The 281755-nt window shown below is 41.1% G+C and overlaps 19 protein-coding genes, 10 long non-coding RNA genes and 1 pseudogene across 34 annotated transcripts; 16 read left to right on the top strand and 14 right to left on the bottom strand.

The window, feature by feature from the left end:
• Positions 1-2471: 2471 nt before the first annotated feature.
• On the bottom strand, positions 2472-3798 carry LOC116721266 (uncharacterized PE-PGRS family protein PE_PGRS54-like). The gene is made up of 2 exons (XM_032564889.1): positions 3188-3798; positions 2472-3157 (listed from the first exon to the last, which is right to left on the bottom strand). The coding sequence occupies exon 2, from the start codon at positions 3047-3049 to the stop codon at positions 2474-2476; it is 576 nt and encodes a 191-aa protein (XP_032420780.1). The 5' UTR covers positions 3050-3157; positions 3188-3798; the 3' UTR covers positions 2472-2473.
• Positions 3799-16417: 12619 nt separating this feature from the next.
• On the top strand, positions 16418-41275 carry cdc73 (cell division cycle 73, Paf1/RNA polymerase II complex component, homolog (S. cerevisiae)). The gene is made up of 17 exons (XM_032565427.1): positions 16418-16588; positions 17172-17277; positions 17379-17448; positions 19400-19462; positions 19627-19679; positions 21253-21341; positions 21481-21694; positions 22752-22850; positions 22991-23069; positions 23891-23955; positions 36279-36336; positions 36765-36800; positions 36887-36974; positions 38199-38360; positions 40058-40158; positions 40244-40385; positions 40476-41275. Exons 1-17 carry the CDS (start codon positions 16458-16460, stop codon positions 40510-40512), a joined length of 1593 nt encoding a protein of 530 aa, XP_032421318.1. The 5' UTR covers positions 16418-16457; the 3' UTR covers positions 40513-41275.
• LOC116721595 (beta-1,3-galactosyltransferase 2) lies at positions 24097-32216 on the bottom strand. Of its 2 annotated transcripts, XM_032565451.1 has the most exons (3): positions 31430-32216; positions 31042-31307; positions 24097-27119 (listed from the first exon to the last, which is right to left on the bottom strand). In XM_032565451.1, exon 3 carries the CDS (start codon positions 27003-27005, stop codon positions 25743-25745), a length of 1263 nt encoding a protein of 420 aa, XP_032421342.1. In that variant the 5' UTR covers positions 27006-27119; positions 31042-31307; positions 31430-32216; the 3' UTR covers positions 24097-25742. The 2 variants fall into 2 exon arrangements, with proteins under 2 accessions (XP_032421342.1, XP_032421341.1); XM_032565450.1 differs by lacking the exon at positions 31042-31307 and having other exon boundaries at positions 31430-32215.
• Positions 41276-45466: 4191 nt separating the features above from the next.
• LOC116721610 (complement factor H-related protein 1-like) lies at positions 45467-50670 on the top strand. Its single transcript, XM_032565480.1, has 7 exons — positions 45467-45719; positions 45839-46021; positions 48370-48549; positions 48660-48848; positions 50001-50165; positions 50323-50348; positions 50463-50670. Exons 1-7 carry the CDS (start codon positions 45662-45664, stop codon positions 50532-50534), a joined length of 873 nt encoding a protein of 290 aa, XP_032421371.1. The 5' UTR covers positions 45467-45661; the 3' UTR covers positions 50535-50670.
• A 2247-nt stretch (positions 50671-52917) lies between these two features.
• On the top strand, positions 52918-54045 carry LOC116721638 (uncharacterized). The gene is made up of 3 exons (XR_004339632.1): positions 52918-53164; positions 53238-53426; positions 53611-54045. It is a non-coding gene; the product is annotated as an uncharacterized LOC116721638 (long non-coding RNA).
• Positions 54046-61448: 7403 nt separating this feature from the next.
• Positions 61449-68304, top strand: LOC116721637 (uncharacterized). The gene is made up of 5 exons (XR_004339631.1): positions 61449-61730; positions 61915-62106; positions 67368-67532; positions 67958-67983; positions 68098-68304. It is a non-coding gene; the product is annotated as an uncharacterized LOC116721637 (long non-coding RNA).
• Positions 68305-70476: 2172 nt separating this feature from the next.
• Positions 70477-75974, top strand: LOC116721622 (complement factor H-like). Its single transcript, XM_032565493.1, has 7 exons — positions 70477-71058; positions 71132-71696; positions 74632-74670; positions 74854-75018; positions 75103-75267; positions 75521-75546; positions 75712-75974. The coding sequence occupies exons 2-7, from the start codon at positions 71441-71443 to the stop codon at positions 75721-75723; spliced, it is 663 nt and encodes a 220-aa protein (XP_032421384.1). The 5' UTR covers positions 70477-71058; positions 71132-71440; the 3' UTR covers positions 75724-75974.
• Positions 75975-76644: 670 nt separating this feature from the next.
• Positions 76645-78371, bottom strand: LOC116721640 (uncharacterized). 2 transcript variants are annotated; one of them, XR_004339635.1, is made up of 4 exons: positions 78194-78371; positions 77409-77586; positions 76856-77312; positions 76645-76759 (listed from the first exon to the last, which is right to left on the bottom strand). It is a non-coding gene; the product is annotated as an uncharacterized LOC116721640 (long non-coding RNA). The 2 variants fall into 2 exon arrangements; XR_004339634.1 differs by lacking the exon at positions 78194-78371 and having other exon boundaries at positions 77409-77644.
• A 2680-nt stretch (positions 78372-81051) lies between these two features.
• Positions 81052-86887, top strand: LOC116721623 (complement factor H-like). Its single transcript, XM_032565494.1, has 6 exons — positions 81052-81647; positions 85510-85548; positions 85732-85896; positions 85981-86145; positions 86398-86423; positions 86590-86887. Exons 1-6 carry the CDS (start codon positions 81392-81394, stop codon positions 86599-86601), a joined length of 663 nt encoding a protein of 220 aa, XP_032421385.1. The 5' UTR covers positions 81052-81391; the 3' UTR covers positions 86602-86887.
• A 7761-nt stretch (positions 86888-94648) lies between these two features.
• Positions 94649-95158, bottom strand: LOC116721648 (uncharacterized). Its single transcript, XR_004339644.1, has 2 exons — positions 94809-95158; positions 94649-94716 (listed from the first exon to the last, which is right to left on the bottom strand). It is a non-coding gene; the product is annotated as an uncharacterized LOC116721648 (long non-coding RNA).
• Positions 95159-107498: 12340 nt separating this feature from the next.
• On the top strand, positions 107499-110279 carry LOC116721619 (microfibril-associated glycoprotein 4-like). Its single transcript, XM_032565491.1, has 5 exons — positions 107499-108032; positions 108203-108241; positions 108798-108894; positions 109182-109349; positions 109937-110279. Exons 1-5 carry the CDS (start codon positions 107766-107768, stop codon positions 110197-110199), a joined length of 834 nt encoding a protein of 277 aa, XP_032421382.1. The 5' UTR covers positions 107499-107765; the 3' UTR covers positions 110200-110279.
• Positions 110280-122786: 12507 nt separating this feature from the next.
• Positions 122787-124795, top strand: LOC116721629 (microfibril-associated glycoprotein 4-like; annotated as a pseudogene).
• A 1006-nt stretch (positions 124796-125801) lies between these two features.
• LOC116721653 (uncharacterized) lies at positions 125802-128605 on the bottom strand. Its single transcript, XR_004339648.1, has 3 exons — positions 128505-128605; positions 128211-128307; positions 125802-126528 (listed from the first exon to the last, which is right to left on the bottom strand). It is a non-coding gene; the product is annotated as an uncharacterized LOC116721653 (long non-coding RNA).
• On the top strand, positions 128603-132602 carry LOC116721607 (complement factor H-like). Its single transcript, XM_032565473.1, has 9 exons — positions 128603-128764; positions 128848-129039; positions 129158-129319; positions 129397-129585; positions 131042-131086; positions 131306-131470; positions 131572-131736; positions 132241-132266; positions 132424-132602. Exons 1-9 carry the CDS (start codon positions 128707-128709, stop codon positions 132433-132435), a joined length of 1014 nt encoding a protein of 337 aa, XP_032421364.1. The 5' UTR covers positions 128603-128706; the 3' UTR covers positions 132436-132602.
• Positions 132603-136354: 3752 nt separating this feature from the next.
• LOC116721627 (uncharacterized) lies at positions 136355-138979 on the top strand. The gene is made up of 6 exons (XM_032565499.1): positions 136355-136621; positions 136749-136843; positions 137172-137298; positions 137697-137814; positions 138482-138558; positions 138735-138979. The coding sequence occupies exons 1-6, from the start codon at positions 136541-136543 to the stop codon at positions 138843-138845; spliced, it is 609 nt and encodes a 202-aa protein (XP_032421390.1). The 5' UTR covers positions 136355-136540; the 3' UTR covers positions 138846-138979.
• A 504-nt stretch (positions 138980-139483) lies between these two features.
• On the top strand, positions 139484-140535 carry LOC116721645 (uncharacterized). The gene is made up of 2 exons (XR_004339641.1): positions 139484-139772; positions 140065-140535. It is a non-coding gene; the product is annotated as an uncharacterized LOC116721645 (long non-coding RNA).
• A 672-nt stretch (positions 140536-141207) lies between these two features.
• Positions 141208-152624, bottom strand: zbtb41 (zinc finger and BTB domain containing 41). Its single transcript, XM_032565418.1, has 12 exons — positions 152297-152624; positions 149038-150216; positions 148686-148893; positions 148029-148098; positions 147718-147865; positions 147465-147594; positions 146481-146576; positions 146232-146338; positions 146002-146107; positions 145791-145879; positions 144412-145172; positions 141208-141807 (listed from the first exon to the last, which is right to left on the bottom strand). The coding sequence occupies exons 2-11, from the start codon at positions 150179-150181 to the stop codon at positions 144544-144546; spliced, it is 2727 nt and encodes a 908-aa protein (XP_032421309.1). The 5' UTR covers positions 150182-150216; positions 152297-152624; the 3' UTR covers positions 141208-141807; positions 144412-144543.
• A 1295-nt stretch (positions 152625-153919) lies between these two features.
• LOC116721877 (protein crumbs homolog 1-like) lies at positions 153920-164940 on the top strand. Its single transcript, XM_032565903.1, has 8 exons — positions 153920-153968; positions 155662-156633; positions 159217-159767; positions 159847-160012; positions 161160-162075; positions 163312-163353; positions 163446-163568; positions 163811-164940. The coding sequence occupies exons 1-8, from the start codon at positions 153920-153922 to the stop codon at positions 164061-164063; spliced, it is 3072 nt and encodes a 1023-aa protein (XP_032421794.1). The 3' UTR covers positions 164064-164940.
• LOC116721589 (sentrin-specific protease 5-like) lies at positions 164762-174289 on the bottom strand. The gene is made up of 10 exons (XM_032565438.1): positions 174174-174289; positions 171362-172278; positions 169344-169449; positions 169112-169259; positions 168980-169027; positions 168361-168438; positions 167755-167892; positions 167528-167611; positions 166899-166949; positions 164762-165217 (listed from the first exon to the last, which is right to left on the bottom strand). Exons 2-10 carry the CDS (start codon positions 172098-172100, stop codon positions 165101-165103), a joined length of 1509 nt encoding a protein of 502 aa, XP_032421329.1. The 5' UTR covers positions 172101-172278; positions 174174-174289; the 3' UTR covers positions 164762-165100.
• On the top strand, positions 173889-176023 carry LOC116721643 (uncharacterized). Its single transcript, XR_004339638.1, has 2 exons — positions 173889-174213; positions 175353-176023. It is a non-coding gene; the product is annotated as an uncharacterized LOC116721643 (long non-coding RNA).
• Positions 176024-178773: 2750 nt separating this feature from the next.
• Positions 178774-180721, top strand: ahsg2 (alpha-2-HS-glycoprotein 2). The gene is made up of 7 exons (XM_032565468.1): positions 178774-179061; positions 179188-179298; positions 179438-179519; positions 179600-179754; positions 179826-179921; positions 179995-180063; positions 180142-180721. Exons 1-7 carry the CDS (start codon positions 178864-178866, stop codon positions 180523-180525), a joined length of 1095 nt encoding a protein of 364 aa, XP_032421359.1. The 5' UTR covers positions 178774-178863; the 3' UTR covers positions 180526-180721.
• Positions 180551-186733, bottom strand: LOC116721569 (uncharacterized). The gene is made up of 7 exons (XM_032565404.1): positions 186369-186733; positions 186098-186259; positions 185864-185982; positions 185619-185784; positions 185011-185126; positions 181433-184935; positions 180551-181360 (listed from the first exon to the last, which is right to left on the bottom strand). Exons 1-7 carry the CDS (start codon positions 186640-186642, stop codon positions 181318-181320), a joined length of 4383 nt encoding a protein of 1460 aa, XP_032421295.1. The 5' UTR covers positions 186643-186733; the 3' UTR covers positions 180551-181317.
• Positions 186734-187466: 733 nt separating this feature from the next.
• Positions 187467-192923, bottom strand: LOC116721633 (profilin-2-like). Of its 2 annotated transcripts, none has more exons than XM_032565505.1 (3): positions 192618-192923; positions 191308-191500; positions 187467-189494 (listed from the first exon to the last, which is right to left on the bottom strand). In XM_032565505.1, the coding sequence occupies exons 1-3, from the start codon at positions 192744-192746 to the stop codon at positions 189397-189399; spliced, it is 420 nt and encodes a 139-aa protein (XP_032421396.1). In that variant the 5' UTR covers positions 192747-192923; the 3' UTR covers positions 187467-189396. The 2 variants fall into 2 exon arrangements, with proteins under 2 accessions (XP_032421396.1, XP_032421395.1); XM_032565504.1 differs by having other exon boundaries at positions 187467-189156; positions 192618-192916.
• Positions 192924-194261: 1338 nt separating this feature from the next.
• On the bottom strand, positions 194262-196276 carry LOC116721655 (uncharacterized). The gene is made up of 2 exons (XR_004339650.1): positions 195998-196276; positions 194262-195920 (listed from the first exon to the last, which is right to left on the bottom strand). It is a non-coding gene; the product is annotated as an uncharacterized LOC116721655 (long non-coding RNA).
• A 4931-nt stretch (positions 196277-201207) lies between these two features.
• Positions 201208-227025, top strand: LOC116721577 (TSC22 domain family protein 2). Of its 2 annotated transcripts, XM_032565419.1 has the most exons (4): positions 201208-203555; positions 213450-213524; positions 224543-224594; positions 225170-227025. In XM_032565419.1, the coding sequence occupies exons 1-4, from the start codon at positions 201871-201873 to the stop codon at positions 225491-225493; spliced, it is 2136 nt and encodes a 711-aa protein (XP_032421310.1). In that variant the 5' UTR covers positions 201208-201870; the 3' UTR covers positions 225494-227025. The 2 variants fall into 2 exon arrangements, with proteins under 2 accessions (XP_032421310.1, XP_032421312.1); XM_032565421.1 differs by lacking the exon at positions 213450-213524 and having other exon boundaries at positions 201209-203555.
• Positions 227026-227527: 502 nt separating this feature from the next.
• On the bottom strand, positions 227528-230955 carry LOC116721608 (UAP56-interacting factor). 2 transcript variants are annotated; one of them, XM_032565475.1, is made up of 9 exons: positions 230685-230955; positions 230427-230552; positions 230180-230343; positions 228917-229065; positions 228763-228835; positions 228623-228678; positions 228385-228459; positions 228152-228278; positions 227528-228058 (listed from the first exon to the last, which is right to left on the bottom strand). In XM_032565475.1, exons 1-9 carry the CDS (start codon positions 230755-230757, stop codon positions 227957-227959), a joined length of 945 nt encoding a protein of 314 aa, XP_032421366.1. In that variant the 5' UTR covers positions 230758-230955; the 3' UTR covers positions 227528-227956. The 2 variants fall into 2 exon arrangements, with proteins under 2 accessions (XP_032421366.1, XP_032421365.1); XM_032565474.1 differs by having other exon boundaries at positions 228917-229092; positions 230685-230953.
• Positions 230956-231585: 630 nt separating this feature from the next.
• cpdp (CPD photolyase) lies at positions 231586-239780 on the top strand. Its single transcript, XM_032565437.1, has 10 exons — positions 231586-231929; positions 232090-232426; positions 232517-232665; positions 233865-234047; positions 234752-234910; positions 236598-236796; positions 236914-237066; positions 237186-237307; positions 237813-237972; positions 238067-239780. Exons 2-10 carry the CDS (start codon positions 232180-232182, stop codon positions 238213-238215), a joined length of 1521 nt encoding a protein of 506 aa, XP_032421328.1. The 5' UTR covers positions 231586-231929; positions 232090-232179; the 3' UTR covers positions 238216-239780.
• Positions 239781-246687: 6907 nt separating this feature from the next.
• LOC116721597 (neuromedin-U receptor 1-like) lies at positions 246688-252682 on the bottom strand. Its single transcript, XM_032565454.1, has 4 exons — positions 252531-252682; positions 249567-250290; positions 248299-248535; positions 246688-247472 (listed from the first exon to the last, which is right to left on the bottom strand). The coding sequence occupies exons 2-4, from the start codon at positions 250252-250254 to the stop codon at positions 247162-247164; spliced, it is 1236 nt and encodes a 411-aa protein (XP_032421345.1). The 5' UTR covers positions 250255-250290; positions 252531-252682; the 3' UTR covers positions 246688-247161.
• Positions 252683-254949: 2267 nt separating this feature from the next.
• Positions 254950-256520, bottom strand: LOC116721642 (uncharacterized). Its single transcript, XR_004339637.1, has 4 exons — positions 255711-256520; positions 255618-255647; positions 255102-255310; positions 254950-255029 (listed from the first exon to the last, which is right to left on the bottom strand). It is a non-coding gene; the product is annotated as an uncharacterized LOC116721642 (long non-coding RNA).
• Positions 256521-269342: 12822 nt separating this feature from the next.
• On the bottom strand, positions 269343-271184 carry LOC116721656 (uncharacterized). Its single transcript, XR_004339651.1, has 2 exons — positions 270808-271184; positions 269343-270046 (listed from the first exon to the last, which is right to left on the bottom strand). It is a non-coding gene; the product is annotated as an uncharacterized LOC116721656 (long non-coding RNA).
• Between the last annotated feature and the right edge of the window lie 10571 nt (positions 271185-281755).

Raw genomic sequence — 281755 nt, 5'->3', positions numbered from 1 at the left:
TAAATCTTTTTATAAATAAAAAGAGACAATCTGACCCGTTCTTTCAAAATTTCATAACATAACAAAATGAACTTAAGGTGATTTATTTGGTCTCACCTGTTGTCTGCTGAGTTACATACAGCCTTCCTGTGAAGTGTGGTAAAAGTCTCATTTTTAATTACTTAACTACTTTTAGTTTATAATGACAAAATCCTGACTTCTCTGGTTTTCACTGCTTAGCTGTGTCATTTATATATTTCCTCTGTCCTGTTGTACAAATGCTTTTTTTAAACATTTTATCTCCAAAATAATAGAAATGTTATGGATGAAATGAGCAACTCACCAATCGGTAAGATGGGTACCAGTCTCCACATCATCTTAGATGGTTTCTGAATTTGTTCTTCATAAATGAATCACAGAGAACTGAATAAGATATGAGGCAAAAAGTTATTTGCACAAATTCCTTCTCCACTGTGAAACTAATAACAGCTGAATCATCTAGTCATGTTGAATTCATGATGTGCATCACGCAAATCTCCTTTGCGTTAGAAATCTCCTCTGAGGACAATAGTCTTGTTCAATGTGCCCCTTTTTTAAATTTGAGCCTCTGCCCCTCCATAGGTCTCTGCACGGCCCTGCTCCCTCCCACAATTGCTAAGTTTTAGCCGGTCCGCGGTAATGAAAAGGTTGGAGACCACTGTTGTTAAAGTTTAAGGTAGAACATGTCAAAGTTTAGTCTTTCATGACTGGCATCCTCCAACTTTTAGCTGTTCCAAGTCCAACACATCTGAATGAGATAACTGAATGACTTACTCATCCACTCAACTTTCTACTGTGTCCTGCTAATATGCTAATTATGTGCAATAGTTGTGATTTAGGTGTGTTGACACCAAGATGCATCTAAAAGTTGTAGGACAGTGCTCTCTTGAGGACTGGAATTGGAAACAGCTTGGGCCAGTTTTAAAAATCATCTTTCTTTTTTTTTTTTTTTTATCATACATTTTCAGTGGCTTAAAATCCCTCCAGCAAAACTCCAGAGAGATTTCTGAAATTAGCACTTTGGATCAAAGCTGGTCCTCCCTTCCCTGTTTCACAGATTTCATTCTCATTTCTGTTGTTTACAAGAACGACAGCCAAGTCCTTGGAAAGATATAACGTAAAGTTGGCTAGCGAACTGAGACCAGCTAGTTAGCCGACAAATATCAGCTTTCGGAGGAGCAGAACAGCATGAAGCCATGATATTCTACACAAGTAGCACATAAATGCTTCTGCTAAAGTCAGCAGGTGTTTGCTCCTTTAACTACTTCAATCTCTATGTTCATCTCTTAAAAAGTAATTGGCTCGTTTTAAACTGACACTGACTTGAACTTTATTTGACCATTTGTGACTGAAGTAGCATCTAATTCTTTTTTCCCCCTCTTGAGTAACTCAAGGACTCAAGTATGTCAGTTAACCTTTGAACCACAGTTCCTAGGTTAACTCAAATACTTAAAACAAAAATGTCCTTCAAGAAATAAACAAAATATTAACTTGGGCAGGAAGCTAATGTTTTGTTTATTTCTTAAAGGACATTTTTGTTTTAAGTATTTGAGTTAACCTTGGAACTGTGGTATGGAATATGTAGTAGTAATAATAATAAAATCGGGTTTCAAAATGTAATAAAACAAAATTAAAACTGCATTATGTAATGATCGAAAATTTGATCAAATCCAATTTTCAATCCCTTAAGCCACACATGTAATAACATTGTGTGGCATTTATTACAAAATGTGAAAGTAGTTATTAGGGTCATTGTAGATTCATCTAAAGAAGAGAAGAAGTAAACTTCTGGCAAAAAAATCTCAGACACTTTGAGATTAATCTCAGAGATTTTCTAGAAACAAACTTTTACGTTTCTGAGCTTGAAAAGTTAAAAAAAAATCCTAGAAAAAAAAATGAAATTTTGAGATTAATTTCCACGATTCCTAGAATATTTCAGAGTTTCAAAGTTCGGAAATGTTCAACTTTTAGAAATTTTCAGAATTTCATAAGTGGAAACCTAGTAAACTTATATTACTATCGGTGCCAACTTGGGCTTTGTACTTTAGAAGAGAATAGTCCTTTATTAACTTTTGCAAAACCAAATGATTAAGACAAAGAAAAAAAGCACATCTTCATTATTTATTCACTGCAATTTATTGAGTTGATTATGTAAACTGATCAATATCTGGGTAAAGGAAAACATTTGATTAAATCAATTAAATTATTGTCTTACTAGTTAGTCATGAAACTGAATTAATATATAAACTATATAAATTTATTATAACTGAAATAGCAATAGTCATTTATTTAAACATGTTAGATGATAGATGATGCTGAATTTTCTTCTGTAAGGACATTTTGTGACCTCACATGAAAAACTGTCAATCACTTTGATTAATGAGCAATTCCAATGAATGCCAATATAGCATAACTCAGCAGTCATACAGCAAAAAGTGGCAGAAGAAGTGAAGTTCTACACGTCAAAAGTAAAATCTAAGTCAGCTCCGGTCCCCATGGTGATGGGTTTCCAGGCGGCCGCCTGACACCGGGCCAACAGGGGGCGCGGCTGATGGCGTGGCCTGTTCCCCGTAAGTGAGCCTTCGGGCCCAGTTAGTGGGTTCTTGGCCCCTAAAGAGCTTCCTAGTTCCTCCGAGTTTCCTAGCGTCCCCTCCGAGCTCCCTAGCATCTCCTCCAAGCTCCCTAGTGTTCCCAATGTTTCCTCGTTGCCCCCTAGTGCTCCTCCCGAGAACCAGCCTCCTAGTGCTCCTCCAGATTCTCCCAGAGACTCCTTGTCACCGCCTCCTGTGGCCTGGTCCCTGCGCCGACGTCGCCTGGCAGACCCGCCTCCCACAGCCTGGCCTCTGTGCCGACGTCGACCTCCGGACAAGCCTCTAGGGGCCCGGCCCCAGCACCGACGTTGCCCGCCGGACCCACATTTGGCTCCTTCCTGTGTCTCCGCCCACCCTGCTGGGTTGGTTTTTGTTGTTATTTGGACTCTGGCCCCTCGTCCTGTGCCCCTCCACCCACCCTTGTCAGGTCCTCGTCTCATTTGGTGTCATCGTGCTGTCTCTGTCTTTACGCCGCACCTCCTGGTTCCCGTCCCCAGTGCCGTGGATGTCCTCTGGACCTTCTCCGGCGCCGTAGACGCCTGCCGGACCTCCTCCCACACGGCGGACGGCCGCCGGACTTTCCCCGCGGGTTCCATCTCCGGTGCCTCCGCCTACCCTGATGGGTTGTTTTCTGTTGTTTTTGGACTCTTGGCTCCTTCGTGTGTCTCCGCCCACCCTGTTGGGTTGTTTTTTGTTGTTATTTGGACTCTGGCCCCCCGTCCTGTGCCCCTCCACCCACCCTTGTTGTGTTTTGTTTTTCAGACTTTGAACCCTACACTGTATTGGTCCTGTACTTCTGTGGCTTTTTCATAGACATAGATGTACCCATTGCTGCAAACGTCAGCAGCACAGTCGATCGTTTCCAGTGATACCCGCTCATTCTCCGCCTTAAACACCAGTTCTCCACACATCAGATATGTGTAAATGCTGCTGGTGTCAGAAGCAGTTGAATGTCTCCAGCAAATGACGGAGGACAGATGATATAACTGAGTTCCATTTTTCACAGGAACTTCCATGGCTGGGTCGGGTATCACAGGATGTCTATCATCTGGACTCTCCGGCCATGGCAGTATCAGGGTCATCACATCAGTGTCATTAAAAAAGCAATGCCTCTTTTTGTTTGACTTGCAGGTGTCGCAACTTTCTGAAATTCCACTCCAATAATCCTCCAGAAGTGTTGATGTAGTGTCATTTACTTGTTCCTTTGGCAGAGGAATGACAGGACCAACGTCACGAATAATTCGTGAACACTTCTGACAATGTTCACAGTAGTCAGTTATATATATTTTAGTGTTTGTGTAGATGCCACACTCCGCCAGATAGTGCAACATGTAAAACAACAGGACTCCTGGCCTGTCCTGATGTTTCACATCCTTAATTTTCAGAATATCAATTAGTTCATTCTGAACAGCAAAGACTTCATGTGGAGGAAAGTCTCTTCCTGGATGGCACATTGCTGTGAAGAAACATCTCGCAAACAATGGTGTCGCTGAAAAAAGTTCAGAAATCTCCTCAGGATGCTGAGCCACAAACCTTCTGACAACAGTCAAATTAATTATGCTTTGCGTTGTGGAATTCATCCAACAGTTATAAAAGGAGTTGGAGAATTTGCAGAAATACATGGCTGGGTAAATATTTACATCCATGGCATCGAAATCGTTGGTGTCATTCTCATTTCCGTCTTCTGAGTTTTCTTCTTCAGAAGACGATTCCTCTGATGAAGAAAACTTATATACTTCTCCAAATTCTGTCCACGTATCCTCAGCATTTGGGCTTCCAGAACCAACTTCCTCATCCTTGGAGGAAGCATCAATGCTCTTAGTATAAATGCCTTCGTTATAGTCAGGGTCAAATTCAACATCATCTTCAGAGCTTTCTTCATCTGAAGACCATTCTTCTGATGAAGAAAGCTCAGACACTTCATCAAAATGTGGCACAACATCATCCTTATCTTTAGTGTCCAGGTTCTCAAAATGGTCTGTGTGACTTTTAATTTCTGTGTCCCCAGAGAAGGTTTCAAAATCCAGCTCCATTTTGCTATCAGGAAGACAGATGCTTTCCAAAGCAGCAGTTTCTCCAGATGTCTTTACTGTCAAACATGTATTGGTGGTAACTTCCTCGACTTTAGAGGAAGCATCGATGTCCTTCTGATTTTCAGGAAAAATGTCAAAACTCATGTACTTCCCTGTCTTAAACTCTACGAATTCTCCTGAAATCCCATCGTCTTTTACATCGTCTTCGGAGACAATGTCAAAACCTGAGGACTCAAATCGTTCTTCTTCAGATGAGCTCTCTGAAGAACCATCACTGTGTTTTTCATCGTCTTCGGAGACAAAGTCAAAATCAGAGGACTCAAATCGTTCATCTTCAGATGAGCTCTCTGAAGAACCATCACTGTGTTTTTCATCGTCTTCGGAGACAATGTCAAAATCAGAGGACTCAAATCGTTCATCTTCAGATGAGCTCTCTGAAGAACCATCACTGTGTTTTTCATCGTCTTCGGAGACAACGTCAAAATCAGAGTAGTCAAATCTTCCATCTTCAGATGAGCTCTCTGCATAAACATCCTTGTGTTTTACACATTCTTCAAAGAAATCTTCAAATCCAAAATACTTCATACGTTCATCTTCAGATGAGCTCTCCTTTGAAACATCACTGTGTTTTACATCGTCTTCAGCGACGACGTCAAAATCAAAGTGTTTCAAACCTTCGTCAGTTGATCTCTCTGCTGAAATGTCTTCATCATTAATCCGATATCCCAGCAACTTTTCTACTCCCTTCGTAACAAGATACCCAAGGCCCCAACCGATAGTTAAAATCATTTTGACTGTAGTTGAAAGGGTTTCTAAAATCACTGTTCGAAATCGTCTCTCTATCAAAGTGTTGTACCTCCAACGGCGTTGAAAAGCAAACTGAGAATTCTTGGATTCCAAATGATAATAATAATCGCTTGAACCTTTATGACATCATCGATGAGAACACCGATGACATGATGATGTCACACGACCTGTGTCAGGTTCTTGTTTGTTTTAGTTGCTATGGAAACACAAGGAGTTATGTATGAGATAAAACTACTGTCAATTAAAAATGCATGCGTAGACATCTAAATTTGCGAATTTAAGTCAGTAAATGTGCATAAATGTAAGTTTTGTATTTATCCTGTTTTTCAACTCATACGTACGTGTAACTTTACCTATGAGAATACTCGTAAACAAATAAATCAATACAAGTGTTTTTGATTGGTTTTATAGAGAGTAAGTATTTTTCCAGAAGTTAGACACACAGTCACATTTAGAAACTGGCTCTAAACCATCTGCTTGATCTATTTTGAACTGGGAGTGAGGAGGATCCTCTTCAACTTATCATGTCTTGCCTTAATTATGTTACAGGTCCTGAGTGTCAGAACTGCTGTAACAGTGATGATGCAATCTAAAGGACAAACAGACAGGAGTCAGCAGTGGAACGTAGCGCTGCCTTTAGCATCCAGATTGCTTTTTTTTATTATTATTATTATTATTACTATTTGTTAACACACAAAACCTTTGTATTATAACACAGTAAATCCTTTTACATTGCCACTGGTCTACCTTCATGACAGGCAAAAGTCAACCCCACACTGCTGAAGACAACCGCGGCACATACACCAAACAGGACAAACCAACTGCCGCAAAGCTTCACTGTAATTTTACTGTATTCCTTTCTTTTTAAAGAAACAAACAAATAAAACTTCTCAAACACCAACGCGTTAAAATATAACGGTCCTACAAGAAGACGTTATATTTCAACGGCCCCACATGAAGACGTTAAAACATAACGGTCCTCAGAGCGAGCCGGCACATTACCAACTACCCCGAGAAGGACCTCGCTGCAGCAAACAGAATGGGGCGGGGACGGACCTTTCCGTCAGTCCCATACCTTATTTGGAAATGGGACTATTGCATTCCGGAAATGAAGGGGGCGCTATTTTCATAATCACTAGTATAAATACCTTAAGACGCGGAGTTAAGAGGAACAGAAGAAGAAAGAAAGAAGTTTGAGAGGTTCTTCCACTGGTGTTCGGCTCACGATCAACAATGCAAAACTCACAAAGTCAACAAAAGGTATTTTTACCTTCTTAAATTTTTTCACATAGTAAATCAATACGCTTTTCTAGATTAGGTTGAAAATATAATTAAGAACTAGTGAAATTCGTAATTCATACAGGGGAAGGCTAATTTTAGCATGTAGCATAGCTAATTATTATCCCGCTGGGCACCATTAGATAAAAATAGAAAAGTAGATAACATGTATAATTGAGAAATGTATTTTATGCTCAAACTGTTTTTTATTTTCATTATACAGATCCACGTATCTATTTGCAACATGAACGATAAATATTGCTGTCCCCTTTGCTCATACAAGCTACAGAACCATTTAGCACAAACTGCTATGGTTCAACATAACGGTATGTATAACTACACTTGAAAAATATAAAATATTTTTTACATACCAGTTTTCTAGTGTTTCTCTTTTATTTTTAAAGGTTGATCTTTTTTAAATATGTTTTGTACACCAATGTTAAATTTCTGGAAAGTCTAATATATTTTATAAACTAACAGCAGCCATTATAGGTGGGTGTAGTACCCAGATGTGATACCCTAATGATGAGTAGCACTACTTCAATATAGTTTTAGTAAGTAACTGCAATAAACTACACTAGTAAGAGTAACAAAGTATTTGGTGAAATGGCCATTATTAACTACTGTTTTACTGATCATAATGTGCAATGTGATTTTTTATTTTGTTTGGTCTTTTGTTATTTTCAGATGCCTTTAAATGTTCTTGAAGCTGTTCTCCAGGAGGTGATACCGGCACAGGGAGACTCAGCTTACCTCACCTTGGCATTGACCTGCAAGTGCTTTGAAGCCGTTGAGTCTGAGCCAGTTTTCAGGAAGAAGACTCACTTTGCTTGGCTGGATGGTAAGGACCTTTGACTTTTTTCATCTGAAACATGTGAAATTAGATTTCAACTACATGAAATCGATTTTTCATTAACAGGTGAGATCAACTGGGGCAAATTTTCAAAAAACATTCAAGGCAGAAAACCGGATTCCTTTTGCGGTTGTAACGTGTTCTTCCTGCCACCGGTAATATAAAGACTGTGGGCTTCACCGGCGATGGAAGACGAGGAGAGTACCCTGGTTACTACTGTGATGGCCGACCTGGACACTGCACTGACTGTCAATACTGAATGCAAGGAGAATATTAGTTGCTTTCCTCAGTCTTTCACACATTTCAGTTGTCACACATTGTTCGTTTTTTTTGTGACATGCCATTTTAAATCATTTCTGCTAAATAATATTTGCCTTTTGACTTGTGCAGTCATCCTTTTTAATAATGTGTTCTTTCAATATTATTTACATTTTTGAATGTTCCTTTTGTTGTAGCTCAGTTGATTTACATTATTTAGTTTTCACAGAAATGGTGCCGTTTCCACACAAAGTTACATTGTGGCTGTAATTTGTTGGAGAGAGTAGAACCAATAAAGTAGTTGTAAATATATTGTAACAGCGTTATTTAACAATAGGATAACCTTGTTTTAAAAATTTTAAATGCAAGCAAAGCTAATAACTTGCAATATTTTATATGTGTAAATACAATGTTTCCTATACATTTTGAACAATGACTGGAATCAATACAAATTTTTTTACAAACCTGACATACAGCCAAGTTGTTTATGTTTTAACAGTCAGAATCAACTTGGGGTTTTTTTGTAATAAAGCAAGCACATACAGAAACATATTGTTCGGTTACAAACAAGATTAAACGAGCAGAGCGAAGGTGTAGTCGGGGTGGAGGTGATGATAGCTCAGATGAGGAGCAGTTGCACACATCAAGCCGGACTTTATGAAGGGTGGAGGAGATGAGCCCGGCGCCGTTAGGCTGGGATGGAGACACATGATCAGGTGATTGGCTGAGCAGGTGAGATGAAGACAGTTATAGTTAGAATTTACACACTGGTTTAATTTATGTAACCAGTGACTTTATTCAAAAAGGTTTTCATATAGAAAAAAGATCATTCTCTCTGGCAGTTACCAGTGCAGTGTCTACTGCTGGGGTCCGAGCCCCAAAGATTATTTCTTGTCAAATAAACTTTCTAAAACCTACTTTCTCTCTGTGTGAGTCTTTCCAGGTTGAAGCTACATTTAAAGTTTTAATTAATCTCTTTGGGTTTTGCAACAATTGGATATTTAAGGTCTTTATTTTATGAATCGATTGCAATTGATAGAATTGATATGGAATTTATAAATGGAATAGTGGGACACCAATCAGTTTACTGGTTGAACTGGAGTCCTTATAGCAAAAGTTTCCAATGAGACATTATGGTAAACAATGATAATAGTTGAGCCAGGTCACCTGCTACCAAAAATATTCTAGTTTTCAGAATGGCACTTGTTAGAAGTTCAGAAGTCCTTTGGTTTGTTTGTAAATTATATTCACAATGTGAATAATAAGAAAATATTTGGCAAATAAACAACAAAAGTGCTCTGTGAATGGACGTACTAAGTTGGCCAAAATTGTTGACTAAATGTTTTACCGACCAAACCTCTTTTTCATCTAGTTCTTATTTAATAAGCCAGAGGCTATTATATTTTAGATTTTAACTTATTTATTTTAAGAGTACCATTCACAACATCAAAATATATTATTTGAACTTCATTTGTTTATATCTGTTTTCTTAATCTGCGACGGACTGGCGATCTGTCCAGGGTCAGCAGCCCTCATGACCCCACTATAGGGATAATTCATGATAATTAATGGATGGATAAATGTGCTCTTAATGTAATGTACATTTGTCTCCAAAATATTGATTTGATTCATGTTTTATTACTTTTGTTTGAGATAGATTGGGTGTAAGGATAGATAAATACATCTCCATAATGTTTCCTTATTGCTTATTCTAGATTGTTTGTTACTAATATAATTTTAAATAAAGGTTTAATAAAGATTTGGAAATAAAAAAGTGACTTACCACGTGACAGACATACCACGTGACATATCACGTTTTGTAGCCATTTTTTTACTATTTAATTTGTATTTTTAATGTTGAAAGTGTTCTTGGGTGTTTTAAAAGGCGTTGTCAAATAAAATACGTTATTATTAGTATAATTATTATAACACGATCGGTACAGGAAATAGTGTCACTAGCGCCCCCTTCATTTCCGGAATGAAATAGTCCCATTTCCATATAAGGTATGAGACGGACAGTGGTCCGTCCCCACCATTTCCATATAAGGTATGAGACTGACAGTTGTCCGACCCCGCCCCATTCTGTTTGCTGCAGCGAGGTGTACTTGCTGCCTTTAGCATCCAGATTGCTTTTTAGGGCAGACCGGAAGTCCATCCCAAAACCAACCTGGAAGCAACGCCCCCCCAAACAAAGGTTCCGCTTCGCCATTACCACTCCCGTCCCCACCTCAGGAACGCAGTACTAATGTAAACAAATGAACTTGCCTAACTGTAAACAAAATGAAATTTGTTAATTTATTATTTTTCTTTTAGAAAATAGAATAAATTTTATCTGAAACTATCCATCCATCCATCCATCCATCTTCTTCCGCTTATCCGAGGTCGGGGGGGGCAGCAGCCTCAGAAGGGAGGCCCAGACTTCCCTCTCCCCAGCCACTTCTTCTAGCTCCTCCGGGGGAATCCCGAGGCGTTCCCAGGCCAGCCGAGAGACATAGTCCCTCCAGCGTGTCCTGGGTCTTCCCCGGGGCCTCCTCCCGGTGGGACGTGCCCGGAACACCTCACCAGGGAGGCGTCCAGGAGGCATCCTGACCAGATGCCCGAGCCACCTCAACTGGCTCCTCTCGATGTGAAGGAGCAGCGGCTCTACTCTGAGTCCCTCCCGACTGGATGACAAAGAGCAGCCTGAAGACCCCAATGATGAAGGAAAACTTTGGACTTGGTGTTCCCTCGCCCGGACGCGGGTCACCGGGGCCCCACTCTGGAGCCAGGCCTGGAGGGGGGGCACGATGGCGAGCGTCTGGTGGCCGGGCTTTTACCCATGGAGCCCGGCCGGGCTCAGCCCGAAGAGGAAACATGGGCCCCCCCTCCCATGGGCCCACCACCCGTGGGAGGGGCCAAAGGGGTCGGGTGCAGTGTGGGATGGGTGGCAGCAGAGGGAGGGGACCCTGGCGGTCCGATCCTCGGTTGCAGAAACTGGCTATCTGAAACTATTTCAAAATTAATAAAAAAAACTAAATACTGTGGTGACATTTCCTTTTTAGGTGCGCCACACTTACCTGCTCTGTTCATAAGGAAAACATTTAACGACATCTAATAATGACATTATTATTGTTTTTTTTACATTTGAACTCAGTGAAAAGGATGATTCACCAAGCAGATCATCAGCCAAAGAATTTTATGTCTAATCTCACCTTATTTATTTTTTAATTTTCTCATTTTCTAACACCCCCATCTCAGCCTCTTTTCTGTGTTTTTATGAATCGCCCCTTTCAGAGATCTTCTGTTTACTCTTACCACTGCAGCATAAAGTGACACCCTACCCAAAACATTTGCAATGGAGATTTTATTCTTGAGTTTGCTTCTTTGATTGCATTGCAAGACCAGTTAATGTGGTTCTTCCAGTTGAGCTGCGTTTTGTCGCCCTCTCCTGGTCATTTTTGAGTAAATGAGTTTTTTTTCCCCTGTTGTTATTAAACATGCTGTGTTATTAAATAATAAAAAAAAGAAACATAATAAAAGTAGCAGCAGATAATAACTGAACAGCTTGCCAGTAATTTGTGGCACTTCAGTTTAAGTTCAATTTAAATTAAGACCAGATCAATTTTTGGTCTCTTGAACAGAAAAATATTTTTTATTCTCTTACCATAAAACTAGGGTTTAATTTCCTTTTATACCTGGACTCAATGGAAGAATGTCATGTCAGCTTCATCTTCAAAAGATATTTACTTTGAAAATTGGTGACGTGTTAAATTCTTGTTACTTGAACATAAACGAAACATAGAAACATAAACAATGATAACTCAAAATGCTTTTCTGAAATACTGAGTGAGGTTTCTGTGTAACGATAGGCTGTTCTAACTAAATGTTGTATTTCTACATGAGAAAATGTCAACCATTCATTAATGCATTAGTGTGGATTATCAGTCATTAAGATGAAACCATCCTAATGCCTTTAGCTGAACTGATGTAATTATTCCTGTGCTGCGGTTGTTACCACATCTTCATTTCTTGTTTTCTCATTTGGATTTCTTTCTGAGGTTGGCAAGTAGGACACGGCTTGTTCAGATCCACATCTGGGTAGAGCTTAGTAATCGTTTACTTAACTGATTTTATCTCTTTCAAAGAGTCCAAACTCAAAGAAACAAACTTAATTCATTGTTTATCCCAGTTTGTAAACAAGAAGAAAGTTTAGTTTCAGGACAAAAAACGTTAAGCATCAGTTTTTTCCTCAGGACATTCAAGGCTGTTGCTTCAAAAGACCAACATGAGCTCAGTGTGTTTGGAAAGAGGATTTTAAGTGTTTGTAGTTTATGTAAAATTGTGTCTCATCCACACCACCTTTGGTGCTACAATCCAACTATGTATATTCTACATAAACGGCGACATTTTGCTAATTGTAGAAATGATTGATTACTTTTGTTTCTGCTCAGCACAATGAGCCATGCACTGCCTTGCAGGAAACTGTTGTAACTTCAGTGTATTTATTTTGAAATGCCACTCTGGCAATAAAGCTGTGCACAATTGTGAAAATGAAGGAAAACTAACTCAGGGTTTGCAAACATTTTACAAGCAAAACTCTAAAAACAAGCTATTCAGCCCCCCTGAGAGGATGCTTGAGCTGCTGCCTGTCGCTGCGATCACAGCTGCAGGTTACGTCTGCCTTGCTCTCCTCAGTCTCACTAACTTTTCCTGGCCAGCAGAATCAAAATGATCCCCACATCATCCTGCTGCCACTGCCATGTTTCACTCAACACACTTTGTTTGCAGGGATAAAAAAGTGATTTAAAAAATGAAAGAAGAAAAAGGAAAAGATTTTCTTCACTTCTGATATTATTTGAATAAACATGCAGAAAACATTCATATGATGAGCCATCAAGACATCAAGCTGCTTATTAAACACAAAATTGTATACACAATGTACAGTGGTAAAAATAAAAACTTTTAGAATAATTAATAATAAGAAAACCTAAACTCTGTTGTGTTGATTTACTGATCTATTGTTGGTAATATTGTAGCATTGATAGAAAACATACATTTTGCAAGTTTTCTGAAACACAATTTTTTACTATCTTTAAACCATAATCTTTTTTTTTTTTTTTTTTTTTTTTTGTTTATCAGGAGAACATACATACATTGAGATTACATACATTTTGCAAAGCTTACATGACTTCTCCGATTTTTTTTTTTTTTTAACACACAACAAACATAAATCGCTGTACTGACATAACAAAAACGAGACCAAATAAGTAAAATTACATAAAAATTAATAAATAAATAAATAAATAAAAAAATAAAAATAAAAAAAGGGGGGGGGGGGAGGATGAGTGGCATTGAGAGCCTAAAAGGCAACAACACTTTACTCAATTGTTCTGTAAATTTTAGTCCCATGACATGATGGGTCAGTCACATCAAGATATGCATTATAAAGGCAGAGATTTTAAGTATGTCACAAAAGGTGCCCACTTGTGAGTAAATTTTGCTGAACTACCTTTCACTGTTAATAAAATCTTTTCTATCCTTAAGCATGATCTTACAGTATTAAGCCATTGTGAAGTAGATGGAGATATAGGAGATTTTCAGCAGAGTAAAATGCAGCGTCTGGCAAGGAGAGAACAGAAAGCCAAGACCTCCCCCTGCAGGGGTGACAGATTAAGTGAGGTCCCTGGAACTCCAAAAATGGCAATTAGTGGATCGCTTCGGATCTGGATTCCAAAAACCCCTGAGAGTATGGAAAAGACATAGTTCCAAAATTTTTGTAAGCTCGGGCAAAAGAAAAACATATGACTTAAGTTGCAGGGAGAGGTCTGGCATCTGTCACACTGGTCCAAAATCGAAGGAAAAATTGTAGATAGACGGGATTTTGAGAAGTGGACTCTGTTTATCACTTTAAACTGTACAAGCTGTAATCTGGCACATGGTGTGCTTTGACGTATACTGAGAATAACTTTATCCCACCATGAATCAGACATTAAACCATAATCTTAAATTATAATAACCTCTTTAGATTTCACTGTGTTGTGTAATGAATTTATATTTTCTATTAGTTTCACTTTCTGAAATGATAACAAAAATATATACACTGCTCAAAAAAATAAAGGGAACACTCAAATAACACATCCTAGATCTGAATGAAAGAAATATTCTCATTGAATACTTTGTTCTGTACAAAGTTGAATGTGCTGACAACAAAATCACACAAAAATCATCAATGGAAATCAAATTTATTAACCAATGGAGGCCTGGATTTGGAGCCACACACAAAATTAAAGTGAAATAACACTACACGCTGATCCAACTTTAATGTAATGTCCTTAAAACAAGTCAAAATGAGGCTCAGTATTGTGTGTGGCCTCCAGGTGCCTGTATGACCTCCCTACAACGCCTGGGCATGCTCCTGATGAGGTGGCGGATGGTCTCCTGAGGGATCTCCTCCCAGACCTGGACTAAAGCATCCGCCAACTCCTGGACAGTCTGTGGTGCAACGTGACGTTGGTGGATGGAGCGAGACATGATGTCCCAGATGTGCTCAATCGGATTCAGGTCTGGGGAACGGGCTGGGCAGTCCATAGCTTCAATGCCTTCATCTTGCAGGAACTGCTGACACACTCCAGCCACATGAGGTCTAGCATTGTCCTGCATTAGGAGGAACCCAGGGCCAACCGCACCAGCATATGGTCTCACAAGGGGTCTGAGGATCTCATCTCGGTACCTAATGGCAGTCAGGCTACCTCTGGTGAGCACATGGAGGGCTGTGCAGCCCTCCAAAGAAATGCCACCCCACACCATTACTGACCCACTGCCAAACTGGTCATGCTGAAGGATGTTACAGGCAGCAGACCGCTCTCCACGGCGTCTCCAGCCTCTGTCACGTCTGTCACATGTGCTCAGTGTGAACCTGCCTTCATCTGTGAAGAGCACAAGGCGCCAGTGGCGAATTTGCCAATCCTGGTGTTCTCTGGCAAATGCTAAGCGTCCTGCACGGTGTTGGGCTGTGAGCACAACCCCATCTGTGGACGTCGGGCCCTCATACCATCCTCATGGAGTCGGTTTCTAACCGTTTGTGCAGACACATGCACATTTGTGGCCTGCTGGAGGTCATTTTGCAGGGCTCTGGCAGTGCTCCTCCTGTTCCTTCTTGCACAAAGGCGGAGGTAGCGATCCTGCTGCTGGGTTGTTGCCCCCCTACGGCCTCCTCCACGTCTCCTGGTGTACTGGCCTGTCTCCTGGTAGCGCCTCCAGCCTCTGGACACTACGCTGACAGACACAGCAAACCTTCTTGCCACAGCTCGCATTGATGTGCCATCCTGGATGAGCTGCACTACCTGAGCCACTTGTGTGGGTTGTGGAGTCCGTCTCATGCTACCACGAGTGTGAAAGCACCACCAACATTCAAAACTGACCAAAACATCAGCCAGACAGCATAGGTACTGAGAAGTAGTGATGCGTCGGTCGCGAACGATCCGGCTCTTTGAAGTGACCGATTGGAACCGGCTCCACAATGGGAGCCGTTTTAGGATCCTATTTGGGAGCCGGGTTTTTTTCTACAGTATATCGCTGTCTCTCCGCCTCCCTGTCGTTGTGCTTGTGCTCTGCAAGTGCCAGAGCCGATCGTTTTTCCCCACATCGGTTTTTTTTGTCCTGCGGTGCCTCGCTGTCTCTCCCCCGCCCCCCTTCTCCCTCTCCTTGTGCGTTTTGCTCTTCTGCCAGTGCCAGAGCGGAGAGGTTTTTTTTCCCTCGGTCGGTCCACTGCCCTCATGTCAAGCGTGTGCTCCACACATCTGACCAATCACACATAGTTTCAATTAATAATGTGGCGGGAAAACATTGAAAAAAAAGTTTATCTCCACTTTTTTTGTGGAAACGGCAGGCAGTTGGCCAAGCTGTGGTCAAGAAGCACGCAAGACAGAAAGAAGGGGAGTCAGTGTGAGAACTGAATAGGTGAAAATAAATGAGTGACAGAAAACGGAGCAAGATTTGGACTCATTTTAATGCTACGTCAAGCTCCAGGGCAGAGTGCAGACTGTGCAAAGTCAGCATTTCCTATCGTGCAGGCTCGACAAACAACCTGCACAGGCACATGCGGACATCACACGCATCGGTATTGCTATAGCATTGTTCTGCGGCATTTTTTACTCATCATAAGTGCTTAACAATGTCAATAATGAAACAAAATATCATAAAAGTAGGTTTAAGCTATTAATTAATTAATAATGTCAAAAATATATATGGGGAGCCGAAAGAGCCGGCTCTCCACAGTAAGAAGAGCCATTAGAGCCGCATCTCGAAAAGGAGCCGAAAATCCCATCACTGCTGAGAAGTGGTCTGTGGTCCCAACTGCAGAACCACTCTTTTATTGAGTGTCTTGCTAATTGCCAATAATTTCCACCTGTTGTCTATTCCATTTGCACAACAGCAGGTGAAATTGATTGTCAATCAGTGTTGCTTCCTAAGTGGACAGTTTGATTTCACAGAAGTTTGATTTACTTGGAGTTATATTGTGTTGTTTAAGTGTTCCCTTTATTTTTTTGAGCAGTGTATTTTGGATCAGGCAACTTGCGAGGCCGCTTGGTGTTGATATGTGGGGGGCCTCGTAAACATACTACATGAAGGCGAGGGAAGATGGCGGATGTGTTGAGTGTTCTTCGTCAGTATAATATCCAGAAAAAGGAAATCGTCGCTAAAGGGGATGAGGTGATATTCGGCGAGTTCTCCTGGCCGAAAAATGTGAAGACAAACTACATAATCTGGGGGTATGTCAGCACGCTAAACGCGTTTAAACCTCTTTTCCCCCAGGCCTGTAACTCCCTCTCCGCAACGACGTAAAGCTCGCTAGCTACTTTGTGCTAAAATGCTAACACAACTCCTCCGTGGGCTCAGAACTTTTAAGCTGCTGGTTGCTTTCGCATTATATTTCAGTAACTTGCAGAAATTATATTCCGGCTTACTATTCATTTTTGGAGTAAACGCGTGGGCTTTGCACTTCTTTTGTATTCCTGTTATTTTAGGAGCGAACACACCGAACTTGTCTCAGTGAAGGGATGCTAAATTAGCGATGCCAGCTAGCTCTGACTTGTTTCATGAAGTCGCGAGGACATGCTCGCCTTTTATTGTAATATTCGCTTATTATTCTGTTTTTATAGTCTACCAAGAAAAAAGTTATCTTGCAAATATTCTGAGCATAAAGCTGTATATGTGGACTCACTAACTGTTGCTAGGAGTTAAGCAGAACTAGAACTTCATGCTTGTAGACCTGCGCAGATAATATAGAATTGGCTTAATTGTCCATGTTTTGAAACTTTGCTCCTAAAAATGGCAATGTGTTTTCTCCCTCAGTACTGGCAAGGAGGGCCAACCCAAAGAATATTATACTTTGGACTCCATTTTATTCTTGCTCAACAATGTGCATCTGCCGCATCCTTCGTATGTGCGGAGAGCTGCAGTAAGTGGAGCATTTAGCCAAAGCTGCTGGCATCTTTGGTTAGTTTCTCTCTAGCTGTGTACAGCGTCACTGTTCCTGACATGTCTGCATGTTAATTATAGACAGAGAACATCCCTGTTGTCAGACGGCCGGATCGAAAAGGATTGCTGTCCTACCTCAATGGCGAGAGTTGTAAGTAGCATGCATTAAAAAGTCACTTTCGTCCACCTACGGCCAGGATGTTCAGTTTTTGGGTTTTGATTTTTGTATAGTTGGGAAGTCCTATGCAACCCAGTCACACACAGTAATGTGTGTGAATACATGAAAAAAAATGAATGCTTAGGAGAACAAATTTACTCATGTTCACATGTAATCTGTTCCATAGTCTGTACACTCTACGTTTCCAGTTGTTGAGCTTTTCTTTAACAAACACTAACGGACTGCGTAGCTTGGAATTGCCTGCAGAATAACACGATGTCTTAATACATGCAACCTGAAATGAAAATATTAAGCTCTCAATGCACCTATTGATGTATTCTTTGTCCATGAAAACAACAATAATGAGGAGTGTGGTGCTGTTTTGTAAATGTGACTGGCCACAACAAAACCACAAACAAGTTTCCTTTGGGAGGTGGTTGGAGTTATTTACGGATTCTAAAAGTGTGGATTCTAAACCTTGTTTTCTTTCAGCTCGATGTAAATAATTTTATTTCAGGTGTTGTAGATGCAGTTAGTCAGCGCGGGGTGCACCGCTGCTCACCACCTCGTCGCTGTTAGCCCCCCAGACTGGGCAGACCTAGATCTGCGAGCCGGTGGCATGTTATGTATTGTAACAGTGTTCTAAAAATAAAAGTTCTGCAACTTTCCCAGAGAAACTGAAAAACATTCCTGCAGACATGAATTGCTCTGAACATATAAGTTGTGTTTTTTTCCCTCCGGTATCTCTAGCTTTCCTGTACAATAATCCGGTCTTAAGCCACTTATCCATTATTACTTTTAAACACAATCCTTTGGTAAGCTAACTGTATGCGTCACACTTTGACCTCATTTCATGGCAAATAGTTATTTACATGCAGTACCTTGCAGACCACTAGTTTTAGAAAGACTGATGTATAATGACCGTGATAGTCACATCGCTGAGACATGAATAATTGCTCTCTAATACATTTCAAGTATTAGGAACTTGAATTTTTCATGCTAATTTAATATTTAGCCGGAGTCTCACACCACCAGATGCCAATGACATTGCTCAAAATGATAAAGGTCACAGTGATGGAAGCACAGATGAGAGAGGGAAGAAGAAAATGAGCTTGTATTCAGCAAGTGATATCATTAAATATTGAGATATTTATATTTTGCAGCCTTAACAGTAAGTAAATTTCCCAAATATAAACATGTAACATAAAAAGAGGTAAAATCAGTGCAGGTTAATTGTCAACAAGCTGGCAGGATCTGATCTTCCTGTGCAGTTTGGGTAGTTCTGCGTAGGGCTGGGTGATGTGGCCCAAAAATAAAATCTACGGTGGCCCTGAGATGCAAATCACTTCAATAAATTCAAAAACACAACAACATTAACAAAACGGAAAGGGTATGTCCCCGTTGGAGACCTGAGAAATGGCTGATTGGACGACAGTGCTTTTGGTCTGTTGTTGATGCGCCCGTTACAGGTTTCTCATTGCCTTTCCCTCTTTAGTAAAACTACACAGTATAAAAAAGGTTAGCTAAGCTAAGAAAATAATTAGAGTAGTTAACTGGGGCAATTTAGTTACTAAGGAAATATTTCTCTGTTGTTTAGAAGTTTGTTTCACCATGGAAATGCAAAGTACTGGCCACAAAGTCAAGAAATTCAGCTCGTAAATTTACGTTATCTTTAATTCTTACCTGTGAAAGGTAAAGGCAATGGGTCCACTTTGTACTGGAAAACGGTTCAGCATAGTCTTATGGTCCTGCCGTCATAGCGGTCTGTGGCCTCTAGGTGTCTCCAAAACACACTGCGTGCCAAGAAGCAGATTTTTCCACAAAGCTCAGCGTTCTGTCGAATGTTCTCGCTTGTGTCACCAGTTTGGTGAAGAACTCTTTGATTGTCCAGTAGAGGTAAAACTTGACCTGCTGTAATGAACAACACACTCCTGTTCCTCTACAGCTACATCAACAAGCATCGACAGAAGCGCACCAATAGAAATAGGACTTCAAAGGCCAACACAAGGTATGCTTATAGCAGCTTTTTTTCTTCTTATTATTATGATGATGTGGCAGTGGCTGTGAAGGTTTCTGCTTTTAATTTGTCTGAACTTCAGTTTGAGCAGTTTTAATTGTCTGTACGTTGAATTTCTGGTGATAAAACTCTCTTTTCTCTTTTTCCTCCCCAAGTTAAAAGAGCAGCTGATGAAGTTTCTTCTGAAGCCAAGAAACCAAGGATTGAGGTAACTGAGGCAAATTGATGAGTTTCAACCACATGGGTTTATGAAAAGTAACAAATTGCTTGCAGTTTAACAAGTTCAAATGTTATAAAAAAATTAATTTAGAGCTTTTTTGTATAATGAAGTAAATTCTGTTGGCTTTAATTGGTCCTGACCTCCTCTGGTGCCGGCATATTACTTCAAAATCTGGTAAAACAAATCGTTCAATTGTAAAATATAGTCATTTTTAATAAAGAGGTTTTTTTATTTCTAAAACAGGTATTTGGATTAGCCCTTGATGAATCAAAGACACTAAACTAAAACATTTCTTGTAATAGAAAAACTGACTGTAAATTAAAACCACTAACCAGCAAACCACATCGTCAGTCTAAACCTTTTTTATTGTTTTTTTTCCCCACAATAATAATGGGAATCATTTTAATTAAAAGAATCTTCCTGCTGCTTTTGTAATGATTCTGCACTTTCTATGTCTTGCAGACAAGATCCAGGTAGCAAACTTGGTACAAAGTCATTCAAGTTACAACAAATTAATTTCACGTTTCCATCTCTGTTTTCCAACCTGTGGCGACACACAATGAAAATCTTTTCTTTATCTTGTAGCATTAAATGAAACTAAACTCCACGCGGTTGAACCCATTCCTGGTCCTGCTCAAATGTGGCATGACTTTTCTCTGTGTTCCGTTTTATTTTATTTTCCCATATGACATCAGATAAATTAATGCTAATACCAGATCCCCGTCTCAGACATCCATCTCTTTTTATTTTGTTCTTTTCTTATGTCAGAGTTTCCTGCACATTTATTAATAGTTTGTTGCGTTTCCTGCTTTGAAAAATAACTATCCGCAATCATAATTACACCCCATTGAAACAGGAAGTCATATTGATGCAAATTAAATGTTACTAGACACTTTAAATGATTTATTTTTTTAATGGCTCTTTTTATCAATTCAGGGTGTCAATACAAATCACAGCTGTGATTTCATTTGAAGGAAAAATTTATTTTTCCACTATACCTGAAAATAATAATAAAATATAGTTGTCTGTGTTTCTGTATTAAAAGATGTAAATATTCTTAAGGTTTTATTTTCTTTTTAAAATTGAACAATACCTTGTGTATAGCTACATTTCTCATCTGGAAAAGGCAGTTTATTTATCTTTACGGCAGCCTGTTTTATATTCAAAGGTTGAGATTTAATGTCTTAAGTGTGTTCCAGTGCTCTAGTACAGTATTTGAGGCTTCGTTCATCCATAGTTTGTCTATTTTTCATGATATCATCATGTTTGTTTACATACAGGCTAAACAAACAACAAAATATTCATATTTTCTTCAAAACATAAAGTAAGAACCTAAAAAGAGCTGTATTAATTTAATATAAGGTGCATCAGCAAGAAAAGTAAGCCATGTTTTTAATTTAGAAGCATGATTTATTGCGTTATTGTCTTTTGTAGCATCTTAAGAGATCAGGCATTTAGATGTTTGTACACCTCCGGTTTTTGATAAAATACTTATTTTAATTGTTTTCCTATTCAGAAAAATGAAATGAAGCAAATAGTAATCCTTATTGTTGACCTTCAGGATGCAGAACGAGTGCGTCTGGACAAGGAGCGCCTGGCCGCCCGTCTGGAGGGCCACAAAGAGGGCATCGTGCAGACGGACCAGATCAGGTACAAAATCAAGATTTCTCTGTCAAAACCTATTATAGGGCTATAATAAACTCAAAAAAAGTCACATTATTTAGAATGCTACCTTCCAGAAAACCTGACATTTTATTTTATTTATTTTTTCTCCCCACTCTTCATCCAGATCTCTGTCCGAAGCCATGTCTGTGGAGAAAATCGCCGCCATCAAAGCCAAGATCATGGCCAAGAAACGCTCGACCATCAAAACGGACCTGGACGACGACATCACGCTGAAGCAGAGGAGCTTCGTGGACGCAGAGGTGGACGTCACCAGGGACATCGTCAGCCGAGAGCGGGTCTGGAGGACCAGGACCACCATCCTCCAGAGCACCGGGAAGGTCAGAACCACGACCTGCCCGACAAATCCCAACCGCACTCACCTGCAACATGACCGCTAGCTTGGGTTTTATAAAGGATTCAGCTGATAAGTATGAACTTTCTCTTCCTGTCGGCTCACTGTTTCAACTCATTATGTCTTCTAGTTCCTCGGGAGAATAATAAAAGTGACAGACATTCCTCTTGAGTTAAGGAGACTTACTGAACGATAAGCATTCAAAGCAAAGAGACGAAGCAGAACTGTTTGTTCTGCTGCATCAGTATTATGTAATATCCACACAGGGAAGTTGACGGCAGCTTCACATATGCTGCAGCGATAAATGGCCGATTCCGCCCACGCTGACAGAGCCACGCTGAGAGGAACTGTACAAGCTCAGGAAAAAAAGTCCAAAACACCTCCGTTTTAACCACTAGGTGGCGGCAAAAACTGAAGTCTCAGCTTTAACTTGACAGGCTTATCTTGAAGTTTAATAAACATTCTTGTTAAAACTGTGTTAAAGCATTTTAAAGTGTTTTAAATGAACTGGAGCATATTGTAGCATCTGTAAACATGCAGGTTATTTTTAGTTGAATTTCTCAGTTGGCTCCTGCATAGAAATCTGACCTTTGGTTTAATGGCATTTTCCAAGTTGTTTTTAGCTCTTTTAAACAATAAAACTCAGAATTTCTTGAAGAATAAATGTTTTTTTTTTTTTTTTTTACACATTTTCGAGTATGGATTACAAATCCCTTATTAAAACTGAACTTCTTTCCCTAGTCATTGATAATTTAAGTCTTTTATGTAGCAACACTAAAACCACAAATACACACTTTAATAAACTGTAACTTCAGATTCTTAAAAAAAATTATTTATATCCTAGTGAAACATGGGTTTATAAACTGGCCCTTTTATTTACACTCTGAACTTGTATACCTCTAGCAATAACAAATGTTCAGTTCTTTACTTGCTGATGTGTTTTTTTAATGTTTAGCTCTTGAATATTTGTCATTTTGTGTGATTACATGTTCATTTACAGTCATGTTAAATTAGTGTGTGTGTTATTTTATTTTTTATTAAAGAACTTCTCGAAGAACATCTTTGCCATCCTTCAGTCGGTGAAAGCCAGAGAGGAAGGACGAGCACCAGAGCAGAGACCAGCACAGAACACTACCCAAGTGGTAAACATGTCTTTATCTCATGATGAAAGCAGTACAAAGCTCCCTAGTTGTAAAGGTTCATTGAAACTTCATGAGAATTCAGTCCGAATAAATTAAAATGGCTGCATGCAGAAGTGAATGTGCGGTTTCTGTTGGTGCAGGACCCGTCCTTGAGGAACAAGCAGCCCGTCCCGGCCGCCTACAACAGATACGATCAGGAGCGATTCAAAGGAAAAGAAGGTGACTTTGCTTCATGGTTCTAATTCTATAAAATCAGTCTTTTTTTCTTTTTTTTTAGACCGAGGAGAGTATTTCTTTAGAAAAGCCAAATGTCATTTGCAGTACAAAATAGAAAAATGTCGGCCAATTCTGCCTCAGCTACTGGAGTCCTATTTACTTCCATTACACCATTAGTAAATCATTGTCAAAGCAGCTAATGAAGTTTCCCAAGGCAGGTACAGATTGAGTCATTATCCCATGTTGTGTCTTGTTTGTATGCACAAGGTCTATATTAGGCCTGTTGTAAATTATTTCAGTAATCGAGTATTCTGTCGATTAGTCTGACAATCGGGTAATTAAATAAAAAAAATTGATAAAGTAAAATATTGGTAAATACTGCCAGTATTAATATCAGATATCAACATCGGCCCAAATTGTCATATTTGTGCATCCCCAACAATTACTTTTCTGTACTTTAGAAAATTAACCTGTAACAATGATTGCTCACTTTTTAAGTTAACCTGGACAAAAGTTATGCAAAATCCTGAAATTATATTCAATTTAATAATAAAGCAGCAAGCTTACAAAACAATTCTAAAAATGTCTACACTCCAGTTTTTAGTTTATGTATTCTTCTGTTTTATATAGATAAACTCTCACTTATAAAAAAAAAATCAGGCTGTACTTGCTTTGCCTGGTGGGGGCGCAAGTGCAGCCTGGAGGCTGTCAGGCTTATAATTCACCGAAACCTGCTTTAGAAAAACGAGCATAAATCAGTATTTGTTAGTTTCTTACATTGTGTGTTCATAACCTGCAGCTCATCACCTTTTCTTACTTTGTAGAAACGGAGGGTTTCAAAATCGACACCATGGGCACCTACCACGGCATGACCCTGAAGTCAGTGACGGTAAGGCCAGCTTCTGGACCCGGTCACGAAGCTGGGTCCAGAAGTAGAGGGTTTTCCACCTGAAGGGTTCCAGTGCTGAAACTGGGCTGGTGATTGAGGCAGGAGAGCCTTGAGTGTCACACAACACATTGTTACATGAAATGGGAAATGTTTAACTTTATTGAACTTCATTAGTGCTGCAAACAAAAGCCCTTATACCACCAGCCTAATATTTAACCAACAGGTATCTGATTTATTCATGGCATTGCTCTAAGAAGAGATTAAACTGAGTTAGAGCTGGATTTATTACTATCATCTAATGAAGTCAAACCTTTAAATGTTAAATTTTTCCACTTAGGACTAGAACAGAATACTTTTATGTAATTTTATCAACATGAACTGCAGATTTATTTTAATGCAGGAAAAAAAGGAAGAGGAATCTTTTGGAGTCAGGATATTACAGCCTGGACTTTGTAACAACACTGGTTCTGCTGCATTATTGGCAGAAAAAAACACACCTTTAACTTTCAGGTCTAAATTGGTCCATCTCATATATGTGTGAACCAGAATATTGTTTTTGACTTTGATTACAATTTAAGACCTAAACATCAATGTGAAGTAATATGTTTACTTATACTTGTAAACATAGTAAACCATACTTTTTTCTCTTTTTTTTCCATTTGGGAGGCGGAGGCAAATTTCTAAAATATTTGGTGCATATTTTTCCACATTATTTATATTTAACGTGTTGGTTTTACTTTTAACTGGTTCATCTAACCCTTCAATCAGTTTGGCTGAAATAACATCAGTTTATTGGTGTCAGAGTGATATGCTGCACTAGCACCTGCTTAGCACTGGAAACAGTATGACTAAAAAAAAATACTGTGTTGCTAAGCAAAGCCTCTCTATAATGATTCCTGCTGGTCTTGTCATTTTGTATTTTCTGTGACATCTTTCACTATTCTGGAACTGGATGATAATACAGCCAGATAGCTGAGCTGAGATTGGTTAGTTTCAGTCTCACCTTCCACTACCTGCTCACCATTTTTTTCCCCCCCTAAAGCTGTGGTTGTTGTGTTGGAAATGTTTATTTATTTCAGATTATCAAACTCGACAGCAGATTTAACATTGTACAGAGACGTTTCATCTGCACGCCTGTTCATTTCACCCTTTATTTTTCATGACAGCACCGTGTACATGGACGTTCTGCTGGGAATCACTCCGGTAGAAACAGCATTAGCTGAAAAATGGCAACAATTTCACAGGATTTTATCACTTTTTACACGTTTTGTTTGTCTTATCTCAAAATAAGTAAGGTTTGTTCAACAGTGATGGTGATCATTGGTGTATTGAGCAGTAGGGTTTAAATGGACCCGACAGTCGCTGCGCTTCCATTACAAATATTGGCAAAACTCTGTCAATATTCCGCCTGTGTTGAAAAAACACAATTTTGCAAAACGCAATTGTGGCTTTTCTATCAAACACAATTAAAATCACACATAAATAAGTTTGTTCACACGGTAAGCCATTAAACATGCGGCGCCATCATCCTCCTACCACTTCTTGTCATCTTAGTTGCTTGAACCCAGTAGCATCTGGTTGTCAATCATGCGATTTGTGTGACGCGAAAGTATTTCTGTTGGAGTTTTGTGAAATAAACCAATTTCAGCATAGTTAAAACAAAACACTTCATCCTAATGCCAAAACTTACCAAAAAAATTTTTTTTTTGGCAAAAGTGTTGTGTTTTCATTAAGCAAATTTATGTACAAAATGTCAAATTGCGCAGTTATATGGTCAAAGATAACAGCTACTGTTTCAGTAAATGCGCCTGCTTGTCCCGGAGTCTGGAGTGGGCCCTGCTCGACCTCTCCTTGAGCGTGCCGATGCAGGCATTGTGCTTGTTGCTCTGAAGGTGATGCCAGTACTTGAGCAGCTCATTGGGATGGAAACCATGCGACGTTATCAGGTGGCTGTACTTGCAGCTGGAGTACGACACCCTCCAGTGGTTGAACAGGAAGCCGTTGGGCGGAGGCGTGGGCTCGATCTGCAGCTCGGCCAGGCAGATTCCCACGTACACATCCTCCAGGTGCAGTAGGCGGATGCTCAACGATGTCCGGTAGATTTTCTCGGCCAGGTCCCCAGAGAAGACGTATCCTGTCCCTGAGCAGAACGTGGGGTACCGTTCACCCGGGTAGAGCTCGGGCGACATGTACCACTTGCTGTTTTTGTTCCGGTTGGGTGCAAAGCCTCTCATGTTGTTGCCCGTGAAGTAGTTCTTCTTGGGCTTCAGATCCGGCCGCAGCAGCTTGTAGACGAGGTACTCCGTGTTGACAAACATGTCGCTGTCGGTTTTCATCACGTAGCTCGCCGTCGGACAGTGCTTCGCCACCCAGTTCATTCCCATCAGAGTCTTTATCGTCAGGTTTTTATAGGAATCCAGGAAGTCCTGCTGGATGATGTCGCGATGCCTCCGGCTCTCTGCCTCCAGCATCTTCTGCTGCAGAAGTCCCAGCTCTCCATCTTTCTTCCCCAGCAGAAACAGTCGAATAAATCCCAAGGAGGGGAAAACGCTCTCATTCCCCCAAGTCTGCCGGATGGCGTTCCTCGCTTCCACCTGACGAGCTTCGGTGGCAATTAGCAGGACGAGAAACAGGGCAAGTTTGCTCTGTCTGCATTTATCCGGCTCGTTGATGACATAAGGGAAAGGTCCGTGGGTCAGAGTAGCATTAAGAGCTCCCTTTTGGCTCTGGCTGCTGTTGCCTGTCAAATTACCCTCAAAGCCAGTGTCGCTACGATGAAAAGAGACATTGATGTTGGCATTGGTTGTCAACGTTCCCTGGGGAACGATCACAAACCTCCACGCTGAGTGCGCTGCGCTGCCGTTCCATTTGCTTCTTGCGGTTTGAAGCACCGTGCCTCCGTACACCACAGGGTAGCCCCTCCACCACGGGATCCCAGTTAGCTTGGGGAGCCGCACGTGGTGGACCAGGAACACGAGGAATCCCAGCAGAGAGAGGAGATAGAGAAGTTTGGCCGTGTGCGTACAACAGTGGCGCCGTCTCCACTGCATTGTTCTGTGTTCTTCAGCCGCTCTCTGATCACAGAAGCGAGGGGTTTGTGTCTGGTTTAAAGGTTGTTCACTCTGCAGTATTTATTTGCATCTGTGCCCACACCAAGAGATAACCTAGGAAATAAGAGAATGATTATATGAGTAGGTACAGAAAGAGAAATAATGGTTGTGTTAGATAGCTAGAAATATTTCAAAGTATAGAAGCATTGGTTTATTTTGGGTTCAACAATGCTACCACCACATTTCAGAGCCTTTTTAAGGATTCTTAGGGTAACTTCAATGTCACAACTCTAGAAAATATACAAACAAAATCATATTTTGTTCTGCTACTACAAAAGAAAGCTCTACTCAGAAGTATCTAAAGTATATTTAAAAATTGCAAAAGGGAAGAAATGAAAAAAAAAAATCTCCAAATTCACTGTCACTCTTAAGGTGCATTCACACCAGTCCTAGTTAATCCGCTTCAAATGAACTCTAGCTTGTTTGCCTTCAAAGTCCAGTTCATTTGGAGAGGTCTGAATGGGTGATCGAACTCTGATCCACCTACAAACCTAGTTTGGTTGAAGCAAACTCTGGTGCTCTTTGAATGCATATGTGAACACCGAGCAGACCGGAGACCGCTCCAAAAGCAGGAAGCAGACTATAGCGCAAGGCTTGCTGGGTAAGTACAAACAAAGCAAACGTGCAAGCTTAGCGCTAGCAGGAGAAATAGCTAGCGCTTTTGTCTTTGGTCTTTTGATAAAGAAAAATCCTACAGCCGCTAAAATCTGACAACAACTTTTGTTATACGGAAGTGTAAATTTATTAAGGTTTGGTCTAAACTACTACTTTTAGTAGTTGGATAAGACCGCTTTGAAGCTTCCTGCGTTTGAAACTAAGCAGTCAAATCCCATGCCAGAGCTGAAAATCACCAACTCAAGAGGATAAAATCATCTTTAAAAGGTAAGTTCTTAGCTCCCCTATATGATTAGACCACAATCATTCATGTTCACATTGGACTCTGAACATTTATTAAACCTGTTCTCCCCAGCAAGCATCAATGATACAACAGGAGTAAATGTTAAAGACTAGTGTTTTAGTAAGACATGAAGTACTAATTTGCTTGTAAGGAAATGTGAAGCAATATGCTTTTGGAGAACAAATTTGGTTCATCATATCATACAAAACACAGAAATCTAAGAAGCTGTTTGTGTGTGTAAAGATGAACTGGAATTGTTGTTAAGTGAGCTGCTTTCTTTAAACACTTCGGTCTATTTTAGCTGGACTAAATATATAAGCCACATTGTTCCAGCCGAGAGCCACTGTCAGCTGCTCCATGAGTCTAAGTGGTTATTTGGAGGCTTTTCTAACAGGGTTTACAGTTATCAGAATATCATCAAAGCTTTAATTGTTGGACGCATTTTCTTTTTGCTGCAGAAGCAACTATAGTCACACATGATTTGTAATATCGGGGGACCACTCTCTGCTTTTGCTGAGGTTTGAACCCGCCCGTCTCCATGCTGTTGAAATCAAGGTTGTATTTGTTTTGGTGAATGTTTGGAGCACTAATTTTAGAGCAGCCCAGAGGAGCGCGCGGTCATCGCTTCATGAGTCACCCTTAACTGTTCTTACTCATCCCAGCTCAGCTCAGTTTTCTGTTCAGGCACCGAAGTTGTTGATCTGCTCGTGAACACCTCTCACTCTTCACTGATGGAGAGACGATTGGATTTGTACAGTAGCCAAGTGTTCAGAAACACTTTCCTAATGAAGATGATTGAGGATGTTAAGGAATCCGGTTCTTGATCTATGTCACTTAAGGAGTTTTGGGTAGAACAGTTTTTCCAAATATTGTTTTTTATCTCAATTGCACAATGTTATTTTTTTTTTGTATACAATTTTGGCTTAACCCTCCTGTTATGTTCCGGGTCAAATTGACCCGTTTTAAAATTTACAAATTAAAAAAAAATAAATAGAAGCATTTTTTTTGCATGAAACGTTTTCTATTTGTCTTAATAGGTGCACTCTAGACATAAGTTGAAAATTTATTCATTTTACACATTTGTACCAAACCCTAGGTCTACTTTTTACATCGATACTGTTCGGGTCAATTTGACCCGGCAGTCAGGTTAAAGTGCAAAAAAAGATTTTATAATGTCCAATTCTATATGTTTCCTTGCAGTTATGAACCATATTTCACCACACACACACTCACACACACCCACACGCAACCACACACACACAAGCCCACTTTCTCACTATTCTCTTTACTTCACTAGGAAACTGCGAGAAAGCAGGTGTTCACACAACCTTTGACGGGAATCTTTTCTGTTCCTGTGGACAAACTCCACCCACACTGAGTGGACACTCAGCAGAAGTGGAGAAAAACATAAATACTCTCTGCATGACTCATTTATCTTGATTTTAATCAGCGGGTCAATTTGACCCAGAACAGTATGTGTGTCTCAAGTTCAATTATAAAGATCACCCTTTGGTAAAAAAAAAAAAAAGTATAATATAAAATAATTTACCAAAGGTCAACTTCAAGGAAATTATTGTTTTTTTGTGTCTAGGTTTTTTTCATTGGACATTAAAAATCTAAATTCCATTTTTTATGTCCAAATGAGTAAATGAGCAGGTTGTCGTCATTGATCCTTAATTTCTGAGAAATAATAAAACATCATTGCACAAATATTGATTGAAATGGTTAGTATTGGAGTTAATAATCAGATACAAAAATGTTTTGGAGGAATTTTTTGGTTTCTGACACTATTGCATGATTAAACACTCCCTGGGTCAAATTGACCCATGAACATTTTTGCTGTACCCTAGAAACGAACATAACAGGAGGGTTAAAAACTGCTCTGCTCTGAGAGTTTGGCTTAAAAACTGTATTGTCAATTTTACAATTAGCCGATTACTGCCTATTATTCACAATTATTTTAATAATAATTGATCATCACAAATTAATCAAATTAAATTATTGATGAATGTTCACAGACATAACTTTGAATGCTGTGAATTAACGACTGTTGTTGTAACAGAAGAAGTTGCAGTCGGCCATCTTGAAGAACAAATGAGTCTAACAATGCAGGAATATTGCAGAAGTGAAGGACTAAAAACAGGTGTAATCTGAAATGTAATGGATGGAATATTCCTTCACAAGATGCTGAATATCAATTGAATTTCACACATTGTTATGGAGAAGTACTTGGTGTCGTCAGTGACGCACACAAGCGGTTTACATCTAGCCGGGTATGGAAGGTGTCAGTGGGCAACTTAAAGGAAAATGACACTGTCATTGGACAAGATGATACTTTTGTTTAGGTAAAGCTACCAGCCACCTGCTTATAGTCGAGAACCTACAATTCTACACTAAGCGTAGAAAGACAGTTGTCATATTATTTACATTTTTGTAATAAAAGTATGTTCACTGGCTGAGCCATATTTTCTAACAGTTTGTTACAAAAGTCCAGATCAGATTCAGATCTATCAAAAGGCTTACTATTTTTGATGTGGCCCAAACACTGACCTGGAAATGCTAAGGAAATAATAAATCACTTCTCCTTTAAGAAAACACCACAGAGTAACAGAGACCGACCCGATACGCAGAAATACGTCGATGATTTATTGTTAAATCACTCAACTCCTCCAGTTCCCTGGCCCCCTTGTGACACATTTGCGGTCATAATCAGTAAATGATTGTTTATCTTCATCTTTTATTCTTATTTTCACCTTTTCACACTTAAATTTAGCTTAAAGAAACAAAAACCCATATCCTCATTCTAATAGTTTTCTTTTTGTTCTCCATGTTCTCTAGAGCGGTGGACATAAAGTTAACCGGTGTACTTTTGCAAAGACTCCTCTAGTTTGGAAAGAGAAATGGGAATTTGGTCCAAAACCCTGATCATGGCATAACCAAGAACTTTTCCAAACAAAGAAAAAAAAAAGAGATGAATTTACGGTTCTTTCTAGCACATTTAATACAGATGATAGCAAATCCATCACTTGTAAAAGAAATTAGGCATGGAGATCTTCCAGTAAAATCCCGTTAGCTTACCAGAACTTTAATCTTAGTCCGATGGAGAGAAGTGCGTTGTTCAGAAAGCTAAAACCCATAGGATGATTTCCTTATCTGCAGATCGCTTTGATCATTCCCTAAAAGACTGACTATATGTGTATCATCTCCACCAGCAGCAGCAGCCTGAAGCTGAGTGAGCTCTGACTTCTCATGTTTACTCATGTTAACAGAAGTAAACAGTTCTCTACTGAAGGGTTTCACCAGGACAGTGGGTTGTGAGAACTGAAGAGTTTCATCTCATCTGCCTGAATCAAAACAGAGAAACATAAATGTTTCCCTCTTAAGTTGACACACCCTTCACATCCTGTAGGCTCCGTTAAAAGCAGGTAATTCTGTAGCGGGCCACTGCAAGGTTTGCAAATCTCACCCTGTTGGTCTTTCCTCCCTCCTTAGCCGTTGTTGAAAGACAGCCGTGCAGTGCAGGCTCGGCCGGCTCACATCCTCCCTCGTTTCCTCCAGAGCCCACGATGAACCCTCCTGTTTTCTCGCTGCAGCTCAGACCGATCGCTTTTCACCATCGTTCTATTCGGAGTGGGAAAACGACGCGTTCAGCCGGTTGCGTAGCCGTCGCTCTCCCCCCACACATCAGCTGAGCGTGCGTGAAGAGCTGGAGTGTTGCAATCTCTCCATCTGTCTTGATGCATTGTCCCCCCTCCCCAGCCCCGAGGCTGGTTTCTGACGCTGCTGCAGCTGCCTGTGGCTGGAGGAGGAAAAAGAAGAGTAGGCTGTAGGTGACGGTTAGCCGCAGCCGCGGGTCCTTTTCACCGTAATCAAGACGTGTTAATCAGAGCAGTAGTCATCGGACGGGCTTCACGTCTCCTTTCAGCTTCTCTTCCTCTTTCCATTCTCATGCTCCTCTGCACTCTTTTCCTTTGATTTACGCATGCTGTCTTCTCTCCCTGCGATCTCTTTCCAGTCCTCTTGTTTTTTTTCCCCTGCTCCTCTCTTGCCTTCCCTGATTCGGCAGCCTCTCACGCTCTGTTTTCTGGCTGCAAACAGCGGGGGAGGATGAGGACGGCCAGGAGGAGCGCGAGGCAGTGCTGTCAGTTGTGCGTTTGTTCTGAGAGGCAGCTCCAGGCTTGGTGGCATTACGCTCTCCCAGCACGTCACGGCGTCTCTGCTGCTGTTGCTGGCTGCTCTGTTAAAGAGGGGAGGCGGGGGGATGGGGGGCTGGGCTACTGACCTATTTGTATTCACACCCACTCCCCAGAAAGAAGAATAAAGTATGATCTGAATGTGGCATGCTGTGAAGCAAGAGGAGAGAATTCTCTGTCGACACTTGGAACACATTAGATTTCCTAATCGGATTTAAAGATTGGGGGGGGACTTCTGGTTTAATTTTCTCACATTGGCAAAGATGGACTGAGGCCAACTGAAACCTCTTACAGTCAGCATTCAGCTACTTGTGCTAATTTATCACACTGCATGGCAATTCCAAACGCATTACTAAAATGCTGTTTCCACCACACTTGTTTGCAGTGGCGGAAAAGGTGGGCGCCGCATAAAACGGGGCGCCAAACATTGGCAGAAGAATGATTTCTTGTCTGCATTTTCTTTCTGTAAGCAGCTGTTTGTGTGTGTAAATGATTTGATCAGGAATAGAGGCACTGATTAGGTGTCATTCCACTCCTTCAGCTCCTCTCCCGACGCTCGCCCACACACACAAACAGACAACAATGATCTTATGTTTATAGTGTGTTTGCATACACGTCAAAGTACATAGTTGCGACCCTACTTGTTTGCATTCTTTGAAAGCCTGTTGCTATGTTGGCAAACGAGCAACTAATGTTTTCCAATGAAGAATGAGAAGACAAAAAGTGTAAGAAATGCAGAATTTAACACAGAATTTCTGTATTTCTTAATGCCTAATAACAGAATCAACATTTAGTTTGGAATGGACCAAGTGATCAAGCAAAAGTTATTTGAAGAAATAAGGGAATAATGGAAAAATATGATTTTACAGTGGACCACATAGTATTCTAGACTCTTAGATCAAAGTCAACAGCGAAGAGCTAAAATCTGTGATACTTAATTTCCTCTAAAAATGGTCATAGCTGCCTATTTTAATAGTTCAAACACCAAATATTACTTGATATGCAATAGCACTGCCACATAAGCCAACGTCTAGACCTCCTTATTTCTCTTATGGGGGCTACAGCCATAAGAGAAGCCATATGACTTCTCCAAAATGTAGCTAGATGGTTATCAGTCTAGTCATTGTAATACAGATTGTCATATTAAGGAACATCTGATTCAACTCTGCCACAAATCATTTAAGTCAATCCAGTTCAGGACAAGATAATAATATATTCTGATTCAAATGCATTACCATTTAAATTCCTCCAGGCAGTTGATCAAAAATGTTTCTTCCAGGTGTGTTACAGTTCACATCATACAGCACGTTACTGGTTACAGTGTCTGGTCTTTCTCCTGTATGTATATATATATATATATATATATATATAGAATGAAATCTAGAGTTTTAGCCTTAAAAAATGGCAAATCCTAACTAGACTGTGGATGAAAAATGTTGTGGGAAAGTCCTGATTCATTTAGGTCAATGCCTTTTATGTGCTTAGAGACCCCAGACAGACAGAGTGCAATGAAATAACTCGACTACATTATTTTATGACTGTCCCACATGTACATCAAGCCCTGTCATCATTCTAAAATTTAACATCGAAACATGTTGCATGTTTTTCCTCACACTCTCTCCTCCCTTTAGGGATTTCCTGTCATTGCCTTGCTGCCGTGCGTGATTTTAATCTTAGGGAGTTTTATTCCGTGGTGCCGCTGATAGAGGTTGCTTATCAACTAGCCATCAACATCTGCTGGGCAAAACAAATTCGTGCTAATCTGTTTACGTTACCGTGAAAGTGCTGAGATTGTGCCGATGTTATCCTCTTACCGTCAGCTCCGAAGCGCCGCTGCCCGGCCCGCGCAGTGGTTCACAACATTGGGATTAGTCGGACAGGAGGGCTGCTCCTCCAAGATCAGCTTCATTTGAACATTTCTAACCGCTGCGCTGGCGGAGAATCTAAACAGACGCTATGAAATATTCAGTCTGTTCGGGATTTGTCCTAATGAAACATGTCCTGAATAATTTATTGGAAGCACATTGGTGATTGCTGTAGAAGCCACAGAACAGGCTGTAGTTCAAAGTTAAACCACAGGAAGCTCGCTAGATTAAAACGTTGATTAAAGGAAATTAAATTTAGGATTGCTTGGGGAGCTTTCACGTCTGCACTGCATGCACCATTACTAGGTAGGTGAGATTAGCCACAGCACAATCTGAAATTCACTTTTTAAAAATTGGGGAAAGGAGAAGGGTGTTGAGCTTTACTGCAGGCCTTATATTGTCTAACATGCATCTAATTTGTTGTCTCTTTTTGCCTTCCTTATTGCCATATTAGCAGCGTCACACAAAGGGTGATTGACAGCTCTTAGACCCGCCCCCTGGCTCTGATCAGTTGTTCCTGATGGAAGGCGGAGGAGCTCAATTTCTTTTTTCTACAGATTATCTGCCTGGTACCACACTGTCATGGCATAGCGACAGGTTCAACATGTATGCAAAATATACATTTTTTTATAAAAGTTTCATGCTGCATCTTCAAATTAAAAGCATATTTGTAAGCATGGAAAACTATTCAGGGAAAAAAGTTATGCTCCTTTTGAGATTAACTGTAGATTTTGCCAAATTTCATTTGTATAATTTCCCTTTGGGACCAGTTAAGTATTTTTAAATTGGAAAGTATTTTTGAATTCTTGCTTTAGTTGAAGACATTAATTACTGTTCCTTCTTTTTCAATGCTTATCATCATACTGCATCTGTGGCTCTCTTTTCTCTTTTGGTTCCTGGCTCATCGGTGATGATGAGCGTTCTTTGGCTCTTACTGCTGACTCAGTTCTCCATCTCTGGTGTCGTTTTTTAATGGGTTATTTCCTGTCTGTTGCTGACCTCTTCTGAGTGGTTGCGTAGGTGCTTTGCGTTTGTTTTTTGGCGTCCTGCAGCGTACTGGACCACAACTCACAACCTCGAGACGCTCGCTGCACATCTCTTCCTCTCTCTCATTTCCTGTCTGATGACTGAAAACAAAGGCCGCTACAAACCGACTGCGTTACTTAGTGTTTGACATTTGAAAATGTTGGAAAAGCGTTTTCAACTGATTTTAAGAGAAAATGTTTTCCACACCAACATGCCTTGTGTAAAGTTGTATAATTGCCCCTTTTGTTAAGTTACAGGTGAACTATGTTCACACAAACACACCTGCTGTCAGGGTTGCCAGGTTTGCATTATTTTCACCCCCAAAACAATGCAAACCCACCGAACTCCAAAAATAATTCATGCTTAGCGCCAGATATGGTCATGTATAAATAATCTCGTGTCCCATATGTCATCGCCTGCATTCAGACTCTTCAGAATACATACATATTCCGACCAGAACCAGGTCCCACTGGGACTGCAGGGGTCTTGACTCTTCGAACACGATGTGACTTGAGTTTTTAGTGGTGATATGTTCTTTTAAATCCTGATGTTTCCCTGAGGTTTCTGTTCTTTGCAATACAATTGTATAGTGACACCTTATTCCGATCAACAGAATCAAGATTTCATAGTTAATTGGTGCAATAACGCTGCATTTTGACTATTTTTTTTTTCTTTTGTCACACAATGACATACATTTGTAAATTTTCCTTTACAAACCCTCCCGTTGCGAAAGGCAGCCCAAATTTAACAATCCACTCAAAGCTGTTTGTTTAGTTTTTTTCATGCTGAACGTGTTGAAAGTCTGGAAACGCTGCCTGTAAATAAAATCTGCAAAACTGATTCAAATGACTTACTGTAATTGAACTTTGCAGACAACACAAAGACCCTAAAAAAAAAAGAGTTTTTGAAGAGGTCTAGTCAAAGTCCCAACTTAAAACTGGTAGAGCTGCAGGAAATCTAGATTTCTCTTTCCCTGTCTAAAAACTGTATTCTTTAGAAGAAATGAGTAACTTATTGAAACTTGAGCAGTTTCTGCTCCTTTCTGAACCGTCGGTGATCTTGAAGGACAGTCCACTTCCCCTCACACCAAATTGAGCTCTTTATAACTTCTCTTTTTTTGTTTCCTCACAAAAACATTTTTGTTTACCATGTTTACCTTTGCATATGTCAGACACAAACCATGCGTTGTTCAGCTGTGTGTGACCATGGAGTTTTTATTTTCTGTTTGAAGGAAGGAGCGTCTGCCCGGAAGGCCCAGACCCCGGCGCTGCAGCCAGTACCCCGCCCAGGTCCGAATTGACTTAAAATCTTTACGTATAAACATTGTGCTTCCAGTGTACTTTTTCCAAGTATTATAAAATGACCTGTACTTCTGTAAAAGTGCACATTAAACATGGTTTGTTTCTTAAAATGCTGCTTGTTTATAGCTGATAAAGACAAGAAACTTCAACTTATTTGCTGCTCGCATTAACAGTTCTGTCAGCTCATTAGAGAGCTGTCTTGAGATAAGAACAAAGTGACCTCAGTTTGGGTTTCACCAAAAGAGAACTTGTTTGCAGACTCTATAAATAGAAATATGCTCTGTCTGGATAAAATTACGATTGGAGGGACTTTGTGTGGTCAGAAGAGTCGCGTGACCCAAGATGATCCTTAATGTTTGACATGTTTTGATTTATATTGTTTCTGAAAACAGTTTTTCTCATCTTTTTTTTTTAAGTTTCACAAGCCAGACCTCCACCAAATCAGAAGAAAGGTACACATCTGCTGCCCTTTATGTAAATTCCGATTAACGTGAGGCGTTCGCTAACCTTCTGTTCGTTTTTAACACTTTGTCTGCAGGATCTCGAACCCCCATCATCATCATCCCTGCTGCCACCACCTCCCTCATCACGATGCTCAATGCTAAGGATCTTCTGCAGGATCTGAAGTAAGATGTGGATGTAATGGGGTTTTTTTTGTTGTTGTTGTTTTTTTTTGCCTTTGCCTTTCTAGTTTAGATAAAGTGGCAGACATGTAAAAGTACCCTTTTTTTCCCCCCACTACTACCGGCACGTGTTTATTAATGATTCATTTCCCAAGTTATGTTCCGATTAGTTGTGTTTCTCTGTAGACAATGAAAAGCTCCTCCCAGAACTGGCACTAAGAGGTTTAAGCATTAAAGATGGCCGAAATCTAGAACATAGACCTGGCTGAATATAAGATTCTCACAGAATAACCTTCAGCCAAAAGTAGGGATGCACAATAGCTCGGCTTTCACACTGATTTTAGTCGATGTTGGTGGATTCTTTTTATTATCTGTCCAGTAAGTATACTTGGTCGATGTTAACAACTGGTGTTTGTTTTATTTTTATCGTATTGCTGCAAACCAAGTATTACCAACATTCAAGTCAAGTTTATTTGTATAGCAACGTGTCAGTTCCAAGTGCTTTCCACCATAAAAACTCAATAGTTATTATGAAACGAGCAATAAACAGTGCATTTTGTCAGATGCCATCATCAAGCAAATACACATCAAATATATGGATCAATATTCCAGTTACATTAATCAAAGACATTTCTAAACAGGTGGATTTTTAGACTTGATTTAAAGGAACTCAGTGTTTCGGCTGTTTTGCAGTTTTCTGGAAGTTTGATTTTGATTTTTGGTGCACAGAAGCTGAATGCTGCTTCTCCATGTTTGGTTCTGGGGATGCAGAGCAGAACCAGAAGACCTGAGAGGTCTGGAATTTTGATACAACAACAGATCTTTAATGTATTGTGGTGCTCAGCTGTTCAGGGATTTATAAACTAGCAGCTTTTTAAAGTCTACCCAAAGAAATCGCCGTTCTGTGGATAAGATTCGAACCAACTGAGTACTGACTGAGAATCCTACCCAACTCTCCAGTTACTTCAGTAATATGTCGCGGTCAACAGTCAAATGCTGCATCACCGTGGTTCTTCCACAGTCTGTAATTATGTGGATGTCATTGACCACTTTGACGAGGGCAGTCTCATCACTGTGGTGACCATGGAAACCGGTAGTGAACTGATACGGTGTATGAAATGAACTCCAGGCACCAAAGGATTAGTACTCCTAGTCGGATGGACAACCAGCATAAACTGGATTTATCCTCAAACGGAGAGACTGAATCCTTCAAATCCCTGTTTCCAGGTTCACTACATCAGAGGACAAGAAGAAGCAGGGCATCCAGCGGGACAACGAGGTTCTGCTCCAGAGGCGCAAAGACCAGATCCAGCCGGGCGGCGCCACGCTCAGCGTCACCGTTCCCTACCGCGTCATCGACCAGCCGCTGAAACTGGCTCCACAGGACTGGTGAGCTGCTGCTTTTCATTCAGTCACTCTGTGAAGAGAGCGCTGCATCAGCTCGGTTTCCGGCTGTGGAAGTAAGTCACAGTCCAGTTGTTGAACAGTCTCAGCATGGTTCTGCTTTTCTTTTTTGTTTGTTTGTTTAACACAACAGTATTTCCATCATTTACTACTTCCTTTTCCCTACACCTCAAATCATTAACGATGATGCTATAAAGAATATAGCAGAATATCCCAACAGGCCTTTTCTGAAACCCAAGTTTTAATATGGGATTAAAATCCATAGCCATCAGTATCAAGATTGTACAGTTAAAGTGGACATGAATTAAGTGAACTGGACACCAAAGTATCGGAAAAGTGGAGATAAAAGACCAGTAACCCACACATCAATGGTCGAGATTATCACTGAAAAGCTCATTTACTTGGATAATTTAATTTAGATTGTGAAAATCACAGTTAGGTCTGTCACAATAAAAAATTTTACTGGACAAATTGTTCCAAAAGTTACTGTGATAAACGACATTGTTGTTTTGAGACCATTTTCAAGTAATATCATGGTAATGGTGTAATAATGCAAAAACGCATCCTCAAAAATCAGTACATTTTAAGTCCTAATTAACTTCTAACTTGAAATACCTAAAATTCATAAACAAAGCAACAGATAAAGTGAATATTGAAATTTCTGTAAACAAAATTGTCCTTATAAATAAAAAGGGCTGATTGAGACCAAAGTACCAGCCTGAAGACCAGGTTTGATAGAAAGAGAGAAAGAAAAGAAAAACATTATGAATGATGAAATTAAAAAAAATAGGGACAGGAAATTCAGAACCAGAGGGAATAACTGTCTTAAAAAGCAACGCCTGGACCAAAACATTATGAACAAATGTACAACATTTTGATCATTATCACAAAAGTACAGCAAAACATTGCAATGAAATTCAAAGTCGCCTGCTAGCAAGTTGGTGTTTGTGTTGCAGCCGTTTAATTTGTGCAAGGAATAATAAACTGTTCCAGTTTAATTACATAATAATCCTCATATGTTCAGTAGAATCTAAACTGTAGCAAGCTGTTCATCTTCCCCTGGTGCAGATGTGCCAAAACTAAAACTTGGTGGTTGAATGTCCTCATTCTTACAGATTAGTGCAACCAGGTTGGAATGGTTCTGTTTGTAACTTGATGCTTAATCTGGTTCAAAATGTGAGCGTAGTGATGATCCCAGGAAGAGCTTTTTACAACCCTGGATGTCTAAAAGATGGGAACCAGATCAAAACTGGGCTCCACATTTACCTTGAAATCATTAAAGGGGCGGTATTTTAAAATCGACTTTTTTGAGCTTTACATCATGTTCTCTCAACTGTGCATCAGCTGAGCTCATTGTGCGAGCTACTTCTCAATGCAGTGCTGGTAAAAACCATGTTAAAGGGTTAATAGAGGAGCCAATGTTGACTCTTTCTGCTGCATGGCTATACGGTTCTGCTAAATCGTGTAATTTCACTTCCACTGAAGTTTGTGTCAAGGTGAAGGGTGAAACCAGAGGAAGCGCAAAAATACCCCACGAGTTTCCTTTTTCTCCAACACGTGACAAAACCGAAAAGCTGTGGACTTTCAGTAAACCAGTCAAGCCGCAGCGCGCCGCATGCATCTGGAACACCTTTTGGGGAAACTTCCTCCCGCTTCAGTTTGGCCGCTCTGTGTTCCTGCAGGGACCGGGTGGTGGCCGTGTTCGTGCAGGGTCCCGCCTGGCAGTTCAAGGGCTGGCCGTGGCTGCTGCCCGACGGCTCTCCGGTCGACATTTTTGCAAAAAGTGAGTGAAAGGCCTTTCTGGCTTACGAGGACTCGGTGGACGAAACGCAACATTTTCACCGCGCGCTTCCCTCTCTCCCCTGCAGTTCGGGCCTTCCATTTGAAGTACGATGAGGCGAAGACGGACCCGAACGTGCAGAAATGGGACGTGACCGTCCTGGAGCTGAGCCGCCACAAACGCCACCTCGACCGGCCCGTCTTCTTACGCTTTTGGGAAACCCTCGACAGGTGTTTACTCCTTTCCTCTTTGATTTCCGTGACCTGATGTCTCAAAGCTATAACTTACCTGTTGTTGTCTTCTCATCTCTCTTTCTTTAGATACATGGTGAAACACAAATCTCACCTCCGGTTCTGAGCTCAGATCAGTGTTTCTCTCTGAAATTCCCTCAAGTTAATTCCACAGCCTTCCAACTCGGCTCGGCCCTCGTGTTTTCCCAGCAGCCAAGCCATCCTCCACCGAGGCGGACGGAACAGCCGACGGATTTCCCCGAAAACTCCCAAAGCGTCTGGAGTTTTCCCTCTGAACATAAGAAAAGTCTTTTTAATGGGTTTTTCTGTTTCAGACCCAGTTTTTGTTTTATTTTGTTTTGTTGTTTTGTTGTTTTTTTTTCCCTTAAGTTTCCAGGTAGTTAAACAGAAAAACCAAACTACGTTTGATATAAAATTCTACAAACTGCGGAAACGGTCAAAAACAAGTTACCTAGCAACAAAAACCTGATGGAGATGTTTCGGGTTTCCTTGTTTTTGGCCGTCTTTATCAAGGAGATTGTTGCTCTCCGCTCAGAACTGTTCGGATCGGGGAAAACAACTGAAGCGACGTAGAGCTAAGATGGAGCGCAGAGACTCTGACGACCTTCTGATTTAGCGCGTTTGTGGCCATAATGTACATACATGATAAAACCAGAGAGAGCCGAAGCTCTTTGAGCAGAGACGGCTGCAGGTGAGTGATTCGGTTATCTAAGTCAGTTCCTACTTCTGTTTTTCACGCCATCAGCACCTCTACCGGTCATCTAATGACTGTCTTCTTTTTCTTCTTCGTTGGTGTTGTGCTAGATGAGAATAATTGCTTTAAGTCACCACATGAGAACGGACAATAAAGCCTTTGTGAAACGCCTAGATGGATGTTGTTGGCTGGGCTGTTCGTGGCTTTTTTTTTTTACAGCACTTTTATTTGATGACGCCAAGAAAACCAAAGTATTCCCAGAATATCTTTCATGTGCCGATCTTTCTTTCTTTTTCTTTTTTCCTTGTGTCTCACTGCTTCCCCTGTTTCTTTCCTTTTCTCTATCCTCCCTCTCGTCTTTCATTCATTGGGACCTTCCTTTTGTTTTTGTTTCCTTCATTGTCCATTCCTCTTTCCAGCCCTCTGTCCTACCTCATCCCCTCATTGTTACTTCCGTCTTCATCCCTTTTCTTCCTTGCCTTGTTTGCTTTCCTTACCCACTTGTCTATATCTCTTTCCTTTCTTGTATTTTTTTCATTCCTTTCTTCTTTTCTGTCCACCATCGTCTCATTTCCCTTCCACTTGCCTGCTCTCTCTTTGTTTCCTTGTCATCCTTCCTTTCTAAATTGTCCTCAACATCTTTTGGTCCTACTTTCTTTTTCTCCCTCTTTTTTAAGCTGCTCTAATCTGGAAATATCACCCATAGGCTCATAAAAATGTTTAGTTTTTATGTCTTAAATGAATGTAAACATCTACGAATTGCTGAAAGTTGAATCAGGAAAAATCTAGATTTTTCTTTCTAACATAAAGAATGAATAGGAATCCTGCAACCTGTCAGCAGTTGGTTTAAAACCAAACGGCTGCTTTTATCTGAGACCTTCAGCGAATAATTGGGAAAAACCTGATGAATGCAGATAACAGAGTCTCGGGTCATGTGACTTGGAATCGAGTCACATGACTTTAGACTCGATGATTTCATAAAGACTCTCAACTTGACTAGGGCCGTTACACCACTGACTCATCACTTCACTTAAACCCAAACCCTTTGACTTGAAAAGATTTAATCTGAAACCAAGCATGTTCACAAAAATACCGCATGTCAGAGCTGCCACAAATTGGTGGCCATTTTCGTGGGTGACGAATCCAAAAAAGGCTTTAGAATGGAGAGCCACTGACTTTTTACGGTTTCCTGTTTTTGCTGTTTTCAAGTGTAAAAGTAAAATACAGCTTTTAAACTCGCTTCCTCCCCTTAAAGTCAAGCAGGTGGATAACGTACAGACAAAGTATTATATGCCTTCATTTAGGTTCCAAATGCAATGTTTCAGTGTGATAGTTGGGCTAAAAACACATTTACTCTAACAAATTGCTTTATTTTGCTACATGCAAATTAGTAAGGTGCATTATCTTAACTGAAACAGCAAAACAGAACCAGTACGTTTTGGTAATAAGCTAGTCCTGCTAGCTTTTATTCACTTTCTGCTTATGGGCTCACAGCAAAGGTTTGGAGCACAAAAAGCTCATTCAGCACAGTAAAGCTCACATTATTACTTTATTAATTAGCCTTAATTTATCATTCTGTGTGTTAGTTTAAATGTCAGAAGCAAATCAGATGTTGCGTCTCGATTTATTTTTCAACCTATAATCTTTCTTTTCGATCATCTCGTCTGTTCAAGCAAATTCTAATTATTTTTTCTGGTGTTAAATGTGGGGATTATGAGAATTGACTAAAATCTGTCTGGAAATTAATACATCTAACTCCAACTGAGTCAGGAAATGGATTAAAATGTATTTCATTGAATATTTACTGTGAAATTAACAGCAGAGACGGGTTTATTTTACTTTCTTGTTCATACAATTCAGAATCCCCAAATTACTCTGATTTACATCACAAATTCAGTCAAATGACTTGCTTGTAATTCTTAATTACACATCTAAATGGATTCAACTAGACTTGGTGGAAAGTCTTGTGACTGGCAGTGTAAAGGCTTGTTCACATCTCTGCAATACCAGTGAAACAGAGAGTTGAGTCTGGTGGTTTTGTGGCACCGTTGACCCGATTGCAACAGTTTCAATAGTTTCCTGGAAAGGGTCTAAGGACTATTGCAATGTTCGGTCTGGTAGAATATTGCAAAGGATGCATGTATGCTTTAGGCCATGAAACGGCAAACTTTGTTGGAGTCGTCTTGAATGGACGACCTCAGTTAGGAACGACTGTCCTGCGCAGCTCAGTCTACTGAAATAAGATGTTCACAAAATAATGTCCTGGTGGGTTCATTTAATTCTGTTAGTTGCTTTGACACATTTTTCCTTTATGAATCTGAGTATAATGCTTACAGTATAAGCATTTTCCTTATATTGTATAAGCCTTAAGGAAAAAGCAAAATGCACGCCCACAAGAGAGCAACACTGGAAGACCTGCCTGGTTTTTATAGTATTTCACTTTTCATATATATATATATTTAAATCATGACTTATACTGAGTATTAAGGCCCTTTAAGAAAAAATACAATTACGAGGATAAACTTGTACAATAATAAACATCACGAATAGTCATAGTATTATAAAGTCACACGAGAATACAGTCATGGTATTACGAGAAAATATTTCAAGTAAAGCCTAAGAGAAGTGATTATTCTCAAAATGTGACCCTGCTCGTATTGTTTCGACTTTATTCTCAAAATATATTCTCGTAAAACTACGATTTTATTCTAATTGTATCCCGCTTTTATTCTCGTAATTTTGACTATTTTCTTCGTGTGGCCTTAATACTCCGTCGTGTGGAAACAACTGATCTCTTTGCTCTTTGCCAGCCGTTGGATCAGAACAGGCGTGTTGGCCACAAACCTGTGAACCTGAAATCTGCCACGGTTTTCTTCTTATGCAACACCCAGCTTCAGAGGTGAGAGGTGGCGCCCCCAAGGGGAGGAGGTGGTGCGGTGCGAGCCGTGGCCCACTTGCCAAATGTTGGCCACCCCAGAGAATCGTGTTAATGCATACAGTGTTATCTTCAATCAGGGCGTAAATGTAAAACCCAATAAATTAATAAATAAAAGGGGCAACAGCAGCGTTGGTTTGATATGTTTGTCTGTAAACTGACTATTTTGACTGGGGGGCAGGAGTAAGACCAGTTTTAAAGGGAATATTAACAGAAATGTCTGTTTAATATTCCTGAAACGTGTGATGGTCATTTATGGCCATCAGCTGACTTTCCGGTTTTCTAGCAGGTCAAAGCCATGAAAGGTTAAAGACGCTGGCTGTTCAGAGTGCTGTGTCCCAGCATGTAGTGGAAAAGTGGAGTGGAACGAAAACATTTGGTAGAAAAAAAACATACGCAATAAACGAGGATAACTGCAATATTTTTTTTTTATTATTATAATTTGTCATAAGTTCTTTACTAATCGGCACCGCAGCATGGATTTAAAAAAAAAATATTCTCACCCTAAGGATATTTAACTTTGAAAATTGTTTTAAATTTACTAAAAGTTATCAATTCAAAAATGTGGATATTCCGTATATTCCAAAAATATGGAATGTATGACATAACTATTATATGTTGTATTGTTGCAGGAGCAATAATTCATGATTTTCTATTTTAACTAAAAAAAAAAATTAATTCCTGCTGAATAATTTTGTTTTTTTCCCCTAAATAACATACAACTCTCTAATATCGTACTCTATCGTATCTATAGAGTATTTGTACTCTATAGAGTACAAATACTCTATAGTATTTGTACTATAGTATTGGGCATTACAATTTATAATTGTAATGCCCAAGCATTACTCTTATAAATTTGAGGCAACACCGCCACCTCCTGGAGCCACAGTGAACTGCTTGTTCTATTCAAACTAAGAACCTGTTAAAAGGTTTAACTTGATTCAGGCGGCTGGCAAACCTGTTGACTCTACTGCGTGTTTGTCCTGTCAAATCCCAAACCAACCAACGTGAATCTAATCCGATATGTAGTCTAAATGTTTCCAATGGCAAAAAAATAAATAAAAAATAAAACTGAACACACAAAGACGCAGTAAACATGAATCCCTCTCTGTTCCCGGAACTGATTGTGTGTTTGTTTTCTAAACTGTTTTTCCCAGCAGAGCGGTGCTTCTGCTGGGCAGCGTGACGGTGGCCTGGCTGCGTGGGGGGGGAACAACCTTGACCTCTGAACGCAATTATTGTGAAATTTGGTGTCCTAAATTTGAGCTCTTTGATCGAATAGAAAACATCGTCCAGCTGCTTTTGGAGAATGGATTATGATTGCATAAGTAACCCAATGTGGAGATGATCTGACCCTGTATTTTATTTGTTTGTTTTTTTGTAACTAATTTAGAAATATTTAAAGAAAAAAAATAGTACATATTTTTTTATTCATTACAAGTGTTTTTTTTTTTTTTTTTTTTTTTTTTTTGTCGTAACAAATTTGTTTGCACCGTTTTGGCAGAACTACTGTTTACTCCAGATTTCCTAACTTTTGGAAGTCTGCCCTGAATAATTATTAACTACTTCTGTCCGGAGCTGGGATTTTGTTCCAATCCACAGAGGAACTTTGTTATTCCTGACAAAATGTGTGTGAGGTATCTGGGATTTGTGCTTCTGGCTTGGCTTCCTGGCCTCCTGCACGGTGAGAACATCGTTTCCCTCCGCTACCCATTCATTTTTATCCACTTGTTAATAATAAATTTTAAAAAAAAAGCAGAACAATTTACTGACTGATTTTTTTTGTGTGTGTCTTTCTTTCAGCTCAAATAACCTGTAGTCCTCCCGCGCTCACTAATGGCTATTTTGTCCCACAGCAAGAAACATATAATAATGGACGAACCTTGACTTATAGCTGTGAAACTGGATTTAAGCCGGTGGCGGAGGGCTGGTGGGCAACAAGCACCTGCCAGAAAGGCGAATGGACTCATACCCCTCGGTGTGTAGGTGAGTACCGGATTACCCACAGGGCTTGTGACACTGTAAAAACCAGCAGACGAGTTGATTTTACTGAACTGAAGCTTCGTGTTTACAGGCAGCGTCCTGAACAGCAATATTCTTTGCAGCGACCCATGTCGCATATATATCATATATAAAATGTCCTTAAGCGACGTTCACACCCTGCAGCCCGAAGAGACCCAATTCTTCGGCGTGAAAGGGCAAACGACCTGAACGCATGCGCAGTAGACGGCGCGATAACGTCGCACACAGAGAGCCGACTGAGTGTTTGCGCTTCTTCTTGCATGCTAATGGCGGAGCGCGTCTTTAGATTTTAAAAGTTGTTGTCCGACCGGAGCCAAGCACATTAACAACTTAATCCTCATTATCGTTCGCCACGGTTGTTGGTTTTTCTTCCCGCTCGAACGTATGAAGACGCGGAATTGTGGGATTTCTTCCGGGACCATCACGTTGCAGAGAGGAAAAAAAAAAAAAGCTCAGAGCTCCCATTGATTTGTGAGTTAAAAATTTTCACGAAAGTAAAGTTTTTGTCGCGCATCTGTATCTTATTTTGAAGGGATGTGTAAACGTTACCATAGCGACCAGAGTCGGAGAGCGTTAGGGCGGCGGTCGAGGGGAGAGGAGTGGAGCTTGTGAGTCTTTAGTCTGGTTCAGAGCGGCACGATTTAAGAATCGTCGGCCGATTTTCCAAACCTCTGTGACCACACACCACACGAACCAATAAAAGTAAAAGAGGTTCGATGGTTCGTGTGTCCAGCCACACGCGAACCGGAACATCCCGATTTCAGAAGAAAATCCCGTAAAACCCTCCGATAAACAAACGTGGAGGACAAAGTAGAATAGTGATAGTTTGTGGACTCATTTTAAGCCAGCTGGTGTCCAGCGTCAAGCCCCGGCTGAATCAACAGCTTTCTAAATGATTTATGTCACATTAATGATGGACAGCTGAGAAGTTACCGGGTTTATCAATTGTAGCAATTTCGCTCCAACTCCTCTCCTTATCATTTCTGTTATTTTTTGTAGGAAATGCTGAATAAACATTCATGCTGTTTCACTAGCGGAACAAGTGAGAGTCGGGCCGGGGGGGAGGGGCTAATGACCGGGCCCTTTATACCCAAATAATAAAGCTCATAATAATTTAACTTTACAACAGCGGAGTTTACAAGTTTCACCACCACAGAGAGCGACTGTCCTTCTGAAATCCATCTGACATGAAGTCCAAACAAACCAAGGGACCAACAGAAACATCCGGCTGCTGGTCACTAATGATGAAACTACACAAATTCAAATCCGTTCAGAACCGCGGAGAGCGGTCGCATCATTTTGACACTCAATTTCAACTCAGAGCCTGAAGCCTGGTTGACTTGTTGAAGCGGGTACGCAGAGGCACGCGCCGCATGCGCAGCGTGTCGCAGCACCTCGTGCACCTCTGGATCCTTGTAACTCGGCGCGGATCGCGCGCGCCGCCGTTCATATTCTGCCTCCCATCCGGGCTCCCTCTCGGCCCGGGCCGGGGGCCCTCCGAGCCCCCCGTAGCTCGCGTTGTCAGCTGTTTGGGATTCTCCTCCGTTCTTACGTCACCGCGCTTTCTGATTGGCTACCTGTCCCATTCAACAGGCTGCGTTCTCGCTCACCAGGGAGGGAAAACCCCACACGCTGAGATAAAAGGGCCGATTTTAGATCGGCGCGGTCCCGACGTCCCACGTAACCCACCAAACACAGCAGGATGATCGGTTACGATTATCGCAAGCTCGGAACGTTCTAAGATTGTCGTAAGGGGAAAATTGGGGCAAAAGATGTAAAATTGTGCCATGATCGTCCCACGCAGTTATGTGGACTAGGCTTTAGCGGACACACCAACATGAAGAAGCCTTCTCTCACGGTTCACACCCACTCCCGCCCCCCACGCAGTAAAATTGAAAAGCCTTGAGGTGATAAAAATAAAAAAGGTTGGGGACCTTTGATCTAAAGGACCCCAGTCATTGTCCCCCTTCCAGGAAGGTGTCGTAGCTAAATAGAACCACAAACCAGATTTAAATGATAAATGTAAAATAATGAATTTTACTCATTTCATTAGAAATTTATTTTTTAAAGTACAAAAACAATAAACTAGTAAAACTGAAAAAATATAATTCCATAAATTAAGCTAAATTAAATTGGGCGCTGGATTTCCTGACAGTCATTAAATCTACAATATATACATTTCTTTATCTACTCCTTATACTGACAGCCTTAGATCCTCTCAATACAAAGCAAAAATACTAAGTCACTCTCACACAGCATGCAGACTGTGGCTAGTATCTTCAAACTAATTATCTAACTCCTACCTTTCTCAGATAGTAGCTCCTGCCTTCCACCTTCTATTGAAAATGGGAAGCCCGAAGAAGCACCTAGGGATTTGTATAAAAACCAAGACGAGATCACGGTCGCCTGTGAAGATGGGTTTAACATGGAACCCCTCTCCGGCAGAATTCAATGCTCAAATGGAATATGGCTTCCCCCGCTTGTTTGTGAGAGTGAGTCCGTCAGATGTTTGAGCTGAAATATTAAAGGGACACAAGCAAATAATTAAAGAACCAATACTAGCTTTTGTGTTTGTCCTAAAGATCGCACTTTTATTTTACAGGAAGCAATAATACATGTAATGAGCCTGATAAAATCCCCCATGCAGTCATCATTCAGGAACCCAAGGAGGTTTACGGCCCTAACTCTCGCGTAGAGTATCAATGTGAAAATGGATACATTACACGCCAAGCAAATGACAGAGGAACTATTACTTGCCAAAACGGAACCTGGACTGAAGCACAACCATGCAGTAAGTGGACAAAGACATTGCAACTAACATATTCTGCTGCAGGAGCGAAACATGTTGGAGCTACAATGAGACGATCAGGTCAAAACTAAACAGCGTTTTAAAAGCTGCAGAAAGAGTTGGGTTGGTGTTAACAGCGGTGGAGCCATGGTTACCACACCATCAATCCTGCTTTCTCTTTGTTTAAAAAACGCCCCACTAAATTTAAACAGTAACTCATGATGAACTTCAGTGTTCAACGGGGTTTACATTGAGTTGGATTAATCAAATCAGCTAACTGACTCAGTGAATTAAATCAAATGTGTAATACGCTGTTGGTGTGTAAAGCATTCCTTTTAAATCAGCAATGTAAACATATTTTAGCAAGTGAACACAACGTGTTGTTATGGTAACCGCTCTCCACAAGGTTTAATGTGACTGCAGGAGTTTTAAGTGTAATCACCGTTACAGGTTGATCTGTTACAGGAACTAAAGAACGATGGCCCTTATTTTTGTCAGTGGAGCCAGTCAGTCAGCGCTCCTGCAGTAAAAGTCTCTCAGCATCAGGATGTGGCATTAATATGAACAGCCTGGCTGTGGACTCTACAGTGGAGACGCACCGCAGAAAATAGAAGGTTCCAAAAATGTATATTCTTGAGTAAAGTTTTTCGGGTCACTTGATTGAACCACAACATTACTCTCCTTCACAATGTGAGAGGTTACTGAAACAAAAAACTGGGAATATTCAACTATTAAAAAAAAACTCGACAGATTTCTGGGCCTGTTCTCGTCCCAGTTCTGGTGGTCGAAATGACTGGAAATGGAAGTGACTGGATCGTATCTAAAGAGGAACAATGTAGAGTCTGCTGGCTTGTAGTTATTACAACTCCAACTACATTTTGTACATATAACTACAAACTAGCAATCAGGCCCCAAATCTAGTTTATATACATCATGCTACTTCCTGGAAAATGTTCCTAGAGTCAAAATAAATCATCAGTCAGGATATTGTAACAGCGACATGCTGTTTGACTTTTTTTGGTTTAGTCTGTTGTAATTGTGACTCAGGGCCACAACTAACCATCTAGTTCTGATTTTGTTCAGATATGTGAATAAAATGTGATATTTTCTTCATATATTTTTTTCTAAACAGTTTGATCTTTTGTTTCTTTAAAGTTCCTGCCGCTTCAGCCTGTGTGTTGGATCTGCGAAGACTGAATATTGGCGAAACTTCACAGATCAACATAAATGATGGAGAGACAAAGGAGATTGTTTGTACACTGTGGCGGGATTACTGGATGTTTGCTAGGTGCTCTAATGGAAGAATAGAAGCAACCGACTGTGAGTAACATGTGATATAGAAATTTATTTTGTTTCCAGGTATATTAAAACTTAACAAAGTTTTAATAATGCAGTTGTTTTTTAATTTACAAACATTTTTAAAATTACTCATTTCCTTATTCATTTTTATAAATGACCTCTGTGTGTTTATTTCTAGGTTGCCACATCAGCACCATTGATCGAGTAAGTGTTATTTTTGGACACATCTCTCCAATAATCACATCACTCTTAGACAGTTTGTCTGCTGAAATGTTAATCACTTCTAAATTCAGTTTATTTGTTGTGTCTTCTTATTAGAATCTTTGCAAATTTTCCGAAGCGCTGAAACATTTCCTGGCTTTGGATTCATCCACCGCAAGCAGAGAATGAAGTGACATCAGAGATATTTCTGACAGAAACACCTGGAAGGAAACTTTTTCTTTTTTTTAGTTAAATTCTGTTGATTGTTGGTTGACAGTAAATATAAAATGCTTGACTTTGTCTAAAATAAAATATTTCGACAGGACTTCAGGGCATCCTTTGTTTTGTTCTCCCTCACACCGTGTTAAAAAGGATTTTGGACTCTTATCGTGTGTGAAATCTGGTGCTGTTCATGGAAGCTGGAGCCGATCCTGTAACCCTGATCAGGCTCTCTGCAGAGCGGAGCCACTGAGCCGCCCAACTTTCTCCGGGCGATGATTTAACCTCTAAAGTGAAAGTCCAATTAAGTTTTCAAGGAATTCAAATCCACTGACGGTTCCGGTTTAATGGACTGACTGAATACATTTTCCTGGTTAGATTTGCTCACAAGAACAGTTTATGAGTAACATAAATATGAACAATATCCAGCGCTGCTGTTAAAGAGGTTAAAGTTTCACTGATGGTCTCTATAAGATCAATATCACAGCAATTAAACCTCGTCACATGTTTATTGGCAGACTTGGAAAATAAAAAGGCTACAATAACTAAGATCTCTAAATATGACTGCTGTGGCGGGAAAAATGAGTATGCACTATGTGCAACATGCCACTGTAGAGGGGTTTGGCTGTTATAGAGTCACCATTGAGATTTACCAGTGAAACTTTAAGGGAGATGGAAATAGACAGAGTTGACCAAAATAATTGTTGTTATCTGATCTGGCGCCCCCTGTGGCGGCCTTGGAAGGCTGGCCGGCTCAGTTTCTCCTGGATGTTTCGGGAACAGGATGCTCTGCTCCCTCTGCCCGTTGCCTCTCCACAGGACATCTATGGACCTGAATCAGACTCTGCTGAGGATGATGAACACTCCATCACTTGGGAGAGTCTATCTAAGTCAGTGTTTACGGAACACACAAACACACATATGCATACACACACATGCACAAAGCTATAACCCTCCACTCCATCCTCACCCATCCAATTTTTATGTTGTGATGTCTGTATGTTGCTTTTTGTGCTCAGGTGTGTCGTGGAAAACATACTATTTCCAAGCACTGTTCAGGTGAAATCACTCAACCAGGTTTATTCATATATTGTGCACAATACAGAGAGCTTGTAGGACAATCAGTAATGAAGCAGGTCTGGGTGAAAAGCTCTGTCAGGCAGAGACAACACATGAGTTTTATACCAAAGATAAAGAATTAACAACAAGGGGTGAGACAGTCTGGTTCTGATGCAGCTGTAGAAAACAACTTCCAACCTTCTACATGTAACCCAAATAGTTCTTTTGGTGAGAGTTCATAAGCATTTCATATAACATGACTAGCAGATGTGACCTTAATGTAATTTTTCCATCACAGGTGTTTTTTATTTTAATTCTCACTCTGTGTCCTCGTATGATTTTTCTTCCTCCACTTTCCTAGTGTTTTTTGTTTTTTCTTCCACATTTAACAAAAGCCAGCACCTCCCACGGCTGCAGCCTCAGTCACCTTGTCTCCTCACACCTTATGTCTGTTTTTTGTTCGTTGGCGTTTAGGCGGTACGGTCAGAGGAGGGTGTGTGAGCCTGACCACTGTGGCGGACACGGCACCAACATTGATGAAGTGTTTGATTTCCACAAAGAACGTTTCCTTTGCATATTTTAGTGTTGGGTGATAAATACTTTCTTTGTTGATTTCACAATAAAAGTGAAGTTGAGTTTTACGCCACCTACATTCGGCCCTTTAATCAAAGGGTTTCTTTCACATTTTACCAGCAGAGCAGTTCCACACAAAGATTTCTTCACTTTAACTGGAGACATGGAATAAATGATGTGTGAAATTTTAGAATGAAAATGATAAAAGGGAGGAGGAAGAGTAAATTTAAGCAAACGTTTCTGCTGTGTTGTCTACTGTAAACATGTTGTAATGACTTCTGCTAAGTGAGTCAACAGATATACTTTCAAAGACAACAGAGAAATGATCAGACAGGGCAACATTATTACAGAGACCTTGGGATGATCCACAGCATTACTGGTAATCAAATTCAGAGTGTGTCCTTGTGTGTGTGTGTGTGTGCGTGGGTGTGTGTGGGTATGTGTGTGTGTGTGTGTGTGTGTGTGTGGTGTGTGTGTGTGTTGCCTCTTCAACATGTTGAGTCAAACCAAAGTTTTGAGGTCTATCACAGCTTTTTTGCCCCTTTGTCTTTGGAGTTGTTAACATGGATGTTGAAGTTTCCACCAGAATTAGAGAATCACAATCAATACATATAACAAGTAAGAGTTCACTAAAGTCATTGAAATTAAACTTTCCACATATTTTCCACATGTTTGGTGTTTGCTCAATCCTGACCTCTGATCACAGCCGTCCAGGAAACCAGCTTCACATACGGGCAGTAAACATTCTGATAGATTTTTGCTGATCTGGTTTGTTTGCCACAGTGAAAGTTATGCTTTGAAGTACATTTGACTATTTCTTCACTTCTTATTCCAGAGAAATGTTCAGTAATAAATAACTGAGCTTGGTCCCTGACTCTTCATTCTCTGGGTGATTTTGATTCCTGACAACATGGGGATGAGGTGTCTTGAATTAGTTCTTCTGCTTTGGGTTCCTGGACTGCTGCAAGGTAAGTATAATGAACATCTGATATGGCGTATTCCTGAAGTTGTGTCTGACTTTTGTCTGTTGTGGACAATCAGCTCAAGGTCCACAGCCTTGCAGCGCTCCAAGCCTGGATGCAGGTTTTCTTCTCTCGGTGCAGGAATCATATCCTCATGGAACAAAGATCAGTTATTCCTGCAATGATGGATACAAAGCAGGAGGAAGAGGCTGGTGGGGAACAAGCACATGTTTCAATGGTTTATGGTTTGGTATCCCAGTCTGTATTAGTAAGTGTTACATTTTTCCACTGAAAAGATTTTCTTCAAATACGTTTATGCATTTTACTTTAAAACTGAGCAATAAACAGAACCTTGGTCAGGTTTCTCATCTTCTTGTGCTTCTTTCAAATGGAATCTGGGACTTTTGATATTTTACTCAAAAAGCTTATGTGTTTAATTTTCTTCTTTACAGTAAATCCTCCTACCTGCCGCGAGCCTCCAAGAATATCCAATGCCGCCATAATTAATCAGGATTTTCAGGACGTATTTACTCAAGACACAGAAGTGGTGTATCAGTGTAAGGATGGATATACAACAAAGGAAGGAGCCACCAAGAAATCTGTCTTCTGTAGAGCTGGAGTTTGGACAGACGTCCCAACATGTGGTAGGTGGAGAACTTTCAGACATATACAGAACCTGCCAAGAATATTTATAATCCAAATATTTTAACATTTTGTCCAGTTAAAATCACAAACTACAATGTGTTTTTGTTTCCTAACCAAGACAATGTAGTGTGTAACTGTTATGTAGATGGAAAAGGAGACAATGTCTTTAAACCTCTTAAAAATTCCTACATATACTGTATATATATATATGTACATGTATGTCAGTGACGTGCGGTCAGGGGAGGCGGGTGAGGCAGAGCCTCACTTGTCATCATAGAAAAATATGATAAAGTAATTTATATTGCTATTTTCACCCTGTAGTTTGTACTATAAAGTACCTATTTTTCGTTTAGCTTAATCAATTCTGATTATTTTTTCTTCAAAATAGCTGAATTTTAGCAATGTCCCATTCCTATTTTAGTACTTGTACTGTATGTTTCTGCTTATGCCAGCACTATTTTCCATGCTTGCTAGGTCGATTTAGGTGCGTCACTGTGCATTTATCTCGTTAACGGAACTCTGCATGCAGTGGGTGTGTGTTCCATGGGAATGTTTTGGTGGTGGGACTGCTTTTTCTGTTGGATGCTCGCTGACTCTGGTGTGGACATATAAAGTTCGTCTGCATCGGCGTTAGAGCACATAAACCACCCAGCTGTACTCCTGTCCGGTTATCTTCATTAAAGAAGGATTAACATTATTCCCTCCTGGAGAGCTTATTATCCTGCACCTTTACAATCCATCCGCGGGCCCCGTTAACAATATGCTCAGTAGCAAAGCCGGTGAGGCAGCAGCGAGCTGAGCCTCACCTGGGATTGATCAACCTCTTGGTAACTGCCATTCTATGGGAGCATGTTCGTCCTGTCTGTACGCCGCCAATAGAGTGGTTAAAAAAAACAATATATGAACCAATTTTCCGTAATTTAGCTAATATATATAATGTAAAATGTTTTTTGTCTCTGTGTGTGTAACGTGTTTTGTGTGCTGAGGAGCGCTCAGAAACAGCAGAGAACAGATTCGAGGTGAGGCAGGCAGTTCTCTTGTCTCATGGGAGGGGGCGCTCATGATTCCAGACACTGTGACTCCACAACTACAGAGTAAGAGACAGTATCAGCGAGCTAGCCATACGATTGTGGCAGCATGAGGGTATGAAGCTGTTACTCTGCCCTTCAAAGCAGGGTAACCAGAGGGTGTCACAGCGCCACCTTAGGAATTGCGCCCAAGGAAATAGGTAAGGTACGTAACCAATGAGAACGAGACTTCATTCCACCACAAAATTCATTTTATTGTTCCATGTTTAAAAAAAACTGTAAAATTCAAAGAACCATTGTAGCTGCTGTAGGGACAACTGCATCTGGTTTATTGTTTGGTTTGGGGTGGCAGTGGTTGAAGTTTATTTGATATTGAACATTGGGTTTGGTGTGTGTGGTAGTTTTGGTGAATTTGTGTTGGTGCTCGTTGGGTTCGGCTGAGTGTACTTTCAAATGTGGGGGGACCTTTTGTTTTGTTCCGCGGACCATGTGTTGCTCGGGGAAGCATTGGCTGGCGCACTTGGAGCCGCGTGGGGCATTCAAGCTCAAGAAGCTGAAGCTTTGTTCCTCTGGAGTCAGTGCGGCTAATGAGGTACAGTTTTGTTTATTTGTATCTTTTGTTTATGTGGGTGCTCAGTTTATTGTGAACTGATTTGGGTTTGTGTTACCTTTTGTTTTTAGTTCTGACGGCATTTTTGGGACGTTGTAAGACGTGTCCACAATAAATGGCTGTAGAAACGAAGAACTGAGTTAAGCCTTTAATTAAACTCGAGATGAGCAACAACCACAATAGGAAGGGAAGTGCACAATCACCATCTCTCTGGTCTTACTAATGTTGAGCCTCAGGTGATTCTGCTCAGACCACTCCACAAAGCTGTCCACCAGTGTCCTGTACTCCCCCTCCCCTCCATCCCCTATACACCCGACAACCGCTGAGTCATCAGAAAACGTCTGTAGGTGACATGACTCAGAGTTGTACTGGAAATCAGTGGTGTACAAGGTGAAGAGAAAGGGAGAAAGCACAGTTCCCTGTGGAGCTCCTACGTCACTGACCACCACATCAGCCTGCCTGTCAAGTAGTCAGTCACCCAGGAGATCACTGAGTCGTTGACACCCATCCTCCGCAGCTTCTCACCCAGTAACAGAGGCTGGATGGTGTTGAAGGCACTGGAGAAATCAAAGAATGTGATTCTCACAGTGTCTCCTCCACCATCCAGGTGCGACAGTGCTCGTTGCAGCAGAAAGATGATGGCATCATCAACTCCTAAGTGGGGCTGGTAGGCAAATTGCAGGGGGTCTAGAAACATCCTCACCTGAGGCCTCAGCTGGGCCAGGACCAGTCTCTCCATGATCTTCATCACATGAGATGTGAGAGCAACTGGTCTGTAGTCCTCTGGGTCGGATGGCCTTGGCTTCTTGGGAACAGGAACCACATGTGATGTCTTCCACTGCAGCGGGACTCTCTCCAGCCTCAAGCTCAGGTTGTACATGTGTGCCAGTACAGGGGCCAGCTGGCCGGAGCAGGTCTTCAGGATCCGTGTTGTAATGCCATCAGGTCCTGCAGCCTTCCCCTGGTGTAATCGCTCCAACTGTCTCTTAACCTGGCCTGCAGTCACCGTTAGCTGGGGGTAGGTGTTGTTGTCTGCAGTGGAGATGGGGGAAGGGGGGGGATGAGGGACTGAAGGAGAGGTGGTGTGCAGGAGAATGCCGGTAGGTGCGTTGAACAACTTGGGGCAGTGTGGATGTGTGGGGGGATGGTGGTGGTAGGGGAGTAGCAGAAGGTGAGCCAAACCTGTTGAAAAACTGGTTAAACTGGTTTGCTCTGTCCAGGCTCCCAGATGTCTGTGTGTCCTTCCCCTTCATCCCAACGATGTGCTTCATTCCTTTCCATACATCTCTCACACTGTTCTGCTCGAGTTTGGACTCAAGCTTCCTCCTGTAGTTGTCCTTGCATGTCCTCAGTGTCTCTCTGAGTTCACGCTGGACTCTCCTCTGCTCCTCCTTATCTCCAGACCTGAAAGCCATCTTCTTATTGTTTAGAAGTGCCTTCAGGTCACTGGTAATCCAGGGTTTGTTGTTGGAGAAGCAGCGCACTGTCCGGGCTGGCATGACAGTGTCCTCACAGAATCTGATGTAGTCCGTGATGCAGTCAGACATGTTGTCGATGTCCTCCCCATGAGGCCCACAGAGCACATCCCAGTCTGTTGACCCAAAGCAGTCCTGCAGTGCCTCAGCTGCCTCCTGTGTCCACCTCCTCACCGTCCTGATGCGCACAGGCTGCCTACTCACTCGAGGGACGTACTTGGGAGTCATCCTTACCAAGATGTGGTCCAACCTGCCAAGGGGGGCAGGGCTGTGGCGCTGTATGCATCTTTGGCATTAGCAGATCCAGAATTTTTTTTTCCCTGGTGGGACAGTCAACATACTGCTGGAAGTTGTGTAGAGTTTTGTCCAATGAGGCATGGTTAAAGTCACCTGTGATGACCATGAAGGCGTCCGGGTGTTGAGTCTGGAGTTTGGCTGCGGTAGAGCAGATGACGTCACAGGCCACCGCTGCATCAGCTGATGGGGGAATGTAAAGAGGAACAATGTAGAGTCTGCTGGCTTGTAGTTATTACAACTCCAACTACATTTTGTACATATAACTACAAACTAGCAATCAGGCCCCAAATCTAGTTTATATACATCATGCTACTTCCTGGAAAATGTTCCTAGAGTCAAAATAAATCATCAGTCAGGATATTGTAACAGCGACATGCTGTTTGACTCTTTTTGGTTTCATCTGTTGTAATTGTGACTCAGGGCCACAACTAACCATCTAGTTCTGATTTTGTTCAGATATGTGAATAAAATGTGATATTTTGTTCATATATTTTTTTCTAAACAGTTTGATCTTTTGATTCTTTAAAGATCCTGCCCCTCTACCCTGTGTGTTGGATCTGCAAGGACTGAATATTGGCGCAACTTCACAGATCAGCATAAATGATGGAGAGACAAAGGAGATTGATTGTACACTGTGGCGGGATTACTCGATGTTTGCTAGGTGCTCTAATGGAAGAATAGAAGCAACCAAGTGTGAGTAACGTGATATAGAAATTTATTTTGTTTCCAGGTAATTTACGATGTCTAACAGGCAGGATGTAATTTGTTTTAGTTAAAAGGCTTTAAACAGGAAAACCAAAGTAAAACATTGCTCTAAATTTTAAATTCAATTTCAATCTAGTTTCAGGGAAGAAGTTGACTTGGCAATTCGTTGATTCTCTTGATCTAAAAACAACATGAAACCAAGAGAAGTTTAAATAAAGCTTTATTAAAATTTAAAGAAGTTTTAATAAAGCAGTTGTTTTTTAATTTACAAACATTTTTAAAATGACTCATTTCCTTATTCATTTTTATGTGAAATTCAAAAAAATACAATCATCAATGTTTTTATGAATTTATTGGCACCTCAAAAATCCAACATTTATAAATGACCTCTGTGTGTTTATTTCTAGGTTGCCACATCACCGAAATTAATCGAGTAAGTTTTATTTTTGGACACATCTCTCCAATAATCACATCACTCTTAGACAGTTTGTCTGCTGAAATGTTAATCATTCCTAAATTCAGTTTATTTGTTGTGTCTTCTTATTAGAATCTTTGCAGATTTTCCATAACGCCATAACATTTCCTGGCTTTGGATTCATCCACCGCAAGCAGAGAATGAAGTGACATCAGAGATATTTCTGACAGAAACACCTGGAAGGAAACTTTTTCTTTTTTTAGTTAAATTCTGTTGATTGTTGGTTGACAGTAAATATAAAATGCTTGACTTTGTCTAAAATAAAATATTTCGACAGGACTTCAGGGCATCCTTTGTTTTGTTCTCCCTCACACCGTGTTAAAAAGGATTTTGGACTCTTATCGTGTGTGAAATCTGGTGCTGTTCATGGAAGCTGGAGCCGATCCTGTAACCCTGATCAGGCTCTCTGCAGAGCGGAGCCACTGAGCCGCCCAACTTTCTCCGGGCGATGATTTAACCTCTAAAGTGAAAGTCCAGTTAAGTTTTCAAGGAATTCAAATCCACTGACGGTCCCGGTTTAATGGACTGACTGAATACATTTTCCTGGTTAGTTTTGCTCACAAGAACAGTTTATGAGTAACATAAATATGAACAATATCCAGCGCTGCTGTTAAAGAGGTTAAAGTTTCACTGATGGTCTCTATAAGATCAATATCACAGCAATTAAACCTCGTCACATGTTTATTGGCAGACTGCGAAAATAAAAAGGCTACAATAACTAAGATTTCTAAATATGACTGCTGTGGCGGGAAAAATGAGTATGCACTATGTGCAACATGCCACTGTAGAGGGGTTTGGCTGTTATAGAGTCACCATTGAGATTTACCAGTGAAACTTTAAGGGAGATGGAAATAGACAGAGTTGACCAAAATAATTGTTGTTATCTGATCTGTCGCCCCCTGTGGCGGCCTTGGAAGGCTGGCCGGCTCAGTTTCTCCTGGATGTTTCAGGAACAGGATGCTCTGCTCCCTCTGCCCGTTGCCTCCCCACAGGACATCTATGGACCTGAATCAGACTCTGCTGAGGATGATGAACACTCCATCACTTGGGAGAGTCTATCTAAGTCAGTGTTTACGGAACACCCAAACACACATATGCATACACACACATGCACAAAGCTATAACCCTCCACTCCATCCTCACCCATTAAAATTTTTATGTTGTGATGTCTGTATGTTGCTTTTTGTGCTCAGGTGTGTCGTGGAAAACATACTATTTCCAAGCACTGTTCAGGTGAAATCACTCAATCAGGTTTATTCACATATTGTGCACAATACAGAGAGCTTGTAGGACAATCAGTAATGAAGCAGGTCTGGGTGAAAAGCTCTGTCAGGCAGAGACAACACATGAGTTTCATACCAAAGATAAAGAATTAACAACAAGGGGTGAGACAGTCTGGTTCTGATGCAGCTGTAGAAAACAACTTCCAACCTTCTACATGTAACCCAAATAGTTCTTTTGGTGAGAGTTCATAAGCATTTCCTATAACATGACTAGCAGATGTGACCTTAATGTAATTTTTCCATCACAGGTGTTTTTTATTTTAATTCTCATTCTGTGTCCTCGTATGATTTTTCTTCCTCCACTTTCCTAGTGTTTTTTTTTTTTTCTTCCACATTTAACAAAAGCCAGCACCTCCCATGGCTGCAGCCTCAGTCACCTTGTCTCCTCACACCTTATGTTTGTTTTTTGTTCGTTGGCGTTTAGGCGGTACGGTCAGAGGAGGGTGTGTGAGCCTGACCACTGTGGCGGACACGGCACCAACATTGATGAAGTATTTGATTTCCACAAAGAACGTTTCCTTTGCATATTTTAGTGTTGGGTGATAAATACTTTCTTTGTTGATTTCACAATAAAAGTGAAGTTGAGTTTTACGCCACCTACATTCGGCCCTTTAATAAAAGGGTTTCTTTCACATTTTACCAGCAGAGCAGTTCCACACAAAGATTTCTTCACTTTAACTGGAGACATGGAATAAATGATGTGTGAAATTTTAGAATGAAAATGATAAAAGGAAGGAGGAAGAGTAAATTTAAGCAAACGTTTCTGCTGTGTTGTCTACTGTAAACATGTTGTAATGACTTCTGCTAAGTGAGTCAACAGATATACTTTCAAAGACAACAGAGAAATGATCAGACAGGGCAACATTATTACAGAGACCTTGGGATGATCCACAGCATTACTGGTAATCAAATTCAGAGCATTACTGGTAATCAAATTCAGAGTGTGTCCTTGTGTGTGTGTGTGTGTGGGTGCGTGTGTGTGTGTGTGTGCGCGCGTTTGTTTCTAATACCTTATGGGGACCATTTTCCTGACATATACTGCATTGTGGGGACACACTGCTCCTTGTGGGGACCGAAGCCTGGTCCCCACAAGGGGAAACGCTGTTTTTGGGTCAGGGGTCTAACCCTAACCCTAACCCTGAGCAAAGGTATGAATTGAGTTTTGGTTTGGGTTAGGGTTAGGTATGTAATGGTTAGAGTTAGGATAAGGGTAAGACATAGGCTGTAGAAATGAATGGAAGTCAATGGAAAGTCCCCGCAAAGATAACTGCGTGTGTGTGTGGGGTGTGTGTGTGTGTGTGTGTTGCCTTTTCAACATGTTGAGTCAAACCAAAGTTTTGAGGTCTATCACAGCTTTTTTGCCCCTTTGTCTTTGGAGTTGTAAACATGGATGTTGAAGTTTCCACCAGAATTAGAGAGTCACAATCAATGCATATAAAAAGTAAGAGTTCACTAAAGTCATTGAAATTAAACTTTCCACATGTTTTCCACATGTTTGATGTTTGCTCAAGCCTGACCTCTGATCACAGCCGTCCAGGAAACCAGCTTCACATACGGGCAGTAAACATTCTGATAGATTTTTTGCTGATCTGGTTTGTTTGCCACAGTGAAAGTTATGCTTTGAAGTACATTTGACTATTTCTTCACTTGTTATTCCAGAGAAATGTTCAGTAATAAATAACTGAGCTTGGTCCCTGACTCTTCATTCTCTGGGTGATTTTGATTCCTGATAACATGGGGATGAGGTGTCTTGAATTTGTTCTTCTGCTTTGGGTTCCTGGACTACTGCAAGGTAAGTATAATGAACATCTGATATGGCGTATTCCTGAAGTTGTGTCTGATTTTTGTCTGTTGTGGACGATCAGCTCAAGGTCCACAGCCTTGCAGCGCTCCAAGCCTGGATGCAGGTTTTCTTCTCTCGGTGCAGGAATCATATCCTCATGGAACAAAGATCAGTTATTCCTGCAATGATGGATACAAAGCAGAAGGAAGAGGCTGGTGGGGAACAAGCACATGTTTCAATGGTTTATGGTTTGGTATCCCAGTCTGTATTAGTAAGTGTTACATTTTTCCACTGAAAAGATTTTCTTCAAATACTTTTATGCATTTTACTTTAAAACTGAGCAATAAACAGAACCTTGGTCAGGTTTCTCATCTTCTTGTGCTTCTTTGAAATGGAATCTGGGACTTTTGATATTTTACTCAAAAAGCTTATGTGTTTAATTTTCTCCTTTACAGTAAATCCTCCTACCTGCCGCGAGCCTCCAAGAATTTCCAATGCCGCCATAATTAATCAGGATTTTCAGGACTTATTTACTCAAGACACAGAAGTGGTGTATCAGTGTAAGGATGGATATACAACAAAGGAAGGAGCCACCAAGAAATCTGTCTTCTGTAGAGCTGGAGTTTGGACAGACGTCCCAACATGTGGTAGGTGGAGAACTTTCAGACATATACAGAACCTGCCAAGAATATTTATAACCCAAATATTCACAAACTACAATGTGTTTTTGTTTCCTAACCAAGACAATGTAGTGTGTAACTGTTATGTAGATGTAAATGGAGACAATGTCTTTAAACCTCTTAAAAATTCCTACATATACTGTATATATATATATGTATATGTATGTCAGTGACGTGCGGTCAGGGGAGGCGGGTGAGGCAGAGCCTCACCTGTCATCATGGAAAAATATGATAAAATAATTTATATTGCTATTTTCACCCTGTAGTTTGTACTATAAAGTACCTATTTTTCGTTTAGCTTAATCAATTCTGATTATTTTTTTCTTCAAAATAGCTGAATTTTAGCAATGTCGCATTCATATTGTAGTACATGTACTGTATGTTTCTGCTTATGCCAGCACTATTTTCCATGCTTGCTAGGTCGATTTAGGTGCGTCACTGTGCATTTATCTCGTTAACGGAACTCTGCATGCAGTGGGTGTGTGTTCCATGGGAATGTTTTGGTGGTGGGACTGCTTTTTCTGTTGGATGCTCGCTGACTCTGGTGTGGACATATAAAGTTCGTCTGCATCGGCGTTAGAGCACATAAACCACCCAGCTGTACTCCTGTCCGGTTATCTTCATTAAAGAAGGATTAACATTATTCCCTCCTGGAGAGCTTATTATCCTGCACCTTTACAATCCATCCGCGGGCCCCGTTAACAATATGCTCAGTAGCAAAGCCGGTGAGGCAGCAGCGAGCTGAGCCTCACCTGGGATTGATCAACCTCTTGGTAACTGCCATTCTATGGGAGCATGTTCATCCTGTCTGTACGCCGCCAATAGAGTGGTTAAAAAAAAACAATATATGAACCGTTTTTCCGTAATTTAGCTAATGTATATAATGTACAGTGTTTTTTGTCTCTCTGTGTGTAACGTGTTTCTTGTGCTGAGGAGCGCTCAGAAACAGCAGAGAACAGATTCGAGGTGAGGCAGGCAGTTCTCTTGTCTCATGGCAGGGGGTGCTCATGATCCCAGACACTGTGACTCCACAACTACAGAGTAAGAGACAGTATCAGCGAGCTAGCCATACGATTGTGGCAGCATGAGGGTATGAAGCTGTTACTCTGCCCTTCAAAGCAGGGTAACCAGAGGGTGTCACAGCGCCACCTTGGGAATTGCGCCCAAGGAAATAGGTAAGGTACGTAACCAATGAGAACGAGACTTCATTCCACCACAAAATTCATTTTATTGTTCCATGTTTAAAAAAACCCCCAGTAAAATTCAAAGAACCATTGTAGCTGCTGTCGGGACAACTGCATCTGGTTTATTGTTTGGTTTGGGGTGGCAGTGGTTGAAGTTTATTTGATATTGAACATTGGGTTTGGTGTGTGTGGTAGTTTTGGTGAATTTGTGTTGGTGATCGTTGGGTCCGGCTGAGTGTACTTTCAAATGTGGGGGGACCTTTTGTTTTGTTCCGCGGACCATGTGTTGCTCGGGGAAGCGTTGGCTGGCGCACTTGGAGCCGCGTGGGGCATTCAAGCTCAAGAAGCTGAAGCTTTGTTCCTCTGGAGTCAGTGCGTCTATTGAGGTACGGTTTTGTTTATTTGTATCTTTTGTTTATGTGGGTGCTCAGTTTATTGTGAACTGATTTGGGTTTGTGTTACCTTTTGTTTTTAGTTCTGACGGCATTTTTGGGACGTTGTAAGACGTGTCCACAATAAATAGCTGTAGAAACGAAGAACTGAGTTAAGCCTTTAATTAAACTCGAGAGGAGCAACAACCACAATAGGAAGGGAAGTGCACAGTACTTGGGCCTACCAGCAGGGGGAGGGCAGTCCAAATGTCGGAACTGGTTCCTAAAACAAATTAATAAATCAAAATAAATCACCCCAAGCACTTGTGAACACACACTCGATCGTGAAGAAATCCCAACACCGGTCACTCGCACAGCACAAAGATCCAGTTCCTCTGGATGCCCCCCCACCGCCTTCAGCTCTCAGCCTGGAGACAAAAGAGTGGGGTTAAACAAAGCAAATACAAAAAAGAAAGAAAGACACTACAATTTAGACATGGGATGCTAAAATGAGGTTACCCCTAACCTCCGATGTATCCAGTCATTAAAATCAATGTTTTAATTAAGTAATCTAAAAAACCACAGCCGTTAAAAGCAGCAAAGCCTGAGGCCACACAGAATAGGATAATGCAAAAGCAAAGCAAAAACAAAGCAGCAGGGTCTCCGGCGAGCTGCAGCCGCCATGTCTGAAATGAAGGCATAGATTAATAGGTGATTTGTAGAAAAAATGGCAGAAGGTAGAGGAAGCCATTGTCACCTACCAGAGCTGGCTGACTCCACCTCAACCAGAAAGCCCTAACGGCCCAACAGCAGGAGGATCCACTTGCCGGTACGTTCTATATATAAATAATTGTCATTTTGTGTTATTGAACTGCATGGGTGCAGCGCAACAAAAGAATCACATACCCATTTTACGTTGCCAAGATGAACTGGGCAGGGTAAATTACACCCGCATCCCAGTATCAACAGGAGACTTCAGGCAGCTTCTAAATTTAAACAATTTGAATTAACCAACTAAAATTGCGGTCTTGTACAGAAGGAGAAACATTACTTACTGATTTTAGAGTTTCGACCACTGCAAGTTAACCAAGCGACCTTCCCACTGAAGTGTGACCAAATGCAGGTATGAAGAAAGCAGGTGAGAGAATCTGCCTTTATACTCACACCCACTGAGCTAATTAGGTGCCAGGTGTCCTTACCCTTGGGGCAGGCTTCATCCTGCTACACCAGTCAAAGGTGTCAAACCTTTGACTGGTGTCAAACTCCAGTCCTGGAGGGCCACTGCACTGCAACTTTTAGATGTGCCTCTGCTGCACCACACCTGAATAGAATAATTAGGTCATTAAGGCTCTGGAGAACTGATCTACACAAGGAGGAGGTAATGAAGCCATTTCATTCCAGTGTTTTGTACCTGCGGCAGATCTAAAAACTGCAGGACACTGGCTCTTGAGGACTGGAGTTTGACACCCCTGCCATACAGTAAAGTCAAGTGCAGCGATATATTTATAGTTTTCTCCTCTTACCACACCAATCACTTATTAATAATCGTAAAGATGTCTTCTTCCTTCTGAAGTCAATCACCATCTCTCTGGTCTTACTAATGTTGAGCCTCAGGTGATTCTGCTCAGACCACTCCACAAAGCTGTCCACCAGTGTCCTGTACTCCCCCTCCCCTCCATCCCCTATACACCCGACAACCGCTGAGTCATCAGAAAACTTCTGTAGGTGACATGACTCAGAGTTGTACTGGAAATCAGTGGTGTACAGGGTGAAGAGAAAGGGAGAAAGCACAGTTCCCTGTGGAGCTCCTACGTCACTGACCACCACATCAGACAGGACACTGCCCAGACGGACACACTGTGGCCTGCCTGTCAAGTAGTCAGTAACCCAGGAGATCACTGAGTCGTTGACACCCATCCTCCGCAGCTTCTCACCCAGTAACAGAGGCTGGATGGTGTTGAAGGCACTGGAGAAATCAAAGAATGTGATTCTCACAGTGTCTCCTCCACCATCCAGGTGCGACAGTGCTCGTTGCAGCAGGAAGATGACGGCATCATCAACTCCTAAGTGGGGCTGGTAGGCAAATTGCAGGGGCTCTAGAAACGTCCTCACCCGAGGCCTCAGCTGGGCCAGGACCAGTCTCTCCATGACCTTCATCACATGAGATGTGAGAGCGACTGGTCTGTAGTCCTCTGGGTCGGATGGCCTTGGCTTCTTGGGAACAGGAACCACATGTGATGTCTTCCACTGCAGCGGGACTCTCTCCAGCCTCAAGCTCAGGTTGTACATGTGTGCCAGTACAGGGGCCAGCTGGCCGGAGCAGGTCTTCAGGATCCGTGTTGTAATGCCATCAGGTCCTGCAGCCTTCCCCTGGTGTAATTGCTCCAACTGTCTCTTAACCTGGCCTGTAGTCACCGTTAGCTGGGGGTAGGTGTTGTTGTCTGCAGTGGAGATGGGGGGGGCAGGGGGGGGGAATGGGGGGCTGAAGGAGAGGTGGTGTGCTGGAGAATGCCGGTAGGTGGGTTGAACAACTTGGGGCAGTGTGGATGTGTGGGGGGATGGTGGTGGTATGGGAGTAGCAGGAGGTGAGCTAAACCTGTTGAAAAACTGGTTAAACTGGTTTGCTCTATCCAGGCTCCCAGATGTCTGTGTGTCCTTCCCCTTCATCCCAGCGATGTGCTTCATTCCTTTCCACACATCTCTCACACATGTCCTCAGTGTCTCTCTGAGTTCACGCTGGACTCTCCTCTGCTCCTCCTTATCTCCAGACCTGAAAGTCATCTTCTTTTTGTTTAGAAGTGCCTTCAGGTCACTGGTAATCCAGGGTTTGTTGTTGGAGAAGCAGCGCACGGTCCGGGCTGGCATGACAGTGTCCTCACAGAATCTGTTGTAGTCCGTGATGCAGTCAGACATGTTGTCGATGTCCTCCCCATGAGGCCCACAGAGCACATCCCAGTCTGTTGACCCAAAGCAGTTCTGCAGTGCCTCAGCTGCCTCCTGTGTCCACCTCCTCACCATCCTGATGCGCACAGGCTGCCTACTCACTCGAGGGACATACTTGGGGGTCATCCTTACCAAGATGTGGTCCGACCTGCCAAGGGGGGCAGGGCTGTGGCGCTGTATGCATCTTTGGCATTAGCATACAGGAGATCCAGCATTTTGTTTTCCCTGGTGGGACAGTCAACATACTGCTGGAAGTTGTGTAGAATTTTGTCCAATGAGGCATGGTTAAAGTCACCTGTGATGACCATGACGGCGTCCGGGTGTTGAGTCTGGAGTTTGGCTGCGGTAGAGCAGATGACGTCACAGGCCACCGCTGCATCAGCTGATGGGGGAATGTAAAGAGGAACAATGTAGAGTCTGCTGGCTTGTAGTTATTACAACTCCAACTACATTTTGTACATATAACTACAAACTAGCAATCAGGCCCCAAATCTAGTTTATATACATCATACTACTTCCTGGAAAATGTTCCTAGAGTCAAAATAAATCATCAGTCAGGATATTGTAACAGCGACATGCTGTTTGACTTTTTTTGGTTTAGTCTGTTGTAATCATGACTCAGGGCCACAACTAACCATCTAGTTCTGATTTTGTTCAGATATGTGAATAAAATGTGATATTTTGTTCATATATTTTTTTCTAAACAGTTTGATCTTTTGATTCTTTAAAGATCCTGCCGCTTCAGCCTGTGTGTTGGATCTGCAAGGACTGAATATTGGCGAAACTTCACAGATCAGCATAAAGGATGGAGAGACAAAGGAGATTGATTGTACACTGTGGCAGGATTACTCGATGTTTGCTAGGTGCTCTAATGGAAGAATAGAAGCAACCAAGTGTGAGTAACATGTGATATAGAAATTTATTTTGTTTCCAGGTAATTTACGATGTCTAACAGGCAGGATGTAATTTGTTTTAGTTAAAAGGCTTTAAACAGGAAAACCAAAGTAAAACATTGCTCTAAATTTTAAATTCAATTTCAATCTAGTTTCAGGAACGAAGTTGACTTGGCAATTCGTTGATTCACTTGATCTAAAAACAACAACATGAAACCAAGAGAAGTTTTAATAAAGCTTTATTAAAACTTAAAGAAGTTTTAATAAAGCAGTTGTTTTTTAATTTACAAACATTTTTAAAATGACTCATTTCCTTATTCATTTTTATGTGAAATTCAAAAAAACACAATCATCAATGTTTTTATGAATTTATTGGCACCTCAAAAAATCCAACATTTATAAATGACCTCTGTGTGTTTATTTCTAGGTTGCCACATCACCGAAATTAATCGAGTAAGTTTTATTTTTGGACACATCTCTCCAATAATCACATCACTCTTAGACAGTTTGTCTGCTGAAATGTTAATCATTCCTAAATTCAGTTTATTTGTTGTGTCTTCTTATTAGAATCTTTGCAGATTTTCCATAACGCCATAACATTTCCTGGCTTTGGATTCATCCACTGCAAGCAGAGAATGAAGTGACATCAGAGATATTTCTGACAGAAACACCTGGAAGGAAACTTTTTCTTTTTTGAGTTAAATTCTGTTGATTGTTGGTTGACAGTAAATATAAAATGCTTGACTTTGTCTAAAATAAAATATTTCGACAGGACTTCAGGGCATCCTTTGTTTTGTTCTCCCTCACACCGTGTTAAAAAGGATTTTGGACTCTTATCGTGTGTGAAATCTGGTGCTGTTCATGGAAGCTGGAGCCGATCCTGTAACCCTGATCAGGCTCTCTGCAGAGCGGAGCCACTGAGCCGCCCAACTTTCTCCGGGCGATGATTTAACCTCTAAAGTGAAAGTCCAGTTAAGTTTTCAAGGAATTCAAATCCACTGACGGTCCCGGTTTAATGGACTGACTGAATACATTTTCCTGGTTAGTTTTGCTCACAAGAACAGTTTATGAGTAACATAAATATGAACAATATCCAGCGCTGCTGTTAAAGAGGTTAAAGTTTCACTGATGGTCTCTATAAGATCAATATCACAGCAATTAAACCTCGTCACATGTTTATTGGCAGACTGCGAAAATAAAAAGGCTACAATAACTAAGATTTCTAAATATGACTGCTGTGGCGGGAAAAATGAGTATGCACTATGTGCAACATGCCACTGTAGAGGGGTTTGGCTGTTATAGAGTCACCATTGAGATTTACCAGTGAAACTTTAAGGGAGATGGAAATAGACAGAGTTGACCAAAATAATTGTTGTTATCTGATCTGTCGCCCCCTGTGGCGGCCTTGGAAGGCTGGCCGGCTCAGTTTCTCCTGGATGTTTCAGGAACAGGATGCTCTGCTCCCTCTGCCCGTTGCCTCCCCACAGGACATCTATGGACCTGAATCAGACTCTGCTGAGGATGATGAACACTCCATCACTTGGGAGAGTCTATCTAAGTCAGTGTTTACGGAACACACAAACACACATCTATAACACCTCCACTCCATCCTCACCCATCCAATTTTTATGTTGTGATGTCTGTATGTTGCTTTTTGTGCTCAGGTGTGTCGTGGAAAACATACTATTTCCAAGCACTGTTCAGGTGAAATCACTCAACCAGGTTTATTCATATATTGTGCACAATACAGAGAGCTTGTAGGACAATCAGTAATGAAGCAGGTCTGGGTGAAAAGCTCTGTCAGGCAGAGACAACACATGAGTTTTATACCAAAGATAAAGAATTAACAACAAGGGGTGAGACAGTCTGGTTCTGATGCAGCTGTAGAAAACAACTTCCAACCTTCTACATGTAACCCAAATAGTTCTTTTGGTGAGAGTTCACAAGCATTTCATATAACATGACTAGCAGATGTGACCTTAATGTAATTTTTCCATCACAGGTGTTTTTTAGTTTTAATTCTCACTCTGTGTCCTCGTATGATTTTTCTTCCTCCACTTTCCTAGTGTTTTTTGTTTTTTCTTCCACATTTAACAAAAGCCAGCACCTCCCACGGCTGCAGCCTCAGTCACCTGTCTCCTCACACCTTATGTTTGTTTTTTGTTCGTTGGCGTTTAGGCGGTACGGTCAGAGGAGGGTGTGTGAGCCTGACCACTGTGGCGGACACGGCACCAACATTGATGAAGTGTTTGATTTCCACAAAGAACGTTTCCTTTGCATATTTTAGTGTTGGGTGATAAATACTTTCTTTGTTGATTTCACAATAAAAGTGAAGTTGAGTTTTACGCCACCTACATTCGGCCCTTTAATCAAAGGGTTTCTTTCACATTTTACCAGCAGAGCAGTTCCACACAAAGATTTCTTCACTTTAACTGGAGACATGGAATAAATGATGTGTGAAATTTTAGAATGAAAATGATAAAAGGGAGGAGGAAGAGTAAATTTAAGCAAACGTTTTTGCTGTGTTGTCTGTAAACATGTTGTAATGACTTCTGCTAAGTGAGTCAACAGATATACTTTCAAAGACAACAGAGAAATGATCAGACAGGGCAACATTATTACAGAGACCTTGGGATGATCCACAGCATTACTGGTAATCAAATTCACAGCATTACTGGTAATCAAATTCAGAGTGTGTCCTTGTGTGTGGGGGTGTGTGTGCGTGTGTGTGTGTGTGTGCGTTTGTTTCTAATACCTAATGGGGACCATTTTCCTGACATATACTACATTGTGGGGACACACTGCTCCTTGTGGGGACCAGGCTTCTGTCCCCACAAGGGGAGACGCTGTTTTTGGGTCAGGGGTCAGATTTAGGACAAAGGTATGAATTGAGTTTTGGTTTGGGTTAGGTATGTAATGGTTAGAGTTAGGATAAGAGTAAAGGTAAGGCTTAGGCTGTAGAAATGAATGGAAGTCAATGGAAAGTCCCCGCAAAGATAACTGCGTGTGTGTGTGTGTGTGTGTGTGGTGTGTGTGTGTGTTGCCTCTTCAACATGTTGAGTCAAACCAAAGTTTTGAGGTCTATCACAGCTTTTTTGCCCCTTTGTCTTTGGAGTTGTTAACATGGATGTTGAAGTTTCCACCAGAATTAGAGAGTCACAATCAATGCATATAACAAGTAAGAGTTCACTGAAGTCAATGAAATTAAACTTTCCACATATTTTCCACATGTTTGATGTTTGCTCAATCCTGACCTCTGATCACAGCCGTCCAGGAAACCAGCTTCACATACGGGCAGTAAACATTCTGATAGATTTTTTGCTGATCTGGTTTGTTTGCCACAGTGAAAGTTATGCTTTGAAGTACATTTGACCTTTCTTCACTTCTTATTCCAGAGAAATGTTCAGTAATAAATAACTGAGCTTGGTCCCTGACTCTTCATTCTCTGGGTGATTTTGATTCCTGATAACATGGGGATGAGGTGTCTTGAATTAGTTCTTCTGCTTTGGGTTCCTGGACTGCTGCAAGGTAAGTATAATGAACATCTGATATGGCGTATTCCTGAAGTTGTGTCTGATTTTTGTCTGTTGTGGACGATCAGCTCAAGGTCCACAGCCTTGCAGCGCTCCGAGCCTGGATGCAGGTTTTCTTCTCCCGGTGCAGGAATCATATCCTCATGGAACAAAGATCAGTTATTCCTGCAATGATGGATACAAAGCAGAAGGAAGAGGCTGGTGGGGAACAAGCACATGTGTCAATGGTTTATGGTTTGGTATCCCAGTCTGTATTAGTAAGTGTTTCCTTTATCCACTGAAAAGATTTTCTTCAAATACTTTTATGCATTTTACTTTAAAACTGAGCAGTAAACAGAACCTTGGTCAGGTTTCTCATCTTCTTGTGCTTCTTTGAAATGGAATCTGTGACTTTTGATATTTTACTCAAAAAGCTTATGTGTTTAATTTTCTTCTTTACAGAAAATCGTACTGTCTGCCGCGAGCCTCCAAGAATATCCAATGCCACCATAATTAATCAGGATTTTCAGGATGTATTTACTCAAGACACAGAAGTGGTGTATCAGTGTAAGGATGGATATACAACAAAGGAAGGAGCCACCAAGAAATCTGTCTTCTGTAGAGCTGGAGTTTGGACAGACGTCCCAACATGTGGTAGGTGGAGAGCATTCAGACATATACAGAACCTGCCAAGAATATTTATAACCCAAACATTTTAACATTTTGTCCAGTTAAAATCACAAACTACAATGTGTTTTTGTTTCCTAACCAAGACAATGTAGTGTGTAACTGTTATGTAGATCAGGGGTGTCAAACTCCAGTCCTCAAGGGCCGACGTCCTGCAACTTGTAGATGTGCCTCTGCTGCACCACCTGAATAGAATAATTAGGTCATTAAGGCTCTGGAGAACTGATCTACACAAGGAGGAGGTCATTAAGCCATTTCATTCCAGTGCTTTGTACCTGTGGCACATCTAAAAACTGCAGGACAGCTGCCCTTGAGGACTGGAGTTTGACACATGTGATGTAGATGGAAATGGAGACAATGTCTTTAAACCTTATTGTGAAAAAAAAAGATTTAAAAAGTGTTGAGTTTGTTTGCATTCAATCTTCTTTAATTAAATCTAGTAAACCCAGTTGTCTAATCCTCATTGCAAAACAGGCTTCAGTAAAGATGTTCCTGCAGATGTTCTGTTGTATAAAATGACCTGATTTCTGATACCCTAAATGCCAATGACTTGTTCCTATTGTTATGCTATTATTAATATACTATCACTGAAATAATCTAAGTGAAATTGGAAGCAGAATTTATTGGCATTTATTTCAATAAACAATACATTTCTTTATCCACTCCTCATTTCAACAGTCTTGGTCGTCTCAATAAAGAGCAAAATGATTAAAAATAAATAAATAAATAAAAAGTTACTATCACACAGTATGAAGTTTGTTGCCTACGGAGCCCTCTAGGGGACATGAGGAAAAAATTATATTGCGTTCCCTTGCAATACTGTACTGATCAGTTTTGCGGCATAATTGAATACTGTAAACCTTTCTCACGGTGGCCGCCGTACTTTCTGCTTTAATACAAGGTTATGTGAGGTTTTTCCATGAATGTTAATATCTCGTTGTGAAATATTTGAAGTTTTATATCTTTCTTTAGGATGGAAAGGCACCACAAACCTACGATATGAACAGAAACTTTCCGTAAGTAGGAAAGAAATAAAAATGCATCCAAACTATTTGGACTATTTCTGAGTTATTATCGCGGGTAATAAATCATCTGACAGTTTTAATTGTGTCTCTGTTGTGTTCGTAGTCTGAATGGTTTAAAGAGCTGCTTTCAGTTCCATCTCAACCTTAACAGACATAAACATGCAGTAAATAAATCGATTTTCAATCAGTTTTTTTTTTTTTTTGCACCAAAGACTTAATAATAATAAACACCTTTTATTATTAAAAACACGACAAACTAATGATGGTATAGGGCCGCACGGGGTTAACTCGGGGAATCTCATCTGTCCGTGTATCAATCAACTCCAAACCACTTCTTTGATCTGTCACAATTATCGATTTATTCCATTTTGATCATCATGCTCCAAACTTTGCAAGGACTGACCAACCTGCTCACCGCTTCCTCATACACACAAAGCCAGTATCCTTCCCATTCATACTTGATGACAGCCACGCCCACATCGACACACCCACCACCCCAGTGTCAAAGCCGCCTGCTCCTGTCATATCAGTAATTACTTATTTCATTCATATGGCTCTTACAGAGCCTCAGTGAAAACTTGTTTATTATTATTAACTGTTTGGTGCAAAAAACTGATTGAAAATCGATTTATTTCCTGCATGTTTATGTCTGTTAAGGTTGAGATGGAACTGAAAGCAGCTCTTTAAACCATTCAGACTACGAACACAACAGAGACACAATTAAAACTGTCAGATGATTTATTACCCGCGATAATAACTCAGAAATAGTAGAAATAGTTTGGATGTATTTTTATTTCTTTCCTACTTACGGAAAGTTTCTGTTTATATCGTAGGTTTGTGGTGCCTTTCTATCCTAAAGAAAGATGTAAAACTTCAGATATTTCACAACGAGATATTAACATTCATGGAAAAACCTCACATAACCTTATATTAAAGCATAAAGTACGGCGGCCACCGTAAGAAAGGCTTACAGTATTCAATTATGCTGAATGACTGATCAGTACAGTATTGCGAGATAACGCAAAAGAAAAAAAATCCCCATGTCCCCTAGAGGGCTCCGTAGTTGCCACTGTACTCTCAATTTAATTATTTTATTCCTACATGTATGTATGTATGTATGTATATGTATGTCAGTGACGTGCGCTCAGAGGAGGTGGGTGAGGCAGAGCTTTACCTGTCATAATGGGAAAATAATATATAATGATGAAATAATTTGTATTGCTTTTTTCACCCTGTAGTTTGTACTATGAGTACCTATTTTTCATTTAGCTTAACTGATTCTGATTATTTTGTCTTTTAAATCGCTGAATTTTAGCATATTCCTATTCATATGCTCAGAAGTGAAGCCGGTGAGGCAGCAGCGAGCTGAACCTCACCTGGGATTGATCAACCTCTCACTAACTGAGCTGGCTGCCATTCAATGAGACCATGCTTCTCCTTTCGCCAATAAAATGGTTAAGAAACATTTAATATATGAACTGATTTTCCATAATTTAGCCTATGTATATAATGTACAGTGGTTTTTGTCACCAACTGTGTGTGTAACGAGTTTCGTGTGCTGAGGAGCGATCAGAAACGGCAGAGAACAGTCGAGGTGAGGCAGGCAGTTCTCTTGCCTCATGGCAGGGGGCGCTCATGATCCCAGACATTGTGACTCCACAATTGCAGAGTAAGAGACAGCATCAGCGAGCTAGCTATAGTAAAGTCAAGTGCAGCGATATATTTATAGTTTTCTCCTCTTACCACACAGAATTTCCTCATGTAAACTGTAACATGCAGGAGGTCTATATTTGTGAATATGATTATGATTAAGTCAGTGCCTCACCAGCTTTACAACAAATAACAAGATGAATCTGCCTCTGCTCTGTTTGTTCCAGCACCTACTGCCGGACCCGGATCAAAGGACACTGTATCCAGTAAATAAGCACATTGATTTCTTCATTAATATTTCATGTATTTATCTAGAATGTAACCAAACTAAACTATGCATTTCTTAAGAGTTAATGAATTAGAGTTGATTTGTTTGAGAAAAGAAAGTATGAGATGAACTAAGGAACTCGACTTAAACAGTTTTATGAAACTCTGTTCCTCCTTTTCAGTCGATAATTGTGGAGAGATCCCTCATGTTCCAAACGGGCTTCCTGAGCCACAGGAGCAGCAACGTTCTTTGAAATACACGTGTCAGAACTTTTACAAGTTAGTGGGTCCTGACACTGTGGTGTGTCACAGAGGTGGCACGTGGTCCGAAGTCCCCACATGTAAAGGTAGAAGGAAAACAACACTGAAACTGTTTCATTAAAAAAAAACAGACGTAAAGAAAAGTGTTTTCTTCTTTTTCTTTTTTGCAGAGGACTTCTGTTTTCTGGACACTACAAAGTATCCTGACCTTACAAATTCTGGCAATACGTTTATCAGAAATGGGGACACAGAGTACCCAAGATGTGTTGATAAATGGATGTTTAAAAATTACGCTGTGGTTCGGTGCATTGATGGGAATCTCACTGTATCCAGATGTAAGTATCAGTGTTTGTGGTTATAACGTGGCAAAACCTGGAACAGTTCAAGGAGTATGAATACTTTTGCAAGCCAGCGTTTGTTTAGATGTTCAACACGTCAGAATTGAAGGGCTGGTTTATTGAAAGGCCTCTGCAGGGAAACATGCAGGACACTGGCTCAGCAGGGCTAAAGTTGGCCACAGTAGAAGCAGACATTGAAATGACAAAGTATAGAAATTTAAATGTTTTTTTTTTGTTTGTTTTTTTTCAGGTTGCACCTGGACCAAGATAAACGCTGTGAGTATTTGTGTGTTACCTAAAGATGTTTTTGTTGCTCACATGCTCTTAATATTTCAGGCATTTCAAAGTACCCCTGTTAAAGTTGTGTTATTTTTTGTGTATCTATTTGTAAAAACATCTAAAGCAGTTTTTTTTTGTTTTTTATGTCTTTACTGTAACCAGGGTGTATGCTGAGGCACCATCGGGAAAAGATCTGGCTCTCTTGGGCTGAGCTGATGGACTGAGAACAAATGGAAACATGAACCCATTTGAAACAACTTGAGATTGAATGCGTTGCCAACGGCCAGGCTGGATATTTTCATTCTGTTCTACCACAGTATAGCATGTTCTGTATTTAGATTGTTCCAGTAGCATTTCTATAGTTGTGCGTTTCATACAGAGAATTGTAAAAAACCTCTGTCTGACTTCGTCTCTGTTGCCTGCAACTGCTACTTAATAAAACATTTCGACTTTAACAGGAGTCATTCTTGACCACACCTGTCAAGTTTTTAGGAGAATTTGGGACATTTGTAGCCGCCCGATGTGGGTGGGGCTAACGAGGGAACGGGAGGCGGGTTGTTGGGGATTGGCGAGATATTTAATGTGATAATCTGCCATGTGGGTATTACATTAAGACATATGTTTTTATGTGTAAACTAATGGCTGACTTACAGACTGGTAGGTCACTAACAAACCGTTTCCAGGGGCCTACTTAAGGAGTGTTAGAAAACGATTTTTTAAGAGACGAAAAGAGATTGAACAGAAAATATTAACCAATACATGCCAACATGTATTCATGCTGAAATTAGTTTGTTTGGTGTTTGTCATATTTACATAAATTTTAGACTCAACTGTGGCTTTAAGTGTTGTATATATATATATATATATATATATATAGTATATACATGTATATATACTGTATATATACTGTATATATATATATATATATATATATTTTTTTTTTCTTAATTCTACTTTTTACAGACTACTCCATAAAAAACAAACAATAAAATCACAACAAATGACAAATTCATCCTGGCTTAAATGCAACACATCAAACTTAATATAAATAGGTGAATCAGGACCGAAAGTTATTTAAAAACTAGAAAAACCTACCGTTGTCCATTTTGCTTCCAAGACGTTTTTTGTATTTAGAGCCCATGAAGTCCTCGTTGCTGATGATCACACACAAGCCTCGAGGATTCTGTGTCAGACTGTAGAACTCGTCTATCTGCAGGACACAAGCACAGAGCCAGCTGAGACAAAGGCCCGAAATGAACGAACAAATGGCAGAAGAAGCAACTCGGATTGTCAAAAAGTCAATTACGTCTTCGGATGGCGCCGTCGCCTGTTGTGCACTACGATTGTTAACGCCTCCTTCTGGACCTGAAAGACAAACAGACATAAATTGTATTCATTTATTTTAAATACAGCAGCATAAACATATCTTTGTACTTTGGTCTTTCGCATACAAGCACTCTGTTTTCCTGGACAGTTCCTTTAAGCTAAGTTTTAGTAGCTTAAATAAATGTTTAGTTTAGTTATTACAATGGCTTTCACAAAATGATGCGTTTCCAAAGTAATGAAGGTTTTCCTGGTTTTTGCACCAAATTGCCTACGCCAATATTGTGATTAAGTATAGCTGGATATGTTCAATTTCTTCAATGCCACGTAGGAAGTCCTAATTTGGCAATATGTTCCGGATTTGTTTTTACCCGTTACACTAAAAGCCTTCCTTGGATTGGGTCATCAAGTCACACGTGCTATCTCTGTCTTTGGCTCTCCTACCTGAGTTGAGTGACAGAGAATCAAAAAGTCAGAAGAACATGAAGAGAAATTTATTCCTTCTAAAATGATCAAATTGCCAATTAGCCCCTTACTTTGGTTAACTGTTTTTTTCCCATCCGCAAAGTACAATACATTTGAATTTCCAGGGTGGCGCTTCTGGAAGGTTTCTCAAACAGCGCAGTGGAGCCTGCTTTAGAGGGCATTGAGGTTGTTCATCAGCAATTCGGATGCATTCAGAGTCAAGTTGGGAATCTCTTGAACCCTAAAGCCCTGGTGGCAGAAGAGAACTGTTACTTTACAGTAATGTAAAGAGAAATGCAGGTATTTCAGCAGTTTATGCATTGTTATTCTCACTGCTTAGCAACTGAGGTTTATGTTCAAATTATTGGAACTGTGACATGCGACTGTGACGTCACAGAGACGCTGTGACATCACAGAGACGCTGTGACATCACAAAGACACTGTGACATCACAAAGACACTGTGACATCACAGAGACACTGACATCACAAAGACACTGTGACATCACAGAGACACTGTGACATCACAGACACTGTGACATCACAGAGACACTGTGACATCGCAGTGTCGCACTCTGATGTCAGTGTGACAGTGTGACATCAGACATTACATTAGAGTGTGACACTGTGACATCACAGTACCTCCTGTAAAGTCTTGGTTTCCCTCAGAATGCTGTGCATCATGGAACAAAAAGTGAAATCTCTCACTTTTGAATGGATGTGATCAAAACATTTTTTATCTTTAACCTAAAATGCTAAACACATCACTTTTGATGAGTACATTCCTGAGACTTTGACATGTTCCACAAACTCTTTGTATCAAATCTTCTGCCCGTCGTCTGGCCTGTAGCAACACACCTGTATTAAAGAGTCCAAGATGGCCACACAAAGCAGCATTTTTAAGCAATGGAAGATCTTTTCCATTGCTACATTGTGTTCGATCAGTGACCAGCACTGCAGTTCTTCTATGAGAATGAAACAAGTAACACAGATAGACCTTTTTTCATTTTCTTATCGATTTATTTCATCAATTTCAAAATATGTGATTCTATGACAACTTTTATGTTTGATTGACCAAAATGCAAAAATTCACCTATCATACAGAACCATCCAGAAACCCAAAGACTCATATCCAGACACACTTTTAAACTAGAGTCCAGCGCACATCAGATCATTTAATACGTAGGCACGGTTCCAGACAGTTCAAACAAATCTCAAGACGAGCCTCTTGGTGAGAGTGTATTTGGGCTCTGGCATCTGCCTACTAGGTATCAAACAATGGTTGTTGACCTTCCTGTTCACACGCGTTAAGACGATGAGTATGTCATCTCTCTTCGGGCTGTGAAGAAAACAAGAAAAAGAAAACAAATAAAAAAATTATGCAACCCGATTTGTACAAACGTAGCAACACAACACCAAAACACAGTAAAGAAGACCAAGGTTGCTCCAAACCAGGAAGACTGGAAACATTTTAAGGTTGATATTTCTGGACTGGATTATGGCTGGCTTCCTGCTTTCTTTGTGCTAACTGGCTAAAATGTTACAAGGGGTCACCAACTATGTTCAGGGTCAGCAAACGGCAGGTCGGGTTCTGGCCGCCATTTTGCAAATTAATGCATAGCTTAAAACCTGTTATTTTACTTCGTCCCTGACATCTACTACTTTTCTTTAAGACATGTGTTTTTATGTGTAAACTAATGGCTGACTTACAGACTGGTAGGTCACTAACAAACTGTTTCCAGGGGCCTACTTAAGGAGTGTTAGAAAACGATTTTATAAGAGACGAAAAGAGATTGAACAGAAAATATTAACTAATACATACCAACATGTATTCATGCTAAAATTAGTTTGTTTGGTGTTTGTCATATTTACATAAATTTTAGACTCACCTGTGGCTTTAAGTGTTGTACATACATATATACGTACACTCCATCACTTGGGAGAGTCTATCTAAGTCAGTGTTTACGGACCACACAAACGCACATATGCATACACACACATGCACAAAGCTATAACCCTCCACTCCATCCTCACCCATCCAATTTTTATGTTGTGATGTCTGTATGTTGCTTTTTGTGCTCAGGTGTGTCGTGGAAAACATACTATTTCCAAGCACTGTTCAGGTGAAATCACTCAATCAGGTTTATTCATATATTGTGCACAATACAGAGAGCTTGTAGGACAATCAGTAATGAAGCAGGTCTGGGTGAAAAGCTCTGTCAGGCAGAGACAACACATGAGTTTTATACCAAAGATAAAGAATTAACAACAAGGGGTGAGACAGTCTGGTTCTGATGCAGCTGTAGAAACAACTTCCAACCTTCTACATGTAACCCAAATAGTTCTTTTGGTGAGAGTTCACAAGCATTTCATATAACATGACTAGCAGATGTGACCTTAATGTAATTTTTCCATCACAGGTGTTTTTTAGTTTTAATTCTCACTCTGTGTCCTCGTATGATTTTTCTTCCTCCACTTTCCTAGTGTTTTTTTTTTTTTTTCCACATTTAACAAAAGCCAGCACCTCCCACGGCTGCAGCCTCAGTCACCTGTCTCCTCACACCTTATGTTTGTTTTTTGTTCGTTGGCGTTTAGGCGGTACGGTCAGAGGAGGGTGTGTGAGCCTGACCACTGTGGCGGACACGGCACCAACATTGATGAAGTATTTGATTTCCACAAAGAACGTTTCCTTTGCATATTTTAGTGTTGGGTGATAAATACTTTCTTTGTTGATTTCACAATAAAAGTGAAGTTGAGTTTTACGCCACCTACATTCGGCCCTTTAATCAAAGGGTTTCTTTCACATTTTACCAGCAGAGCAGTTCCACACAAAGATTTCTTCACTTTAACTGGAGACATGGAATAAATGATGTGTGAAATTTTAGAATGAAAATGATAAAAGGGAGGAGGAAGAGTAAATTTAAGCAAACGTTTTTGCTGTGTTGTCTGTAAACATGTTGTAATGACTTCTGCTAAGTGAGTCAACAGATATACTTTCAAAGACAACAGAGAAATGATCAGACAGGGCAACATTATTACAGAGACCTTGGGATGATCCACAGCATTACTGGTAATCAAATTCACAGCATTACTGGTAATCAAATTCAGAGTGTGTCCTTGTGTGTGGGGGTGTGTGTGGGTGTGTGTGTGTGTGTGGTGTGTGTGTGTGTGTGTGGGGGAGGGGGGGGTTGCCTCTTCAACATGTTGAGTCAAACCAAAGTTTTGAGGTCTATCACAGCTTTTTTGCCCCTTTGTCTTTGGAGTTGTAAACATGGATGTTGAAGTTTCCACCAGAATTAGAGTCACAATCAATGCATATAACAAGTAAGAGTTCACTGAAGTCAATGAAATTAAACTTTCCACATATTTTCCACATGTTTGATGTTTGCTCAATCCTGACCTCTGATCACAGCCGTCCAGGAAACCAGCTTCACATACGGGCAGTAAACATTCTGATAGATTTTTTGCTGATCTGGTTTGTTTGCCACAGTGAAAGTTATGCTTTGAAGTACATTTGACCTTTCTTCACTTCTTATTCCAGAGAAATGTTCAGTAATAAATAACTGAGCTTGGTCCCTGACTCTTCATTCTCTGGGTGATTTTGATTCCTGATAACATGGGGATGAGGTGTCTTGAATTTGTTCTTCTGCTTTGGGTTCCTGGACTACTGCAAGGTAAGTATAATGAACATCTGATATGGCGTATTCCTGAAGTTGTGTCTGATTTTTGTCTGTTGTGGACGATCAGCTCAAGGTCCACAGCCTTGCAGCGCTCCGAGCCTGGATGCAGGTTTTCTTCTCCCGGTGCAGGAATCATATCCTCATGGAACAAAGATCAGTTATTCCTGCAATGATGGATACAAAGCAGAAGGAAGAGGCTGGTGGGGAACAAGCACATGTGTCAATGGTTTATGGTTTGGTATCCCAGTCTGTATTAGTAAGTGTTTCCTTTATCCACTGAAAAGATTTTCTTCAAATACTTTTATGCATTTTACTTTAAAACTGAGCAGTAAACAGAACCTTGGTCAGGTTTCTCATCTTCTTGTGCTTCTTTGAAATGGAATCTGTGACTTTTGATATTTTACTCAAAAAGCTTATGTGTTTAATTTTCTTCTTTACAGAAAATCGTACTGTCTGCCGCGAGCCTCCAAGAATATCCAATGCCACCATAATTAATCAGGATTTTCAGGATGTATTTACTCAAGACACAGAAGTGGTGTATCAGTGTAAGGATGGATATACAACAAAGGAAGGAGCCACCAAGAAATCTGTCTTCTGTAGAGCTGGAGTTTGGACAGACGTCCCAACATGTGGTAGGTGGAGAGCATTCAGACATATACAGAACCTGCCAAGAATATTTATAACCCAAACATTTTAACATTTTGTCCAGTTAAAATCACAAACTACAATGTGTTTTTGTTTCCTAACCAAGACAATGTAGTGTGTAACTGTTATGTAGATCAGGGGTGTCAAACTCCAGTCCTCAAGGGCCGACGTCCTGCAACTTGTAGATGTGCCTCTGCTGCACCACCTGAATAGAATAATTAGGTCATTAAGGCTCTGGAGAACTGATCTACACAAGGAGGAGGTAATGAAGCCATTTCATTCCAGTGTTTTGTACCTGTGGCACATCTAAAAACTGCAGGACAGCTGCCCTTGAGGACTGGAGTTTGACACATGTGATGTAGATGGAAAAGGAGACAATGTCTTTAAACCTTATTGTGAAAAAAAAAAGCTCTAAAAAGTGTTGAGTTTGTTTATATTCAGTCTTCTTTAATTACATCTAGTAAACCCAGTTGTCTAATCCTCATTGCAAAACAGGCTTCAGTAAAGATGTTCCTGCAGATGTTCTGTTGTATAAAATGACCGGATTTCTGATACCCGAAATGCCAATGACTTGTTCCTATTGTTATGCTATTATTAATATGCAATCACTGAAATAATTTAAATGAAATCGGAAGCAGAATTTATTGGCATTTATTTCAATAAACAATACATTTCTTTATCCACTCCTCATTTCAACAGTCTTGGTCGTCTCAATAAAGAGCAAAATGATTAAAAATAAATAAATAAAAAGTTACTATCACAGTATGAAGTTTGTTGCCTACGGAGCCCTCTAGGGGACATGAGGAAAAAATTATTTTGCGTTCCCTCGCAATACTGTACTGATCAGTTTTGCGGCATAATTGAATACTGTAAGCCTTTCTCACGGTGGCCGCCGTACTTTCTGCTTTAATACAAGGTTATGTGAGGTTTTTCCATGAATGTTAATATCTCGTTGTGGAATATTTGAAGTTTAATATCTTTCTTTAGGATGGAAAGGCACCACAAACCTACGATATAAACAGAAACTTTCCGTAAGTAGGAAAGAAATAAAAATACATCCAAACTATTTGGACTATTTCTGAGTTATTATCGCGGGTAATAAATCATCTGTTTTAATTGTGTCTCTGTTGTGTTCGTAGTCTGAATGGTTTAAAGAGCTGCTTTCAGTTCCATCTCAACCTTAACAGACATAAACATGCAGGAAATAAATCGACTTTCAATCAGTTTTTTTTTTTTTTGCACCAAAGACTTAATAATAAACACCTTTTATTATTAAAAACACGACAAAATAATGATGGAATAGGGCCGCACGGGGTTAACTCGGGGAATCTCATCTGTCCGTGTATCAATCAACTCCAAACCACTTCTTTGATCTGTCACAATTATTGATTTATTCCATTTTGATCATCATGCTCCAAACTTTGCAAGGACTGACCAACCTGCTCACCGCTTCCTCATACACACAAAGCCAGTATCCTTCCCATTCATACTTGATGACAGCCACGCCCACATCGACACACCCACCACCCCAGTGTCAAAGCCGCCTGCTCCTGTCATATCAGTAATTACTTATTTCATTCATATGGCTCTTACAGAGCCTCAGTGAAAACTTGTTTATTATTAACTGTTTGGTGCAAAAAACTGATTGAAAATCGATTTATTTCCTGCATGTTTATGTCTGTTAAGGTTGAGATGGAACTGGAAGCAGCTCTTTAAACCATTCAGACTACAAACACAACAGAGACACAATTAAAACTGTCAGATGATTTATTACCCGCGATAATGTGACCCGGCAGGGGGGTTCTTTTTAAAACAAGATGCACCGGAACACAGAATAGTTCACAATATTTTATTTAAACAATTTCATTTAAAACATTTCTTTTTAAAAACAAGGCTTCGGGCCCACTACTCTGTCCCTGGAAATGAAAAGGGATCATGTGAAATAAAAAGTGACAACTTGAAGTATTCCAAAAAAAAATAAATGAACAAACAAAACATGTAATGCCAAAGAAAACAAATTAGTAAATCAAAACAAAAAAGCAAACTCATTAGTAAGTTCAATAATAAGCAAACAAACTGTAAAAGGAAAAACACAAACACTTTAAACGGTGGAACAAATCGTCGTCGTCCAATTTCAGTGCCCTTCAAATGGGCCAGAGGAGTCCTGCCCCGCTCGCTCAGCCTGTCCAATCAGCAACAGGTTGCCTTCAGAGCGGCCCAAACAAACAACAAGACAAGACAGCAGAGCGTCCAAGCGCTGCAACTCCAAACAATCCTAAACCAAAAAAACGCATTAGAAAACCCGTGGATTCAAGTAAAGTAAATTAAAATCTAAACAGGTAGCTTACCCAGCAGTAGTAGCACAGCCGACCCAGGGAGAGAGCGGATCAGCAAGCGAGGGCTAGATGGAAGCCGCACGCCGCAACAACCTCCAGCTGCAGCCGCTAACGCCAGCCGAGCAACGCTGCAGAAACGCACGGCAGGTATAGCAGCAAAACCTAACCACAATCCCAGCCAGATGGTACAAAATGGCACTTACAATTCAGATGAGCGGATCAAGCACACCAGCCACTTGGGCAGCCGTCATGTAGTAGAGGAAACAAAGACACACACCTCGCAGCGGCCTGCTCAGCTATAAAGCTATTTGCCCCGCCCACCAATCAACTGCACGCTACTTGATACACCTGGTGCACATAGTTGGGAGGGTGGAACACCATCCCACCACAATAATAACTCAGAAATAGTAGAAATAGTTTGGATGTATTTTTATTTCTTTCCTACTTACGGAAAGTTTCTGTTTATATCGTAGGTTTGTGGTGCCTTTCTATCCTAAAGAAAGATGTAAAACTTCAGATATTTCACAACGAGATATTAACATTCATGGAAAAACCTCACATAACCTTCTATTAAAGCAGAAAGTACGGCGGCCACCGTAAGAAAGGCTTACAGTATTCAATTATGCTGAATGACTGATCAGTACAGTATTGCGAGATAACGCAAAAGAAAAAAAATCCCCATGTCCCCTAGAGGGCTCCGTAGTTGCCACTGTACTCTCAATTTAATTATTTTATTCCTACATATATGTATGTATGTATATGTATGTCAGTGACGTGCGCTCAGAGGAGGTGGGTGAGGCAGAGCTTTACCTGTCATAATGGGAAAATAATATATAATGATGAAATAATTTGTATTGCTTTTTTCACCCGGTAGTTTGTACTATGAGTACCTATTTTTCATTTAGCTTAACCAATTCTGATTATTTTGTCTTTTAAATCGCAGAATTTTAGCATATTCCTATTCATATGCTCAGAAGTGAAGCCGGTGAGGCAGCAGCGAGCTGAACCTCACCTGGGATTGATCAACCTCTCACTAACTGAGCTGGCTGCCATTCAATGAGACCATGCTTCTCCTTTCGCCAATAAAATGGTTAAGAAACATTTAATATATGAACTGATTTTCCATAATTTAGCCTATGTATATAATGTACAGTGGTTTTTGTCACCAACTGTGTGTGTAACGAGTTTCGTGTGCTGAGGAGCGATCAGAAACGGCAGAGAACAGTCGAGGTGAGGCAGGCAGTTCTCTTGCCTCATGGCAGGGGGCGCTCATGATCCCAGACATTGTGACTCCACAATTGCAGAGTAAGAGACAGCGTCAGCGAGCTAGCTATAGTAAAGTCAAGTGCAGCGATATATTTATAGTTTTCTCCTCTTGCCACACAGAATTTCCTCATGTAAACTGTAACATGCAGGAGGTCTATATTTGTGAATATGATTATGATTAAGTCAGTGTCTCACCAGCTTTACAACAAATAACAAGATGAATCTGCCTCTGCTCTGTTTGTTCCAGCACCTACTGCCGGACCCGGATCAAAGGACACTGTATCCAGTAAATAAGCACATTGATTTCTTCATTAATATTTCATGTATTTATCTAGAATGTAACCAAACTAAACTATGCATTTCTTAAGAGTTAATGAATTAGAGTTGATTTGTTTGAGAAAAGAAAGTATGAGATGAACTAAGGAACTCGACTTAAACAGTTTTATGAAACTCTGTTCCTCCTTTTCAGTCGATAATTGTGGAGAGATCCCTCATGTTCCAAACGGGCTTCCTGAGCCACAGGAGCAGCAACGTTCTTTGAAATACACGTGTCAGAACTTTTACAAGTTAGTGGGTCCTGACACTGTGGTGTGTCACAGAGGTGGCACGTGGTCCGAAGTCCCCAAATGTAAAGGTAGAAGGAAAACAACACTGAAACTGTTTCATTAAAAAAAAACAGACGTAAAGAAAAGTGTTTTCTTCTTTTTCTTTTTTGCAGAGGATTTCTGTTTTCTGAACACTACAGAGTATTCTGACCTTATAAATTCTGGCAATACGTTTATCAGAAATGGGGACACAGAGTACCCGAGATGTGTTGATAAATGGACGTTTAAAAATTACGCTGTGGTTCGGTGCATTGATGGGAATCTCACTGTATCCAGATGTAAGTATCAGTGTTTGTGGTTATAATGTGACAAAATCTGGAACAGTTCAAGGGGTATGAATACTTTTGCAAGCCAGCGTTTGTTTAGATGTTAGACACGTCAGAATTGAAGGGCTGGTTTATTGAAAGGCCTCTGCAGGGAAACATGCAGGACACTGGCTCAGCAGGGCTAAAGTTGGCCACAGTAGAAGCAGACATTGAAATGACAAAGTATAGAAATTTAAATGTTTTTTTTTGCTTGTTTTTTTTCAGGTTGCAACTGGAGCAAGATAAACGTTGTGAGTATTTGTGTGTTACCTAAAGATGTTTTTGTTGCTCACATGCTCTTAATATTTCAGGCATTTCAAAGTACCCCTGTTAAAGTTGTGTTATTTTTTGTGTATCTATTTGTATAAACATCTAAAGCAGTTTTTTTTTTTTTTTTTATGTCTTGACTGTAACCAGGGTCTATGCTGAGGCACCATCGGGAAAAGATCTGGCTCTCTTGGGCTGAGCTGATGGACTGAGAACAAATGGAAACATGAACCCATTTGAAACAACTTGAGATTGAATGCGTTGCCAACAGCCAGGCTGGATATTTTCATGCTGTTCTACCACAGTATAGCATGTTCTGTATTTAGATTGTTCCAGTAGCATTTCTATAGTTGTGCGTTTCATACAGAGAATTGTAAAAAACCTCTGTCTGACTTCGTCTCTGTTGCCTGCAACAGCTACTTAATAAAACATTTCGACTTTAACAGGAGTCATTCTTGACCACACCTGTCAAGTTTTTAGGAGAATTTGGGACATTTGTAGCCGCCCGATGTGGGTGGGGCTAACGAGGGAACGGGAGGCGGGTTGTTGGGGATTGGCGAGATATTTAATGTGATAATCTGCCATGTGGGTATTACAATAAGACATATGTTTTTATGTGTAAACTAATGGCTGACTTACAGACTGGTAGGTCACTAACAAACCGTTTCCAGGGGCCTACTTAAGGAGTGTTAGAAAACGATTTTTTAAGAGACGAAAAGAGATTGAACAGAAAATATTAACCAATACATACCAACATGTATTCATGCTAAAATTAGTTTGTTTGGTGTTTGTCATATTTACATAAATTTTAGACTCACCTGTGGCTTTAAGTGTTGTATATATATAGTATATACATGTATATATACTGTATATATATATATATACATATATATATATATATATTTTTTTTTTTTTTCTTAATTCTACTTTTTACAGACTACTCCATAAAAAACAAACAATAAAATCACAACAAATGACAAATTCATCCTGGCTTAAATGCAACACATCAAACTTAATATAAATAGGTGAATCAGGACCAAAAGTTATTTAAAAACTAGAAAATCCTACCGTTGTCCATTTTGCTTCCAAGACGTTTTTTGTATTTAGAGCCCATGAAGTCCTCGTTGCTGATGATCACACACAAGCCTCGAGGATTCTGTGTCAGACTGTAGAACTCGTCTATCTGCAGGACACAAGCACAGAGCCAGCTGAGACAAAGGCCCGAAATGAACGAACAAATGGCAGAAGAAGCAACTGGGATTGTCAAAAAGTCAATTACGTCTTCGGATGGCGCCGTCGCCTGTTGTGCACTACGATTGTTAACGCCTCCTTCTGGACCTGAAAGACAAACAGACATAAATTGTATTCATTTATTTTAAATACAGCAGCATAAACATATCTTTGTACTTTGGTCTTTCGCGTACAAGCACTCTGTTTTCCTGGACAGTTCCTTTAAGCTAAGTTTTAGTAGCTTAAATAAATGTTTAGTTTAGTTATTACAATGGCTTTCACAAAATGATGCGTTTCCAAAGTAATGAAGGTTTTCCTGGTTTTTGCACCAAATTGCCTACGCCAATATTGTGATTAAGTATAGCTGGATATGTTCAATTTCTTCAATGCCACGTAGGAAGTCCTAATTTGGCAATATGTTCCAGATTTGTTTTTACCCGTTACACTAAAAGCCTTCCTTGGATTGGGTCATCAAGTCACACGTGCTATCTCTGTCTTTGGCTCTCCTACCTGAGTTGAGTGACAGAGAATCAAAAAGTCAGAAGAACATGAAGAGAAATTTATTCCTTCTAAAATGATCAAATTGCCAATTAGCCTCTTACTTTGGTTAACTGTTTTTTTCCCATCCGCAAAGTACAATACATTTGAATTTCCAGGGTGGCGCTTCTGGAAGGTTTCTCAAACAGCGCAGTGGAGCCTGCTTTAGAGGGCATTGAGGTTGTTCATCAGCAATTCGGATGCATTCAGAGTCAAGTTGGGAATCTCTTGAACCCTAAAGCCCTGGTGGCAGAAGAGAACTGTTACTTTACAGTAATGTAAAGAGAAATGCATGTATTTCAGCAGTTTATGCATTGTTATTTTCACTGCTTAGCAACTGAGGTTTATGTTCAAATTATTGGAACTGTGACATCAGAGTGTGACACCGTGACATCAGTGTGTGAGACTGTGACGTCACAGAGACGCAGTGACATCACAGAGACACTGTGACATCACAAAGACACTGTGACATCACAGAGACGCTGTGACATCACAGAGACACTGTGACATCACAGAGACGCTGTGACATCACAGAGACGCTGTGACATCACAGAGACACTGTGACATCACAGAGACACTGTGACATCACAGAGACACTGTGACATCACAAAGACACTGTGACATCACAAAGACACTGTGACATCACAGAGACACTGTGACATCGCCGTGTCGCACTCTCATGTCAGTGTGACATCAGACATTACATTAGAGTGTGACACTGTGACATCACAGTGCCTCCTGTAAAGTCTTGGTTTCCCTCAGAATGCTGTGCAGCATGGAACAAAAAGTGAAATCTCTCACTTTTGAATGGATGTGATCAAAACATTTTTTATCTTTAACCTAAAATGCTAAACACATCACTTTTGATGAGTACATTCCTGAGACTTTGACATGTTCCACAAACTCTTTGTATCAAATCTTCTGCCCGTCGTCTGGCCTGTAGCAACACACCTGTATTAAAGAGTCCAAGATGGCCACACAAAGCAGCATTTTTAAGCAATGGAAGATCTTTTCCATTGCTACACTGTGTTCGATCAGTGACCAGCACTGCAGTTCTTCTATGAGAATGAAACAAGTAACACAGATAGAGCTTTTTTCATTTTCTTATCGATTTATTTCATAAATTTCAAAATATGTGATTCTATGACAACTTTTATGTTTGATTGACCAAAATGCAAAAATTCACCTATCATACAGAACCATTCAGAAACTCAAAGACTCATATCCAGACACACTTGTAAACTAGAGTCCAGCGCACATCAGATCATTTAATACGTAGGCACGGTTCCAGACAGTTCAAACAAATCTCAAGACGAGCCTCTTGGTGAGAGTGTATTTGGGCTCTGGCATCTGCCTACTAGGTATCAAACAATGGTTGTTGACCTTCCTGTTCACACGCGTTAAGACGGTGAGTATGTCATCTCTCTTCGGGCTGTGAAGAAAACAAGAAAAAGAAAACAAATAAAAAAATTATGCAACCTGATTTGTACAAACTTAGCAACACAACACCAAAACACAGTAAAGAAGACCAAGGTTGCTCCAAACCAGGAAGACTGGAAACATTTTAAGGTTGATTTTTCTGGACTGGATTATGGCTGGCTTCCTGCTTTCTTTGTGCTAACTGGCTAAAATGTTACAAGGGGTCACCAACTATGTTCAGGGTCAGCAAACGGCAGGTCGGGTTCTGGCCGCCATTTTGCAAATTAATGCATAGCTTAAAACCTGTTATTTTACTTCGTCCCTGACATCTACTACTTTTCTTTAAGACATGTGTTTTTATGTGTAAACTAATGGCTGACTTACAGACTGGTAGGTCACTAACAAACCGTTTCCAGGGGCCTACTTAAGGAGTGTTAGAAAACGATTTTCTAAGAGACGAAAAGAGATTGAACAGAAAATATTAACCAATACATACCAACATGTATTCATGCTGAAATTAGTTTGTTTGGTGTTTGTCATATTTACATAAATTTTAGACATAAATTTTAGACTCACCTGTGGCTTTAAGTGTTGTACATACGTATATATATATATATATATATATATATATATATATATATATATATACATATATATATATATATATATATATATATATATATATATATATATATATATATATATATATGTATATATACTATATATATATATATATATACAGTATATATGTATGTACAACACTTAAAGCCACAGGTGAGTCTAAAATTTATGTAAATATGACCAAAGGTTTGGACACACCTTCTAATTCAATGGGTTTTCTTTATTTTCATGACTATTTATAAGGCAAGAAATCCCACTTATTAACCTGACAGGACACACCTATGAAGTGAAAACCATTTCAGGTGACTACCTGTTGAAGCTCATCAAGAAAATGCAGAGTGTGTGCAAAGCAGTAATCACAGCAAAAGGTTGCTACTTTGAAGAAACTAGAATATAAGGGGTATTTTCAGTTGTTTTACACTTTTTTGTTTAGTGCATATTTCCACATGTGTTATTCATAGTTTTGATGCCTTCAGTGTGTGTGTGTGTGCGTTTGTTTCTAATACCTTGTGGGGACCATTTTCCTGACATATATTACGTTGTGGGGACACACTGCTCCTTGTGGGGACCGAAGCCTGGTCCCCACAAGGGGAAACGCTGTTTTTGGGTCAGGGGTCAGATTTACTACAAAGGTATGAATTGAGTTTTGGTTTGGGTTAGGGTTAGGTATGTAATGGTTAGAGTTAGGGTAAGGGTAAGGCATAGGCTGTAGAAATGAATGGAAGTCAATGGAAAGTCCCCACAAAGATAACTGCGTGTGTGCGTGGGTGTGTGTGTGTTGCCTCTTCAACATGTTGAGTCAAACCAAAGTTTTGAGGTCTATCACAGCTTTTTTGCCCCTTTGTCTTTGGAGTTGTAAACATGGATGTTGAAGTTTCCACCAGAATTAGAGTCACAATCAATGCATATAACAAGTAAGAGTTCACTAAAGCCATTGAAATTAAACTTTCCACATATTTTGGGATTTGATAGCTGCTGTAGGTGTAACCCCGGTTAACATAGCCCTCACTAAATATAAGCCTTTTCATAAACATAGCTGTAAAATGCATAAATAGGAAATAAATAAATAGAGAATAAATAGGTCTGAAAATAGTTAAAAATATAAAAATAAGAATTACAGACTTTACAAATGCTGTATTTAATGTTATGATATTTTATTTGGTGAAAAATCTGTATGAAACAGTGTTCTTTTGTCAGCGGCTACAACGGTCAAGTTGAGTAAAACCTCTTACTCTGAAGGGTCACAGTGATGTGTAGCCCATGTGACTTGCTCCAGCCAACCGGGTTGCTTCGTTCTCTGGCGCTCGAGGAAGAATCAGAGAGAGTGAAGATGAAGCAGAGAGAGCGAAGAAGCTAAGAGTTGTTCTGTGAAAGAGAGAGAGAGATGCAAGAAAATCCACGATTTAAAAGTCTACCTGCTGTCTGGAAGCCTTTTCCATTCCTGGAGGAGGAACTTTCTGCATTTTCTACTGACTGCGTTCGGGAGTGCTACATGTTACAGAACTGGACTTGGTGAGTTAAAAGTGTATTTTATTTTCTGTGAAGGATGTTATTTGTGAGATAATTTTATTTCATTGAAACGGAAAGCTAAAGTAGCGCATTTATGTTGTGTTATGTTTAAAAAACAACAACCGTGGAAGTAAAGGACGAGCTGGTGTGGGTGAGGCTTGCCACCCCCAGACACACACACGATGTTCAGCCGCCAAATCGGCGAGTATATTATTGTATTAAGTATAAACCAAAGCTAAAATAACTTTTGTTATGCTTTGTTGGTTATTAAACCAGGCCTTTAAGGTACTGCTGGAAATTGGACCGGTAAATTCCGAGTCTATAGACCCTTTTCACAGTGACGTCAGACAATGGCCGCCATAACTCAAAACTGGGTATCTTTACTTCCGGTGTGATTTTGCCTTGGGAACCAAGCTGAAAACTTCCCGCATTCTCATAATCTTAAGGATATAATAAAAGGTAAGTTTAATAATAACAGCATTTAAGTGTTAGATAGCTGTTACTAATCATTGTAAATTCACCATTCTCTATCTGTGTATAAAATAAACAGCCTCCGATCGGAGAGTAAACCACCTAGCAGCAGCTTTAGCCACATTTAGGAAAAATATACTCTCTGTCAGCGCTGTAACGTTTAGAGGTTCACTTTCTGTGTTTTATAAAACGGTGTTTACGTGCTAGATAACCGTTATAAGTCATTGTCAATTTACCATTCTCCAACTGTATTCAAAGGAACCAGCCTCTGATCATGAGTAAACCAGCTAGCAGCAGCTTTAGCCACAGTTAGGAAAGATATACACGGCCGCCTGTCAGCGCTGTAACGTTAGAGGTTCACTTTTTTATTACTTTTTTATAAGTTTAGAAAAAACAAGACAAAAGCCACAAATAACAGTTGGGCTTGACGATATTTCTGTTTTTCCAGCAACAAAATGCGCATCTCCATGCACTGTTCATGTTTCTGTCACTGCTAACTGTCACAGAGTCTCTCCCAAAGACGCAAAGAAGGAATAAAAATAAATACACAAGAAAATATTAATGTGCAATGATTTGGATAAATAACTTTAATCTGATTACTGGATTTGAAATACGAACTCGTTAGATTATTCGTTACCGAAAAAGTGGTCCGATTAAAGGCATTACAAAGCAGCGGCGGCACCGGACATCTCTGCTTATAACAAACAAATCCCTATTTTATGGGATGAGTGGCAACTCCAGTCTATAATTTAATAATCTGATCAAGATTAGAGCCTAAAACGTTATAGTTCAAAAACAGTAAAAAGTTCTGGTTAAGGAACAGTTATGTCACGTAGTTAGCTAGCTAACAAAATTCACTAATGCTAAGCTAACGGTTACGCAAAACAAAAATACCTACCTTCATAGTCAAACAGGTATTGTTCGGTGAAGAATTTGTAGCCTTTGTCTAATTTAGATTTTTTTGTCAGAGAGAACTGGTTTGCAAATCGTGATATATCTTCAAATCTTATTTTAGGCAAATGTTTTAGAGACTGTGTAAACTCCATGCTCCGGTGATCTGTCTGATCAACATATGCTGTCAGATTTATACCTCTCTCTCTCTCTCTCTCTCTCTCTCTCTCTCTCTCTCTCTCTCTCTCTCTATATATATATATATATATATATATATATATATATATATGACATATATATATATATGAAATAGACAACTTTATCATTACTTACTATGTACACCGGAACTAAGGATACACAGCTTCGAGCCAAAACGGAAGTTGTGTGACGTCATGTGAAAAGGGTCTATTGCTGAGTTGGATTCCGCTAGTGAGAAACAAGATGGCGAGCCGTAACCCAGGAGCCCTGTAACCGCCGTCTAGCAGGAGCTGCGCCCTCTGCTGGACATTGCGAATCATCCAATCTGGTATGACCTGCCCATGTTTTCCTGCTGAAAAAACAGTGGATTCAGAGAAACGGGATTAACCCTTCCGGATCATCAGAGAGAAAAGACATCGATTTGAAGCACAAGTTATTCGGTCTTTTGCTGGATTGTTTTTGTTGTGTTTTATTGTTGTTGTTTTTTTCTTCTCTTGAACCACATTCATTATGCATTGTTAGTGCCTGGAATGTAAAATTGTCTGTTGGGTTATAATAGAAACAAGAAATGGTTAAAACAGGAAATTAAAAAAAACCCTTAACTTCTTAAAAAAACTCAAAATAACTCAAATAGATTTTAACAGATAAAAACAACCAAACTGTAAATTAAAGAGATTAACAGTATCAACTTGAACTTAAATGGAACTATAACCTAGGTTTAAACAAATAATATCCTTTAATACCTAACATTAGGTTAAAATTTCAAACAGGGATTAAATACAATATTCTGAAAGGAACAGGGAAACTATTTTGGATTTAATTTTGTGTTATTGCACGTCAACTATTTGTAATATTGTTTCTTTTCTTTTCAACAAATAATAAGCCAGCAGTTTAAACTTATTTTCTGGTCTGTGGTCATTAATACACTTACACATTTCTCTACTCCCGTAGCCGAAACTGTCACTGGTCCTATTGTCTGTTCTATTAGCTGTAAACACATCGTGAGTGTTACATAGGCATTCATTGAAGTTAATTACCAAATTATAAGATACAAAGTCCATCAGTACCTGTTAGTAGTTTGATGTTTCCTAAACCAAGTTCATCTCCAGTGTTTGGTGTTTGCTCAATCCTGACCTCTGATCACAGCCGTCCAGGAAACCAGCTTCACATACGGGCAGTAAACATTCTGATAGATTTTTGCTGATCTGGTTTGTTTGCCACAGTGAAAGTTATGCTTTGACGTACATTTGACTATTTCTTCACTTCTTGTTCCAGAGAAATGTTCAGCAATAAATAGCTGAGCTTGGTCCCTGACTCTTCATTCTCTGGGTGATTTTGATTCCTGATAACATGGGGATGAGGTGTCTTGAATTAGTTCTTCTGCTTTGGGTTCCTGGACTGCTGCAAGGTAAATATAATGAACATCTGATATGGCGTATTCCTGAAGTTGTGTCTGATTTTTGTCTGTTGTGGACGATCAGCTCAAGGTCCACAGCCTTGCAGCGCTCCAAAGCTGGATGGAGGTTTTCTTCTCCCGATGCAGGAATCATATCCTCATGGAACAAAGATCAGTTATTCCTGCAATGATGAATACAATGTAGAAAGCGGAGGCTGGTGGGGAACAAGCAAATGTGTCGGTGGTTTATGGTTTGATACTCCAGTCTGTATTAGTAAGTGTTTCCCTTATTCACTGAAAATATTTTCTTCAAATACTTTTATGCATTTTAGTTTAAGACTGAGCAGTAAACAGAACCTTGGTCAGGTTTCTCATCTTCTTGTGCTTCTTTCAAATGGAATCTGGGACTTTTGATATTTTACTCAAAAAGCTTATGTGTTTAATTTTCTTCTTTGTAGAAAATTGTACTACTTGCCGCGAGCCTCCAAGAATATCCAATGCCGCCATAATTAATCAGGATTTTCAGTACGTATTTACTCAAGACACAGAAGTGGTGTATCAGTGTAAGGATGGATATACAACAAATGAAGGAGCCACCAAGAAATCTGTCTTCTGTAGAGCTGGAGTTTGGACAGACGTCCCAACATGTGGTAGGTGGAGAACTTTCAGACATATACAGAACCTGCCAAGAATATTTATAATCCAAACATTGTAACATTTTGTCCAGTTAAAATCACAAACTACAATGTGTTTTTGTTTGCTAACCAAGACAATGTAGTGTGTAACTGCTATGTAGATGGAAAAGGAGACAATGTCTTTAAACCTTATTGTGAAAAAAAAGCTCTAAAAAGTGTTGAGTTTGTTTGCATTCAATCTTCTTTAATTAAATCTAGTAAACCCAGTTGTCTAATTCTCATTGCAAAACAGGCTTCAGTAAAGATGTTCCTGCAGATGTTCTGTTGTATAAAATGACCTAATTTCTGATACCCTAAATGCCAATGACTTGTTCCTTTTGTTATGCTATTATTAATATACAATCACTGAAATAATTTAAATGAAATCGGAAACAGAATTTATTTCAATAAACAATACATTTCTTTATCCACTCCTCATATCAACAGTCTTGGTTGTCTCAATAAAGAGCAAAATGATTAAAAAAAAAAAAGTTGTTATCACACAGTATGAAGTTTGTTGCCACTGTACCCTCAATTTAATTATTTAATTTCTACATATATGTATTTATGTATATGTATGTCAGTGACATGCGGTCAGGGGACGCGGGTGAGGCAGAGCCTCACCTGTCACCATGGAAAATTAATACATAGTGATAAAATAATTTATATTGCTATTGCTATGTTCACCCTGTAGTTTGTACTATAAAGTACCTATTTTTCTTTTAGCTTAACCAATTTTGATACTTTTTTCTTCAAAATTGCTGAATATTTGCATTTTCCCATTCAAACGCAGCCTGTTGAATGTGACAGGTAGCCAATCAGAATGTGCGGTGACGTAAGAACGGAGGGGAATCCCAAACAGGTGACATGGAGCGGCTGCTCCCACAGTCTTTTATCCAACTTTTTTTTTTTCTTTTTGTTGTCTTTTATCGCTTAAAATGAGTCCGCAAACTATCACTATTGCTTCCACATACTCCATGTTTGATTATTCTAAATTCACGCATTGGTATGTTGGGGGTTTTATGGGATTTTCTTCAGGAATCGGGATGTTCTTGAGTGGAATCGGTTCGTGTGGTGTAGGCCTGTCGCGATAAACGATAAATCAATTATCGTACGATAAATTAAAACTATCAACGTCATTTTAATTATCGGCATTATCGTCTCTTCCGGCCTTTTTCTTTTTCTGTTGATGACACTGAATGAAAAAAGGCTCAGTGCTCTCCACTGACCCCCCCTTCCTCATTTTCTTACTGTAAAGCCCAGCGCACACAACACGATCTTAGAGTTGTCAGCCGATTGTCGGCCCATTTTCAAAACCTGACAGACCACACATTAGCCGACAGAAATCCTAGGTATAACGGTTCGATCGGGTTCGTTCCTGCCGTGTGGTGTCCAACAATGGGCACAAAATAATGGCTACTTTAAAATAATGGCTATTTTAAAACCAGGCATTAATCAATGCTTTACTACAATCTACCTGCAATGCATGTAACTAGTGTCAGCGTAAAGTCCTGACTGAATGAAAATCATTAGAACCTATTTACGTCACGTTAACGAAGAACAGCTGAAAAGTTACCGGGTTTATCAACTGCGGTAGCAATTTCGCTCCAACTCCTCCTCTTGTCATTTCTATATTCTTTGCATGTTGAATAAACATTAATGTTGTTTCCACATATCATCTCCAATGTCCGCTGGACTTCAGGTTGCGCCGTGTCAGCTGTTTGGGATCCCCGAAGTAATTTCGGGGATTGGCTGCCTGTCACATTCAACAGGCTGCGTTAAAGCTCCCAGTCGGGGAAAACCCCTGATTTGGATCAGAGCGGCAACGATGATCTACCGTAACACACCACACAATCTTAGAAAGACCAACGTTTTAAGATTGTCGTAAGGGGAAAAATAGGAGCAAAAAACCTTGTAGTGTGAACTATTGCATCAGGTAGTCGATGTGCCCATCTTCTCTATTTAAATCTAATTATTACTGAAGGGCAACATAATATACAGACTTCATAATCTGCACTCTTGATTGAATGCAGTATTTATTTCCACTTTGGCTTTATGTTGTTTAGTTTTTTTTTTCAAGTGAGTTTTTTGTTAATGGAGACTGAGAATCCATTTTGTTTTTGGCTGTTGTGTTTATTTAGTTTATCAGCTCCAGTGTTAAATATTCTTTTGAAAATAAAGTGTATCTGTCTTTGGCAGAAAATCGCATGCATTATTACGTCATTTCCATTAAATCAGTGTAAAAAGGTCTTCAAACAATTTTATCGTTTATCGCAATAATTTTTGAGACAATTAATTGTTCAGCAAAATTTGCTATCGTGACAGGCCTAGTGTGGTGTGTTGCTCCTGCCGTGTGGCTGGACACACGAGCCAATTGACCTTGTTGGACTTTTATCGGCTCTGTGGTCACAGAGGTTTGGAAAATCGGCCGACGATTCTTAAATCGTGCCGTGTGAACCAGACCTAAAACTCACAAGCTCTACTCCTCTCATCTCGTCTCGACCACTGCCCTAATGCTCTCTGACTCTGGTCGCTATGGTAACGTTTACATATCTCTGAAACATAAGATACAGATGCGCCACAAAAACGAACATTTTACTTTTGTGAAAATTTTAACTCATGATAATGACTAATGGGAGCCCTGAGCTTGTTTCTCTGCAATGAGACGGTTCCATCTGGGAGAGATGAGAGACAGTGACACCAGAAGTGTTGCTTATGCACAGCGTGCTCATGGTCTCTAGTGGTGAAGCAGTTTGAAGCTTCATTGTCTCATTAACATCCGGTCACCTTATCATGCAGAGCTTGGAATGTGGGAATCACCTACCGGGATAAATCCATCCTCCTGTCTTTTCTCTGGGCCTTTTCCCCTTTGCAAAGAATCTGATCTGTTTCTTGCTCATTTTGCTGCTTTTGGGCTCAATGTTGGCAAAGACCTAACCAAGAGAATCCGGTTAAAGGATTTTCAAAATAAAAGATCATCCAGACTCAAGTAATACATAAAACGGAAATATTTAATTATTTCTTGTTCGGCCCAGGGGTTGGGGACCACTGATCTATGGGACCATGCTTCTCCTTTTGCCAATAAAATAGTTAAAAACATTTAATATATGAACTGATTTTCCATAATTTAGCTAAAGTATATAATGCACAGTTTCACCAACTGTGTGTGTGTAACGGTTTTGCGTGCTGAAGAGAGATCAGAAACAGCAGAGACCAGATTCGAGGTGAGGCAGGCAGCTCTCTTGCCTCATGGCAGGGGGCGCTCATGATCCCAGACATTGTGACTCCACAACTGCAGAGTACGAGACAGTAACAGCCAGCTAGCCATACAGCACAGGTGTCAAACTCCAGTCCTGGAGGGCCACTGTTCTGCAACTTTTAGATGTGCCTCTGCTGCACCACACCTGAATAGAATAATTAGGTCATTAGCAAAGCTCTGGAGAATTTATCTACACATGGAGGAGGTAATAAAGCCATTTCATTCCAGTGTTTTGTACCTGCGGCACATCTAAAAACGGCAGGACACTGGCCCTTAAGGACTGGAGTTTGACACCCCTGCCATACAGTAGTCAAGTGCAGCGATATATTTATAGTTTTCTCCTCTTACCACACAGAATTTCCTCATGTAAACTGTAACATGCAGGAGGTCTATATTTGTGAATATGATTATGATTAAGTCAGTGTCTCACCAGCTTTACAACAAATAACAAGATGAATCTGCCTCTGCTCTGTTTGTTCCAGCACCTACTGCCGGACCCGGATCAAAGGACACCGTATCCAGTAAATAAGCACATTGATTTCTTCATTAATATTTCATGTATTTATCTAGAATGTAACCAAACTAAACTATGCATTTCTTAAGAGTTAATGAATTAGAGTTGATTTGTTTGAGAAAAGAAAGTATGAGATGAACTAAGGAACTCGACTTAAACAGTTTTATGAAACTCTGTTCCTCCTTTTCAGTCGATAATTGTGGAGAGATCCCTCAGGTTCCAAGAGGAGTTCTTGAGCAACAGGAACAACGTCATTTGAAATACACGTGTCAGAGCTTATTGACGTTAGTGGGTCCTGACACTGTGGTGTGTCGCAGAGGTGGCACGTGGTCCGAAGTCCCCACATGTAAAGGTAGAAGGAAAACAACACTGTTTCATAAAACTAAAAAAAACAGACATAAAGAAAAGTGTTTTCTTCTTTTCCGTTTTTGCAGAGCCCTGCTTTCTTGAATCTGCAGAGCATCCTGACCTAATGGATATTTACTTTGAAATTCTCATGCATGGAGACACAGCGTACCGGCAATGTGTTGATAAATGGACGTCTAAACGTTCTGCTGTGGTTCGGTGCATTGATGGGAATCTCACTGTATCCAGATGTAAGTATCAGTGTTTGTGGTTATAACGTGACAAAATCTGGAACAGTTCAAGGGGTATGAATACTTTTGCAAGCCAGCGTTTGTTTAGATGTTCAACACGTCAGAATTGAAGGGCTGGTTTATTGAAAGGCCTCTGCAGGGAAACATGCAGGACACTGGCTCAGCAGGGCTAAAGTTGGCCACAGTAGAAGCAGACATTGAAATGACAAAGTATAGAAATTCAAATGTTTTTTTATTTTTATTTTTTGTTTTTCTCTCTGTCTTTTTCAGGTTGCCCCACGGCCTGGATAACATATGTGAGTATTTGTGTGTTACCTAAAGATGTTTTTGTTGCTCACATGCTCTTAATAGTTCAGGCATTTCAAAGTACCCCTGTTAAAATTGTGTTATTTCTCTGTATCTATTTGTATAAACATCTAAAGCAGTTTTTTTTTTTTTTTATGTCTTTACTGTAACCAGGGTGTATGCTGAGGTACCATCGGGAAAAGATCTGGCTCTCTTGGGCTGAGCTGATGGACTGAGAACAAATGGAAACATGAACCCATTTGAAACAACTTGAGATTGAATGCGTTGCCAACGGCCAGGCTGGATATTTTCATTCTGTTCTACCACAGTATAGCATGTTCTGTATTTAGATTGTTCCAGTATTTCTATAGTTGTGCGTTTCATACAGAGAATTGTAAAAAACCTCTGTCTGACTTCGTCTCTGTGGCCTGCAACTGCTACTTAATAAAACATTTCGACTTTAACGGGAGTCATTCTTGACCACACCTGTCAAGTTTTTAGGAGAATTTGGGACATTTGTAGCCGCCCGCTGTGGGTGGGGCTAACGAGGGAACGGGAGGCGGGTTGTTGGGGATTGGCGAGATATTTAATGTGATAACCTGCCATGTGGGTATTACATTAAGAACTGAGAGTGGGGGTGCATCTTGAGGGGAGCTCATGCCTCCCCCCACAAGATGCCCTGGGCCGTTGCCCATGTGGCCCATATCAGAATCTGCCACTGTTCATGGGAGTCAACTGTACTACACTGGAATCAGAACCACAATCACTGGAAATAAAGCATAATCATAATCTATTTTTTCCTTTAGGAATATTAATTACTCCTCCATGGGCTGCCACCTTATCGTGGTGGAGGGGTTTGAGTGTCCCAATGATCCTAGGAGCTATGCTGTCTGGGGCTTCATGCCCCTGGTAGGGTCACCCAAGGCAGACAGGTCCTAGGTGAGGGACCAGACAAAGAGCAGCCCAAAGACCCCAATGATGAAGGAAAACTTTGGACTTGGTGTTCCCTCGCCCGGACGCGGGTCACCGGGGCCCCACTCTGGAGCCAGGCCTGGAGGGGGGGCACGATGGCGAGCGTCTGGTGGCCGGGCTTTTACCCATGGAGCCCGGCCGGGCTCAGCCCGAAGAGGAAACATGGGCCCCCCCTCCCATGGGCCCACCACCCGTGGGAGGGGCCAAAGGGGTCGGGTGCAGTGTGGGATGGGTGGCAGCAGAGGGAGGGGACCCTGGCGGTCCGATCCTCGGTTGCAGAAACTGGCTCTTGGGACGTGGAATGTCACCTCTCTGGTGGGGAAGGAGCCGGAGCTAGTGCGTGAGGTCGAGAGGTTCCGGCTAGAAATAGTCGGTCTCACCTCGACGCACGGCTCTGGTTCTGGAACCAGTCTCCTTGAGAGGGGCTGGACATACTTCCACTCTGGAGTTGCCCAAGGTGAGAGGCGTCGGGCAGGAGTGGGCATACTTGTTGCTCCCCATCTCGGCGCCTGTACGTTGGGGTTTACCCCGGTGAACGAGAGGGTAGCATCCCTCCGCCTACGGGTGGGGGGACGGGTTCTGACTGTCGTTTGTGCTTACGGGCCGAACGACAGTTCAGATTACCCACCCTTTTTGGAGTCCTTAGAGGGGGTACTGGAGAGTGCTCCTCCTGGGGACTCCCTTGTTCTGCTGGGGGACTTCAACGCTCACGTGGGCAATGACAGTGAGACCTGGAGGGGCGTGGTTGGGAGGAACGGCCCGCCCGACCTGAACTCGAGCGGTGTTCTGTTGCTGGACTTCTGTGCTCGCCATGGATTGTCCATAACAAACACCATGTTCAAGCATAAGGGTGTCCATATGTGCACTTGGCACCAGGACACCCTAGGCCGCAGTTCGATGATCGACTTTGTCATCGTTTCATCGGATCTGCGGCCGTATGTCTTGGACACTCGGGTGAAGAGAGGTGCGGAGCTGTCCACTGACCACTACCTGGTGGTGAGTTGGCTCCGGTGGTGGGGGCGAAAGCCGGTCAGACCTGGCAGGCCCAAACGTGTTGTGAGGGTCTGCTGGGAACGTCTGGCGGAATCCCCTGTGAGACGGAGCTTTAACTCCCATCTCCGGCAAAACTTCGAACACGTCCCGGGGGAGGTGGGGGACATGGAGTCTGAGTGGACCGTGTTCCGTGCCTCCATTGTCGAGGCGGCCGATCGGAGCTGTGGCCGCAAGGTTGTCGGTGCCTGTCGCGGCGGCAACCCTCGAACCCGCTGGTGGACACCTTCGGTGAGGGATGCCGTCAGGCTGAAGAAGGAGTCCTATCGGGCCTTTTTGGCCTGTGGGACTCCGGAAGCAGCTGATGGGTACAGGCGGGCGAAGCGGCATGCGGCTCGGGCGGTTGCTGAGGCAAAAACCCGGGCGTGGGAGGAGTTTGGAGAGGCCATGGAGAAAGACTTCCGTACGGCTTCGAGGCGATTCTGGTCCACCATCCGGCGTCTCAGGGGGGGGAAGCGGTGCAGCACCAACACTGTTTATAGTGGGGATGGTGTGCTGCTGACCTCTACTCGGGACGTTGTGGGCCGGTGGGCAGAGTACTTCGAAGACCTCCTCAATCCCACCAACATGCCTTCCACTGAGGAAGCGGAGCTTGGGGACTCTGGGTTAGGCTCTCCAATCTCTGGGGACGAGGTCGCCGAGGTGGTTAAAAAGCTCCTCGGTGGCAGGGCCCCGGGGGTGGATGAGATCCGCCCGGAGTTTCTTAAGGCTCTGGATGTTGTAGGGTTGTGTTGGTTGACGCGACTCTGCAATGTCGCATGGACATCGGGGGCAGTTCCCCTGGATTGGCAGACTGGGGTGGTGGTCCCCCTGTTCAAAAAGGGGGACCGGAGGGTGTGCTCCAATTATAGAGGGGTCACACTCTTAAGCCTCCCTGGCAAGGTCTATTCAGGGGTCCTGGAGAGGAGGGTCCGTCGGATAGTCGAACCTCGGATTCAGGAAGAGCAGTGTGGTTTTCGTCCTGGTCGTGGAACGCTGGACCAGCTCTACACCCTCGGCAGGGTCCTGGAGGGTGCATGGGAGTTCGCCCAACCAGTCTACATGTGTTTTGTGGACCTGGAGAAGGCGTTCGACCGTGTCCCTCGGGGAGCCCTGTGGGGGGTTCTCCGGGAGTATGGGGTACCGGGCCCTTTGATACGGGCTGTCAGGTCCCTGTATGACCGGTGTCAGAGTCTGGTCCGCATTGCCGGCAGTAAGTCGGGCTCGTTTCCGGTGAGAGTTGGACTCCGCCAGGGCTGCCCTTTGTCACCGATTCTGTTCATCACTTTCATGGACAGAATTTCTAGGCGCAGCCAAGGTGTTGAGGGGATCCGATTTGGTGGCCTTAGGATCTCATCTCTGCTTTTTGCAGACGATGTGGTCCTTTTGGCTTCATCAGATCGTGATCTGCAGCTCTCGCTGGAGCGGTTCGCAGCCGAGTGTGACGCGGCCGGGATGAGGATCAGTGCCTCCAAATCCGAGGCCATGGTCTTGAGCCGGAAAAGGGTAGAGTGCCTTCTCCGGGTCAGGGGGGGTGTCCTGCCCCAAGTGGAGGAGTTTAAGTATCTCGGGATCTTGTTCACGAATGGGGGAAGAAGGGAGCGGGAGATCGACAGGCGGATTGGCGCAGCGTCTGCTGTCAAGCGGGCGCTGTACCGGTCCGTCGTGGTGAAGAGAGAGCTGAGCCAAAAAGCGAAGCTCTCGATTTACCGGTCGATCTACGTTCCCACCCTCATCTATGGTCATGAGCTTTGGGTCATGACCGAAAGAACGAGATCGCGGATACAAGCGGCCGAAATGGGTTTTCTCCGTAGGGTGGCTGGGCTCTCTCTTAGAGATAGGGTGAGAAGCTCAGTCATCCGGGAGGGACTCAGAGTAGAGCCGCTGCTCCTTCACATCGAGAGGAGCCAGTTGAGGTGGCTCGGGCATCTGGTCAGGATGCCTCCTAGACGCCTCCCTGGTGAGGTGTTCCGGGCACGTCCCACCGGGAGGAGGCCCCGGGGAAGACCCAGGACACGCTGGAGGGACTATGTCTCTCGGCTGGCCTGGGAACGCCTCGGGATTCCCCCGGAGGAGCTAGAAGAAGTGGCTGGGGAGAGGGAAGTCTGGGCCTCCCTTCTGAAGCTGCTACCCCCGCGACCCGACCTCGGATAAGCGGAAGAAGATGGATGGATGGATGGATGGATGGATGGAATATTAATTACCTGATTACCAGATACCAGATAGATATTATCTGATAGATATTTGTGGATCTGATTTGTTTGCCACAGTGAAACTGATCCTTTGACATAAAGTTGACAATTTCTTCACTTTTTTCAGAGAAAAAGTTCAGTATCATTTCAAGCTTGTCTTAATCAGAGTACCTTGCAAAAACTATTAAAAAATTAATTGGGTAACTTTTTTATTTGTACATATTTGTTAAAACTGACATTTTAGAACTGTTGCCTTGCAGCAAAAAGGTTCTGGGTTCGATTCTCGGCCCGGGGTCTTTCTGCACTGAGTTTGCATGTTCTCCCTGTGCATGCGTGGGTTCTCTCCGAGTTCTCCGGCTTCCTCCCACAGTCCAAAAACATGACTGTCGGGTTAATTGGTTTCTCTAAATTCTCCCTAGGTGTGTGTGTGTGTGCAGGGTTGTTTGTCCTGTCTGTCTCTGTGTTGCCCTGCGACAGACTGGTGACCAGTCCAGGGTGAACCCCGCTTCTCGTCTGAAACGTTAGCTGGAGACAGACCAGCACCCCTCCCGACAGGGGTGTTAGAAAATGGATGGATGGACATTATATCCTGACAATATGACATGAGAGATAATATGTGAAGCAGTCCAGCTCCCTGTGGTCCTACTGCCATCGGCAGAAATCCACCACATGCTCAGTTCTGTGCCTGGAATATTTGTTGAAAGTGATCCATCGAGGAGAGGAGTCGACTACTTCTGGGAGCTAATGGTTGGAAAATAAATCCAAACGAGGAATGCGTTCGCAACAACTTCACATTTATTACATTGCTGGCTCGTTCCGTTGTAGCATAAAATAAAGTTCAGCCCAGGCTTTGTCTAAACGCTCAGCTTCATCACTTCATCGCCTGACACGCTGTTTCTCCCTCTAAGCCAGTGGAGACACTTTGACCCATCCTGATGTCTTGACTACGTTTTTGCTGATAGTGATATTTTCTGATCCAGAGCGCTTTTACTCCAACTATTAGCCACGGTATTAGTCTTCCTATTCTGTAGAATAGTCCGTATTACTGACTGTCACACAGGTGCAATCAGCCAATCTTTTTGTACTGAGCTGTTTTTATCCACGAGATTGATAATTTCATCCTAGGAGTCAGAACTATGTTATCCAACTCAAACAACACGCTCCTAAAATAAGAAAGTCACCATTTGTCTATTTGGTGTTTTTTGTTCTTCTAAAAACGGCTACTATAAATTTTGCATGATTGGTGTATCGGGACCATTGCAGATAGAAACAAAGGACAAATAAAACAGGCAGAGATTTTTATCTTCACAAAGGCCTCATCATCATACGGAATGGCTGGGAGAAACCCCTTGAATGTATCAAACATTGATGATGATGTCTGGATCGTTGACCTATTTCCACATTTTTCATTCCGAGAGTTTTAGAAATGAAAGGTCTTCAATAAGCATCCTTCTGAAACTCAGGACAGATCTGCTATGCACTGCAGAAGCAGATATTTCTGGATCTTTACAGAACCCTGCGTTGATTTTTCATGACACATATAGATAATGATGGGACAATCAACCAATGAGAACATTCCAGAACCTCCCACTCTCCCTCCCAGCTGTGGGATATGGGGCAGATGTTGAACCAAGCTGCTGAGCTACAAACATCTAAAAAAAAACCAAAACTCTGCAGAGTTGTTAAAAATGCTAGTAACATCTTGAAAGTCCCGACTGAGGAGGTTTCAGGTCAATATATCATCTGAGAGGACAGCAGTTACCATGGGAACCTACAGGGAACTGAAGAAGCAAAAAGTGAAAATACAAAAGCTCCAGAATACAAGTCTCAATGGAAAAACGATTACAGTTATGAAACACATGGACGTTATATCAAACACCACAAAAATATGTTCCATAGAATCAGGTTTTTCCTCATAGTTCAAGCTATCCTTTACTAACTACTAGATAAGCTTATCTGATATGTTCAGTTTAAATAATTTAAGATGTCAAAAGTTATCAGTATTAGTCAATGCCCAACTGGTAGCTGGACGATTTCTTTTTCGCAATGTGTGTCCCCACCATCTGCTCCATCCTCAATGGCTGATTGCCCCCCGTTGTCTAAATGTTACATGATTGCAGAGCAAACACCTGGGATGTTGGGAAACTGTCGCTTCTCGTCGTCATTCGTCGTCCCCGTAGCGTCGAGCCCACAACTGACAACAGGTTTGCTAAGAACGTCACTAGAGGCGTCTCCATTACAAATGTGCGCAAATCTTTGTCGACGTTCTGCTAATGTTGAAAAATCACTATTTCGCAATCGCGGCGTTTCCATTAAATAAGAAATGAAATTAAAATCACACATGAATAAGTTATTTCGTGTGATAAGTCGTGGCAGCAAACGGTAAAGTGTCAACAGTTACATGATATTCATAATTCAGACATGGTGCTGGCGCTACCTATCAGCCGTCAGAGGAGATGTTTGAATGACGAACCACTTATAGCTGGGAGTGGCTGGGTATGCGGCGTTTTGGGTTGAATTGTAATCTTGCGATTTTACAGAACAGCTATGGATTCGACGCATTTGAATGACGCGCAACTTTTAATAAACGCTGTGATGCTGCGAGAGCTCTGGTGGAGCCAGAAAAACACAAAAACAAACCGTCATCCTACTACGACTTCCTGTTGTCTCCTTTGTAGTTTCTGTCAGTAGCAACATCCAGCTGCTGATCATGAGACTTGTGATGTGAAAAAAGTGTTTGTGTTGCAGTTTTGCAAAACAGCTGAAAAACCACCTCATCCTACCCCAAAAACGTTTGATCAAAAAACGTGAGGTTTTTTTTTTTTTTTTTTCCGAAACTATCGTGTTTCAACACAGCAAATTTATTTTTGTAATTTCAATTTGCACTATTGCTTTAATGGAAATGCAGCAGCTGATCGCGCACCTTGGCGGAAAGCGATATGCTTTTAGTCAGTGAAATATGTTATGTTTGCCCCTGAAAAATCCAGCATAAATGTTTTGCTCACCCCCAAACAGAGCATCATTAAATAATGTCAAAATGAGTTCTCACCTCGTTTCTGACTTAAAAAACAGCATTATTCAAAGTTCTAAAAAACTTTCACTTGTTTATTCATTTGAATATGTTTGTGCTCAACATACTATGATGATTAAGTGCAGGTCAGTGAACAGACACTGCTAACCAAAGGGATTGTGGTTCTATAAACAGCTTTAATCCATCCATCGGGTATTTTTATTTATTTTTTTCAGACCTCAGTCATCATTTACCATCAGCCTCAAGCCCACAGCTGTGAAGGACTCATGTTTCCACCCGTCCAGTCTGAAGTGTTATCAATGTGCAGCTGCTGCTGCTGCTCGGTCATTTATTAATCTGTCGGTGATAAAAGCAGGTGAGAACCCGCAGACTGTCGTCAGATTCCTGCGGCAGAACTCAGGAAAACTCCAGCTGACAAACATCACAGTTTACATCCCAGCAGCAGCACAACTCTGGCTATGAAGGTGAGCTCAGCACATTCAACTCTGAATGCTCCTTGGTCATGACGGATCACGGAGCTGAAACATTCTCTGGAGACACGAGGTTCTCCCAGGAAATGTTCTCTGCTTTACTTTGGAGCTTCACGATACGAGCAGCAGGAAGAAATATTTGTGTTCCTCTGCTGCAGCTGCTGTCAGCTCTTCTCCTCCTGCTGGTTCCTCTGTTGGCCAGCAGTCAACGGGACTGCAGCAACGTTTATCGTCCGGATCCCAACAGTCCCAGTGGAGTTTACACCATCTATCCCATTAACTCCACATCTGGTGTCCAGGTACATTCACACCTGTTGGAATTATAAACTTGCCATATTAAGGTTTCTTAATATTCCCAGAAACCTGTTCATGTTGGTCAGTTTCCCATCCATCAAATAGTCCAAACTACAGACAGACACCAGACCAGCATGAACCAGTCAGGCTGAGATTTCAGTTTGTGTGTCTGCAGGTTTACTGTGACATGGACTCACATGGAGGAAAATGGACCGTGAGTATCTGAACTCAGATCTCGCTCTGGTTTATCTGTCGTATAAAAACACTTCATGTTCTTCAGGTGAGCTTCCAAAAAAAATTTAATTTGGTGCTTACACAGAGCAATGATCCTTAAGTTTTAGTCTGGTTATCTTTGGCATAGCAATAGAAAGCAATGCTGTGCTTCATAGGAATGTAACAGGCAGGAAATACAAAGAAAACAGCACAGGTTCAAGAATCAAGCCCTGTGGGACCCCTGTTATGATCTGAACCACTGCAGAGTTAAAATCACATCTACACTCTACACAGAAGAGTGTAGATTCTGTGCTCTGAAGTCTTTTAAAACCTCTGGTTTTAAATTGCATCCAAACAGGTTTTCAGTCAGCTTGGTGGAAATTTTCCCCAAGAACTTTTGACAAAATGGCAAACTTGGAGAGAAATCAAGTTAAAATTTGATGTTTCAAACTGAGACCTATAGTGATGTAGCTATCATCTCACTGTTGAATCCATCAGTCTTCACTGAGTAAACCTGAGCTGTGTTCAGACGGTTCATCACCTTTTCTTCCCGCCAGGTGTTCCAGAGAAGGATGGACGGCACGGTAAACTTCTACAGGAACTGGAATGACTACAAGTTGGGCTTTGGGAACGCAGATGGAGAGTACTGGCTTGGTGAGACCCGAACTGAAAGCACTGACTGACTGTGAACCGGAAAACACACTGCAGCGGCTAACAGATCCTCACAGTAAAGGTTTTTCATGTCAGTCAGAAGAAGCTAATTCTGTCTCTGTAAGACAAAAATAATCCAATAAGCTTCAGGGACAGGGAGGCATAAAAACGTCTCAATTATGTGTTAAATTAGAACAATATAAGACGTAATGTTCTGACCTGAAGTGCTGCTCATAAAAAGAACAACAATGACTTGAAAAACAGCCAGATTTTTGTATCTCTTCTTCCAGGTCTGGAGAACGTCTACTCCCTCACTCAGCAGAAACAGTATGAGCTGATAGTGGACATGGAGGACTTTGAAGGAAACAAGGCGTACGCTCGTTACACCTCGTTCAGTGTGGGTTCTGAGTCCGATGGGTATTCTCTACACTTGGGTGATTACATCGACGGAGGAGCAGGTGGGTTTCAGAACCAGCTGTGAGTCAGCAAGTCACAAACATGTAACTGTGAGGAGAAGAAACTACAGAGAGACCTCAGGAAAACCTAAATGACTATAATCTTAATATTCACTGCAACTTCAGAGCTGCAAGATTCTACTTTCTAGGTTGAGCTATGTTGCACTTTTGACCTAAATAAATGCAGTTTTCAATGATCTTCACTTCAGTCATCAGCAGATCCCTGATGTTTCATCCATCAGTTTGTGGAATTGGTCCTAACTTTTACCCATGACTGTAGACCAAATGTCTCTATGGAAACCGAGTTCCTATTTAATGCCCTCATTTGTTTCTCAATGAGCCCAATGCTTTTATATCTCGTTTCTCTGCAGCTCTGTTGTATAAGATCTGAATCTTGGTCTTTAGTATTTATGGACCCGAGTCTGCTGATAAAGTTTGACTTATTTGTAGCTTTTCTCCTGGGATATCTTGGTTCTCATTGGTAACCAACTACCTTCAGCGTAGTTGGTTCAGCGTATTCAGATAGATAAAGGTTATTAAAACCACTGGATAAAAAACAAAATTGCTTTGATTTACATATTTTTCTGCAGGAAACACTCTGCAACGTCATAATGGACAAGGGTGGCAGACTTTTGACCGTTATCTGCACACCGGGTTTTTCAACTGTGCACAGTCATTTCTAGGAGCTTTCTGGTACTGGAGGTGCTACTATGGAAACCCAAATGGGGTCTACATCTGGGGCGCTAATGGATCTGAATATGAGGTTGGAGTAATCTGGATCGACTGGAAGGCCCGGTACAATCAGCCCGACTATTCCCTGAAGGCCATCAGCATGAAGATCCGCCCTGTTTAGTAAATCAGCAGCTCAAAACTCCAGCAGGAAGCTGCCGAATCCAACATGAATATTTGGCAATAAAGGCTGAACAGATCATCTCTTGTGTGCTCTCTTTGTGTCCAACTTCCCTGAAGATGTTGACCTTTTCATTAAAAAAAACATATTGGACAAAAACACAACACAGAAAGTATAAAAACTTCAGACAAAATTGTATTTATATTTATTAATACTAATGACTTTTAGTACCATCCTTTCTTTTGCTCAACATGACTAAATCTCAGATCATGTTTTACTAGATCTAACTCATCTCCCTGTCTTCAATTGAGCCACTCAGTCAGAGTTTACAAAACTACTTAATGAGTTATGACAATCAAATTTTATTTGTATAGCACATTTCAGCAGCAAGGCATTTCAAAGTGCTTTACACCATAATACAAAAACACAATGCATCTGTCATGAAGTGGTGTGGTGAGGAGGTGAGGCAGACGCAGCAGACCCAGGTAAGACGAATAAATGATCTTTTAATGACGAAAAACACAGTCCAGCAACGGGCAGCACGGCCGAGCGGAAGCCAGGGCTGAGCGGCGGCGAGCACTGAGAGTCTGGGTCTCGGGAGGAACACTGAGAGGCGGAGACTCAGGAACACTAAGGGGCGGAGACTCGGAACTGGCACTAGGGAAACACCCTCTAACTGGGGCCGGAAACGCCCTCAGCCGCGCCGCCTGTCGGCCAGGTGCCAGGCTGGCCGCCTGAAACCCCATCACCATGAGGACCGTGGCTGGAGCAGTCTCAGGAGCGGGGGCGCGAGCAGACTCGGGTGCGCCGGCTGGAGCGCCGGCTGATTCGAGCTCGGGTGCGCCGGATGGAGTTACTGGTCCCGGAGCTGGAGCGGAGAGACTGTGCGGCTTGGGAGACAGAGGGTTACCCTTCAGCACGGCGATTGCCGTCAGGCGCTCCCCCTCTGCCTCCTGCTGCAACTCTGCCAGACCCAGGTGCGGAAGACGAGGGATCCAATAGTCCAGCATGAGGACCATGCGCGTGGCTACATTCAGGCGCCGATGAGCCGAATATGGGCTAGCCACAACTGCCACATAGTCCTCGATAGTATTCCACAAAACCCCTGGGTCCATGACTTAAAGCGAGCCTCACTTCAGTTTGGTCGGGTCCTTCTGTCATGAAGTGGTGTGGTGAGGAGGTGAGGCAGACGCAGCAGACCCAGGTAAGATGAATAAATGATCTTTTAATGACGAAAAACACAGTCCAGCAACGGGCAGGAAGCCAGGGCTCGACGCCGGTAGCAACCGTTAACACGACTGGACAACACGAATGACAGAACGCACAATAGACGAGGACCCGACGAGGAACAAGGAACACAGGTGGAGTTAAATACGCAGAGGGTAATCAAGGAAACAAGACACACCAGGGAACAATCAAGGGGAGGACAGGACAAAACGGAGACTCAGAGACACAGGAACTCAAAATAAACGCACAGAGAAACTCAAATCACAACAGCAACATAGAATCAACAATTAAAACATTACATCAAGTCAAGTTCCATTTCAAATACAATCCTAAACAGGTGGGTTTTTAGTCGAGTTTGCATCCATAGAAGGTTTACCTGTTACACTCCTACTGTGTCATATGGAACAAAATACCTGTTGCTATTTTTATTCCCACTCACGCTCACAATCACACAGTTTAAAACGATGTAAACAGCCTTTCAACGGGCTTGCGGCACGAGGCTCCGTACATCTCTTTCACAGAATTTCGAGCAGGGACTCCGCCGTCCCTCACAGATTTTTGCGCAATTTTATGGTACCTGTTAGTGTCTAGAATTTACAGGGTTTCCGTTATGACCCTCAGTCATTCGCCATTTTTCTTCTGACAAGAGGCTCCGTACACCTCTTTCACGGAATTTCGCTCTGGGACTCCGCCGTCCCTCACGGATTTTTGTGCAATTGCAATATAGAATCAACAATCAAAACATGACATTAAGTCAAGTTCCATCATTAAATTTGTAATTGATTATGTTTCAAATACATCCTAAACAGATGGGTTTTTAGTAGAGATTTAGGAAGTCAGTGTTTCAGCTGTTTTACAGTTTTCTGGAAGTTTGTTCCAAATTTGCGGTGCATAGATGCTGAAAGCTGCTTCTCCTCGTTTGGTTCTGGTTCTGGGGATGCAGAGCAGAGCAGAACCGGAAGACCTGAGAGGTCTGGAAGGTTCATACAACAACAGCAGATCTTTAATGTATTGTGGTGCTAAGCCGTTCAGTGATTTATAAACTAACAACAGTATTTTAAAGTCTATTCTTTGAGCTACAGGGAGCCAGTGGAGGGACTTTAAAACTGGTGTTATGTGCTCTATCTTCCTGGTTTTAGTGAGAATGCGAGCAGCAGCATTCTGGATCAGCTGCAGCTGTTTGATTGATTTGTTGGACAGACCTGTGAAGACGCTGTTGCAGTAATCAGTGCGACTGAAGATGAACGCATGGATGAGTTTCTCTAGATCTGGCTGAGACATTAGTCCTTTAATCCTGGAAATGTTTGTTAAGAAAAATAATTATTCACACTGTTATTACTTTTACTAACCAGCTTATTCATCCAATTCTTACATTTTATCATATATATTAGTTATTAAAGGTGAAGTTGTTCTCCTGTTCAGAGCTGCACCTGCATCTTCTAGTTTCAGGAATTCGTTTTGACAGGAAGCGCCGACCACATTCTGCAGAGTTTGCAGCTCAGTTCTCTCCAACAACTCATTTTATGTATAGACATCTAGCTGCTGACAAAGAAATAGTATTCACACCTCTGTGGCTTGAACTATTGAACTTAGGGTGCGAAATGAGAAACATCTATTGGAAATACATTTGTGCTGACTACTCTGTACAAAGGGGATTTGTGGTTAGTACAATGTCATGATGTCCCGCTTAAGATCTCTGTTTGACTGAAACTTCACCTACTGCCTCTTCCTTCTAAGAGGGTGTTGATCGTTTAGCTTCCAGGAATTGTCTTGCTCCACCTAAATAAAATCTGAAATTCTGTGTGGTGTAGTCAGAGTTGCTCTGACAGTGTTACTGATCAGTGCTCTCTCTGCTTGCAAGCAAAATAAAGCTGTTCTCTGTTCTCTAACTTTTGACTCTTGGTTTTCCCAAAATTCCCAGATTCCACATGTTCTTCAGGTGATAGAAGGCCGACTTTGTAACTGTCTTTATGTGGTTCTGGAGGTTCAGGTCAGAGTCCATCACTACTCCCAGGTTTCGGGCTGATCGCTGGTTTTCAGTTGTAATAACTGAAGCTGTGCATTGACTCTAGATCGTTCCTCTTTAGGTCCAAAAATAATAACTTCAGTTTTGTTTCTGTTCAGCTGGAGAAAGTTTTGGCACATCCACACATTTATCTGTTCTAAGCATCTGTTCAGTGATTGGATGGGGTCAAAGGTCACCTGGTGACATCGTAATGTAGAGCTGTGTGTCATCTGCATAGTTATGGTAGCTAATATTATTTCCTGTTATAACCTGAGCTAGTGGGAGCATATTAATATTGAATAAAAGGGGTCCTAGGATTGAACCTTGGGGTACCCCACATGTGACCTTTGACCTCTTTGATGAGAAGTTTCCAATTGAAACAAAGAAATCCCTGTTCTTTATGTAAGATTCAAACCAGTTAAGCACTGGACTGGAGAGTCCGACCCAACTCTCCAGTCGATTCAGTAATATGTCATGGTCAACAGTGTCAAAAGCTGCACTGAGGTCCAACAGAACCAGCACTGTGGTTCTGCCACAGTCCGTATTTATATGGATGTCATTGAACACTTTTATGAGGGCGGTCTCTGTGCTGTGGTGAGCACGAAAACCAGACTGGAAGGAGTCAAAGAGGTTGGTTATAGTTAGGAAGCTAGTTAATTGTTTACACACAGCTTTTTCAATAACTTTGCTGATGAATGGGAGGTTGGAGATCGGCCTGTAATTCTGCATTAGTGATTTGTCCAGATTGTTCTTTTTTATAAGTGGTTTGATTACTGCTGTTTTCAAAGCCTGGGGGAAAACGCCTGACGAGAGCGATGAGTTTACTATTTGGATCAGATCAGAAGCAATAACAGGCAGGACTTTCTTAAAGAAATGTGTGGGTAAAACATCCAGACAGCAGGAACTGGAGCTTAGCTGACTTATAATTTCCTGCAGGGTTTTATAATTAAGTACAGTATTTTCCGCACTATAAGGCGCACCACATTATAAGGCGCACCTTCAATGAATGGCCTATTTTAAAACTTTTTTCATATATAAAGCGCACCACATTATAAGGCGCATAGAATAGACGCTACAGTAGAGGCTGGGGTTACGTTATGCATCCATTAGATGAAGCTGTGCTAAAGGGAATGTCAACAAAATAGTCAGATAGGTCAGTCAAACTTTATTAAAAGATTACAAACCAGCGTTCTGAAAACTCCGTTCATTCCCAAATTGAATAAACAGTTGTTTTATTATTTTCCCCGAGGTAAAGTCAGTGACGTGGTATTTTCGTGACACAGTTTATCTTTTAACAACAGCAAGGTGTAACATATAGTGGAGGGGAACTTTTCCTCGATTCAATAAACACATAAAAAACAGTCTGATACTGTTACGGTAAATCAAACGTTAGTGCAATCACAATATATATCCACTTCTTCACCATTGATTGGTTCATGTTAAATTCTCTGGCTGCTGCTCTATTCCCATGTTCTACTGCGTGACTGATCGCCTTGAGCTTATGTTAGGTGAAATGTATATATATTATCATATATTTGTTGTTTCATTTATAACAATAGTGTTACTTATATGATGCTCCGTCTTATATGCCTTTATTGTTTTCTTTTCTTTCAACATAAAGACTGTTTCTGTATGTTTTGATCTACTTTATCTCCTTCTTCACAAGAGGGCCTCCCTGAAGAGAAGAGTGATAACCGTGCTCACGGGGTTTATTGCTCAGCAGGACTTCTTCTTCCTTTGAACTGTTAGATAGCTGAAGAATCGTCGCCTTGAAGATATACGACCTGTTCTGTTTTTACTCTGTGTCTTAATGCAAGATAACATGTGTTTAGTTAGTGACTGTCATTAGCACTGCAACTACATGTTTTGTCCCCACCCCTTAGAGTTGCAGTGCTCTCTGTGATAGGGACTCTGAAAGTAATAAAAAGAGAGGAGTGGACAAATGTGTTTCAGAGCGGTTGGAGATTTGTAACTGTAAACACATCTCTGTCCGTTCTCCTTGCGAGTACAAAAGAATCTAACTCTCTTGTCTTTTCTGTGTTTGTTCAACTTGTCTTTAATAGGTGTCAAACCTGACAGTTTAAACTCTGCATCGTAAGCGTGTCTCTTAATAGGAGCCATTTTGGGGTCTTTTCACAAAACCCAGTGTGCACCGCGCGCTTCTTCTTCTACGAGAGAAAATGATCGTCTTTATCGTCCTGTTTATAATGTTTCAAAAATCCAATGCTGCGTCCAACTGGCACCTATCTGACTTCTAAAAGTCACGTCAGTATATGAAAGCCCCGTTTTCAGTCAGACGGGATCAATTTAATAAGTTAATGACATCTATAGTCAGAGATGCCATTGAAATTAGCAGAGATGTTTCCATTACAAATGTGCACAAAACTTTTTTCGATATTCAACTAATAAAATATAAACACAATTTTGCAATTACAGTGTTCATGTTAAAGTAAAGCAATCAAAATCACATGTAAATAAGTTTGTTCATCCAATATGTGATTGGAAAACATGTCACGCCATCAGATATGTATGTTTATCTGTATATTTCATGACATACTTTTGATTAAAGTGATTTCTATTCAGTAATTCCAATAACTAAAAATGTAATTTATACTAGGTGAGTCTTTCTCACATGAGAATGTGGACTGGTGCTGAGCTAATTCTGTGTCTTCAAAGAAATTTTTACAGTGCTCCTGAAGAAGTTTCATAACTTACTGGTTGATATAAAAATAATGTTTTAGCCACATTAATTATGCTCAGCAGCAAACAACATATCGCCAACCACAGCTCATGGTAGCTCATTGCTATATTAATGTAGCAGCCATGTAGCCTGATGTAAAAACATTTTGCTAGAAAATAACAAACATTGAGAAGTTTTAATTCCTGTTATCCAGTGGCGTGCTATGGGGTTTCAGTCAGGGCTTTCTGTAGACGTCAACTAGACCTGAACAACACACGCAGTGCAGGACAATTTAAAAACTACGCGCCACACCAAGCCACATGCATCCAATAATATGCAAATAAATAAAAGTACGTCAAGTAAAGCAACAATGCAGCATCTGTCAAGCAGTATATCAATGTATATTTTAACAAATTACACAGGCAACAGCGCACGTAATTAAGCAGCCAGCAATTTAGCAAAAACTTTTCTATGTTCCCCAGTAAAGCTCAAGATCAATCCAAACTACTCAAGTAGCACATGTGAACAATTAAAAGGAAAAAAAAGTGTCGGGATCTGTCCCTTATCTGTGTTTATTTTGAGTTTCTGTCTCTCTGAGTCTCCGTGTTGTCCTGTCTCCCCTTGGTTGTTTCCAGGTGTTTCTTGTCTCTTTGATTACCCTCTGTGTATTTAACCCCACCTGTGTTCTTTGTTCCTTGTCGGGTCCTCGTCGTGTTTGTCTAGTCTGCCAGTGTCACCAGTTGTGAGCATTTGCCCTCCGCTCCTTTTGTGCTACCTGGTCTTTTGGACTTTGTATGTTTTTGGATTTTTGGACTACTTTCGTTATTAAACCATCTTATTCATCTTACCCTGGGTCTGCTGCCTCTGCCTCACCACCTAAATCATGACAAAAAGTTCATTAACTCTGTATGAAAATGTAATAGAAAAGTAACACTCACCCATTACTTGTTCATAAAATCCACAGGTTGTGCTCAGTGCTATTAACAGTAGCTGTTAATACAGACAATATTAGTCTGTATTAGTCTAATTATTAGACTCTAATACAGACTAATATTGATCTGTATTAGTGAATCCAAGTTTGGTGTGGGTTTTCCATTTTTAATTAATATTTTTTATCCGTGAAAGAGCGACACGGGTTTTTTTTTTAAATTAAAACCTTTTACTGAACAAACTGTGTTAGCATAACATTGTGCTCCTGTCGTGTACTTTTAACATTTAGACAACTTGGTAGATAAACTCGCCATCGTTGGCAAAGCAGGTTTTTGCCCACTAGCAGGGAGCGGGATTTTGCTCACGTAAAGCTCGTTTGATTACTGAATGCTGATTGGCTGTTTACTAGAGGCTGAGAGGTTTCAGCTGCAGGCTGACCACAGACAGACACTCAGGAGAAGATCGTAGTCTGCTCAGCACGATGCGCAGCAGAACTTTAGATAAGGAGATGTTCCGTTAATTGTGGCAAGTTTCATTTGAGGGGGCAAGACATTTGTTTGAGGGGGCACTGCCCGCTTTTCCCCTGGCGTATAGCCGGCCTCAGAGAATCAACCCATTTAAAGTTAAAACTCAGTTTCACATAAATACAAACGACGCTAGCATAAATGTTTGGCAGTTAAACTTCACCTCTCAAGGCCGCTATCAAGCTACTTTTCTATTAGCAGCTCCACAAATCGTTTACATTACCAAGAGACATGAAAACATTCCTTTATCTTGATTTTTTTCTATTCTTCCTCTTTCTTTTCCTAAGTCCTTTTTTGCGACATTGTTTTGCTAACTTATCTTCAGAGGTTTGGATGCGCACTGCAGTGACGTGTGCAGTGGCCACCAGGGGGCTTCCAGGTAGCCGCCTTTTTGCCTGTATAAAGAATGATTTCTACATGATCAAACATATATTATTGTTAAAAAAAATCACAGCTGCTGAAATTGTGTGTTTTTGTTAATACATAGAAATTATTACTTAAAAAAAGCATTTCCACTTAGCAGCCATAAGCAGCTGCTTAGATTGCTTATGCCTTGGGCTTGATACCCTGCCCATGCAGAGAAGCAGACATTTCTGAATCTCTACCTGCACCTGTTTTTCATGACACACATAGGGATGGGAGGATCAGCCAATGAGAATGGACTGAAACCTCCCACCCCTTAAGGTATGGGAGATTGGACAGATGTTGAACCAAGCTGCTGAGCTACAAATAACCCAAAAACAAATTCAGTAAGTCGGTAACCTTCCCACGGTCTTAGCTGTCACTCAGGAGGAGCGTGAGAAGTGTCATGGTCAGGCTGCGGGGTTGTACCGTCAGAGAGTCAATTCCCAAAACCACTCACACAAAAAACCTTGTGAAAACAAACACACAAAAAACACGTGGGGTCCATGTGATGTGACCCTGCCAGATCGCACACCGAATGCAAAACTTGTGGAATCCAAATTGCCCCATTTCTTAACACTGTTAAAGAAATGAATAATTGGGGCCTGCCATGCAAAGCAATGGCAGGAACCTATTACTATTGTCGGAGAGAAGCGTCTCTTTAATCTTTATTTTTCTTCCGTAACCGTTAATGCGGCTCGTACCGCTGGGTGCACACCTACAAATGAGGTATCAAAACGTGCAGAAAATTCACGCCATTGGAGCTATTACTTTTGGTGGGATTTGGGCTTAACGTGGCGACATAATTCGCAAAAAACTACGAAAAAAAACCCCATTATAAATCAATGGGAAAAATCCTAGAAATACCCTATTTTTGAGAATTTTCTGTGTCGTCACGAATTCACGTAGAAATGCCATTCAAATTTCATTTTGTAGATACGTCTGTGATCTCTTCGAAAGCGAAGACGGCTCGTCGATACCAGTTAAGGTTTGTCCACAATTTGTCTCTAAGCGACCCAAAGTTTCTCATTTTTCCGAAAATTAGAGTGAGAGCCAGGGCCTTTAGATCTCGGCTAGAGTGAGAAATGAAGAGATTTTTTGAGCCCAAGATAATTTTCAAATCGCCATCACGCCCACAAATATCGCACGATTGGTATCAAAATCGGTCCTGACATTGATACGCATGTCTGCTCCGGTAAAATGTTTTCGAAATTTATCTAGACCGTACGGTTTTCTGTCACGGTGCTTCAGAGCAAAGTCATGCGACAGGATTTTCTAGGCTGTCTGAGGCTCTGTCACTAACAGTTCACACCTTGGTGAGAAACTTATTTAACATAGCAACGGAACTCAAGAGGCTATTAGCTGGTGGTTAGGACTACAAATACGCATCACTGTAGTTCTAACTATAGTGGAACGCTCAGTTGAAACAGATCAGGACTGAACTGGCCTTTAGAACTATTTGCTGCTATGGGCTGTATATAACTGATTTAACTCAGTAACTGTTACACATGGGATTAGTTTGGAACTTTAAAATTAAGCATAATAATAATTTCAAAATAAAAGCCTTGAATATTTTTAAATCAGATATTTGCTCTGTTGGGCAATATATAACTGATTTAACCCAATGACTGTTATACATGGGATTAGTTTGGCCCTTTGAAATGAAGTTTAACAAAAATTCCAAAATAAAAGCCTTGAATATTTTTACATCAACTACTTGCGTTTTCAGCATTATATAACTGATTTAACCCAATGACTGTTATACATGGGATTAGTTTGGCCCTTTGAAATGAAGTTAAACAAAAATTCCAAAATAAAAGCCTTGAATATTTTTACATCATGCAATTGCTCTTTTTGGCTTTATTTGACTTTTTCATCCAAAGCACTGTTACACATGGTATTAGTTTGGAACTTTAAAATGAAGCATACTGAAAATTTCAAAATAAAAGTCTTGAATATTTTTACATGACGTAATTGCTCTTTTTGCCTTTATTTGTCTTTTTCATCCAAAGCACTGTTACACATGGTATTAGTTTGGCCCTTTGAAATGAAGCTTAACAAAAATTCCAAAATAAAAGCCTTGAATATTTTTACATCATGTAATTGCTCTTTTTGGCTTTATTTGACTTTTTCATCCAAAGCACTGTTACACATGGTATTACTTCGGAACTTTAAAATGAAGCATACTGAAAATTTCAAAATAAAAGCCTTGAATATTTTTACATGACGTAATTGCTCTTTTTGGCTTTATTTGACTTTTTCATCCAAAGCACTGTTACACATGGTATTAGTTTGGCCCTTTGAAATGAAGCATACTGAAAATTTCAAAATAAAAGCCTTGAATATTTTTACATGACGTAATTGCTCTTTTTGGCTTTATTTGACTTTTTCATCCAAAGCACTGTTACACATGGTATTAGTTTGGCCCTTTGAAATGAAGCTTAACAAAAATTTCAAAATAAAAGCCTTGAATATTTTTACATCATGTAATTGCTCTTTTTGGCTTTATTTGACTTTTTCATCCAAAGCACTGATAAACATAGGATTAGTTTGGCGCTTTGAAATGAAGCTTAACAAACATTTCAAAATAAAAGCCTTTAATATTTTTACACCAACTACTTGTTTTTTGAGCATTATATAACTATTTTAACCCAATGACTGTTACGCATGGGATTAGTTTGGCCCTTTGAAATGAAGTTTAACAAACATTTCAAAATAAAAGCCTTTAATATTTTTACATCAACTACTTGTGTTTTGAGCATTATATAACTATTTTAACCCAATGACTATTACGCATGAGATTAGTTTGGCCCTTTGAAATGAAGTTTCACAAAAATTCCAAAATAAAAGCCTTGACAAATTTTACATCATATTGAATGGTGCACGTCCACCTTACTTAACGTTCTTGTGATTCTCCACATGCTATTGATTACGTTGCAGCGTTCTTTAGCATCGATGCCAATTTGTAGCGTGACAACGCCGGGCCCAAACCGACGGGCACGCCTTGGCAGGCCCCGGCTAAATTTCTTCCGAAATTTTCTAGTTGTTAATTATTGTTATAATTGTTATCTGAGGAGGTTTAGTCTCAATACATTCTCTGATCTGCATGGTTAAATGCAGCTAGCAGGGGTACCTGCAAAGGGTTTAAAAAGCAAAAAATAAAAATACAAAAACTCTAGAATACAGGGCTCAGTAAAAGAAAGATTACAGTTATGAAACTTATGGACATTATGTGTCCATAAACACAGAAATATGTGGCATGGAGTCATTTTTTTGTGTGCTGACAGCTCACGTGCGCACAGGAAGCAGACAATAAGGGGAAGTGCCATGCGTTCGCTCAGTGAAATATCCCCTGAGAAATCTTCAGTGTAAACCTTCAAAAAATGACATGAAAATGAACTCAGTTCTCTGACTTTTTAAACAGCTTTAATGCATCCATCAGGTGTTTTTATTTATTTTTTTCAGACCTCAGTCATCATTTACCATCAGCCTCAAGCCCACAGCTGTGAAGGACTCATGTTTCCACCCGTCCAGTCTGAAGTGTTATCAGTGTGCAGCTGCAGCTGCTGCTCGGTCATTTATTAATCTGTCTGTGATAAAAGCAGGTGAGAACCTGCAGACTGTCGTCAGATTCCTGCGGCAGAACTCAGGAAAACTCCAGCTGACAAACATCACAGTTTACATCCCAGCAGCAGCACAACTCTGGCTATGAAGGTGAGCTCAGCACATTCAACTCTGAATGCTCCTTGGTAATGACGGATCACGGAGCTGAAACATTCTCTGGAGACACGAGGTTTTCCCAGGAAATGTTCTCTGCTTTTTGGAGCTTCACGATACGAGCTTCAGGAGGAAATATTCGGTGAAGACGTAACATGTTTCTCTGCTGCAGCTGCTGTCAGCTCTTCTCCTCCTGCTGCTTCCTCTGTTGGCCAGCAGTCTGATTTTGGACTGCAGCGACATTTATCTTCAAGATCCCAGCAGTCCCAGTGGAGTTTACACCATCTATCCCATCGGATCCACATCTGGTGTCCAGGTATATTCACACCTGTTGGAATTATAGACTCGTTGTTGTCTAACGTGAAAACAGGGAACATATTTCACAATATTCCCAGAAACCTGTTCATGTTGGTCAGTTTCCCATCCATCAAATCGTTCAAACTACAGACAGACACCAGACCAGCATGAACCAGTCAGGCTGAGATTTCAGTTTGTGTGTCTGCAGGTTTACTGTGACATGGACTCACATGGAGGAAAATGGACCGTGAGTATCTGAACTCAGATCACGCTCTGGTTTCGTATAAAAACACTTCATGTTCTTCAGGTGAGCTTTTGTTACTTTTATTAATAATGAGACTGAATTCGGTCCATAAGATTCACATTTACTCGGCTGTGATTTAAAGTTTAATCAGGATTTTTTTTGGCGCTATTATTTTGAAAACGATAAAAGTAACGACGTGAACTACTTATCACTTTTTTTTAGGTAACTGCATGGCTATGACTGCATGACGCAGCCATAGTCACTCGAAAAACATTTGTAATATTTGTAATGTGCTTCTTTGGGACTTCGATCACGTAAAGAAGATTTATATCACTAAAATCCACACAACAACTGCATTTAATCATATTTTCAAATGTATTGATGTGAAGCGATAAGCCTTCATTGAACAACCAAAAAAGAACAATCCCAACATTAAGGGCAGTTTTGGGGCATTTTAAACATCATTACTGGAACTGATTCTGACAACGATAAATCAATAGCCTGTCATGTTAAGAAATTTATCACAGTAAAAGATAAACGATACAATAAACGCCCAACCCTATACCTTCAACACAGCTCAGAGAAAACCAAACGAGAATGCACCATGTAAGTTATTAATTCATAATCTACTTATTGTAGTGTAAATAGAGGAGTATATAGTTTACAATCGAAACTTGAGTTCACTGTATAATCAATGTTAGGCTGCCAGGACCTCGTCTGCTTTATTCTGTAACCTCATGTTTCTTTTTTCTTTTCTTTTTGCCTTGCCTGGGTTTCCGGCTGCACCACCGTGGCAGACCGTGATAACAAAAAAAATGGTTTCATCTGACTGTAATTGCATTCCAGATATCTAAAAATAAGATTTGACCAGACTCAATTCCATTTGAATCCTTAATGTAACCCACTGGTTTCAGATATCTGCATTTACGTTCTGACTAGTAAGAAGAACGATTCAAGACAACATTCCGTTACATTGTGACGGTTCGAAGTTCTTTTCAAGACTTCTCAATCGATGTTGCTGGATTCATCGTTTGAAGAGTCACACATCCGTAATTTACGATTCAAGATATTTCAAGCATTAATATGACAGGTCAAATCTACATTTTCATATATATATAAATTAACATATTGCATGTAGGCCCCCCTTGAGCTGCCACAGAAGCAATCGCCTGCATCATTTTGCGGTTCCTGCACAGATTGTCTGACAATGTCATGGAGCAGAAAGAGCTCAGCAGGCGGTGCATGATATGTGGCGAACGCAAACTCCTTCAACTTGAAGACTGCTTCAGAAACCTGTTGGTTCATTACCTTTTCTTCCCGCCAGGCATTCCAGAGAAGGATGGACGGCTCGCTTAGCTTCTACAGGAAATGGAATGACTACAAGATGGGCTTCGGGAATCCCGCCAGAGAGTACTGGCTTGGTGAGAACCGAACTGGAAACGCTGACCGCAGAACGCTGACTGGGTCCAAGTCCCGGCCTGATGGCTTTAGTCGCATGTCTTCCCCAGCTCTCATTACCCGCTTTCCTGTCAATTTACTGTCAAATAAAGGCCACTAGAGCCAATAAACCTTTAAAAAAAATGAATTAATTATATTTTAAATGAAAATTTACTGAGACATCCTGTTCTCACACGAAGAGCAGCTCATAAACCGTAACAACACTGAACTGTGTTAAAAAGAAAAGAAAAAAACAGAACTTTGTAACTCTTCTTCCAGGTCTGGAAAAACTCCACCACTTACTCCGTCAGAAAAGGTTCGAGCTGTTAGTGGACATGGAGGACTTTGAAGGAAACAAGGCGTACGCTCGTTACACCTCGGTCAGTGTGGGTCCTGAGTGGGATGACTATCCACTGTATGTGGACGGTTACATCGATGGAGGAGCAGGTGGGTCTCAGAACCAGCTGTGAGTCACAAACATGTAGCAGTGAGGAGAAGAAACTACAGCGAGAGCTCAGGAAAACCTAAATAACTGGTTCCAAACTTCATATGAAGACCATATGAAGTTTGGAGGTTTATAGTTGGCGACCTCTTCGCACCATATGCTTCAGCATGTTTTCTATTATCCTGTTAGAGTTTATGTTTTTATGCAATGATGATATGGACTGGATACTGCTAACAAAGCTTGGCTGATTTGTTGTTGCTTTCTTGTCTTGGTGTTCCAGGTAAGCAGTTACCTTTTCAGTATATTCAGACAGGTGAAGGTTGATAAACAATGTGTTTGTCTTTAACTTCAATCTTTTCTTATTGGCAGGAGACACCCTGACATGTCTCCATTATCATAAATTTGCTACTTTTGACTATTATCAACACGTTGGGTCGGAAAATTGTCCAAAACATTTTCTGGGAGCTTTCTGGTTCGGCCCGACATGCCAGTATTGAAACCCAAACGGAGTCTACACCTGGGGCAGTGAGGGGACCAGATATGAGGTTGGAGTAATCTGGAACAGCTGGAAGGGCAGTATGTATTCTCTCAAGGCCATCAGCATGAAGATTCGCCCTGCCGAGTAAATCAGCAGCTCAAGCATCCAGCACTGTGTCCAACATGAATGTTTGGCAATAAAGTCTAAACAGATCGTCTCTTGTGCGTTCTCTTTTCTTCTAAATTCCCCAAAGATGTCAACCTTCTCATTTGAAAACGCTAGTGGACAAAACACAACACAAAAAAACCTCAGTGGGTATTGTTAAGGAAGGAAAGTTATTATGTTAGCTTAAATTTTGGAAAAAGCATGGCTCCCTTCCCTCCTGTTAGCTGGTCCCGAGCGGATGACATCACGCTGGCAAGGAGACGGCGAGGCACGATGACGTCACAGAAATACAGAGTTTAATTCAATATAAAACAATCGACAACAAAGCTGCAGAGATACAGAGATATACATTTTATACAGACAACACGAAACAGACAACATGAAACACATAAGACAGACAAAGGCGCCCACGTGGAGGAAAAGATGAAAAAACCTCTCTTGCTGGCTTGCTGACCTGTATTTTTAAATGTAAGAGGCGTTTCCCTATTTAATATATGCAGTCAAGGCGTTCCGTTCTTTGACCACTCAGAGACCTGCCCCAGCCCCCAAAGAAACCCGGAAACTCCCCTCACCACAGCTCAGATGTCTGGTTTTTATCTGAGTAAGAGGACGGACCACTTCGTGGTCATCTCTGCCTGATACGGAAGATCTCTGGTGCCAAGAAGTCTCCTCTGCTCCATCGGAATGTAACTTTATTGCTCTGTGTGTGGGGGAGGCAAAAGGGCCCTGCTTTGTTTGAATGTCTGCTATTGTGAGCTCCCCCATGCTCCACAGAAAACTGTTCCAAATAAAGTGTTGACTATCCCTTTACACATGTCATAAGATTAAGTGTATTTTTAGCATTAAATAATCATTTTCCTTAGCAGTATATAATGCATATTATGACAGGCACTGTAAGCTGTTAGCTCTGGTTTCTACTACAACTCGTTCTTGTGCCCATCATGAAAAACTCTCAGATCCATGATTAGTTGTAACAATTCACTTTATTTGAGAAATATCTATTTTGGATGTAAAAACAATATAACAATATTACTGTAGACTGTTTAGTTTTTATAAAATCTTTAAAAAAAAAAAATTGTCACACGAACGTCGCCTCATTGTTCATGCTGCAATGCATTCTGGTCAAATGATGTGTATTGGTCAAACTGCCAGCCAAAACAGCAATGAGTAACGTCATTAAGCCTTTTCAATCTGAACGCGTTGAAATAGATCGGAATGTAGGAATCACAAGAGGTGATGAAGGTGAGGAGGACCAAAGAGAGGAAGAGGAGAGAGCTGGCCGTAGGCACTGGTGTTTTGCCGCTGCTGCTACACTTACCTCTAGTCAGACTGTGTGATCTGGTAAGTAGCTCTATAGCTCTGTGTCCGGTTCGGCAACAGTTGTTTATGGTCCAGTCTTGGTCCGGTAGGATCAGTGGTTTCCTATTCAGTACTGGAGGCAGTATAACTCAGTTAGCATCTCAAAGAGCTTCCAGCTCCACCTGTCTCAGCATGGCATTTATTTTTTGCTCGTTGAGGCAACGATCGCCTGTTAGAGCCTTTGTCGGTTTTGCTCATACAAATGACTCAAAGTCTTCTGGAGAGAAATGTTGAGGGCACAAGTGTAGGTCCTTCGGAAGTTGTGTTCGGCTCTGGCTCTCTTCTATTTTTCATGTGGCAAATGCAATATGATAAACAACCACTCAGGTAAAGTTAACCTTCCTGTGTTTACGCTGCAGATTCCAGTACAGAACGGACCTCATGACGTCATCAAGCATCGATGAAAAAATGGCGACCTCCATCTGTAACAAAAGATGTACATTTTTGAAGTAATTATGAGTTTTGGCATGTCACAAACAGCAGTTTTTTACTTAGTAGGAAAATTACAACATATTTAGGCCAACATGGCGAACTAATCCCGGGTCACTTTGAAAGTAGCATTCAGTCAGACATTTAAAAACTATTTCATTTATTAGTTTACTGTAATTTAGCATGTTTGACCTTCCACAGCAAAAACTCACAATCCAGCAGCGAGCAGCTGCTTAGAGCCACACACCATCATAATCAACTCTACTGGAAGTGAACCTGAAAATTCTGTTTAATGACTCTTCATGTATTTTACACTGTTAATTCTGAATAAAGTGACAAACACTGAGAAAAAAACATTAAAGGTAAAAACCCAGAGAGCAACAGGAATCATTTTATCAAATTAATTTTTTCAAATTATTTTATGATTAATTTTATCCTACTCATCTTCTGTTTATCACTCCACACACACTATGATCACATCACATACACACTGTGGGTACAAATTACTCTTACTCTAGAATTGGAAGTTTTTCATTTTAAACTGTTTTCTTTTTATTTATTTATTTATTTAGGGTCTTTTTTGGTGACCTGTCCAGGGTGTACCCCGCCTCTTGCCCGAAGAGGCAACCCAGCAACCCTCCCAGCCCCTGGATGGATGGATGGATGGATGGATGGATGGATGGATGGATGGATGGATGGATGGATGGATGGATGGATGGATGGATGGATGGATGGATGGATGGATGCTAATCACCAATAGTATTGTGGAGATTTCTAAAAGGTCAGCTTAATGTTTAGACTGTTGGCGCCCCCAAGTGGTCAGAATTTTTTTTTAAACTTAATGAATGAATCTGCTCTTGCTGCAGAAACAGTGTCTCCATAAAATACAAAGAATATTTGTGTATGTAAACGTGATGAACAATAAAGTCGTGACAGGAAATATCTGAAAACTATAAAACAATTTAAAACTGTCAATTTCATGTGAAGTAGCTGTGAATAAAAGAATCGGTGAAAACAGCCGCTTGTGCACTCCACGTTTTATAGGTTGTTTTATATAAATATGTGTGTGTGTGTGTGTGTGTGTGTTGTAAGATGTGTGTGTGTGTGTTGTAAGGTGCTTCATTAGTTGTTTCTTTTCCTTTTTTAAAGAATTTGAACCAGGTGAAGCTAAACTATGCCACTTGAAGAGTTCTGGGTAGAACAAATGCAAAGTTGTTTGTTGTGTTTTTTATATATATATATATATATATATATATATATATATATATATATATATATATATATATATTCAATACAAAATGTACATATTGTTGTACAGTTTTGGCTTAATTAGCTCTGAATATGTTGTTCTTTCGACAACATATTCAGTAAATGTCCCTTTTGGAGCCTGTATGCTCCAATTACCAAATTAGTTTCAGATTATTTCAATAATCCATTAATCCAACGAATCCAATCAGCCATAGACTCTATCATGTCATGTCGGTTGATTGTTTGGGTGTCTTTTTGTTTTATGACAAGACAGCAAAATCAAACTTTGCGCTCCTGCTTCAGATTGCTTCTCGAGAAGAAAATAATTGGGGACCTTGGTGTTGACTGAGGCGGCATTTGTAAAACAGAGAACCGCTGGTGAAACCTGTGCAAGACGATGAAATCGTGCAAAGGAGTCGATACTCACAGACGAATCTCCTCTGAACCAGTTTGTTGACATTATGCTCTGGTGTTTCGTAAAGCTGGTATTTTGTCACACCGTGCTGGGAAATCACTGTCAAAACCTGGATAGTAAACAGATATTTTTAACACATTGTGTTCAAAAATGTTACTACTTTATGGGGTTTCTATTTTCTCCAACAGACAGGGTAGATAACTTATAATAACAATCATCATCATCTTTATTGTCATCATAGAAATCATGAAGTGAAATTACAAGGAAACATGAGCATAATTTGTGTGTTTGTTCTCTTTCTCTTACTTCATCACCAAAATGTCCCGACTTGCACAATTTGTATTGACAGCCCCGCAGCAGCAGCAGCAGCAGCTCGATCCAATGTTGACTTTTTTCTTCACTTCTTATCTCTCTGTATGCGGGAAATGCCTTAATTATTAACAGGCATCTGATCTGAACAAGGATCCTCACTCCGCAGTCTAAAGGCTGCGATTTGACTCCTGACAACATGTGGCTGACGGGTCTGAGATTTGCGCTCCTGGTTTGGATTCCTGGACTGCTGCGTGGTAAGAGACGTTCATGTTTTTTTGGTTTTAGAGAAGAAGCTGCAGCTGACATGATCTCTTGACAGTTTTTCTGTCTGTTTCAGCTGTGGATGAAGGGGAGCCGTGCGGCGCTCCCGACCTGAAAAACGGTTTTTTTCTCCCGGTGAGAGAGTCTCATCCTCATGGCTCACATGTGACATACAGCTGCGATGCGGGATACAAAACCACAGAGGAGGGATGGTGGGCGACAATCGTATGTCAAGATGGCGTCTGGTACAAGAAACCGGAGTGTGTTGGTGAGGATTTCTTTTTCTTTTATTTTTTTGATTCATGAATGACTCTTCTGGACTGATTTAATTATGTTTTTTTTTAAAAAAGAAAAGGTTGTATGTTTATATTTTTTCTGTTTCCCAGTGGAGACAGTCTGCGTTCATCCGGTTATTCCAAACGGCAAATTCATGCAAAACCTGAACGGCTCGTTAGAAATAAACTGCAACGCAGGATATTCGCTAAACGGCCAGGATAACATCGTGGAGTGTCACAGTGGGACGTGGTCCGCGGTGCCGCTCTGTCAGAGTAAGTCCTGAACCTGAAAAACAAAAACAACAAAACACCTTTTTCCGTTCCGACTGACTGTCACAGTTTATTCACAGAACACCCCAGGGCGTGCGGCGAGCCACCAGCTGTCCCTAATGCGGTCGTTACTCAGACCTACCAGGAGGTGTTTGCTGCTTATTCCAAAGTGGAGTATCAGTGCAGACAAGGATTTCTCACAGAGGACAGACAGTCCAAAAAAAGTGCCTACTGCGAGGGTGGAAACTGGGTCGGAACTCCACGTTGCAGTAAGTGGTCATTGTGTTGAGACTCACAAAGGTGTTCATTTCAAATGAATAGACGTGGGGGCATGGGAGGGGGGGCATTGCCCGCCCACAGAGTCCCCCCCCCCCTCCCCCCCCGGACTGGAAGCTGTTTGTTGTTTTTACCTCAGAGTGGCCAACTCTCTGTTGTTACTATAACGATTTGTTACAGTAGGGGCTTCCGCACTTCCCATATTTGTGCCGTCTGTCACTTTTTTTCCCCAGCAGTTAAAACTGTTCAATCTGTTGCTAACACGAATGTCGCAACCTGCGTTTCCGAGCCGCCTGTAAACGCAGCATGAGCGCTAAGACGCTCGCGCCGGGTTTACGCCTGCGCGGCAGCGACGGAGACCTGCTGCTGCTGCGCGTTGAGTCATGGCGGCAAACCAGCAAAACGCAGAGAATTTTGCACAATTTTCCCCCCCAAACTAACCGACTGAGTTGAGTAAAGCGGTTGGATGCAGGTAAAGTTAGCTAAAAGATGACTAGTTAATAACAATACATCACGTGACGCTTGTTAACTAGTAGCCTCTAGGCTTCTGATGTTATCTATGTTCAAAAGTGGGTAGTACTTGTTACATTCACTTGAGTAACTTTTTTGGAAAAAGGTACTTATAAGAGTAGTTTTACTGCACTGTACCTTTTTCTTTTACCTGAGTTATAATGTTATTGCTACGTAGATTCATTTTGACCCCCAAAATAAGCCGATGCCCCCCCCCCCCCCCCCCCCCCCCCCCCCCCTGCCCTGTTAAACTGGTCTGGAGCCGGGCTGTCTGATTCGTCTGCATTCACACACATGAACTTCAGTGACGTCCAGTTCTTCATCAGCTGATGTTGGCCCGCCCTCTGTAGCGCTTCATCTCCTCCTGGAAGACTTTTCACAGAGTTTATGAGAGAGATTCTGGGAATTTTTGATCATTCTGTCAGATGTGGGTGCGCTTATGCTGCCCACCCCACCACATGCCGCCCTGGGCTGTTGCCCATGTCGCCCGTGTCAGAAGCCGGCACCTCTTATTGGCTATGTAAAATTTACCAGGCGATTATAATGTCCACAACATATAAACATAGATATCTCAAAACGAAAAGCATGCAATGTAAATAAATGTTTTTGGTATTTTGACAATTACATATGGTAAGGTTGTTCGGTAAAACAAAAAGTGCCACAGTAAAGACAGGACAAAGATTTGCATGTTAATAAAAAACATCAGTGGGTGATGTCATTTGTTATGATGTTATTTATTACGTTGTTGTATCCAGTCACAGTTAGCCCTGCATTTCAAAAAGTATTTACTTTAAATATTCAAAGTGAGTTGTGTGCGTTAAAGAGAAAATTTCAAAGTAGAAAAAAAAAAATCTGAGCGAAATGAATATTTTCTGTTTTATTCAACACTGTGAGAGAACGAACAAATATGAAAACCTGCCTCTGCTCTGTTTGTTCCAGCACGTGCTGCCGAACCCACGGACACTCAGACTACATTCGTATCCAGTAAGTAAGCACATTGATTTCTTCATTTATATTAAATGTATTTATCTAGAATGTGATCAAAATAACCATGTAAGTAATTCGCACATTTCTCATGAGCATGCGGCATACAAAGCTGAGTCAGACAGAGGGATTTGTTGATTTGTGTGAGATGAAGTGTTAATCTAAGGAACTCGACTTTAACAGCCTAATGTTTTATGAAACTCTGTTCCTCCTTTTCAGTCGATAATTGTGGAGAGATCCCTCATGTTCCAAACGGGCTTCCTGAGCCACAGGAGCAGCAACGTTCTTTGAAATACACGTGTCAGAACTTTTACAAGTTAGTGGGTCCTGACACTGTGGTGTGTTACAGAGGTGGCACGTGGTCCGAAGTCCCCAAATGTAAAGGTAGAAGGAAAACAACACTGAAACTGTTTCATTAAAAAAAAACACACACAAAAAAACAACAGGCATAAAGAAAAGTGTTTTCTTCTTTTTCTTTTTTACAGAGGATTTCTGTCTTCTGGACACTACAAAGTATCCTGACCTAATAAATTCTGGCAATACGTTTATCAGAAATGGGGGAACAGAGTACCCGAGATGTGTTGATAAATGGACGTTTAAAAATTACGCTGTGGTTCGGTGCATTGAAGGGAATCTCAGTGTATCCAGATGTAAGTATCAATATAAGCACAATTTAGATGGTTAGAACACTGGAGCAGATACACCAACAGAAACAGAGTTTCTTAGAGTTTGCAGTTTACGCATCATTGTGTTTGCATATTGCCTGTCACATTTTTACAACTGCGTATTAGGACCGTTGTAGATACAAAAAAAGGAGTAAATTTCTGCCAAAAATAAAAAAATCTTAGTTGTGTCGCAGTTGTGTTACCACACTGAGTTGTTCTGTCACATAAAATCCCAATGGAATATTTTTATGTTTGTGGTTATAATGTGACAAAATCTGGAACAGTTCAAGGGGTATGAATACTTTTGCAAGCCAGCGTTTGTTTAGATGTTCAACACGTCAGAATTGAAGGGCTGGTTTATTGAAAGGCCTCTGCAGGGAAACATGCAGGACACTGGCTCAGCAGGGCTAAAGTTGGCCACAGTAGAAGCAGACATTGAAATGACAAAGTATAGAAATTCAATTGTTTTTTTATTTTTATTTTTTTCAGGTTGCACCTGGACCACGATAAACGTTGTGAGTATTTGTGTGTTACCTAAAGATGTTTTTGTTGCTCACATGCTCTTAATATTTCAGGCATTTCAAAGTACCCCTGTTAAAATTGTGTTATTTCTGTGTATCTATTTGTGTAAACATCTAAAGCAGTTTTTTTTTATGTCTTTACTGTAACCAGGGTCTATGCTGAGGCACCATCAGGAAAAGATCTGGCTCTCTTGGGCTGAGCTGATGGACTGAGAACAAATGGAAACATGAACCCATTTGAAACAACTTGAGATTGAATGCGTTGCCAACAGCCAGGCTGGATATGTTCATTCTGCTCTAGCACACCAATAAAGTTCAATCTTTTATGTTTTTGTTTGTCTGTGTCTGTATTTAAAGTTAGAAGGCAAAATAAGACCCCAGATTTGTAAAAAATCAACAGTCAGTCTGTTTTCCAAACCTGGTCACTGTGGCACTGCAACAAACTCACTACAAACCTGTGCATCACTTGCTGCATTTACATTGCAAATATGCATAAATCTTTGTCAATATTTTTGCTAATGGAAAAAAAACACACACAATTTCACAATTGTGGTGTTTCCATTAAATAAGAAATGAAACTAGAATCACACGTGAATAAGCTTGTTCATGTGATAAGTCATTACAAATACTTGCAGAGACGGTTACACGACATACTCATAGTTCAGCCATGGCGCTCATCAGCTGTCAGCCAATCAGAGGAGACGTCGGCGTCTATTTCGGGTATTGGAGAGCCTAGCCATTTATACTTGGGAGTGGCTACGGGCGGCATATTAGGGAAATAATTGTAGTCGGCGATTTTACAGAACACAATTCAACACGACACATAACTTTTTATTGGGTGTGCGAAACTGGGAGAGCTCCGGTGGAGCCACCTGCACTCTGTCCACGAAACGGGGTTAAAAAAAAGGCCAGTACTCCTACTACTTTTTGTCGTCTTCTTCATCGTTTTCCACCAGTAGTAACATCCGGCTGTTGATCATGTGACACGTGCGATGGGGGAAAAGTGTTTCCGTGGCAGTTTTTTTTGGTAATACATTTATTGTGATACGACCTCATTCTAACTCACACTCCTTCTTTGGAAAAACACGAGGTTTTTTTTTTCTTCTAAATCGGCGTGTTTCCATTGAGCAAATTTATTTTCGTAATTTCAGTTTGCACCATTCTATAGTTAATGGAAACACAGTACATTGTCTCACTCTAACCTTTACACAAGGCAGCAGGAATGTCCATGCCATCTCTGCTTCTAAATATAGAGACATTTCTGCTTGTTGTAAACTACGGAGAGCCATTTCAGCCAAAATTAAATAAATCAATAAATGGGTAAAATTGGCATCTTTATTCCCATTTATATTTATTCATCTATAAAGTTATTTATTCCCAGATTCATTTAGCCATTTTTCATTTTCCCATTTTTATTTATTTATTTAATTTTGGCTGAAATGGCTCTCCATAGTAAACAATATATATTGCACATAACAAAATACTGTCCCTCTTCAAAAAATAAGAGTTGTCCACAGGTTACGATCTTTAATGGCGTTGCCTTGTAATAGAGCTTTGGGACGTGACGTCACTGCTCTAGGCGTAGGGATATGAGCGCCATCTTGTATGGCCATAAACATAACCGAGGAAACGACAGTCTCACAGATATTTTGAATTTTTTAAATCTAAGTTACTTAAAATTAATTAGCAGTGGTTTGAACTTGCTGCGTTATTGTCTGTAATGTCCGATCACAGGACCGAAACGGTAAAACGATGGAAAACGGACTTTTGTTTCACTGTTTTTCTGCCTGTAAACAACGGGAGGAGGCTAAACTGTCGGAGTTAAACTGTCGGAGCTAACGAAAAGGAGAGGAATGTCCTGGTATCAGCGGTGGAGACGTCCTGATATCACGTTCTCCAACATCCCAAGATATCTACAAGTTTGCTCCAGACATGTCCATTCTGGTGAGTGTTTAAATTCGCTCTGTTGGTGTTGTGTCATAATGTTTTGCACCGCAGTGAAGTTAGTTTCAAGTTGGATATTCGATATTCGAGCTCCGCGGAGTAAGCGGCGTTTAGCTCAAGGTTGATCCGATTTATGAACGCTACTCTCGGCCAGCGGTTCTCCACCGCTCCCGGCCGCAGCGCCCGAAGGTTCACTTAGGGACTATCAACAAATTACTGAACCTAACATTCCTGTCAAAGAAATATAATGTTTTCTTCAATAGCTTCCAGGTCATGTGACCTATTGACTCAAAATCACTTTGGAATAATTATACTAGTCTCTTTAGATGAGGCACAGTCATTTGTTTTCCATTTTAAATCATTTTCCATTTTTTAGGAATTTTTTTCTTCAAAATTGAGGGTTTTTATTCAATAGCTTCCAGGTCATGTGACCTATTGACTCAAAATCACTTTGGAATAATTCTAATAGTCTGTATAGATGAGGCACAGTCATTTGTTTTCCATTTTTAGCCATTTTCCATTTTTTAGGAATTTTTTTCTTCAAAATTGAGGGTTTTTCTTCAATAGCTTCCAGGTCATGTGACCTATTGACTCAAAATCACTTTGAAATAATTCTAATAGTCTCTTTAATTGAGGCACAGACATTTGTTTTCCATTTTAAATCATTTTCCATTTTTAATTAATTTTTTTCATCAAAATTGAGTGTTTTTCTTCAATAGCTTCCAGGTCATGTGACCTATTGAGTCAAAATCACTTTGAACTTGTTCTACCAGTCTGTATAGATGAGGCACAGTCATTTGATTTCCATTTTTAGCCATTTTCCATTTTTTAGGAATTTTTTTCTTCAAAATTGAGTGTTTTTCTTCAATAGCTTCCAGGTCATGTGACCTATTGACTCAAAATCACTTTGAACTTGTTCTACCAGTCTGTATAGATGAGGCACAGTCATTTGTTTTCCATTTTAAATCATTTTCCATTTTTTAGGAATTTTTTTCTTCAAAATTGAGGGTTTTTATTCAATAGCTTCCAGCTCATGTGACCTATTGACTCAAAATCACTTTGGAATAATTCTAATAGTCTGTATAGATGAGGCACAGTCATTTGTTTTCCATTTTTAGCCATTTTCCATTTTTTAGGAATTTTTTTCTTCAAAATTGAGGGTTTTTATTCAATAGCTTCCAGGTCATGTGACCTATTGACTCAAAATCACTTTGGAATAATTCTAATAGTCTCTTTAGATGAGGCACAGTCATTTGTTTTCCATTTTAAATCATTTTCCATTTTTTAGGAATTTTTTTCTTCAAAATTGAGGGTTTTTATTCAATAGCTTCCAGGTCATGTGACCTATTGACTCAAAATCACTTTGGAATAATTCTAATAGTCTGTATAGATGAGGCACAGTCATTTGTTTTCCATTTTTAGCCATTTTCCATTTTTTAGGAATTTTTTTCTTCAAAATTGAGGGTTTTTCTTCAATAGCTTCCAGGTCATGTGACCTATTGACTCAAAATCACTTTGAAATAATTCTAATAGTCTCTTTAATTGAGGCACAGACATTTGTTTTCCATTTTAAATCATTTTCCATTTTTAATTAATTTTTTTCATCAAAATGGAGTGTTTTTCTTCAATAGCTTCCAGGTCATGTGACCTATTGAGTCAAAATCACTTTGAACTTGTTCTACCAGTCTGTATAGATGAGGCACAGTCATTTGATTTCCATTTTTAGCCATTTTCCATTTTTTAGGAATTTTTTTCTTCAAAATTGAGTGTTTTTCTTCAATAGCTTCCAGGTCATGTGACCTATTGAGTCAAAATCACTTTGAACTTGTTCTACCAGTCTGTATAGATGAGGCACAGTCATTTGATTTCCATTTTTAGCCATTTTCCATTTTTTAGGAATTTTTTTCTTCAAAATTGAGAGTTTTTCTTCAATAGCTTCCAGGTCATGTGACCTATTGATTCAAAATCACTTTGAACTTGTTCTACCAGTCTGTATAGATGAGGCACAGTCATTTGTTTTCCATTTTTAGCCATTTTCCATTTTTTAGGAATTTATTTCATCAAAATTGAGGGTTTTTATTCAATAGCTTCCAGGTCATGTGACCTATTGACTCAAAATCACTTTGAAATAATTCTAATAGTCTCTTTAGATGAGGCACAGACATTTGTTTGCGATCTAAATTAATTATAAATTTTAAAACACCTTCTCATTGAAAAGCAAAATTGTCAGTAAAAGTAAATACTGACATGTGGGAAAAGATTAATTGCGAGACATGTGCTTAAAGTTTGTCTTTATGTTAACATTTAATTTTTGAACATTTTTAATGCCATTTCAGGTAAACTTTGACAACTATGAAGCAGTTCTGTCATTTGTCCTTGTGAACAACAATCACTGGAAGTTGCTGGTTTGTGATTTTTTGTCTATAATCAATATTTTTTCATTTTATGGTTTGGATAGAGCATGACATATTCACATTAGTTTTAATGAAATTTTTCTTTGTTATGCCCCTTTACTTTGTTGATCTGTTTTAGTACATCAATGCAGAAGCCAGAACTGTATTCCTAATAGATCCTGCACAAGTATCATCTGAGCTTGTGGACTCCCAAAAGGCAGCTAAAAGAATACAGTAAATAAAGCTCTAATAAATTTTTAAAATGTATTAAAAATTAATAAATTTGCAAAGTGACCACATAGAGATTGAGTTAAAAATCTGAATGTATGTGACATTCAGATTTCTGAATATATTATTGAAATATATTATCCATAACATTTTTTCAAAATATATTATGTAAAAAATATTTCTATTAATTTAAATGTTTATGTAAATATTAATTTCAATAAACTTAACATTGTTGTTGTTAACAGAAACTGATAAGAGGAAAGCGTGAGTTGTCTTATGAGTGGAATTACAGAATACAATTGCTCTTACACAAATCATTTTGTTTGTTATCCAGAGAATACTTCAAAATGAGAAGGACATGCCATGGAAAAACAGACTGGGTTGGGATCCAATGGAAAGGGGGGACAATGCGCCACCCTATTCAACAAGACGGAAGCAGCTGTGGAGTTATTGTAGTCAAAGTAAATTAATGAGTTCATGTTTTTTGTTATACAAGTGTGGATACTGTGTAATTATTATAGAGAAAAGTTGTCTATCATCAAATACAGTCTCTCTGGTTAGTTAAAATGGGCTTTCGGAATTGTGGAAAGAGTGTGTATTCACTTGGAGAAATACAGACTCCCCCAACAGTAGCCCATAACTGGGGTCAGTGCAACATGCCACACAGTATTTGTAATTACAGTTCTTTCATCATCTTCTAAATGTTGAAACATTTAGATGTTTCACTACAGGTATCTGTACTAACAAACATACCTGTTTTAGTATATGTGGGTACACTATATATGTCCACATGAATGTTTTAAGTCTGATGCATTATAATGCCATAAAAAAAGTCTTTAAAAACTTTTTTTTTCTTTAGATGGCAAAAGCACTGATGGAAGCCTTCCCTCTGATGCCAGATGTAGATTTTGACACAACAAAAAAGGCAATGAAAAGTGAAAGAAGAACTCTCGCTCTTCAAATCCTTGATGCATCAGGTATACCATGTGCATTTCGACTTACAATACATAAACATACACACATATATATTGCAGAATCTCCCCAGCTCTTACATTACTGAACCAGTCTTGACTGGTGAATTTAAGGTTTTTTATTTTATTTGATTAAGATCAACCACCATCATCAAAGTCACCACAATAACCTCAATAAATGTGAAAACTAAAACATATACAAACATTGTAATACAAAACATGAACTTAACCAATAAAGATAACAAAACTAAACAGACCTCGCTGCTTTCGCTGGGGAACACTAAGTTTTGATTTCTTTGTGACAAGCACATCTTGACAGTTCAATTAATTCACTGTTTCAATGACTCTTTCAACTTATATAGAGTCTGCCCTCATTAGCTCCTGCAGCCCGTGAGGTCAATAAAAAAAAAAATAAATTACAAAATGCAAATTCCATTTCACAAAATATAAACCACCAACAGTGCCAATCCAAACAGACAAAGATATCTAAACGATATGCAACATTGATAATTTAGAAAATTTACTTTAGTTTACAAATGTATTTTATATAATCTCCAAGTATTAATAATTTTAAATTAATTTTCTGAAATAATTAGCTATTTTGTTATATATATATATATCGATCTATCAATCTATCTTGTTTGAATATGCTGTATATTCTTCTTGATTACAGTATTTGATGACCACTGTTGGTGTGCAATGTGCGCTGCATACAAAGCCCCGGGGTCTGGCCCTGGAATGACAGACTGGGTGAGAAATCAAGAGTTGTCAATGTAAAATTCAGAATTAGACACAGGAAATGACTCTTGGGAGCAATGAAATGTTTTATATAATAAATGACAAGCAATTAAACACCAAACTGTGTGACAGGAGATGAGTAAGTTCAATACTGCTAAACATGTATATTTTCTTGTATTTGTGAACAGATCCAGTGTGACAACTGTGACCGATGGTACCATGCCCTGTGCATAAATATGAAGAGCACAGAATTTCAAAAGAAAAAAACAGGCAGTTGGAAATGTGTATTGTGTAGTTAATCTGAAAACTAGAAACTGTGTTCATTATTGTTCGAAATACGTTTTGAAAATATCTGTGGAAAATGAAAATGTAATATGTTTGTGTGGCATTGATGCTATGTGTGATGTATAAAGTGTACTGGAATCATTTCAAATTGATAAGTAATTTTATGACGTTATCTGAAAGCTATTGAGCAACAATCTTAAACTTTAAGGAAAAGATTCCTAAAAATTATAAAATAAAAACATAAAACATAAATAAATGTCTGTGCCTCATCTATAGGGACTATTAGAATTATTCCAAAGTGATTTTGACTCAATAGGTCACATGACCTGGAAGCTATTGAAGAAAAACCCTCAATTTTGAAGAAAAAAATTCCTAAAAAATGGAAAATGATTTAAAATGGAAAACAAATGACTGTGCCTCATCTAAAGAGACTATTAGAATTATTTCAAAGTGATTTTGACTCAATAGGTCACATGACCTGGAAGCTATTGAAGAAAAACACTCAATTTTGAAGAAAAAAATTAATTAAAAATTGAAAATGATTTAAAATGGAAAACAAATGACTGTGCCTCATCTAAAGAGACTAGTATAATTATTCCAAAGTGATTTTGAGTCAATAGGTCACATGACCTGGAAGCTATTGAAGAAAACATTATATTTCTTTGACAGGAATGTTAGGTTCAGTAATTTGTTGATAGTCCCTAAGTGAACCTTCGGGCGCTGCGGCCGGGAGCGGTGGAGAACCGCTGGCCGAGAGTAGCGTTCCGAAATCGGATCAACTTTCAGCTAAACGTCGGTTACTCCGCGGAGCTCGGGCCGGGAGCGGTGGAGAACCGCTGGCCGACAGTAGCGTTCATAAATCGGATCAACCTTGAGCTAAACGCCGCTTACTCCGCGGAGCTCGAATATCGAATATCCAACTTGAAACTAACTTCACTGCGGTATGTTTTGCTCTGATTTTGTCCGGGTTTACTCAGGTTCAGTTACCTTGATGTTAAATGTCATTTAAGTGGGTCAACCTTGTTTATGTCGGGCTTATATTTTTTTATGTAGCACAGTCCGAGTTTTGTCAGTGGACATCGAGGTTATTCCATTATTGCGAAGTAAACTATTTTACTAGTGTTGTCAAATGTACAGCATTAATACCGATATGTGTTCTGAAATGTCCTCTTCAAGGCAAACCGACGTATGAAATATATTTGCTCAAACCAGACTGAATCTGGGTCACTGCAGGTAAACGCCATGACATCGGACCGACATGGGCGTAAATTAAAGAGGCGATTCAGCAAAACCACGGTGGATCAACAAGTTACAGAGACTGTGTTTTCATGATTTACCTCTTCTGGGGTAAATCATGAAAACACAGCAGCGGAGGCTGTAGAAGAGGAGCAAGTTGGAGAGGCTGAGGAGGAAACACCAGGAGAGAAGCTCAGCAAGGCTGCAGACTCTGAAGAGGAACAGGAACCATTTGGGTTGAAATGTGTGTTCAGTTAGAAGTGGCTGTTTTCTCTCATTTAATCGTTTAATGTGGTAAAACATTCATGAAACGTTTGATTCAAGTTGCACGTAAACAGGTGATGAAATGAATCACATTTCAAGTAAAAATGTGATATCTAAAATGTTTCAGGTAATAAACATAGGTGTAATGAAAGATTATATTTTAAATAAACATTTTATGTGAATAAAGTAAACAATTATATTCAATTTTGCAGTAAACATTTAATGTAACAAGCAAACCAGATGAAAGAGCCCGTCTTTAAACATTTAATGTGTCATTAAACAGTTCAGTGTAAACAATAAAGGTGACAAGTAAATGTTATGACATAAATTACACTTTAAGGAAATATTTGTTGTATTAAAACATATTTCAGGTAAGAAGTGAACATGTAATGAAATAGATCCTGTCTGAATTTTATGTAATCGAACATTACAGGCAACAAATGCGATGATCATCTGAGGTAACACATTTTATGAACATTTAAAAAAAATATTTTTAAAGTATAAAATTAGTTAAATAAAAAAAGGGGTCAAAATGTAATAAAGATGATCTATACAGTCTAGTAGAATAATTTCACACTGATTTTGAGTTAATGGGGCAAGCTATTGAAGAAAACATATTTAATATTAAAATGATTTATCCATCCATTTTCTTACACTCTTGTCCCTAGAGGGGTCAGGAGATGCTGCTGCCTCTCAGCTAACATTCCTGACTAGAGGCGGGGTCACCTGGACAGGTCGCCAGTCTGTCGCTTAAAATTTTAATAGAAGATAGTGTGTCTCGTGTTATAGCATGAATTACCACTTTTTTGTATCAGTTGGTCACAAGGCATTTATTTACAGGAGTGTTTGGTTCGGAAATTTACAGTCCCAATGTGAACCTCCGAGCGCTTCAGGAGGGAGTGATAGAGAACAGCTGGCCGGAATTAGTGTTCATAAATCGGATCAACCTTGAGCTAAACGCTCCTTACTCCGAATATTCAATATGCAACTTGAAAACAACTTCACTGAATAGGTAGCACAATGAAAACGCCAGGAAAAGTTTGTTTTGGTCTGTGGCCATACAAGATGGCGCCCAGCGACGTAAACGTCACACGCAGTGACGTCAGTTCCAAAGCTCTATCAATGTTTACCTTAATGGCTTTCTTTTCATTTTTTAAAAAAAAGAAAAGAAAATTGATAAAAAACTAAAAAGAAAATGTTCTATGGATTAAAATGACAGAATTGCCTGTTTGCTTTGATTGTTCGTGATGCAAATTAAAAAGTTAAATTATTTGTAAAGACCGGCTGTTTTGTTCAGCTAGTTTTAAGAGGATAAATTAATCACCCAACCAGGAAATGAAAACGTACCATTTGTTTAACAGGACAAAGTTCATTCCTCAACAGCTTAGCTGCTAAAAGCACTTAAGTTTTAAATGTCATCAAATGAAATCTTCCAATCTGTTAAAAATTATTATGCCGATATAAATTATATAAAAGATTAGATATACCCACCCTTTTTGGAGTCCTTAGAGGGGGTACTGGAGAGTGCTCCTCCTGGGGACTCCCTTGTTCTGCTGGGGGACTTCAACGCTCACGTGGGCAATGACAGTGAGACCTGGAGGGGCGTGGTTGGGAGGAACGGCCCGCCCGACCTGAACTCGAGCGGTGTTCTGTTGCTGGACTTCTGTGCTCGCCATGGATTGTCCATAACGAACACCATGTTCAAGCATAAGGGTGTCCATATGTGCACTTGGCACCAGGACACCCTAGGCCGCAGTTCGATGATCGACTTTGTCATCGTTTCATCGGATCTGCGGCCGTATGTCTTGGACACTCGGGTGAAGAGAGGTGCGGAGCTGTCCACTGACCACTACCTGGTGGTGAGTTGGCTCCGGTGGTGGGGGCGAAAGCCGGTCAGACCTGGCAGGCCCAAACGTGTTGTGAGGGTCTGCTGGGAACGTCTGGCGGAATCCCCTGTGAGACGGAGCTTTAACTCCCATCTCCGGCAAAACTTCGAACACGTCCCGGGGGAGGTGGGGGACATGGAGTCTGAGTGGACCGTGTTCCGTGCCTCCATTGTCGAGGCGGCCGATCGGAGCTGTGGCCGCAAGGTTGTCGGTGCCTGTCGCGGCGGCAACCCTCGAACCCGCTGGTGGACACCTTCGGTGAGGGATGCCGTCAGGCTGAAGAAGGAGTCCTATCGGGCCTTTTTGGCCTGTGGGACTCCGGAAGCAGCTGATGGGTACCGGCGGGCGAAGCGGCATGCGGCTCGGGCGGTTGCTGAGGCAAAAACCCGGGCGTGGGAGGAGTTTGGAGAGGCCATGGAGAAAGACTTCCGTACGGCTTCGAGGCGATTCTGGTCCACCATCCGGCGTCTCAGGGGGGGGAAGCGGTGCAGCACCAACACTGTTTATAGTGGGGATGGTGTGCTGCTGACCTCTACTCGGGACGTTGTGGGCCGGTGGGCAGAGTACTTCGAAGACCTCCTCAATCCCACCAACATGCCTTCCACTGAGGAAGCGGAGCCTGGGGACTCTGGGTTAGGCTCTCCAATCTCTGGGGACGAGGTCGCCGAGGTGGTTAAAAAGCTCCTCGGTGGCAGGGCCCCGGGGGTGGATGAGATCCGCCCGGAGTTTCTTAAGGCTCTGGATGTTGTAGGGTTGTGTTGGTTGACGCGACTCTGCAATGTCGCATGGACATCGGGGGCAGTTCCCCTGGATTGGCAGACTGGGGTGGTGGTCCCCCTGTTCAAAAAGGGGGACCGGAGGGTGTGCTCCAATTATAGAGGGGTCACACTCTTAAGCCTCCCTGGCAAGGTCTATTCAGGGGTCCTGGAGAGGAGGGTTCGTCGGATAGTCGAACCTCGGATTCAGGAAGAGCAGTGTGGTTTTCGTCCTGGTCGTGGAACGCTGGACCAGCTCTACACCCTCGGCAGGGTCCTGGAGGGTGCATGGGAGTTCGCCCAACCAGTCTACATGTGTTTTGTGGACCTGGAGAAGGCGTTCGACCGTGTCCCTCGGGGAGCCCTGTGGGGGGTTCTCCGGGAGTATGGGGTACCGGGCCCTTTGATACGGGCTGTCAGGTCCCTGTATGACCGGTGTCAGAGTCTGGTCCGCATTGCCGGCAGTAAGTCGGGCTCGTTTCCGGTGAGAGTTGGACTCCGCCAGGGCTGCCCTTTGTCACCGATTCTGTTCATCACTTTCATGGACAGAATTTCTAGGCGCAGCCAAGGTGTTGAGGGGATCCGATTTGGTGGCCTTAGGATCTCATCTCTGCTTTTTGCAGACGATGTGGTCCTTTTGGCTTCATCAGATCGTGATCTGCAGCTCTCGCTGGAGCGGTTCGCAGCCGAGTGTGACGCGGCCGGGATGAGGATCAGTGCCTCCAAATCCGAGGCCATGGTCTTGAGCCGGAAAAGGGTAGAGTGCCTTCTCCGGGTCAGGGGGGGTGTCCTGCCCCAAGTGGAGGAGTTTAAGTATCTCGGGATCTTGTTCACGAATGGGGGAAGAAGGGAGCGGGAGATCGACAGGCGGATTGGCGCAGCGTCTGCTGTCAAGCGGGCGCTGTACCGGTCCGTCGTGGTGAAGAGAGAGCTGAGCCAAAAAGCGAAGCTCTCGATTTACCGGTCGATCTACGTTCCCACCCTCATCTATGGTCATGAGCTTTGGGTCATGACCGAAAGAACGAGATCGCGGATACAAGCGGCCGAAATGGGTTTTCTCCGTAGGGTGGCTGGGCTCTCCCTTAGAGATAGGGTGAGAAGCTCAGTCATCCGGGAGGGACTCAGAGTAGAGCCGCTGCTCCTTCACATCGAGAGGAGCCAGTTGAGGTGGCTCGGGCATCTGGTCAGGATGCCTCCTAGACGCCTCCCTGGTGAGGTGTTCCGGGCACGTCCCACCGGGAGGAGGCCCCGGGGAAGACCCAGGACACGCTGGAGGGACTATGTCTCTCGGCTGGCCTGGGAACGCCTCGGGATTCCCCCGGAGGAGCTAGAAGAAGTGGCTGGGGAGAGGGAAGTCTGGGCCTCCCTTCTGAAGCTGCTACCCCCGCGACCCGACCTCGGATAAGCGGAAGAAGATGGATGGATGGATGGATGAAAAGATTAGATAGAAACAGTAATAAATAAGTCAATGTGTTAACGTCTCTCTTCGGGCGTTACTTTTGAATCAAACCGGGTCGGGTGCTGTTCACATAGTTTTTGTCCTAAATCTGCACATTTTCCACCGGATTCATTCATCGGTGAGTGTGATCAGAGTTGGAGATGGTTTGAACAGAGGAAGCCGAGTCCAGGCCCAGCAGCGTCCCCAGGTACGACTGCTCTCGAGGGTCCAGCATCTGATCGGGCCTTACGGGATGGACGATGTTGGCCGGCTGAGGGGTCAGGGTGTACTTCTCTAAGAAAGCCAGATCTGTCGCTGCCTGGTAGCCGGGGTTCTGCTGCTGGCCCTGAGCCTGAACGTTTACCACGCTGTGGGTCTGGGACGAGAGAGCGGCGGACCGGTGGGGGTGAAGGTCTCCGAGACCTCCTGCTGCCATGGGAACAGGGACTAAAGTGACGGGGATGCAGACGGCGGCCGGGTTGGAGGCGCTTCGCGGGGCCGACTTGGGGTCAGAGTGGTACGTCTTTGGGGTTTCCTGAAAAGGAGTAGAGGCGGCTTTGTCCTGGCTGGGGGGCGGCTCGGTGAACCTGGCGCTGTGCACGTGGTCCACATGGTACTTCAGCTTGTCTTTTCTCTTGAAGGTGGCGCTGCAGTGCGGACAGTTAAAGGGACGGGCGTCTGAGTGAATCACCATGTGCTTCGTTAAGGTCTTCTTGATTCGAAAAGTCTGATGGCACTCAGGGCATCTGTGGGGTTTCTCGCCTGTGGATCAAAAACCGTCCACGCATTTAAAGAGCAGAAACTGTTTCAAGTGACCTGCCACTCTGTAGTTTCCACATGGAGGACAAGTAACCAAAAAAAATCAACTTTACATTTCTTAAAGCGAACGTAAGATTCCTTACTAAATATTTGCACGGCTTTCAAACACCTAAGTGTCATTCCTTCAAAAATACTTCTTGCCTACCGATTGTGCAGACGAGATAAATTAACAATATACAAGTAGAAACGCGCAAAAAGCTGGTCAGCGATTATACAGAGGTTCTACTTTCGGTGATTCCATGACAAATGAATAAAAAGTAGAGGTTATAAATCATTTTCAATCTGCAAATCTTTTACTGAAATTTTAAAGGAAACACTTTTTTTTGTACAAACTGATGCTCCTTTTGAATAGTTTTCGTATTTTTTTTAGAGATGTCTGCCTCATATCCTATCAGAAACAAACATCTTGGTTAAATGAAAGTTCATTTTAAATCCAAATCTGCAAAGGTTATGAATAATTTTGGGCTTGACTCCGTGTGGTGATTTAAGTTAATCGTATTGGTATTAATTGTAACATTAATCTAAAATGTATTTTAAATTATAGCCAAAGTCATGATTTACCTGAGTGAGTCCTGAAGTGCATCTCCAAACTGGACTTTCCTTTAAACTCTTTCTTGCAAACCTCACACTGATGCACAGCAGTTTTATATCTGAGAAAAAAAAATAAAATGCAATTCAGACAGAAGCATAAATCAAACCTTCAGGGTAAAGAGAGGAAGAGTCATATAATATTTCTAGTACAAAACATAAATCTGCGATTTGGATGACATACTTCTGCCAAACTTTCTCTCCCAAATGAACGCTTTTATAGTGCACTGTTAGATGATCGTGGCGCCTGAAGCACTTCCCACATTCTTCACACTGGTGTGCTTTCTCACCTGAAAAAAAAACAACCCAAACTGCAGTGAACTCACCATCAGAGAGAAACGAGACCTTTACCGAAGGCCTGGATGGACGAGGCAAAAGCTGAATTAAGGCCTGCAGCCTCATTTTAAAACTTACCAGAGTGTATTTTCTGATGCTTGGTCAGGTGATCGTGGCGTATGAAGGTTTTCCCACATTGGTCACACTCGTAGCGCTTGTCGTCATGGTGGACTCTGAGGTGAAGCCTTTGCCAACACAAACAGACGAGTTTTTTTTGTTGTTTTTTTCTTATCACCAGAACCAGCCATACTGAAAGTTTGAAGTGTTTGTGATCAGGGAGTAGATGTGGTTTTGTAAAAAACACAAACAAAAAAAAAAAACTCCCACCTGTAGGAGCTGCTGTGACGGAAACTTTGCCCACAAATGCTGCAGAGATGAGGTTTCTCTCCGCTGTGAATACGCAAGTGTTCCCTTAACGTCGTCCTGAAGGGAGACGGAACGAATCAATTACGGCTTTGCTATTTTGTCAGATTACAACCACAAACCGGAACATATTATTTTGGGATTTTATGTGACAGGCCGACATAGTGGTGCAAAAATTGTGAACTGAGAGAAAAACGGGGGGCAACTTTTGTTTGTGCATTTGGAATCGGCCCCCCTCTCCCTCTGACACCGCTAAGTAAAATCAGTCGCAGCCAATTTGGTTTCAACTGTGGAAAAACACCTAACGTAATTAAGCTAAATGACACACGGGTGGGGCTTCTGAAGGCGATATTATAATTTTTACAAATATGCTTTTAGAAGGCAGGTGAATATGAATGCAAGCACAAGCAATTTTTTTTTTCATAAAGAAATCTATGCATTCTTTTTCTTCATTCACATTTAAAGCTGCACTTGCTGGTATGTCACATAAATAAAAAAAATTGATTATAAATGTAAATGCAAAAAAAACAACTTTTTATGGCACTGAACATGCAAAATAATAAGAAATAAGCTTAAGATCCACAATTTTAGCTATTGGAATATTATTACGTGCAATACTGCAGTCACTAAGAACAGTTCAGATTCAGTACTGAACTGTTCTTCAGTACTGAAGAACAGTTCAGTGGAGTGAGATTTCTAATGTCATCGATTGTTTGGTCTGTAGTATCGACTCCGCTGCCTTATTTCCACTGAGAGGGTATGGGTCGTTGAAGTTCAGCATCCTCTTTTTTTTATTTTATTGTGATATAAACAAATCAAATACAGGCGTTGATATTAAGAGATCACCTCTGATTACAATGTTGTCATCAGAATTCCCCACATTAGTATTGTAATTACATATTCTCCTTACATGGTGCGGCGCGGGGAGAATCGGAGGTGGAACTGTACCTTTCCCTCACTGATTTCCCACAAACATAGCAGGTCCACTTTCTTTTGCCTCCATGTGTGCACTCTATGTGCCTCTTCTTGTTGCCGGTGTCGTTGAACTGACGTCCACAGATCTCGCAGGGAAACGGACCTGCACGTTGGAGAAAAAAATTAAATTAAATTTAAAAAAACATCTTCTATGCCATTTTTTTTTTAAACGTGGATTGTAAAGATTTTGACCAGCAAAAACAGAAGGGCTTCTGATGTATCTCACCCAAGTGATATTTCTCTTGGTGCTTCAGCCTTGCAAACCTGGACTTGAAGTACTCGTCACAGAACGAGCATTTGAAGGGCCGGTCCTGGGTGTGCAGGATCATGTGCTCCTGCAGGTGAGGCCTGCGGCTGAATGTCTTCGAACAAATCTGTTGGGCCGTGTACGGGTAGTTAAGATTCTGAATTTCATGCAGGGTAAGATTCGACTGCGATCTGCTTTACTCATCCAGATCGGTGTGTGCCGACACGTGAATGATTCGGAAAATTTACAAATCTACTTCTAGACGTGTTGAGTAACGAGCTGGTTCTTACTGCACATTTCCAGCCTTCGCTCTTCTTTTTCCTCGCAGCAAAAAACTCCTGCGTGTGATCAGGATGAAACCTAGAACAACAGGGACACATAGTGACAGTGGAGAGGGTTCGGGTTGAACCATGTGCTTCTGGCTTGGTCATGTGACAGTCAGAGTGAGGCAGCGCAGGATTGTGGGGATTTAACTGAAGTAGAGAATCAATGTCAGCGGCGTTTTTTTTTTTCTCCCCACGTTATCGAGAGGAAAGAAAAATATAAAATCGGTAAATATTGGTTGTCATCCATAACAACAATGTTCACATCAGACATTGATATCCACCCAAACTTTATAACTATAGGCGCATCCCTTGTTTACATATCACTTAAACTCAACAAATGGGAAAGCTCATCTTGCCATATCTGACATTTGATTACATTTTACATAAATCAGAATCAGACACATTGGCTATGTTTGGGTGCACAAATAAGGAATTTGACAGTGGTTTCAATATCAAGTAACTTTCAAACCAAAGTTACTTGAAACTCATGTCATATCTTTTGGCATGATGACTGAACAGATGTATTAGCATTCTGTTGAGACAGACCGCCACAAACCCCCAAAAGATCTCTGTAAAACTCAATGACTGCAGGTCGATCGACCGGACACGTTTGTGTTTTACCTTCTGACGTGCTTGGCCAGAGTTTTCTTGCTGGCATGGAGTTTGTTGCAGAAGGGACACTTGTGCTCCTTCTTTGGAATAGGAGCATCGCCTGCGTGCTTCTTCTTGTGCACCGTCAGGTTGGACTTGGTGGAGTAGCACTGGAGGCATATGTCACACTGGAAGGGCTTCTCTCCCGTGTGGACTCTGGTGTGACTCTCGTATTTCCCTACAAGTGCAGAGAAAGGAAATCAAGCCATAACTTCTTTCAGGCAATTATTGTTTGCAACCAAGATGACAAGAGACACAGAAAGGCAAATCTACATTTTAAAGACATGAGGAACATTCTAAATCCGACTCCGAGGAAACCAACCTGCACGATCAAAAGTCTTCTCACATTTGGGACACTTGAGAGTCTTTTTGCTGGATGTTTGGATGATAACTGGAGCCAGACCCTCGGGATACTCTGGACTCTGGTTAGTGCTCGCTGCTGGAGGCATGTAAACTTCCCGATCTTGCCCGGATGGGGCCTCCATTCTGTCAGTGTGTGAACCTTCTTCTAAAGCCGTCCTGTCATTTCCAGAAGCCTCACAAATGTTCTTCTGTGAAACAGCACCCATGTCAACATCTTGCTGGTCCTCCTCCGTGTCCTCCTCCATCACGTCATCGCCCTGAGAAGGTTTGGGGGTCTCTCTCACATCCCGATTAACCTCCAAAACACCGTCCACTTTGTGTTCATCTGGTCTCCCTGGTGATTCAACTCTTTGTTGCTCCGTAGGATTGCTGATACAGTGATTTCCATTGTCTTTCTTATGTTTAGAGGGTGTTTTTCTTGTACAAGCTGATCTCCGCGTGGTAGCACTTTTCGGACATGTCTTCACCTCCCTACCTGAACCTGGATTAGTACTTTCAGCAACACTGTGCTGCGGGGAGATTTTGCTGGTTAGGGTGCTCTGGACCTCTGTGTCCGCCCCAGCAGCGTCACAGGAGGGAATTTCTAACTCAGTTTCCCTCGTCTCTCCCTGGGAGGAGGTAGCTTTCCCGTCCTCACACAAGAGCTTTAATACGTCCATCATATCCAAGAACCTGGCTGCTTCAGCTAGAGCTGGGAGGTCTGTCTCTGCAACGACACACTCTGATGTGTACAGGAAGCCGAGCAGATGCTGGAAAACTGAATCCTCCACGTGGTCCAGAGTGACGTGAGTCATTGTGCCCGAGTTCTTGGAGAGCTCTGCATGAAAGTAGCTGCTCCCGTGGGCCAGGACGGCTTTGTGGGCTCTATAAACCGTCCCACCCACCAACACGGACACATCGCAGAACCTCTGCCGGGTCCGGTCCTCGTTCAAAAACGCAAGGAGGTTGTCACTGTGCTGTGACATGGTGAGGCGTCTGAGAGGAAGGGACGAATCCTGGACGGCTTTGGAGTTCGATGGGATACTGCACTCCTCTGCAGCGGATGAGTTTGTCACCAGCCTCCCACGCTTCGGAAGAACCATACTGTTTGGCTTTCTCTTCATTATGGAGATGAATGTCGGGGTACAATTGATCAGTGCTGCAAAACACAACAAATACAATGAAACTGGACATTGGAGTTGATCACAAGGTTTAGTTCTGATGGCTCTGACCAAAACTGGACAGGCATAACATAAATTAAGTAGCTGCTAAGGGCCCCTTACCCAGCAGGGGGCGCCATGAATCTTTGACATCTCTCAAAGAGAATAGACCTCAAGACGTTTTATTTGAGATCAAGTGGGTCAGGAAAGCTTCGATTTAAACTTGCAGTGACTTTTTCATACCAGATTTGATACATTTGTTGATTTCAGAGAATCAGTAAATGTACCACTTGTACATTTGCAAGTGTAAATGTACAAGTTTAATATTTGTACATTTGAATATTTATCAAATAAATATTGACAATTCTGCTAGCAGAATCGTCCATATTGTAGTACTATATATAGTACTACAATATAGTACTATATTGTACTGATATAGTTATTTCTATAGCTCTAGTGTGTGCTTAGGTTACAAATATAGCAAAAATAAAAATGTAAAGAAAATCTGGACAGGCAGTTGAACAGTCTTCTAAGTACTAACACATTATCTCTAGTAGGCATAGGTACCATTATTGAGATATAATGAAATCTAAAAGTTTTTATGTTTCAAAGCTCAGAAATTTTCTGTTACACGATTTGTACAGTTCAAAGTCTTTTTAATGAGATGTCAAAGTTAGCAAGTTTTTTCCTGCCGTGTGTACCATAGAATAATAGAGCGCTGCCCATCCCCACATATTGCTGCGCTCTGCTGGTCAGCTGGCTGAAAGAGGGCTACTCTGGTTTTTTCTTCATTACAATACATAACATTTTCACTGTTCCATTACAAAGAACAGGGAGTCATGGTGTGAAAACTAAAATCACATGATCTGACTAATTATCCAGAAAGCATCAGCTTGTTGTTCTCCAGATTTAAAGCGGTGTAAAGGTGTGATATACAAAGCAACTACTCCTTTACATCTACAGCTGTTCTCAGCAGGTGTTTATTCTATATGTCTTCAGTGTATTGAAATAAAGCTTACAAAAGTAAATGTTTTCTATAACACGGTTATTAGAGATAAACCAGTCAATTACCAGTGTTCAGAATCAGCTAACCTTCCTGTAATTTGCTCTGATCTGTATGTAATACAATAATTTTTTTAAAATTATTTTTTTCCTTTCCATTAGTAACAAAATGCATCAAAGCTTAGAGCTTTCTCCATTTACAGTGTGTAAATGTCCAAACATGTATTTTGTTGGAGGTTCTTAAAAACCTGGTAAAGATAAGGGGCATACGCTCTGATGAATAGATAGTTCCTTCATTTACTGTAGAACACAAAGCTATAGCTTTCATTTAAAAAAATAATTTTTTAATCTTTTGCAGTTATTAGAAAAAGAAAAATCTGAATCAGAAAATCAGCAAATCTAGCCATTTCTAAATCCTGTAACAATATATCTGATTGGCTAGGAATATTTATGTGTACACAGTGTGACATTTTGGTAGTTTTTGCTCATAAGATACTTACAAAGACATACTCATTACATCACGCTCTAGTTAATTTTCTGACAATCTTCGTTCATTGAGGGCTCTCTAATTATTAGGTGTCATGTGTTGGGCTTCAATCTGATGGCTGCTGCTATTTGACGGCTTTAGCTGAGCACCTGAATCAAATTTCGCTTTGGACCCAGACAACTTTGGTCAGGGTATCAAAAGCTTTGAGCACAATTCCTAACAAGTTACTGACGCGAAACAGTCCTGGTATCAACAGCAAAAGTGTAACACTGTGGCCACGTTTCAATGAAATGTAACAACAGCTTAACAGTGTTGCGTAGTAACATGTATCATGGACGCCTGTTACATTGTTTGGGTTATTTGTTGTCGGCAGAACGAGGCGACAGCCGCTGACTAACTACGACAGTCAGCTTAATTTTCGGCAATAATGACGGTTGTGTTTACAATTTCCCCCTCCACCTCAAGGACCCCCAACGTTATATTATGAGTGAGACGGGCGGGCCCCCCTCCGAGGAGAGCGTCGACAAACGACCTTTATCGTTACTTAATGAACTCACATTGTTACCGGGACGCATTAAAAACATTCTTACCAAATACGGGTGAGAGGCCTCCATATTGTCGTTTTTAGCGCAAGGGAATAATAATGGGAAATAAAAAGAGAGCATAATAATTTCCTGAGCCTCTGGCTGAAACGCCCCACCAGAAATGTCGGACGCCGAAACAAAGCGCTCCCCCATTGGCTGGAGCGGCTATTGTCCTTCCGTCCAGACGTAAAGTTGCGTGAAGATCAATGAAACGTCTCGATGCCGTATGACAACACGGAGTCCGTTCCTGTAGTTAACATGTTACGCGATTACTGACACGCTCAACTGTGCTGACATTTGGAAAGCTTCCGTGGACACAAAAGAATCATGGGTAATGTAGTCTGAATGATGTCAGACTACTAGTTGAAGTTATGCTGCCTTCCGTTTGCCTCGGAAATTTGAATTGTGACGCCAGGCCCAATTTACAGTGTTCCATCTAAATAAAGGGTTTTTGAAACAGTTTGTCCAAACTTTATATCACCGCCCCTTATGTTAAGTAATAAATTAACTGTGGAAAAATTGTTGGTTCATTTTCAGTAACTAAACTCAGATTGGTTTATTGCCAGCGCAAAAAACTTAGATGATATTATAAATGTCAATTTCTTATTCAGAATCTTTTCCCCTTCTTCCCTGAGAAGAATGATTAATGTTGAATATCCATCCATCCATCCATTCATCCATCCATCCATCCATCCATCCATCCATCCATCCATCCATCCATCCATCCATCTAGGACAGGTGGTCGATTTATTGCAGGGCAACACAAATTAATTATTAAATATTAGTATTACAGCTAAAGAAATTGTCTGAGCATCCTTTCTTTAAACTCACGAGTAATAAACTTTGCTAAATATTTCTTTTAGTTTTAATCATTCCTAATAATATTTTGATAGCTAATTTCTTAATCAGAAAACTTCCTCTTTATCAATGGAGTAGAAATATGACCTGAGAGTTTTCCTTACATGTAGTTCTTGATGACATTATTAACATGTTCCTGGAAGGTTGTTTTTTTTTATATATCCTTTGTCTGACATATATAGTTTAAGTATCAATCTTTATGATAAACGCACAAAATCTTGTGCATTAAAACAAGGATTTAAAAAAAAAAAAGAATTCATCTTAGACAATCTTTTGACAAGTTATTTTATTAATGCATTTATGTAATCCAATGAAGACATTTATATTTGACTCAGAGTTCTAAGCTGATATTTAATATCTCATTAATTTTCTGCAATGTCTGGGTGACTGCGAAAGAAAATGTCGCCGTGTGAGAAGCTAAGCTTTACTTTGTGGTTCTTTCGGACCACAAACTTTGAAATCCGGTCACTGTCTCTTACATAACAGCACATTTCGGTTGTGTTTGGGAACACGCGTGGAGGTGCTGGGATTAGCCGGCGCCGACGCGCCCCTCCCCTCTCCAACACGTTTAACATGTCAGACTACATAAGTGCATTAGCTTAATCTCTTCTATCTAACATGCAGCGATCCAAGCATTCCAGTTAACACATGCCTGCAGTAAGGGAAGCAGGTGGGGGAGACGATGGAGCTCCACACACACATATTCTCCAGTCAGATCTAAAATGAAGATGTAGGCCAACATCTGACGACCTGGAGGACTTGTAAAGGACAATGTCGAGATTCAACATGCGTGTGTGGATCCTTGTGTTGCTTTCTGCAGGTAACGTTAAATGATTTATGACCAGAGATTATTAGGGGGCTGATGACATCAGTGGCATGTTTTTGCCTGAACAGGTGTGTCAGATTAGGGAAGGAGTAAATTGTTTTGTTTCATAGTCATTTGGCCTGAATTTTGCATTTGTGTACTTTTGACTGCGTACAGTGTCTTTCTAACAGTCCCCATTTTTGCTTGAACTTTGTCACAAAATACGACGAGTGATTTATGAAATGGAAGGAAAAGCATGCAAAGTGTTAAAAATGGTGTGCATTTGTTCTTTTCCCCTGAGTCAATATTTCGTAGAACCACTTTTTCCTGCAGTAACTCCAACAAGTCCTACCAGCTTTGCGCTTTTCTTTGAATAGAGTTCAAGCTCAGTCAGTTTAGATAGAAAGTATCTGTGAGCACCCATTTTAAAGTTTTGCAATGGGATCTTGTAGTGGTCTAGACTTTGACTGGGCCATTCAAAAATATGAATATCTAAACCTGGTAGGTGTGATCCTGCTAGAATGTTCACCTCTGTTTCTAGTCTTTTGCAACCTGTAATAAGTTTTCTCTCAGGATTGTATTTAGCTTTGTCCATCTTCCCAGTAACTCAGATTGTCTTCCCTGCGTCTGGGGAAGACAAGCATCCTTACAGCATGACGTATCCACTGCTATGTTCCACTGGGACGAACAGTACACTCAGGTGATGTGAACGAGACCAGGTATTTTATATGAATGCTGAGAAGTAACAATTTCTTTTAATTATGAGAGCATTGACTTCCATGTTTGCCGTGTCCACTACTTTGCTTATGGGAACCTTAAGCAACTTCCTTCTTTCTTTCAACACTGATTTGCCTCTTGACATTCCATCATGAAGGCCAGGGTTTTGGATTGCACAACTGCTAGTTGTCCTGTGAACAGATTCTCTCGCCAGAGCCGAGGATCTCTGCAGCGCCTCTAGAGTGATTATGGGCCTCTTGGCTGCTTCTTCTTTGATTCTTTCAAGTTAAGGTGGCTGACCTTGGGAGGTTTACAGTTGTGACATATTTTGTTTTCTTAAGGTAACTGAGCACATTGGATGTTTTCTTTTTCTTTTTTCCCAGCAGATTGAAGGAGGCTGAATAGAAATGCATGTCACTTCTTTTCAGATTTTGAATTGCAAAAACCATGGAAAATTATGAATAATGTTCCTTTCACTTCACAATTAGGCACTTCTTTGTTTTGGTTTACCATATCATGTCAAAATAAAGTGCATTCACAAAGGGCTTCCACAAGTAGGCCCTGAGTTTACAGGTCACCCACGAATTTCTGGTTTCTTTTTTTTTTTTTTAGTAAATGCATGTCTTTCAAACATTGTACTTTATATAATACTAAGTAGGCCTATATAAGGTGAGTCACATGCACATATTAAGATTATGAAAAATACTCAAGTATTTGAAAATTGTGAAGTTATTGCAAAATTTTTGGGGGAACAACATAGAGCTACTGATCAGAGGACATATTAAGCCTACCATAAATCAGTTCCTAGCTGATAGGACTACCTGTTAATGTGCTAATTTGCATTAGTAAAATATTTTTTCTTTACTACAAAAGGTCACTAAAACTGTCTCCAGCCCAGGAATCTACATCCGTGTAAATCCAGTCTTGTTTGTATGAACATAAAGATTGATTTTTTTTTTTTTTATTTATTTTATTTTTTTTATTTCTCCAGGAGCGCTGTACAGTGAGGACTTTGGTGGATGCGAACAGCAGCCGTGTCAAAATGGCGGACTATGTGAAAGCCACTCGGGAGGATTCCGTTGCCTTTGTTCGCAGCAGAGCCAAAATGGACGCCTGTATGGTGGAGAGAACTGTACAATTCCCCTTTCGGGCTGTGACGAAAGCCAGTGTGAGAATGGAGGAATATGTTCTCCCTCGTTTTCGAACAACCAACACACCTACACGTGCATCTGCCTTCCAGGTTACACCGGGCCAAAATGCCAGACCTCCACCACATTCTCATTTGAGTCGCGGGGATATATGTATATCGACACCGAGCAACTGGACCCAGAATCTCCTCTTAATGTGACCTTCAGCTTTAGAACAGAGAACCCAACAGGGACTCTTTTTCACCGTAGAGTGGATGACTTGCTCCTCACCATCGAGCTGATGGGTGGACAGCTGCGCCTCCTCAGCTTGAGAGATCAAGGCACCAGCACTCTGGTTCAAGAACTCCCAGAGTATTTGTCCAACAACAAGTGGCACACAGTTGAAGCATCTCTGGGCGGTGTGGTCAGTCTCATCAGGTTGCTCTGCAGTCAGGTCAGCTGCACCAGGGACTCGGGCGTCGAAGTCCAGCCGATGGATCAAGCTGCCACACTGCCGGAGCCAGGAGTTGTTCGACAAAGCCTCTTTGTTGGAGCCATTGGGTGGAACGGGGCTTCAGGTAGAGTCGAGGTCAGAGCAGAGGACCCACCAGCCTTTCTGGGCTGCTTTAGGGATGTCTTAGTAGATTCACGTCTGGTGCTGCCCGGTGACGTGCCAAAAGATTCAGACATCCAGGTGAACATCGTAGCTGGATGCAGTGACAGAGACAAGTGTGAGGACAGTCCGTGTCAGAACAGAGGGCGGTGTGTGAGCCAGGGCTGGAGGAGGTACGCCTGCGAATGCCACAGGCCGTATGAAGGAGACGACTGTGCAGAGGGTAAAAACACACACACACACTCAGTGCCTTTCAATAGTTTTCACATGTTTTGAACTTTTCTGTTTGCTATCACATTACACCCACAACTTCTTATTCAGTTTTAGGTGACAGGGCAGCACAACGTAGTGAATAATGGTGGAAGGAAAATGACACATGGGTTAATACACATTTTTTTCCATACAGATTCAGTGTTTCGTAGGACCATCTTTTTTGGGGTATGTCTCTCTCAGCTTTACACATCTGGAGAGTGTCTGTGAATGTAAACGTTCAAGCCTCACCAGAGATTCTCGATTGTACTTTGACTGGGCCATTCTAACACATGAATATGTTTGATCTATTTCCATTGCATGTCGGGGCCTTAATTGTTCTTGTGGATAGATTCTTCAACCTTGAGGTCTGATTAGTGTTGCCCTTAATTTATGTTCAATTAAGTGCACTCCCATATCTTGGTGGGTACACCAAGATGGTGGATTAAAAACCAGGTATGATTGTTCATACGTGGTTTGAACAATCATACATGATTCCAATTCACTGTTGTGTGTGCTTTATTGTTGGTCTATCATAGGGGTCTGCAACTTTAGTCATTGTGCTACAGCTTTTGGATGCATCTGTATTCCAACCCACCTCCATCTAATGAATGGTATTCAGACCTTTGCAGAACTTGCTGACATACCAAAGAAGTAATTTAGCCTTTTGATTCAGGTGTGTTGGAGTGGTGATGCATCCAAATGTTGCAGTACTGGAGTTGCAGAGCCCTGGTATCAAATAAAATGGTGGTAATGAGACCAAACTTCAACTATTTCTACAAAACACACAACGCAATGTTTCAGTCAGTTATTGAGGACTTTCACGTTGCCTCTGGTTTTTGATTTTTATTTGATAGGTCATTCATTTATTTCATTCATTTATTTGACGGTGTGTGCATGTGACTCTGTCCAGTATGCTCATCTTTAGTAATGACCCAACTGTAAGCAGAATTACCAGAGGCTGTTAAAGCAGGTAAAGGTTAAGTCCAGTCTTAGCAGGTGTCACATCAAGAAGTCTCAATGGATCGCTTTAAAGAGAGCCACTCACCAGGGTAAAGTTAGACAGCAACTTTGAAAGGAGCTTATTGGGTAAATGGAAATAGCCCAAAGTCCAGTCAAACAGATGTCAAATTAGAAACTATTTATCTACACCTGCACCATGGATTAAAAAAACGTGGCGTACACTAATTGACCGGGAATGCTCTCAGCTTTCCAGATCAGGGAGTCTTAAATGTCTGGAACACACCGAGGTGTCTTCTTTAAAGGGCAAATTAAGAAATGTTATTATAACGTATGTGTTATTTCATTGTCAAACATAACTATCAACAAATTGCCTGAGTGAAGTTATCACTGAAGTGTTTTCTTCAGCTAATATACATTTTAAAATTTCTGAAAAGATTGAAATAAAAAGAAAAAAAACACTTTAGAATCAACATTTTATCAAACTTTCAGCTGGATATTAAAAATGAAGAAGGAATTGGCAAAAGGACAACACCTACATGGAGAATTATAGCCACATGGACCCCTCAGAGTGTTTTTATATTCACACAATTGCACACAGATAGTAAGGCAGCTTGGGGAAAAATGCGTTGCCCAATGGCACATCGACAAATGATAGGGGATGAAAGCTAGAACTGAACCCTGCAACTCGTCCCACTGAGTCACAACCTAAGGAATACATGGAGCTAGTACTTGGCCTGATCAGAGGGGCAGTTTTTGCTGCTTCCATATTATCATCTATTAGCTGGATGGGGTTTACTAAGAACACTTGATGAATTGATCATCAGCAACAAGTGACCATCTCTTCAAAAGTAGGAGTTTAATCAGTTGATCTGGACAGTACAGGTAAGTGTTAACACAATAACCTTAGAAAGGCAATTGTAAATGCCCACCAATCTAGGATGGGGTACAAGGCCATTTCACAAATGTCCATCATTTTATATCAAGATATTTTTCACAAGTGGAAAACATTTAGGACAGCTGCCAAACTTTACAAAAATGGAGGTCCCCACAAATTCACCCCAATCTAATCAATCAGAGAACCTGCGAATCAAATCCAAAAATTTCATCTTAGATTTAGGCCAATGTTAGTATGCTGATGTTGAAAGCATAGTCAGATAATGACTGAGGTTTGTCTTGTTTGAAAAAGCTGCCACACCTCTTCTTGTTAACAACAGAGAGTCACAAGAACCTCAAGAATTCTAGACTTTGTCCTTTGGACAAATCAAACCAAAGTAGAGATGGAAGCCAAACTGAGCAACTGAGTGTAAACTCGATCAACACGTATACTGGTGAGGTGCTGAAAACTGCATAACAGCAAATCTGAACATCAGAGAAGCTCCTGCACAGCAAAGTAAGAGACTGATAAATGCAGACAGGAAACAATTTCAAGGTACACAGCCACATAGCATGGCATTTTTTAAAATCAGCAATAAAAGTTTGACATTGTTGAGCATTTTAGCACCTGATACATACAACCCTGTAATTAAATGACAGTGTACTGTTTATCATTTATGCCTTTGATACCTATTTCTCTCGGTTCATTCCTTCATCACAGAGTACATCACTGGCAGGTTTGGAAACAAAGACCTCGAGAGCTACGCCATGTTCTCATTAGACAATGATCCGGGGGATTCTGTAGTTATATCCATGTTCATTCGCACCAGACAGTCCAGTGGTCTGCTTCTCATCCTGGCCAATACCACCAGCCAGTATCTTCGCCTATGGCTGGTGGAGGGCAGGGTCAAAGTTCAGGTCAACAACTTTGAGACTCTTGTCGGTCGGAACACTGTCAACAACGGCCACTTCCACCTGGTTACTGTGAAGCTGGAAGGAACTGCAGCCACTTTGCTCCTGTCTGCTCACACCCAGGGCTCTATGGCCATCAGGCGAGTCCAAGCACATCCTGGCGATTTGGTCTTTGTTGGAGGTCTACCAGATTCAAGAGCCTCGGCTTCATTTGGTGGCTACTTCAAGGGATGCGTACAGGATCTGAGGATTAACAACAAGCACCTGCAGTTCTACCCAGTATCAACTCCTGTGGAGTCGTACAACCTGGAGAAGCTTGTGGGCGTATCAGAAGGATGCAGCAGTGACAACGCTTGTGCTGTAAGATAAAAGCCATGCTTGCGACTTCTGTGTGAAATGAACCAGCCTTGTAATCTCATTTCTGTCTTTCACACATCAGGTCAACCCTTGTCTCAATGGAGGGGAGTGTTACTCCATGTGGGATGACTTTATCTGCAGCTGTCCCCCCAACACAGCAGGGCAAAGGTGTGAGGAGGTGAAATGGTGTGAGCTGTCTCCCTGCCCTGTTACAACTATCTGTCAGCCCCTCTCCCAAGGCTTTGAGTGTAAGTACCCTTCCCTCAAAGATTTACTGTTACAACATAAGTGTGTTACAATGCAGGTACAAAGATCAAGAAGTCTTAAGAATTACATTCCATAGGGTGCTGTTGTGGTGCAGGGGTTAAGCACAACCCACGTAATGGAGCCTTCGTCCTCGACGCGGCCGTCGCAAGTTCAATTCCTGGTGACCTTTGCCGCATGTCTTCATTACCCACTTTCATGTCTATTCACTATCTAATAGAGGGCACTAGAGCCTCTATTTGATGCAACCTCTTTTTTTTTTTTTTTTTTAAAGAATTACATTACACATACAGCCAGGATTTCTATTCCTTATCCCAAGCAGGACTCAAGACCTATTAATTACCATGTGGCTAATTGCAGGAGGGAACAGAGTTACTCATGCAGGATTCCCCTAAGATGCGGTAATCCCTGGTCGGATTAGGTCTACTGGCAAATGCTTGTGGTAGTGTGTGATGACGAGATTTCTTGGTCACATGTTATTGATGAGAAAAGGAGGAAGGTGCTGATCACAATAAGGATACTACAGAAAATCTATTATAGCTCCTCATTTGGGTATGGGGCATAAAGACTCATTTCTCTGAAAAAATAAACTGCCTCTCTCATTACCTTGGCATGTCTCATTGGTGTAATAAAAGCATAATTTGGCTAAACGTTTTTTTAGTCAGGGGTACTCAAGTCCAGTCCTTGATACCTTCCATTCTAGCTGTGTGTGCTGTTCTTGTATAGTGCTTCATCAAGACCAGAGAATACCAAAGCATGTCACACTAATGTCAGACATTAACCTATTCACTAGCCGATGGTGGCAAGTTACCGGATTGTAGCTGCGGCTGACCTGGGGCAGTATGACAGTGGCGAAGCATCCCTGCTTCAACACACCTGAATCAAACAGCTGAATTCTGCCACCAGCAGTAACTCAGCTCTGCACACGTCAGGTTGAGAGCCACTCATTTGATCTAAGTGCGTTAGAGAAGGAACGCATCTAAAGTTTGCGATGTGGTAGCTCTCAATGACTGGACTTGAGCACTCTTGCTTTGGTGTATCAGACTCAAATGTTTCAACCAAATAAGGCATCATCAGCCATAACGTATTGAAGTGACTTTATTTACAGTGTTTTCTGTTTGCATGCCATAGGTTTGTCCAATGTGACGTTCCGGCTTGACAACAGCATTCTGTGGTATCACAGCAACAAGAAGATTAAGTCCAACCTCTCCGGTGTCTCCCTCAGCTTCCGCACTAGGCAGTCAGAGGCCGTTTTGCTTCATGCTCAGAGAGACTCTGATCACATAACGGTCTCTCTCCTTGACTCTCATTTGGTTACGGAGCTCCTGGGTGGGGCTGATCATGACTCTCTGAAAGTGACAGCAGAAAGCCTGGGTCCACTCAGTGATGGTGAGTGGCACTTTGTGTCAATCAGCAAGGAGAGACAGTTCCCAACATCCAGGTGGATCATGGATGTAGATGGACACAAAGACTACATCAGTGTCTCCAAAGCAGCAGTTGGAGACTTGAACTTTCTCAGGGATGGAGCAGACATTTTCCTGGGTGGCCTAAGCCAGGAATCTGGATTGACCTTTTCAGGATGTCTAGGTCCAGTGGAGATTGGGGGTCTTCATTTACCGTTCCATCTGGAGACAGAACTGAACCTCCCCAGACCTCAGGAGGAACAGTTTGTGAGGGGCAACAGCAATAATTCACCGCAGTACGGATGCTGGGGAGCCACTGTGTGTGCTCCAAACCCATGCCAGAATGGGGGTATGTGTGAGGACCTGTTCAACCAGCATCAGTGCACCTGCCCCTCTGAATGGACAGGATCACTATGCCAAGAACAGACAGACACCTGCACCTCCCACCCGTGTGTAAACGGTAACTGCACTAACCTCTCCGAGGGCTATAAGTGTGAGTGTGAGCCGGGCTTCACTGGTGAACAGTGCGAGGTAGAAATGGATATGTGTGAAAACAGCAGCTGCAACTATGGCGCCACCTGCCTGAAAAGCTTCCACAGCTACACGTGTCTGTGTCCTCGGAACATGACAGGACATTTCTGCGAGTAAGTTTTACGCAATGAACCTGAAACTGCCATCACACTATTTCTAATTTTCCATTTATGCTGTGTTATAGAAAGACTCATGTTGCACATGAGTCTAAATGTGAAACATGATGAGGAAGGTCAAGTCCTATCGTATCGTTGAAGTACAGTTGTGAGAAATTACGAACATGAGAATGCTAAATCTTTAGTTGTTAATTACTCATAACACAGGTAACTTACTCATAACATAAAAATGCTACCAAAAGTGCATAGGTAAAGTTAACATTTATAACCCAACTTCCTGAGAGCTAGTATTACCCCCTCTAGCCAAACTGAGTTCAGTGAGAAGCTTCATGTAACCATCTACCAGTCTCTGATATCAGTCTGAGGAACATTTGTCTCACTCTTCACTTTCAGCTGTAAGATGTTTTAGGTTTTTTTTGCCCGTTTAGCTCATTTCAACCCACCCTACAGCATCTCCTTGCAGTCAATACCTGAACTTTGACCTAGGACTTTTTTTTTTTTATCCTTAGCTAGTCTTCAGTAGATTTACTTGTATATTTTGGGTCAATGTCATGTTACAAACGCCAGTTAAGCAACGTCTCATATGCAGTAGAAATGATGGTGGATTCTATGATGATGAACGAAAAGTTTTTAAATGTCGTTGTTTACAGATACGTAAAATGCAAATGTTGTAGGATGTCCTGCAGGTGTGTCACTTCTGATGCGCTCTCGTTCTGAATAGTGTATATATTGGGATCAAGTGTGTGAAATTCTTAATGTTATTCCGCATCAGGCAACAGTACATAATTTTTTTTTTTTGCAATTTTTTTCCCCCTTTCCTTTTTTATCTTATTTATGGCTCTGCTGACCATCCAGGAATAAAATCCCAGTGTTACTTTCAGTGTTCGATAAAGATTTTGTCGTTGGGTCATCGTTACAACAACTGAGTCGCAGTTGTGTCGACGTTGCAGTGTATGTATGCATCCCATGTATGGGTATACATGGGATGCATACAAACTGTGGAGGAATTTTTTCGAGATGTATTTCTGTCCTCGTCTGTTGATGAGATTATGTGATCTATGGTGGCAAAAGGATAAATAAAAAAACAATACAGGAGAGTAATTGCGCTATGACGTTATGTCTTCTTACATCATGGGAACTATAAGGTACAATACAATAGTGTGACGGCAGTATTTCAGCAATAGCTAAAAGAATTTTATAAAGCTGTACTGAATCACAGCTTATCTCTTACAGTGTTAAAATCCCTGAAACTCCGTGGTACATAGAGACAGATCCGTGAGTGCTTCTTTACACAAAATAAATGCAAAGGTTGCAAAGCCATGCCAGTGCTAAAAAAGGAAGCTGACACTATATATGCATCTGCCTAGACTTCCTCAGTTGCCTGCCTCTTTCTGCGCGGGTACAAGATGGAACTACAGCTGCTTTAATGGAGGAAACTGCTCTGAAGCGGAGAATACCTGCTACTGCCTGCCTGGATTCACCGGTCAATGGTAGGACACGCAAAAATGATGTCTGTCTTGAAACACTGAAGGAAAGCCGCTTAACCAAATAAAACTAAATTAATAATTTTTTTGATACAAATTTCTAAATTCCTTTTGCCCTTTCAAAATGTTAGCAGAAATCCTAGGTGCCACTAAATGTCCTTATTTCCACACACGTTATTTTCTGGTCAATCGTGGTTAGCATGCATTTGTTTCTGAAAAACTTTTCTTTTTTTTTTGTATCCTTTCAGGTGCGAGAAAGACATAGATGAATGTGCCTCAGACCCGTGTATGAACGGAGGCTTCTGCATCAACTACGTGAACAGCTTCGAGTGCGTGTGCGACATGAACTACTCGGGCGTTTACTGCCAAATGGACGTCAGCGACTTCTACATGTACCTGTTCTTAGGCCTGTGGCAGAACCTCTTCCAACTCGTGTCCTACCTCGTCATCCGCCTCGACGACGAGCCGGAGATCGAGTGGGGGTTCCACGTCAACGATTAGACGAAACCAAATGGACCAAACTTTATGTAGATGGTCAATCATTTATATACATCCATTCTTTTTGTAGACTCTTCTTGTGTTTTTGGTTGAGGCATTATGTGTTTGGACAATTGCTATGACGCGTAACCGTATCTAGAAGAATTTGTTTCCGATAACCGACTAGCATCTCAAAAACTCAAATGATACCTGAACTACGACCTCGAATCCCAAAGGAGTAGAAAAAGAGGCTGCATGGATGTAGAGAGAGGAGGAGGAAGTTCAAATCATCTATCATCTCTACCATCGATTGTATCCCCAACTGGAGGAACCACTTTTTATTTGAATGTACACCCATCATTTCCTTAAATCTGATTTGCACCCATACAAAATTGCTAAAAGTCTCTGACATGTTTTTTTTCTGACTTGTTCACAAAGAACCTACGTGTTTATCTAGCTTACAGTCCGGAGTAGAAATGTTTTCTTCCATGTTTTCTGGTGTTCTTCAGGTCTGCTTCTCAGCTCTGTGTGTGCCTTAAATGTCCACCTTGTGTTTTGCTGTGGTCTCATGTTCAGAGACAGTCACACATGTGAAGCTAGCACAACATATTCACATATAACTATGTAAACTTGTATAGACTTCAAATTGTTCTACGTGAAATGTGTACTGTATACCCAATGTACAAGATGAAAACGTCAAATAAAAGTGAAGAACATCCAAGTTGTTTGTAAAACTTTATAATTATTTTAGGTTGAAACACAAAAGACTCAACCAAATGTATCTATTTAAACAACGACGGGAACAGAAATTAAAATCATAAAACTGATAGTTTTAACAGTTGGATAGAAACAGAAAAGTCCATGATAGACTGAGTAAGGCTTTTCTGGTGGACTTCAGAGATGCTTCTTACTTAAATTACACTTCTGGTTAAATAGCGATCACATAAATACAGCAACAAGAGTTGTGGATTCGACAGTAGATCCTAACAGAGGGCCAACCTCAGACCGGTGAGGTTGCTCGTTTTAGAAATCCTTCAGAAGCTGCATGTGCCATCGTCTCATCAGTCCTGCTCATGAAGCTCACAGTCACAGAGTTCCTTATAGATCCTCTTCCGTATGTTCGGGATGTCCTGTTGGGAAAACTGGAACGGTCTTGACAGAGCCAGGCACCTAGAGTACTGTTAAAAAGAAGAACATTGCAGTATTAAACTGAAACGAATAATAAAGGTTTCATATTTTTTAGTGAAAGAGTGTTTAAGTAACGGGCTACAGAAGCACAAATTAACAACATTAAAGTGAAACGAATACGAGGAATAAAAAAAAGTAACCAGAAAACTCTCAGTGCAGAAATTGAATGAGAAAAAACATTTTGGTAAGTTTTTATTTTTCTTCTAAACTGGAAGAAAACAGAATAAAATTCATGACAAAAAGCGATAACGAAAATGACTACCGTATTTTCCGCACTATAAGGCGCAACCTAAAAACCTTCAATTTTCTCAAAAGCCGAGTGCGCCTTATAATCCGGTGCGCCTTCTATATGGACCAATATTGAGCCACAACAGGTCTCGCAACTACGGTAAGCAGCTGCCGACTTCATTATCCCCCGTAGAAGAAGAAGCGCGCGGTGCACGCTGGGTTTTGTGTAAAGACCCCAAAATGGCTCCTATTAAGAGACAAGCTTACGACGCAGAGTTTAAGCTCAAGGCGATCAGTCACGCAGTAGAACACGGGAACAGAGCAGCAGCCAGAGAATTTAACATGAACCAATCAATGGTGCAGAAGTGGATATATATTGTGATTGCACTAACGTTTGATTTACCGTAACAGTATCAGACTGTTTTTTACATGTTTATTGAATCGAGGAAAAGTTCCCCTCCACTATATGTTATACCTTGCTGTTGTTAAAAGATAAACTGTGTCACAAAAATACCACGTCACTGACTTTACCTCGGGGAAAATAATAAAACAACTGTTTATTCAATTTGGGAATGAACGGAGTTTTCAGAACGCTGGTTTGTAATCTATTAATAAAGTTTGACTGACCTATCTGACTGTTTTGTTGACATTCCCTTTAGCACAGCTTCATCTAATGGATGCATAAAGTAACCCCAGCCTCTACTGTAGCGTCTATTCCATGCACCTTATAATGTGGTGCGCCTGATATATGAAAAAAGTTTTAAAATAGGCCATTCATTGAAGGTGCGCCTTATAGTGCGGAAAATACGGAACAATGTCTGTCGACTGGTGAAAACGAGACTGAAACATCGTTGGGAAATAAAGTCCAATGAGATCCAAGTTTTAGAAAAAAAACTTAGGAGAAATTTTATTGAAAACCAAATCCAAATAAAGCTGCTTAAGGTCACAGAAATTCAACCATGTCTGTTCTGGATAATCCAACTTTAAATTCACTTCTTTCCAGACATAACAAAAAAATGTTATGGACAAAGAAAAGATTTATCTTTTGGTCACCCCAAAAGGTCTTTTGGTGAACCGCAGGAAAAAAAATTAGGACTCTTTTGACTGAAATTGAGAACGGAATTCAGGAAAATACGTTAATACCTAATATTTCTATAGCTAGCGACAAAGGTGAAACTATTTATTTAGAGTTTTTCAAAAACATAAAAACAGATTAATTATTGAGCCCCGCAGTTTGGATAAACTGGATTTCAAGGGTTTAAAAATTCGGAGAATTCTTTCATATTTAAGACGTATGACAAAGACAGAAAATAAAAAAAAGCTTTTAAAAAGTTGAGAGAGAAAAAACCAGCGACAACAGTTAATATTTTTCACTTACTTTACATACTGTGCTATTTTCCACTGCGACAGATAAAGCGTGTTAAGAGTAAAAGCAAGACGTACCTCTAAGACAAAAACTCCGCAGTCGTTCTCGTTGGTCTGCTGTGGAATTTCCTGTGAAGAACAGCAGGGGGAGACAAAGCATCAAGTAAAAAATGAGAATCTGCTCGTTAGCCATAGATACACATGCAGCATTTATGAGCCTGTTCAGTAATGCTGCACTTGAGCTTTTTCATATTTTTAACAATTTTATTTTATTGAATACAAATGCTAACCAACTAGTTTTAGACTTCTTCGCTGCTTACTAATGTTTGGTTTGTCACGTAAAATGACAATAAAATGCATAGAAGCTTGTGTTTGAAATGTGACAAAATGAAAAAAAAAGGTTTTAGGGGTGTGATTACAGTAACAGCAGCTAACTCGGTGTTCCCAAAACAGGTTCCAACAGAGACGTTCTTTGACAAGTCCAAGCCACATCACAAGTCTTTGGGGGCCAAGTCCAAGTCACGTCACAAGTCTTTAAGGGCCCAGTTCAAGTCAAGTATTTGATGGCCAAGTCCAGGTCAGGTCTCAAGTCTTATTTTTGCCACACCAGTGTAACTGTAGTGAAAATGTCAAACTCAAGTTGCCCTCTCTGGTTCCATCTTACTTCTTGTGTTCACACATACAGAACGTGGTCCAGTTTCTCGTACCTCTACGAATGACACCGTCCAGCCATCTTGAAAAGAAGCTTGTTTCTTCTCTTTTGCTTCGGACATCAAGTATTTCAGGATGTTCTGTTCAAACAAAGCAACACATCCAGATGCAGTCCAACTCAACTGTCCCAAATTCCTACCAAGACATTCTTCTAAGAAGAAAATTTGTAAAAAATAAAAATAAAAAAATAAAAAATAAATAAATAAAATAATAGCTTTATTACCCTTGCAACCTTCTGGAGTGAATGTCCTTGAGAATCGTAAAGGCAGATTTTTTTGGCGGAAATGTCAGCTGTTACCAGACACCAGTGGACCTCCAGGTGGATGGGCACCAGAAGAAGAGTCTTAGAAAATAAATCCACCTGAGACAGGAAGACCAGATCAATGGTTCTACTGGGATGGATTAGTTAGAACATCTATTTTAACTAGTAGCCTGAAGAAAAACAAAAAGAAAATCTAGTGTCTGCCAGGATATTTTTCAACACTTCATGTTTCCTTCTGCTAGCTAGCTTTATGGAAATGCTGGTTTCATCCTCCAACAGGATTTGGTACTGGCCCACGATGCCAGAGGTACCAAAAACTGCTTCAATTCTTGATTGGCAGCACTGGTGTTTGGGTCCGATTGGACCCGTTTACACACCACAGGAAATAAAACAATCAATGTGGTTTGTAGTTTCCTCCTGCAGAGTCGGACGGCTGCCCCTCTCGTTTACATGTTATTTTTATTTGCAGAATCCACATTTTCTGTTTGTTTAATAACACACATCTGACTTGGCGTTGGACGTTTCTTTAGTTTACTTGATGAAAATGAGTTTTACGTTATATCTGACCTGCTTCGTCCATCGCCTCACACCGTCATATCCTTTGGTCATGAGCTGACGGTGGAAGAAACTGTTGAGAAAATGGACCTTCAAGTGGAGACAAAAAAACAAAAAGGAGAAAAAAAAAAACATGCTGAAATTAATCAGAAACAAAGACTGAAAAATGTATTTGGTAATAAGTTCAAATAATTATAGATATTTTATCTGTACGACACTCTATACATGGACCAATCGCCCAAATCTTTATCATCATAGCTTGTGAGTTTTAAGACCAATAAAAAAAAATCTATTTAAAAATCTGATATCAGCAGATCCGGTTTTTTAAAGATCGGTGATTGGTCAGAAGAGTGTAATCAGTGCATCCCCTTAAAGGAAGTCAAAATAATCATTGTAAAGTTTAATCTGAAGATTTTTAATAGATTAGAGCTAACGTCGCTAGCCGCGTTTCCATTACAAATGTGTGCAAAACTTTGTGAATATTCCGCTAATGTAAAATCACAAGTGAATAGTGACAAGTTATTAATAAGTATGCCGCGCCATGATCCTCCTCCCATACAATATTTTTGACGGATTTATGCGTTCAAAAAAATCATTCTTTTGGCATAATGGTGATTGTAGGGTAGATTACCTTGTGATTGGACGACTCCATGATCAACTCTCCGTACATGTTCATGACCTGCAGTTCACCCCAAAACACACTGGTTTTAGCTGAACACACTCTACACAACAAACCGAAGGTCTTGTGGTGTTCGGTGCTAACCTGGTCATTGAGCCAGTGCTCATCCGCCAACGTCAACAAGTCCTCCAGAGTCAGTACATGTTTTTTGTAGACGACTCGGAAAGACAGGACGGATTCCTGGATGATCGCGGTTCGGTATTTGTCCACTTTGGAGAAGATCGTCTTTTTCCTGCGGAGGTAGAAACAAGCTGACTTCAGGGTCTCGTCTAGCAACACAACGCTTTGTTATCTTTGGGTTATCGCAAGCCTTCACCTGTCACTGAAATCAGAGTTGAACGTCCTCTTCAGATGCCTCAAAACGTCACTCTTACGGAGCGGGATGAAGCTTCCGTATCGCCTGTAGAAGACTTCCAAGAAGTCTGGGGGGAAAAAAGAAGAAGCTGTGAGGAACAGACATGCAGTATCCTCCACCTTAAACTTCTAAACATTTTGTCATCAAAAACCTTCATGCATTTGATCAGGATTCTATATGAACTTTTTTTTTTTAAAGTGTGCAAAAATGTTGCACTAATTTGATCCGCGCGCTATGTTACAAAACTTGAATTATTGCGATATAAATAACATCTCAAAGTCAAAGGACTGCTTGGAATGCAACGTACTGTATGTCCGAATTTTCACTTTGGATGCCACCAATATATTCAGCGTGTTGTTGGGTGGAGCAGTGACAAAAACATGGATTGATCACATAAAACATAAATGCAGCACAATTATTTCTGCCATATTTAACAATAACATAACTGCATGATTTTCTAATATCCTGGAACCATATTCTAAATATTCAGCCCAGCTCATTTTTGTATATTTTTTTATGTAGTCAGCAAAAGCATCCACAGCTGCTTCTTCTGCTGCTGTAAAAACAAAACTCTGCTCTGGTACACTGAATTATTACTGTGGGGATTTACGTACTCTTTTTGGTTACCTAGCAACAACCTCTTGAGTAACTTGCACCTCAGCTGTTTCATGTTCGCCTTATTACTGCGGAGTTCAAGGGAAAAATGAGTTCAACACCTCAAGAATAAAGATCAGGGACCTCAGGTATAGAAGAGTGCGTAGTTTTCACACCAAGACTTGGCGTACGGAAAAGTTTTAAAAAGTGCGGAGCACAAAAAAAAAAAAAAAAAAATCGGATGCATAAAGCCGTGCACACGCACCTTTCCTTTATGAACCCTAGTTTAGGGGAACTGGAGCGCAGCTGCTGGTCCGCCCTGTCGCCACCATAAATACATCTTAATGTTAATTAGTGTAAATACCTGGAAGTCTGCCACCTCGTGAAGCAATCACCATGGCAGCGTCCTTGTTCGATGCAGTATAAGTATTTATAATAATAATAATCATATATTTTATTTAAAAGGTGCTTTGAGGACACATAAAGTCACCTCACAAAAATAAAAATACATTTTAAAGAAAAAAAAAAATCCAAATAAAAAAATAAATAAATAAATAAAGGGATCCTGCAAATACCTGTTTTAACGGCGCTCCACAATTACCCGGCTCACCTTTTCGCAGCTACTTATATACGTGTGATTGCACACACACCTTGATCACCTTAAAAATAATCAAACCTGTTGATTAGATTTAAATCAGCAGGTTTGAGTTAATCTGCTGATAAAACCCTGTTTTCTTCTTTTAGTGAGAATGAAATGGCCCCATAGATGCGTTTCATGCGCTTCGGCGCACGGACCAATGCGTTACATCTTTATGAGAGAAAAACTGAGAAAAAGTACCGTTTACATTCGAGTGAGGTTTTCACATACTTTTATTTTTATTTCCTTTATTTTGTGTGCGTGTTAGCTTACTGTCTGAGGATAAATGCGGTTCAGTTTCATCGTTTACGTTTAAACAATAAAATGTTAAAATCATGAAAAACATCGGGTTTGATGCTTCTTGGTCTAAATAGCACCGAATGGAGTCAGATTTCAGTGTATGTAGGTGAGGTTTGATGCTTTGTAGTTTGATATTGTCCACAGAAAAAGTTTGAATGGCTGCTGCACATTTTCACGCCGGCGATAGTGTGTGTATATTTACGCAAACTTTGACGCAAAGTTAATGTTTATACATCCCGACTTATGCGTAAAATATGGCGCCGCGCATTTTTTGTGCGCACGCAAGCTTTATGCACGAGGCCCCAGATTGCCGATTTGGCAGCGTTTCAAATATTTAAAACAAAAACAACGGATCAATAATTAGCGATATCTTCGATACAAAACCATGACATTGTGATACGTTTTTCCGCCGTATCGCCCCCCCCCCCTCGGGGAACGGTGGACTGACCTTGGATTTCCCTGGTCAGAGTGTCAGCGTTGGCATCATTCAGACAGGATGTCGTCTTTTCACTCCCGCTCTGCTGGAGATCAGGACTGTGTTCTAACGAACCCATCTGCGACCTGAACTGTGCGGTGTCGTCGGCGCCCTGCAGAGGTCGCACGGGGTGGGAAAGTTCTAGAGGGTGAAGAAGGCCCTCGGGTTGTCCACAATGTTCAACGCTATCGGGCAGCGATGCTGCCGTTGGCGAGGTCTGACTGCCGCTGCCTGCATCAGACGAACCTGAAACGCTTTCTGATTGGCTCCAGCTCCCCAGCCCGTTCTGACTGACTTCTCCAGAACCCCCACCATCCGGACCGAGATGGGCTTTTATGGATTCTGGGGATTCCGAGTTGTCGTCGTTCTCTAACGAAACTGTTTCCTGTGATTTCAATTTAAGTTCAGTGTCTGTGGCTGAACGGACCCCGGGGCCGCACCGCCGCCGTCGTGTCCGGACCTTCCAGAAGTGGCACCTCTCGCTCCGCTTCCTCCACAGCCAGAACTGCAGCTTGTAGTACAAGCGTCTCTTGTCCCGCCTGGACAGATGGGACACGCCCTTGACGGACGACATGAACGCCCGTCTCCTGGTCAGGCTCTTCGGCTTCCTCCAGCGGCTCTGCGTTTGCTCCATCTGGCAGAGGCCGAACCACGTGGACTCACATGTGAGCGTGCAGCAGTGGGAAGCCTTCTGTTTGGCAGAGCGACACATGTGAGAGGGGCGGCAGCCGAGCTGGACCCTCTGGCTTCCTGTTTGGAACGGACGGACTCCCAGCGTTTCACAGCATGGTCCCGACGCCCTTAGCTGGACCGAGCGGCAAATCTCAGGGAGAATGCGGACGCTGGTTGCCGAAGTAACGCGAGTGTCTTCCTGGGTGTCCAAGCCAACTCTGCAACAGAGAAGCATCATTTCAGCACAAACATCAAACGTATTTGTTTTTTTAGGGATACACTAATATAAAAGGTTGAAGCCATATCAATATTGCTGTTATAACCAATATTTACCAATTATATGCGTATGTTTTACTACCCTTTCAACCAACTGCCCTTCCCAGCCTCCATTCCTCTTCCAGAAACAAACAGCAACAAGATGGAAATAAATATCGATTCTTTGCTCAGTTTATCGGATTGATACCGATATGCTAACAAATTACCAACATCGGCCGATACGGATTTTAGTGCCAATATATTGTGCACCGTGCAAAGTTAATTCAGCAGCATGTTTTCCAGGCACATAGTGCCATTTTATAGCACTATCAACTATGTTAACTTATGTTGTTATAATGCTATATATATATATATATATATATATATATATATATACACATATATATAATATGACTTAAAAAATAATTTGGCTTTGTAATTTAACCCCTTGTGTCTAAAAAAACCCTCCTCTTTCTAAAACTCCGCCTTCATGAAGTCATCAGAACATCGCTCCTCTATTAACCCTTTAGCAACGTTTTAACTAGCGATGCACCAAGTAGCAGCTTGTATAATGTTTGCTAATTGATGCTGGCTAGTCTAAAGGAACTGAATGCAGGAGTGGTGGGGGTGGGGCTGCTCTGTGAAGAAAAAACTCAGAAGCTTGGGAACCACAGCTCTGAGAAGCTGACACCAACAATGTTCTGACTTGCTATACTCTGGATCCAATGACTAGCAACAGAAATCATGTGGGATATTTTGCTTCTCATTGGACTTAATTAGGATTTTTAATCAAAGTAGTGCCAAGATGGAAAACAAATCCTGTTTCCACTTTTTTATTTTTTAGCCTGATCATTGCCTTCCCATGCAATTTTGCTTGATTCTCATCTTACTCTTGAATCTGGGCTTTCTCCCATTGAAGTGGATTTCTCCTGTTGAATTTCTATTGGGTCAATCAGCAAACAGGACAAGTTGGGAATGATAAAGTCAATTTTCTGCGCTGCTTTAGACTTGTGTCGTGTCTGTAGTTTTGGCATTAGCAGTCGAAGAAGTGAACAAAACGCTTTTCTTCAGCAGGTCAATCTCGAAAGGAAACCTGTCAGAGGCTGCAAGACCAGAAAGACTGGAGCAGAGGTTCACCATCCATCATCATTCAAGTTAGAGTGAGCACAGTGAAGTGGTTTAGATTTAATGCTTAGAATGGCCCAGTCAAAGTCCAAAACTGAATTCAATTAGACATCTGTGGCAGGACTGGAACACTTGTGCTCAGAATCAGTCTCCATCCAATTGGACCAAATGTAGATATTTTGCAAAGGCAGAATGGGCAAACAAGACGAAATCAACCGCTGCACGTGCATAGCTGGTTTTTTGAAAAACGTTAAAAAATAATTTTATTGTGTGCTTGGATTTTTTTAAAACAACTTGTTTATGTATTTTTTCATTAACTTTGCTGCCAATACTCCTGGTTAACCCATAGTCCTTCTCTCCAATTGAACAAATATGTTATTAAGCTGAACTATCACCGTAAAACTGGGTGCTACTTTCTGTAAAGAACTCATCCGTCACATGACATAAAACTGCCTCGCAGCGTTCAGAAGCCTGAGCTCTACGCGAGGCTCTGCATGGCACCGTGGGAGCCCACGTGTCCAGAACTAGACCCACGCAGGAGGACAAACACACGGTCCTCCGACGCTTTGCTAGCATTTGCTTTTCCTCCAGGTTGTCAGCCTGGTCCGGCCTCAGCTCGGCACGTGTTTGCCGAGCGGAGTCCCCGGCGGAGCAGCTAGCCGCGGAGCTAGGTTCCTTTGGCACAGCAGCAGAACATGGGGGTTCTGAGGAAGCTTCCTACAGTCGGCCTTACCTGCATTTCCTCCGCCTGGCTGGAATGAAACCTCCGCTCGGTAAGAGTTCTGGGCCCGCAGTACGTCTCGCAGCAGAACCGTACGGGAAACTAGTAGTTCAAACTGTTAAACATCAAATTAAACCAAATAAACCAATGACGAAATAGTAATAAGAGTCTCCACATTGGGAGTCGCATACAAAATGCGTCATTCCTGTGTAAGCCAATCAGAAACGACCAATTCAATAACAGCGATAGATAGATAGATAGATAGATAGATAGATAGATAGATAGATAGATAGATAGATAGATAGATAGATAGATAGATAGATAGATAGATAGATAGATAGATAGATAGATGTGGTGGGGATGTGTCATCTAAATAATTTCATTCTTAATACGCATACACACACATCACATATCCTAGTAAGTTATATAGGATGTTACTTAATACGGTATTCTGTTTTTATTCATTATTCAGCAATTATTACTTTTCATTTATTCATTATCAGATAATATATTATGACTTCATTACCAGATAATAACATTATTCATCACAAACTTCTCTTGATTATAAGAAAATATATAATATTTTATTTAAAATATATAATATTTTTTGTGATTAATGTGTAACATTAATCACATCTAATGTTATTTTGTTCCCACAGTTCTTATATTTTGCTTGGAGCAGATCTTTTGATCTTTTTCTTGTCATAAACTTGTCCATTTCTTGCTTGAAGAGCAAAGCAGCTTGATGAATTTGACTGGCAGCCCAGCAGAAATTATTACATTTGTTAAATCAACTATTATAATTCATACTTTATAATAAAGAAGAAGAACAACAACAAACAAAAATTATGATTAAAATTTTAAGATTAAAAGATTTACGGGACTTAATTTTTTTTTTTGTATTTTCGCCTTTTGTTTTTTTCCATCTTCCCTCAAACTTTCTGAGGCTCCCACCGCGCCCCCTGGTGGTCCATGAAATAAAACAGGCGACCTTCAGTATATTTTTGTTGAGCGCGTGAAAAATTTTATTGAATTAATTATTTTTTTCAATTTCGAAAATGAAAAGAGGAAGAATATCTCTCCTTATTTGCGCTCAAAACATTGTTCTGTGTTAAAATGTGCATCTCTTATGAATCAGACCAGACCAAATTTTCACAGATTTGACATCTTGTTTTTTTTTTTCTTCCCCAGACCAGTTCTCTTCTCCTCCTGGACCTCCCTTTGACTTTCTGTGCAGCTGTTCAGCCCTGCTTCAAAACAGCAGATGCTCAGATGTGTCTGCTGCTTTAACCTTGTAGAGCATCGGATGGAGACTTTAATCTGACGTGGCGTTCGCTTGTCCTTTCTGAGGCAGGCCACATTTGTACAAATGTCAAGGATTTATATATCTCCAAAGCAATACCTCCTCTGGAGAAATCACGTCACAATCTTTTTTTTCCCGGCTCTGAATATAAACCCCCTTGTCCAGAGACTACCTGTTAAGAAAATGACTGTGAGGAAGTGGTCACAGGAAGCCGAAGAAGCCCTTGGAGCTGCGTCTCGAAGGCGGCGCGAGGCCCACCCAGGCGTTTGGCACAGCTGAATGTTTGCCTCAGGAGAATAAAGCGTTTCTCAAACATGCGTGAAAGAATCAAAGCAACACTCAGGTTAATTTCTTGATGAAGGAATGACATTAGAACATGATTTTACATAATACTGTCCCTTCAGAAGCTAGATTTTGTGTTTACTTGTGTTGTCTATGATTAATCTTTAAATTGGTTTGATGTTCTGAAACAATGAAGCGTGTAAAAAAAAACATGCAAAACAAAATGGAAGTCAGCGCATGCATGTCCCAATACAAACATTATAAACTTCCATTTGGACGTCCCTCTCTGTCCAAAGATTGTTTTTCTCACGCGTTTGCACCAAAAGTTTCTCTTAAGTTGACAACTTTGAGATGGCCTCCTTTACTAGCAGTTTGCCTGTGTGAGGAAAACGCTGGAATTTTACCAGGAAAAGTCGGATTGGTACCTCCGATCTGACCTGGAGTGATACTTGTGTGTTGTGCAGATGGTCTTATACAAAACAAACATCCAGGACGGCAGCGGCGAGTGTCACTGGCCCTCAAATATGCCCCCTGCCATCGACAAACATCCTCTTCTGAAGAGTGCAGTCGCTGATCTGAGGGGCCCCGCTTAGCTCCTCTCCTCTCTGACCTCGGTGGAGGCAGGCAGCTGGTTACACAACAGGACTGTTTGAGCATGGAACCAAGATAAAATCACTAAAAATGAGTTAATGCATCACTATGGAGGATCGACTAATGCAGAATATAACGTGAAATTCTCAAAGTCATAAGTTTGTCATTAAATCGGCTAGGGCTGTTCTAAATGAATATTTTATCTATCGATTATTCTCACGATTAATAGAGTAATCGGCTAAAAGAAAGATAAAATAAAACATTGGTAAATCTGACATAACAGCAGTATTACTATCGCATTTCAACATCAGTCCAATTTTTCACATTTGAGCTTCCCTAACAATAACTTTTCTGTAGTGTAGAAAATTAACCTGTAACAATAATAGCTGACTTTCTAAGTTAACCTGAAGAAAAGTTATACAAAAATCTGAAATTATATTTAATAATAAAGAGACAGGCTCAACAATACGCTTATAAAAATTTCAATATTTCAGCTTTTCGTTTCTGTATTCATAATAACCCGGCCGGAACACGGTGTGCTAAATAAGAAAATATAACTAGGCTTCAGTCCAGTTGCAGTTTCACATCTGCAACTGCACTGATGTGTATAAATCTTGTATTTTACTTTTTTTTACCCATTACTCTCATATTAGTACAGTTGTTTTTCTTCTTGCTTTTGAATTTATTTGCCTTATGCCCTATATTGCTTGGTCATTGTAACCAACGCATTTCTTCAACTCAGGTAGAAGAAATGATAGATAGATAGATAGATAGATAGATAGATAGATAGATAGATAGATAGATAGATAGATAGATAGATAGATAGATAGATAGATGTGGGTGGGGATGTGTCATCTAAATAATTTCATTCTTAATACGCATACACACACATCACATATCCTAGTAAGTTATATAGGATATGTTACTTAAAAAGGTATTCTGTTGTTATTCATTATTCAGCAATTATTATTTTGCTACAACAATAAAGTTTTAGTCTGATATGCCTGTATCACTGGTGGTTCTGAGAGCGTCTAGAAGGAGAGGTAGATCGTTTGGTTACAGTATCAGGCTCCTCTCCTGTGGAACCAACTCTCAGGTTGTGCCTGTGACACAGACACCGTGTCTGCCTTTAAATCCAGAAAGAGGTTTAGTCTTTTAAAATAAAACTGTCCTCTATAAACAAACTGAAGGTACAGTAGATCATGTTTTTTTTTTTAAATCAAAGCCATTAAATGAGCTAAACTTCTTCTTGTCACAAGAGAGTTCTTCCTGTCCACCGTCGTCACGTGTTTGCTCAGGAGGACTGACTGACCTGTATTATAATTACAATGAAAATGAATTGGATGTGATTAAAATCTCATTCATAGACATATGCTGTGAAATTGGCACCAAATGGATAAACTGAATAATAATTGTCTCTTAACCTTGTTGAAAAGGCCAGTGTGTTTAAAATGACCCCATGACACCCAATAAAAATAATATTTTATTCTATTATCTCTTGTGTTTTATTCCTCGTATTTTACATGTTATATCTGATTTCACCCGCTGTCAAGCACTTTGGTTAACCTAGTGGGTTTTGTAAAGGGATATTAAATATAATTTATTATTATTATTAATATACACCAATAAACACAATAACAAGAACGTGCTCTTGTTATTGAAACACTTATTGATCTCGGATGGAAAACAATCAAATATGATGTCGACACTGATGTTGAATGGGTCCAGGTCACTGTTTTTTAATAAAAAGTTGTTGCTGCTCAAATCGCCATTGCCATGCGCTATAGAAGCAGGAGAAGGTGTACCAAAGTACCACATTATTTAAAACAAACATTTGCAGTTCATTAGGCAAAAGGTGGAAGTTGGACGGGTTCATCATGGGGTCAACAGAGACGGACCACCAAACAAACATACAGACACCCCCCCTGGAGGACCATTTAGAGAGGCCAGTAAAGATAAAATGCATGCTTGTGAAATGTGACAGAAAACGGCACTACTAGGAAAATACTAACACATGCATGGGGCGAACACACAAAGTCCACACAAAATGGCCCTAAGTGAGATTTGAACCCAAAGTCTTTTTAGAAACCATTAATGACCGCTGATTTCAGCTCACATGTGACGTAAACATTGCTCGACATTTACTAGCCAGTCATTTGTTATTTGAGAAGTAATTCCATACATCAAGAAGTGAACTGATCAGCTCATGATGAGAAACAGGAAATCCTTCCATGACCTCCATCGTGATCCAGACATTTCATTTGCACCGTTATCGTAAAGTCCTACCTACTGATTTGAACTGGTGGTCACTTGCTCCATCCTAGACTTTGTGTCCATTTGTCTTGGCAGCTCTCCTGATGCAGAGCGCAGCCCACTTGTGACGCAGGAGGAGGAGAGATCGCAGTGCTTAACTTGGACCGGTTTAAAGTGCAGAATAAATACAACACAGGCGACCAGAGTTCTGCCTCTTCTTTCCGTTTTCCGCTTGCTTCGTTTCTCAGATATCGCACTGTGCCTTGAAAAGAAATGCAACTCCTGGGCATCACTGTGGCTTTGGGACTACTGGGGGGGATATGGGCTCAGCCGAGTATTTTGCTGCCCGAGTGCGACTCCGTTGAGGCAGAGGAGGCTGCTCTGGTGGCTCAGGATTACCTCAACGCACAGCACACCCATGGCTACAAGTACGCGCTGAACCGGATCGAAGAGATCAAGATCCACACTCTGGTAGGTCAGCAGGTGTACATGTGAGAATCTCGGATTAATAGGATAATTGTGTCCTATTAAGAACTAAAGAAAAATATAGAGGTAAACAACTTAAGTAATATTTTGTCTTATTTAATCTGCCTACAGCCTGATGGAAACAATACATATGTCCTGGAAATTGAATTGCTGGAGACCGACTGTCATGTACTGGACCCCACACCTGTTGCCAACTGCACAGTCAGGCCCAAACATCTGACGGTGAGAACGCAGATTATTCTTCCACAGATGAGTTAGAGTGGCTCAACCATACCAGACAAGACATGATAATCAGACAAGAGTAAGATTTTTATGTTACAAGATCAGCAGCTGTTTGAACTGATTCTTTGTGCATCTCTAGGCGATTGAAGGGGATTGCGATGTGGTGCTAAGAAAGGTTGCCGGTATTCTCACCGTCCTGGCGTTCAAATGTAAAACAGAAGGTAAGCGTTAGCACACCGGCATCACACGAAAATCACCACAGATTTATAGCATTTTGTTATTTTTCCTGGTTGATGTTTAGAATCCAGAGAGGACTTGTGCCTTGGCTGCTCTACCCTCCTTCCTCTGAACCACACGCAGGGGCAGGACTTTGTTCAAGCCTCACTGACAAAACTCAACAATGAGACACAAAATTTGACATATTCGCTCTTGGAGATTGGAAGGATGTCTTCACAGGTGGGTCTCGGCATGTAAATGTCATGCAACCACAAGTTCAAGCATGCTTCAACCTTTTAAATGCCTTTCAGGTTGTGGCTGGTGGGAAAAGGTACAAGGCAGAATTTGTTGTAGTTGAGGCCAATTGCATCAATGACACCTGCACACCCCTGAATGACACTATGGCCGTAAGTGGACAACATTGTGAAGTCTGTAGGAGTAGCTGGTAAATGACATTAAAAAGTCCAACTTCCTTTTCAGGCACGTGGAATTTGCATTTCCGAAGGTACAAAGGATCCTAGCGTGAACTGCAAGATGTTTTCCACTCTGGTAAAACACTTTAAATTCCTGTAATTTGAGATGACCCGGTCTAACCAAATAAGCTAAATGACATTTTTCCACTTCCAGATGCCACTTGTGGATGCAAACAACACCATAGGGCCCATCTTGCCACCTCAAGTTCACATCCACCCTGGTAGGGCTTCTCACAAGCATGGCACTGGACACCACAAACTCACAGCCCTCCACAACCCCCACATGAGCAACTATTTGTCAGAATCTGCGGAATCTGCTGAAGTGGTCCCCGTTGCCCCCGCTCTAATTGTTCCTGCTGCTGAGCCTGCCATTCCCTCGCCAGCTGCTGATGACTCGTCTTCAGACGCTTCGTCAGCCAGCGTGGAAGTCCCCGTCGCTTTGGTGAAGAGAGAAGCACCTGCCTCCATTGTAGCCAATGCTCCTGCAGCTCCTGTTGCTCCAGTGAAAGTGTGCCCAGGAAGGATCAGATTCTTCTAAATGTCTTAAGCTCCTAAAGACTCTATAGTTGCTTTAACAACACTGGTACTAGAGGAACTGCTGCAAGTGTGTTGTAATACCCTTAGGTTCAGAATAGAGTTTGAAACTGGTCATGTGAGCATTTGGAAAAGAAACAAGATTACTAGAAATTAGATTTGCATGCAAGTGTTTAATAAAGATCAGTCCTTGTTTTTAACTCTTCACTGTGCTTTTTTGAAAATTAAGTTGGGTACCTAATGTTGCTGGCAAAGAAAATATTACCTTATGGGTCAATGAGGACACTTCACATTATTGACAAAGTGCACAGTCCTATTTGTCAATCATGTTGACTCGTGCAAACAGGACAACTTTGTACCCAGGAGTATTTCCAATAGCTGGAAGAGGAGTGAATGTGGGGAGGAATGTAATTCAGCTATAGTTTAAAAGGTCAGTCTCCTAAGCACAAGTTTTGAAACAGTTGTCTTCATTCTACCCTTATATACCCTTGCACAAATGCAACTTTAAAAATGTGAATATTCTAGCTAAATGCCATTATTTGAAGGCCAAGACACTGAATTTGAATGTTTAAATGAGAATAAACGTTCAGAATTTGCATAGTCTTTGAACAAAAATTAAAACCAGCAATACCCTCTTGGTCTTCAATTTAATACAATGCCAGTTTAGAATATTTACCAAACCCTAAATGTCAGATCGCATGTGAGCTGTGTAGTTTGACAATTTTTCCCAATACAAATATTAAAAACAAAAACACATGTGTAGTTTTTGTTTCTTTTATTAAAGAAAACTCATTTCTTATTTAAATTTCTTTTGTCCATCTGAAGACGTTTGTCCATTTCTGCAAGAATCAGGGAAAGAAGTTATTCCAACAGAATCATATGGAAGACTCATTCAAAAGTTAAGAACATACCTGTGGCTAGCTGGTCCAGCACTCTTCACTTCTGTCTTTTCTGGAACATTGGCTAGAAACAATTTTCTGACATCTGAAGGTGTTCGGGACTTCCAGAGGTCATCAAATGATTTCAGAACTTCAGGCTTTAATTTGTCAGCACTGAAAGATTGTTCATGGTGCAAATTTACTGTACTAGGGTCAGACGAGATAAACAAACCTGATGAGTCACCATACCTCTGCAAATAGTTGCTACCAAGTGAATGACTAGGTACTCTTTTCCCCAACCTCTTTAATTCTTGTCTTTTTTTCTGCAAAGACTCTAAAGTTTGCAGATGAGAATTTTGTCTTAGTTTTAGGGCTTTTGAGTTTGTGCCAAAACTCAACTCTCCGAAACGGTTGGGCTCCTTTCCTGGTGGGCCATGCTGCAGTAGGACATAACTTCGTGGTTCTGAATACAAATTTTGAGCTTTGTGTTCTTTGGTGGAATTATTTGACCCCGTCTCAGATGGTTGTTCTTGAGTACCATTAAGGCCCACAGAGCTATTTGACACAGGAGAATCTCCAGGCATATAGTAAGGAGAGAAAAACCTGTCAATTGCACGTTTAAAGTTGCGATGTGTTGAACCTTTATATTCAGATTTGTGCAATGACCGCTGCTCAGCAGTAGGTTTATTTTGTAACTCTCCTACATGTAGACCATGTTGGCCAAGATGAGGCATAAAATTTGGCCTAGAATGGATAGTTTGTTCAGGAAATTGGATGTTAAAAGGTTCATATTGCACAACTGGCTTCACCTGTTCACCGTCAGGCATCCACAGTTGAGACGGGTCATTGGGAGACTCAGATTTCTCTTGTTCCAAGTGTGGTAGTACCATGTCTTGTGCTCCATGTGACCACATGGGATTTGGAAATTCAGTTCCAAAATAAGAAACTGGCTCTTCATTTGCAATCATGGTAAGACTACTCCTGGGTAGTGCAACAATGCCATCTGGTGGTTGGAGAAAGTATTCATATGCATCATAAGTTTGAGGTGCCCTAGGAGAAATTTGTGATGAAGCTCTTCCAGCTTGCAGAACTGGTGCGGAAGGTTTCTGTGGAATTTCAGTAGTTTCCAAGCCTTGGCTAAAGATAGGATGAGACACTGGCAAGAAACTTGTATTCAACTGAGGTTCAGCTTTACCGTCACCTGGGATAGAAATGTAAAAATGCTGATGCAAAGCTATTTGTAGACAGCAACTGGATAATGCAGAAGGACAATATTGAGGACAGTAAACAGGGTTACCTTGTTTTGATGGGGGAGATTCCATTTTTTGCTCACTTGACAAAACAGCAAACTGTTGCACATCAGACTGCTGCATAGCATGAGGTTGAAGTGAGTAATAAAACATGTTGAAGGGGTTTATAAACTGGCCCTGAAGAGGGTTTGCAACAGGAGGTTGTGAATAATGGAAATGGTTGGCCAGGGAAGCTCTTTCACTCATTTCCACAGCTGGTGGTTTAGACTGCTGACAGGGTCCATATCCCTGTGCAGTGTTAGTTGGAATGTTTGCCAGCTGATTTTCAGGCAACAGCTGAGAATAAAAGCACCTTTGTTTTTGTTGTTCTTGGTCCTTATGATCTTCAGCTGTAGATCTTGAAGTTGGCTTTGATTGTGTAAGGGTACATAGGTGATAAGAGTAGAATGGCTGAGTTACCTGGCCCCAAGGAGGTTGTAGCTGTTGGGGTTGAGAAACTGTAGCAGGCACTGAAGGTGGCTCTGGTTTGGGGTAGATGTCAGGGAACTGCTCATAAACTTTGTTCTGAGATGCTGCAGGCTGTGGGGCTTGAGTAACAGCAGGTTTCTGAGACACCTGTGGATGGGTATAGAAGTAGAAAAATGGTGGGTATACTCTGGCTTTAGGTGTCGCTGGTTGTGGAGGCAGAGTCACAGCAGGTTTTTGAGGTGGGTGTGGTTGATCAAAGTACTGAAATAACGGCGGGTATATTTGAGCTTGAGGAGTTGCCAATTGTGGTGGCTTAGTTGCAGGTTTCTGGGTTGGTTTTGGTTGGGAATAGAAGGGGAATGGCGATGGATATGCTCGGGGTTGAGAAGTTACAGATTGTGGTGGTTGAGTTACAGCAGGTTTCTGAAGTGGCGCTGGTTGGTCAAAGTAGGGAAAGAACCGTGGGTGTACTTGTGCTTGGGGAGTTGCCATTTGTGACTGTCGAGTTGCTGGTTTCTGGGTTGGCTTTGGGTGGGGATAGAAAGGAAAGTATGGTGTGTATACTGGAGTTTGAGGAGTTGCTGATTGTGGTGGCCGGGTTGCAGGCTTCTGGGTTGGTTTTGGGTAGGAATAGAAGGGAAAGTATGGTGAGTATACATGGGCTTCAGGAGTCATCGATTGTGGTTTCTCAGTTACAGCAGGTTTCTGAGTTTCCTGTGGGTATATTTGGGCTTGAGAATTCACAGGCTGAGAGGGCTCATCAACTCCAGAGTGTCTTTGAGATGCCTGAAAATAGAAGGGGTACAAAGCCTGGTATAGATTGCCTTTGGGGGTTTCTTGTGTAACATCAGCAGGCTTTGAGGCTCGTTTCTGCTGGTGGCAGAACAAGTAAAATGAGTAATACACTTGACCTTGAGGTGTTTTTGAATGTTGCAGCTGGGACCTCTGCAAGGCACATAAGAGGTTGAATGGCTTATATACCTGGCCCTTCACAGTGTCAGAGTATGGTGGCTTTGAAACATCTGGAGGTTTTAAGGCTGCCTCCATCTGGATGCACACAAGCTGAAATAGCTGGTGCACTTCACTTTTAAACATTTCAGGCCATACTAGCTGAGAAAGTACAGATGGTTTTGCAGCCACCACCTGTTGAGAGCAAAATAAATGGAAGGGCATGTGTTCACCTTGACCCTTCTCAGACATCGTAGGATATGATGGCCCAGGTTTGTCCAGTAATCTTTGGAGATACAGTGGATAAGAATTTGAGAGCAGGGATAAAGCTTCTGTATAAGTGGAAGGAAATATCTGTTCTGGAATCTGAAGGTTGCTGGCAGGCGGTTTCTGGTGAATATGTGGTGATTTGGTCACAGGTTGCATCATTCGTGGCATTGCAGGAAAAGGCGAGTGGGGATACAATGTCTGAGGGTAAAAATGATCTGCAGATTTAGTAACTTTGAATTTTGAAGGTTTAGTGGTCTGTGGCCGTTTAGTAGTAGTGAGGTCTGGCTTTTGAAGGTAAGCATAAGGAAAACCTGGAAAATAAGTGTACGGAAGCTGCCCCAGATTTGAACCCTGATTTGGTTTGCTTGGGATCTTCTGATTTTGAGAAAAACTAGGAATTTGAGATGCTACTTGAGCAGGAGGAAGTGTTAAAGATGGATATGGTATGGAAAATGGATACACCCATTTGCCTGGCATTTCACTTTCCTGCACAGAACCTCTTCCTTGGCTCTCTGTCCCTTTGAGTTGAGTTGCCAACAATGATGGACATGAAACCTTGGTTTCTATATCTCCAGCCAACTCAAGGGAGTGCATTCCATCCTGCAAACAGATGTCACCATTATTAAATTTCATTCCCCACCTCCTTAGAAGAATGATCTGCATTTTAAAATTTACCTCCTTTGCCAGGCAAGGTGCATAGCGCACAGAGATGACAACACCTTCTGGATGTTCAACTATACCAAATACACAGCGTTGTGCAGCTGTCAATAGGGACTCCCAGTTTCCATTTACTACAGAAGGAGAAAAAAAATAAGTCAAGTTAAATTAATAATCCTGGGTCCACACCAATTTAAGAGTTCTATTCCACACTGAAACCAGTGTCAATAGAGAAAGTTTAATCCAAATCATTCTGTTTCACTAAAAATAGCTATTTTAATTCCATGCAGCCAATTTTTTTAGATAATCTTAAAAGTGATAAGCTGATATCATTGGTTTAAGGCTGAAAATGAAACCTTAAATTTCAGGCTCACTGCAGTTTAGCCTGCAGTTAGCACTCCAGGCTAAACTGCAGTGCTAACCTGAGGCTCAATGTATGCACTTGCATAAGAGAGTCCAAGTTTTCACTGCTTGGCAATATTCCAATAACATTTTAGAAAGACTCCTGTCACAGGGATTTTTTAAAATGAAAGTTCTAAATTTCCAGCCAATTTCTGATAACGGTACAACAATGTATCTGCAAGTTAGCACACCTAGAGAACACCACAGCTAACATAAATACTTACCATTTACTTTGATTTTTGAAGCAGATGTGACCCACTCCGTTTTCACAACCATGCCCTCAGCATGACAAGTGACCATTGGAGGGTTTTGTGACACATGTCCCATTAAAGGACATGACATTCTGACAGGCAGGCCCCACCAGAGCAACGGGAGCACATAGTAGTTCTCCTGCAATCAGAGTGTGATTGCGTGATAAGAACAGCACAGACAAGTCAGATGTGTAGACTCTCCATAATAGTAAACCCACCTGAATAATGACAAAGCAGCCATCATAGGGTGCTACCAAGACCAGATCTTTCTGAGTTGACCTAATGGTGTAACCACAGCTTGAGGGCAACTTTGTCAGAGACAGAGGAGACAAGTGACCTGAAAAGGACAAGACAGAGACTACTTGAAATATCATAGCTCCCATCTGTTCCGCTTAGATTTCAAACTAGCAACAGCTGTGCAGAAGAGTTAAAAAAAAGAAATATAAGCATACCCCGGTCCACAAGGATGAGAGATGCAGGGGTAGAGGCAGCATCGTGAACAAGAAGCTTCATAGAATCTTGTGTGCACTCAACCTTTGACTCCATTTTTAGCAGGTTTTCCATTGCCATTTTTTGCCAGTCACTATTTTCCATTAGTTGTCTGGTCTGCCAGCCTTTTAAAAATAAAGCACAGTTTAATTAAAATGAAGTATATATGTACTACAGCATTTACAATTTTTTTATTTTAGAAGTGAAATATGTTTTAAATTCTGCAACACCTACCCATGTCGGCTTGGTAGTCCACTTCATCCAGCGCCGCCTCTGTGGAGTCGGTCCCATTGAGTTTAGAATCTTTCAGGGAGCTTTGTCCAATTAAGAGTCTTCCATGAAGCAGATGACTTCTCTCAGGTTGCTTTTTGGTGTGCACTGAGGTTCCTCTAGATTCATCTAATGCCTTAAGCCTCGTCAGTTTTGCACAGTTGCATAGTGACATTAGAAACACAAGAAGTCCTAAATGTGCTACAATTTCACCCCCCCTGCTTTCTCTACACGCCATTGAAGGGAAGGGAAAAAAAGAAAGCACTGCACACAGGCAAATGGCCTCAGCAGTGTCCTGCGTAAGCTGACCCCTGTAGCCAGTTAGTATGTTTAAACAGAGCACACAGCCTTAGTCCTAGTTATGGTCTGGTAAACACCTGAATAAAGCAGGTGTTAACAATTGTGCTAATTAGCTCATGGACCAGTAAATAGTGATTGTTGAATGAGACGAGATGAAAGTAAAAATTGGTACTCAGCCTATCCAGCAGCCCAATGTTTTGAACTTCAAATAAAATGTATTTTAATGAATCCATCTCGCCATAAGGCATATGATCTTCCTTCTAACATGCTGTACAATTAGATGATACGGGTGTCCATAATCTCAAATGATATAACATAATGGATGAGATAAAAGTATGGAATATATTCTAACAGCCCCCTTACTTCTAAGGTTTTAATAGAGGGTTATCCTTTCACATCAGGTACCACATTTTGTCTCATATCTCATACAGGGTGATAAAACCTTCCTGAGGGAACCATGTTGCCACATCATTTGATAGTACAAAAATAAAACATATTGCCCTTTTAACTACAGATTTCAACTCCAAAATCTCACTGGTTTTTGAACTTTGGAAAAAAAAAAAGTGAGGTCATTCCCAGATCCAAGTACTAGTACAGGTTAAACGGTCCTTCAATTTATTACAGTTCTTGAAATGCTCAAGAACTTTAAGTTTAATGTTCTCTAAACACCTTGTAAAAAGAAAATTGAGACTACAGCTTACATTTTAGCAATCTGTATACAATTTGACACACGGTAAAAGACTGGACATCCTGGCTCTCATCTCTGGTTGGATTACCTTTTATTTAATCTGAAGTCATGGCATTTGAAAAAAAATTCTAAACAAAATGAAAAAAAAAAAAAAAATCAAGTTCAACTTAAAAGATGACAAAATATTCCAAACTTTTGCTTTGTTTTAATTCTGTACAGATCCCACAAAGTCTGGAGATTACCAATGCCAAAATATCCCTTAAGAAAGTGCCATTTAAAGTTACTTCTTGCTTGGGCAGCAGGTACAAATCCAACTCGTATTATCAGATCAGAAATTGAATTTTATGGCACAGAATACAGTCATTTTTCAGAAAAAAAAAACAAACCACAAGACAACTTACAAATGTTCTTATTCCAACCAACATCATTTTCAATGTTTAGTGTATACAGCATTGTTTTTAATATATTTCTAGGTACCATACTATGACAAGTTGTGAATACACTTTGATGACTAAAGCACAAGGCAAAAAACAATCCCAAGGTGTTGGAGCCCAGCAGCCTCGGTGTACAGTCTAAATGCATTCACACTGTAGTAAAAATGACATTGCCTTTGTAGTACTCAATGCACATTAAAGTTAGCAAGAAGTCAGTTAGTGAGGAAACATTTTAGTGTTGAAGTCTAAAGAAGCGGTTACATGTTTTACAGTCATCTGAAGTCATCTCGGTGGTTTCCAGGCAGCCAACAATTGCCTCTAATAAGCTAAAGTACCTCTCTTATGGAAGTTGGTCCACATGGGAGGGCGAGCTCATAAAGGTGTAGTGTTTTTATTTTTACAGCAAAAATGTACAAATGGCAGGAGAGAATTGGCCCCATCTCAACTGCCAAGAGATGAAATGTCCACTGAGACTCCAAGATGGGATCAAAAATGATAAAGTCGGTGTAATGCTAACCTTACGTTACACTCAAAAAACAGCCCAACGCCACATCAGTTACTTTAAGACCACATTCAGGTACAATAGCAAAACAAAAATCTGGTAGTGGACGGTAAAAGAAAAGAAACAGAAGGTGGCCAATTAGGGGAAATCTGTCTTTAAAAAAAAAAAAAGAAAGAAACAATAGGATATTAAGAGAAAGGCATGACAGATGGTTTGGCTGAAATACTGTGGAAGGACATGGGAGAAACAGGGCTGAGTTTGCTGTGATAAAGCGCATACATGCAACTTCCATAATGCCTGCATGCTGAATACTGGAAAACATTTTTTAGAGGTATGTTTTTAATAATGCTTAACAAAAAGGTATATGTATATTGATGTGTACAGAGAAAACAAGTCAGTTTACGTTAGGAGTCCAAATTTATTTTACACTTTTAAGTATGCACTTTAGCTTTTTTTTTTCCTTCTTCTTTTAAAACATGTTTGGTTGATAAACATCTCAATAAACATGCCATAACTGTAGTGTCAAAATCATGATAAACAATGTTAAAGGGAGGTCAAAAAATAAAATAAAATAAAAAGTGGATGAGGGAGTTTAGCCAACAAAAGACTGTGTATAAAAGGAGACTGGGTAGGAAGTAACACTGTTTGCCACCTAAATCCTGGAAGTAGTGTCAACAATACGGTGAGTGGGAGTGAGCTGCTAAGTTGACCAATGGGGTGGCGAGGTTGCTTAGTATCCAGACTTCCTCAGGTACTCAGCCATTGCATGTGCTTTCTTGTTAAGATTTCCACCATGGACCGCCTCCTTTCCCATGACTAAAACCAATACTGGAGCACAAGGGGAAAAAAAATATAAATAAAAAAAATAGACAAATGAACTACAAAAGAGCCCCGCCCCCCCATACAGGATGAAGGGGTGAGAACAAAGGTGACACAGTATCTTATCACTCTTCACTGCTATTAAATGTTTCCAAAACATTTGACTGCTCGCAGGAGAAATCTTAACAGCAATATTTTTTTTCTCTTCTTTTTTGTCCCTCAACTTGGATCTACGTGAGCTTGAAAGCATTAAAAGCCCGAATCCCTCAAGTATTTTGCCATTGAGTAAGCCTTCTTATTCAAGCCGCCTCCATGGACGCCTTCTTTGCCCATTACAAGAACCAAAACTGAAAGAGAAAAGATGGAAAGAAAAAAAAAGGATAGTTAAGAAAAGTAAAAGAAAAGAAAAAAGGTAAAGAAAAGACTTTCCAGATAAGAAATAGAAATGTGCACCACTTGGAATTTATAGATTCCTGCAGCATCTTATAGCAGCTACAGTGATCATGCTGCATTCCCATTTACTGTAAAAATGCAAATTGAAATTAAGAATCTTGTATATTACATTGTATAAGACCCAGTGACTCCTAATTTTACCCAAGTAAAATACAGCTACAGGACTTATTTGTACTGTCTGATAGTAAGAAATGATGTTTGAATAAACTACAAAGTGATGACACACCATGCTTGTAATATTCCAGGAGGTGCAACATTTAATTAATGCTCATTTAACAAAACATCATGCACACGAGTCAGGAGAAAGGAAAAAAATAAAAAAAGTTAGAAAGCTAAAACAGTTTCTTCCCAATTCTGCTAACTAGAGGCAAACTCATGTGGCAAATGTCTCTGCTAACCAATAAAAACAAGACTTCTCATCATACTGCAAGAAAGTTTGCAGCCATTTTAAAATCGATTCTGCTTTGCTTTCATGTAAATTAAGCCTTCCAAGGCTTTTAGCTTATCTAAATGCATCTAACACAAGCCAGACTAAGTCATTATTTAAAGACCCTTTTAACACCCTATCCTCCTACCAATTTGAATGTTGACCTAATTAAAAAGATTTTTGAAGAATTTTTAAATTTGGCTCAGACTTTATTAATTTGCTGAACATAAGCAATTGGATCTTAAAAACTGATTGTGACAAAGCTGAAAATACAAAAGATGTCAGGATGCTTGTCAGTTACTTCTTCAAAAAAATCCAATTTAAGGAAAAACCTTAGAAATAAAGCTTTACACTAAATGAAGGCTGTGAAGGTCAACTTCTACAGACAGGATACAAACTGCTTATGTAACAAAATCTCGCTTCAAAATTTCTGAATCTACGTTTATTTATACGTTTATCTGAATCTCCCTTTATTGGACTTCAGTCTGGATTAAGATGGTTGGACTGTCAGTTTAGCATGGCGCAGACAAGTCCAGGATCAGAAATGTCAAACGGATATGTGAGAAGACCACCTAAAACCCTGTCACGTTTGTTTGCCATCAGAGCATTTTAGGTTAGTTTTATTATAGATGGTCAGGAAGGGTCATTGTTGCAGACCACAGCCTACAGAGTCCTCTATATAAAAAAAAACCACTACTTTGTATGCAAAGAATCTACCAAAACCCCAATATTGGTGAATAAAGTGCTACGATGTTTTTCAAGACTGGAGTCGTTTAAAAGTGGCCCGTTCCTTAACCTCTGTCTAATATAAGTTGTTAAAAGGTAAGCTACAGGTCAGATATTAACTCATAGAACTGGCTTTCCTCATAGAACCCTACTTTAAAAGGTTTTATCAAAGTATTTCCCCCTCAAATATGCCATTTAAGAAGAACTACTGCTGTTGTGTCTGAGGGCTAATTAGATGCAACAATAAATCTTGACAATGAGGTTAATTAAGAATTCAAAATAAAGTGTTTTAAATGGTTGCACTAAGAGAAAAATATTGTTTTAATCTTCATGCTAGATGCTCACAAATATCACAGAATTAGCCTTTTGATGACTAAAGGTACATTTACTTTATTATATATGTGTGTGTATATATATATATACTGTCCCTATTATGTTAATAAAAAAAATTGGGATGTTAATACTTGTGGTTTTCTTAAGTATACAAGTAAAAATAAATACATTTTAAAAAATCCCAATTTCTGGAACCCCACCACATACAAGTTTAATTTTACCTTTTCCAGCTCTGCCTACAGAAATGTTATATGTAGGTTCTCCTCCCTGGCTCTTTGTCCGGATGTCCATCGTCCAGTCGCCATCATCCTGGAGGCTGTCTCTAAGGACAGAACACTTCTTTGAGCCCAGGGTGAGACCATTTGTGTAAAACGACTCCCTGTCCTTTCCAACGAGGACATCAATTTCCTGAGACTGAAAGACAAAACAAACACACAAAAAAAAAACAAAAAAACACAATTGGATTAAAAAATGGGCTGCAGCTTCTTTGACGGAGGTAGTCGTTTTACTTGATGCAGAAAGTAACAAAATTATCGCCGTTTATGTCTATAAGGCTCGGAAGTGAATCAAACCGCAAGCTATTGTTTAAATGTTTAGGGAAGCAGTTTGGGAGCACTTAAGTTTGAATCCATTCAATGTAATGAGGGGTGGGTGTGGTTACCTTAAAGGTGCATCTCTGAAATAGATGCAGTTTTAATTTTTCGTATTTATTTTGTTGGAGAGTCATGCATTGCTGCATGCAGTACCTGTAGATGCAGCACAAGCATTATTTGTTAAAATGAGATTCTCTAATCCTTCCACATTTGAAACATTGATTAATTAAAATCAAGATACTGACAACACTATTTGAAAATCGTCAATTATGCTTTGCATATATATATATATATATATATATATTTTTTTTTTTTTTTTATCGAGTGTTGTACTGTGTCGCTATGCACCAAGCTCATTACATAAAACGAAAAGGTTCGTTTCTTTTTAGCCAACAATGCAAACAGGTGGCTGGTCTGACTGAACATAAAGGCGTGTACCGTCTGCGCTTTACTAGCCAGAGATTTTTGAACCACAGGTAGCCGGTAAAGTAGCAGCTTAACTTCAGCTAATCGAAGCAGCTGCGCGCACAAAAGCATGCACGTTCTGCTGCCAGACACCGTCTGCTAGCTGCTTTTAAATTAGCCTCACGTTCACTGCTGGAGCTCCGAAATCATTTAAAGCGCAATCCAGCAGCAAATAATTTAAGCTCCGCACCCTGTCATGATAACTGAAGTCTTGTCACAGAAGCTTTAATATAGCAGTGTTTCCCTACCATGTCTAATATCCAACGCAGGCCACCGTCAGATAAGCTAGTTAGCTTATCTGCCCATATAAGTTAGCTTATATGGGCTAGCTCCGTAACGTTAGCTCGGTTCATTTAGAGCCTGCGAGGTAACGGTTTTAGCGCTACTGAGCGTCCGCGTGGGGAAGCGCGCGCCAGTAATGGCAACTAGCAGCACCGGTTCTCTCCAATTTTTGATCTTTTTTTATTACTTACCGTGATATTGTTGAATGTACCACCGGCATGCGCTGCCCAAACATATTTGGCGTCTGTATACCCAACAATGGCGCTATCCTGACAGCTGCCATCGGCCATCAGGTTTTCCACGTAGCTTTGCCAAGACATATTCAAGAAACTGACGCTATAAATTTATATATAAAAAAAGACTATAGCTTTGCGGGTAATGTTACCAAAAAAAAAGAGACAGAGTTGGGAAGGTGAACGATATCTCCAGGCAAATTTAGAGTCTCCAATCCAACCCACACTTCGACGTTGACCAACGCGAAGGCTGGGGCAGCAAAGAAAGCCAGGGCAGTGAGGCGGCGGCTGGGTGTAGTCCGTATCAGATCACTCCGCACAATGAGCTCCCTGGCGCTTTTATGGCAGCACGCGGTGGAATAAAGAGGGACTTATCAGCTCAGCCAAGAGTCTGTGCTGTGGGTCAGAGGCGGATGCACATGTGCTCATTTTATTCAGTTTCATCATTCTGTTATACAGCTGTATTTTCATGCTGTATAATAAGGTGACAAAGACTGTCTAGCCAGACGTTGTGCTGTGTAAGGCACTAGTGCATACAGACAACTAGAGTCGGGATTTTAAAATTGTTACCCACTTTCTTTTAGTTAAAATTGCCATTCAGTGGTGTGTTTGGTGACTAGAAAATTTTGATTGACAATGTAAAATATAGCTCCGAAATTTAATTTACATTTTCACTGCTGGATTTCATAGAATAAATAGTTCTTTTTATTAGAAACAAATTAGGCTGAAGGGAAAAAAAACGCTGCAAACTCTACTTTGTGTGTATTTTACTTGGTGACATCATGAGAGGTAAGTGATTCAAGCGATTCGTTTTTGCCTAGGCATTGTCATGGTCACTTCTTACTTTCATTTTGTACCAGTATGCAAACCATTTTCTCCCATTTTGTGTAAGTATATCGCCCCTTCGCCAGTCCTTTCATTTGTACTCTTGGTTGTTTTGTATCTAACTTCTCTGATACAAAATGGAGTCATAATGTATTATTTTTCAAAGACTATGGATTAATTCAACCTGGGGATGTGTCATAATCCCTTTGGAAATTGATTGTTTAATTCTAAATTATCCAACTAGCCGTCTACTGTAAAAATATATGTGACTAATGGCAAATGTCTACCACCATAGGTAGAGTTTATCAGGGGCTATCCTCTTACATTGTACCACCTGTAAACAAACACTTATTTTCTCAAAGGTTTTTCATTCTGTATGTGCAAGCCTATGATTTTGACCAAACAAATTTTTCCACAATTTATTTATCTTGTTGTGTGCTTCTGTTTCTCTATTTTTTTATGTGAGTCCAAATTAAGCCTATATAGCCATATTTGCACTCTTCTGCCTAAGGAGAATTACATTTTGATTCAAATGTTAAATAGTAGCTATATGGGAAGATTTGGGGCAAAACAGAGACAAATAGGACAAACAACCAGGCACACATCCATCCATCCATCCATTTTCTAACACCCTCGTCCCTAGTGGGGTCGGGAGGGGTGCTGGTGCCTATCTCCAGCTAATGTTCCAGGCGAGAGGCGGGGTCACCCTGGACAGGTCGCCAGTCTGTCGCAACCAGGCACACTCACTGAGACATACCAGTAATTTAGAGAGACTGGTTAACCTGGCAGTCATGTTTTTTACTGCAGGACTGTGGCTCAAAGCTGCTGTCTGGCCAGGCAGGTTACAGTGAGGCTCAAAGGGTATCTACTTTTTTTTTAATGATTACTGATGTATTTGTGTCCTTAATTTGGTCCCTTTTAACTTTTCATAGTCATGCACCAGTTCTGTAGGAATAACAGTTGGAGCTTTAAAATGATCTCAATGGATTGCATCAACCAAACCAAACAAATTTTAAAACAGCACGGTTAAAAATGATTGATCATGGAATCTAGCTTCACAAAACGCTTCCATGTAGTTCATAGTTGCCAAAATGTGTGCAGCTTTTTTCTAATTCTGCTCAAAAGTCTTGCAGCAGCTGTACAAAATACATCTGAAAAATCCTGGGCCACAGACGTTGCACGGGCCTCTTGTGGGGGTCTATCCCTCTTGACCCCCTCCTGGGGGTCACCAGGTGTTGTGGTAATGCGTCCTCCCTGCCCTGGTCCTTCTGAGTTTTAGCTGCCAGACGTATTGGGTGCTTTGGGGGGGTGCTGTTTCCCCTGCTTGGTGCTGGATGGTCTTGCTTTCAGGTGTTGGAGGGAGCATTGGGGTACAGGGAACTCTGGGTTACAGGGTTGATGATGATGTGGCAGGGTCAGGGAAGATTGGTGCCCTGCATCTCTCCCTGCGCCTCTTTGGCTTGGGGGCTGCTGCTCCTTTCCTTTGTTGACGACCGACTTCCATTTATGGTGTATGGCTGACCTGGGGCAGTGCCTGGTGTCTGTCTGGGGCTGTTGTGGCCTTCTGGAGTTGAGTACTGCTGTCCTTTGATACCCTTGGGTGCTGTGGCTTGCAGGCCTTCCACCATCCTCGCCACTAACAACTGTGCAATTTCCGTCGACAAGTTTGTCCACATACAACCCTTCCAACACAAAGGCAATTATTTCCACACATACGTCACCAACTACTTTTACTCATAATTTCTTTGTTTGTGTCGCTGGTCTGCAGCAAAGAACAAGAGTGTCACCCTTGTTGCCAACAAACATTTAAGACATCTTTTAAAACTATCCATGTCACGAACAGCACCACATACAGATGTTTCTCTACTTACTCCTCAGCTGACAGTGGAACCGAGTCGTGTGACTGCTTTTGGGCAGTCTGGTCAGAACACACAAATCCAAACAAATTCAATCCAGTCTACCATTTATGGGTCAGAAGCCACTGGGACCAGTGATTATAGACCCTGGCTAGTGCAGCACTGAGAGTCTCAATTATTTGATCTAATTGAGATGCAGTTGTGGCACTTCCAGACACAACTCCAAAAGTTTAGCATTGAGAGGCTCTCATGCAACCCCTGCAAGGATCAAATGTGAAGCTACAATGTTAAAATTTTTAATTTTTTTTCCCCCTCCCAACATCAACAAGACTCCCAAACAGTAATAGTTGACATGAGCCATTTGGGTAATTGTCCAGGTTGGCAATTAGAAAGCGTGTTTTACACAAAGAAATAAATGAGTCCAGTTATCTATTGTTCCCCTTAATTGTTGTGATATCAGCTATTTTTCTGACCCAAATGCTGCATCAGAGGCAGTTCTTGAATAGGTAAAGGTTTATTTAAAGAACATGGTCAAATCTGCAAAATAACAAGTCTGTTTCTCTGGTTTTCTCAGGAAGGTCTGGAGAGAAAGAGAAGAGTGACTAGCAGTTGACAAGCAGGATGATGCAGATTATTCAATGGCAGGTTTGAGCTTACGGTTCAAAGAAGAGGTTTCAGCATGGAGAGGGAAGTAGGATCTGTGGAGGTACATTTCTGTGCAGGGTGAATCTTGCAATTATTTGTTTTTCTGAGCAGGGTAAGTTGGAGAGCAGACCGGTGACTGCTGAAGGTGATCACACGGAGGAAGACGACCATGAAACACAGAGATGGGAGGTCCAGAATAAGCAGCCAGTGAGGTGTGAGAACCACCAGAGTCCAACCTGTGAGGTGCCTAGAGTGAATAGTAGGTCAAGGAGCAAAGAAGGCATTTAAAAAACCAAGAAACTCTTAGGAAGTTACATTCAGGAGTTGGCTTGACTCTACCAGTGACGGTTAGGCATCAGGCACCAAATGGTGGCCTGCCAGCTCACTAAAAACCAAAGCCAAACAAAACACTGATTGCCGTCAGGTATGTAGCGAGCAGCAGGTGGAAAACCAACAAGGATCCTCTGTTCAGGAAAGATTACACACGCACAAAAACAGATTCTAACAGGAATCTTGTTTTGCATTGTATAGCAAATGGGGAGTTGTCCCACTAAGAGCTAGCTACTGAGAGAAGGGAGATTAGGTTATTAGCCTGGTAAAAACCAGCCCCTTGTTCTACACTTTGCTTTGTACAGAGAGTCTCCACTGTGGACTATTGAGAATTGATTGTTTTCTGGAGGTGTGGACTCTGTTGGGGTTTTAAATTTTACCCAAGTCTTGAACGTTTGCCCATTGTATTGCACGAGTTTAAAGCTGTAAAGCTTACCGGAAATTGCTTGGACTGTAAATAAACATCTCCCACCCACCACGAACAGAAAAGTGACGACAGAGGGCGACTGTTAATGTTAATGCAATATTTGGAATCGTAGCCAACATGTACTGGATGGCTTTGTCCACTTCCTCTGCTGTCATCGCTAAAACTACAGGCAGACTACAATTCTGAAACAGTACAGAAAATCGTCGACATCGTTCACAACTTCTCCTTCTGTTCACCGATTGGCCCAGTTCAAATACTGTCGAAGGAATCAAGCTTAATGGGAGAAAGCCCAGACTCAGCGGTGACGTGAGATTAGAAGCAAGCAGAACAGCGTAGGAAGAATGGCCAGGCAGTGCAGGGCACTGTGTTGAATTCCCTGAATAAAGTTGGGTTAGTTAATACACATCAGTTTATTATTTTTCAAAAAGTTTCTTGTTAGTTTGCACTGGTCCATTACATAAATAAAACTTTTAGGGTATAATGTGGAAAAAAAGTGGCATAAATCCTTTTACAATGCGGCGTAAATCTGACTAACCAGCAAGAAATTTGGATCGAGAGAAAAGAAGATGGTAGTTAGAGCTGACCTACAGAGGAACATCAGAGGAGGATGGGTGGATGATTGGAGGCAGAAGTCAAGGGAGTTTACTCACCACTGTGTTAAAGTTGTTTTTATTCGTTTTACTTGGAAAGGAACAAAACGAAAAACAAATACCCTCTTTGGCCAGCAGAGGGAGTGCTAGCTCAAAAACGGACAGATATCTATCTATCTATCTATCTATCTATCTATCCATCTATCCATCCATCCATCCATCCATCCATCCATCCATCCATCCATCCATCCATCCATCCATCCATCCATCCATCCATCCATCCATCCATCCATCCATCCATATAATTGTGTATTTGTGTGAAGCCAAGCATGTCTTCTGTCTAAATAATGTGGTTTTAGTCACACATTTTGAAATAACATTATTCTAGACGTCCTGGTCATGCTCCTACTTTTCCATTAAACTTTACTCCTACTTTGTGCTTTGTTTGTTTGTTTTTTTTTTAACAAATGTTGCACTTACCTGAATGCATACCTCCTATGGATGTTAAACATGTCTAGTTTCTTTCTAAATGTACATATATGCACTTTCATATCAGCAAGAGCCCTTGATAAAATTTAGGGGTTTTTGGACATTTCTTTTAGCATCTTGCAGCCTTCTTTCAGGGTAAACATGCTTGCACAGTCAGATTGGGCATGTTGGCAGTCGTTTTAAATGGTCCCCATTTGTAGATTATTTTCTGTACAGCAAAATATGGGTTTAGTCTTTTGAGAGCTCTTTAAATCCCCCTACACCACACTCGCTACAGTCTTCTTCTTTTTTTTTCTTTTTTTTACAAAAGGTCTCCCAACAGTCAATAATTTCTTTTTCTGTGGTTTGAATTTAATTGACTTTTTTTCATGTGAGTTTTACAAAAACATTTTAAAGGGTATTTTCTAATTCCTCGTTTCCTCACATGTAGCTTTTCAGTCTTTCAGTATATCCTACAGCAATGTGAGACCAAGCTGGTGACCAGTGCAGGGAGGAAATACCAGACCGCTGTCTCATTTTCAACTGTGCTGCTCAAAGTTGAGCTCGCACAAATACATTTCCCTCACAATTCAATTCAAATTCAATCATACTTCATTAATACCAAAGGGAAATTTTACATTACAATCTGGTGATAAAATTTTATGCCATTTTATGGGAAATAAACTGGATTGCCAAGAGGCATTGTGGCAGCAACGAAACACTCGACCCAACACTCGTTCTATTGACCTTTTTTTTTTTTTTTTTACATAAACAAAACGCACAAGATAAATGTCTGACAAATGAAGGGAAAGAGAAATCATTGTAAGCAAACTGTGAAAAACCAGCCAAAGTAGTTGTACACAGAAACGTCTGACTAGAACCATAATTTAGACCAAAATAGAAAGACAAATAAAGTTCCTGTTGCTTAAAGAGAAGCAGACTTGGGGCTGCGTATGACTGGTTCAAAGTTGGATTCAGCGATACAACCATGAACTGAAAGTAGGGTTTGGTCATTTCTTCAGAATGATGATGATGCAACTTTCAAATGAAGAAAAGTGTGTTAAAACTCCTCCTCAGCGAAGGCAGATCAACAACAGCTCGGATCTCAGTCCGGCTGAAAACTGATGGTACAAACTGATGAGATGCCTGTCCTGCAAATATCACCTGTGAGCTTCTTTTCATAAGTGAAGCCTCATTAAATAAACCAATCATTTTTTTTTCTTACCTCAACTCTGATTCATCCCAGAATTGTTCCTTCTACTTGATCTAGCCAAAAGACATAAAAACGTAAATACCAGCAACCTCTGTGATTCATTTATATTTTACTACAAAACAAACTTAACTGAACATCCTTTAAATGTACTGATTCCATATTTTCCCCCCCAGGGATTGTATATGGCCAAGCAAACATTCCCATCAGGAACTGCGCTCCTAACACAGGACAGAATGTCAGGACCCCTGTGTAAAGCCTGTGGGGTCTGAATCCTCCACACTGACCATATTAGCTGTTACACATGGTCTCGTGAAATGCAGAGACTGAATGAAAATAAAGGGATTAGAATAATAAACCCGCACAAGGCAGCGCCCCTTTAAAAACCCTCCCCTCAGTTTTTATGAGGCTGCTGCAGTGAGCTTCTTTGGAGATGTTCTGGTGGTAAACACCACTGGCACTAACACTGCAGTGTATAGAAACTACAGAGCCAGAGTTGATGCCTTCAGGTAACCTCTGGTACAGTTAGTTGCATTTTCTAAATAAATTCCATTCACAAATTCACTGTACCTCGAAAAAGTATTCATATCCCCTAGCCCACAAATCTTAATGCATTTAGGAAGGAATAGAGCTTTCATTTTTCTTAACAAAAAATCTATTTAATAAGCTGTGGAGTCAGATTTCCCACTTGGAATGTCTCTGAATTTATTCAACGCTGACTTTGACATCTATTATGGCAGTTCCTTCAATCAACAATAGTACTGATTGAGTTTATTTAAATGGGACGGCACCTAATAATGTTGCAATAAATAAAACGGATATAGCACAATGATCATTTACACCCGTAGTCCCATAACACAAACACAGGATACAAACATTCATACTATTTCAGAAAATCTAGTAAAAACAAAGTATATGTAGTCAAAACAACCTATTTCAAGCGGTTAAAATATTAATGTTTTTTTATGTTTGTACAAATGACAGTTTTTGTAGTAAATTGTGGTGAAAAACATGCTTATTTCTTAAGACACACAAGTCAGAGTGCATCTAAAATCAATGTTACTTGCAGCGCCTGCAACTCTAAACTGAACAAATTAAAAGTGGTGTTTGTTTATGGAAAGTAAAGCGTAAGAGGTAATACGAATGAACGATGGCTACTTGGGTGTTACCAAGTAGCCATTGGTGACACCCAGCTACGAGTTCGGACTTCCAAGGTAATGCACCATAAAAGTGAATGCCACACTTTTCAGATTTTAAGTTGAACCCAAATATTTACATACACCAAATAAAAAGACATACTCATTTTTCTCATTGTCTGAAGATAAATCAAACCTCTTGGTTTAGATTAGTTGGAATTATAAAAATTTGCTAAATGCCAGAAAACTTGGTATCTTCTGGGCGTGGCCTTAAATTACATCCACAGGTTTGCCTCCAATTAACTGAAATATGTCTGTTAAGTTTGTGGAAGGAAATCAAAAAAGGTTTGACGCAGATCATACAGCTTAGAAGACAATTATTCCTGATACTGAAAAAAATGTTTGTAGACAAGGACATCTCAAAAAAATGTTCTGACAAAGTTTTCTGGCATTTAGCAAATAGAAATAATTTTGGTAATTCTAACTAACCTAAAGTCTGCGATGGACTGGCGGCCTGTCCAGGGTGACCTCGCCGAAATGTCTCGCTGGAGATAGGCTGTACATCTGTAAAATAAATAAATAAATAAATAAAAGAAAGAAATAAAAGGGAATAACGGGGGAAAAATGTGTGGCATGTTGTGTGAGTCTATTACAGAAAATATGAAAATATAATGATGTTTGTGGCAGAATGTGAAAAAGTTCCGGGTTGCGAATACCTCTGCGTATCACTGCACAGGAAAACATTCACATATTTTATGCTAATGTCTTTATGCATTAGATAGTTACAATAATAGATCTATAAATGCTTTAAATTAGTGCATGTATAATGTATATTTAAAGTAAAGTAAAGTAAAGTAAGCTAAAGTAAAGTAAGTACTTGAGGATACCTCAGTCATATTCACTGCTTCCTAGAACACATAAGTTGACTAGTCATTCGATAATAGCCATTTTTCCGACGCTTCTTGAAAGCAGCAGGAGGAGTGATTCACAAACTGGCCATACGTAAACACTCCTGCGCTGCGCTCGCTGCTTACCCACGATGCAGCGCGGTTCCACACAACATAGCCATCTTGTCAGGAGAGAGGGAGGGAGCTGTCGGCGCTGTTAAGATTATCACTTGTTTCAGACGTTTTGAGGTCTGTTCGCTCTTCCACTATAGATAGTAACAAAGTAAAGTGTTCTCGACGGACGTCTTGACGCCAGAGAAGTAGCCGAGTGAAGTAGGTGCGCTTTCGTGAAGATGTCTCGTTTACTTGTACCGACGTAGAGGGGGAGTGTGCGGCGGCAGCCACTTGGCTTGAATTGTTAGCTAGCTCAGCTCAGGGCTGCGGGGCCTCCTTAGCTCAAAGTAGCTCCTGCAGCTGGGCAACACTCTGCGACAACGGCCGGCCGACGAGTGGACAGCCGGGGAAGCAGCAGGCCGGTCCGGGCTGACTTTAAATTCAGTCGTCGTACAAGCAGCTTTCGGCGGTGTCGGGACCCCTACTGCTGGACAAGGAGACGCGGAGTGTGGAGTTCAGCTTCATGAAACGCAACAGGAGACCGAGAGAGGAAGAGGATGGCGCAGATTCATCTTGATTACAGCTAAATAGGAAGAGGAAAACCAGACCCGAGTGTTGGAAATAAGACAGAAAGCTTCCACCAGCTCGCCTCTTTCCGAAGGGAGGAGCAAAAAAACCAACAAAAAACACAGCCATACGGGACCCGGAGTCCGACTGGCCAACATGTCGAAGATGCCGGCCAAGAAGAAGAGCTGCTTTCAGATCACAAGCGTGACTCAGGCCCAGGTGGCGGCCGTGGGGGCCGCCGACGACACCGAGAGTCTAGACGACCCGGACGAGTCGCGAACTGAGGACATGTCGTCGGAAATATACGACGTGTCGCGAGCCGAGTACGAGCCCGCGTGCGAGAGGAGTTCCTCCGACGAAGCTCTGAATAACGTCGGAGAGGCGGAGGCGCCAGCAAACGCACCTCAGGCCACTCTGCCGCCTGGGCCAGGAGGTAACACAACCGAACTGAGGAAGGTTGTAGGCTCCGGTTCGGTTCATGGCGGTCAGAACCAGCTGGGGATTTCCCTGACACCTGGGCTACCCCTCATGACTCCGTCTGGAGGGGTCCAGCATCAGCCGCCTGCTACAGCCAGCCCCAGCGTGTCAGCCAGCACCTCCCAGCCTGCTGCAGGGTCCAGCTCTGCCACCTCCACGGTGAGCTGCTCATCACGCTTCAGGGTCATCAAACTGGATCACGGTACGGGAGAACCGTTCCGGAGAGGCAGGTGGACGTGTACAGAGTTCTACGAGAAGGACTCGGGGACTGACAGCATAAGGCACGGCAGTGTAACCCTGGACCCTGCTGCAGAGAGGGATAGTGGGCTTGGACCTTCAGTGGGGTCCACAGTGTCCCCAGCTACTCATTCTGGTCCTGGTTTGGGGTCCATGGCGGAAGGGTTTCACTCTACGCTACCGCCGCAGGTTCTGCATCAGAGCTACAGCAGCCAGCAGCATGCAGGCAGTACTTCGGCCACACACACTTCCTTCTCCAGTGTGAAACCCATAACCCTTCCTTCTCAGTCATCCGTAGGGGGTCTTCAGGTTCATGCTGCTCAGAGCGTGCTTCCCGTCGGACAGAACGGTCTGCCCCACTCTGAGGTCCACATACAGAAGTCCCCAATGATGCCTCCTCCTTACGCGCCCCAGCAGCCGGTTCCCGGAGTCCACCCGATTGCCAGCCAGTCATCCGGACTGGCACAGCACCAGACGGAGCATTACCCGCAGCCTCAGCCTGCATCCATACCTGCAGGACTTCCCGGGGGACAACAGGCTCTTCCGGTGTCGAGCCTCCCTGCTGCGACCGGCGGACACATCCCGGCTTCTGGAGTGAGTCAGGCTGGAGATGTCGGCGCAGCGGTGACGGGGGCTGTCTCTTCAGGACCACCAGCGCCTCAGACTGTAGGGTTTGGAGTCCCCGGGGGGCCCGTTTTGCTCCCGCTTCAGACTGCGAGTCAGTACGCCCCAGCCGTACAAGCTCAGCCCATGGGCCATCCCGTGGCTACCGGTGTGCAAAACGTGCCTGCAGTCGGAGGTGGTTCCAGTGCACCTGTGGGCGCTGCCGCCACTGTGCTCAGTGCCTCCAGTGCGACCATACCAAATGTGACGACTTCCAGCTTGCCTCCTGGTTTGATAGCCTACACCAAGACTCCGGGGATATTGGGGGTGCAGGGCCTCCCTGCCACCGGGTTCGGACAGGTGGAGGCAAGCGGAAGGAAGTCAGAGGGAGCGGCCGTTGCACAGTCTCCGGTTGTGTCTGGGAGGGACACCGGGAAGCCCTTCATGCCTGAGACCCTGCAGCTCTCCACTCCTACTGTCACAAGCCTGTTTGGAATCCTACCTGTCGACGGGGAGGAGGACAGGTAACGCATTCCTGCTTTCTTATGTGAAGTGTTTGCAGGTTCTTTTGAGTCTGACAGGATCAATGTCGACTGTGGCGCATCTCCCCGTTAGCTCAGTTCAGAAACACAAGTTGGAAAGAAATGTGCCGCACAGGTCACAGGAAGCACTTGTTGCTCATTTATCTCATTAGGTGAAGGACTTGGTTTACCTTCACTTCAAATCAGATGGATGGGAGGGAAATGCAGTGGAGCGCAGGAAGAAAATATTGGATTCTAGTTTGGGCCAAAAGAAAAAAAAAATGATAGAGAATCAACACTTGAGGCCAGTGCAAGGAACAAGCTGTTGAATATAGCAAACCTCTTGTTTACAACTCAGAGCCTCTCTGTGTGTGTATGGTAGTGTGTTTGAATGTTGCAAGTGTAAAGCGTTTATTTTTTTTTTCACAGAAAAGGGCATCTAGTCTAGTTGCACACATAAGTTTGATTTGACAAAAACAAATGCATCAATTAGGTTGTTTTTTTTCCCCCCCGATTCGTACCGATAATTGGTTTTCCTCACGCATATCAGTATTCTGAATCCAACAAGAAATGAAAGATTTACAAGATTATCCTCATCTGTTCCTTAAAACGCTACATGACGTTAATTGATGCTTTTATAGAGGGACAAATGGTGGTAGTCCTTTGTTCTGATGCGTTTAATGCAGGGGTGCGGCCCTCTGAAGGATTTTGGGTGGCCTAACCTCAATTCTAGAATGGAGCAAATCTGGCCTGCAAGTACGGCTGGTTGATGCAACACCGTCTCATTCACCACTAAATAACATCATCTTCAAAAAATATGAATAGATTCTCATTTATCAGTGAAGTCTTTGCATGCATCTTAATTTTGGAGTAACTAGAACCAAAAGTATTGATTTGATTTTACTCAAAAGCAAAACTTGAAGCCCAATAAGAAAAAAATCAAGCCAAAGAAATTTAAAAACTGCAGGCCTGTTTGATACAAAATAAATAATGCATGACATTTTTAATGTTTTTTTAAATTATTATTATTATTTGTATCTACGATGATTTACTGGTCCGCTTTCAACAGAAAATTGACTATTTTTCAATTATTGAGCTGGTGAAATAAAAAGAGGCACATTTTGTGCGTTTAGCGTCCCGATTTTTGCCAGTAAGTTTGGACGCCACTGATTCGTTTTCACACTGCAATGAGATTAAAGCTGGCTTTAATCTCATTGTATATGTATACAGTGACAAACAATTAATGAAAAGGGGGAAAATAGATTAGTTTTTGATGATCACCAAACAGAGCTGATAAAGAAGAGATCGTCTCATTCCGGTTCCTAGTCTGTCGATTGGCGCATCTTTAAAAAGCGCATTTAACTTCCTAAACCACTAAGAGCAGGAAGGAAAATGTAACGACTGCAAAATGAAAAACTATCAGAAATGTGGAGTGTAGATTATCTACCTGATCAAAGCAGGAGTATGCAAATGACAGCTACCAGCTGTTTTAATCAAATCTGTTAAAATAGGTGTTAAATAATAAAAAAAAAAAGATATTTCACTCGAATACGTGAGACATTTTTCGAGAGGAAACCCCGGTTTTAGGTGTTAATCTGGAACAAGTTGTGGAGCCTGTTCTAGACAACCTGAGTACTTCCTGTTGCATAGAATAGTTTCACTCTGACAGACTTTTCTCGCTCAGTTCGCGCCGGTGTCACTTTTTCTTTTCGTCCCCCTAACAATTTATTGGTCCGGACGTGCTGCTCTGACACAGGCGATCTCTTATCTTGAGGTTTGCAGTGTGTGTTGCCACGGCAATGCATGCCTGTTTTTTTTTTTGGTTTTTTTAAAGGCTAACAGACTTCACAAATTGAACCTGACCAAAGCCACTTCTGTTTCCTAACACAGACCCCAGGATGGTGTGTGTGTGTGTTCTGATGGCTTTTAAGGCACAGCTTAAAAAAAAAAAAAGAAAACGTAGCCCTCATTGCCGTGACTTAGCTCACTGTTCCGGTAGCCTTGGGCTAATCACGGCCTCCCTGTAAATGAGCTGCATGCCTGACCTTTTAATAAGCCAGTTCCTGCTCAGGAAAAATACTTTGGAATATAAACAAGCAAAGAGTGTTTGAGTTTGTGTTGCCACACTCGTGACAGCACGGTTTGCACTTTTACCTGAGCTTTTTAGTGCTTTTAAACAAACAGAGTTAAGAACCAGAGACCCTTGTTTTTTTTGTTTTCTTTTCCTTTTATAACATATGTAAAGGTAAAGACTTCCGGCAGCAAACGCTTATGGGTGCCGCTGGCTTTTACTGTCTCCAGATACCAAGTGCACTCTCCTTCCTGAAGCAATCTCTCAGTTCTCAGCTGCAGTAGATGGCACACATAAGCGGAAATGATACAGTGCCTGAAATCTCTCAGTCGTTTCCATTTACAGTCACACAGAGGTGCCAGAATCTAGAGCAGGCAGGAAATGCAGCCTGTAGAGTCCTGGCAGCAACAGGTTTATTGTGCTTCACGTTGATGTGGGTAGTTTATTCAGCTTGGAACTAATTTTAAACTCTAATTAGTCTTCTTTTCCTCTTTTAAATCAATTATTTATTCTCATGTGGTGTCATGTGAGTTAACCAGTTTCCATTAGCGATCGAGATAATTGCTACTGAATTAACCTCATATGATGGTATAAAAAAGCAAAAGATGTATGCCTCAATTAATCGATATTTGAAACAAAGAAGCAACAATTATATCTACTGATGCTAAATAACACAATTGACTATAGTTCCAATGCTCCTATGTATATCATTGATTTAATTTTGTTTTGTTATACTAAGCAAATGTGTAATACGGTAATTTTTGTGGAAAGCATTCTGATTAGGGGCAGAGTTAATAACGGTTCATGAGTTAATTTCAATTAATTACTCATAATTGATTTTTAAACAAGTAAAAAATTTGAATGAAATTAATTACATTAAAAAAATTTTTTTTATATACATACAAAAGTTCTGACCGGAACCTTTGTAATCGAGTGTTTCTGGTACGCCCGTAAATCTGACGCACAAGCAACATCCGCAAATAAAGATGGAAGACGAAGCTGTTTCTCTTGGTCCACGGAGGGATAATTTCTGCTTCAAATAACGATCTGATGGGACTCTGGAAAAGACTGTTGTTGTGCTAAAAGCAGTTAGCCTGTCAGTAAAGATATTAAAGCCTAAAATAGCATCTCAGTGCTTAACATGTAGCAGCAGCTCAGACGCAAACATCAGCGCTCACAGTCCACATTTCTAAAATTAATAAAACACTTGAGAGCTAAATGACTAGATTAGCATTTTGCACCAATCTGAAGGTTGAATAGCCTGAATAACAAATTAAAAATAATACATATTTTTGTTTTGGAGCTCATATGTCTGTTGTTTAATAATTTAGCCACAAAATAAGTTTTTGAATTGAAAATGTTGTCTATTGTGTCAAGTTAAAAAAAACAACAACTATTAATTTAGATCAATTACGGACCCTCCAATTAACCCAATTAAAATTTTTATTGATTCCCATCACTAATAGAAAAACAATAATTTTCAAGAATAATTATATCTCAGGATATTATATCTGCTACATTTATCATAGAATAGAATAGAATAGAATAGAATAGAAGTACTTTATTCATCCCAGCAGGGAAATTACTTTGCAGTTACAGCATAGAGACAAGACACAATAACAACTACCACTGAGGAGTAGTTGTAGATAAAATGAAAAATAAAAATAAAATATAAAATGCTATGAATTGTAAAAATATAAAATGCTGTTAATATAAAAAGCAACTTAGAGCAACAACACTCACAACTGCTCACAGAAAAAAATCTATGAAAATTTGTTGCATATTTTAGTTTAACTAGTGGCAGTTCCTGATTAAAATTTCTATAATTTATCAGGAGCTCTTCCTTTTATCCGATTGGGAGTATTTGACCCATTAAGCAAAGTTTGTCAATTCCATAAAAACTTTAAGATCAACAATTGGTACCTGCGAACAGTTTGGATCATGATGGACAAGAGCAAGTCCTGCCTGATGTTGGTGTGAACTGAAGTGTTCTGGTTTAGTTTTTATGCTCTGGTTCATCCCACCACACAGATCCAGATGTCGATAGATTTAAAAAGTCCAGGTTCTACTAAATCTGCAGCTGTACGCGCCAACCTCTACCGATCCAGCTTTAATGGGAAGAAAAAGTTCCCCATTTCTGTATCGTATGCAACTGGTTTTCTGCCGTGCAGCTTCATATTCAGAACTGTCCAACTTCTCTGTCACATTTTGCAAACCTGTGACGTCTCCCTTCAGTGCGAATGCTGCTGAGACCAAAAAGGGCAAGAAAGAAAACTTTCTGGATTGAAAGCGTGTTGGCATAGCAACACTGACACATGTTCAGCTGTTCTTTTGAGTTTTCATTCTCTGCTCCCTTTCATCCAAACACAAGAGGGAGGGGAGAGTTGGTACCTCAGCAGAGCTTTCTGTGCTGCGTTCACTTGCGCTCGGACAGCTCAATGAAACACTAATTCAGACGGCATGTACGTTTAAATTCCACAGCGCTGTTAAATGCGTACCCTTATAAAAAACAAAACAAAACAAAAAAAGACCACACTATTTTCGACTAATCTAAATTAAAATGTTGAAGTCCCACATTAAAGTTATTCTTTGAAGTTTTTTTTTAAATTAATGAGCTACAACAACATTTAATTTCCGTTTGGAAAGTAAATGTTTATCAAGACAAAAATAAATCCAAATTCTTAGAAGAAATTTCTCACAATAAATAATGAATGATGGTACAAAACGCCCACCCCTAGCTGTATGTAAATGTAATAACTATATTTATCTTTCTTGCTAAGAAAAAGTGCAGCATCTTTTGTTTCAGTCACATGCTAGGCAATGCGCAGCAACAGGTGGAGGAGGGGCAGTTTCAGAGAAAACTCTATCCACTGCTGCTTTGATACGACGGAAGGATTTTGAAGGCCTAGTGACTTAAAGCACTTTGTGTTCTTTCTTCCTTGTGTCAATTTGTTTAAAGTTTGTTTATATTGAAATGCTACGGAACTGGTTTGCACTTCCTGTTTCTCCTCTGCGGTCTGAGGAAGACGAGGCTGTAGCAGAGAGAAATATGCTTTGGATGACGATGGATGTAACCATGACAAAACCAGAACGTCAACTCTTTGTCTAAATCAGCTTTGATATCCATCTTAATATTTAACACCAGCTATTAATATTACGCCGGGACCAGCAGCGGACCTTCTGGTTCTGTAACCAGGCTTTCATTGTGCTTGTGTCCAGACACATGTTCAGCTTGTAGGGGGTCTCGTCTCCCATGCTGATAAGAGGAAGGGGCTCTCGTGACAGCCAGCGCGTATCATGTCTGCAGCAGTGCTCTCTCCACTGTGTCCCTATTCTCCTGATAACAGGGGGGTGTGTCGGCCAACTTGTTGTCTCGTTATGACGCGTTTCTCTGCGATGTGTTTGGGGAACATTTGGGTGATGGTGATCAATCAGAGGCCTTTCTGCTGCTGCCGGCTAGTGAATATTGCTGAATGATAATCTTGTGCTCTGAATTCGTTTGCTCATCTGGTATCAGAGACTGTTTCAGTTCAAATGGCTGATTTCAGTGGTGACCTGTGAGCATGTTTTCAGACAAAAGCCAAACATCTCAAAATGCAAGATTATACTGTGTAGAAGCTAATTCTGAAATTAAAAATACTAAAGTCTTACTAAAGATGGAATAATTTGTACGTATTTATATCCTTTATAAAGAGATGAGCAGAAATTTAAAAAAATTAAAGAAAAAGTTACCTGAAGTTTAATACTGGCCGATGCCAATCCGATACAGAAAAACGGTACTGAATTGACTTAAAATGTTTTTTTAAAAACACAGACATACATTTACTGAATTAAAGAAGCCGAAACTGACAAAAACAATAAACGGACTGCCTTGGTCGAACATGTGGAAAAATAAACGGCAACAAACTTTCTTTTAAATGGTTCAGAAAGAGCAATTAGAAATTCTAAATATAATAAATAACAAAGCTTGATGTCGCTCAGAGCACAAAGCATAGAATTAGACTGAATAGATTTGCCCTTATGGATGGGGCATATTGTCACGACTCCCAATCTAGAATTTTTTTTCAGGATCAGTACTGACAGAGATTCTGGTATCAGATCGGTGCATCTTTAGTCTAATCTTTATCAGATGAGGTTTGGCAGGCAGGGATCGCACTGTGCTAGCTGTAGCCGTGTCCACAGCTCTGAGCTGGGGGTCGCTAACGGTGCCTGTTCCTGGTCTCAGTGTTGCCGTGGACATGTGGGTGTCGCAGTGACACCAGGACAGCGTGTGCAACTGTGTTTTTTTTTGTTTTTTTTTTCCCTCCGTGGCCTCCACTCTTCCCTGCTACATCCTGTTTTCAGCTCTCCACCTCCTATTCACTTGATATTCCTCGGCTCGCTCCCCGCTTCCAACACCGAGGCCCTCCGCTCGCATCATATGACATTTGGTGGGCACATTTTATCTGGAGTTACCTCACAGAGAGGTCAGTGTGTATGCGTGTGTGTGTGTGTGTGTGTGGGTGTGTGTGTGTGTGTGTGTGTGGGGGTGTGTGTGTGTGTGTGTGTGTGTGTGTGTGTGAACGAATGCTCTCTGTGTAAACAAGGAGGATTTGACATGCTCTGTGGATCCTCTGAGCCGCTTCCTAAAAGAAAGATGTGTTGTTCCGGTCGGACCGATCCGGCTGGTCTGAAGGTCTGCCGACTCGGCTTCAGTCATCACCTCCACGCCTCGTATGACAGCCACTCAGTTCAAGGTTTAACTGGGGCGTGTTGTTGTGTGCGCTAGATAAGTTAGATTCTCAGTAAAGTTGATGTTTGGGAAATAAAGTAATCAAATAATTAATACAGGTTATTCTTCAGTAGGAGTTGGCAGTGTGATTTAAGAGCTTTAGCGTGATATTTTGTAGTACTATTGCGATGACAATAAGGAAGATAAAAAAAAAAAAACTGTATTCTGTTTTGTTTTTTTTATCTGACTGCATGACAGAATTCATAGCGGTGTCAGTGTTGCCAAATACGTTTAATCTTTTTTTTAGCTCAATTGTGCAGATTAGAGTGCATGCTTAAACTAAAAAATTATTTATTACTTATGTTTTGGGTAACTGTATGACTGTGACTGCATGGCACAGCATTATAGCTCCACAAATACAAATATTGTTCTTGGAAGAAAAAAAAAAAACCCATTTGAAGTAGACTTCTTCAAGACGGCAACAAATTTTTTCCAGACAAGAACTTATTGCAATAAACGATAATTTTGCTGTCCTAAGACCATTTTCAACCATGGTGACGACATAATGCAACAACAGATTCTCAAAGATCAGTGAATTTTAAATTCTTATGAACTTTTAACACTGGAACTGGAAGGTATTTTAAATATCCAAATTATATAAATACAACGACTAAATGAATTTTAAAGTCCCAGTAAAAAAAAAAAAAAAAAAAAAGTCTTTTAAAAACAGGGCTAGTTGAGACCAAAGCACCACACTGAAAACTTTTACCATCTAGCTTTGGCAGAAAGACAAAAAAATCGATAAATCATGGTAATGGTAATTGTTGCACTCGTTTTAATTTATCATGTGATGAACTGATTTATTGCTTATTGCAACAGTCCTAGTTAGAAGTGAGTCATTATGATTCAAAGTGAAGAGTCAAAGTGAGGTATCATGTTCTGATCGGATGATGTCAACCTTCAATCATTTGCCACAAAACAGTTATATTAATTTGTTGCTAGGTCTTCGACTTGCTTTTGGGCATTTTTAAAATCTATATATATTTTTCAGATCATTCTTCCTCCAAGATGAGTTTTATCTGCTTTTAAACCACGAGCTCTAATCCGAAAGAACGGAGGGAAAAACAGAGCCTTTATGTGCTGTAAATATCTGCCAGTATGGTTCGTCTTTTTCCTTATTTCTGTTTAGTTTTTCCTCCTTCCATCCTTCTCATTTCTGATATTAGGTCGTGGATTTCACATTTTGGCACCGTTCGACGCAGGCTTTTCACAAAGAGCGGCTTTCATAAACGATATTGACATGTTGTGTTACAGGCTCACAAAGAGCAGCATTGAGAGGCGAGCGCTCGCTGCTTCAAAAACAGCAGAACGATGACTCGGGTTCTAGAGGAGGACTTTGAGTCATCTGATTTGGTGGATTTGGGCCGATAGCGGAGACGTACAGAGCTCTCTAAGTTTCAGCTGCGGAGGAGGGGAGTTCTCTCTGGAGGTGTGCGTCCGCCGCACGTGTGGATGTGCGCAGGGTTTTTTTTTGTTGGTTTTTTTTCTCCACTGCCCGCAAAGTGATTTTAAGCAGAGCGCTAGCAGAGAGCGAGAGTGTTTAGTCATGAGGTAATGTGACAGAGGCAGTTTGTGCCAGAGGTTTCTAGGAAAGAGCCTTGGCTGCGGTAATATTCACACACATGCTGTAGATCAACTCCACAGTCTCTGTGTGTGTGTGTGTGTGTGCGGAGGTGGGAAGGGACCAGTTAGTTTTGTAAAAGACGACTAGGCTGCGTGAGTGTGTGTGTGTAAAATGAGTCCGTAGGGGTCAACGGGGCAGGGGGGGGGGGGGGGGTTCCTTCCCCACCCCCACCGTCCATCCCTCGCTATGGAACACAGTGTCCTTGTAACCAACTAAAAGTAAATGTAGGAATGCGCTGATCGGGGATTTGTTTCCGATTTCTGCTTCTCATGTCAATCCGGCTTTTAGACGTGTTTAGTTCTGTAAAAAAACAAAACAACAGGCAACAAAAATCACTGCATTTTGAATATTTCTTCAATGTTTTCTTGTAGTTTCTGATGCAAACAGAGTTTTTAAGAAAACAACGGGGTGTTTCTGTACAGTGAGGGGTGATGTCCCACTGTGTGCGTGTCAGAGAGCAGACATTTATTAATTTGAGACAAAATAATTAAAAAGTAGGACAGGACAATGTGGCCGCAGAAACATTTCACAATATAAGCATTTCATATCAGTCGATATCGCTATTTATTGATTATATTTTATTGAGCTTATTTTAATTTATGACTTGATTCGTTGATAAATTTTTTATTGCGACAGGGTTTGGTGGCAAGACATGTAACTGCGCATGTTACACAACAGGTTGTTGCTAGGTAACCGGAGAGTCACTGAGTTAGTTGATGATGTCATCAACCTTGATTAGCTGGTCGTTAGAGGTTGAGCACTTAAACCCTTCCCCTTGCCTACATCCCCCAGAATGCCTTTCGGTTCTGGATCGAAGTTCAGAAAAAGGGATTCAGTTTTCAGTTTCCGTTGAGCCAGTCAGTCTAAATATCAACCAATTTTGGACACCAGCCGACGATACATCTCAGGTTAAAAGTCTAAACCAGATGTCGAAAGAATCATTCCAGGATAAACATCCTGACATATTATCATGTCTGATTTTATTCTCAGTATCTGGTTTAAAAAGTGCAGAATATCTGATCGTGCAAATGTTTTTCATACCAAAATGTTTCTAGCTCCAAAATTTGAAAGCGGTCTCGTTTCAAATTCTTAACATTTTCACATGTTAAGAAGTTAACATGTGAAAATGATCCTTTTTTTTCCCCAAGTAGCACAGCTTGTGCAACTCAAGTGAACCAGTTGGAGGAAGGAGGCCCATAAAGTTCAGCATCCATTCCTGCTTCATTCCACTTTAACGTCACATTTTCTGATCGCCCTTAGCGTCATAATGACAATATTACACGGTTACCACAGCAACATTAGAGTCTTGTAATGGGATTCAAAGTTGGTAAAAAGCATTTCCAGAATCGGTTCGGTGTGTTTTCACTGTTTTCTCTCTCTCTTCACTGTTTCTCTTCTCTTCTCTCTCTTCCTCGGATGTGGTTGACACAGGAACCCCTCCACGGCTTTCTACCAGGCCTTCCAGTCTGGAAGCAGATTAAGAGACTCAAAGGCTCACAGCGATAGGTACAGTACCGAGCTGGATTGGACTGGGCCGGCCTGCCAGAGTGTAACAAAGCGCGTGCAGTGTTCAGCAGCAGTGAGCTTTGCTTTTTGACACGTGCATGGATTGAGTTTGGAAACAAAGCTTGGCAGCGGACGCAGCGCTGGCCGCCGGCCGTCTCAATAAGATCTGTCTCGCCCTGTTAATTCCCTGCAGTCGTTCTCCTGAGCTTCCTGTGACATCATATAACACCTTTGTCGCTTAAGGGATGACGAGGCGTTGCTTTCACAAGCTCTGCTAACGTTTCTATAGAGCTATCCACCAGGATAATTGCTCTCCTCTTGAGTTTCAAAGATGAACAAAAGTACACGGAGTCAAGAGAGGCCAACTCAAATGGTCAGACAGGTAATCGGATTAAAAACCAGTTCAACCATCCCTTATGGGGGAATTTCACTTCTTTCTATTCATTTTTTTAAACACCTGGAGGCACTTTGAGCAGCAGTAAGAGATCCTTAGTGGCCTTAAAAAAAAAAAAGTAATTCCCCTTGAAATATGTTTTATTGTGATTCTCTGTCAAAAGCAGCACATAAATATGGAACAGTCTACAAATTCAGCATATTGTTTGGGTAAAAATAAAATCTGAAAAGTAGTATATATATTTTCCATATCATTAAGGTTTAAATTCATTTATGTCTAAAGCATTAAAATGTCTTAAATTAATTCAAGAAAACATAAGTTGGCTTTAAACATGTTAATCACAGGTCTTAAATTTTGTGGAAAGATTTTGTAGCCTTATATATCTTATATATATATATCTATATATCTTATATTGGTGTTTTCTCGTGGGACTTTTCTGTCAGGCAAGGTGACTCAAGGTGATTCAGGCTACCGGTAACTAGTTGTTTATGGTAACTAGTTGTTTATGGTAACTACTGTAGCTGTTTATGGTAACTAGCTTTTTTACATCTGTAAGTGTAAATTGATCAGAGTTCATCTTCGCCACTGACTCGCTTCTGTTGCCAACCCATAACGATGCTAGGTCCATTCTGTATTGCGGAGAAAAAGAGAAAACTTGTCATTGTGGGGTTTAAGACTTTACAACCATTCTCGGTGTGAGAAACACAAAGCTGCTGCCAAGAGCCACAAAACAGACCCAAGCAATTTCACAGTTCTGGTCCCTTGACAAATACAAAAACATATTTTGTGCATTTCTTTCATGAATCGTATTGATAATGGTCTTAAAAAACCTTAAATGTGAGTTTAAGGTCTTTTCAGACCTTAAACTTTTAAAGAGTTTAAGGTCTTAAAGAATTTAAGGTCTTTAAGATTAAAGGGTATATTTCTGAATTTTTTCCTCTTTCTCTTGAGAATATCTCAAACTCAGATTAGCACAGATGCTCAACTGGATTTAAGTAGGGGTGCACCGATTTTCTTAAATTTGGGAGCTCAGCAATCGGCCGATACATGAGTAGCCGATTTTATTCAACTCCACAAAAGTCTGAAAATCAGCCACTGCGCACCAGGTCACATCTGAACATTTGCTATTAGCAATAGTCACCCCACTGCTACCAACTTTTCCCCCCATGTTTAGCAACTTTCCAAACAAAAACAAAAATCACGCTATCTACAAATCAGGCTTCTTAAAGATCAGTGATCGTGCAGAAAAGTGCAATCAGTGCCGTTTTTGATTGAAGTCCAGTTTTTGACTGGGCCGTTCCAACACATCGATATTCTTTGATGTAGTTCAGATCGGCTCAGCAATTGCAACTAGCTTGAGCTTCCCTGTCCCTGCTGATTAAAATAGAATCTACGCAGCATGATGCCGCCGCCACCACCATGATTCACCATGGCGATGTGTGGAGTGAGTTTTTGGATAAACATAGCATTTTGTATATTGATCAGCATTTGACCAGAAGCAGCCTTGAACAAATAGACTTGAAGCTATTTGTTCTATAATGTTGCTTAACAAAACTCTCAGGCCAGACACGGAAAAACGGCGTTAGAAATCAGATTTGGTCACACACGTTTGGACTCTTGTTCACCAGTTAGTTCTTGCATGTTCCAAATTACCTCTTTGCTTACCTTCACAAAGTGTCATTAGCGGTATATTTAGGTTTCTAGTTGTAGCATGACAAAATGTGTAAAATGGTGGTATGAATACATTTCCAGGCCCTGCACTTACAGTTTCAAAGTTCCAAAAAGCGTTTGTGTTGAATCAAACTGAGCCGGAAAAGGTTTGTAATGACCGTGGGCTCAAACAAGGGTTCATGTTGGCCACCAAACAGAACAAGGAGCTGCTTGGCTTGTTTTGTTCTTGTGAAGAAAGTAAACACATGTTCAGTTTTATAGTTATTTCAGAAAGTTAGACCCAGGAAGATGTCTTGGTTCTGGAGCTGGAAGAGAAGCGGATTCAGTTTGCTTGGAGACAAAATGGATCTGCTGTCTTCACTGCTCTACATATCCAACCAAAAAGAACCAAATATAGAATGACTATGTTAGACTGGTTTTATTAGGAAGAAGTTGTGAATATCTGCTGTCCTGTCAGCCAACCAGTCGGTTTGGATTCAACAAACTGCCTTTAAATCACTTGCTGAGTTTAGTACAAGTCAGATAAAAGTTGAGGAAATGTCCCGGACATTTTCTTCTTCTTTCATGATTAATGTTTGTAGTAGTTCCAGTGCTCCCCACACTTACAGGAACCTCATACTGGATTTGGCCCACGGACGATGTCCATATTGATGCGAAATTACTTATAGAAGAGGATTAAAAGACTGACGGCTAAGTGATTGTCCAAAAAGACAACACCACAAAAAAAAAGGGTGTCCTCACTCGGTAACAATCGAGAACCGAAGGTAGTTTTCTGCAGGTTCACTAGAACATTGGCTTTCAATTCCCTACTCAGACAAGCCGACATAGTCTGCGGTCTCTTAGGGCTGCCAGGACGGGTCAAAACTACCGTTTACCATCAGAACCGTTTGCATTGATGTCGGCAGCATGTGCAGTAAAATTTGAGGAGGAAAGTCGCATTCCGTGATAAATCAGATTTTGGCTGCAGCGGTTGGACCACAAGGTCAATGTACGGAGCACATGTGGAACGTGCTACCCCGATTGCCACACAAACAGAGTTAGCGAAAATGGTGCGAGTCTTATCGTAGGAGGCGATCTAAATGCTTGGACATATCCAGGTTAAATTCTTCAACCGGTGGCGATGCGTGAACTTTAGTTTTAGTAAACTTCCACACCCACAGAGGGTCTCTGTGTACGGTCACTCCATACGCTATTAAACCAGATTATTCTCGTTTGCTCATTTTTTCCAGAAGATAACGCTAAAGTCAATGGAAGAAATAAGTTTATGGAGTTACAACCTACGTAATGGACTTGGCAGCTCAACCTGCAAATGCTGTTGAGTGTTTTTTTCTATTGCCAAGAAGAAGCATTGCTGCAACAGCTGATCAAACACTAATTTCCTCACTTTATTGCTAAGTTGATGGTCAGATCTGTGTGGTACCTGTATCACCACAAAGTTGTAGTTCTAAACAAGGTTTAAAGTCCGTTTGTGCTGTCTTAATGTTTTCAAGACTGCTTTGTTGCAATTAGAACAGTTTTTCACTGAAATCTGTTCTTCTGTTCCTTGATTGCTGTTTGAATCTTAAGAAAATGTCCAGCTGACAGTGTGGGAGGGCAATAGTGAGGGGCCCCTCTTTAAAGGAACTCAACTTTGCTGTGATGACATTTACAAGAATGGAAAAGAAACAGCTGAAAGCATAAGTGAGTGACAGGAAATGAAACTGCTTTAAGAGGAATATACAGCTGACACACCGTCAGCAGCCAACTGAGGAACTGTACGCTCCAAAAAAAAAAAAAAAATCAGTGCACGTCTCGCTTTTAATGGCTGCAGCGTTAGCGTGAAGTGGATCTGTGCCGTCTGTTTTAACTGAACCAGAACAAAGCCGTCAGATGAAGCTAGTGGCCTCGTTACAAGCGTTTAGCTTTTCCCCTGCTTCTCTGAGCGGTTGGTGTTGTGGAGACGCCAATCGCCCGAGTCTGCTTGCGTTTCCATGGAAGCCGGGGATAACTAACGATGTGTTTGGGCCGGTGTGCTTTGTAGATCTTGGTGTTGATGACCCCTCGTGTTGTTGACCCATAATTGTCCGCTTTTTTTTTTGCTCGGGCTTGTTTGGGGTCCGTTTCCAACGTAACAAGATGAAGTCATGGAACAGGTTTAGTGAAATCCCAAAGAAGAACACAGATTTAACCTTTCTAACAGAGCCATTTTTAACATGATGGTTATTCTATCCAGCAGGTTTTTTTTGGTGATCCACCCTGTCTGTTAGAATCTAACTACATAGTCAGTTTTTTTATGTTTATTAGAGACTCAGACATTGATCAGACTTTTTGCGCCAGCCGACTTCAATTTTGTTCTCATGAACTATAAACAGCAACTAAATACTTTATCTTCTGGGTAAATCAAAAACTGAATGAAGTGACTATTAAAATGCTTAAACTTTCAGTTATCTCTCTTGGCATAACTGAAAGTCGGCAAATACAGGAACTTACAAAAAAACAACTAAAAAGAAACTTTCCTTTACCGGACAGATCATACTTGACTGACTTTATGTTTCAGACAGGAAAATGTAATGTGCATTATATTACTGTATTACGCCAACATAGTTATTCTATTGTTTTTTCAAATTCAAAAATATTCTAATGACCATGAAAGGGAAATTAAAGTGTTGTCTCATATTAATTTAAGATTCTACAAATATATAAATAGTAAAAAGTTAACAAAATAAATAGCTAAAAAGGAGCTACTTACTTTTTAACTACAGAGTTAATAAGTAAATTATTAGTGCATACAATATATATGACTGTATGTTGTATGTACAGCTATATGCAATATAACTGTATATTTGACATTTATTTCAAATATACAGTTTGAAATGACATAAAATGCCATTTCAAGCTGTATATTTCATAGAAAAATAGCTCTTGCTGTTTGGTAATAAACCAATTTATTTATTGTAGCTATAAAAGATACTTAGGAAGCCTTCCTAAGTATCTTTTATACTGATTGAATATTCATAATTTACTCTCGAACCAGAGGCAATGTAATACCATGTATGTGAAATAGAGCAGTATGTGTCACACAGCTCCGCAGTTAAAAGGAGTTCAGATACAAAATGATTACAGAAGACATTTTAAACTGCCTCAGCATCTCATATTAGCTATTAGCTCATTAAACACGTATAACTGCAGTCTCTGATTTTATTCGTTGTAGACAAAGTGGAGCGCTAACTGTAGGATAGCCAAAAGACTCAACATTTCTCACTCCAAGACGGACATGACAGAAAGATTTTTGGCTTTAGGAAAGAACGAACAGCAACTTTATTTGAACTAATTCAACATCAAGTTAACTGCTGAATCCAACTTTCTTCTCTAGAAATCTCATTCATTTATAAAAGCTTTTCACACATTTTGTGATGTCATTAGAAACAACATACTTTTGGCTCATATGTTTTCGTATCTTTTACTTTTCAAGACGTTTTTTAAAAATATTTCTTTAGACGTTTTGTCAAGGTTTAACTCTCAGAAACCTAATGAAACTGGAAAAAAAATTCTGATACTAAGATCAGTTTTGAGTTCAAGTTAGAAAATGTAGTTGCTGTAACAGAAAATGTAAATTTTTATTTTTTTTTTACAAGTCACTAATAACTGAAACTAATTAAACACCAAGACGTCTGTTGAGCTGCTAGCCTCCCACCAGTGGGAACTACTGCTGGTTGTATTCAAAATGTCCCAATACATACCAGTTGTCCCCATTGAACAAGCAGCTCAATGCCAGCAGCTCAGCAACATGTACACACACTCACAGGTGTTTTGAGGATGGATAGAAAAGAAAGGGGGGGGGGGGGGGAAACTAACTCCTCACAGTTGCAGGTCTGATCTTTTTTATTTGTCGTGTATGTTCACAGTGGTGCCGTGCCGTTTGTCTTAGAGTCCCATTTGTTCCATAAATGTCAGTAGATGCTCTCTGAAGTGCTTTGAGGCAAGTAGAAGTGCTGAGTTGTCGCCAGGCAAACTGATTCGTAGGAAGGTAGTTGTAAAGAGCGTGTCTGTAGGTTCTCATGAGAAACATGCAGGAATGGGCAGAGTGATGACAAGTAATTGCCCCTGTAATAATATGTCATTTTAGTCGATTGTGTCTTGTTACTTTTATATGGAAAGAAAATAACTTGGCAAACTCGCACCTGCAACTTGAAAACAGGTACTGTGAGTTTTACCTGATCTTTTACAAGGAGGACACAACCAGCTCTGATGATGCAAATCTTTTCCTTTAAATTACAAATGAACTGATCTAAAACTGACTCTATGAGTGCAGAAAAAGTTTCAGTAAATGGTTTATGAACAGTCAACTACTTCCTATTTTTTTTCCCCCTCAGTCTTGGGTTCTCACCACAAACCATTTGATTTCCTTAGGCCTTGTTTGCTGAGACGAAGCTCTAAATAGAAACGTGATGTGACCCTCAATAGTTTTACAACTCGATTAATTTGCATGACATTGCCACCCAAATTTTGCTTTGAAGCTTGCTCGGTTGCAGTTTTTGTACTTCCTCTATGCTCTCTGACGACTCATGGTGCATGCTTGTGTAAGAACGCGTTTAGCACAACCGGTGGAAGTCGTCTGTTGACTGAAATGAGAAAAACACCCACACTATATTTAATTTGAATATCCTTTATTTATTCCAAAGGGAAAATAATTTTCGTAACTCTTATCATCCAAGTATCTTCAAAGAGTCGTTGAGACTATAAATCTTTGGGCAAGAAGAATCTCCAGTAGCAGTCAGTCCTGCAGCAAGTCTCAAGAGGCCTCTGACTGAAGACTGTTGCTGTGTGACAGTGTAATGACTGTCAGGACATGCTAACAGCTCCATATCCAAAAAGCAGAGATATTTTACAGTAACATGTCCAGAATCATACAAGTATGGCCGAAACGATTAACCGCGATTAATCAATTGTTGAAATAATCGTCCACAAGTTCAGTTGATGATTAATTGATTGCTAGACTGTCCGGCCTAAAGAAGGGCATTTGTTGAAAAAACAACATACTCCGAGCAGTAATTCAGCCAGAACTGTACAAAAAAATATTGCTTTTAAGGTAAAAACCATGTCTTACCCAAAACTCCTAAGATTCACTAAAAGAATGTTATGTTACTTCATTTGAGGCAATAGAATGTTTTATTTTTAAAAAAGAATTGAATTGTTCATTTGCATCCCTTAAACCATTTCTAATATTGTATAAAAATATTTAAGTGGGCAAATAGAAAATCTGCACCATGTGCCAATTTTTTTATTCAATAAGTTGATTGATCATCAGAATAATTGATAAAATAATAATTTGTTGCAGTCTTGGACATCGGTGGTTTTTGGCTAGCACTGCTAATCCATCTCATTTGCTTGAGATGGATTGTCTGCCATATTGAAATAGATCTATTTGCATCACGCGAGTCGCGTGATCGAAACCGGATGTTACTGCTGGCGAAAATGACAGACTGCGACAGAAAGTAGCAGGAGAATGGTTTGTTTTGGGGGTTTTCAGATCGTGTGCGGTCAGAAGATGCACAGTTCATAAAAAGTTGTGCGTCAGTCAAACATGTCGAATCCACAGCTCTTCTGCAAAATTGCAGAGAATAATTTCTCTAATACACAGAAGACGTAGCCACTCCCAAGTATAAGAAGATTGTCTGTCCAACGACTGATGGATGATGATGACTGGTGGATGATGAGCAGTACTACCATGGGTGAATTATTATTGTTTCTCATGTAACTGCTTATATCCGTCGCTGCCTTGATTCTTAGTGACTTGTTGTGTGAACAAGCTTATTCAGTGTGATTTTTAATTTCTTATTTAATGGAAACACGGAAAATGCAGAATGTCAGCAGAACATATTCACATATTTGCGCTCTTTTGCAATGGAAGCGCAGCATTCCATTGTGATTCATTCACAATATAGGGGAAAAAGTTGAAGGGCTGTGAATGTACTGTATGCATTTCCGTTGACCAGGTGAAGTTATAACGTCGTCAGGATCTCGCCTGCCGATCTCTGTTTTCGTCTTATCACCCTGGAAGGCCGCCTGTAAAGCGCTTCGCCGCCTGTAAAGCGCTTCGCCGCCTGTAAAGCGCTTCGCCGCAGCGGGAACCCTGCTGCTCTTAAACACACCAGCAGATCTGTCACAAATGACAACAATTTGATGGCCCCAAGAGATTCTCGCCCTTCTATACTTTGCTATCTCTAGTGGACTTTTATTGGCATTCCTGTTTAGCTGCCAGTGCTGTATGGGAACCCATATGCGGAGCTTGTAAATGTCAGCCGTGTTGATGTAGAAGTATCTGTTGCACAATCAAGAGTAAACTGAAACCCACATTAGCATTCTGTTTCATTTCAGCCCAGCCCATTAGCTTCAGAGGCTCAACTTTACACACTGCAGTACCGACACAGTCTCCTTTTGAGGGGACCAAGTTGAGGTCAGATGGATTTCTGTACTAATTCCCCCCAAAAGCATAAAGAAATTTCTTCAGTCACTCGTGTGGTTTCCAGAACCCACTCCTCCTGCTTACCTGAAAGAACTTCCAGTTGTTCTCTCAAGTTCTTTGATTACCAGATGGTGTCCTAATAGGGCACTGATAAGATTTTGTTTCTCTGCTTGCATCAGCCGCAACTAAAGTTGCGAGCATCAACCCAAACCTTCAGGGTTTAACAAGAATCTGAGCCCACAAATCTTCTACGACTCCATAGGAACGGTTGTTGTGTTATCGATGTTTTCCGGTCACCATAGTTACAGATCCGTCACTGGCACAAGTCCCGCTGACGGTACACACTGGTGTTTCGAATTTTCCTCGTCTTCTAGTCCCTGATGTGATTACAGGAGTTCTGCAGGAAAAGCTCCAGGGAAGACGACTTCTTTCTCTCTCTCTTTTTTTTTTTTTCACTGTAGAAGTGAGATCATTGGGAGTTCTGGGAGGAGGAACCACAGCAGAAGATCTATTGTAGTTTGGGTTATCTGTGAATGATTTTAGGGTACATAGATGAACGTCTAACCGCAAACACGAGAATGTTTGAGTAAGCAAATTAAGAAATCTCTGATTAGAGAGGTATAAGAGAAATTTTGTGTGGTTTGTTTGTGCCATTGTCTCTTCAAATTACAAACCAAGTTATGTCATTTCCAGAAGTAGGCAAATAGTGGGCTGGTGTGAACCCAAACATACCGGGGCAGTGGGGAGCGGTAGGGTGTACAGAGTGTGGTTTTATTTTTCTGTACTGTCAAAAGCCACTGAAGCAACAAGGGTGGAACCCATAACCCATAAGCTCTTTATTTTATAGACTGAGAGGAGGAAAAAAAATTCCATTAGGGAGGAAAAGTTTAGGAGAGCTCACTGTGCCTAAATTAAACACACATTTTTCGCAGCTTTGGGTCATGAAACGGTTTGCCCTCATGGTGGCGGTGGGGTGGGGGGATAATGTGGTCTATGTGGGGGGCAAAGAATTAAGAATAAATTTGTGCCTTGCAGCGATGGGCGTGCGTCGCAGAGTGGATCTCTCGTAGCAGGCGTTCAGGAGCGGCGTGAGGCCAGGTGGCCGGGCGGGCCATGTAGCTTAGTCGTATCTTAGGAACGAATCAGAAGGAAGGAGAGAATAAAATGAGTGACGGGGCGTCATGGCAGCAGAGGTATGGGAAGTATTCCTCCCCAGCACATCCCGCTGATAACAATCAGCCTTAGCGCTTCCGCCCGTCTCGCGCACACCAGCCAGACGGACTGCGGAGGAATAGGACATCTTGTCCCCAGTAGGGGGTCGAGGGTAGGGTTCAGGGGGTAACAGGACGGGGACTGTGCTGCAAGGCATGCTGGGATTGAGCTTCAGGTCTTTCAAAAATATTGTGTGTTTCAGAGGCTCATGAGAATTTGTGGACAACAGTTTACAGATTGCTGCTGCAGTGGGGGACAGTTGGTTCAAGTCTGACTGACGCAGCTGGACATGATACTCTCTGTCGCCCTCTAGTGGAGAAAAGTCATTTTGCTCATACTTCAGTGTTTTTCAAAAAGGATTCGTATTTTGTCTCACTACCACACACTTCAGTGTTTTATGTGACAAACCAACAGAAGTAGTTCATAATTGTGAAATGGTATGAGGTTAAATAAACCAAAATCATGCTGCTCATTTGTACCTTGGATTATGAGTACAATATTTCTATTCTAATAACTGCACCGTATCTTTATCTTGTGCAGTATATCATTACTATTATTGCCGTTATTGCTAATCTTGTTTTATATATTTTCATAACACTTTTGGAAGACGTTTGTGTAAACCTGCATATCTCGATGCTACACACCTAAGTTTCCCCTCTGTGGGATAATAAATTTAATTTTATTTGTATTCACGCCTCCTGAGTCAATACTGCGTAGAACCAACTCACTGAGATTACAACGGAGTAACATTTTTTTGTCCTTTTTTTCCTGTTTGTTCCCTGCAATAATAATTAAGTGCTCCCAATTAAGTGACTTCGTCTGCCAGTTTCTCTTACTGGATTTTATTTGCCACGTTTTTCAGATGAAAGCCGCTCCTTCCACTTCCTTCCTTCTTGTCATCTTAAAACATTTCCGGAAATATCAGATGTTCCTCCTATAAAGTATTGTGCCAATATAACCAAGTTTGTCTTCTCCATTTTCTTCACTTCTGCATTTCCTTCCTTTATGTGACCAGCGCTGCCTCCAGAGGCCAGGACATGGCAGTGCCCAGAAAATCTCTTTAGAGTTTCTGCTTTTATTATGAATGGTTAACACTGATTATGTGTAATAAAGACAATGTTTGCCCTCTTTACTCTGTTATAAAATAACTTTTTCCTTTAAATACGCATTGACCGATGCTATCTACACTGCCTAGATCGATTTCTTGTGTTGGGTGTTTTGTTGTTTCAGGATAAATGACCAACTTCTGCAGGGAAGCTAAAGCTAATCTAATTCCTTCTGTCTTCTTTCTTTCAGTGCCTCTGGAACCAACATTGTTGCCATTGATAATAAAATTGAACAGGCAATGGTAAGCTCATCAGTTATTTGTTCTCTATAAGAAAATAATCTAATTAAAATCATCAGAATTTTAATTAGATTTATAATTTATTTCTTTAATTCATTGCAGAAAGTGAAACTTCCAACTTATTTAGATTCATGAGAGAGAGTGAAACATGTTCAGGCCTTCATTTTCATTATTATAGATAATAATGTCAGAAATTTCCAATATATATAGATTCAAAACATGAATACAGTCTTCCATGTTTGCCTTTATTACTAGAAACACTTATTTTCCCAGCCTTTTTTTTATTATTATCTTGTCCAATAAAAGAAAATGCTCAGCAACACTTTTGCTAACAAAAAAAAAGACATTTATTTTTTATTTTTTTAGTAGTACTCCAATTCTTAAAGAAACAGAATTTTGGGTTAACATTAGCTATCAATCGCTAAAATGAACTAATAATTGAATCTATGATTCAATGAAGTTTCAGATTTTGTATTAAATTATTGAAATAAACCAACTTTAAATAAAATCATGCAACTGCTGCGCTGCACCGCAATTGGCCTGTTGACCCACCTGCTCCTTCCCGTGTGTTTGTGCAGGACCTGGTGAAAAGCCATCTGATGTATGCAGTGCGTGAGGAGGTGGAGGTGCTAAAGGAGCAGATCAAGGAGCTGTTTGAGAGGAACTCTGTGCTGGAGCGGGAGAATGCCGTGCTCAAATCTCTGGCTAACAGCGAGCAGCTGTCTCAGCTAACGGCCCCGGCCGCCGTCGCCCCTGCTCCCGCCACCGGCCCCACCCCCGGGTCCGCCTCCCCCCCCGGCCTCCAGCAGCTCCATCCCAAACCCCAGCAGCTCCAGCCTCAGCAGCCCCAGACTCAGCTCGACGCTGGCCAACAACTGCAGCCCAACGTCACCTCCGCTTGAAGTGCGTCTGCCCTGCTTCGCACAGGGCAGAAACAAAGCATCTCCTTGTACAACTTAATATAATTAGTATATGTGAAATTAAAAGAAACTGTCTTTAGCCACCAGCTTGACCACAAAGTACAGTGCTTCTGTGTGTGTGTGTGTGTGCGAGCGCGCGGCTCCTGTGTGTGTGTAGGTGTGTTAGCAAGTTAGCAAGCGAGACTGTGAACTGGTTTTGAAATGTATGCGCGTGTCTGTACTGTGGGCCTTTCCAGTGTTAATGCAATCATCAAAGGGTGTGTGTGTTTGAGAGAGAGAGAGAGAGACGGAGGCTAACCGGAGGTGTGAGAGGGGCGCGTGGCAAGCAGGCTGGAGCGGCTTCAGAACCAAACCCAAACCGCACCGCCTGACGCGCTCAAAGGGGTTCACCGGTGAAAAAGAGACAGACAGGAAGTAGAAAAAAAGTGCTTATTTTTTTAACCGAGACAGAGTCGGGAGGGGTTAGCTGCTCAATGTCGAGATCCAAGAACTGGGAGAGTCTTTATTTTGTTTTTGTCGGAGCGCCAACACTGCTGCCGTCACCTCGCATCAAGTCCAACTCTCGCATCAGTCCTCCTGAGTTCTACTGTTATTAGTGTTTATTTATTACAGGGCTGCTATTTCCACAAAATGAACAATTCCACGAAACCTGTTAAATAGTAGCCCGGTGACTCTTCTTCTTCTTCTTTTGTTTTACAGTGTTTTAACAGCTCAGCCTCTTCCCAGGCTGCCCTCTGTGAAGACAAATAAAATGTAGGCAAAATAAAATGAAAATTCTGACAAATGTTTAACACTAACTCAGATATCACGCTGCAATTGCCAATTCATAGCTTGAGCTCGATTGAATGTACATTTTTGTATAGTATAAAGTATTATTCGCCTTGATGGGCGACAGCACCTGTCGACGTCAAATGTTAATATAAGCCAGCAAAGGGGGGGAGGAGTTGAAGAAAACCCACTTATTTGATCTTAAAGTGAATTTAAGAGTATTACCATGCCCCCCCTTCTTTACTTTCAGTTTTAGCTCCACTGGTTTTCCTGTGGGAAGCGGGGCCAACGGAGGGGAGGGAGGGGGAAGAAGCTGTGAAATCATCCAACATGCATCAACGTACGTCAACCAAAGATTAAAAGCTGTGTAAATCGATTTCTTTTGAGATGCACACGTGATTTTTTTTTTTTGTTACTTCCTCCTACACAAAAATAGTTTCGTTGCTGTTCAGCATGTTCTGCATGATCTGTAACCTTCAAACCACTTTCTTACCTCATTTTTATTCAGCACTCTTGTAAGATAGTCTGAACAGTGTAAATGATTTGGGGGGGGGGGGGGGGGGGGAGTTTCTGTTGCCGAGCAGCGAGTTGAAAATAAAACCTAGTGTTGCCGACACTAGTCGCAGATGAAATGAAGTGAGCCATGTTTTTGTTCAGTTCAATGGTGTTTGAATTTCATATGCCAATAGTTTTGTTACTTTGCAAAATTTTATTGTATTTAAATAAAAGCAATATTCCGATGCCAAGATGTCGTTTCACTCGCTCTCACGTGCCAGTGTGGCTCGGCTCGTGTTGTGTCCGGTCAGGATTACAACAACCACACCTAATAACTCGACGCTTGTTAGCTTTTGGCCTGTTAGCTGGTAAGTCTTATCAGCTTTTACCTAATAAGTGACAAGTTGACAGTTAATTTGCCGTTAGCTTTGATCAGTTTAAGTTCATTTTCCCAGACTGAAGTAGTTTTAAAACCCAGTAGCTGCTTGCTCTTTAGGTCTAAATTATACAGTTAAAGTAACTAATCCCAGAGGGAAAGCTCCAAGGAGGCGGGGCTAGGTCCACCCAGGTGTTTTGCACAGCTGAATGGTTGCCACTGGAGATTAGAGAATTTCTCAAAGATGTAGGAAAGAATGAAAGAAAAGCGCCAGGTATGTTTTTGATAATGGATTAGCAGTATAACACAATATAAAGCTCAAAAATTTTGATTTTTAAAAAATACTGAGAATCAGAAGTCATGGTCATAATGCTGTATCAGGATCAGTATTTAGACAGTCTTTTATTTAAAGAACTTACAAAACTCATGGCAGAAAAACGTTCTTTCCCCACACACCATCCTAGCAAATACACCATCGTCTTCTCTGAAAACAAAATGCTTTTTGAAAAGTGTTCATAGTTTTAACAGTTCCGAGTCATAACGGGGAGGGAAAAAAAAGTTAAAAATATTCCCCTGCACTGAGTTGTCACAACACAAAAAGTTGAATACACCGACATCAAGAAGAAAACGGAAGCTTTTTCCCCAACTGCTCCGGTGACAGAGCAGCCGTGTGAATCCTGCTTATTTGTCCCATTCAGGCTTCCCTCCCAGTGGCATCACAGCGACTCGGCACATGTCCCGTCGTTGGGGCGGAGTCAGAGCGGGACGGAGGGTCTTTGGGGCGTCGTCTCTTCCTTCGCGTCGGGCTAACCCACGGTAACAAACCTGCTGCCCCGGCCGCTCTGCGCCGTGGCGACGCGCCGATCTTTGAGGATGCGGAATCGCTCGTTCAGAGTCATCGACGTTTGCTGGGCAGGCAAAAAACAAAACGGACACTATAATGAATGACCGAAAAAAAATAAATAAATCACCTGCAGGAAGAAATCCGAACGTCTTCTTACCGGCTTCCCGACGCTGTTGATGTCAAACTGCAGAGGGACTCCTTTAGGGATCTTCTTCTCCTCCGTCTCCACCTTAACCGGACCCGAGCTGACAGGCGGCGGGTGCAGCGTCCATGCAGTAGGGGGCCTACGAGCAAGTTAAACACAGATGCTGTTGAAGGCAGAGGTGTGTTAAGATACGTTATCTCTCCACAGAACTTTCTACTTCGGAGGAGGTGGCACTGAACGCTCACTCTGGTTGAGTTCTGGCTGTCGGGTTGTCAATAGAAACAGTCAGAATTCCACTGCCGGCTGTAGACGTGCGCCACCTAGTGGGCAAGCAGGAGAGCTGCGTCATGCAAACAGATATACATGTCTATTTTTTAAATCAATTTATAAGGCATTAATTTTAGATATATGAACTTAAGACTTTTAAGGGACGCCCAGCCTTTCTTTCTAATGGACCCAACCAATCACACTGCGGACACTTACTGTCGTGTTCTGACTGGAGGAGTGTGAAGGTTCGTCTTCTGTACCTGGGCTTGAACCTGCGCAGCACAGAGGATATTAAATGTGTCGCCTTGGGAAACATCAGGTCTGATTTCATCCACATCAGCGTTAACGCTGCGCACCTTGAGCCCTCTGCGGAACAGGAAGGTGGCCTGGCGAGCCTCCCTCTGCGTCTGCTGGACCGGCGGCAGAGGTCTGCAGAGAGGAAAGCACAAGCTGTGGAAACGCTCCAGAGGGATGGGGCTCCGTGTCTGAGCGGGACCCATCGGATCTCACCGTCGCCGCAGCTGGAACGGTCTCCTAGACGACGACCCTGCCGCGTTCTGGCCTCTCTGTGGATCGGGCTGCCGGTAGGGCCGCCTCGGCACCTCCAGCCTCCTGTACTGGGCCTCCGAGCGCTGAATGAAGGGCCTCGTCCGCGCTTTCTGAACGAACGAGGCGAAAGGACGGTTCTTATGCAACAAAACAAACAAAAGACAAAAATGCATTTTTTTTTTTTTTTTGGTTTTTTTTCTCCGAAGAGTTTTTGCGGCGCTAGTGGCTCATATTTTTTGTACAGTAGGCAGACAGGAAGGAGGGTGAGGAGAGGGGGGAAGACATTCGGTAAAGGTCGTCGGGACCGGGAGTCGAACCCGCGACGTCCGCGTCGAGGACTAAGGCCTCCAAACGTGGGGCGTGCTAACCCCCTGCGCCACCACAGCACGCCCCCAAAAATGCATTTTAATCCATTTAGAGCAGAAAGAAAATAAAGATCACTTCACAATCAGGAGGAAGACTCCCGACTTCACAGCTGCTTAACAGACCCTGATAAAAAATCTGGCTGTTCGATGGAAAGCTAAGTGGAAGAAAAAAAACGGTTGCAGCAAAATGCGAGCCAGGAGTTTGGGAAAGATTCACCATGAATGCTGCCCCAAGAGCCGCTTCACTCAGACTATTCCTTATGCTCCATAGACTCTAAAGTTAATTTTGTTCCCAAAATTTCATCTTCAATATGGAGTCATGTCTTATTATGAAAATCGTAAAAACAAGAAGAAATCAGACGCCGTTTATTAAACGCGTTTAAATCCGATTTACCAAACATTCGCAGATATTTCTACAGATGACACGATTCGACTAGAATCTGCAAAACATCCGGTCCAACGGGGAAGAATGGACGAGAAAACTGTAGTCCTGATCGACCTCGCATGACTGCGAGGAATCCACATGCTGAAAGAAGCAGCTACTTTTCCTGTCTGTTGCTTTCAGCTGAATCATTCATAGCTTCTATAAACGTGTGTTATTTTACTTCACCACCGCAGGAAGCTTCATATGCGACGCTCAGTGTTTAGCAAACAATCACTGTCACACCGTACTTCCTGTGGACAGATGCCTCCTCTCACATTTCCAACTGGGAGAACTTCACTCTGAATGTGTTAACAACACAGAAGGAGTCCAGGATGTCCACTGATGCAACATCTGTGTTAAACTGAACCAGAGATTCCCTCTTGGGCATTGAACGCATCATCTGCCGACCTCTCCTCCTCTCAGTCTGGGTGTTACCTGGCTGGCTGCTGATCTGTTCAGCACTCCGGCTCGTTTCAGCAGGACGGCGGGCCTCCTGGCCGCCAGCCCGGTGATGACCCCCTGACCCCGCCGCCGACCCACCAGAGGAGGAACCCTCCTGTTTCTTAGAACAGCCGCTCCTCCTCGGGGTGCGCCACCTCCTGGTGAGACGACAATTTGCCCACAGTTTTAATTATTTGTAACGGAACCTCGCCGCAGTAGCAGGGGGAAGGTTAGCTCCCACCTCTCTGTGCTGCTGCTCCGCTCCTGGTTTGACTCAAACGGCCTTTCTTCTTGAACGGTCTGCGATTCACATTAGCTTGTCTTCTTATCAACTGTTTCTCCTTTTTATTTAGGCGAATTATGTCATCTGTTGAAATGAGAACAGCGAGAAATGCCATGTTTATATTTATCCAGACTGCCAGGCTGGTGCTACTAAGCAGATGCTAACATCGCAAGGAATCTATTTTGGTAGTAAAAAAAAGAAAAAGGAGAATGTTACCTAAGGACATATCGACTTTATCGGGAACGGCCGCCATTTCCCTCCGTCTTGTGCTGAAACCACCGTTCTTCATCACTCAAACCAGGACAGCCGCTCCAGAAATGGACCAGCAGCCAGCGGAAGGTTCTGCTGGCTTCTGGAGCTCTGCCACAACAGAGAAACCTCCTCCAGCCGGAACGACTCTTCTTCTTCTTCGTTTTCTTTTTCCTTTTCTTCTTCTGGCGCTCTTTGACGGTTGGCAAGAAAACTGGAGATTTGCGTTACTGCCATCTACTGGTATGGAATAAAAATAAATAAAAAATTTATTAATTAATACAACCTTTATATAATCTGATTCAAAAGAATATTCTTATTCTATCTATCTATCTATCTATCTATCTCTCTCTCTCTCTCTCTCTCTCTCTCTCTCTCTCTCTCTCTCTCTCTCTCTCTCTCTCTCTCTCTCTCTCTATCTATCTATCTATCTATCTATCTATCGCTTCTTTGTGGTTTATTTGTGGTTTTTCAAGTGTGTACTGCCACCTACCGCTACGGAGTGGATATGATGGGGATTTAAATCTGAATTTTAGAGTACAGTCCTCGTTTGCCTAGAAATTGAATAACTTTCCTTTGTGTTTTCTATATTCATAAAGGTAAAGAAATGCAACTCTTTTCTAACTTCTTGCGCCATTTTTTCTAATATAAGTCTTCCAGATAAGTATTGTGGACAATGCTTCATAACATCTTACATTTTTAACTGAATCACAAGTCGTGACTCAGTATTTCTTAGATATAATATATAAAGTTTGATTTAGTCATGTGTGATCAAAATATGAATCTAAATAAGAGCGCTCTATTTAATTAAACATTTAATTCTTCTGTCTGCGGGTCAAATTTCTACGAATTATACGCTAAAAATGAGCAAGGAGATGTAAGTATTTTTTTACAGCTATCTTGCCATACAATACTGATGCCAAGGACACCGAGTAATTAGACAATGAGCTTGCCATATTTTATGACCGCTGGAGCTTTCTCAGAGAGGCATGACGGGACGTGTAGTCAAATCCAATGAAAACAGTGTTACGAAAGCTGCCACCAACGTGCTCATGTAAGTGGTTGTGTAAAGCGGAGGAGGTTACGTGAGCGGCTGTTTTCTGTTTGCTTCCTTGTCCTTCTTGCATTAAAATGAGCTTTCACGACTGACTGCACCTAAAAAGGCCGGTCCTGAAGGCTTCCGCCGTGTATGCTGCTCCGTGTGTGGAAAAGGTTTGTATTTTTGGTGCTGTTTGAATGAAAGTTTGGTTCATTGATAGACACATTAACACCCTGTGCACGTTTAGCCAATTAATGTATCCGCTTTTTATGCTAATTCTTTTGTGTTTGCTCGCGAGCGCTTCCAGTTTTCTCTGCGCTTTTCCTCCTTCAGATCTCACCGCTAACAGCCCTGAGGCTCGCGCGACTCGCCAGTCGGGCTCGCAGACCGAAACTCTTCTTCGCTTCATTCGGCGGAGTCACCATGTCGGAGAAAAAACGCAAGGCGCCGACTGCCGCGGGAGGCAAGGAGCCCAGCGCCAAGCAGCCGAAGCTGGAGAAGGCGGAGAAAGCCGCGGGCTGGCTGCAGAGCCTGGTGAAGCGGCAGCGGGAGGACAAGAAGGACACGAAGTTCAACGAGAAGCGCCAGCGGTTTCTCACCGACACGGAGAAGATGAAGCAGGGCTCGGAGGGGGTGCTGTACTGGATGCAGAGAGACCAGAGGGTGCAAGGTGACAATATGCCACACAACAATCTGTCAGACCCATGAGGACGTGTATTCTACTCCATGTTTTCACTTCTCCTGTCTTACCCTAATAAAGATAACTGGGCCTTGATCCGTGCGCAACAGTTGGCTGCAAAGGAAGAGCTCCCCCTGCATGTGTGTTTCTGTCTGGTGGTCCCGAAGTCGGAGCTGTCCACACTGAGACATTACGCTTTTCTGCTGAAGGGACTGCAAGAAGTCGCAACGGTACCACTTTGATTGTGTGTTTTCACAAAATAGATCAAACGAGTGCAAACATTTAGTTGCATCAAGATGCTTAGAACAAGAAAAATTGGTTCAAATCAGCCAACTATTTTAGCCGGGCGAATTTCTTTTCTTTTTCACTAAATCGGCCCAGAATGAGAAATTCTAACTTTTTTTTTCTACCTGTGAAGGCAGCAGTAAACATTGCGTATTTATCCGTAGAGTTCAACTTATTTATACATTCTCAAAGATGTATACACCCTCTGTAATACAGTTAAATGTCTCTTTGCGTGTCATAAGTCAACTACATGTTTTTCGCAGTCTTCCGCCAGCATTTCAATAATCCTCCCTGGATATCTGATCAGTAGAGATCATTTGCTGTGGTTTATCAGCATCGTCCTCATTTTAAGAAAGGAGCTCCTGGTCCTGAAATTTGCAGCTGTCTGCTTGAACATAAAGTGGGATTATCACAATATGAAACTTTCAAATTTGATATGATGCTAAAAAAAAAAAAAAAACAATAACATTTTTTATACAGTGGCAATTGTTTTTGTTTTTTTTTAAATGCACTGCATATTTTTATGAGATTAAGAAAATCGATTACGGTATGGCAGAATTTTAACTTGGTTGCATTCAAAACTTATAAATTAAGCTCTTGTTTATAAAAGTATATCATTTCAAAATATCACTTCCCTGTTTGGCAAATATAGTAGACAGGATAACACATATACTATCGGTGCTAATGTATAATATTAATTACAGTACAGTATTACTTTCTTACATTGTAAATATGTTCCTTACTCTACAATTTCTTATTCTGTTTATATAAATAAATATGCGGTATATTTAAATTTCAGTGATATTCTAAAACACTAAACTGTGGATAAACATGCAAAAAAAAACCCCAGAAAACCAGGAAGAGGCAAACACTTTTCCACCCCACTCTAAAACAGACTCACATTAATGAGCCCAACTTTAATCCCACTGAAAATGTTTCGACTGTGATCTGAACCGGGGAAGCAGACGGCTGCATTCACACTTCCTCAGTCCTACTAACCACAGCAGAGTTTATGTAACTCACTGTTGCCAGTGAGCACACCTTTGGAAGAGTCAGTCGTTTGGCGTTTTAATTAAAAGCTGCAGATGGCAGGCTGTTGAGGAACTGTGAGTTTCAGCCTCGCTCTCCTGTCTGCGTCCAACAGGACTGCAAGCGGCTGAACGTCCAGTTCCACCTGCTGCGCGGGGCTCCGGGGGAAGTGCTGCCCGGCTTCGTGTCTGATCGCGGTCTGGGCGCCGTGGTGACCGACTTCTCTCCCCTCAGAGAGCCTCAGCAGTGGCTGAACGACGTCAAAAAGAAGCTCTCCAAGGACATCCCCCTCATACAGGTTGGAAGAGCTGAGCACGCAGAAAATAACTCGCAGCGACTCACACAGCTTTGACGCATCGAAGCTACAAGCTTTAATGCTTTTACTGTGATTTTAATAATAAAGAGCAACACAAAGTGAATAACTGTACAGTGGAAGGAAAGCGGTAAATCGTTTTTATTTTTTTCCAGGACATAAAAATCTGATGGAACGTTCAATAATTTCACTGAATTCCCATCCAGAACCGCACGGCATTCTGGGGGATGTAGGCAGAAGAAAAGGCTTTAGCCACTCAACCTCTCACAGACAGCTAAGCTAGGTTGGTGGCAACAAATAACTCACTGGCTCTTTGGTTACCTAGCAACAACCTGTTGAGCAACTTGTTTGGATAAAACAGGAAAGGTCACGCCACCAGTTCAGCAGTATTTCGAAACAAAAAAACTAATCAACTATTAATATCGACTGATATGAAACACTTATATTGTGATAGGTTTTTCAGCCGTATGGTCCAGATCAACGTCTTCCATCGTCTGCTGTGTCCCTGTATGATTTGTGGCCACGCATGCACACCCGATTTTTATGTTTTCATTGGAAACAAAAATGATTATGTATTCCTTTCATACCACTTTGCAATTATTCTTTACTTTGTGTTGAACTACGGTATAAAATTAGCTACATTTGTATTGTGTCCACCGTCTCCTGCTATTTCTGCCCTTTATTGACAGGTTGATGCCCATAATATTGTTCCCTGCTGGGTAGCTTCACCCAAGCTGGAGTACGCTGCCAGAACCATCAGAGGAAAAATCACCAAACTTCTGCCTGAGTTCCTCACTGATTTTCTTCCTGTAGAGAAACACCAACACACTGCCACGAGAACAGCCAAAGTAAGTTCCCAGATATACATATTTTTTTATATTTCTATAAGATAAAATAAAACGTACTTGAACATTTGTGCATATAAAATAGCAAAATTCTGCTCAAGAGTATGGAAACGCTGTGGAAATACCAGCAGATATATTTTTCACTTCCGATATCTGAGGTTCAGTGTCGGCCGATACCAATCCGATACAGAAAAAAACAGCTTAATTGACTTAAAACACACTTCTTATTTTTAAACCAAAAGACATAAATATACAGAATTCAAAAATTAATTTGATATCTGCACAATTAACCCTCCTGTTATGTTCGTTTCTAGGGTACAGCAAAAATGTTCGTGGGTCAATTTGACCCAGGGAGTGTTTAATCATGCAATAGTGTCAGAAACCAAAAAATTCCTCCAAAACATTTTTGTATCTGATTATTAACTCCAATACTAACCATTTCAATCAATATTTGTGCAATGATGTTTTATTATTTCTCAGAAATTAAGGATCAATGACGACAACCTGCTCATTTACTCATTTGGACATAAAAAATGGAATTTAGATTTTTAATGTCCAATGAAAAAAACCTAGACACAAAAAAACAATAATTTCCTTGAAGTTGACCTTTGGTAAATTATTTTATATTATACTTTTTTTTTTTTACCAAAGGGTGATCTTTATAATTGAACTTGAGACACACATACTGTTCTGGGTCAAATTGACCCGCTGATTAAAATCAAGATAAATGAGTCATGCAGAGAGTATTTATGTTTTTCTCCACTTCTGCTGAGTGTCCACTCAGTGTGGGTGGAGTTTGTCCACAGGAACAGAAAAGATTCCCGTCAAAGGTTGTGTGAACACCTGCTTTCTCGCAGTTTCCTAGTGAAGTAAAGAGAATAGTGAGAAAGTGGGCTTGTGTGTGTGTGGTTGCGTGTGTTTGTGTGTGAGTGTGTGTGTGGTGAAATATGGTTCATAACTGCAAGGAAACATATAGAATTGGACATTTTAAAATCTTTTTTTGCACTTTAACCTGACTGCCGGGTCAAATTGACCCGAACAGTATCGATGTAAAAAGTAGACCTAGGGTTTGGTACAAATGTGTAAAATGAATAAATTTTCAACTTATGTCTAGAGTGCACCTATTAAGACAAATAGAAAACGTTTCATGCAAAAAAAATGCTTCTATTTATTTTTTTTTAATTTGTAAATTTTAAAACGGGTCAATTTGACCCGGAACATAACAGGAGGGTTAAACACACCAACAGCTTCACATGCTTTGGTCAAACATGTAAAAACAACCATAATTTGTTCAGTCAGTTCAATTAGGAGTAGAACATCCGATGTAAAATAAATAATAAAAAATCTGAAAATAACAAAAACAATTTGTTGTTGTTGCTGCAGGTTGACTATCTTCGTTAAACATGTAAAAAAAATTAACTCTGGCAAACTTTCTTTCAAATGGCTCAGAAAGTGCTATTAGGAATTCTAAATATAACGTAAAATACATAATGAAGCACGTGTTTGTGCTTTCTCTTCACTGAGAGCACAAAGCATAGAATTAGACTGACTAGATCTGTGGCAGCAGGCTCCACAGCCTGGCAGCAATCCAGACATCAACTGAAATGCTGTGAAATGTTAAATAGGCCGTTCATGTTGTCTGTGGCTGTCAGGTGTGCTGCTTTGACTTGACCGGTTTGCTCTGCCTCAGCCTGTGGACTGGGAGCAGACCCTGGCCTCCCTGGATGTTGACAGAACAGTAGGGGAGCCTCAGTGGGCCAAGCCCGGCTCGGAAGCCGGCATGGCCATGCTGGAGTCCTTCATCGATGTCCGCCTGAAGCTGTTCGCCACCCAGCGCAACGACCCCAACACGGCCGCTCTCAGCCAGCTCTCCCCGTGGATCCGCTTCGGTAGGCAAGAGACCGTTAGATCTTCACCGATCTCACCGGAGCCGTTAAGTCCAGACCGATGTCCTTCACTTCATGCGACTCTGACTACATACGTTTCTGTGCCATTCCTTTGATCAGGCCAGCTTTCAGCCCAGCGTGTGGCACTGCAGGTCCGGCGCTGCGGGAAAAACGCCAGCGAGTCTGTGGCCGCCTTCATCGAGGAGCTGGTGGTGCGCCGGGAGCTGACCGACAACTTCTGCTTCTACAACGAGAAGTACGACAAAGTGGAAGGTCAGTAGGATGGGGGGGGTCTCGGTAGAAGTGATGCGGCAAACATTTGTCCGAATGAATTCAGTAAAAATGAACTCAAGTTTTCTGTTATGATCTTGGATTGTGGCCGTGGCTTCTAGGTGCTTATGAGTGGGCCCAGAAGACCCTGAAGGACCATGCCAAAGACAAGAGGGACAACATTTACACCCGGGAGCAGCTGGAGAAAGCACAAACACACGACGAGTTATGGAACGGAGCTCAGGTAAGATGAAATCCACATTAAATATCTAAGAGGCAAGCTATTATAACTGCACTTGAAAGACTACAACCCTGGACGACCAATTTAATTTTGACACCATGTACATATTTTATGTACATGGTGTCAAAATTATTGCACATAGATAATGTACATTAAAGTAACATTAAACATTGTATTTAATGTTTATCTTGTTCTCCACTGTCTGTGTTTTATTTTGTTCTGTATGTTTCTTTGAAATAAAGAGAGAGATCATGAGGAGAGGAAATGGAACTGCTAAGTAACACTTCAAAATAAGAGCATGAATAAAAACATCTACTTGGAGAATTTTTAACAGTTGATAACTAAAAGTTCAACACAGATGTTGAAATGTATTCAACTAAAAGTTTACAAAACAGCACTGAATAACTAGTGTATAATTGTGAAGGGGGATATGTGATTTTTAGCATTTTCTTTTTATCATTTATTTGAACTATTTAATTACCTTTGACACTCGTCGTTTCCCCATCAGTACCAGATGGTAGCGGAGGGGAAGATGCACGGTTTCTTGAGGATGTACTGGGCCAAGAAAATCCTGGAGTGGACCCGCTCGCCAGAGGAGGCGCTCTCCATCGCGCTCTACCTGAACGACCGCTACGAGCTGGACGGTCAGGACCCCAACGGCTTCGTCGGTGAGAAAAAGCAGGACCGTTGTTACAGGCCGAGTCCACTTGTTTCTCATTTTCTCACTATTTCTCTTCCTCCGCCGGATGTCTCGTCCCGCAGGCTGCATGTGGTCCATCTGCGGCATCCACGACCAGGGCTGGGCGGAGAGGCCGGTCTTCGGCAAGATCCGCTACATGAACTACAAAGGCTGCCTCCGGAAATTCAACGTAGCTCAATTTGAGAGGAAGTACTGTCCCAAAAAGGCCTGAAGCACGGTGCACTTGAAAGAATGTAGAGGAAATGTTTGATGAGCTCCATCTCTTACATTTTCCCTCAGGGTTCGTTTTTTAATGTCTTTTATGCTGTGGACGTTTTTTATTATCTCTGAACCCATCCAGTATGCTATGTTGGGCCTTTATTTCCTTTATTTTCTTTTAAACTCCACCAGCTTATACAAACTATTTTGCAGGATGTTTTTTTTTATATATATACGTATTAATTTTATACGTTTTAGAAGCCTGTTTCTGTATTGTTTTGATGCCGCCTTTGGAGTCACTGTTACAGCTCTCGTGTTTTGTTTTTTTTATCTATATTTTTTGGCCTGTATGATTCTGTTTGCCAAAAACAGATCAACTATAGAGAAGTTTGTGTTTATGTGTTAATTTCAGGAACTGCATCACAGATTCTTTAGTTAAGAGCTTATTCCCAACCAGGTTAATTCTTCTAGTCACTTAAACTCAAATTCAAAAATACCGTATTGACCCCAAAGGGAAATTAGACACTGTGGCAACTCTTATTAATTAAAAAATATTCAGTTACAGTAGATGGTGATGTCTGTGGATTGGAAAGATTGCCTGTGATCTTCTTCATCTCTGTCCACTCGTCGCTGATGTTGTTCCTCTGCAGTTTATTCTCCAGCTTCCTCCCGAATCCTCAAAAACTCCCCGTCTTGTTCCTCAAAGGCTTTTCTATTTTCTTGTTTAACAGTGATCCGGGGTTTATTATTAGGGAAACATCTCACGGTTCGGGTGGGGATGGTGTTGTCCACACAGAGGTTTAGTTGGTCACACACTCAGTCCTCAGTCGTTGACGTTCTCTCCTCTGGCTGGCAAAGAGCGATCCAATCTGTTGCTCCTTCAGCTTCCTGTGACCTCTTTCTGTCTCTGAACAAGAGGTTTATACTTAGAGCAGAGAAAAACAGGGATATAAGTAGCATATATGCACCTTGTTACCTTTGTGTTTTCTAAATGTCAATCCCAACCAACAGCATTGATTTTTATTTTTTTTAAATGAACATGAATAACTGGCAGCAACAGCAATTAATGGGCGAAAAAAACCCCAACTCCTTCGTCAAACACAAACTGATATGAAACCGTGTGTCTATATAAGGAATCCTGTTTCAGTCCAATTAGGGAGCGAGCTTTCATTCAGCACACATGTAATTAAAGAAAACAACACCCTCTCCAGTCCAGCCTAATTAACTGCACTCTTAGCGGTGGATAAAAACAGTCTCTAAAGGAGGCGCTGCAACTGAAACCAGTTTGCTAATTAAAATATGAATCCCCCTGTGTTCCCCTTGTTTCAGAGGAAAAAAAACTGCATATTCTCTATAGATATTTTTTAAATATGAACTCGTTGAAGCTGGGGAATCTACAGTTTTATGGAATATCTGTCTAGAGTAGAGGGATTAACGGTGATGCTTTAATCCTTCTGGTACCCTGTTGGCACTGCTGAAGTAAATGTTGCGTTTGTTCAATTAAAATTTGGACATGACTTATAATTTTTCATATCTGGTCTCCTGAAGAAATATATATTTTAAGCTTTTCCTCTTAAAGGGGCAGTATTTGTTTTGTCCAGTAGAGTCGAATCACTTCATAGCACAATCAAATAACTGTTTTGGCTTTAGTTGTTATAAACATTATGTATATGCCTTAAAGAAATTGGACTTTGTAATGTTAAGATCTTGAACATGTGCCTCTGCTCGAGAAACTCCTGCTCTTTCTGAAACTTCGCCTGCAGGAAATCATCTCAACATCGATTGACGTTTTTGCCAGTGTTGCACTGAGAAGTAGCTCAGATAATGAGCTGAGCTGTTGTGCGGTTCCACAAGATGTTTGCTAATTGCTGCTGGCTAGTCCGAAGGGGCTGAGTGGGGGAGTCACGGGGCACGGAAGTTCTGTGAGGTGGAACTGTAGTTTTCAAGCTGTAGTGGAAGCTCCATCCTTGAAATCAGACATTATATTATAGTATTTTTATGTCCAGGGACATGAAAACGTATGGGGGAAAAAATACGGCTGATTCTTATTTTCACAAGAGTTCATCTTTAAATTTTGTGCAGTTTTGTTCAGATGGACAACTCAGTTTGTACCAGACACAGAGCACATCTGACTGGCTTCCATCGCTGATTTGCTTTTCAAACAACTGACAAGAGCCGGTATGGGAAATATTACCAATAATAACGTCACATGACTTTCTTAGAAAACTTAACAATGCTTACTTTAAAAAGCCCCGTGAAGTGCTCCAAGTGTCTGTTAGATGTCAAAATTACATTTCAACTCAAAAATATTAATTAAACCCAAATAAAATGCAGGGAATTAACAGCAGTTTGAAAAGTTAACTGAACTATTTAACTATTCTTGTTCAAGCAGTGCATTAACCTCTATCCTCACACCGACCATAAAGCAAATCATTTCGTCCTACTGGCAAAAGAATCTAATCTTCCGTAACTGTCAATGTCTTCAGGGTGGTTTTGCATTATCGCCTCCAAAATCATTACTCTGGTGTGAAATGAACGTTGTACAAAACCCAGCTTGGCCTTTCCATATCCAGCTCTACAGCTGCTTCTGGTCTGTAATCTCACCAATTCACCAGGTTTTATTGAAGTTTCTAAATCCAAGCTGAAATACTCATCAGAAAGCGTCATTATGATGACTTTGAATCGCTCTTCCGCTTGTGATGAATGAAATCCAGCAACCGCTGCGACCGAGATAATCTGCACAGCCTCCGACCAGCTGCTTACGTTTCGCTGGGTTGATGTTTCACATCAACGGTTTTTTTTTTATTAATTTATTTTTTTTTTTTATTGTTTCCAGCTCTGGACTTTTACGGCTTTTCGCTCGAAGACGTTCCCAGATCCTCCGGTGGAAGTGAAATGAAGCAGATTACACATTTCATTTGGCCTGGCTTCTTTAATTCTCACAGCACCATTCTGCTCTCTCTCTCTCACACACACACACACGCACACACACACACACACACACCCATACTCCCCCTGGTACTTGCTGTAAATGGCTCCGTCTGCTTGAGTGAATGCCATTACTTGGGTGATACAGAGACACGGTGTTTTAAATAGGTCAATTTGCAGGGCCAATATACGTGAGCAGTGTGTTCTACCCTCGTTACTGGGGACGGAAACTGGGGAGAGATTGGTCTTCATTAGCGTTGATGTGGCACACCCATAATGCTGCATCATTACAAAACCATTTGTCAGCACTCAGTAGCTGGATAATCTTTGTCTACGCTCTCATCTGACATCATCTATGCGTTTCATTTTCATCCTTTCCATGTTGCATGACCCGCTGAAGCATTTTCCTCATTTCTTTTTTTTTTTTTTCCATCCAGAGGAACTGCTTTTCCTCTTCGCAGTTCGTCATCTGCGTCTTTCGGGAGACGTCACGGGAGAAGAGCTCCTGGCAGATCTCATTACTCAAACGGCACCTTTAACTGGGACGTTTTACAAGAGACGTTTGTGTACCATTCTGAAGCACCGACTTCCAAGTTACACCAGCAGCAAAACCAATAAGGGCAATGGAGCGTAAGACCAACCGCGCTGGTGGAAAACAATTTCCAAATTAGGGAGAATGTATTCTTCCATTGAAAATCTTCAACATTTTATGCAACATAAGAGCAATAAAATGCTTGTATAGGTGTTGAAACATAAAATGTTTAACATCTTATGCTGTTCTTATGATGTTGTTCAACAACATTGTTCACCAAATCAAGTACATGTTGTGCTATGAAAGACGTATTTTAATAATTCACTTCCTAAAAAATATAAAAGATTGAACTGCTGACAAAAAAAAAGTTACAAATTGTTGACCTTTTCACTTTTTAGTACAGTTAATTCAGAAGTATTAACTTCACATTTTTATTTGCTTTGTGGTGAAAAGAAAAGTGCAATACTGTCGATCGTCCTTTTGTATTGTGTAACAAAAAAAAAAATACATGATAAAAACATGAATTCAATTAAGATGAATGGATAAATAACAGATTGTTTCATCATGCAAAATAGATTTTGGATTTCAAATTCAAAAAAGCAGTTTTATTTTGGGGCTTTTGGTCGGGCAGGTTATTTTTGGCCCGTAGGATAAGAGGAGTAAACAGAATGTTAAGATCCTACCAGGGTTAAAAGACGGGGTCCATTGGACCCCTCAAGCATACAAAGCAACAAACTAGGGCTGTTGTAAAGGAATATTTTAGTAATCGAGTAATCTATCGATTATTCTTACGATTAATCGAGTGATGGGATTAAAAAAAAAATATTGGTAAATCTGGCATAACACCGGTGTTGCTATCGGATATCAATATCAGTCCAAGTTCTCATATTTGAGCTTCCCTAAAAGTTGCTTTTTTGTAGTTTAGAAAACTAACCTGTAACAACAATAGCTCACTTTCTAAGTTAGCCTGAAGAAAAGTTCTACAAAGATCTTCCTGAAGAACATTTGAAATGGTTCTTCAAATGTTCCTGAAGAACCATTTGTTCTTCAGGAACAAATGGCTCATGTTCCCGAAGAGCAGTGCTTCTCAATTATTTTCTGTCATGCCCCCCCCCCCCCCCCCCCCTCCCCCGCGCCCCCCCGCGCAACTATAAATAGTATCATTGTCTATAAAATTGTTATAAGTACACCTCTGCATAACACTGTATCCTTATTAACGTATAAGAGAATAAAGAAAGAAAGAAATATGGACCAACTTACAACAAAAGAATAGCTTTATTAACTGTAACAGAAAAGATTTAAAGTGCATCTGAAATTCAAAAATAAAATTAAATCCTTAATTAAACTATTAACATTTTTTGACTGACCATGTCAAACCATATGATACTGAAAAATAAAATTACATAAAATTAATAAATAATAATGCATTCAAACTGATCACCAACATTAACTCAGGAGCACAATATTAAAAAAAACCTTTAACCTGCAAAACAAAAATATATAAAATAATTTGTGCTGATTTTTTTTTTTAACCAAAGATGATGTCTGGATTAATGGCTACAATGAGCACGTTTTGCAATGCACAGCTTTTCGAAGCGGGACACAGCAACTCTCAGCTCCTGCTCAATGTGTAGCCGGGACCTGGATTTGCTTTTCAGAGCAGCAACAGCAGAGAAGCCAGACTCACACAAGTAAGAAGTTGCAAATGGAAGAAGAATGTGCACAGCTCTTTGTCCTAAGAGTGGATATTGCTTCTCCACATTCAGCCAGAATTCACTCCGTGTCTGGGATGTGAAACTTAGTCTCAACATGGAGTCAGATGTGATGTCTATGAACTGCTCCTCCTCTGCAGAGCTAAAACCAGTTGGAGCTGGTGCATTAAAAGGATCTCTCACCCAGTCACACTGGGAACTGTTTTCAGGGAAGTACTTTGTAAAGAATCCCATCAGTGATGAAATGTGCTGCTTAAAATATAGCGTGGTTGGGGTGTGATGTCTTTAAGTGACGCCTTCATTTATTTGGCTTCATGCTGTCCGCTGCCAACATTTTGAGACACGGTAAGCACACCGGTCTTTCCTCGTCTCCCACCGTAGTCACAGTGAAGCCAAGCGCTACATACGCTTCGTCATATTTCCTCGTCTCAGCTTTTGGGAGACTTTCGTTTGTCTCTTTATCTCCGTCTCTCTTCTCATCCCTGTTAAATATTTTTCCATGGTGTCACTTGACGGTCTGCTACACTTCGTGTCTACACTTCATACTCATACTATGTGCAAAGCGCGCAAACCCCTACACCACCGAGCGAATGCTCCCTGCGCACACTCTGCCAATGAGAGCGCCACTGCCCCCTAATGTAGTGGAGGTGCAATCGCACGTTATTCTAGGACAGTAAAAAAAATCAATAAAAAAGCATGTTCCCCGAGGTCAAACGCGCCCCACTTGAATAGTGGGAGCCCCACTATTTGAGAAGCACTGCCGAAGAGGAACATGTTGAAATGTGTGTTCAGTTAGAAGTGGCTGTTTTCTCTCATTTCATAATTTAATGTGGTAAAACATTCATGAAACGTTTGATTCAAGCACTTCAAGTTTAAACAGGCGATGAAATGAATCCCATTGTAAGTAAAAAAAAATTTGGTATTTAAAATATTTCAGGTAATAAACATATATGTAATGAAAGATTATGTGATTAAAGTAAACAATTATGTAATCAGGCATTTTGCAGTAAACATTTAATGTAAACAATCAAACCAGATGAAAGAGCCCGTCTTTAAACATTTAATGTGTAATTAAACAGTTCAGTGTAAACAATAAAGGTGACGAGTAAATGTTATGACATAAATTACACTTTAAGGAAATATTTGTTGTATTAAACATATTTCAGGTAAGAAGTGAACATGTAATGAAATAGATCCTGTCTGAATTTTATGTAATTGAACATTACAGGTAACAAATGCGATGATCATCTGAGGTAATATATTTTATGAAAATTTTTTTCAAAATATTTTCTAAATATAAAACTAGTTTAAAAATTTTTTAAACGGGGTCAAAATGTAATAAAGATGAGTGTGCTTCATCTATATAATTTAGTAGAACAATTTCACACTGATTTTGAGTTAATGGGGCAAGCTATTGAAGAAAACATATTTAATATTAAAATTTTTTAAAAATATTGAATATGACTTAAAATTTTAATAGAAGATAGTGTGCCTCGTGTAATAGCACGAATTACCACTTTTTTGTGTCAGTTGGTCACAAGGCATTTATTTACCTCCGAGCGCTTCAGGAGGGAGCGGTAGAGAACAGCTGGCCGGAATCAGTGTTCATAAATCGGATCAACCTTGAGCTAAACGCCCCTTACTCTGCGGAGCGCGGAAATCCAATATCCAACTTGAAAACAACTACACTGCGGTCGGTAGCACAATGAAAACGCCGGAATAAAGTTTGTTTTGGTCTGTGGCCTTTAAAGATGGCGCCGAGCGACTGCGCGAGACGTAAACGTCATACGCCGTGAAGTTAGCTGCAAAGCTCTGTTCAATTTAATAATACAGAGGCAGGCTCACAAATACACTTATAAAAAATGTCTATGCTCCAGCTTTTAGTTTATGTATTCATCTTCAGTTAATTTAATAGATGAACTCTCACGTTGCCCCGCACCTGTCAAGCTTTGGGTTTGAGAATACGGGAAATGTCGCCTGGAGTTGGGGGGCCTGGGGTGAGGCGGGGGCAGGCGAGTGAACGAACGTTAGATGGGGGGAGGAGGGGAGGAAATAGACCAGGGGACAGATGAACGTAAGTCCGGGGACCAGTAGACAAGGGGGCGAAAGTAAGAACAGGGGGGAGCAATACGGGATATTTACGGCACCTTCGTTCGTCACACTCAGAAACTCATCTACCAGCCATGCACCGCCGCCATGATTTCTGCCACCTGTTTGTTGAGACCAGGATGATATGAAATTTATTGTGCGGTTCATCCGTAAAGCTACACTTACACTGTAACCATCAACTACTCAGCCGCCCGCCGTGTTCAGTCTATCAGCTCACCTGTATAAATACTTCGCTCTGAACCAGCAGCTCCCGGAGGAGAAAGGCTGCCGTACGCGCCAGTCATTTTAAGGATGCTTATTGGTCCCCCAAAAACATTGAAAACCCGGGCATTATCATTAATCAATAAAATTCCCACGGGCGGAACTTGAAAACTGGACGCTGTGCCGCTAACACTTAGCTTTCATAAATGACTCAGAGGCAGAAGTCGGAGCTCCGTGCAACACAAATAATGTTACGGCCGGAACACGTGCGCTAAATAATAAAACATAAATTAACGAAGCTTCGAGGCAGGTACATTTTCCTTGAGGAATTTTAATAATCGAGGTACTCGAATCATTCGGGGAATCGTTTCAGCCCTACAACAAACCAATCAGTGCGTGAGAGGAAAAGACACTTTGCAATGGAGAACGTTCACAAGGCAGAGCATAAAACAACAAAGTCAAGATGTCGGATGTTAATAGATTCTAACCTTTTGGATGCCGTTTGTAAAGTTAATTTTTAAGTCAAAAATCAACACCAATTATTTGGGTTATTTTGCCTGTCAAAAGAGAAAAAAAATACTTTGCATTTTTCAAACTCCTATTTTCACTATGTTAGCTATTCATTCATTTATAAATGTTTATATCGGAGCAAAAATATTTAGGCCTGAATCTATATTTAAATATTTCACCCACTGACAAAATATTCAGCAAAAATATTTAGCTGGCTAGCTACATTTTTAGTTTGGAGTTAAATATTTAGCTTGGGGCTTAATATTTAACTTGCCAATTGCTTATTTACTTTGAAACAGTGACATTTGTAAATGAATGAAAACATGACTTTGGAAAATGAAGCTAAATTTTTTTTCTTTTACGACATAAAACAAGTGTTCATTATTGACTGTGTAACAGCACCTTATAAGATACTGATACAGCCAAAAAAAAACAACTGCTTCATAAAAGTATTACCTTAAAGGTGTGCACACTTATTTATTATTTCTTTTTCCCCCCCTATTTTTTTTGTTAAATTGTGCAGATTAATATGTGGGAAAACCTGCCATTTCATCCACTTTAGTCTATTTCTCTGCTTTCACAACGGTTCAGTGACGAGTAAAATCCTTCCTGCTTAACTTCCGGGGTGTTTTTGGACCACAATAATGAGCAATAAATATAGAATTGTAAGCACGCAGAGAGTCTTTAGGTTTTCTGCCTATAGGTTAAAGCTTTGATGCTTATAATAGAATTTCTTTTTAAAAGCTCTGGTGGCGCAATGAACAGATCTTCCCTCATTTGGAGCCATCATGACATGGCGGTCAGCCCGGAATCCTCCAGAGGAGTTCGGTGCTCATTAAATTACCATATAAACGAATTGTGACTCCCATTGTTTTTTGTTGTTGTTGTTTTTTCAGTTACTTCTTTTGCCAATTTATTTCTGACAACTTTCCGTGAACTTCCCCCTCCCACCCCCCCAGAGGTTCCGCTAAGTCCATTTCTTGCTGTTGTGCGCTTCCTCGCTCGAGGTGCCGCGCCGGCTCTTCTGGAAGTGCGCACGCGCCGGGCAGCCCCTGGCGCGGCACGTGATGTGGCCGAACCGCTCCCTGAACCGCGTCGACATCAGGTTGTAGAGGACGGGGTTGACGGCGGAGCTCAGGTAGAAGCAGGCGCCGGAGACGATGTGGACGCCCTCGAAGATCGCCTGGTGCCGAGCGGACGACGGGTCGATGTAGCTCCACATCAAGCGGTCCACGTGGAAGGGAGCCCAGCAGAGGCTGAAGACGACCACCAGCACGCCTGGAAAACACCGAGCGGGCGGATTAGGACTAAATTTGCCAAGGAGCGTTTTGCTTTTGTGTTGCCTCGCAAAACGGTTGCACTCCCCTCGCAGTAAGTGAGCAAAAATGCTCCCTGATTTATTTTGTGTGCAGTCCTATAGTGATAACGGATATTGTTTTAAAAGTGCAAATACCTTCAAGTGAAAACATGTTCCTACATTCTTGACTCTTTGCTGCACAAACTGGTTGAAAGTCGATCTTATTAACTGTCTGTTTGTGTGGTGGAGGCATAAGAACAGCCCTTTGTTAACCATTCGGATTACCAACACAAAAAGACACAGTGCAAACTGTTACCCCACAGAAATAACTTAATATAGTCCATGTAGTTCAAATGTCATTTTTCTTTCTTTCCTCCTCACGCAAAGTTTCTGTTTATTGAGAGGGATGGAAAGCCCTGACTGACCTGTTTTGCTTTTGAATGTAGCACATAAGTTTATGATGCATTTGTAGCCCAAAGAAAAAGATTCTAAAAAAAACTTGAAATGAGATATTAACATGCATGAAAAACACTGTACAAAAAACCTCATATAGCAGGAAGACTTTCATAACTCAAGATGCCATATGATCTGACTACATTGTCGTGAGAGAACGCAAAACCTATTGCGTGGGAATCCTAAAATTTTGCGACGTAACGCAAAAGAAAAACAATTTCCTCATGTCCACTAGGGGACATGAGGAAATTGTCCCCTAGTAAAAAAATTAAACAGTAAACGTCGCTTAAAATGTTACCTTTTTTCATTTGCTAAGTAACTTAGTGAAAAACATTTTTTAAAAAAAACACGTACAGAGCATCTTGGTGACTTGCAGGTTGCGTTTGCTCAGTCTCTGCCTGTGGGATCTGGACAAGGAGTCGGGTCCAAGGCTGTCGCCATTAGCTGCAGCCGTGTTCCTGACCTTCTCCCTGTGCAGCTGCAGGCCAATGAGCAGGTAAAGAATGCTAATGATCAGCAAAGGGAGCGCAAAGAAGACCAAGGTGGCGACCAGGATGATCATGTTATACATCCAGGCAGGCTTGACCACATCTAGGGACAGAGAGGCAACAGTGAGAAATAGCAGATTGGCTAAGATCACGATATCATGCATGGAGGCATCATGGGAATAAACTTTTATTCAGAAGCAGAAATATCAGGTTTTAAAACTTAACAAATAACTTGAGGAATGCTACTGCCTTCTAGTCGTGCCTCAAACTATCAACTCTTTCCACATGACATTACGCTCTTCAGAAAGCAGCCCACTCCTCAAAGGACGGACGTCAAACAGCCTATGCGCTCCTGTAAATCTTGCCAAAAAGCAGACGGCTGGTAGCCTAGTATTGCTGTTGGGGTTGATTTTACTGTAAAAACGGTCACAGGGCGCTGCGTGGTCACCTGCACAAACAGACGATGATGCAATCCAAACTCGTCTTTTTATGGAAACCTTTTGATGAGTCAAGAAGACGGTGATGGACAGCGGTCGTCAATTGTAAGAACTGGCAGTTTCTGGTGTTTTGGCGGATTTGCAGGAAACACCTTTTACACGGTCAGAAGATTAACGTACATTTACTTCATAAGTAGGTAAGTTTAGCATGTAATCAAATATTGCTTTATGGATAAGATGCTCATCTAATCATTAGTAACCATGGAGAAAATGCCACACCATCATGTAGCATATATCATGGATAAAAAAAAAACTGGTTAGCATCTAGACTTTCGTACACTTCTAAGGAGAAACTCCCTTAATGGCATAGTGGTATAAATTATGTAACGTTAGGTCAGGCAAAGTCAGCAATTTGATCAAATCAAAAATTACATTCAGAGCAGGTATGCTAAGCTAGCTATTTCCGACTTTTGTAAATTTTGTAAATACTGCCATAGACAAGCTAGCTTGAACATGTAGAATCCATGGCTTTACTAGGAAAAACAACTCGGAAAAACAATCGCAGTCACTCTGTTCAATACTACTGTCCTTCACTTATCACATCCATCATGGTGCCTTCAACTGATAAAGTGTCGTAGCTGCACAGAACCAATAGGGTGTTAAAGATGAATGAATGGGTTTGGCATTCAGTACGTACTACAAATGGCAGATCGGGGAAACTCTCGTCCAAACCGTGGGGGAAGCACCACTATCCCGTGCAAGCTGGCGTTCGGCACGGCACACAGCATGGACAGCCCCCACAGCACTAAGATGACCCTCTTGACGTGAGCTCGTGTTGCCAGGTGCTTGACCTTGAGGGGGTGCACCACCGCCACGTAACGTTCCACACTGAGGGCCGTAACGTTGAGGATGGAGGCGAAGCAGACCGTCTCAAACAGAAAGATTTTGAAGTAGCATCCCCCCTCCCCGAGCAGGAAGGGGTAGTTCTGTTGCATCTCGTAGAGCTCCAGCGGCATGCCAAGCAGCAGCACCAGCAGGTCCGAGACGGCCAGGCTGAGCAGGTAGTAGTTGGTGGGGGTCTGCATCACCTTGTAGCGCAAAATCACAGCGCAGGTCAAGGAGTTTCCCAGAACACCCACCATGAAAATGACCAGGTAGGTGATACACACAGGAAGAAACCTGGGGGACTTTGCTGGCCCCAGTTGCAGAGTAAGGTACTCCTCCTCACTCAGACACATTTCCCTCACATCTTGTTCAGTGGCATTGGCCAAGACCCAAGAGATGTTCATCCCACACATCACAGCAATCTCCGGGCAGCCCATGTCACTGAAGACCGTGGCAGCGGTCATGACAAGAGCAGCGAGAGAGCAGTTCAGCTCTGACATCTTGGCAGCTGCAGGTGGGTTACTCACTTATTAAGTCTGGAGGGAGAAAAGAGAAAGAAGACATTTTTGACTGTCAATCATCAAAACTTTAGAGCTTGTTAAATTCATTCAGTGCAAAGTACATTGTCTCCATTAATTTGTCTCCAGGAGAAACCAGCTGCGTTTGCATTACAAATACACGCAAATCTTTGTCGAAAAATCACAATTTTGCGTTGGGGGGGGGGGGGGGGGGGGGGGGGTTAATAACATAGTTACAACAAATTTAGGTAAAGGATTACAATTGTTCACAATTCAATACTTGCAATTTTCAATGAATGGAAGACCACAAAGTCCAGTTACAATATTTACTGTTTACTGTATGTCCACTTGACGTCCACATGGCACAACAGGCTCAGCAGACAGAAAATAACATCGGAGCAAACTTGTTCACATCATTATCATTTGCAGGTCCATATTTTTGTGATTGGCCACAAAGCTGCCAACCAAATCAAAGCAGAGCTCCACCGAGCAGAGCCGCTGAAAGAGTGAGAGCTGAGCAGCGAAAGGGTAAAGAAAAGAGGATAGGCTCCCCTCCTCTCTCCTCGCTGCGCTGCTGTGTTTTTAGGCCCGTTGTTTTTATGAGTTTTGCTATTCTAACCAGAAACGTTCTCGTTTTAACCAGCTTTGTAACTCGTTATAGTGAGAAACTTTTCTCCTCTAACGGATTGCTGCTCCTGAATGTATTTCATGGCTCTGGCAGTTTAATGCTTCCACAGCAGTAACTGTTTGCTTTAGTAAAAAAAAAACAACCTCCATATTAATTTTACATGGCAGATCTAATCTTACAAACACAACTAAAAGTAGTGTTGTCCGTTTATTCACTAAAAGTATAACAGTATTTATATAGTGTTACTTTATAAGTACAGTCATCTTTTTATTGTATTTATTTATATTTATTGTTTTGTGTTCTTAGTTTTTAATGCGTTTCTTTTTCTTGTACATTGTGAATGACAATCAGCTGGAAGTCCTGGCCCTCTGCTCTGTGCGTGGGGAGCAGTAGAGAAGCAGATGAAGCAAGTCGGGGGTTTTTTTATCCTCCATCTGGAAGCTCAGTAAAACACTAAGACCAGATCTCTCCAGATCTCTCCAGATCTCTCCAGATCTCTTCAGATCTCTTCTGTTTTGAACGACTGGAAAAGCTGAAACTCGCTCAGGGACCGCCGCGTTCGGCGCCTCTCCCCGTTTCTCCGACGAGAAAGCTGCTTGTCTGATTTTCATTTCCGTATCGTCATCGGCCGAACACAGTGCTGAAAGACATGCGAACTAAAAATGTGTTTTTCTTTATTGTAATTGACTTCTTAATAATAATAAAAAATAGCTCATACATAAAATACTTCTATCCTAATTGGTAGGTTGATCTGAACATGCTGGATGAAATTCCCTTTTTTGTTCAAAACATTTGCAACGTCGTCCACATCAGCTGCTTTTGTGACTTGTTTGTAGATCATCTCTATTTTTAACCAGCAGAACCGGATATTCCCACAGGGACCGGCTGCTAAACCCTCCGGATGCAAAAACGAACCTATTAAACTCTATAAAAATGATCAGCTGTGACATACCCTGCTTTAAATCGACCTTTTCAATCAAAACATTTCAAACCAAATCAATCTTGTATCCTGACGAAACCTGTTTTACCTGAATCCAGATGAGAGGGGGGGGGGGGAAAGGTCATCGTTTCATCATTTTACTTGAAAATGATCCTTGACTTTCCAAAACTTTGGATATCTAACATTAATACATGATTTATTTAAATCATGTTAAATTCAATAACCCTGCCATCTTGTCCCACGCCAGTATTACATCTGTAAAAAATGATATATTGTTCTGATTTGCTTTTAACTAACCCTAACACTAATCACCACTTCAATAATTCAAACTGTTGCTTCCTAACCTCCAGCAGTGTGTGTTTATTTAAAGCATTTAGATAAAAGCCACTTCAAGGTGATTAATAGAATATGTTCAACACAACTTCATGTCATTTTTGGCTGTAAAGGTCCAATAATGCTGTTAGCATTCACATAAAAAAAAAAAAGTTCAGTTTCACAAAAACAAAACAAAACCCTGTTGATTATTTAAATGCTGTCAAATCAGTCTCTCTCTTTTTTTTAAAGAATTTGTGCTCCACGCAGTAAAGACTCCAGAGAAGCGTTTGCTTGGATTTCCCACAGCGGATTTGTGTATAACCCACTCGGCATGTCATTGAGATTAATGTGAGGAATGAAATAAAATAAACTCACCTCCAGGTTGAGGAGCCTGTTGCAAAATGAGACAAGATACTTTGGAAGGAAATGTTACTCCAGGTTCCTTTTTCTGTTCCTCGTTTCTTTGCGTTACTTTTAAATCCGGACTGGTCTGACGCTTTGATTTCCCGTATTTGATGGCTGATGTTCAGCCCACCTCCTTTTCCTTTCTCTCTCTCTCTCTCTCTCTTGCTCCTACTAACTAAGCAGAGAATCTTGTTTCAATCACTATCCTCTTTTTTTATTTTCCAATTTCTTTGACTCAACTTATTTTCTTCTCTCTTTCTTGTCCTCCCCTCTCCATAATCCGTCTGGCATCCACTGACACTGTCAATATGTTAATTCACAAACGCGCTCGGTTTTCTATTGCTTTTTCCGCTTTGGGAGCCCATGTGGCATTGCAGTAGGAATGGAAGTGGAGATTGCTTTGACCCCTGTGTTTGCCTCCTGAACGCTGTGCAGCGGTGTGCGTTCATGATGCATAGTTTGGTTTTTATACACCCTTACAGGCATTCAGGCGGCAGGCTTCTGGATCTGCTCAGACCCATTTCCTGTCATTTCATGTCAAACTCTGACCAGGCAAACATCTGTTTTCATCTGAAATATCTCAATTCGGCAAATAAGCAGCACTCTGCTGAGTTCGAGTGTGGCCATCTTGTTCGTATCTCGTTTGAACCTCATGAATATAAAATGTTTCTTGTGTAAAAAAAAAAAAAAGAAAGAAGGTTGCTGTGTTAATTTTTTTTGCCTGAAGTGTAACATTATGAATGAAGTCTTCTAGTGACTCTAATAAGGTTCAGGTGAAATATTTATGTTCTTGTCATGATGAATCTTTATTTATTACTACTCTACTTTGCAATATTTGGCAATTAGAAATCTGTAAGATTGCATGCAAGGTTCCTCAAGGCTCCATTCTCAGGCAACTCTTATTTACCATCTATACGCTTAACCTTAATTGAGATTATGGACTATTACAATCTCTCTTACTATACATATAATCATTAAATAAACTAGAATACCATAAAAAGGAGCATTTACTTTAGTAGCCAAATTAATTAAGTGGAAAAAGTATGTAGATTAAATACACACAGATTAGTGGTATTAATATGATTTTCCACTTATAGCTTGTGAAAAAAATAAATAATTTAAGCTCAGAATATTATATCAAAACCATAAAAATTATTTTGGCCATAGAAATATGGGCTTGTAAAAAAAATTTAGACCCGTTTAAAGGTTATTTTCAAAAGGTACCTTTAATTTGGCACACAAGCCTCATCGGAACACATATTATAGCCGATAGAATACGACTGCACGTTCAAAACACACAACTTGCAATGTTTTTAGTCCAAAAAAAACTAAAGAATAATGTAAACATTTGTGCTAAACATTGTAACTGGTGAAACTTAATTTTTTTTTTTTTGCTGTAACTCCACCCACACATTTTATTCGATTCTACTGAAGTGAAAGTGGTCTCGCCGTTGGGAGTGTTTAAATCCACTGCGTTTAAAAAGGACAGACCGCTTGACGTGCATCGTCATCAACTCCAGGCGAGTCATCGAGCGAGCCCTGACGCCGCTCCGCAGAGTGGATCCATGAATCTTTTAAGTGTGTGTAGAGCACTTCACTACCAGCCCTATTCATTTAAAACACACTTGAGTAATGTTAGAAATGCACGTGGACAGAGTAGATCAAATATCTGATGTCCTTCCTTGGGATTCGTTTGGTCAGATCTCTCAGTTCAGTAAATGGGGAACGAACAACGTCATGTTCTTTAGCTTTAGCTGGTGTTCAGCTCCATGGTGGCGTCTCCGTTCATTTGAGCTTTTTGTCCAGGACTCCAATACACCCCTGGCTGGAAACTTGACATTTCCTGCATGGGGCCTCCATTTAATCAGGCATTAATTGTGGCTATGTGGAAGTCTAACTGAGACAAAAAGAAAAAAAAAAAGCTTTTATTTGAGATCAGGCTGGGCTAATTTCCTGCTAGGTGTTCAATATATTCATTCAGGCACAAAGAAATCTAATTTGGTTTGCAGGTTTCTAACAATATGTGACTTTTCCCTCCTACTATGTCGCCTGTTCACGCAGAGAGTGTTGGTTTGTGTTTACTTCTCGCCTTGTTTCTTTGGTTACTGTGTGTGCAGTCGGTACGCATGCCTCTCTGTTCCAGAGAAGTGTGTGAGACGCGGCAGTGTGTTAAATGCGACAAAAAAATGATCAAACAAGCGGAGCGTGGTGCCGATCAGAAGCTGCGCTCCGACAAAGCGGCGAGGCGAGACGACATTTAGGTTTGTGTCAGCATGCAGATGTGAGAAACTAGCAAGCCTGTTGTCAGTCATTGGCTGCTGTTGGACTACAGTGTCATAATGCGAGGTTTCTAGGACTGTAAGGCAAGCAACAACTACGGACACCCAAACAGTTTTAACAGATTTATTTAGCAGTAGAATGTGCTGGAGAGCGTGTGGAGGGGCGTCGATCTGCGACAACAGGGAGGAACTGGGCCAGCGGAGGAAGTGTTAAAGAGGGAAGTAATGAAGGGAATGACGGAGTAACCTGATGGTGACTTACGGTCTGCGGGTAGAGGTAAGTACATGGGGGTCCAACAGTTGGTGTGATGTGGTGGTTTTCCAGATGGGGAAGTTCCAGCAGGTGATTGGGGGCGGACAGGCAGCAGCTGAGTGGTGGGCGTGACGCACCCAGGTGCAAGGCCCAACGGAGCAGCGAGGATCAGATACTTCAGGTGAGTCCTGGTTCAGAGAGTGTTCAGCGCGGGTTCACTGTAGAGCACAGGTGTCAAACTCCAGTCCTCAAGGGCCGCTGTCCTGCAGGTTTTAGATGTGCCACAGGTACAAAACACTGGAATGAAATGGCTTAATGACCTCCTCCTTGTGTAGATCAGTTCTCCAGAGCCTTAATGACCTAATTATTCTATTCAGGTGGTGCAGCAGAGGCACATCTACAAGTTGCAGGACTGCGGCCCTTGAGGACTGGAGTTCGACACCCCTGCTGTAGAGGAAGGAACAGATGAAAAGGAGTCAGAACAAGGAGGACACTGGGAATACAGCACTGACAGCTAGAGAGTACCACTGTAGAAGCAGAACCATCTGGCATCTGCTTCTTCTTCTTGGATTTATTGGCGGTTGGCAACAAACTTTTAGTAGCATTACTGCCACTTACTGGCCGCTCCTCTTTAAGGACCTTGCAGATTGGTGGTGATGAGTAGCAGCTGGATCCCATCAGCCTGCCACCCTGTGAAGAAGAAGAAAACCACCCCCCTGTTTTGTCATGTGGTCCACACTCCTTACCAGTTGGTGGCGGTAATGCTCACCCAACGTTTTTTGCCAACCCCCAATAAATTTAAACAAGAAGAAAAAAACCACTTCCCTGCAGAACCCAACATACAGGGTCTATTTTTTTTTAACCCTTTAAGAAAGACATAGGTTTCCTACATTTATTATGTAAAAATTGGGTAACATAACCACTATGGGTTTTTTTCTTTTTCTTCTGAATAAATACATCAAAGAAGCAAATGTATCAAACTGTTTTGTAGAACAGTTGCTGTTAAATTATTCCGTATTTCCACTGTTTAAAACAGACTGTGGGCAGCATCACGCTGGTTTTAGGTGTGGTTGAAATTAGTGAAGAAAAAGGGGCGTGTGCGTCGGCGCGCAGGAAGACGTACACCGTCAGATCTGTGCAGCGGGAGACTTGACTTGATTGGATGTTTAAAACAAGTAAAAAAAATCAAAGAAAAGACATAAAACAGCGATCAAAGTTCGCCCCCCAGCGCCGCAGATCGTGCATTTAGAAACCGGATCGGAGTTTGGACCAGCACCGGCTCCAGACGAGTTTAACAGGGGTGGCGTCGACTTATTTTGGGGGCGCAAAATGAATCTAGACAACATCAGTAGTCTACAGGCCACTTGATAACAAGCTTAACGTGATGTATTGTTATTAACTAGTCATCTTTTAGCTAACATTACCTGCATCCAACCGCTTTACTCAACTCAGTTTTGGGGGGAAAATTGTGCCAAATTCTCTGCGTTTTGCTGGTTTGCCGCCATGATTCAACGCGCAGCAGCAGCAGGTCTCCGTCGCTGCCGCGCAGGCGCAAACCACACAGAGCCGGTGATGAAAGGTCTTCATATCCTCTCACTGCAGAATACACACGTACAGCTTCACAACAACGAATGCGGCAGCTCTTAACATCAAGGAGCTGCACATTTTCTCTTGGACGTTGGAGCTATGTATCTGCATGCGCGCGCGCGCGCGCGCGCGTGTGTGTGTGTGTGTTTGGTCTGCTCAGTGAGCTCGTTTGTTAAAAAGGCTGCCAAAGGAGCGCTCGTTGTTTTTTTTTAAGTCCCCGTCGTGAGGCTGTGCAGTCCCGGCAGCGTGCCGCCGCCGCCGCGCTCTCGGTGGACGGAGGGACCACCTGGAGAGCTGGGTGACGCGTGTCCTCTGTCACACTGAGACGCGGCTCTCCAGTGGCTCCTGAGTGGGCCACACAGTCTGTCGTTTCTCTCTTAAGAGCCGCTTTCAAAGGCTTTGGAGAGCGACAGGTACAACTACAAAGAGCAGGAAATGAAAATTTCAAAGTGTTTCCGCTCGTGGCCCCGCTCTTAGGGGGGGGGTCTGTTTTTATTTATACCTTCAAACCATAGAAATCGACACCAGACCCTATTAATAGCTTGAAATGCTCGCCGTTTTTGTCCCAGCTTCCTGAAACGCTGCGCCAAAAAACTTGAGGCAAAATCGATAACATCAAAAGGAAACACATTTTCATCTCCGCCCATAAATTTGACGTAGCACCGAGTTGAGGGATTGTTTTCGCTACATTACAAATATTTCCTGCTTTGTCCTTAAAGAAGTCTTCAAGACACATCGAATCATTTTATAGCACAATCAAGTAACTACGTTGCATTCAGCTGTTGTAAAAAAATTATGCCTACATCAACATCAATCAATTAAAAAAAAAGAAACCCAAATGCCTCGCAATTGGGCCTCTGTCTCTTTAAGAAAGTCCTGCTCTTTCTAAAACTCCACTTTAAAGGAAGTCATCACAACATGGCTCCAACACGGCAACGTTTCTACCAGCGCTGCACTGAGAAGAAGCTCCTATAATGAGCTCAGCTGATGCGCAGTGCCACAGGTGTTTGCTAGTTGCTGCTGGCTAGTCTGAAGGAGCTCGGCGGGAGAGTCGCAGGGAAGGGCTGCTCTGTGAGCTGGAAGCTTGAAAACGGCTTCAACAGATAAAGGCAGCATATCCTGGAAATGGTTTCCTAAGATGAACCAGACGATTTGAAAATCTTCATGGCGTCTATCAGAAGCGTAGCAAGTTGTGATGTAGCGTGTTAAACTATTTAAAGGTGTAGTAATTTGACATAAAGCAAGATTTTTCTCCTAAAAAAAAAAAAAAAAGCTCTTACATTAGTCTGGCATTTAGCGATAAAATTAAAAAAATCTTGTTCATTTTAATGACTTACAGCAGGAAAATATCAGCCTATTTTAATGTCAGATGGTGAAGAAGCCCAGAATTATTAATTCCCCTGACAGATTTAGGTTTAAATAATCTTTTAATTTGACCAAGAAATGTCTTCTCTGACTGGAAGTAATATGACTGTTTTGCAGAGGGCCAGCCTGAGCCCCAACTGGGATCTGGTACAATCTCTAATCCAGCTGACCTGAACCTGTCCACAATTTGCACAATTTTACGGTCAACGGAAACGCAGACGGCGACAGGCAGAGTAACGAGGAACAATCGAAAACACGGAGGTTAAATACTGAGGCTGGGGCGGGAAAGGACAAATGAACAAGATGAGCTAATTAGAGGAGATGTGGAACAGTTGTGCCAGAACGAAAGCAGGGAAACAGAGAGCTAATTAACAGGAGAGCCGATTGACTTAAAAGGAGGGAAAACAAACCCGAATGTTCAACGAACAGAACGCAAGATTAAACTAAGAAACTAAACATCCATTGATCCATTTGAATTTTGTTAGTTTATTCTTAAATTTATATTTTTTGTATTAGTTACAGAGTTTATTTGTAGGCTAATAATTGTTGATTTTATTTATTTTTTGTTTGATTATTTTTCGTATTTATTTTCTAAGTCAGACGGGAAGCAATGTGGGTCGGCCCACTTTCTAGAAGTGTAAGGGCCTGGTGAAGGTGAAGGACCAGCAGGCATTTGGGTTTGGGGGCCTGTGGGTTTTTTTTTTTTACCAGAGCAAGAGAGGTAGCAGAAAGAACAAAGGAAAGTTTGAATTCTGTAATTACTTGCTGAAATGGGAAAATAAATCATCCAGAACAAACAACAAGTTTGGACATTGAACCTTCTTTTGCCTGCGTACAGAAACTTGAGGCCTTAGTGGTGGCTTGATGGAAACTTTTGCAGGTCTTAGCAAACAAACACCATTACACGTTGTAAAATTATATGTTTAGGACTTGATGAACAATTGTTGATAAGCTACACCAGACAGCAGCAGACAATGAAGATATAATAGTTAAGAGTTAGTTTCTGCTCAGTTTGTTCTAAGCTACAGATGGTGTATCCTCACACTAAATACCATCTCAAAGTTAGGAGATACTGTCACTTGTGTCATGTATACTTTAATGTAAAAAAAAAAAAAAAAGAAAAGCAGCATAAACACAGTTATTTTAGCTTGACAGGCACCACAAGTGAAGTAAAAATGAGCTCACTGTGAATACAGGGAAGATGTTTCCACAGAAAACTGTGTCTGTATTAGAAAAAAAGAATATACAGCATGACAGAGGCCAGGCCGGATTCAGGACGGCGTGGTCTAACGTTGTATTTACAACATGTATATATAAGGTTGGCGTGCCGCTGCTTCATTGCAAATGTGTATACATGGCTGTGTTCTTCGCGAGGTCAAAGCAACGTCGTCCATCGTCGTGTTGGTTCCCCCGAGCGTCTGAGGCTTTCTGTCGCTTCCTCAGACTGGAGGCTGCGTGTGTGTGTGAGGTTTTTCCAGTTCCAGCTGAATGAGAGCCAGGGATGTTCACCGTCGCTTGAACGAAGCGTAGTCTCAAAATCAAGAGCAATCTGAAGAAGATTGTAAATGATTTGCTAGCCACTGTTCTGCTGCTTGGACCTGTTACAAATGAACTCTGGTAAGGCTTACAGTTGAGACTGACTGACGTGTTTATTTATTTTTTATTTAATTTTCATTTGTTTCCTTTTGGTTTTCAATTATTTTTGGCTTCGTAATGTCATGTCATGTCATTTCCACTGTGGGGGGCCGGTGAACTTACTGATGTGTGAAGTGTCATTTGCTCAGTCAGTTTGTTAAGGTAACCGTATGTAAACGCTTATTTATTATTATTATTAGCATATTTAAGAATGACAGGACCAGAATTTCAGTGCTTTATCAATTTATGATGAGCAGAAATAATCAGAAAGAAACCATCAGTCAAAGTTCCAGTTTCAAGCATCAGAAATGCCGAGGTGAGTGAAACCTCATTAGTGTGACATGAAAATTGCTGTCATTCTTGGATGCTGCGGCTCTCTTTGAGCTCTCTTGATGCATATGGGCAGCAATTCTGATGTGTGAGAGCTTTAGTGTTTATTATGTTTTAAGAAATCCTCTAGAGTCTGGTCTATATGTGATCAAAGTGTTACATTGTAACTAGGGATGCTCCGATCAGGCTTTTTGCTGCCGACACCGATCACCCATGAGGCCGATCTCTGCCGATCGCCTGGATTGAGTTGTTAATTTTTCGCTTTAGGTAGAAATGATACTTATGTGATCTGCCAAAATTTAAAACATTATCTGGCCATAAATTCACCTAATTTAGACATAAACATGTAAAATACTTGCAGGCACAATACAGGAGCTACTCAGTCAAAAGGACAACTGAAAAACCTGCAATCAGTAAACATAATATTTAACAGAAAGGCTCTCAGTTCCATAAATTATTAGTCAAATAAATCTGCCTATATCAAACATTTTGGGTTTCCTTCCACATGCTTTCATGTGAAACAAATAATTAATTTCCGTGTGAAGAATCAAAGCTGCATCCACAAATCATCATGTGTGGAACAGCAGGCCACACAACAATGAATCCTGCCTTTGAACGAACGAGTTACTTGCTGCATTCCAGCTCTCTGACACTTGAAGGCACTCCTGCTCCACGGCTGAGAACACGTTCCCCTCCGTGGAACGAGGAACACGCTTACCGAAGCACACAGCAGGTCGCATTATGATGCAACGTTTCCTCCGTCCCTCCGTGCCAGATGAAATTACCTGACTCAAACTTCATCCTCGGAAGAGGAGAGGCTCCTTCCTGCCTCTGTCTGCCCGGTGCCCGGACGGGGAGCTGCAGCAGGCTTGGAGGGAGACAAAACAGTCACAAGCGCTCATCGTCATCATCACCACCACTACCGTTAAATTTGGCAGCGAGTAATTTTATTTATTTATTTTTTGCTCCGTTCAATGCCTCTAGGGATCGTAGCTATATTGCTTTAATATGAAATAAACCTGTCTGAGTGCGTTTGCTTTGACTCATACACGCAGCAACAGCCTGACCTCATTATAAAAAAGGTTTCCCAGAGCCTTCAACCTACACACTCACTGCTTAGCTTCCCCCCCCCCCCCCCCTCTAGCTGGGACTCATGAGGTCAGGCTACGTGGGTCTCCAGGGCGAGCCGCCGGATGAACAGCTCATATTGTTGATGGTGGCAAAGCCAAGAAGACTAAGACGAGTTCTTGAAAGACTGAACTTGTCAAGTGAGTGTCCATAAAGGATTCTGACAGAACACTAGAAAGTGGAGGAAAGCTCTGCTGTTGCATTACATAGCATGAATAAGAAATGGGGGAAGAGATTTGTGCTGTTCAGTTCACTTATTACGCTATTTGAATGCTTTTACTAGTTACTTTACTCATTCAGTTGAAATAATAAATCCTTTCAATTAGTTATAAAGTAATAAAAAAAACCCTCAGTATTAATTGTGCGTTGTACATGAGAATAAGTTGCAAACACAAATGAAATATAAACATCTACTATAGCCATTCCACTTTTAATATATTCTTTTTTTTTTTGCTAACGTGGTCAAAACCAGCCCTTTGTTCTACGCTTCACTTCGTGACTCTGGGCTGTTGAGAAAGGATTGCTTACTGGAGGTGTGGACTCTGTTGAAGTTTTAAATTTCACCCTATAGCTAATGTTTGGCTGTGACATTTGTATTGAGCTAGTTCGACGCTACGAGGCTTACCAGAAATGGACTTCGCTCTAAACAACCACCCCTCACGGCAAAGAGGGGTGGTTGAGCCAAACGAGGCTTCTCCATCCATCCATCCATCCATCCATCCATCCATCCATCCATCCATCCATCCATCCATCCATCCATCCATCCATCCATCCATCCATCCATCCATCCATCCATCCATCCATCCATCCATCCATCCATCCATCCATCCATCCATCCATCCATCCATCCATCCATCCATCCATCCATCCATCCATCCATCCATCCATTCATTCATTTTCTAACACCCTTGTCCCTAGTGGGGTTGGGAAGGGTGCTGGTGCCTATCTCCAGCTAACGTTCCGGGCGAGAGGCGGGGTACAACCTGGACAGGTTGCCAGTCTGTCGCACAAACGAGGCTTCTGTTAATGTGAATTTAACATTTGGAAGTGTGGTCAACTCGACTGATCGGTTTAGTTCACTTCCTCCGCCGCCATCGCTAAAACTACAGGCAGACTACGATTCTTAAACAGCGCAGAAACTCAACGTCATCGTTCACAACTTCTGTTTACTGATTTTGATGAACTTGTACCGGATGAATCCAGCTCAACAGGAGAAAGTCTGGACTGTAGGGAGATGAGAATCGAGCGGAATACCACAGGAAGGTTTACTCTTATTTTTAGCCCAATTCTGATCCCCAACAACACATTTATTATTGAAATATGTACAATAATTGTACTTTGGTTTTTGCACATCTATTTGATATCAAGCATAAACATTTTTTTTTACTTTCTATATCTGATGTTTTGAAAGAGACAAGATGACGTTTTTGAAGACAGAATCATCACAATCGCCAAATGTGATGGATGGAACAGCTTTTCTTTAGTCAGATGGCCTTGGCCTTATCAGTGACTCAGTCTGCAACTAATGCTTCTGAACAAACTGATGCTTTCAAATAATTCCAGTGTCGAAGGAAGCGGCTTTGCAGCAGCATTCATTTCTTTCCATCTTCACAAAGCTTGTGGTTCTTTACTAAATTAGTCACCACGACACTTTCCCTCGTAATGCGGTTGCTGTCATTCATGGGTCATGTAAACACTGATTGCTCTTCAGCCAAACGCCAACAAAACATGGCAACGCTACTTAGCATGTAAGGCTTGTAATGCCTTTCCAGATGCTTATTCCTCACTACCACAGCTTGGCCACAAACGTCACATTGATGGCAAAAAAATAATAATGGCTCTTCCAGTTCTTAAATGAAGGCTTTCTGCGTCTACGTTTCTTTTACACCAGTCGATGCGACTGAAACTATAACTCTGGGTGAGGCCTTACCAGCCGTGTGGTCGTATAGAAAATATACACGGCTGTCAATAATCACAGAAAAGTAACCGATTGTAATCATTTTTGACACGCTAGCTAGTGGCTAGCTAATAATTTACGCAACGGTTGCCGCCATTGGATAAATGTTTTTCACCAGATACATTATGTTCCAGTTTTCATTAATCTTTTTAGCTTTTAGTCTTAACCTCCACGAAAAAAAATCTACTACTAATTTAGGAAAGTAAATATCTGAAGAGCTTTTAAGACATTTCTATTGTTAAGGAAGAAAGTTATTAGGTTAGCTTAATTTTGGAAAAAGCATGGCTCTCCTCTCCTCCTGTTAGCCGGGTCGCGAGCGGATGTCGTGACGGCTGCAAGACAAGGCGAGGCACAATGACGTCACAGATCACGGAGTTTAATCTCATACAAAGCAATCGACAACAAAGCTGCAGAGGAACAGAGATATACATTATATCACAAAATAAGGCACACAAGGGAAGACAAACGAACACAGAGACAGACAAAGGCGCCACGTGGAGAAAAGATGAAAAAACTCTCCGACTCTCCGGTGCTGTCCTGAAATTTTAACCAAAGAGGCGTTTCCCTATTTAATATATGCAAAGAAGGCGTTCTGCTCTTCGACCAATTAGAACTCCCTCAGGCCCCCAAAGAAAGTTGTGACTTCCTGATTTATAGCAAAGGTGTCTGTTTTTTTATCTAAGCATAGGCGGACCACTTCGTGCCCATCTCCATCCGACCCGGGCCGAGAGGCGCCAAGAAGTCTCTGACCCTTTTCGGAATGCAAATTTATTGCTCTGTCTTCAGCGGGGGAGGCAAAGGGCCCTGCTTTGTCTGCTGAATTCCCAACTGCTCAACAGAAACTATTCCAAATTAAAGTGTTGGCTATACCTTTACACATGTCGTAAGATTAAGTGTATTTTAGCATTAAATAATCATTTTCCTTAGCACTATCTACCATGCTGGCAAGCAGCTAACTAATAATGTATACAACAGTTAGGAAAGAAACATTTCCTTTTCCAATGGACTTAGTGTCCAAAAGATCATTTCTTTGCGTTTAATTCTCTTTTTCTAGCCCAGTTTTGAAGCCCAATAATTCATGTACCTTTAAATATGGTTGAATTAAGACATGAAATATCTTAACATCTTATATAACATTTCTAGTTAATGTGTTAGCAGGCAGCTAGCTCCTAACCAACACAACAATCAGTTATATCACTGTAATTATGATTGAACTAATGTTGTCAACCTCAAGTTAGCTGGAATTCTCACTCTTCTTCTAAAGCAGGCTTGATCCCTAACAATCATTGTATGATTTAATTATGTTTAAAAAATAATTAAAATACCTAAACACCTCTAAAATATTTCTAGCTAAACTTTTAGCAAGCAACCAGCTTGTACGTACACGGATAAAAGTTGAATATTATTGTCATTATCATTTGAAAAGACAATAAAAAGTCGAAATATTCTCTTTAAAGGCGTACGCTTCAGTACAAATGTGCGTAAAACTTTGTCAATATTCCGCTAACATTGAAAACAACTTCTCTATTGTGGTGTTTCCGTGAAGTAAGAGATGCAATAAAAATCACAGGTGAATAAGCTTGTTCACGCCGTCGTCCTCCAACTGCTTCCTTTTGTCTTCTTCCTTGTGGCAAGTGACTTGTGTGACGCGAAAAAAAGAGTGTTTCCATTGCGGTTTTAACCAATATCAAGAAAGCCATAAAAATTCACCTGATGGATGGGTGATTGACAGCGCTAAGACCCGCCTCCTGGCTGTGATCTAGCTACCACTGGGAGAAGGAGGGGGAGCTTCATTTTTCACAGATTGTCTGTTTTATACCATACAGTCACGACTTAGTGATACTTTCAGTAAATATGTAAAAACAATTTTTTAAAAATAAAAGTTTTGCAGCTTTGACATGTAAACATACAGATGATTTGGACCTTGAACCTTTGTAACACAAAAATAACTGAATCAAATGATTGAATTTCATCCTCGGCGTTCTTTCACGCTCTCATTAATGAAGTATTGATTTGATTCAGGTGTGTTGGAACAGAGATTCTTCCAAAAGTTTCAGGACAGTTGCCCCTGACGACTGCAGCTGGAGACCGTTGGCTCTTTTTTTGTGTGTGTGTGTGTCTTTCCAACAAACTTTTGCTTCGGAGAGTATTCGCAGGAATATAATTCACAATTGTTTGTCACTGGCCTCGTAACCCTTCCCAGATTGATTGTTACCAGCAACAAATTCTTCTCTGAACTCTGTTGGTTTATTTTCTACTTAGTGTTAGTGTTATTATTCACCGAAATGCTCCAGGGCAGGAAACTGAAAAGAAAACTATTCTTTATTAGAGGTGTTCACGCTTTGTCACAACAAATTGATGTTTGATCAGCAAAGACTGGCTAGAGCTTCGCCTCATAACTCATTAGAAAGATATAGGAGAGGCCTTATTCATCTTTGTCCTAGTTTTGTCAAACAACCATGCCTATATCAAATGATTTTGCAGTTTATGGAAAGTGGCAGTTTAAGTTTGAACCTGTATGTTGTTTAGGGAACGTAATTAGGGACTATCATTAAATAAAATAGCAAAAAAGTAGCTAGGGTTGCATTTTGACAGAGTAAAAGAAGTTCCTGGCTGCTGACAGGCTTGTGTCTTGGTGACAGTTCAAGTTTTGTGTAAAGAGAACATTCGCTTGACAAATCTAAACCAAGAGCCAGAGGGACACTGGCCCCTTCTGACATCTGGACTGGTCCCCGAAGTGCTAGTGTCCAGTCACTGATCCTTGTGCTGCTGCTCTGCCCACGTCTCGTTGTCTCAAGCGTTATTCTTTCAGAACTACCAAACCAAGCGAGTTCTGGGACACACGCGACGCAATCGTTCCAGTCATTGCAGACTTTCGAAAAAGACAAGATGTTCACGCCAACAGGCTGTTTTTTTTGTTTCACGACTGAGAGACGGGGTCACACATTTCACTGACCCTGCGGAGGAATCTCAGGCCACAGGCTCACATCCAACTGGAAACACGCATCAGGGTCAAGAATGAAGATAAATGTCGACTTTGATCTAAAAATGTTATTTCCAGCTTAACCTGTAACAGTAAAATGTTTTAAGTGGATCGTGCAAATAAACGTTAAGAATATATGATGGATACATTAGATGTGGAAAATATTTCCTTCAGAAATATCAATAGGCTAAAATTAGCCCCATTACTTTCATGTTCAATATGTGAATCTTTTTTTTTTTATTTCAATATGATCCTTGATTATTTATTGTATTTTAGCCTGAAATATGAGACGTCTCCATTGACCGTATAATTGCGCAACTTGAAATTTCCAGAATAAATGTAATTATTAATGGAAACGTAGCAATTTTGGAAAAACTCTGATTTTGCTACTAGAATGAAGTGGGTTTTTTGTGTGTGTGTCTGCGTTAAAATCAGTTTATTTGGCAAAACTGCAATGGAAACATTTTTTTTGCATCACACGAGTCACATGATCAACAACCAGATGTTGCCACTGGCACAACAGAAGACGACAGGAAGTAGTTGGGAGTTTTTTAATAACGTGTTGAGTGAACAAAGTTATTCATATGTGATTGTAATCATATTTAATGGACACACCGCAATTACGAAATTGTGTTTTTTCGATATTAGTAGAATATTGACTCAGTTTTTCGCCACAGCTGGGGTTTTTTTTAGTTATTAGTTTGTACTGTGCCCCTCGTTGTTGTGCATTTATGCTCGTAATGTTGTATCGCTCACTGCCCAGCAGGACAATGATCCTGAGCAAAGCTCAAAGATAAAAAGCATAGTTGTGTATTAGACTAGCCTAGTCAAAGTTCAGACGAAGTCCTAATTCCAGGTGGTTCAACAAATAATCGTCTTAGGGGAACTGAATGGAAACACACGCCACAGTTTTCAGATATTTTCTTGGCTCTGTCACACCAAATAACACGGACGTTTGCAGCGTCAATCTGTCGAGGAAAAATTCACGAGCTTTGAGCGTTTCAACGAAAAACTGTTAAATGAAAAACCTCAGTCGGACTCTCAAATGCCTCTAATAACTCTCCTCACTCACTTCGTAAGAAGGAAGTCAATCTGCTCTTGCTCTGGCTCCCTTTCCTCCGGTCTCCTGTGGGTAACATCAGGCGCTTAAGCTGTAAAAACGCTCCACCTTCCTTCTAAGCTCCTCACTGTGGATGTTGGCTTGTTGTTGGTGTCAGACAGCCAGCGTACTGTGGACTTCGGTGGAGTTTGGAAAAGCATCGCAGTGGCTGAAAACATGTCAAAAAATTGAACCAGAAGCAAAAAAAAAAAAAGGCTGTGGGGAAACGAGTTCAGAAATGGGCTGAAAAACGTCATTTTTCACACAGCTTCTATTCATCCGTGTTCTGTGGGATTGTTTATGAGACGCTTCCTTCTCACTGAACGTTCATTCCGGTTCTTGGCGCTTTATTGCGGCTTTTGATCTTATCAGTTGCTCAGAGTTGCAGCGAAAGAGGTCACTGGATTTCTGGTACTAATTGGAAAATAGCCTCGAGGGAGCTTCTTCACGATAGAAGCTGAAAATGCAGGATGCTGCAGCCAGAACAGGATGAGGAGTCACTCTAATAAATATGTCTTTTTTTTTTCAGCTGGAAGAATGGGACTGGGATCCAGCACTGCAGGAGACTCTATTTTTTTTTTCCTTTTCTTTTTTTTGCGGGACACAAAAAAACGTCCTGACGTCGTTTACTGAAGCGGCGGATGTCGCGGTGTCACAGCCGCCGCTCACCTGAACACTTGTCAAGTAGAATACTATATGAATAGAGGCCAAAAGCCTCGGGTTTTCTAGTTGAAGGACATTAATAATAGATGTCAGAAAAGCTCTCGATATGAAATATTTCACCATCTGCATGAATAATATTCAGAAATGCAGTAAGACTAGCAAGTCAATGACGTGAGGGAACGACTTGGATCAAACTGTGGTGATTCCACTGGGTGAGCACATCTTTCTGCCACATCATCCCATACGTGTGTGTGTGTTTGTTTCTAATACCTTGTGGGGACCATTTTCCTGACATATACTACGTTGTGGGGACACACTGCTCCTTGTGGGGACCGAAGCCTGGTCCCCACAAGGGGAAACGCTGTTTTTGGGTCAGGGGTCAGATTTAGGACTAAGGTGTGAATTGAGTTTCGGTTTGGGTTAGGGCTAGGTATGTAATGGATAGGGTTAGGGTAAGGTTTAGGCTGTAGAAATGAATGGAAGTCAATGGAAAGTCCCCGCAAAGATAGCTGCTCAAACGTGTGTTTGTGTTCAGCAACATAAAGGTTCAATACATAAAAAATGAGTTTGACCGAATCTCTGTTTAGTTGAGAACAATCCAGTTCAGGTTTTTCACATCTTAGTGCAGGGGTCTCAAACTCCAGTCCTCAAGGGCCGCAGTCCTGCAGTTTTTAGATGTGCCACAGATACAAAACACTGGAATGAAATGGCTTCATTACCTCCTCCTTGTGTAGATCAGTTCTCCCAGCCTTGCTAATGACCTAATTATTCTATTCAGGTGGTGCAGCAGAGGCACATCTAAAAAGGACTGCGGCCCTCGAGGACTGGAGTTTGAGACCCCTGTCTTAGTGTTTTAGATAGTTAACCAGAGATGATGACTGTTCACTTTATTTAAAACACAATAGCTGCAATTACACTGACCATAAAATTGCAGAAAATTGGAAGTACAAAAATGTATGTATAAAATAATATAAAAGCTCTCAATATAAAATATTCACCATCTGCGTGAATGTGCAGGATTGTTGTGTGAAGGTGAGGCCCTGGAAATTTACTTTCACAAACGGAGCATTGCAGCCTTCACCGTGATGCTCCACTCTCCACTTCATTAGAAATTGCTTAGGTTTTTTTTTGGTGTTTTTTTTCCAAATGTAATAAACGCAGAGACGGAAAAGAAAGGCAGAAAGATGGGAAAAAGGTCCAGAGGGAAAGAAGAAGAAAAAGAAGCACAGAGAGAACATAAGTCAACACCCTGTTAGTCTGCCTCTAGAGCTGCAGAAAGAGAAAAAAAATGAAACAAAACTGAGAAACCTACAGAACCTATCTCTGACTACAATGTACCAAAACGCCGGAGCTTGCTGCTCCAATGAATGAACAAGCTGCCAATGTCTCCTCTGGTGTTGAGTGCTAGTGGCTGAAATATGAAGATATTCATAAAGGTGTTTAAATTCGTCGCAGCCACACTTGTTAGTGACTTGTAACATGAACAAAAGTATTCAACTGTGATTTTAATTGCATTTTGTTATTTATCGGAAACACTGCTATAGGGAGATTGTTTTTTTGTTTTTTTTTACATTAGCAGAATATCCACAACGTTTTGTGCACATCAGTAATGGAAACATAGCCAGTGACATAGCAGTTTAGCTTAGCGCTGTGTTGGGTGCTTCAAATCAGACACCAACTTCAACGCCATTTATCCAGCTGAAGTTCAAAATCAATATTTTTATCACATCTGGCGCAACACAGGAACACCCCCACTCCTAACTGAGTGGAGCAGCAAATAATAAACACAAAATAACTTTTGAGTTATGATTTAGTTTGTTTTTTTTATATGCTGCCCTCTGGTAGGACTGGGCCCTGCGTGGCACATTGTCTTGCTCATGTCAAAAAACTTCCACTGGCATCAACATATTTGCATTTCTTAATTAAGCAAAATGAACCTTGACAAGGTTTTTACCTGGTTCGACTGTAGACAAACCAGCTTCACAAGACGCCTCGGTTTTTACTAACAAGCTGTTAAATAATAATAATAAAACGTTTACATAACTGAGCAACATCTCCCAGTCTCCGTCCTTCGTTACCCAATTCGTCTCCGTCCCGTTTGATTGTGTCTTCTCTCCGTCTCGGCTCATGAAAAAACAATTGTCTCTATTATTTCCTGCCTTCCCCGTCCTCTTCCTGCTGGGAACTCGCTCTGCTGGCGCTGAAGGCTGGTGAGGGATGCGAGAGCAGAAAATTAACAAACACACCAAAGCTTGTAATTGTTAAATTGCAGCAAACAGAACCCATGTGGACTGGGCCCAAATAAACTCAGAAATCAGCTAAAGCCATACCCAGAACCCCTCCCTCCCCTACACCCTCTGGTTTATCTAAATTCCAATAGTATGCTCAGTAATGGGAAAAACACTGTAGAAATGCCATTTCAAATAGACCCCAATGTAATCCCCCACAGCCCACTGGGGTCCATTTAATCAATGCTACAGACATGAGCATGGAGGAGGAACAGTCTGCAAATGGAAGCGGAGTTCTGAGTCAGCTCACAGGAGATTAAAAAGTAGAGGTGGATGAATAATGGAAGAGGAGAATGGTGGGAAAATTGCAGAATGTGGCGAATCATCAATAACGCCTCCTGTGAATAATTCTGAAGGAAAAAAAAAAAAAAAAAGACTTCTGCTGGGGGGGGAAAAAAAGTGTCTGTGCCCGCTGAAAATGAAATTGTCTTAAGTCGTTTTTGCTGTGTATTGCCTCACTTCATGGATGAGCGCTCATTATTTCACGAGTATTTGTGCCTTCGATTGCCCGCCGTCCTGAAAGGCCCCCCCCCCCCCCCCCCCCCCCTCCCACCAGCCCCCTCCTCCCCAGCCCTCCATCCTGAGAGTCCTCCACAATAACTGACAGCTTTCCACTCATTAGCCGGGTGGAAGTCGGAGGAAGTGTGCAGGCGGCGCTCGGTGGAGCTCCGCGCCCTCACCTGGAGCTCCTCGCCGGCGCTGACAGCTTCGCGGAGTCGGTGACGCCGGGAGACAAACTCAAACCAACACCAACATCATAATCAATCGGCGGCGCTCCGAACAGCGCGGTGACAGGCGTCTGCCAGAAGCCCGGCAGTGCCTTTGCCCTCCGGCAGTATCCAACAGGCGGCTTCTTCGTCTGAGCACAATCATGTAGGATTTCCTCTGCAATCAGCGAGGACTCTTTACTTTGGCCTCGTAGCAGCAGCAAACAGGAAACCCAGAAAGATTTTGACAGTTATGTAAATATATGTAAAATCATTCGAATAAATCCCTCTTGATTATTATTATTATTTTTTTTCTCCCCTCATTATCCGTCAGTCTCACCCCGCGCAAAGTTTACTTCCTGGTGTTTGTTGGCAGATCGTTTTTCTGCTGGAGAGCCTCGCGGATAATTAGTTTAATTGGCTGCAGGTCAGTCACGTGACTCGGTTTGTTGAGAGAGCAGACCAAACAGGCGCCAGAAGCAACGATTAGTTTATGAATAACAGCCACGGCATGAGTTCGTCACAGGGTTAGGTATTGTGTCGTGCAAATGTTTTCATAGCCACGAACCTTTTTCAGTATGAATCCTGTTATAAACATAGACTTAAGTGTATTTTCTTGGGATTAGTACTATGAAGTATCTTCCACCAGTGGGAAATCGGGGAGTCAAGTATCATAAACACATGGAGGAAAATGTTCTGGTCGGACATCAGTATGTTTCCATCCAATTGTCAGCGAATTTTTTTGGGGAAAAAAGAAAATGCAAATTAGGTGTTTCTATCTACTGGTTTGGAGCGAATCCCCCAGGTTACTCAAGGTCATTTTATCAGGTGTTGGCTGTAAACATGATGTAGAGGTTGTAATCTAGCATGAACTTTGCCTGGGAGTTGCAATTTTGCACGATTCTCATCTCCTTTTAGGGACCCGTCTGGATTTTCTCCCATTGAAATTAATTTCTCTGGTAGAATTTCAACCAGGATAAAAAGGCGAGTAGAAGGAGAAGTTTTGAACAATGTCATTGATTTTTTTGTGTGCTGTTTTAGAATTGTAGTCTTTCTGTAGTTTTAGCAATGGCAGTGGAGGAAGTGAACGAATCTGTTCAGTGTTGGCCACACTTCCAAATATTAACTAACATTAACAGCCATCTTGATCGGCTCGCCACTTCCCTCTTCGCAGTGGAAGGTGCTTGTTTACAGCTCAGGCAATTTCGGGTAAGTTTCATAGCATCGAACTGTCACATTACAAACGTCACAGCTACACTTTAGCTGTAGGGTAAAATTGAAAACTTAAGCAGAGTCCACACCTCCAGGAAGCAACTGTTTCTCAAGAGTCAAGGGTCCAGACCTTTTGTACGAAGTTAAACGTAGAACCAGGGGGTGGTTTTGACCAGACTATCTTGGACCTCACATCTCAGAAAAAAGGGGGAGAGGCTTTTAATAATGTGTTGCTGTCTGCCAAGTTGTAATTATTTCGTCACATCAACTGGCACTGACAATGTTTTTTTATGAAAAAGCTAGTCAGTCATGCAAAGCAGATGTTCACCACACCGTAACTTGTTCAGCAAGTTTGTTTCCATCTCCCCTTTAACGAGTAAAAAAACACTAAAAGCTAGCATGAATTTTTAAATTTCAAAATCAAGTTAGTTATTTTGAATGTCATCAACCTTTTCTCATGCGACACTTCAAAGTGCGCCTTAAAACCATTGATGGAAACACGGTTAGTAATATAACTTTATGGGCTGCATGCAAAATCATATATGTGGGTGGAAAGCTAACAGATCACCCTGAACACAACACGCCAGTATGAAATCTGAAGTTGGAACCGTTATGCTGTGGGAATCCTGTTCGTCAGACATTGTGGTGGCGGTTCATCTTCCAGCAGGTAAACGACGCAAACCAGACAAACAGCGGGACGGTTTAGTTCAAGTCTTGGATTGGCTTGGTCAAAGTCCAGACCTAGATGCAAATGAAAATCTGTGTCAACCTCACATGAAATCCAATCCAAAATACATTAAAGTTTGTGGTTGAATTAAAAGTTTGGACTTAAAGCACAGGAGGCGTAATAAAGACGGAACTGGATGGTGTGAAATTCTTGAATGAGATTTACAATCCTTCTGAAATGCATGTTGACATCTACAAGTGCAGATTAAATGTTTCCAAAGCTTTTCGTGGAACCAAGCCCATTTTGGTTTAAATTGGAAACTTTACGTACCAGATCCTCCAGGCTAAAGAGGATGCAAGATGGATTTTACTGTTGAACATAGATTATATTTCAGAGCTGCATTTGATCCATTTGTAATCCTCTTTTTAAAGGTTATTTTTTAAAGACATCATGAAGCAACGAGAACAAAACCCAACTTATGTTGATGATATAAGAAATTATTTTATTTAGCAGAGAAACATTTTACTTTAAAAATATCAGTAGTACCAACGGTCACCTGTCTCTGTCTGTCACATCAACCCTCACCACATTCCGCTTCACCGCCGAACCCAACGAGCTTCAGTTCTGTTCATAGCGTTTCATATTCATCTCCTCCTCCCGGTTATCCAACTCCACCATCAGTCCCTGCTGAAAAAGAATAAAGATATGTTTTTCATTTGACTTGTTTTTATATATCCAAACTGTTTTAGTTGTGTTTGTGGATGTATCTGAACCAAAGTTCTGAAAAGAAACAACATCACACCTGTCACACCTGCGAAGCGTATAGTTTCTTGAACTGTTTTGTGCAGTGCCAGTGTACTGGGAGGAAGGTGTGGCCTTCGTAACGAAGGCTCTGACATATATCATCTGTTGTGTTAATGATGAAAGTTCAATCAAAATGAATCAGAAAATTGCCCTGCAGTTGAATTTTTGTCAGCGTAGCAAAGCGTCTGCGTGGCGTACCATGACATAACGTAATGTGGAGATTTGAATCCTTGCACGAACACGCACAATTTCTGTTTTGTAACGTAGAAAAACGAAATAATACTTCGTTTGCCCTACTTTCGTCATTCTGGATATGTAGTGGTGCGGTCGATGTATCAGCAGGACAGTACCAATACACTTTTGAAGATTTACTCACCTTAGTAAGTATTAAGGAAGAATAATATAACTTTAACTTTGGACAAAAAGTTTGGCCTCTCCTTCCTTAGAGTCCCGGAATCTCTGGCAGACGGACTGCGGCTGGAGGAAGTGAAACCACGACACTGCGCGTTGACGTCACAGATCACGGAGTTTAATTCATAACAAAGCAATCAATAACAAAGCTGCAGAGATACAGAGATATATTCATTACCTGTAACAGGAGAAATAGAAAATGAAACACAAAGAAACAAAAGGGGCAGAGACGCGTCTCTGGAGAAAGCTTATTATGCCAAAAAGCAAAACAGTGGTAGCATTCTGAATTTTTAACGTTTTACATGAAGTTTTATACTGAGTGGGCGTTTCTTCAATTTAATATATTCTACTAAGGCGTTCCACTCTTTAACCAATTATAACCTCCCGTATGGACTACAGGAAACTTGAGAAGTCTCCCAATTTACAACGAAGTTCCAAAGGCGTCTGGTTTCTATCGAGAGACAAAGGCGGACCAGTTAATCTTGGACGATACCAGGTACGAATGTCCCCGGCGCCGAGAGTCTTAAGATAAGATTTCGCAGACACCCATAAATCTGACGTCTCTTCCATTATCTCTCCTAACGTTCTCGAAGAGACTTGCATCTTGTAATTTTCAAAAAATGTTATCTTTGTAAACCCCAGTTTTGCTTTTGCACACTCAGCCCCCCAAAAGATTAAGTTCTGCCAAAATAATACATAAAATATACAGGACAAAATAGAGTATAATTCCTGAGCCATTTTCTAATAGTAAAGAAAACATTTTCATACAAACAATTTCCATTTGGTTCTAATATCGTCACAGATAATACAGTTTTTCAAATACATTCATCCTTTAATAGTTTTTAATATGAGATAATACAATCTTCAGTGAACATGGTATTAATACTTAGAAGTTAAATGTTACGGGGTTTCAATCTTCTATTTTGCATTAGTTTTACACCATCGCAGATGCTGGCCTCCAGCAGTTCTCCCCAACTGCCTGCAAGAATGTTAATTTATGTTTCTGTGATCTGGCCGGGCTGCAAGCGGCCCCATTTAATGATCTGCATTCTAACCCCTGTGTGTCCGGTTCAAAACAAGAGTATCAAACCTACCCTTTTACACATGCATAAAATTAACTGCATTAAGCACCAAAATCAATAATTTTCCTCGACATAAGCCAAATCCTGTAGGAGTGACTCCAACTAACAGCAGCCTGACCTATTTTCTGATTGGTTCTTGACCACTTGTGGAACTCAGAGCATGAACCCACATAACACGTGTTTTTAGAGTCTCGTCTCGCAACATTGTTTGTAAAAAATTGTCAAAGTATTATCATCTGATGAGGCGCACGAAGAAGTGCTTTTCAGGTTTTTTCAGTTTGACCCTTTCCACAAACTTAACAGGCTTTTCTAATTTTAACTGACTTAACGTTTGTAGGCCTATCCAATGGGCAAATGAAATACAGCAAAAAACTAAACTGAAGTTTCAGCATAACACAAGACGAGAGGCATTGAGTTGAATCTGATTCTCGACAATGATGCGAGCAGCTCCACAAAAAAGACCCCTGCCGACTTCCCAGGGCCGATTTAAAACATGACAGATTGTCTTTTTATGACAGCTTGACGAAATGGTGGGAGACTTTATTCTCGGCGCAACATGATATGAACTTTACCATCGGTTTCCATCAAGCGGAGGATAAAAAAAAAGAAAAGGTCCTCAAAGCTCTGAAGGAAAATGAAATTGTGACTGCAAACTAAGTTTTACATGAGAGGAGATCAAAGGATGCCTGACAGCTTGTACACGACGGTATATTATCGTTCTGTGCTCGAGTTTAGCTTCGGTATTTCTCTGGATTTAAAGAGGAATGGACTCATTTTAAACATGCATTCAGGGCATATTCTGTTAAGCCTGTGGCCTGAAAGAGAATCTTATAAAAAAAGATTCCTTTGATTAACTTACAGAAACCCCGACCCCCAACTGTGTTCTTCCCCAGCCATGGCCTTTCAGTTTGTAATTATACTAAATTATGAATCTGTAGAATGAATATGGATTTTGCCCTTTAAAAAAAAAATAAAATCAATCATTTTATATATGTATATATATTTAGGTGCTGCATGGGAGAAACATATAACATGCAAAGAACTTAAGCTCCGAGGATTAGGAGCTTGCTGAATTCATGTAATATTGATTTTTTTTTTTTTTTAAATGAAAAAAGAAACAGCGGCACGTGTGTAAGATAAATCCGCGAGCGCCGCATGCGCACGAAGCTGCACGCGCACGAGTCGAACCGGTCACACTTCAAAATACACACGCAGCTTTGTGGAGATGTTCTGTTGTCCCTTTCTTGTCAACTTAACATTCCGGTCTCTCTCAGCTAGTTCTCATTCCCTCCACCCGGCTCCTCGGGACTTTGCTCCACGCTCTGTGAAATATGTATCCACCCCCAGCTCCCCCTCCCTCTCCTACCTCCTCTCGCCCCCTGCTGGAGCTTAGGAACTGGTTTCTCATCTGCTGCTGGATGGGAAGAGTCTCTGGATCGGCACTTCTTTATTCCACCTGTCAGAGCGGCTACAGAGGCGCGCGCCAGCCGGCCCGCTGGTGACGTCAGTGTAGCTTTGGGGTGTAGCTTGCCTGTTGATCCTGTCTGAGCTGGGGAACTTTGTTTTCTTCTGCTGAGGTAACACCTGAACACAGAGCATGGATGAACTCCGGAATATTTCATAAGCCCTTTTCCCCCTTTTGCTGTCTAGACACATTCATGTGTCTTTGCATGAGTTTCATGCATGAGTTTGGCATACAGACCAACGCTATTACAGCTAGCCAAAACTAGCGAAATAGCAAAACCTTAAATTTCGTCAACTCAAATAAATAAAAATGGCAATTAATGGGGAAAAACAATAAGTAACTGGAACTATATGCGGTTAAAAAACTAAACTATATTAAAACTATGTGGTTTTAATATGTGTTCTGTGTTTATGAATCTGTTTATTGGCTTTTTGAACTGATGTGAAATTGATTTTTGTTTCCCTACACTAGCAAATTAAGGCACTCCATAATCCCCCTTACTCTAGTCCACAAAATGGCGACAGAAAAATTTGCGAGAAAACGACATCTTCTGCTGAGTGTTCAATATCCAATCAATGTATACATAATCACAATACAATACTTGACCTTTTTGAATTCTGTTGTTACTACTATATACTAGTAGCAACAACTAGCATACAGTAGTAGTTACTAGTTACCGAATAACTAGTAACTACTACTAGTTATAACATAACTAGTGACTATGTGAGTTTTATGTTATTGTGACTTTGTGTTTGTCTAATTCAGTTAGTTTTAATAATTTTAGAGTGTGTTTGCTAGTTTTTAAAATATGAATTACATGCAAATGTTTGGTTTTCATTAGTTATGGTAAGTAGCACTAGTTACTATAGTACTGGTAACTACTACTAGTAGTATACTATAACTGAAAACTAAACTAAACAATATTTAATTAATAACCTTTTAAAAACAAGCAAACACACTAAAATGATTCAAACTGAGTTAGACAAAGTCACAACAAAATAAAACGAAATTATAATGAAAGACCCAGAATTTTTATAACCCTGGTGCAGACGGCAAGAAATTTATTGACACCCCTGGTGACAAAACAAACAAACAAAAAAAGCATAACTGAGCTGAAGAGGAGAGAGCAGAAGAGATGAATGATGATTATGAATTCTCATTCTGTAGAGGAGGAGTTTTACAAAGTACTGACAGCAGAGGTCAGGGTTGCATTTAAAAGCCTGAGCGCCCCTGGATCAGAGACAGTTTTGGTTACCCCACTCCCACAAATTCCTTTATGCATGCCAATTACAATAGTGGTAGTTGTGTACACATAAATGTTAACGCTCTCTAGTCCTTGGCCACATAAGGACACATTTTTTCCCTTCCTCCCATTAACACTGGATCACTTTGAGACAAGAAATCTTTCATCCACACGACGACAATAACCCAAAATGTACCTGGTCTGCACTTGGTGATGGGATGAAATCACTGGAGCACAACAAAAACAAAGGGGGTAGCATGAAGCACACACTGTGGGTGTTGCTGTTACATCTGACGTGTGAGGGATAAGTAGAAAATTCAGGGGAAATTACCAGCAATTAATTTAAATATGTAACATTACATGGGAAGAGCATAGTCTGTCTAGCCTATACGTTTCACTACAGGCCCAGAGATAAACTGTTTAGTTGTGTTTCTCTACTTAATGAAGCCAATGAAGAAGCTTCTACCCTCATTAATGATACACTTTTTCTTAAGCACTAGCTGTTTCCATTACAAATCTTTGTCTATATTCTGCTATTGTCGGGAAAACACAATTTCTCACAGTTGCTGTTTTTCCCATGATAAGTAATGGCTGTAAACAGCTACATGACATATATTCTTCATTCATCCATGACGCTAGGTTCATCAACCATCACAGGAGACATCAGCGTCTGATTTAGTGACAGGCCCCGCCTACGTGGGAGAGGCTACGTATGCGGCACTTTAGGGAAATTGTAGTCGTCTATTTTAAAGAAGAGCTATAAATTCAACGCGTTCAAATGACACACAACCTTTCGTGAACTGTGTGATGTTTGTGAGCCAGAAAAACAAAAACAAACCGTCACCCTCTTAACACTTCCTGTCGTCTTCTTCAGCATCTTCGCCTGCAGCAGGATCCGGCTGCTGATCACGTGACGACCCGTGTGATGCGGGGTGGGGGTGGGGGCTGGGGGGGGGGGTGGGGGGGGTGGATCCAATATGGCTGAAAAACCACCTCATCCTCCTGAAAAAAGCTTTTTAATCAAAATTTTTTATTTATTTATTTATTTTTCAAAATTTGCAGTGTTCTGATGAGCAAATGTATTTTCATCATTTCAATTTGCATAATGCTCAATGGAAATGCAGCTACAGAAAATACTCCTGTGCTATGGTCTTTAGTTTGTGTGTGTGTGTGTGTGTGTGTGTCTGCACAGTCATCTCAAACCCCCAGCAGATTGGTTAATAACAGACAGATGGATGTTTGAAAGCCTTTATTCCTGTAATCTATGAGGATTTTCCACTTATAGGTAGTGAAAACATGATCTTCTGAGTTAGAATATAACAGACCAATAAAAAACACTATTTTTCAAAACGGAAGAAGAAAAGAGTATGTTTAATAGCTGCTAAAAAGGTTATTTTCAAAACAAACCTTTCACTGTCATCCCACTGTTGCTAACTTAGTGACTTTGTCGCTATATTTATAAGTAAGCTCCCCCTGGCCAGGGTCCCAAAGCTGTGGGATACTGGACAAAACAATAATTTTTTTTCTTAAAATGGTATTGTTCCCCACTAGGCAAAGGTTCTAAAGTTAAAAGTTTGATCCTTTTCTGAATTTCTCCATTTGCGATTGTGCTCCTGCAATTCTCCATATCTCTACCACTCCTGCAAATACAACCCCCCCCCCCTCGTCTTTATTCAGCAATAAATCAAATGGAAGTTTATTAAGAGTGAGAAACACACGCAACGAAAGGGGTTGAGATTTATATTGGCTTTTTGAGCCATTAATTAGAAACATTCCACACGCTGTGTTTTTTTCCGAGATACCAGGGGGATTGAAAGATGAATTCAAAAGTAGATTTGTAAAAAAAAAAAAAATGTCCGATTCGCCGTGGGTCTCCGAGGAGCTTCTTAGAAAACACACACAAACAAGCAATCAGCCGTCAGTGGGGGATATTAAAAAAGACTAATTAGAAAGAACTGTGCAGCAGCAGACAGCGTTTAATATCACCTGGTCATGATGACTGTACTGATGACAGCTGTTTTCTTCTTCTTCTTCTCCTCCTCCTCTTTTTTCCCCCTCTTTTCTGCTGGTTAAAAAGAGCTGTCCGTCAGTGGTTTCAGTGGCGCGGGCTGACCCCGTCCTGCTGGGAGCTGAACTGCAGTTAATTAGAACACAAAGCCTGAGAGACAAAGGAAGTTAGGGAGGTGAGGACGGCGGGGTGGGGAGGGGGAGACTGTTTGGAAGTGTGTGTCTGAAGCTTGGGGACAGGGGAGGGGGAACATCACAAGCTGTTTTTTTTTTCCTTTTGGGAAGAGGTTGGACTCTGCGTGTGTGTGTGTGTTCCTGTGTGGAGACTCAGTGGGAACAGAGGCTCACAGACAGATGAATTGGAAGTGTGAAGGGGAGCCCTGTCCCTGAGCTGAGAGCTATACTACCAGCTCACACACACACACACACCCACGCACACACACACACACACATGCTCCTCTGGAGCCCAACAAGGGACAAAAGATCAGGGTTTGGGATCTGGTGGAAAAGGGAGCCAAAAGGGAGAGAATGTGAGACGGAGACTGCGAAAGGTCAAAGTATGACAAGAACTAATGAGGGAAGTGTCTGTCAGGGCTGAGAGGGTACCACCACTGGTAGACTGGTAAACTGGATCCTGTTTCATAAACTGCTCAAAGACAAATATGATCCTCTCCAGGAAAGTGTGTCTGTTGGCACAGAGCTGTAGGCAGGGGCTGGTATGAGTCTCAACTGAATGATAAGTCAGAGTTAAAATACCAGAGTGTCACTGTGACACAGTTCTAAATACAATGTCCTCCTGCTCTTAAAATAAAATCATAAAATCACATTGCAATATCTCAATAACAATAGCTCAACAGCATATAAGTATGACATTTATTTATTTTTCAATAAAAACATACTAAAAAATTAGTTTGAAATAAACATGGTTAATGTGTCGAATAGCATACTACGACTCTATGTAGGGAAAAACAATCCATTTGATCAAGTAACTGTGACCTTCAGTTATAAAAAAATTGCTATAAATAAAATACAACTTAAAAGAAATTTGACTTCATAATTTAACGCCTTAAAATTGGGCCTCGGTTTCTTTAAGAAACTCTGTCTCTGAAACTCCACCTTCAGGAAATCATCACAACATGGTTCCTCTGTTAACCCTTTAACGTTTTTACCAGCGTTGCACTGAGAAGTAGCTCCTATATTGAGCTCAGCAGGGAGTCTCAGGAAAGGGTTGCTCTGTAAAGTCGCAGCTCGGAAGCTTGGAAACAGCAGCTCTGAGGAGGAGCTAAGTCCTCGAAGGCACGCTAGGTCCACCCAGGAGTTTTTGCACAGCTGAATGGTTGCCACTAGAAACTCAAGGATTTCTCAAACATGCATGAAAACAATCAAGGCAACGCTCCAGGTATGTTTCTGATGAGGGAATAACATCATAACATGACGTAAAGCTAAAGAAAGTTGAATTTACATAATACTGCCCCTTTAAGAAACTGATATAGGGTGGTTATTTTTATCAGCTAGCTCTGGTAGCTTTCCTAATACCACATTACATGACTAATGGTCCTTTTTCGCTGAGCTCTACTCAGTTATAAGGGCTTCTCCCTGATAATGGTAATGTGGTACCAGACCATTTTTCAGAACCTAAAATGCTGGGGTACTGACTGTGGAAACCCAGGTTGAACACGTGACCTTAGGAAACCATGGGTCACTGATTAGGTAGAAGATGGAGTCACTGGTTGCATGACAACAGTGACTCAACAAACTTTGTAAAAACAATTGGCATCTGGGTTAGCCACAGACTAAGCAGAACACTCAACATAAGGCTCCCATGTACTCGGGCGTACTGTGTGTGTTCTGTGAGCAGTGCAGACTCCGTGAACACTGTCCGTGGACAGCTGAGATTTTATAGTCAAGTGTACCGATTGCCTACATTTCCCGTGACAAAATGCCTTCATTTTCCACACTCTGAATGGATTCCAGCAAGCTTGGTGAGCGAGGTGGAGGCCTTGCCCCACTTCTTCTCCATCGGCAGCCAC

This window comes from Xiphophorus hellerii, chromosome 6 (genome assembly GCF_003331165.1).
Source record: "Xiphophorus hellerii strain 12219 chromosome 6, Xiphophorus_hellerii-4.1, whole genome shotgun sequence".
NCBI lineage: Eukaryota > Metazoa > Chordata > Actinopteri > Cyprinodontiformes > Poeciliidae > Xiphophorus > Xiphophorus hellerii.
Note: the sequence above shows the minus strand (reverse complement) of the source record. Positions and strands in the feature narration are given on the sequence as shown.

Excerpts from the sequence above, each read along its gene's own strand:
- LOC116721608 (XM_032565474.1), bottom strand. The coding sequence starts at position 230,757 with ATGAAGAACGGTGGTTTCAGCACAAGACGGAGGGAAATGGCGGCCGTT. Across the intron at positions 230,553-230,684 it reads TAAAGTCGATATGTCCTTAG|ATGACATAATTCGCCTAAAT; the intron begins GTAACATTCTCC and ends TCATTTCAACAG. Across the intron at positions 228,279-228,384 it reads ACAGCCAGAACTCAACCAGA|GCCCCCTACTGCATGGACGC; the intron begins GTGAGCGTTCAG and ends ACTTGCTCGTAG.
- cdc73 (XM_032565427.1), top strand. The coding sequence starts at position 16,458 with ATGGCGGATGTGTTGAGTGTTCTTCGTCAGTATAATATCCAGAAAAAG. Across the intron at positions 19,680-21,252 it reads CCAAGAAACCAAGGATTGAG|GATGCAGAACGAGTGCGTCT; the intron begins GTAACTGAGGCA and ends GTTGACCTTCAG. Across the intron at positions 36,975-38,198 it reads GATCTTCTGCAGGATCTGAA|GTTCACTACATCAGAGGACA; the intron begins GTAAGATGTGGA and ends CCCTGTTTCCAG.
- LOC116721577 (XM_032565419.1), top strand. The coding sequence starts at position 201,871 with ATGTCGAAGATGCCGGCCAAGAAGAAGAGCTGCTTTCAGATCACAAGC. Across the intron at positions 203,556-213,449 it reads GTCGACGGGGAGGAGGACAG|GAACCCCTCCACGGCTTTCT; the intron begins GTAACGCATTCC and ends TGGTTGACACAG. Across the intron at positions 213,525-224,542 it reads TCAAAGGCTCACAGCGATAG|TGCCTCTGGAACCAACATTG; the intron begins GTACAGTACCGA and ends TCTTTCTTTCAG.
- LOC116721633 (XM_032565505.1), bottom strand. The coding sequence starts at position 192,746 with ATGTCTTGGCAAAGCTACGTGGAAAACCTGATGGCCGATGGCAGCTGT. Across the intron at positions 191,501-192,617 it reads GTACATTCAACAATATCACG|TCTCAGGAAATTGATGTCCT; the intron begins GTAAGTAATAAA and ends TTTGTCTTTCAG. Across the intron at positions 189,495-191,307 it reads TGTAGGCAGAGCTGGAAAAG|TTTTGGTTCTTGTAATGGGC; the intron begins GTAAAATTAAAC and ends TTTCTCTTTCAG.
- ahsg2 (XM_032565468.1), top strand. The coding sequence starts at position 178,864 with ATGCAACTCCTGGGCATCACTGTGGCTTTGGGACTACTGGGGGGGATA. Across the intron at positions 179,299-179,437 it reads TCAGGCCCAAACATCTGACG|GCGATTGAAGGGGATTGCGA; the intron begins GTGAGAACGCAG and ends GTGCATCTCTAG. Across the intron at positions 180,064-180,141 it reads GCAAGATGTTTTCCACTCTG|ATGCCACTTGTGGATGCAAA; the intron begins GTAAAACACTTT and ends TTCCACTTCCAG.
- LOC116721610 (XM_032565480.1), top strand. The coding sequence starts at position 45,662 with ATGTGTGTGAGGTATCTGGGATTTGTGCTTCTGGCTTGGCTTCCTGGC. Across the intron at positions 46,022-48,369 it reads TCATACCCCTCGGTGTGTAG|ATAGTAGCTCCTGCCTTCCA; the intron begins GTGAGTACCGGA and ends TACCTTTCTCAG. Across the intron at positions 48,849-50,000 it reads GACTGAAGCACAACCATGCA|TTCCTGCCGCTTCAGCCTGT; the intron begins GTAAGTGGACAA and ends GTTTCTTTAAAG.
- LOC116721266 (XM_032564889.1), bottom strand. The coding sequence starts at position 3,049 with ATGAGACGAGGACCTGACAAGGGTGGGTGGAGGGGCACAGGACGAGGG.
- LOC116721877 (XM_032565903.1), top strand. The coding sequence starts at position 153,920 with ATGTCGAGATTCAACATGCGTGTGTGGATCCTTGTGTTGCTTTCTGCA. Across the intron at positions 159,768-159,846 it reads GCAGTGACAACGCTTGTGCT|GTCAACCCTTGTCTCAATGG; the intron begins GTAAGATAAAAG and ends TTCACACATCAG. Across the intron at positions 162,076-163,311 it reads ATGACAGGACATTTCTGCGA|TGTTAAAATCCCTGAAACTC; the intron begins GTAAGTTTTACG and ends TATCTCTTACAG.
- LOC116721569 (XM_032565404.1), bottom strand. The coding sequence starts at position 186,642 with ATGGCGTGTAGAGAAAGCAGGGGGGGTGAAATTGTAGCACATTTAGGA. Across the intron at positions 186,260-186,368 it reads GGACTACCAAGCCGACATGG|GCTGGCAGACCAGACAACTA; the intron begins GTAGGTGTTGCA and ends TATTTTTAAAAG. Across the intron at positions 181,361-181,432 it reads GCTGGACCAGCTAGCCACAG|AAATGGACAAACGTCTTCAG; the intron begins GTATGTTCTTAA and ends TGATTCTTGCAG.
- cpdp (XM_032565437.1), top strand. The coding sequence starts at position 232,180 with ATGTCGGAGAAAAAACGCAAGGCGCCGACTGCCGCGGGAGGCAAGGAG. Across the intron at positions 234,911-236,597 it reads CTGCCACGAGAACAGCCAAA|CCTGTGGACTGGGAGCAGAC; the intron begins GTAAGTTCCCAG and ends GCTCTGCCTCAG. Across the intron at positions 236,797-236,913 it reads CTCCCCGTGGATCCGCTTCG|GCCAGCTTTCAGCCCAGCGT; the intron begins GTAGGCAAGAGA and ends TCCTTTGATCAG.
- LOC116721595 (XM_032565451.1), bottom strand. The coding sequence starts at position 27,005 with ATGCAGTGGAGACGGCGCCACTGTTGTACGCACACGGCCAAACTTCTC.
- LOC116721589 (XM_032565438.1), bottom strand. The coding sequence starts at position 172,100 with ATGTGTCGCTCTGCCAAACAGAAGGCTTCCCACTGCTGCACGCTCACA. Across the intron at positions 167,612-167,754 it reads CACTCCAGAAGGTTGCAAGG|AACATCCTGAAATACTTGAT; the intron begins GTAATAAAGCTA and ends TTGTTTGAACAG. Across the intron at positions 166,950-167,527 it reads GGACGGTGTCATTCGTAGAG|GAAATTCCACAGCAGACCAA; the intron begins GTACGAGAAACT and ends TGTTCTTCACAG.
- LOC116721607 (XM_032565473.1), top strand. The coding sequence starts at position 128,707 with ATGTGGCTGACGGGTCTGAGATTTGCGCTCCTGGTTTGGATTCCTGGA. Across the intron at positions 128,765-128,847 it reads GATTCCTGGACTGCTGCGTG|CTGTGGATGAAGGGGAGCCG; the intron begins GTAAGAGACGTT and ends TGTCTGTTTCAG. Across the intron at positions 131,737-132,240 it reads GAATCTCAGTGTATCCAGAT|GTTGCACCTGGACCACGATA; the intron begins GTAAGTATCAAT and ends TATTTTTTTCAG.
- LOC116721627 (XM_032565499.1), top strand. The coding sequence starts at position 136,541 with ATGCCATTTCAGGTAAACTTTGACAACTATGAAGCAGTTCTGTCATTT. Across the intron at positions 136,844-137,171 it reads AAGGCAGCTAAAAGAATACA|AGAATACTTCAAAATGAGAA; the intron begins GTAAATAAAGCT and ends TTTGTTATCCAG. Across the intron at positions 137,299-137,696 it reads GTGGAGTTATTGTAGTCAAA|ATGGCAAAAGCACTGATGGA; the intron begins GTAAATTAATGA and ends TTTTTTCTTTAG.
- LOC116721622 (XM_032565493.1), top strand. The coding sequence starts at position 71,441 with ATGGAATCTGTGACTTTTGATATTTTACTCAAAAAGCTTATGTGTTTA. Across the intron at positions 71,697-74,631 it reads GACAGACGTCCCAACATGTG|CACCTACTGCCGGACCCGGA; the intron begins GTAGGTGGAGAG and ends TGTTTGTTCCAG. Across the intron at positions 75,268-75,520 it reads GAATCTCACTGTATCCAGAT|GTTGCACCTGGACCAAGATA; the intron begins GTAAGTATCAGT and ends GTTTTTTTTCAG.
- LOC116721619 (XM_032565491.1), top strand. The coding sequence starts at position 107,766 with ATGACGGATCACGGAGCTGAAACATTCTCTGGAGACACGAGGTTCTCC. Across the intron at positions 108,033-108,202 it reads ACTCCACATCTGGTGTCCAG|GTTTACTGTGACATGGACTC; the intron begins GTACATTCACAC and ends GTGTGTCTGCAG. Across the intron at positions 108,242-108,797 it reads CACATGGAGGAAAATGGACC|GTGTTCCAGAGAAGGATGGA; the intron begins GTGAGTATCTGA and ends TCTTCCCGCCAG.
- LOC116721623 (XM_032565494.1), top strand. The coding sequence starts at position 81,392 with ATGGAATCTGTGACTTTTGATATTTTACTCAAAAAGCTTATGTGTTTA. Across the intron at positions 81,648-85,509 it reads GACAGACGTCCCAACATGTG|CACCTACTGCCGGACCCGGA; the intron begins GTAGGTGGAGAG and ends TGTTTGTTCCAG. Across the intron at positions 86,146-86,397 it reads GAATCTCACTGTATCCAGAT|GTTGCAACTGGAGCAAGATA; the intron begins GTAAGTATCAGT and ends GTTTTTTTTCAG.
- zbtb41 (XM_032565418.1), bottom strand. The coding sequence starts at position 150,181 with ATGAAGAGAAAGCCAAACAGTATGGTTCTTCCGAAGCGTGGGAGGCTG. Across the intron at positions 147,866-148,028 it reads GCGAAGGCTGGAAATGTGCA|ATTTGTTCGAAGACATTCAG; the intron begins GTAAGAACCAGC and ends ACGGCCCAACAG. Across the intron at positions 146,339-146,480 it reads CGTCACAGCAGCTCCTACAG|GCTTCACCTCAGAGTCCACC; the intron begins GTGGGAGTTTTT and ends GTGTTGGCAAAG.
- LOC116721597 (XM_032565454.1), bottom strand. The coding sequence starts at position 250,254 with ATGTCAGAGCTGAACTGCTCTCTCGCTGCTCTTGTCATGACCGCTGCC. Across the intron at positions 248,536-249,566 it reads TCCCCGATCTGCCATTTGTA|ATGTGGTCAAGCCTGCCTGG; the intron begins GTACGTACTGAA and ends CTCTGTCCCTAG. Across the intron at positions 247,473-248,298 it reads GCAAGTCACCAAGATGCTCT|GCGTGCTGGTGGTCGTCTTC; the intron begins GTACGTGTTTTT and ends GGTGTTTTCCAG.